The sequence below is a fragment of the Nesoenas mayeri genome (assembly GCF_963082525.1).
Source record: "Nesoenas mayeri genome assembly, chromosome: Z".
Taxonomy (NCBI): Eukaryota; Metazoa; Chordata; class Aves; order Columbiformes; family Columbidae; genus Nesoenas; species Nesoenas mayeri.
Window position 1 is genome coordinate 51,948,523 of NC_137542.1, and position 288,358 is coordinate 52,236,880.

General features: G+C 40.2%; 8 protein-coding genes across 13 annotated transcripts; 5 read left to right on the forward strand and 3 right to left on the reverse strand.

Moving 5' to 3' along the window:
* Positions 1–4,616: 4,616 nt before the first annotated feature.
* On the forward strand, positions 4,617–43,498 carry SLC38A9 (solute carrier family 38 member 9; the record flags this gene model as incomplete). Its single annotated transcript, XM_080362945.1, has 14 exons — positions 4,617–4,718; positions 11,776–11,908; positions 12,499–12,620; positions 12,769–12,832; positions 12,921–13,014; positions 13,938–14,108; positions 16,698–16,757; positions 18,763–18,960; positions 21,842–21,949; positions 25,915–26,021; positions 32,292–32,405; positions 33,660–33,808; positions 41,529–41,618; positions 43,333–43,498. Exons 1-14 carry the CDS (start codon positions 4,678–4,680, stop codon positions 43,496–43,498), a joined length of 1,617 nt encoding a protein of 538 aa, XP_080219071.1. The 5' UTR covers positions 4,617–4,677.
* A 24,497-nt stretch (positions 43,499–67,995) lies between these two features.
* On the forward strand, positions 67,996–134,911 carry PLPP1 (phospholipid phosphatase 1; the record flags this gene model as incomplete). 2 transcript variants are annotated; one of them, XM_080362827.1, is made up of 6 exons in its annotated part: positions 67,996–68,053; positions 84,148–84,302; positions 101,086–101,366; positions 120,640–120,697; positions 132,398–132,574; positions 134,773–134,911. In XM_080362827.1, 6 exons carry the CDS (start codon positions 67,996–67,998, stop codon positions 134,896–134,898), a joined length of 855 nt encoding a protein of 284 aa, XP_080218953.1. In that variant the 3' UTR covers positions 134,899–134,911. The 2 variants fall into 2 exon arrangements, with proteins under 2 accessions (XP_080218953.1, XP_080218954.1); XM_080362828.1 differs by lacking the exon at positions 84,148–84,302 and adding an exon at positions 97,934–98,085.
* A 17-nt stretch (positions 134,912–134,928) lies between these two features.
* On the reverse strand, positions 134,929–181,754 carry MTREX (Mtr4 exosome RNA helicase). 2 transcript variants are annotated; one of them, XM_080362826.1, is made up of 27 exons: positions 181,424–181,754; positions 180,907–181,038; positions 179,619–179,685; positions 177,202–177,264; positions 176,529–176,641; positions 175,586–175,760; positions 174,489–174,579; positions 174,005–174,129; positions 172,746–172,844; positions 171,861–171,963; positions 171,591–171,722; positions 170,349–170,428; positions 168,829–168,939; positions 167,671–167,772; positions 166,087–166,212; positions 152,615–152,765; positions 150,705–150,877; positions 150,333–150,401; positions 146,127–146,255; positions 144,877–144,987; positions 144,388–144,576; positions 143,142–143,305; positions 141,667–141,772; positions 140,364–140,420; positions 139,777–139,939; positions 135,699–135,803; positions 134,929–135,355 (listed from the first exon to the last, which is right to left on the reverse strand). In XM_080362826.1, the coding sequence occupies exons 1-27, from the start codon at positions 181,537–181,539 to the stop codon at positions 135,303–135,305; spliced, it is 3,105 nt and encodes a 1,034-aa protein (XP_080218952.1). In that variant the 5' UTR covers positions 181,540–181,754; the 3' UTR covers positions 134,929–135,302. The 2 variants fall into 2 exon arrangements, with proteins under 2 accessions (XP_080218952.1, XP_080218951.1); XM_080362825.1 differs by lacking the exons at positions 134,929–135,355; positions 135,699–135,803 and having other exon boundaries at positions 139,863–139,939; positions 140,364–140,415; positions 181,424–181,671.
* Positions 181,755–181,894: 140 nt separating this feature from the next.
* DHX29 (DExH-box helicase 29) lies at positions 181,895–207,260 on the forward strand. Of its 4 annotated transcripts, XM_080362243.1 has the most exons (27): positions 181,895–182,110; positions 184,050–184,123; positions 184,912–185,025; positions 185,574–185,703; positions 186,059–186,201; positions 186,824–186,949; positions 187,392–187,518; positions 187,797–187,958; positions 188,397–188,562; positions 189,608–189,731; positions 190,134–190,730; positions 191,450–191,593; positions 191,687–191,863; positions 192,459–192,599; positions 194,075–194,219; positions 194,435–194,555; positions 195,485–195,569; positions 196,186–196,274; positions 196,825–196,953; positions 197,749–197,824; positions 198,449–198,673; positions 199,530–199,666; positions 200,309–200,402; positions 201,132–201,434; positions 202,078–202,209; positions 204,232–204,328; positions 205,291–207,260. In XM_080362243.1, the coding sequence occupies exons 1-27, from the start codon at positions 181,930–181,932 to the stop codon at positions 205,344–205,346; spliced, it is 4,095 nt and encodes a 1,364-aa protein (XP_080218369.1). In that variant the 5' UTR covers positions 181,895–181,929; the 3' UTR covers positions 205,347–207,260. The 4 variants fall into 4 exon arrangements, with proteins under 4 accessions (XP_080218369.1, XP_080218366.1, XP_080218367.1 ...); XM_080362240.1 differs by lacking the exons at positions 181,895–182,110; positions 184,050–184,123 and adding an exon at positions 186,354–186,371 and having other exon boundaries at positions 184,916–185,025; XM_080362241.1 differs by lacking the exons at positions 181,895–182,110; positions 184,050–184,123 and having other exon boundaries at positions 184,916–185,025.
* A 1,039-nt stretch (positions 207,261–208,299) lies between these two features.
* On the forward strand, positions 208,300–209,448 carry CCNO (cyclin O; the record flags this gene model as incomplete). Its single annotated transcript, XM_080362285.1, has 3 exons — positions 208,300–208,548; positions 208,621–208,806; positions 208,963–209,448. 3 exons carry the CDS (start codon positions 208,300–208,302, stop codon positions 209,446–209,448), a joined length of 921 nt encoding a protein of 306 aa, XP_080218411.1.
* A 28,019-nt stretch (positions 209,449–237,467) lies between these two features.
* On the reverse strand, positions 237,468–241,155 carry GPX8 (glutathione peroxidase 8 (putative); the record flags this gene model as incomplete). Its single annotated transcript, XM_080362652.1, has 3 exons — positions 237,468–237,631; positions 240,075–240,336; positions 240,949–241,155. The coding sequence occupies 3 exons, from the start codon at positions 241,153–241,155 to the stop codon at positions 237,468–237,470; spliced, it is 633 nt and encodes a 210-aa protein (XP_080218778.1).
* A 12,369-nt stretch (positions 241,156–253,524) lies between these two features.
* Positions 253,525–265,183, forward strand: CDC20B (cell division cycle 20B; the record flags this gene model as incomplete). Its single annotated transcript, XM_080362524.1, has 7 exons — positions 253,525–253,591; positions 255,225–255,421; positions 256,287–256,381; positions 259,160–259,388; positions 260,504–260,629; positions 261,353–261,470; positions 265,044–265,183. The coding sequence occupies 7 exons, from the start codon at positions 253,525–253,527 to the stop codon at positions 265,181–265,183; spliced, it is 972 nt and encodes a 323-aa protein (XP_080218650.1).
* A 5,040-nt stretch (positions 265,184–270,223) lies between these two features.
* Positions 270,224–275,218, reverse strand: LOC308052189 (granzyme A-like; the record flags this gene model as incomplete). The annotated part of the gene is made up of 5 exons (XM_080363008.1): positions 270,224–270,824; positions 271,587–271,859; positions 272,512–272,650; positions 274,311–274,455; positions 275,158–275,218. 5 exons carry the CDS (start codon positions 275,216–275,218, stop codon positions 270,663–270,665), a joined length of 780 nt encoding a protein of 259 aa, XP_080219134.1. The 3' UTR covers positions 270,224–270,662.
* Between the last annotated feature and the right edge of the window lie 13,140 nt (positions 275,219–288,358).

Here is a 288,358-nt window from a genome sequence, read left to right on the forward strand (position 1 = left end):
TATCCCTGCTCTCTGTGGAAGGTTCTCTGATGAATGGCAGCCCTACAAACCAGCTGAGCAGAGTCTGTGCTTGTGGGATGACTGACTAAATAAACACAGTTTTGTTCCTGCTATGGGATGAACTTGCTTGGTAACCCACTTGCATGGCCTGGGCTGTAAATCTGAATGATCTGTCACTGTGGGTGTTTCATCTTAAAGTGTTGTCAAACGCATCTGTAGCCAAGTCATAACTACTATTGTTAGGTTCACAGTGCAAGCAAAGTGTAAAAACATTTTGCCATCCAGTACAAAGAAGACCAGATGACGGCATGGCCACCAGGCTAGAATGAGGTTTCTAAATCTACTGGGTCCTTGTTTCACCTCCTTGCTGCTTTTCAGACTTTGTAACCAGGAGAGAGAGACTGAACCTGAAGGCAGTGAAAGCAGAAACTCCCAGGGGCACGTCAGTGAGGACTGATGAAGATCTAGTGCTGTTCAGAGTACCATCTCAAAGTTGTGTGTAGTGTAGCCTGGAGTGGAACTGAGAAAAATACCATGTGTCCCTGTAGGTATTGCTTCACAGTTTATGACCAGCAGTATAAAACCTGGATTATTAAGTTCTCATCCACTTACTTTCTTTTGCTGCCCTTCTGATATAGTCCGTCAGCTGTTCTTAGGAGAATTATAAACAAGGCAAGAGGACATACTAGGTCATCTTCACCACAGACAACCAATGACAACATATCCTGGAAAAAAAAGGCATGACTGGATTCAAGGTCTGTTCTGGCTTTGATCATTGAAGGATATGTTGACAGTAATGGTGTTTGAATATGTAGGTGGTTAGATATTAGTGATGGTTAGGGCTGTGTTTAGAGTATATGATAAGAAAAAGTAATTGCTGTTTTAAGCCCTTGCCCAGAAGAGAAGCCCAAGTTCGTTTTAGCAACAGTTTGGGCAGACATTTAAATATCTGGAAGAGTATTTCAAGTTTCCTTCCAGATGTGGCCATTCTTTCATATGTGAAAGGAGGAGAAATGAGTGTGCTTTAAGGCAGTGTGCAACAATTCTTAAAGGATTCTGCTGTAAACCTTGCTCTCAGTTTGTGGGGGTTTTGGTACAACAAAGATATGTTAAGAACAGAATTTAATTATAATAGCTGTTATGGAAGACCTTCCTTTTAATCTTAATGACTGTGCTAGATACAGACATGAAAGTTTAGGGAGGTGTTTTCAGTAGCACTTAATGTTTACTTTCATGTGGATAGCAAAGATGGAGTATTTCGTCCTGGACTCAGAAGTGCTTGGAAGATTAAGTAGCAGGTGTTTGTTACATGATAGGTTAGGAGTTCCACAAGCAAAACCAAAGCGAAAACTTAGTTGGAAAGGAGAGAAATATGGGTGCCAGAGAAGACACTCATACAGCCTGTTCCTCTCAGCGTACTGCAGGGGAAAATAGAATTTCTTCATTTGTTCCTTTGTTATCAGTAATATTGTAGTTGTGGGAGAATGCAGTTAGCACTGTCTCTGACCTTGATCTCTGCTGTACAAGTTAAGAGAGGCAAGACCTTATGTTTGTGGCTGAAAGCAGGGCCCTGCAGATGAAAGAAGAGAACTTGCAGTAGAGTATAGAATGATGACAAATGGCAGAGGACCTGGTGAGACAGGGGTTTTTAGAGGAGAATGTAAGGTGCACTATGTTGAGGAGAAAATCCCTGTTTCTCATTCATTACCAAATATGTTGTGAAGTGAGCCCAGTAGCTGTGCACAGGTAATTGAAGACAGAAACCTGTGTTTAAAAGGACAGAGGTTGCAAAGTTGAAGTATTTGAAGATTGGGGTATTAAACCTAGATAAGTTTAATGAAGGTGAAAATTTAAGTTGCCTAGGTGGTCTTAGTTGTCTCAATACATAAGATATTGATTAGAAATATTTATCTAAGTATTACTTTTCTTAAGATGGACAGCTGTCAGAGAATGTTGTGTTCGAGCAGCAAAGTGATAGTGTTCAGTTCACTTTTGCATGAGACTGATCTCCCTTGTTTGTTTCTCAACAAACCATCCTTGTGGATGTTTTTTGCAGTGCTAGTATGAATCCTAGCTAAGTTTAATGTAAAAGTTTATTTCTCTTCACAATGTGTCTTTTAGCCAAGGCAAATATTGGCATTATCTGTATTTTAAGGATACGGAATAAAGCACAAGAAAAAAACACTAGAAAGATCAGGATTAACTGTGCCACCACAAACAGGGGAAGGAAACCTGAGAATGAGCAGCAAGGGACAACAATGTCTTTAACTCATAGCACTGCTGAAGACAAAGTACTCTGCATTCATATCACCAGCTCCAGGTGCACTACAGCTAGTAGGAACCTCTTTCCCACTTGCAGGAAAATTCAGTTTGACAACAAATGAGTTGGGTGTCTTTAAGACAGCCTTCTTCATTTCCAAGCAGCCATACATTAATTCCTGGAAATCTCTCTGAATGCAACAGTGGCCTCATGGAAACTGTAACCATAGCGTATCATAAAATACACAAAAAAGAATTAGGTTTTCCAAGCAGTTTTGATTTTTTTTTTGACATGAGTTCTTTGTATTTGACTTCCCAGTCCTGATGATAAGCTTTTAAGACCCTATAGAGAATACCACATGTCAAATCGCAGGTTTTTAAAATAAACATCTAGAACAAGGGGATCACTGATCACATAGCTGGTATAAAAAAAAATTACTTAGATAACTAGGACACTAGGAAAGTAAGCAGTTGAGGTTATTGTAATGGAAACTGTCAGGGAATAAATTCAGGTAGCACAACTTGTTCCATCCCATATATTAAAAATGTTTTTTGGGAATGCAGTCCAGCCAAAAGGGGTAGAAATTAGATAAAAAGAAGGTTAATCAGATTCATTCTTCCTCATTTTACTCTTCTGCTTACAATTACTCTTTTAGGCTATACTGGTTCCAGCTGCAGCCTTTACTTATGTGGTATCTGCACCTGTTTATAAAGTAATCAATTTGCTGGTCATAAGCTTCACCTGTCCTCAACAATAAGCATGTAAAAAAATAAACTGTATTCACCAATGCAGCTTTTAAGCAGGCCATAAAGAGTCAGTAAGCAACAACTTTATAAGCCCCAGATCAGTTTGTTACACCAAACTTAGTGTATGCTATGTTTTGTAAAGATTATTTTTCTTTACAGAATACTATAAAGTGTTCTGGGTCCTTTATAGCCATAGCACAGAGAAAATCAAACTGATGAGGAATGTTGTCTGCATTTGTCAGAATTGTAGAGCACAAATACATTATTTACAACAGGTTTTAAGGAAGTGATGCGTTCAAAGTAGTATCTTAAATTAGCATTTAATGTCTGCTTAATCTGCACCATAAAGCAAGGCCTGTGGGAGGAAGGGATCTCAGCACCACAGTCTTCTGGAGATTCTGGCTAAAATAACTTCTGAGCATTTGGGATTTGAATTTATTTCAGATTTCAGTTCAGCCATTAGGAATTTGAATTTTCATCTACATTTTTATGGCTAAATCCAACGTGTGATTTGAATTCACAGTTACAAAATGCAGAGCAAGTGAGGCATCTGTTTTTGAGAGCTAGGTGAATCTGTTCTGAAAAAGCATGCAGGATATTAAGGTGAAAAAGAGAAAAGAATGGAATAAAAGAAGATGATACCACATTACCAGTCTTCTACCTGAGACTGCAGGTGAGGTCTTAGAAGGAGAGAGGTTATAGACTCTAGAATGACAATGAAAAGCAAAAAATAGAAGTCCATGGAGGCTACTGCACTGAGTCCAGTGTGTGGATTTTAATTTAGACTAAGTAGAATTCCCTTAGCTTAAAAGTGATCTGTTCTCCTTTGTTTGGCCAAGAGTGCTCTAAACATTATTATTAATGCATTATTAAACTATTCATTGCCTTTAATTCAAAGACTGCAATAATCTGATCTTTATTCTGAGAAATAAACTGGAAAACTTCATATATGTCTGCTGCAAAGTTTGAAGTAATTTAGTGAAACAGTAGTCTCTAATAACTGTGATAAATTGTTCTCAGCTGTACCACTACAAATTGGAAATACAGCTGCTTTTAAAATGACAGTGGTCTTATAGCGGCACAGTAAGTAAAGGAGTCCCATGGTTTGAAAGCAGGAAGACCTATGTATGAATAAACTTAACGTTAATTTGCACACAGTGGGCTTTATTCCTAGCTATGATATCTCAAAGGATATTCAGATTCTAAGCCTTGATTTTTACAAATCTGTTTCAGTCCCACCATAAGCAACAGCGTCTATCATACTCCTTTAATTTATATTTCCCGTTGTGGTGCTGAAAGAGATTCATAGCAGGAAAATTGTACATTGACCACTTTGCTTAAATGGACAGTATGTTGTAAAAGATACTGTCCCCACTGTACTTGCCCTGTGATGTTTGCATTATGGAATGAGAATTCTCAACTGGCAAGTTCAAGGGATTTTCTGGTGGTTTTCACCCCAAGAACTTCTGAAGCGGTGGGACTCTGGCAGTGTTCTGTTTGTAGCAGAGACACAGTTTTACTTAACTCCAGTTGTCTCACTTCCTCTTTTTTGTATTTTTGGTCAGGATAACTGAGAGAATCTAGAAGAAGGAGGCACATTCACCAAGTATGGAAGAGGACACCAAACCTCTCTTGGTTCCTGTGGGAGGCAATGAAAGCGATTATGGAATCATGAATATACAGTTCAATCCCGAAGATTTTAAGTGCAAAAGGTATGAGGAAGACTGAACCTACAGAATGATTTTACAGCAATGAGTTGTTTAATCTTTGCTTTCAGCAGCAGAATCCTACAGAGACAGAAGACTAACATTTGGAAACCAGGATATGAGTACAAATAGTTCTTACTCCATCTTTATACAATATCATTTCCAAGCACCAGGTGAACGGATGTTCATATTGTGCTTTGTTTATAAGGATAAGACTTTCCTATTGATACCACTTCAGAGGGAGTGCTCCAATAAGAACTTTGCACATGGCTTTTAAAGTGCTCTTCAAACACTGAATATCATGTGTGTATATTGAAGCATGATGTTTTTTATTTAACACAACAAACTGAAGTGTCGAGACTGTGCAAGAAAGCTTGCCAGATGGTATAGATAAATGGTTGTCAGTGTGTGTAAATGGCTTTGTACACATTCTGCAGGTGATGTATTCACTAGTACTGAGGGAACTGGGCAACCTTTAGTGCCTTTAAGAAAAAAATGTAGCATTTTTTGAGCTTGAGCAAACATGAAAAATTTGACAGCCCAGCCCTTTTGTCATGCCTGCAAAAATAATACCTGTCTAGCTAAGTGGTTGTTCTGCATGCTTTTTTAGAGTTTTAACTGCTCTGCTCCCAGAAGGAGGTGAGAGTCGGGAGAATTTCTTTGCTGTTTCAGTTCAGATTTCTGTGAGGTGCTCCTTTAACCAAAACTGAGTTCAGGGTGGAAACTGTCCTTCTGATGGTAGCTGGAGGCACCAGCTCTGCTCTTTCATATGAAGGAATAGTCCGGTGCTACCTCTTGGACCCTTTTTATGTCTCTTTTTTTCCTCTTTGCATCATCCAGCATTGGATTTCTGTAGAGCAGTTCTCCTGAAAGAGCTGAAGATGGCACTGTTGTATCCTCCTGTTGGTGCCCACTTAAGAAAAAAAAAAAAAGCTCTTGCTAGTGTTTCGCTGCTGTCTCAGACTGCAGCTTTGGAAAGCCATGAGGGCAGCTTAACTGTCTGCCAGGGGCTAAACAATCTCTCTTTTCTCTGTGACCAAAGGATAAGGGTCTGAATGAGCCCAGGGGCACAAACAGAATGCCGGTGTAGGAGCATACAGAATTGCGGGAAATTTCAGGTGGGAAAAGGAAATGTGCAAAATGAATTCTTGGTTTACCTTTCTGGGGAGTGTCTGAGTGCCTCGTGGCCCTCCTGGTATAAAAAGACTTCTAATTTTTATGGCTTTTGGGAGCTGCTTATGTCAGAGGAAGTATATATTCTATTTGAGGAGCCGTGGGTTTGAGAGAAGTTTACACCTTTGCAATATATCAAAATGCCACTTTTGAAAAGTGAGGCTAGGTATTGTTTCCTTATTATGTGTTTTTCTTCCGTTTTCTTAAGTTTGGAGAGTCAGCTTCATAAAAGGTCATAGCATGTGGCATTTGGTTCCCTCCTTAAAAGCAGAAGTGTGTACTTGGGTTGTGTTCCCACTTATACAACCTTCAGCCTTGCAGATCTGACTGCTTTGTCCTTATTGCTCCTGCCTGGAGTTCTTTCTCCCGTTTTTTACAGCCTAGTCTTTTGTCTTCCAAGTATGCAGAGGTGCAAAGATGAAGGGCGTCAGGAAGGACTGAAAATCGTAGTGGGGCAAACCAAAGTTGAACCTGTATCTCTGCATGTTAGAAGAGGCAGCCATAGTCTTCAGAAGAAGGAGTGAGGAAGAGCAGGCCATCAGGGTCTGTCAGTCGTGGTCAGAGCAGTGATTGGTTTTAAGGGCTTCTTCATTAGTGCTTCACGGAGTAAGAGTTCCACGGAGAGAGGTTTATCAAACAGCACAAGTGCAATAGTATGTAGTTTACTCTGTCTGGTTGGCTCCTTTTGTCGACTTGCTATTCAGAAACCGGATCAGACATAGGTGGGTGGTGATTTTGCTTTGATTGAGATAGCTCTTGAAGTGTTTTGTGTGATTTGCTTAGGATCACTGTTTATCTTTCTTAGTGCTGTTCTGTTCTTTTGTTTGGGTTGTTCAAAATTTGAAGGCATTTACATAGTTATTTGGTTTTCTTAACAGCATGGAGGGTCTGGAATTTTTGAAAGGCATGCTTTCAATGTTTACATAAGAACAATAAGCTAATTGTTTTTTAGAGTTGTAAATTATTTTGTCTACTATTCTTTTGCTAATTTGGGGGAAATATAAAGCCACTCTTAATCCTCTTAAAGAGGATGTTATTGTTCTTCACAATGACCCGAATTACTCACACCGTATTAGATGCGTTTTTTTCATTTTGTAGGCCCCTTTAAAAAACAGAATGTCATTGCTGCAATGGCTTATTGATGATTATTGTGTGCAAGAGGAGGGAGTTCCTTTTTTTGTTCTGACTGCTCTTTAAATCTATTTATTGTCAACAGATACTGCAGTTGTGTTCAGGAATACTTTAACCTACAAAGAAACAAAAGGTGTTTTGTGTTGGTTGTTTTGCATAAGAAAAACTTGACAATGCCCCCTGCTAAAAGGAGATGAAGCCACCGCCTTTTTTTAATTCATTTCGAAATTTCGTAGTGTTCTCAGACAATGTAGGAGAGATCAGCAGATGAAATTAAACAGTTATAAATTAAATAGTGTCTGTAGATGGCAGTCGGAGAAGCCTTTTTCATGCAAAAGTGGTTGATTCCCTTTTATTTTCAAATGCCTTACAAAAAGGTAGAGAATGGTCGGGGCTAACCTGTGCAAAACTACCGTTTCTACATTAATTACACATTTACCTCTCCACAGCCACGTTATCTTTTTACTCCATTGCCTGCTTTTCACTTTTCTCTGTTGTTAACATTTTTACTAATTCCTAATACTACTGTTTCATAACTGGGACGAATTAGAACGTTATTGGTTAAGAATCTTTGTCAGAGGAGAATAGAATAGCTTTGCCTTTGACACAGAAGAGGGAACAGTGCTTGAAATGTGGTATGGTAAAGCTTATGGTTCTCCATTTGCTGAAATGGGTATCCTGTGAGCAACAGAGGTGATTTAGTATTATGTAAATTCAGACAGCTTAGAAAGTTAGAATCAAGTTAGTAATGGAATTCTTTGGAACAAGTTTCCTTAAGAGAAGTTAATTGACATCTGTGATGTTTCTATCCAGATGAACGGTTTCTGAAATAGCAACCTATGAGTATACTCTCCTTTTCACATTTTTCTCCTTACTTTAATTTCCATGATAGTGAATCAGTTTTACTACTTAGTTTCTCCTGTGCCATATACAGCATTCCTATAATAATTTGGTGATTCAGTATAACAATAAGGCCACAGGAATTTACTAGATTTATTTCTGTGTATTAATCCTATTGCATCCCTGAAAAGTAACTGATTGATGTGGGGTGTCAAACAAATCTATGCATTAAACTAAAGGAGCTGCTTGTGGTCTTTTTGAAGGAAATAAATTGTTAAGCATCTTGTAAATAAGGTTTTTCATATTTACTTAAATATTAAAAGTTCGTCTAATGTGAAGTCATTAATACAATCATGTATGGCCAAAAGACACACTAACACAAAAAACTGTATTATATTTTAGCAGCTTAATAATCAGAACACTACTTTTGATCAGATGTCCAGAACCAGTTGTTTGTTGTTTAAAAATGGTTCAGCAAAGGTACTTGGAAACCAGTATTATTTAGTTTAAAACTTCTTGAGACAGATATTTACCATGCTGCTTCACTGCTCTGCAAGATGTTGTACATTGCTTCAAGTATCCGGAAAAAAGATGTAGCACCCTTATGGATGCTAGCACTTGCAAAATTGCATGTGGTTTGCCAAATTTTCCTATTGTGCTGTTGCCCTTAACCCTCCAAATCCAACACTTGAACTTTGCTTAGTACAGTATTTGGAAGCAACTTTAATCATGAGTATCTCTTATAATTTTCTTTGCTTGCTGAAATTGCTACCAAAGTTCATAATGTGAGGAAGTTTGGGCAGAAGCCGTCTTTTCTATTTTCATAGACCAGCACTATAATTCTTAGCAACTGTTCCCTGTGTGAGTGAGAAATAACTAGCAGATGAGTACCTCCAAGTTTTCTGGGGATGGTTTCTGAAGGACATGTGCAGGGTCTAGTGTATGGGAGGTGTGGATGTCCTGAGTCTTGTCCATACTCATTGCGCTGTGGAAAACAGCTGTGCTTTGATGGCATGTTTGCCTTGGTAAAAAGAGCATTGTTTTTCAGGCTAGTTAATTGTAATTGTCTTTTTTAGTATGGATATAATAAATTCATTGGACACTATAGTCTGTCTCAATGCATGGAAATGGTCTGTGCCATTTCGCATTAATAGTCACACCCTCCAGTCATGTAACCTCTCCCAGATCACATTGTCCCACATCCTTTTCATAATCTTTTTACTACATGAGAGATATAATGTGATTGCCTGTATAAATCAGAAAGTTTTGTAGGAATCTGTTGCAGCTGCTGATGCTTGCATGTGCAGAGTGCCTGTCTGCTAGACTTCAGGTCCGTAAAGGGAAATTTCCAAAATACATCCCAGATTATATCAGACCTGCTTTGGGATTCAAAAATCTCAGTCTTTGAGAATTTATTTGAATCTTGTCAGGCTTCTGTCTGAGTGTGCCCTACCACCAGTCTTTGTTGGGGGGGTAGCTGTGGGCTGAGCAGCGACCTTGATCCTGCACAGAGTGCCGCCCTCTGCCCGTGGGGGTCTGGGAGGAAGGTTGCATCCCAGCCTGCCCTCAAAGCTTCCATGGGTGGCGTTTTCAAAGACATCTGTAAAACTGGTGAGTGGCCAGTCTATTTTAGCATAGTCACTTGCTCAGTAAGACTAGAGGTGCATTGGGACCCTGAAAAGAAGACAATTTGCTGCTGCGTTAGATAATTTTCGTTCTCAACAGATGCGCACCACGAAGGGGATTAGCCCAAGTGCCGGCAGCATTAAACATCTGTACTTCAACAGGCGCGAGGCAGCAGCAATAGATACACAGGATTTCTGTGGGGTTGTTTTTTGGTTTGTGGTGGGTTTGGTTTTGGTTTTTTCCCAATGACTGGTTCAGCCCAATAAAATTTAAGCTAAAACCAGTGAAGTCCTTTAGAGCTGAAAGTCCATGAGTATTTTTGTATGTTACGTACCTATGGAACTCGTTAGCCCTGTGTGCCTCTGACTTGAGTCAAAAAGCTATCGCTTAAAAATTATTCCTGTTTAATTGTAGTATCTCTCTTAAATGTTGGCAAGAACACTACAGAAGTCCACGCACCAAAAAGGGATTTCCCCCTTGTCATGCAAAAAAAAGAAGTCAATTGAGGATATTTTAAAAATTGAAAGTGCGTTCACTTTCGTTTCAGTAAGTGGGAAATGCCTTAGCAGATCTAAGCCATTTTTTCCATGATGAAGAGGAAAAGGAAGAAGAGAGTTAATGAAGAATTAATGAAGTCCAAGATGAAGGAAAGAATGAATTTGTGGAGAAAGTTATTTTTCTGTTTTCCATTTCCACCTATTAGTTTTTATTAATCACACAGTTACTCTCAACTGCTGTGTCACATTAAGCAAACACGAATAAGGACCTACCTTCATCTCTTCCGAAGATATTACAACCAGCTTCAGAGCTGTATTCCTTTTTCTTCCAGATAAAAGGTGGTGCTATGGCGCAAAGGCTTAATGATTCACTGGGAAAGAGAATGGGACCTTTGTCGTGGAATTGAGAGCTGAAACAGGAGGGGTTGACCAAGTTCTTTTGTAGTCTGAGCCAGAAATGGGTATTGAAAAACTGTCGATTCAAATAGGCTTTGCTCCTTTAACAGGAAGAATGACGTGGATTTATTGCTGACCTAATTTCTGATCTGGGAGCCTGAAACTTGTGATCTGTACTTTTGTGGGTTCTTGTTTCAGGGCAGTTCATGTTTCTGCGTGATTTAAACATCAATCTGGACAAAGAAGATCAGAAAGCTGTTGAGATTTCTTTAGGAATTAAAAGCACTGATTAAAGGAAAAACAAACAAACAAACAAACAAACGAACAAACAAACTGTATAAAGGTCAGCTGTATCCCCTCTCTTGTTTGAGAAATTATCCGGTCAGTGCCAGGAGTGAATGTCACATTTAGGCAGTAGTATTGTATGCTTGTATGGAAGTAAGTCATACTTGATTTAAAAAAAAAATCTCTGCAATATCTTGATGAGGTTCCGTGTCTCTGTTAGCACCTCTGGCATGAAACTACATTTGTGGTGTTGCTTTAGGAGCAGCTTTCACTCTGACTGCTCTGTACCTATGTGTGTGCAGAGAAAACCAGGGGATTGTGGTGTGGCTGCTATCTCCTCTGGTGCTGTGACCAAACCTGCTGTCTGGTTCAGCTGGGGAGAAGGGAATGGAGACCACCTGTATTCTGGACATCTCTGTATGAGAGATGGGGGACTGCTGTTGCTGACAGTCCTGTTCTCTGTGATTACCCTAATTAAACCCAGAGGGAAGTAACAAAGTAATTCAGAACTGCAAATGGTCATCTGTTTTTCTGTGTTCTGTGACAAAAGCCATTCCTGGTTGTGTTGGCCTAAAAATAGTGTGAGCACATGGACTTACTTGTGCTCGATTCCTTCCCCATTAAAGACAATCTGATAAACTGTTTTTGGCTAGATGAGTAGTTCCTATCGTTTTCATAGGTGGTCCTCATTACCACCACTCATTCCTCTCTCTGTTGTCTTTCTGCTTCTGCATTCTCACTCTTTCTGTTTCTACCACTGTTCCTCATCACTAGTTCTAGCAATACCGGTTATAAGCACTAATAAGCTTGGCCAAGCTTATTAACATGTAGTTCTGATGTGAATCATTGTTGAGACCTAATAGACTGGATATTAGGTCTGAATTTTGATGTTGCCCCACAGAATCTGGGCAAGAGGCCATTTTAATATGGATGTTACAAACACGTGGTTCTTTCATGATGGCAGCTTCCCTCATGGCAGTGATATTTTCGCATTTGCTTTGTGCCAGTGAATGAAAGACTCATCGTGAGTGAGGCTAAGCTGTTTTCTGAGTTGTATGTTACCTCTTGTATTCTAGGTTTTTAAGGATTTTCCTTTTTTTTTTTCTTTACTTTAGACCATTTCATGTGGAGCCTACAAATATAGTCAGTGTGAATGAAGACATGCAAAGAGTCACTGATGAAGCTTCAGCAATGAATAAGCGGATCCATTACTACAGCAGGCTCACATCTCCTGCAGACAGGGCTTTGGTAAGGCAAAGGCAGGGACAGATTAACTGAGGGGTCTCTGGCATGTGGGGTCTTCCGCAGCCTAGATTTATGAAAGAAGCAGAAATAAAGGTAGGGGGAGAATTGCTATGCAGCTTTCTTTGAAGTGAATATCTAGTAGCTGAGTGTCTTAACAAGGTTTTGTGTGTTATCACAAGTTGTGATTGACTTCTTATGCAATGCCTTCACCATCCGAAGAAAACATACAAACAGCTTGAATTTTCTAACAGTGGTCTAGGCTGCCCGGATGTGTGTACTCATTTCTCCCACCTATAAGAGGATTTAAGCAGTAGTCAGCTGCAAGCTACAATGATTGAACTAGCATGATCTGTGCATAGTATGTTACAGGCATTTTGCAGAAGAAAGATCTGTTTTACTGCTATCTAGCTAAAAGTCGTATCAGCTGTTTGTGGTGGTGGTTTTTGGGGAGTGGGGCAGAAAATTTATGTAGTCCAACCTCTTAATGCACTTTTCATGGAAAGGTTTTGTGATTTACAACAGTTGGCTTACGGTGTTTGGGGCAGTAGTTTCTTTGATGTTACTAATAAGTCTTGGTTTTTATCATTTATTAGGTTGCTCCTGATCATGTCCTTCCAGCTCCTGATGAAATCTATGTGTACAGCCCATTAGGAACTGCTTTTAAAATTGACAGTTGCACAGATGGCTATGGTAAAAACTCCAGTATAGTGACAATGTATGTTAAGCACCTTGTCATATACTAGTCAGAAAACGCATTATTATTGAATGTTCTATATTGTATGCATAACTATTGTAGCTAAAAGGATAGTATGAAGTAAGAATGCTGCTTAAATTATTCATTGGCTTTTTTCTTTTCTTCCTAGATTTATGATATGGAATACAATGATGGGTACATCTATATTAAGTATCCCATGGGGAATAAAACAGGTAAAACTATGGAACATATTTTTGGCAACATAGCTTGCTCTTCAGTTTTCTGATAGAAAACTTAAACTGTGTTTCTCCCTCTTAACAGGCAGGCTTTACTTTGGGAATCATTCTCATCTTGCTGATGGGCATTTTGACCCTTTATTGCTGCTACAGAGTTGTGAAATCACGGAAAATGATACGTAAGAAATATGAAGCTTCATAATGCTAATATTTCCATTAAGTGTGAAATACAGAGATCTAGAAGATTCTTAGTTTGCCTGTATCTTTCCTATATGTTAGACCTGATCTGAAAATAAAAGCTATTCCTTTGAATGTCTCCCTATTTCTGTAGTCTGGATTTAAGCTCCCTAAGATGTCTGTCTTCTCTTATTAGATTATCCTTCAGTTCCTAAGTATTCTAGCAAAACCCAGAGTCCTGGCAACTAAGGTTTCAGATGTTCAAGTGTTTGGGGACTTAGAGGCTTCCTTTCTTCTCCATAAGCGCTGTCCAGTTCTGTATTTCTGATCGTGTTGCACAGTGGAACAGCATGGCCTGTAGCTGCATCCACTTGTGTTGTAGGCCTGTACTGCCCTAATATTTGTATGTAGTCTGTGTTGGAAGCAATTTATGGACAATTGCCTCACTGCCCGTGGCTCTACATAGAATGTACTTTTGTTGTTCAAAACTGATCTTGCTGCTCTTGCAGTTGTTACTTTTATGCAGAAACTAACCCCTCACTTGCTCAGATGAAGGCACTTTGTGACAGCTCATTTCAGGGCACCGTTGAGGACTAGTTCATGGTCTAGCCTACTTTGCTGTAAATTTTGCAAAAGACTTTAGCTGCAAATGCATAGGTGCATTTTTGCCACCCTGTCTTGTTCTAATGTTTCTGGAAGTAGTCAAAGAATTATTATGGCCACAGTAAAAGCCTCTACTTCTGCAGGCTCCTTCAAACACCTAATGAGTATTTAAATTTAACAGCAATCTCCTTAGCCCTTGGAAGCACTGTGAATTTGTGTCAGAGTATTCTGAAACAAGAACATATCCTGTCATGAAAAGTTCTACTTACTCTAATATAACGTTTTATTTAGATATGTTTCTGGTTTTTTGTATCTTCTTCAGCTTTAATAGATACCTCAAACTGGGAATTCCCAGACGTTTGCAAGTATTACTTTGGATCCTTCGGTCAATGGTCAAGCCTCTTATTTTCTATGGTATCGCTTGTTGGAGCCATGGTTGTTTATTGGGTGCTTATGTCCAACTTTCTGTTCAACACAGGAAAGTTTATATACAGTAAGTATACATTTTTTGTTAAATTTTACAGCTATCTTGTGGAAAGATTAAGACTTTGCTTTATACTCAAGAAGGATGGTCCATTTTACTTAATCTTGATTTTTCTGTTACTTCGTGTGAGAAGTCAAATGAGAGAAGTAACCGTGTGGATTTATATGCCCAGTCATATGTTTTCAAAGCCAGTTTCTCAGTCTCACCAAGTGTGGTTTTAATGAAAGACAACGTACCAATTATCTGATTTGCATTTCAGTGATGAGGCTTCTTGGTGTAGCTTAAACAACCCAAACCTGGTTGCTTGTTTCCACTTTGTGTTTTCACTCCTCCGTTGTTTGAACAGCCATAGAAGAGTCCAGGCTGCTGAAATGATCCAGCTGAATGAAAAAAACCCTCTAGTTTCATTCTAGATTTCAGCAAACACACTTAGAGTACTGCCATGTAGAAAGTTTTTGCAAGCGTCCCCGAAGGAATGATTAACTGCAGCACAGTGAAAGAATTATTCTTAGACTGGTATTGCTACAAAAGAAAGCGTACTGGTTATTTACACCCTTGTACGTGCACAGGCACACAGCTCTTGTGGATGCAATCAATTAGGTATGTAGAGTTGTGGATATAAACGATGGAATTGAGAGCTTTGAAAATTTGACTCATAGCATTGAATAGCACAACTAAGATTTAAGAGTTTCTGTTTTGAAGGTCGTTTACAAATCTCTGAGGCAAATAACAGCACAGGTGCTTATACCTCTTAGACAATGTTTAATTAGAGTTCCCACCATCCCTGAAGGACATACTTTACTTTATTGGTTAATGACTGGTGTATCTTACAACTGGCCTAATTCACATATTGCTGAGGCAATTTCATTTTAGAGTATGTTGCGCTTTTTTAAATAAGGTTAGCGCTTTAATCCTAGATTATTCTAAACCAAATAACTCCAATTCTAAGAGGCAAACTGCAGAATTATCAACACAGTTCCTTTTTTAGTAAAATGGCCTATTTTCCGTGAGATTGGCGTGTTATTTCATCGCTTATCTATATTTGTTAGAGGTTCTTATTTAAGTTGTTTTATCTGTTATACCTTAAATCGTTAGATTCTCGTGCTGACTTTCATTGTGGCTGCTTAATTTCTAAGTTATAAAATGGGTAATAGGATGTAGGTTTGACAAAATAGCATCTTCCAGACATGTGTTTCTAAGTTATTCTAGGCAGATTACTGTATTTAATTCTGGTACATTCAGGTGACTATTTAAAAAATCTGCACGCACAATTTAGGTGGGAACAAACTGATTTCCTAAGGGCGGATGGTCTAGAAATTAGTACTACACAGAGAATGCAAGAACTGTAGGCCAAATATGATATCCTGTCTTTTTTTTTTTTTTTAACGTGGTGTCCCATGCTTTTGTTCTGTATTTGTTTTGTGAAATAGAAATAAATCCACAAATGCAATCGCTAGTCGTAAAATAATTTTTGAGTTTAGAGGAAACATAAGTCTATAACTAATTTTAAAGTACTGTAATTCTGTAAGAGCTAACCATTCTTCTGGTGGCTTCACACTATATCAGGTTTTTTTAGGTAGCAACACAAAACAGTGAAGTGAGGAGATGAGGAATGATTTTAATTAAATCTTCTGATTGTTGTGTGTACTGAACTGATACCAGTAAGTATGAAAAACTCGGTTGTCATTGAGCATGTCATAAATCAAAATGAAGAAACAAAAAAGTTTTCTTCCCACCAGACTTTTTGCTTTCTTTATGAGAAACAACCTTCTGATAACTCTATTTAAAAAATCTGAGGCTGACTGCCCCTGTTGATTTTCTGTGTGCATAATACTCCCACGTGCAGCAGAAACACATTTTAACAAAAGACACAGTAATTAAATTTCCAAGCTGGTGGACTTTTTCTGTGTGTATATATATACATAAATGCAAGGAAACAGCTATCCAACATCTCATACTGGTGAAGTTGCAGAAACTTGAAAATATCCAGCATGGCAGAACAGTAAAGTAGCACAGGAGTGTACTGGAAACATACTGCTAGAGATGACTGCAGACAGTGAGACTTAAACCTTTTTCCAGAGATTCCTTTCTTTATACTACAACATGGAAAAAGCCTCCCACAGAGCCTCTTGTGAAAAAAAAAATTTAGAAGAAATGTGTAGGGGAAGCTTTTTCCATATAATACAATCTGGACCAAGGGTATGCACTTGCACCATGCACTTTTTTTCTGTCCCAAGAGATGCTGGTTTTAAGATGCAGCTCCACACTGACCTGCTGCACAACACCGCAGGCATAGGAGCTGGGAAAGGTGGAGGTGAACTGGGGAACAGGGATGAACAGCTGGGAGGGGGGAGGCTTGGGAACTTCAGAGATGGACAGGGATGCTGAGAAGAAAGTGCAGTGGTGGGCTGCTTTAAAACACTTCTAAAAGAAAGCTGTAAAATACCCACTTGGGGCTGAGTGGAGTGCAAGCTGCTGTATTGCACCTCTGATGTAATTTTCCAAAATATTTCCTCACTTAATTTTTACCACTTCAACAGATAAAAGCCTAATAGCAGGTTTGGCGCATTGATAGTAAAATTTTCTTCTTCTTTTCAGACTTTGTTCATGACATTAATGTAACAGATATTGTTCCTGGCACTAATGGAAGTACCAAAGGTAAGAAGCACTTTCTAGTATTGTGTTTCCTTATCTGAGGTGGAGTTTTAAGGCAAATCATCATGTTTCCATGCCTAACCACATTCCAGTTAAAAAGTGTATATTTTAAGTTCTAACTACCTGGTTTTTTAAAAAAACTACTTTTCTATGTGAGATTTGTATTTGTATTCCATACAATTGGAAAGCTTCATAATTTGGAGGGCGGGGGGAGAGAAGAAAGTGGGTTAGGGATAAGGATTAAAAAGCAAATTACAAGTTTGTGTATACCCAGATAGATCCTCCTTAAAACTATGAACGTTAGACCTCTTAACAGTAGTTGCACAGTGTGGAAATGCCTTAAGGAACTTTAACTTTCACACTTTAAAATTGAGGCACATCAGGTCTGTTTACTGTTTAAAATCTTGGCTGGAGCATCTTTGCTCCTCACCACCTCTGCAGCAATATTCTTATTTACAGAAATGCTTTAAGAACAGCTTTAATGAGGCTGAGTGCAAAAAGAAACAAGTCTCAGGCTACATGAGCATCCACTTGTGTTTTGTGGAGAGTCTGACATTTGCACAATTACAGGAAGAAGCTGCAGTCAAGTATGAAGACAGTTCTGTTGGGAGTTCTTAAGTAGGTAGAATAATGTAGAATGAAGGCAGGAGCTAGGCATTGTCAGCTGCTGATCTTGCTGCCTATATATAGAAACTGAACACATAGGTTTTTGTTATGAAGCAGAAAGTTTTGTTGATGCTGGATGTTTATGGGAATGGGGAAGCATTTCAGTACCAGCCAGACAGCTTTGTGTCACACTAGCTGCAGCTGCGTTTCTGGGTAGCAGCTGTTGGGAGTCAGGTGAAGGAGTTGAGAGATAGTTATGAAAAGCAGTGGTTTTGCATTTGAGCTAGTGTTGAATCCTGTTTCTCCTACACTCTTTACCAGCAAGGCACTAACAGCTGCTGCAGCGCTCTTGTGCTCTCTCCTGCTTCTGCTGTTCTGTCCCATTCTTATGCAGCAGAGGGTGTAACTTGGAGACAAAGAGACAAAGTAGACAACAATATTCCGCAGCATCTTCCAGCAACTGGAAGATTTAAAGCAGCTGCTTCACAAAATTGGGGGCTGCCAGATGCTCAAATGACTCTTGGCAGGGCATTCAGGGCTACTGAGGAGATCAGTAAGAACAAAAGCATTTTTTGAGGTCTGTGAAACAATACTCTTATAAGCAATAGAGTGAAAACTACAAGTGAAGTAGCATATTGGTTTCTCAAGAAGTTTGGCAGAATGCTTTTCACACCTTTGCCTTTGTAACAGAACAGGTGTGCAGCCAATGTGAGAGGGAGGCTATCAGGTATTGTGGGATGCCAACATTTAAAATAAGACATTAAGAGAACAGTAAGACAGGTTCATATTTCAACACATAACTTTGTAGGCATGCGTTAGAAAGAAATGCCAATATTAATGAAAATCAAATAAATACATTTTTGTCAAGGGATCTTTTTGTTTGGTTTTGTTCCTGTCACTTATTCAGGTGCTGCCATTGATTAGCCACCGTGTAACAGGAGCGTGACATTCCCTTTTGGCAGCATTACAAGTGCATATTTTAAATTGCTTCTGTTGTGTTGTCTAGCAATGGTGTACATGCACATGGCGTGTCACCAGCATGACAGAGTGTTTTGGTTCAGTGTGTGAGTTTTAGACCAGCCAATTGTTACAGCAGCTTTCTTGTCATCCTTAGTTTGTGTGTTCCCAGAGCAACATACAGTAACAGGCTCTTCTGTACACAGATGCTCTTGAATCCTGGTTCATATGATCTTACTGAAGTGTGCAAGAACAGATTACAATGCTAAATATGCAGCCAGTTGCAGAGGTGTTTAAAAAAGAAAAATAGAAGTTAGGAAGTGAGTTGTCAAACATTGCTTTTGAGTAGTCCTGTTCCCTGTAGGCAGGAATTATAGGATCTTGGTGTGAAGATTCTATGCAAGTAAAACCCTTTTCATCTGGGGATATTTTTCTTTTCTTCCAGTCATTTGTCCAAGTGCTTCCAGCGATCACCCACCACAGAACATGAGTGTAATGTTCTTTTCTGGCAACGATACGGGTTTTGAACTCTTTGAGGAGTGGTGGAGCAAATCACGAACAGTACCATTTTACCTCATTGCTGTTCTTCTACCCCTGCTAAATCTGAAGTCTCCATCCTTCTTCGCAAAGTTTAATGTCCTAGGTAGGTAACACTGTTAAAGCGTTGTTTCATTATGGCTAAAGTGTATAGAAAACAGTGAAAGCTACTCTAATGAGTAGAATCATAGAATGATAGAATAGAATCATAGAATCATAGAATCATTTAGGTTGGAAGAGACTTCCAAGATCGTTGAGTCCAACCATAAACCTAACACTGCCAAGTCCACCATTAAACCATCTCCCTCAGCAGCACACCTACACATTTTGTAAATACTTCCAGGAAGGGTGACTCCATTGCTTCCCTGAGCCACCTATTCTGGTGCCTGACAACCTCTGGAGAAATTTTTCCTAATATCCAATCTAAACCTCCCCTAGTGCAACCTGAGGCCATTTCCTCTTGTCTTATCACTTGCTACTTGGGAGAAGAGACCAACACCCTCCATACTGCAACCTCCTTTCAGGTAGTTGTAGACAGTGATGAAAAGTTCTCCCCTCAGCCTCCTTTTCCCCAGGCTTAACAGCCCCGTTTTCCTCAGCCACTCCTCATCAGACTTGTGCTCCAGACCCCTCACCAGCTTTGTCACCCTCCTCTGAACTCTCTCCAGCACCTCAAGGTCTGTCTTGTAGTGAGGGGCCCACAACTGAACACAGGATTCAAGGCGGGGCCTCACCAGCACCCCATACAGGATGATCACTGCCCTAGTCCTGCTGGACACACTGGTACAAGCCAGGATGCTGTTGGCCTTCTTGGCCACCTGGGCACGCTGCCGTCAACCAACACCACTGGGTCCTTTTCCAGCGGGCAGCTTTCCAGCCACTTACTTTCAGTAGTGTGATGGCAGCTGATATTGTGCCTTAGAGTGGTTCATTGGTTGATTTGTTAATCACCTACAGGCTTTCTACCCCTCTTTGCTTGAGTCTTGCAGTTAATAGGGAGTTATTTTTTTTGTTTACTCCCTTAATAATCCTGTAAAACAAGTTCCACTACATTTACAGCAGATTTTCCCAAACAGTGGTACACATACTACTATGTGGCATTTGATGCATGCTGCCTTGCAACAGTCAGGTGTGCCCTTTCTCATCTGGTAGACATTTCATCACAGTCAGTTATTTCCAAAGATGAAATACGTCTGACTTGAAATCATTTGGTACCAGTCAGTTGATTAGTTAATCACAATATCATTTAATCATTGTAACCTGCTGTGGTGCTTTGCCCCAGCTCCCAATATCTGGCCTCTTTTGTGCTACAAGAACAAAAACTGTGACTTCTTGCTTCCATGACCAAGGGAGGTGGGATTGGTGAAGTGGATAAAGCATGTGCATGATGGTTTGGGTTGGTCACAAATTACAGAGCAGGAGAGGTCTGAGAACTTAGCATTGAAGCCCATGATGAAAAGGAAGGCAAAAGGAGATGGGGATTACAGAATGGGAAAGAAATTGAGATGTATTGTAAAGGACAGAGAACTGAGGGTCTAACTTGTCCTCTGTTCCAGAGGGACACATAGTTAGAGCTTTGATCTGCTGTTGCTGAAACCACTAAATGAAAATATAACACAAGAACTTGACTAGGAGACATTGCTTCTGTGTAAAAAGTAAGGTTTTTATGTAGACTAGATTTATTAGGGGTAAGAAAATTCTTTATCAAGTGAGATCTAGCCATAACTGTGTCTGTTTTTAAAATAAGCATGTTATTGTGGGCAACTATTTTTTTTACGTTTGAGAATATGAATATTAAAATATGAAATTTCTCATAACTATATTATTATGTAATTCAGAAGCTGTTCGAAGTTGCGATCATTTTTGCAAAGCTTGAAGCTTAGCAGGCAAGAAATAATGGAATGCAATTTAAGAGATGGTGAAATGCATCTTAACAAAGCACTTTTACTTATCTTTACACCTACAGAAACCTAAATCGTTAGGAAACTACAGAACATCTTAGCTGTTAAGCTGATCCTCACGCACAGAATCTTTTATCTTCCTAATCCCTAGACTGTCTTCTGTGTAATTAAATTATAATTTCTTCATTTTATTATTTAACCTTGGAGATTTTGCTAGAATGAAATGATGTCTTATCTGAATCTGTATTGTAAACTGTAAAGAAGCTAGATTTTTTCTCTTTACTTGCAGCCTGTTCTCTGATGACTAGCAGTATTACTGGCTGGGAGGGTGCATCGCAGTAGCTTTAATTACTGTTGCACAGTTTCCTTCAATTTTTAGGTCGTTAATATTCTGCTGTTATCTCTTTCAAATGGCAGGAGCTAAGATCACATGCTTTCCTTCCCACATGCAGACCCAACAAGGCATCTTTGCCCATCTGTGATCTGATCTAGGTGTGCAGAGTATTTCTGGATGCCTTTGAACCAGTGACATGGAATGCAAATTCAGTGTTGTGATCAATGTTATCCAAGGTTGCGATTAAGACAAGGTTCAAATTGGTAGTGATGAAATGTCATTCTCAGCATCTAGCTCCCAGTGTAAAGTTTGCAGTTGCAGTAAATAGTCACATCTCATTAGGCCATTGGGTTTTAAAGTCAATGACTGAATGAGTGTTGTAATAGCTGTAGTACTGTGGCTGACTTTGTCTCGTGTTAGATTAAAATACTGACATCTGAAGCTGTAACTGGTCTGTTACTGCCTAGAGACCTCCCTACCTGCCCAGCACCTGGGATTACAGGTTATTTCTTCCACTGTCACTAGTGCAGCACCTGGAGAAAATTAAACATCCTGAAAGCTTGCCTTGGGTGCATGTGCATTATTCTTTCTCTCTGACTTATGAGAGAAATAAAGAAAATTAAAATTTAGACCTAGGAACAGATGCAAACCCGAACTCTTTGGGCTACTGGTAACTAGTTGAAGAGAGCAAGATTAAAATGCAGCACGAATACTTTCTACTGCCTCATGGTGTGTTTTTGGCTGTTTTCTAGGTACAGTTTCTGTTGTTTACTTAGTTTTTCTGGTTACTGTAAAGGCTGCTCGTCTGGGAATCCACTTAGAGTTCAACTGGTTTACAGAGGATGACTTTTATTTACCAGGTAAGATAGTTAAAACGCAGTAGTGAAGCATATTTACCATGGGTTTAGGATTTTTTTAAAGCAATTCATCAATGACTTTCTCATTTACCTTTTAACACCTCTGTGACATAAGTGAGGAGATGGTTTCTGATGTTGCTTGTAGTGGCTGAGGAAGAATCCCTTGTGACAAAGTGACAAGGAATACCTTTCCCAGAGAGCTTCCCATAGTCCTGTTTTATCTCCAGTTTTAGCTGCACCATTTTCAGATCATGCCTATTTCGGTAGCATTTATAGATGACAAATTGCATGCAGACTGGTAAATGTGCTATATGTTCTCCACGTGCTGTCTTACTTACATGAAATTACTCATAAATTACAGCAAATGAGCTAAATTTTTGTGTACTTCCTAATCTACCTCAGGTTTAGATCTTCTATTTTAAACACCTCTTAGCTCTCCAGTATTTATTGTTTTAGAAGGCTTGGAATGAGACACCTGGGATTAGGTCTTAGCTGTTTTTTCCCTGTTCTTTATAACAGGCAAAATTGTATGACCAGTTAGCTCCAAGGAGCTGTGTCCTGTACTATTGAACTATATCACTCCTTCTGTTTTTAAAAACAAGAGTATTCTGTCCTTCTTTAAAAGTTGCTTATTTACTTAAAGCAAAATTCAGAGATAATCACCCTCTTAGGGTTTCTTGTATCAATTTGTGCATTTTTAGTTTCCCAGTCACAATAAGCACTGTACAAGCAGTTTTACAGACGGATTGCAAATTATTGTTAAGTCAAATAATGTAGAACTAGAGAAGAAAACAAGAATAACTTTAAACATTAGGATGGGTTTTGAATTACTGTAGCAAGATTAAAACACAAGATTAAAAACGAACAAACAAAACCAGACTTGTTCCATGTTCCTGACAGAATCTGGTGTAATTTGTGGAATCATGATAACATACTATGGTAACAAGGATCATAGAATCGTCTTGTTTGGAAGAGACCTTAAGATCATCAAGTCCAACCATAACCTAGCTCTGGCACTAAAACGTGTCCCTGAGAGCCTTATCTGTATGCCTCTTAAATGCCTCCAGGGATGGTGACTCCAGCAGTTCCTTGGGCAGCCTGTTCCAATGCCTGACAACCCTTTCTGTGAAGAATTTTTTCCTGATATCCAATCTAGACCTCCCCTGGAGCAACTTGAGGCCATTTCCTCTTCTCCTATAGCTTGCTACTTGGGAGAAGAGACCAACACCCTCCATGCTGCAACCTCCTTTCAGGTAGTTGTAGGCAGTGATAAGGTCTCCCCTCAGCCTCCTTTTCCCCAGGCTAAACAGCCCCGTTTTCCTCAGCCGCTCCTCATCAGACTTGTGCTCCAGGCCCCTCACCAGCTTCATTGCCCTCCTCTGCACTCTCTCCAGCACCTCAATGTCCTTCTTGTAGTGGGGGGCCCAAAACTGAACACAGGATTCAAGGCGGGGACTCACCAGTGCCGAGACAGGACAATCACTTCTCTAGTTCTGCTGGCCACACTATTCCTATCACATGGACACTGTTGGCTTTTTTGGCCACTTGGGCACACTGCTGGCTTATGTTCAGCCACTGTCAATCAACACCCCCAGGTCCTTTTCACTGAGTAACAACTCAGTGAGTAAACTACAGAGACCTGAGTAAAGTCATTGATACAAAATTAAACTGATTTAGGTGTATTCACATCATATTTGCAGTGCTCTTGGCAGCTACTTATTCTTTGTCCTATTCTATGGCTCCCTTTGGGTTGATTCAGCTCTCTAGTTGAACTGAAATTGATCTGGTAAAATAATAAGCAGAATAAACATCTTAACTAGTATATTCCATGTACGTTTGGCAATGAAGTCTGCTCAAAGCTCAGTATACCATTCTCTGCCTCCTACCCCCTAGCTAACATCAAATCTGTTTGTTCATTTTCCATAACTGCTGAAGGTCATTCCTTCCTCATGTCAACCAGGCATTCAGAACCCTGTTTCAAGATATGAATGACAAGAAGCAGGTGAAAGGCTAAGTAAAACAGCCTCCTCAGCTTGGTCATATCTCCAAGAGAAAAAAAAATACTGTCCTTTCTGACTGAGTCTTCAAAGTGAGGCAAATTTTGCTGAGTATGACTGTGTGTGCAAGACCAAAGCAGATGCTTTGAGGATGAACTGGATTATCATCATCATTCTCTACAAATCCTCCTGAGTGCTGCAGCATAAATACCAAATTATAGATGGATGTAAGCAGTTTGAAACAGTGCTATGTGTGCTATCTATTTTCCTCCATCACTGCGTTTACTTTTTAGGCAGAATTTTTGGACTAGCAAACTGCTTTTGTCTCCAGTATAAAAATTGGGATTTCAAAGCGTTGGTTGATTAGCATCTACATTAATGACCTGATTTATTTTGTATGGCATTATTGTTAATGCTGTCTGTAAGTAGAACTAATACTTAAGCATGTATTGCTCAGTCGGTAGGTAGACAATGTTTGGTCTTGCTCCATTGAAAGCATGAAAACCTGGTTTTAACCCAAACTGCCTCTGCAGACAGTGTTCAGATGCTCACATGGCCTCATATCTACAGACCCTGAGAGTGTGGGAGAAAATTTTCCCAAACTTATGATTCACTAACAAACCCATCTGAACTGGAAACCAGCCTCAGTCTACAAAATCAGGTTTTAAGCATCTTGAAGTTAAAATTTAAGATCTATTAAGCAGCCCCAGTGTGTAGCGTGGCACGTGTGTGAGGGGTCACTAAGTGGTGGACCACACAGTAGTTTGCATGTAGCAAACAGACAAAGCATGTAGCTAATGCATACAAATTCAGCTACTACTGTTCGTTGTAGTGATGGAGGAAATGCAGTGCTGAAAGAAATCCTGAATCTGTCCATTTGATTTTTATCATTGAGATTAAAGTAATGAATGGAAAGCAAGTGCAAGTCTCCTGCACCCCTAGTTCTATCAGGAGCCCATCATGCTAGTTAAGTTTTGAAGACACTGAATCCAGCCTTAGGGAAGGCATGTTCTCTCAACTTGGATGATCCCTTGATTAATTGCCTGGGGTGTGTTTACCCTGCTGACTTCATGGCACTTTAGAGAAATCTAGTTTAAATAAGTTTGCATGAACTTCTCTGTGGTTTGATCTGTAAGGGTTTGTGAGCCTCTGATGAGTGTGATGTGTTTTACTATATTGCTGGATGGTTTCCAGAAGCTGTGCTAGCTCAGCAGTCTTTAATTGCTGTTAATACTCTAAAGAGTACATATATCCTTGTACTTTACCAACAAAGAAGGTGCTTTAATGATGTTACGCATTGATGAATTCCTGAACTGGTGGCAGCGCTTCCAAAACCACAATCTGATGAATGTAATACTTTACATATTAAAGGGAGCAGATCAATGTTATTCCCATAGAGACAACAAAATAACTACATTGGTCATAGGTGGTGTAAAGTGCATGATAATACAGGAAGTTACTCTGCCTTTCTGTATGCTTTGGTTTGTAAGCAGAACCTCTTAAACATCAAATAGATGTAATTTTTCCTCTGGTAAGGTCAGTGACTTAACAACAGAAGATGCTCACAGAGCAAATGATTCCTTCCTCCCCACCCCATCTCCCTGTTCAGGGACCAATAGATATACAGCCTCATTGTATTGCTGTTCCTGCCTCAAAACTGGTTTTCGGTTATATGGTTAGAAGCAGAAAAGTTTCTGTGTATAAATCCTAGGTTAACCAATAGTCTTTGATGGTTGGATCTCTCTCAAAATTTTGCTAGAGAGACTGTTATATAGTAACCACTGTCTTCATGCATTTTGTACTGCCTGATTAAATATCTGTGTTGGCTGTGGTGAAAGGTGAGACTGATTGTCTGTTTCAACATGTAGGTTCATGTTTCTCCCGGTCGACTCCACAGCATTGTGTGTCCTCTGCATTTTGGCATTGTTTGTTTCAAAGAAGTACGTTATTAACACTTTTTTCCTCCCTTAGAGTTTAGAATTCTGTTCCCTCAGCTCACAGGGGTTCTGACACTTGCGTTCTTCATCCACAATTGTGTCATCACACTTCTTCAAAATAACAGAAATCAAGAAAACAATGTAAGTAATTTCACAAGACTCTGCTGATTTGTATCTAGATTACAAGGCGACACTGATTTTTTTCCTGTCTGCTTCTCTTGAAATCCATCCAGGGACTGTAATAGCTTCAGAAAATGTAACTCACTCTTGTGATCTGATAAGAAACCAGTTATACATAGTTTTCACTGGCTACGGACAAGTAACAGATGCATTACAAATTTATTCAAATGAAAGCCTAGAGGAGTGTCCCAGACTTATTTGTGGCCAGGCTGGTACTAAATGGCCAAATTATACATAAGAGACAGAAGGCTTGACAATGTTTTAAGACTCTAGAAAAACTGACACACTTTAAAATGAAAAATGCTGGACAGTATTGGGCACAGGATTGATTTTAGCAGAGTCCTGAACAATAATGTTGGGGTTTAGGTAATAGATTTTCTCAGAGTTGCTTCAGTAGTTTTGTGTCACAATTCAAGTTAAGGTTCATAGGGAAACCTGACCCTTTTTAGGAAATTCCCAAACCTGAAGCCTGGATTGGGAACCTCTGTGGTGTGTAGCCTTTGAACTGGTTCTTTGCCCTTGAAAATGTTATGTACTGCTCATCCAGATGAAACCACATTATTTCTTAATATCTCCGCATTAGAAAACACAGAATGGAGTAAATGTGATACAGAGTTAGAGCCATGGTTTATGTTTTTACTGTAGTTATTTTTGTTATTTTTTTCTCCCTACTTTCCAGAATTCTTGTTCAGCTTCATTAAAATCTTAGCTGTAAAGTTCACTATAATACATACATAAAGTTAACTATAATAACATTTTAAAGTATTAGCTGTATGAAAAACTGGTACAGAATCATAGAATCACAGAGCGGTTGAGATTGGAAGGGAACTCTGGGTGTCGTCTTGTTCAAACCTCCTGCTCAAGCAGGGCCACCTAGAGCCACATCAGTTAAAATACATCTGGTTTGTGTATTCAGAGGTTAAATGCAGGTTATATGCCACTGCAGTGAGAAGACCTTTTGCTTTAGTTATCTCCATAGTAACTTTTCTGTCCCTGTGAACCAAAGCCAGCTTGCAAGTGACCATCTCTGCAAAGGAGTCATGAATTCTTCTCCAGAAAAGCTTATTTGGGTTACAGGCATTTCTGAAAATAGTTTAACAATGAAAGAAGGGGTTAGTGAAGCTCTGGAGAAAGAAAACTGAGTAAGTTTCTTCTCAGTTTTCTTAACAAAATCTTACTGTGTGGAGAAGGGCAAGATTTCTCTTTAGCTATGGCTTTCAAATCAATCCAGCAATCAGCTCTGGAGGCAGAGGAGAGCTAGTGCCTCCATGCCACCTGCAAGACTTTTCCTGTGGCTTTCGGCCTTTGATTTACGTTGGAGCAAGCAATTAGCTGCAAAGGGCAGCACCTGGAATCTTCTCCTTCTGGTTTTTCCTTTGTTAAGGAGGAAGAAACTGCTGCTTGCATTTGAATCAGCTTTTCTGAATACCCTCTCTGGAAAGAAATTTGAATTTCCAAGTCAACACTAGCAAGTATCCCAAGCCCTTGACAAGACTCTCACGTTCCAGTAGAGTGTTCAAATCGCATGGAAAGAGCATTTTTAAGTATGGCAGGAAAGGTTCATAACAAGAAAACAAATCTGTGCATAGTTCTTGTAGGACTTTTATTTGGCTGGACATTTTCTTCCCTGTTTGTAGCTGTAGAGGAGGCTTTCACCAAATTGCTTTGCAAATGTTAATGAAGCACTGATGCTCTTGAAGAGCTAACTACTTTGTGATTATTTCACTAAGCTGCTGGACTAAGTAGCAGGTTTACATATGTATAGGAGTCTCAACTTCTGTCACCTATGTATTTAATCAACAAGATACTTTCTTATATCAGTATCTTATAGGGAGTGAAATGGAGATTCAGCTGTTCTGTGGATCGACCTATTAACCTGTCACTTCCATCAGAGTTCTGCAAAAAGGCACAGAACATGGCAAGCTGGAAAAGTACTGTTTTAGTTTTGAACAAAACTTGCTGAAACTAGCAGTCATAAGAACAACTCTTTGAGGAGGTGTAAAAAAGTAAGAGAAACAATAACATTCCTTTTATGGAGTCAGAAATCCAAAACAATAGCAGCTTCCATTCTGGTCACAGGCATGTATCACTGCCCAAAGCAAAAACACACGTGGGGGGAGGATTCCTCTGGCTGCTATTCCCGTACAGTGGTGTGGGTGTGAGAAGAGCGGTGCACCGCAGTGAGCCAAATGTCAGCGGTGCAGCCTGGAGAAGCCCTGTGAGCGGGGTTCGGAGTCTGGAGCAGCCCTGTGAGCAGGGTTTGGAGTCTGCCGTTCAAAGCTGGGCTCCTTGTTCCCATCTCCCACTACACTGCACAGTCACCTGTTCTGGAAACTGCACAGAAATGTAAACTAGCCACAAAAAGGTGATTTGTTGGAGACTTTTGCTCAGGTTTTTCTTTTTTTTTTTTTTTTTTTTTTAAATTCTTTCACATTGGTGATCTGAGCAGATGCTGCACAAGCCCAGAGCGTGCTCTACAGGCATGAATATGCTAGTGCTGTCTCCTAACAATGGTTTGTGGGACTACCTGCAGGAAAACATGGGAGGGATGTTTTTTTGCCCAGGTGGTAGAGGCAGAAGGCATGGAACTGTAGATGGTTCTTATTTTCTACAATATTGAAACACTGTTTATTGCTGGTAAACACTGAGCTTCTGTTGATGCTGCCCTACCAGTAGTTTCTCCTTCCTGCCAAAATCATGCACTTTGGTGAAGTACTTTTTTGTCATCCTGTTAAATGTTATCACTTGTCCTTGGTGCTTGAACAGCTGAAGCTGTTTTCATATCGTATCACAGCATCATGGAAAGGATGAGAATCCTTTTGAGGTACAACAGAGGCAGCATCTGTCTTTTGAGAAGTGACCAATCTGAAATTAGATGATCAAACAGTACTTCTTCTAATGTGGTAATAGTTACTTAGCACTGATATAGGCTTCTCCATCCAAGAAGCAACTCTACAAGCTAGCTTTCTCTGTGGTACTGAGGAAAAAATAAACTCCTCCGTGGCATGCAACGGGGAAATCAAGGCCTAGAAGTTGCCTGCAGCTAATATTTGTTCTCCAAGTTCCACCTCAAAATCTGCCTGTTAGTTCAGGTGTACGTGACAAGGGTGTGACAGGTGACAAGCTGTGATCCTTATGGACTGTGACCTGCATGTTGTCTTTTATACTTCCTTTCCATTCTTGATTCCCCCAAATAGTTCCTCCTTTCAACTATTTCTTCTACATTTGAATTTTAGATTATAAACTCTAGGTGCAAGGACTGACATATTCTTTATGCTTAGTCAGTTTCCACCACAGCAATGTGCATTCTGAATATAAACATCTTAATGTAAAATTTAGACAAATGCGATTATTGCTCTGTTACTTAATCCTTTTATCTCTCTCCATGTGTCCTTCAGTTTTATCTGGAATTATGCTGTCTAAACAGTTTTTATAGTCAAGGTCTTTAGGGAGTGAACCCAGATCTCCTGAAGAGTGACGAACAGTAATCAAAATATGTTCCTGTTATATACACAAACACATGGTCTCGTACAAAGATAACTGTGTTATATGCAGAAGCAGATGTTTGCAAGGGAGCTGGTTGATGTTTGAGGAAAAAAAAAATTACGGTTTTTGAGTTGTTCTTTTCTTGTTGCTTATGCAATTCAAAATCTCAGTATTCTTTGTATGGTGACAGCACCTGACGACAAGGGTCTGTTGCGTTACGTGCTATAAAAATACATTATCAAAATCATCTCAGCACTTAGTACAGATTAAAGCATACACCCTCAAGAAGTGTGGGAACATGAACTAGTTAGTATAATCAGAGGAAATAACGCACCAGCTCTCTACCCATGATCAAGTGTAGTCCAAAGGAAACGCTAAGAATTTAGTGTAAGATTACTTACCCTCACAACTGCAAGTATTTGTCACAGCAAAAATAGTTTTACAGTTGATTCTAGAGCTTGTATGGAGGCTGAATGCAAATAACAACTGCAAGGTACTGTGCTGTCTTTATAAATGAGGAATACAGCTAAAATACCAAATTTAAAGCAATTGAAAACAACTTTTGTCAGATGATGTACCTTAAGAAGGTCTTTGATACATTTTCAAAAATTGTATAAGTCTCTCATCAAGAGGGTCTGTGTCTCTGCACAGTCACCTTGCCCTGATAAGTCTCTGGCTCCTGCTGTTAATGGAAATTACTCATTAATACCTGTAAGAAATCCAGGTGCTCAAATTTAGTATTCCTAAGATCACTTTTTAAGATGAGCACTGGTGCTTTTGAAGATGTAGCTGTTATACAAAAAGCTTGTCACGTCACTGAGGCGAAATTCTGGGAATAATTTAAAGAATTATTTATTTAATATATTTATTAACATATTTAAAGGATTATGCTCAGGCTCTGGTGGCAGTTGGTAGTCCCTCCTCAGTGACCAGTGCAAGGAGAGCGATGACTGGAGAAGCATCTTCCAGCTGGATGTAACTTAACTGGTCGTCAGGAGGAGGAGGTTGCAGCTGGAACTGTGCAGCTGCCCAGGGCATGTGGGCCACCCTTGGGTGCACGTTAGCAGCGTATTGTTGTCTGATGAGAAATATCATTGGCCTCTTGCAGGCTGCGTCAGCCTTCAAAAGCACCGGCAAAATGAGCAGAAGATTCAAGTTCCCTCACTAAAAACTGGCTTCCTTCAGAACTTCCCTTGAAACTTGTAATCTAGCATTTTATACTTTTCTCAGGGACCACTTTGCCCTTGGAAGACCCCAGAAAGGTGGAGGATATGTTGTCTTTGTTAAGGCAATAGTGTGAAAACCAGTGGGGGAGAGATTTCAGTGCAAAGATGTGAGGAAGCTTTGCCCACACTCAGTGAGCTGGTGGGAGGCCATAATTCTGATCCTAGTATGGAAGCCATCTAGTCCTAATACTCCAGTGCTGAGCTGAGCCACTAAGACTTGCTTCTCAGTCACAGGAAAATAGAGTCAGGTATTGAAGCATTACTAATAATCTTTTAAGAAGCTTATTATTATTAGCAGCAGAACAAATGGTTTGCTATAAGGTAATGAATGTTTTGTAGTGTAGAATAAACTTATACAGAATATAGCTGGCTAATAACTAGGAACCAATGGTCTCCCACTTTATTTCCAAACAACAAAAAAGAATTGCTGTAGAAGAATAACCCACTAAATACATTGCTGTGAGGTCACTCTGATGTATGTGTAGATTCTGCAATTTCATGAAGTGCTTGAGCAGATTTGCTGCTTATTTTCCAATACAAAGTGTTGCTAAAAAACTTTTAATTATTTTTGCGTAGTTGCCAGTCTTTTTATATATTACATGCTTTATAAATATAAACAAAATTTTCAAAGGTGAACATTAAGTTGTTTAAATCCGTAGTTCGGTATATTATATATACCTAACTATGGATTTATGACTCTAGCTTCAGGTCTTTCTCCTAAAGATCTTTCACTATTATTTAGTACACTTAGCTGGAGTGTTTATAGAAATTCAGTAATAAAGTGGATAGACAATTTTAAATGAAAGAGTAATTATAAAATACAATGCTAAAGCTAAAGGACATATATATCTTTGTGACTACCCGCACCTTTCTGTTTTATTTGTGGTTTATTCGTATTTTTTATTTAGTGATGTATTAGCTATGTCTTCTGTTATCACACCATTCATACAGAAATCTGATATATTAGTTTCTGGTTTGGAGCCAGTGTGTGTGGATCATCCTTATAGGTTCCAAAGCAGCTTCTTAAAAAATGTGCTTTACATTATAATTGCATTTGTGTAGGCTGATATCTTGAATTGCAAGATTTTAGTCGTGACAACATTTAGCATACGACATTGGTGGGCCTTTTGTCTTCAACGACTGCCTCTGTGTCCCAAGGCTCTTAGTAGGAATAGGTGAATGTAAGAAAGTAGAGGGAGTTTCTTGTTTATTTCAGTATGTTTGCATGTCCAGCAATAACACGCTACGTCTATTGGCATATTTTTCTTAGTGCCTTTCTACATGTAGATAGAGACATAATACTTATCTAGATCCACCTTGAGGTATCTTCTTGCAGCATTCCGATCTGATCAGAAAATTTGAAGTCCCCATTCAGGTAATGGAAAGTAAAAGCAAAAATGTAAAAGTAATAAGTATATAAGTAACATAATAAATGCAATGGAAATCTTCTAATGAGTTTTTTATTTTACCTGTTTTGGTGTGTCAGTGCTGGCCAAAATAAGATTTTATTTTTCCTCAGGTGAGAGACCTCTCTGTTGCATACTTCCTGGTGGGATTAACCTATCTGTATGTCGGAGTGATAATTTTTGCGTCTTTTCCTTCTCCACCTCTATCCAAAGAATGTATTGAACAGGTGAGATATTTTACTGCAGTATATATTTGTCCTTGAGCTTTTAATAAATATGTATTAAAAAAAGAAGCGCTACTGCTTCTTGCCTCATGACTCGTCCTGGCAGACGCATCTGTCCTTGACTCTGGTCCATTGGCTAGTGCCTTGTGGGTACTGCCACAAGCAGATGAGTAATGCTTGTGTTATCTCATTTGTATTCATGTCTGGTTGCCAGTAGTTCTGTAAATAAAACCCCAAACATTTAATAAATACTCTGTGAAAGTTATTAAGAAAGGACCAAAATGAAAAAGTGAACAGTTGAGGCTCTCTTTTTTTTGGCTTCTCTAATTCTGAAAAGTGTTATGTTTAGGTGTATGTGCAGTGACCAATCCCACTCATTGGGGCTGGTTTCAGGAATTCTGGGAAAAGAAATCTAATGCAAATGGAAGCTCATTTAGATAAGAGTCTTTGCTATGGGTAGATTTGGAGTCTAACGCTATGGTGAGCCTTGCCAGCAGAGTTCTTCAGATAATAGTACCACATGAAACATGCTGTGAAGGCTGTTATAAACTCTTATCTGCTTATAGGCAAGGCTGATTTCCACACGCTAAATTACTTCAAAAATAGGAGTTATCAATTGGTGATCCGTTTTATGCCAGGTGTTCCCATGTGTCTTGCATAATATTTAGCACTAAAGCAGCATTTAAAGGCTTCCTCTGACTGTAGCTTAGTTAGAACTGGTACCATTGTTTAACCATGAAATAATTTTTTTAACTATTTGAAATAACTTAATGGGGTGAAATCCACAGTTAGATAATAGACAAGTGTTTTTCTTCCCATATATTTTCTATAGTTATCCTAAATACTTCGGAAGCTATTTGTGTATTTCCATGATACTTAAGTCTTATACTACTTTTTCATGCATTCTTAATATTTAGATATGACAGGTTGTAGGAGCATATGAATCCATCTGCCTAAAAAAATCAGGTAGCCCTTCCACAGCCTTGGTTATTTGTGGATGTTCAGAAAATTGGACAATAATTCATTCTTCAATGCTAACGTGAAAGCTGAAATCAGCTCTGTAATATTCAAAAATCAGTTGCTCTTTAGTGGCAAGGCAATTGCAAAAGAGGGAGAGGGTATTTCATGTTATGGAGTTAATCTGGCAGTGGTAGTTGTTTGGCTTTTATCCCTTTCTTTCTTGTACACAGCTATTAAAAATCAGAAGATACATGTAGTCAAGCCGCCATTGATGTGTAACATTATTCCTATATTTAGAATTTTCTAGATAACTTCCCCAGTGATGACATCATGTCATTTGTTGCAAGAATATTCCTGCTGTTCCAAATGATGACTGTATACCCACTGTTGGGTTATCTGGCACGAGTTCAGCTGTTAAGACAGTTTTTTGGAAATGCTTACCCAAGGTAAGAAGTCTACTCCTTGACAAGGGCTTGGTGCATTTTTCCTAAATGGCCTTCTGTTGTCAGAAATTTGGCTGAGGTTTTGGGGATTTCCTTTTCTGCATTAGGCTAATTTCACAGCGTTAGTAGAGTCAGGAGGTAAACAGGCACGCAGAGCAAACTCTTGCCTGCAAACCAGGACTGCTACAGCTTGGCACGGTAGAATGGGGGGGACTCTTTTGTTTTAGCTCTTCATTTTGTCAATGAGCAGAGGAATTTTGTCAACACAGTTCCTTTGTGTTACACATTTATATAGCAAAAGAAAAGTTGTATGGGAAAAAATTTTGTCCAGTCCAGAAATATTTTATCAAGGAGTCTTTAGGCTGTGAAGGACATACGCTCTGTATATTAACCTTTCAGGGTGCTGTATGTGATTTGACAGTGCATAATTAGTAATCAACCATCCGTTTTTAAACAGAGCTAATAGCGAAGTGAGCTGTTAGCTGTGTTATCTAGGCTGTTGCTATGCTTATAAAAATAACTTTTCACATGCTAATTTCAGAGATGAGCCACACCCCTGCATTTCTGCACTGTTTGAACTCCAGGCAAGAGCTGATCCAGATTTCAATTTTAGTTTTGGGCTTTTTTAAAATAAAACATAGGACATTTATATTTGGAGTACTGTCTGAATTTGTCACAGCTGAGAAGCTGGCGTGTATCTCTGAGTTTCTTATTTTATATTGTGAACTACTTTTGATGGAGGAGAGCAAAAAAATATCCCAGGAAGAAACGTGTATTTCCTCTATTGGCATCAGCAGTAGCATACAGGCCTGGGAAGATGTTGTTCCAAGTTTCAGGTTTCTTCTGGGTACTAAAATAGGTATGAGAAGGTCTAGAAATTGGATGCCTAAAATTAGGCAGTGAAATAAGTGGCTGCTTTTTTTGATGCTAAATTGTACTCAGTTCAAGGTTGAGGAGATTTTTAGGAACTGCTGCAAGTTACTATTGGAAACAAGGCCATTGATTTAAGTGCTAAACATGGATTTCACAGCCACGGGGAAATAGCCATGTCCTTTTTATTATATGGATGTGCCTTTTCCTATCTCCTCCCTCGAGTTACTCACTGACCAGAATGGTTTTCATTTCCCTAGTGCCCTCTGCTAGAACCTGCAGCTTCATACCAGTCCCTTGTCAGGCTAATTCCAGCTTGCTGTTTTAAGCTTTCATGGTGTGACGAAGGTGATGATGCAAATACGTGCTTGGTTCTTGTCTCCAGGATGTCCTGTGGGTAGCTTCACTCACTTTTTTTTTGTTGAGACTTCTTATATGGAGGTATTTAAAGTTTCTAAGGAGTCAAAAATGGTTTCTAGGAAGCCACTGAAACTGCTCCAACCTAGAGTTACGAGGTAGTACATTCTGGCTGGCTGCATCTCCACCCCTAGTATCCAGGTATCTCAAATACAGCACAATAATCTCTTAACCTCCAAACTCCAGCTTCTGTGCATTTACAACCAGCTAGGTCAGCCTTAGTTTTTGTATGTGATGGGACGAACTGAAGACTGGTAGCAAGCACAGGACCTGTCTTTGAGAGGATAGTAAAGATTTACTGCGTGGATGTGAAATACGTCTTTTGATGACTGGTTCTCAGCAGTAGCTAAAACTAGGGAAGGTCCTTCAGTAGCATTGTGTATACATCACCTTTCTAGGAAGAATTTCAGTATTCTGGGTTTTTCCCAGAGCTGCTTTTGTGGGGAAGCATTTTGCAAATATGAAAAAGTCGCTGTTACTGACATAAACTGATGTTTTGCTGTGGAGCCTGTTGGTCCACCCTGAAGAACCTTCCTGGAAATACAAAGTTCCATGGCTTTTGTTTAGGAAAAAGTACACTCTACTAGTAGTTATATGTGTTTGTCTTCTTTTACCAAAATCGTCAGTGTTCAGGGCTAAAGTTCTTGGGCGGTATGACAACTGGCCTGCCAAGACTCAAGCTTTAGCTCTTAGAAATGTACATGAAGTTTATATTTGGAGGGGAACATTCCTGGTCACTTGACTGGAGGGATTTTATATGTCAATGACAAACCAGAAAGATGAAGCAGGAGAAAAAACAGCAGAGCAGGGAGTGGGGTTCTGTGCTGTGAGGACAGGCTGACAGAACTGCGGTTGTTCAGCCTGGGGAAGAGAAGGCTCCAGGGAGACCTTACTGGGGTCTTTGAGCACTTAAAGGGGGCCTATAAGAAATGTGGGGACAGACTTTTTAGTAGGGCCTGATAGAGTAGGACAAGGGGTAATGGAAGACAGTAGATTCGAACTAGATATAAGGAGGAAAATTGGTTTACAATGAGGGTGGTAAGACACTGGCACAGGTTGCCCAGAGAGGTGGTAGATGCTCTATCCCTAGAGACATTCAAGGCCAGGCTGGATGGGGCTCTGAGCAGCCTGGTCTAGTTGCAGATGTCCCTAATCAGTGCTGGGAGATTGGACTAGATGAGCTTTGAAGGTTCCTTCTAACCCAAACTATTCTATGATTCTAACAATTAACAAACAAACAAAAAACCACAAACAAAGGAAAAAAAACAACACCCACAGTTTAAAATTTTGTAGTTTTTTAATTTTGTGACTGATTCTGTATGTTTACATGATTTTTGTACCTTTTTCTATTTTTATTTTCAGGTTGTGGAAGTGGGGTTTAGGTGTGTGTACTGATGGCATCTGTTTGTATAGCACATCAGGTAGTGTGCTCAGTTCATACGGATTCTTCATTTGAGGATCTCTGTTGAGCACCTAGCCTCATTTAACCCTGTGATTCAGTGTATTTAACCCTGTGAAATCATGTGTATTTCCATAGGTGCATCTTTCCTATATCAAGATTCCTTTGCAGCTGAGAGATGTTATAAATTTACCTTCTGGATATAATTGTCCAATTATTTCTTCAAAACAAACCCTAAACATCTCCTGCTTTAGTGCAGGTCCCCACTGTAAATTTTCCTATCTTCATTTTTAAGTCCTGGGCTGCTCCACATGGATGTGCTGCGGGTTTCACCTGGAAGCTCCCTGATATTAAAAGCTAGGCTTCTCCATAGGGGCAGTTGTTTGCAGATGTGGTACTTGCTGCTGCTGTGGATGGTGTTAAGGGATAAACAGTAAGCTATTAGGTGGAGCACTTGGAATTCTGAATGGTGGATGCATTTTAGAACTGGCTGTGGATTGAATACCTTGATCTCACACATACGTACAGGGCTGCCAGATAATTTTATTTCCTAGCAGTGACTATTGTTCAGATCAATTTTTTGCTTTAACTCCTTTTTCTTTACGATTTTTCTGTCACTTGATGTAAAGATGTACCAAGGTATTATCTTACTGGTTTGTAGTTCTTCTTCTTGACAGCTGGCCTAATCCAAAGCAATTTCTACCAAAAGCAGCATCCTGGCTTCTGCTGGTAGGCCATGGATTATAACTGGATCATAATGAGGAACCATTTACACAACTTCAGGGGAGCTTTTCTTGTCTGAAGACTGATCCCCGTGTCTTCTGTCCCACACCTTTTTAGATACTTTACAGTGCTGTTTTTCTGCTAACAGTTCTTTGCTCTGCTTAGCCATGGTGTATCCTACTAATCTGTAGTCTTGTGTGATGATGTAGCTCATCCTCTCCAAACTTAAAAGCTTGAGCAAACGATGCATAAATTTTTCTTCTCCCAGGTTTCACATCTGCTGAACAGTCACAGCTCACTTGTCTGAAATATAGAGGAAACAAGTAGTATCCTCTGTTCTCCAGCAGTCGGGGGGGAGCAAAAGCCCTCCTGCTTCTAATATACCAGTATCAGTCACCCGTGTCTCTGCCCATCTTAAAAACTAATAGGAGTGTGGACATTGTGGGCACAGTAGCCTTCTGACAGGCATCATCACAAAGCCTTCAGCCTTCCTGTGCTTCCTACAAAAGTTTTTGAGACAGGGTATCCTAATTCCTTTTTTCATTTTGCAAAATGTAGGCTAGCATACAGACTGCAACATAGAAAGTGGTGTACTGGCACAAAACCCAAGGAATTGTTCGTTTTCTTCTTCTCTCTTTGCTGTTGTAAAGAAAGGCCAAAATGTCATGCACTGGGAAATTTCTTTTCTGAAGTGAGATGCGTTTGCAGTCCCATCATTTAGCAGGTGGCTTAGGACCAGAGGCACGTGCCTTATCTGCTGTTTCTTATGTGACTCTGGATCTTCCTAGATATACACAAAGCTATTTTTTTATTATTGTTACTGGTTCTTGGCTGCAGTGATATTTGTGACAGAAAATTCCCTTGATTAATTATATGCTGCATATAAAATACTTTGTACAGTCATCTGATGAGTTTTTTAAAACTTTTTAATCTCTTTCACTTCTAAGAGGTTAAATAAGCTGATGGACAGAAATCACTTGGCTTCCCTTGAAGATTGTCCTCCCTTTACTCCATGGCAGCCCAGCAGTCCTGCCAGTTCTCCCACAGATGTGTGTCTTCTGATACAATAAAGTACAGTTCTGCTGTTTGCATGCGTGCTCTTCACTTAGCTTCTATCTTGCTTCTTAACTGCTGCGATTCATAGTTACTTAAGTGAGATTTGCAGGAAGAAAATGCAGTTTTAGATGCAGTAACCTTTCAAATATTCGTAAGTGATCCTGGTTTGGTTTTTTTCCTTGCTTCCCTGTTTCTCCTATTGTGTTCTCACCCTGCAACTCTGTACTGAGTCCCACATTAGTAATTTCCTTGCACCTGAGCTGAAGGGATTTAAAATAAGCTATTTCTTTAAATAACACCTACCCTAGGGTTTGGTTTCACAATTTTTGATATGATTCTTCCTTTGAGGATGCTGAAGTTAATTAAATATAAGTAGTCACTGTCGTTCAGTGGCGTAACTGTAACTACCACTTCCTCAGGAGAGAAGTTGATAGAGCAAGCCCTCCAGTGATTTTCCGGGGTACCAGGTTGTTTCTGGACTCCGTCAATCTGAAGGTTAACCTTGCAATGGGGAAAAAAGCAGGATTTAGGGCAAAGCTTGATTTTTCTTTTTTTTCCCCTCCTCTCTGCTATGGTTTTCAGTGCCACGTGCTGCACTGGGCTTGCTGTGTGCCTGCCTGATTTGTGAACTGCAGCCTCCTTGGGGCCGTCCAGCTGTGCCTCAGCTGTGCCCCGCTGCGCCGCCCAGGCGTGCAGTCCAGCGCTGGCCTGGGACACCCAGCTCTGCTGCCACCGACAGGGCAGAGTTGTGCTGCTCAGAAAACAGCCCTGTGCCCGCAGGGTGGCTGGGTGAAAGGGGCCAAATCTCACCTCTAACCTCATCTACAGGCTTTACCTCCCGTAGTCGTAATAAGCAGAGGTCTTAGGGTTATGCTCCCCCCAATAGTACTGTTTTTCTGACAGCCCTTTTGCAATGGGTGGTGACCATTAATTGTACCATAAGCTAGTGTTGGGCTAAATCTGAACAGTTCAGAACTTGTTCAAAATGTTGTGGGCTATGAGAAATGCTTGTCCCTTTTGGAGCATGCCTGCACAAAACTTAGTCTTACAAGAAACGCTATCCTAAATAATACAGCTACTAGATGTCGGGTTCTTCTTTATTCAGAAAGATAGGGTTTCTTTCTAAATGACAATGCCTTTCTCTCAATGAAGAATGAGGCTTTCTCCTGTCTTGGAGTCGAGATGAACTTTGAATATCTGCATAGGTAAAAGAAAGGTTTTGCAGATTAAACACCTGTTGGCTAATACTATGGTTACCATGGTTACTGCTTGGGCTGTTTCAAAAAGGTAGAAAAAGGAGAAAAAATGTCCCAGGGGAGAGATACAGTGTAACCTTTTGCCCTGAAACAGATGGATTTAAATCCTTTCAGATTTTTAAATTTTGGTATTGTTCTTGAGGATCCTGCTTAATTGTAACAATTAAAACTGTAAAGCACTGCTCTGCAAGTACTGAATTGTTTGAGAGGCTCCAGCATTTTGAGACCATTGTTTTCAATTGAGCCAAAACGCATTCCCTCCCATAGCCCAATTATTCTTTCCCAGATCAAGAAGCTGAAAAATGCTTCATTTCACACCAGACACACACATGCACCACTTTGCTTTTGAAGCTATTAGAAGCCAGAGTTATTTTTTTAAAAAGCAACAACTTTGAACTACAAAGCCACTGCTTCTGTTTTAAAGCATGTCAGAATGAAGTACTGAAGAATTTTTCAGATATTCTGAACTGACACAAATTTGCAAAAAGAAGTGCTGTCATTTTCTGTGTTCATAAGCTTTTGGCCTCAATTGTGCTGACAGGATTTGCAATCTGACATATGTGTGGGAAGAGAGGAAGTAATTTTTAATGGCATATGCTTTTTTTTGTGAACCATTTAGTTAATTGGCTTTCCTTACCAATATTAGTGAAGTGGCAAACGTTTGGTCCTACTTTTCATAGTAGGTCTGATTCTTGGGATTTTATTTTTTTATTCTTGGGGTTTTACTAGGTTTATATCCAATTATATTTTTGTTAAAAGTTTCAGCTGCTGTGTTCCCACTATGTTCAGTCTCTGAGGTGCACCTCTTGTACCACTGTTAAAATGTCATCTACAAAACTGAAGATACTATTTCTGTCTTTTTCAAATCAGTTTTTAAGAGCAAGCATTAGAAATAGTTCATATCTTAAATTACTCCTGCATGTTTAAATTACCGCGATTTCCCTAAGCTTTAATGAGACTACATCACTAATCTTTCTTCCTAACCTGGAAGCTGGCAACCAACCTTTCATCCATGGAAGTGGTCACTTCTAAAAAGCTTGTTAGTTAGTGACTTTCTCCATAATACAGATACTTTCCACAGTTAAGAAAAAATCAGCATTGATTTACAGATTTTGTTTATTTTAAGAAATCAAATCCTCCAGGAGAATAAACAAAACCTGTAAGTGTATTTATGCTTCCTCTGTGTGAATTCTTATTTTCCTTCATAGAAACAGCTGTGTGACCAAAATATCACTGTTTTTATTATATTTCCTGACTTCACCTTTTGTTAACATACGCCAACATTTCATAACCTCCGAAGAAAACTAGTACGCTCCTCAGTCTCAGCTCTGTGTACAACTACACTGAGTTTGTCTGATGCATTAAAAGCTTCTTTTGCACAACAGAAAATCTCAAATTTTCATGCCTAATGGAAAAAGGAAAGTAATAGGAAATTATTTCTAAAACCAAATTTAAAAAGAAGTTCCAGACTGAATATTACACGGATCATATATTAAACGACATCCAGCATTTTAAATGTTTGTCCTCTATCAAAATGCATTAGAGTTCAAGTTTTAAGGTGTTATTTCCACCCTAGTATTCTGTGTAATGTTTTCCACTCACATCTTTTCCTTTCTTGTGGTTTACACTAGTTCACTTTGAGCAATTCAGATAAAGTTAATTCTTTCTTGTGGAAATTAAGTATTGTTTCTTTGGTATTTTAATATCCATCTGAAATCCTTGTGCTGAGTACCATGTGTGGTGTTTTTCAGAAGAGCTGCCAAATTACACATGCTTACTCCTTAAGAATATTTTGAGTCAAAACACTAGATATTTAGAGTTTGGCACTCTGAACATTCAGTAGATATTATGTTTCCTGTGAAATTAATTACCTTAATAGAGTGAGTTGTGTGATTGGAAATACCATCCATGTACAAGGTAAATGGTAGTGTAAATGAAGGATAATGGTATTTTTTAATAAATACAGCAGATATTTTAGCATTCTTTCCTCATTTTCCTGTAGCGTCTTCCATGTGCTCGCCCTGAACGTAGCAATTGTGGGAGCTGGAGTAGCAATGGCAAGATATTATCCAAATATAGGAGGCATCATAAGGTGAGTGCTGCTTGCACAGTGAACTTGCCGGTGGTGTTGCTGCATGTTTGCGTCTTGAACAGGAACAGTAGAAGTGCAGGTAAATAAATGTATCTTTGTATTTTGTGAGGCTTACACCTTTTAAAGATGTAAATATTGAACTAGAAGTACAATCAACCAGCCCTTTTAAAGTTCTGAACAGCAGCTATCTGTAATTGTGCCTCCGTATCTGAGGTGACTGGGATGAATCCCCAGGTTTCATTGGAGCTGTCACTGAGGACCTTGCAACTATGCGCATGAAAGAATACAGTGTCACGAGAAAAGTTGCTTGTTTATTGTATCACTTCTCTCATGGTTTTGTTTTATGTTAAGGCCATTTTAAGCTATTTTGAAAGTCCATAATAAAAATCCAAGAAAGTAAGTAACTTCAAAGGGAAAACTGACACAAAAGTTATACTTCTAAATGTTATCTTAAATTTACCACGTAAAAGAAACACCTAGGATTTCTGTGATTGAGAGAGATCAATCTTATGAATTTTATTTTCTACATTTGACACTACTGTATTTGTAATCAGTGTCATTCATTCCTGGTTTGCATCTTTCCTACAACAACCAGGAGAGGGAGGTGTTTAAAAATATAGAAATCTCCAATTATAAAACCAGAATGACAGGCTTGGGTCTGACCAGTGTAGCAAAATAACTTACTTTTGCTCAGTGTTTGGTCTTTGAGGTTTTTTTTCCATTTCCTTTCTTTTGTACCTCTCCTTTTAGTGATTTTTTTTTTTGTATTCCAGCGGCAGAGATGGTCTAGTAATTAATTCTGAATAAATGTAATGCAATACATGTATCTGTTTGCAAACTGATCCTGACCTCTGTTAATGTGTTCATACTGTACATAGTAACCAAACATTTTAAACAGTAAATTTCCAGCTGATAAATGGTCTATATACAGTCTAACTTAAGTACTTGCTGGTTTTGTGTTGCAAACAGTTACTCTGTATTATAATATTTCCTCTGTCTAAAAGGAATGTTCAAATATTTGAAATAAAATATGTTGTTAGTTAATAATGCACATTTGGCTGCAGTATAGCTTAGTAGGTGGAAACTCACAGTAAGGGAAAAATAATGAGAAGGTTTTGGTAAGCAAGGGAGTGGTTAGAAAAAGAACAGTTAAGTATTTCACTTGCTGTGGTTGATCATGTTACCAGGAGGGCATGTTGATCTTTTCAGAGAATGGTTTGCCAGGATCTCATAAAATAAAAATAAAAATTGCAGATTTAGGAGCATTTCTTTGCTTACATGCTTTAACATGTGTCCTCAGATGGCTGGGCTGTGATGAGATTTGCAGTTCTGACAGTAAAGGATGCCTAACGAAGGATGAACTGTCCAATCTTTTTCTGTTGCATGTTGACAAATTGCCCCCAAAAAAGAAGAAACATCGAGTCTGAGACAGGGAGTCCATCCCCAGGAGCATCTGGGAATGTGACTGAAACCTCAGAGGCACGTCAGAGTGCAGGGGGCTGAGCAACACAGAGGGGGATAATTAAATGCCAGTGAAGGAGGTGAAGGACGGTAAGGGACAGAAACTGATGTTCAGAGAGTGCATATAGTCATTGTTCGGCCAGGCTGTTCATTGGTTTGAGGGGGGAAAACGACAACAAGAAATAAGAGTCTAAACAAAGCATTCTGTTTCTAATTTTCTTTTCTTCTTCCCCTCTCCCCCCACTTTCCTCAGATACTCTGGAGCAACGTGTGGTCTGGCCTTTGTATTCGTGTATCCATCCCTCATCTACGTGATCTCTCTGCATCGTGCTGGGCAGCTGACGTGGCCAGCATTGATCATTCACATCTTTATAATCCTCCTTGGACTGGCTAATCTGATTGCACAATTCCTATTGTGAAAACTCCCCTTCTCCCTGTGGCTGTCACAAGTGGTACTGTGATATTTGGCAATCGCCTTGAGCAACACTGTCACGCATGAGAACGAACAGTCCTCGATATGATCTTCTTGAGAAAAGCTGCACCTTTGAAACAAATTCAACACACATCTTTCAGGTACTTGACGTGAAATGTGTCTTGTTCCTCTAAAAACAGAATTTTGTGAGAAGTGAAGTGGTTCAGATTTCAGTGAGGTAATTCTCCTGTTCTTATTGAACGTACATCAAAGATTAATGAAGCTCAAATATTTTAATTTTTTACAGCACACTTCTCAAAACACACAGCTTTCAGTCTCAGGCCATAGAACTCCTCTTTTCTTCAAAGGAACTGTCCTTACGTTTACTAACAAACATGCTTTCACAGTATTGTTCAATGACTGTTCGAAATGCTCTTTTGTTGCAGTTATTTTCCTGTTTTGTTTGGAAAATGAAGAAATTACTGTCTTTCCTGGGGATTTTTTTTTTAGGTTAATTTATAGTCGTTTGGGTCAAAATGCACTCTTAATTTTGAATATGCTATTAAATTGTTTTGGCAAGATTTTTCCTCTAGGAAATTCCAACTAAGAGAAACAATAAACTCATGTCTCAGTGCTTTGTTCAGAACCAATATGTATCCTAGTTATTTGTGATCATACAATGAAAAAAGTTAGGAGGATAAAAAAAAATAGAACAAGACAATTAAAATTAGAATTCCAGGCTTGACCTCACTTCAACTCTGTTAACTGGGCTATTATGTGCTGTGAAGTTGTCTTGTCGTGTGTTGCATGTGGTTTTACAGATCCATGTTGGACACAATGCTCATTATGGGCTTGCTCTCTCCATTGCAGGGTCTCACTAGTCTCTTGCTGCGCTTTTCCACTCCAGTACTGTAGATGTTTTGGATGTCAGCAGAGAAACAAACCTGGTGCTCTTCAGAATTGTGAACTAAATCAAATAATTTAAGTTTTAGGTAATTCTTAACAGAAGCTGGAAGAATCTGGGAAAGGTTTTGTTGTCTTGGGTTTTGTTTTGTTTTAATTTCTGGTTTGCTAGCTAAGAGGGCACACATGCATTAAGCGCACAGACACCTTCCTTCACCTACCCTCTGTGACTCTGAGTCCTAACCCAAAACATGCAGTAATTAAGTTACCAGACACTAGTAGGATGTCATCTTTTGTGGCTGGGCAGAAAATAAAAACAACTCTTTGTACGGAATTTCAGTGTGTTAAAATAATCAACAAATGTAGAATAATTGAAAGAGGACTCTGAGCAATGCTACAGTCTAGAGTAAGTAAAAAAGGAAAAAAGCTGGACTGATCAGATATTTGTGAAGTAGGAGTTGAGTTGGGAAAAATAATTACATTACGGGGTTTAAGAGTTTGTATTTTCATCAGAAAGACAATGAAAAGCATAATCTAGATAATGTACCACGCTCTTCTGGGAAATGATGAGAATTTTTATAGTAACGATGTAAATCCGTTTGTTCCGTTAGGCTCCTGAAACCGTATGAAGTACACTGACTTGCACACACGTCCTCTGATTTGTATGAAATACAAGGTCATACAGGTCTGGAATATGATCTGCAGAATATCATCATTATTTCAGATCCTCTCTTTTTTTCTTGTGCAACTTTTTGTGCCTTTAAGTTGGAATTGGAGAATACATCCATCTTCTGTTCTGTATTAGAGAGAAGTATTTGCCTTGTCCTGGTCATTTTTGCTGTGTATACTCTTATCTCACACTGCTCAGTTTCCTTATTCTCTAGGGTAAATCTTTCCATCCTTTTCACTTCCTGGCAGTGAACGTGTCCTGCAGCGCTGACACCGTTAGCACTGGCCAGCACATCTGCTTTATAGGGACTGCGTCTGACCTCTCCCATAAAGTACTTTCTAGAATGTCTGGGTAGTCATCACTGCATTTAACTTCATGGCTGCATTCCCTCAATGTTCTCAGCAGCATATCTCACCAATTAAACCCGTTGGTTTGGTTTTTTTGTTTGTTTGTTTGTTTTTTAATATATTTTTTATTTTCCAAGAAAATTTCTCTTCTTTCCATCACATCTACAGTTCCACAGCTGTAGAACGTTTCTAAACCCTCCACAGTTATTTGATACAGAAGTACTTGAACACCAAAAGGGAAGGACAGAATATGTAGGATTTCAAGCATCATTGGCTCATTCACATTAAGCCCTTGTACTTACTTATTATAGATTTAGTGCTTAATTTAGGTGCAAACCCTTGTAAGTGCAGGTACTTCAGTTTTATTATGTCCTTCCGTGTTCCATCTGGATATGATTCCATGAGTTAAATCCTTGCCATTGAAGCAGATAGTAAAACGCTCACTGGTTTTAGCAGAATTAAATTCTGTTAGGATCTAGCAGTTCAACAGAAATTCCCAAGTAAGACGAGTTCATGGTGAAATGTCTTAATGGCATCTTCTGTCTGTCTCTTTTCCAGTTGTGTAATATACAACAATCTGAGTTAATATTTAGAAGGATATTATTCTATACCTTTCTGAAAGCCTGTTCTGCATTACAGTTAGGTTCTTGCTGCACTCTTTATTTATACAGGCCTTTAAAAATTTTAATTATAAATTGATAAGTATTAAAGTGATAACTAATACTTCATGGCACTGTCATCACCTGAAGTACATTTTCTTATTCTTTCCTTTGCTATATACAGTTGAGATATTCACAAGGGTCAGAAGCAAGTTAGGAGTGTGTAAGTGGAATGGCATTTTCAGAGTTTTTTTTCTTTGTCAACAGTCAACATCCTAAGTTAAGTAATATTTTAAAATTTAATGACAGCATAAATGGTCTAACATACCAGAATTAGATTGCGGTGTCTCTTTCTGTGCAAGCACAAAATGTAGTTCTCTACAAGTGCACACTTCACCTTGCTTGATCATGCGACCTGCAGTGGTGGCAAACTACTTCTAGTTCCTTACGTTCTCTATTCCAGCAAACCGTCATGTGGTTTAGAGGTGCAGAAAAATTAATACATGGACCAAATGGTGTACTGTGAACTGTCATTTATTACCTTCTCATAGAAGAAAAATAACTTCTGCTGAAAGTACTGAAATTCTGTCTTTTACATTTGAGCTTTGCTGGAGTAAGCTGTGAGGTGAAATACTGTCAGCTCTGGGAACTGAGTAAGAGGTTTTTTTAACAGTACCAGGCCCTTTGTTTGGCACCGTCCCTACCTCATTCCAATCTGAAAATTCAGCGCTCCATATTACACAGTAACTCTGTGATGCAAACTGAAGTTTTCATTGCATGAGGTTCAAACAGCGGTAATCATCTGTGCTGATACCATCAAGCTAAAATCCAGATCTCAGGATACACAAGGCATTAACCCAGCGTGACCTTTAGACATTGCCAAAGCATCAGTAGCCAGGGAAATTCCCAGGAAGCTCCAGGAGCGGTTGTGGATATGTCTGCGTGGTGAAGTTGTGGACATGTCTGTGGGTGATTACACACAGTCTGAGCACCAAGACCATGGGATTAGTTTTTCAGTGGGAGCTTTGCGATGAACAGAAGTAATTGTACTTCTAAAGACAAGAACAGATGATGGGGCTTTTACATCTGCCTTCTGCCATGATGAGAGAAGGAAATACCTTCTCCAGACATGCTCGTAATAACCTCATTGCCTTCTCTGTAATGGCCTAGCGTCACCTGTTCCAGTTTCTTAATGGTATTGTGGCCCAGATTCTTCCTTTCAGCTTCTAGCAGTCTTCAAAATCTCTCCTGTGCTTATTATAATAGCTCTCAGTTTCCCCTTGCTCTTCCCATCACTCACAGCTGCATCTGTTCCTATAAATAAGTTTTTCCCATTTTGCCTAGATTAATAAAGTTAATGTACTAAATCCTGTAGCTCTCAAATGACCTGCAGCGCAAAAACTATAATTTAGGGTTCAAATGCTGGCTCATTTAAACAGAGGAGCTCAGAGAGGACATTTTATGTAACATCTTCTTTCTTACAAGTTCAGTCTTTTGAACGCTGTGTACAAAAGATATGTAAAGGTAATGGTGCTTGTTTGCAATGCTGCACACTTTGTTGGACTGACAGGTTGCCCACCCAGCCGCCAGACTGCCTCCTTCTCCACCAGTTTCCACACAACAGTTCGCTTTTGGTTATGGAACTTTTTTTCCATAGGGTGTCAGTTTGAGAGTGCAAAGGTTGCAACAGCTTTTGGTTCCCTGTCATTGCTCAGACCTGGCATCTCCTAACTCACAGCTGGACTTTGAGCAGATGTTAATGAACACACAGGAATGTGCAGTCAGCCCTAAGGTTGCTTAAAACTCCTTTGTGGCCCATGTCCATGACTGTCTCTCCGGCATGGTATAACAGTGGAAAGCTGAGAGGCAACAACAGTAAAACTGAATTCTGGAGGGGCTGTGGGAAGGAGGAAAGACTTCCTGCGGTAACTGAGACAGTCGAATCTTTGAACATGAGGCGATGGTTTTAAACTAAAAGAGGGGAGATTCAGGCTAGACATGAGGAGGAAAGTTTTTACAATTAAGGTGGTGAAACACTGGCCCAGGTTGCCCAGAGAGGTGGTAGATGCTCTATCCCTGGAGACATTCAAAGCGAGGCTGGACGGGGCTCTGAGCAACCTGATCTAGTTGAAGATGCCCCTGCTCCTGCCAGGTGGGTTGGACTAGATGACCTTTGAAGGTCCCTTCCAACCCAAACTGTTCTATGATTCTATGGTATGATACACAGTCTGCATTCTGAGAAGTCCCAGAGGCTCCTGTGTGTGTACAACCAGATTGATGCTGCCACGGCCGTGCTCTGCAGAGAAGTGGTGGTAAGGGAGGCGGAAGAGATGGTAGCCTCTGGAAAGCGTATCTTTACCTTTCAGGATGTTTTACTCCAGAGGACAACTGCACTAATCATCTGTCACAATTATAATGGGAATAAAGACACCTGAGGAAAAATAATGGGACAATAATTAGTGTTTGGTAATAGCTGGTACCGGCTGCACCAGCAAAACAGTGTCCCTCTCACCTTCGCTGGGAAGCAGAAATTAATTTCCATGTGCAGTTCATGAAATTTAGAGGCTGTCTTCTGTAAAGAAAATGCTATTTTAGCAGAGCTCTCAGAGACTTCATAATAGGAAGTAAAATATTAATGATATGCAAAGCACTGATATGTTTGGTTTAGCTCATTGTACCATGATGGGGTACAACATTGGAGTACAGCGTCAGCTTTTCCCTCTGAGTTGGTGTTCTGTGAAGTTGGAGTCATGATCAGCATATTTAATTTCTTCTGCAGTTGAGAACACACATTAAACTTCTCTTGGAAAGGAACAGGACTCAACTTGCCAGATCCTCTCTACCTCTCGCTCCTGTAATTTCAGATGGTGGAACCAGTGCGATGAAACTGTTGCTCTCTGGTTTCTATTTCCAAACACCAACTAATCTGAGCAGGGCGGGAAGGGTCTCTTTCTGTTTTAAGGTTTACCTCCTTGTGGCTTTTCCCATGTACCTCCTTTTTGTAATCCTGAAGTAGATTAAACAATCAGATAAAAAATGCAGCTTTATATGAAATATTTTTGGTCCCTTCTTAATATGTTTATATTGCAGCTTGGCTAAATCTCATTGAATTATTTCCAATAGCCCAAAGACTGTTTAAAAACTGCTGTCCATGTGTTTCTTTTCATCATTGTTTGAATGGTCTTTTTTCAGTTCCGTGGACCTTGTTCTCTTCTGACATTTCATTAAACTGTTAGAGGAAGTTGAGATTAGTCAGGTCATTTCAAATCAACACAGCAAAGTCATTCAGCTGCAATATGAGGGGAGGAGAAATGCCTACACATTGAGTTCCAGGCTAGATACTAAATGCCACACCAAAAAGAGACATTGTCCCCACTGCCCAGCTGGCTTCATCTCTTAGAGCAAAAGGAGATTGTATTACGAAATTACCACAGGGCATTCAAATTACAGGCCGGTTATGGGAGGAGAGGAGAGGCTCTTTTGCTTTGAAGCTGGGTTTTTTTGCTGTTTATCTCTTCAGTGAACATCCAGTTCTTTGCATACAGATGTGGAATAAGAGCCCAGGTCATGATACCAAGTTATTATAAGCAAACTCGGGGACATGCCTTAACCTTCCAACGTAAGAGATCAAGAGGTCTGCGCTGGTACAGGGTGGCAGAGGCAGTGAAGATGGTTCCTGCCTCTTTGTGCTGGGTTTGTGGGTTTGGGATTTGGGAGAGCTCATGTTCACTGCACCTATTCTGTAGAAGCACAACACTCTTTACTAAGGGAAGGCTGAACCTCACCTATCCTGTCTGCAGTCCTTGGGCTTGAGAGAGAGGATTTGCATAACTAAAGTCCTTTGTTATGGAAATACAGCTGCTATTTAGGGTGCAGCCAGATTGACAACAATGGGCAAAAGATCCTGTCCTGCCTCTGTGCAAGTTACCATGAGCAGTGCACTCTCCCCCAGGAAGCTGCTGGTTTCTTCCAGAGACTAGATTTATTCAGCTCTGGAAATCATTTCACATTTCACCAACTCCCTACCTATTTTTACAGTGGTGGTTCAGGTTGAAGTGTTATCTTGTCTCTCGGTATGTCATACACCAAAGGAGTGAGAAGTTAGGGGTGACCTCTGACAGCTAAACTCCAGTTAATTGTGATTTTGTGTCTGAATAATTAATTGGGATATTGAAGGTGTAACAAAATTTGCTAGGCTTAATGCTTGGGGAGGAGATTGGATTTTTTTTTTAAGCTAACTGAAATCTTGTCTAAACCAATATTGTGCTATAAAAACAGTGAGCTGCGATTGCATGTACTGTTCCTGCTCCTACTTCAACAGAAGAAAACAAAGTTTAGTTAAAGGAAAACAGAAGGGCGACAGTCTTTGCACTGAGTGCACTTGTTCACACTGCTGCCAGCACCTATTTTCTGCAGGCAGCCAGCTTCCCCATCATAGCAATTGCAATAAATGATGGGCTAGAGCTCCTCCAGAAATAAACTCGTACCTAAAGATGCACCGTTTTTCATTCCTTTCCTGTCTGTTTCGTAGATAACTCAGATGCCCCAATGAGCCCCTTTCAGACAGGTTTGTTCACCTGATTTGCACCTTGGTAATAAGTTGCCATTTAGTGGCATCAAAGGAGTATGTAGTGACCACAGGCTCCCACACCTTCCCTCGGAGCTTACAACACTGTCCCAGTTCTTTCCACAGTGAAATCTGCCCTCAATCCCCATCTGCACTTGAATGTCTATACTTACCTCGGAGGCCAAACTGCAAGTAAACTTCAACCATTGGGTAAACTTGTTAAAAACCTGGCTTCTATGGTTTTATTGTGAGAGCACCACAGAGTTTTCTTTAGCACATGACTGAGTCTTTTACCTTCATCCCATGTGTTTATACAGGGAAAATCTGGCCATTGGACAGGAGAATGTTTTAACATTGTGTATTCTTCCCAGTGCACCCTGACTAAAGTGGGTGTCTTAAAAATTAATCTGATAAAATGATCTTCTGTGTTTGATCGGAGATGGCAGCAGAGCAACCCCACTTTATCCAGTATGTGAAGTGTCTGGAAAAAAAATTGCTGAAAAGTATGATCCATAAGAAAGACAATTACAAAAAGAGAAGCTTTAAAAGTCATCAAAATGCACATAAAATTTTCTGGCAAGGGCAGCCTAGACCTCTGGCTTATTTGGGCCAGCTGCCATCAGTAGGAATCTTTCCCTTTGCTTTCAGTGGGCACTGATTCAGGCCTTGGAGAAATTGCTCTTGAAAAGATTTTGGCAGTTAGCGGAAGATTCCACCAGAAACAGCGGGACTTTGCTTTTCACGCAAGGAGCTGGGTATTCTTCAGCAGCTGTTACTGAGGTGCCACCAGACCTGCATCACAGTTGACATGCCGTATTGTTGAGTGTGATATAACAGGCTTACATTTAAAAACTCACTGAAAAGCTGAGTACCAAAGTAAAATACAGAATTTCAGCAGGAAGCACAATCTGAATTTTTACTGTTTCGGGGCAGTTTTTTTTGTGGAGTAAAAACTCATACAGGAAAAAACAGAATACTTTTGAAGTACTCTCAGTTGGGTATTTCATCCCAGGGTGAATCTTGCTTTTCTTTCACTCCTTGGGCAAAAATTCACAGCCAGTCTGGGATTTGTGTGTAGTTGCAGTGTTGCTCCCCTGTGTACTTGTTCTTTGCTTCTTAGTTATTTGTCAGCAGTGTTTCTCCATGGAATATTTTATAGCACTTGAACCACATGGAAAGTATGCACCAAGCTGAACCCGCTAAATTTGGTGAATTATCCGTTGTGTGTAGATACTCTCATGTATTTCTAGGGAAATAAAAAAGCACTAAGGGCCCTCTGTCCTCTTCAAAAGCACTTCTAAGGAATGGTCTCAGGGCTTTAAAAGATCCTCCATTTTCTAAGTGCTGTGTGAATTTCCATGCAGCTCACTACCTTCATTACTGACTAGAGCCACAAACCTCAAGCCAACAGACAGCTGGAGGGAAGCTGTGAACTTTTTTGACCACATTTATTTTAAAATGTTAAGCCAAATTACATATAAAGTCACGGAAGACTCAGAACTCAGTTTTCTGCCGTGTGCTTCTCCATCAGCCCCACCACTTGTCTGTTGTATCACGCCGCTTTTTAGAGAAACTAATCCAGTTTTGCTTAGCCTAACTACCGAGTGTCCCTGTTCTGGCAGTCCCAATGACCGTTTTTCTTCAGCAGATTAATAAATAGTTGTGTAGTCCATCAGGTGTCTCTGTGTCAAGTTCTCTGGTGAGCAGGCTGCAGAGGAGCCACTGTGCAGCTCAGGTACAATATTTTGGGGATCTAGAGGCCTAAGCACTCACACTCTGGTGCTGACCGGTTTAGAGAGGACACCACTGGGTATGCCTGACACACAAATAATGTGCATCTGTCTGCTGTGCTTGAACCCCTGACGTACACACTGCACCTTTTTGTCCTGAAGTTTGCCCATGCTGGGCTGCGATCAGTTGTATCACACAACCACCTCCACATCCAGCCCACCAAGGGGATGAGTGTGTGACAACAGTCGACCTGACAGCCTGGCTCCCAGGAATAATAACACGTCACGGTTCTAGCTCTGAGGACTTCAATACTGTGTGATGTATTGGCCATGATGGTGTGAGTGAGTTCAAGAGGTGTGTTTTGCACTGGGGGTACAGGGAGGGAGCAGCTGGACGGGCTGGTGTAACAGGGGCACACACAGACACAGCCATTCCCACCCCAGGGGGTGCCCTGCAGACAGTAAATACATCAGCACCGCTAAGCTTGGTGTATCTCTGCAGACTGCTTTGCTGTTCTTACTGCAGGAACTTTAGAAGGGGATAAAATGGTGCCTTACTGAGCACACCAAAGCTGCAGAAGAAATAATAGGGAATTAATAGAAAAATGGCAGACAATGGCAAAAGCTACCTCAGGACAGGTGCAGTTCCAGCCAGAAACCTAGAGGTGCAGAGACAGAGGAAAGCATTGTGTCATTATTTCTGTATTTTTACTATTCACAACAGTATTAGTATGATACTCCCAAGCTTCACCAAGCTCTCACTTCAGCCAGATATTCAAAAGCAGTCAGCCAGATATCCCAAAGCACGACATACTCCCGTGGAGTCAGGTCAGAACTATAAAGCTGTAAGTGAATGACCTCAGCACCGGAGAGCTGAATTTCTTGGAAAAAAAACTGTGCAAATGGGGCAAACATGCATATCCAACACATGCTGTGCTGGTGTACCTGATGCAAAAGCCTATTCAAACTCTTAATGTTCTGTATTAGACTATAAACCTTATGATGCAAATGGAGTATGTTACTTACGAACCCGTAGGCAATATGATACGAAAAGTCATTCTCCTTAATAAATTATTTCTATGGTTTTAAAGGTTTGGGTCCTTGGCAACATATGTTTTTGCTTGCTAATGCTAATGAATCCCTCTTGGAGGAGATAGATTCTGTTGCCTGGCCCTCCTCACAACTCATAAGGCCAACATAGCATTAAATAAACTGAAACTATTTGAACTTTGTAGACTTTTTCTGCTGTGAAACAACTATTATGGAAATGGCATTTAAGAGTGTGTCTTTTTTTTTTTTTTTTTGCCTTTAAGAGTTTTGGAGTAGTCCTTCTTTTTCAGTTTCAAGATGACCAAATTGTTCCAGTAATTTCTGATCTCCCTGCCAGTTTATTATTAGTGCAACTGGCTACAAACCAGCTGACTGATGTCAGTCTCATAATAAAGAATGACAAAGCTAGACAAGGGTCCCATGAGAAACTGAAGGAGGATCAAACACAATTGTAAATCTGTGCAAGAGACTACAAGGTCTCTGGCAAAATTTTTATTGCTTTTTATAGCACTACTTATTCAACAGGTTTTCTTTTACTTTCCTGGGTGTGTGTATGTTGCATTGTTCTCTGTTTTGTTGTTTGGTTGTTGGTGATTCTTTTAATATGTCATGTAATGGAGTACACTAATATTCTTATTTAATGTGAGTGCATAACTCTTCATTTAATACGACTCATGAATATATCCCACAAGGTAGAACATCCCTAATTATTTGCTGTATTGCCAACTGCAGTCTGAGGTTTGCATCTTGCAGTTATATAAATGAATCGTAATTGTGAAGAAAAGCCGTGTTTTCCAAGGCTGCAATGGCAGTTTTTCCAGCTATTGTGTGCACAGGAATGTGGCTGCACACACCTAGAGATCTCCAGACATAGTAAAGCTTATGGATCCTGTCAGCTGCAGAACAAAAAATGAAGTGTTAGTATAAAATCCACCCATGTTCTTCCCTCATCTTTCAGTAGCTCTGTTCTCAACTAAGCCTTAGACGGTTTTGCAACTAAATTTTTAAGAGTGGTGTTGTAGAAAGGTCATTGCATAAAACCAGACAATTGCAAGAAGTCTATTTGGATTATTTCCAACAGGACTAAAACTGATTATAATCTGGTTCTCCTGGTCTTCTCAGCGGTAGGTTTAAAAAAGATGCCAGGTTTAGGTTGCTCTTCATTACATTATCTAATTTTTACTGCCGTGCTGTTCAGGATGGGTTCTTAGAGGGAGAGTTATATCCCCAAGAGTAAGATTTGTGGAAAACATCATTGCTAAAAAATGAACTGTGATGTAGCCAGCAAGAATGCTGTAGCAGAGGAAATGCTAGGGGAAATGCTGTAAGGAGTTATTCACCTCAGCCTGAGTTGCTGGGATATGGTGTGTCACTCTTCTCATTGTAACTAAGAAAAGCTATTGCGTTTTCCATATCTACACACCAAGTCCGTTCGGGGATCAAGCTGTATTTACCTGAGCTGTCTCTGGGATCCAGTACAACATACTCTGCAGATCAGGACCTCTCCACAAGAGACACTTGGACTTCTGCATTCAAAAAAAAAGAAGTGTTTTGAAGAAAATTTGAATCTCAACAACTGTTTTAATCTCATTTTCCATTGCCTGAACTGTATCTTTACTGTAATCTGTGGTACTCTGCTGGTGATAAAAAGTTTCCAACCTTCAGGCAATATGAATATGCAAAGCATTCCAGCAGATTCAAATACCATCTTGCCCCACTGCAAATCTACAAAGGTGGTTTTCCAGCACACATTAGGCAACACCTAACCTTTGAAAAACTCACTCCATTTCAGCAGACAAGTAACGTGCTCTGGGAAAAATTCAAACTTGACTCCTTCAAGCCAGACTATCAATTCAATTAAATTGCCTTTAGGATACTGTTTCTTATTTCCAGATTTCCACATAGTATGAAACAGTAACATTTACAGAGGGCAAAAGTTTTACTAGGAAGGCACATAGAGCCTCATGATGTCTTTTGTTCAAGAAAACCCTCAGTACATTAAAAGGAAAGAAAAAAAAAAAAGAAAAAGAATAAAAGCAAAGGAAAGATGTTTTTGCTGTTCTTTCTTCATGTTTGTGATGGCATCTAATGATTCGAGAAGGCCTCAAGTTTTTTATTGCAGCCTGTTTTCTTGCTTTTTGCAGTTTCAACAGATTTGGATATGATCATTTCAGTCCAAGCTCTACGTTGTTAATTCTTTATTATTGCCCTTTCTCCTAGCTGCTTTACAAGCTGCAGTGAATGCCTTATAGGCATGTCAAGATTTCCCACAGGCTGAAATGCGTCTCTTTAGCAGTAAGACCCACGACAGAAAAAACAGGAGATCCAAGATAAATCCCTATGGAGGATTACTCCAGGGTCTGTGGAGTAGGCAAGTTCTCTTGCTGCCTGGCATCAGTGAATCCCTTCATGTCTGCATTGGTAAGGCCGGTACTTGTCATTCTCTCCACTTCACCATCCTCCCCACCACTTTCCATGGTTTCCCGTGCCTCCAAGAGCTTGTCAAACACATAGTGCGAGGAGGATCCACAGGTGAGGTCATTTAGCATTATGACAAAATATCGCATGAGGTACCAAAAGAAAGAGAAAACAACTATAGAGTAATTCTCCCTTCTGGCATCCCGTTCTCTTTCCTTAACTTACAGTCCAGGTCCTCGGGGATAGATGTTAATGGAACTGAAAATTGTGGTAACAGCTGGCAGGGCACAGAAGTGCAGAAGGTGACTGCCCATCTTTATACATGGTCATCAGGTCAGAGATGAATTAGACCCTACCATCCGTAAGAGGGAACTAATGACTACAAGGAATTGGGACATTTGTTTTACATCTGTTTGTAATGACAGAAGCTCCAGCAGCACAGTGGTCTCCTAACTCTGAACTGGGGCAGTGGTTCAATACTGACTCAGAGAGAAGTGTGCCAGCAGCACCACTGAATGCGCATTACATACAATACAGCAGGAAATCTGGACAGCAACTTGTTATAATGCTGTATTGGAAATGCATGAGTCACCGTGTTTCTGGAATCTGAACCTTTCTCAGCGTGTTTTTGTGCTAGATGCCCTGTCATGTTGGAGAAAGCCTGAAGGACCGATCCTAGGATCTTCGTATTAGAATACTTTAATCCTCTCTGTCATCTTTCTTCCTGTTTCAAAAAAAACAAACAAACAAACCCAGAATGCATCAACCATTTCCTTCCATTGTAAAATATTATTTAAAACACTTTTGTAATTGACACTAATCTTCTCCTTTATGAGAGCAACACACTGAGCATTTCACCTCAGCTGCTGCCTCACACCACCGTGCATACAGTACAATGTCACCGTTGTTTTCAAAACGTTTCTTACAAGACTGAACACAACACTGCCAAAATCACGTACGTGCTGTGCGTTAACTAAACATGCAAGGGTCGCCTCTGCATTTCTTTGGCTCCCTTCCTCCTCTTCTCCCACCCACAGTTGTCTCTGTCTCCAGGGCTGCACCCCTGTCTCTGCAGGCTTAGGATCCAGGTACCGCTCTGAACCGCACTGGTGGCAGAAGGTCCCTCCCTCTAACAATTGTCACCATTTCTCTACAACACTTTGGCTTTTTTCCTACTTCTTACACTAAAATCCAGTGTTGTGCTGAATTACAACTAAAATGGTTTTATTTAATCTGATAACAGGATTCACACACACACACAGACACACTTTTTAATGAGACATTTGAATACAGGTGTATTCCAAATGATCAAAGTGCAAGAAAAATCAATAACATGGCTGTGCTAGAAGCAGGCTGCAGAAGAAAGAGAAGCTTCTCATCTTGCAAACAATTATATCTGTTGGATTGAGCATTTGAGCCAAGAAGTCTCAGCAAAGATGAGTAAGATCAAAGAAATGCATTTAGGAAGGGTCGGGGCTGAAGACTGACAGCTCAGTGATGATGTCCATCCTGAGTCTGATTCATAAAGTCTTTGCTGCCTAATGGGCTTTTTAGATACCAGCACCCAGGCTGTTCGCAGTGCCTGTGAGCCAGCCCTGCAGGCATCTGCAGCCTTCCCTGGAATCACAGCAGTGCCCAGAGCCAACCTCACTGATGAGAGGAGGAAGATGCAAAACACTAGGGTTCCCCAGTCCTTGTCACCTGCTGATCCTGGTCAAGCAGGAATAGCCAGAGCAGGCCCAGCTGTCCCTGAAACCAGCCAGGCGGCAGAGGGGTTCTGTCCTGCCCACCTCGGGCAGTAAAAGCGTACAGCTGGGAAAGGGGAGATTTGGGAAGCTGAGTTCCCCATTGTTTTCAATAACGCACGTGGAGCAGACTTACAGCAAAAGCTATTATACAATCTCTCAGAGATCTTCCTAATAGCCTTACAGAACCATTTCTCTCCATTGTATTTAAATGTGAGAAAGTCAAGCAAGTTCTTTACCATATAGAGTTGATGTCAGCTTTTTAAACAGGTCTGGTTTGTTTTGGTTTTTGGGGCTTTTTTATTTCATAAAACTAGTTAATTTTCTTTCAAACAAGGATAGTACATCAATTCAATAAAAACAAACCATGCCATGGATGTAGTTAGCAGATATGATATTAAGATTGCATTGCGTCACACACATGTCACTTTTTAACAGAGTCCAACGTGTTTTGTAGACCTGCCTTTATCTGCTGGTATGATGTTGCCTCACTTCTGCTTATAGCTTTTACAGTAGGAGCAGAGAAACACAGTAGTGAAATGCCACTCAAAATTTATATGTCACTTATATTGACTCACAGGAACAAATTTTTTTTAAGACAGCAGGTAACTGGGCAATAAAAACCATGTTCAGTCCTGGGTACCTCTGCCAACCTGCCATGGCTGCTCCAATATAAGTTAATTTATCACACGCTTCACGGGCTCTTAAGCAAAACAAAGATCAGGTTAATGATAAATGACTGCAGCACATACCCTCTGCCAACTGCTGAGTCTGGGATGGGATACTCCCCGGTTACCTATTTTTAGCAACTGCATGGCCTTTTTATGCCTCTTAATTGCTTTAGTCATAAAAAGTATGTATGCAGCAAGCCGATTTTGCCCTAGTGATTTGTGCAAGGATTGTATGATGAGGCTGCTCTGCTCTTGTATTTGCTTCCAGGAAACCAGTGCTGCACCAGTAGCAGTCACACTGGTGATTTATACTCGTGTGGATCTGCATCATTGGTCTGTCTTCTGTAAGCTGCTCTTTACAAGTGCAACCACCCTAGCTGTCATTGCTGATGTTTCTGCCCTGGTACCTTAGTGGATCTTATCTGAAATAATTTGGGTTTATATCTGAAAGTGAGCAGCTATGTGCATCCTATGTGCAGATAAACAAAACTCCTGTCTCAGCCTGATAATAGGTTGTTATTTGTGAATTTTATAATAATTGCATTGGAGAAAGGAATTAATTAAATCTGTGCCCTGCATCTATACCCATGAGAGCAGTGTCTGAGTCCTTTGCCCTTTCTTTGGTGTTTATGTTCACAGTATCTACCTGCAGCACAGCAGCACTACCTTCCTTCCCCACCTGGCAGAAGGGATGGAATGGGGCACAGGGTGTACATTAGCTCAGCGCTTGCATTCCAATTCAAGCCCCAGCTCCTTGAAAGCCCACACCACCTGTTTGTTGACTCACACTCTGACGCAAGCCCCTGTGTGCACCAGGAAGGGAAACTCAACAACACTGCAATGCCTTTTGTGCCTGAAAACAAACCCTCCTCCCTCCCAGACACCACCACTTAATCCTATAGCATTGCACATTCAAGTCTGTACTCCTCTGACGTGGCTAAAAAATATGGACCAAGCTGGAGGGACGTAAGCAGTTCTTCCAGGGCTCCCTGGAAATCTGGAGGAGTGTTCATACCTGCACAGATACACTCTTCTCCCTCACTTCAGGCTAATACAAAGGAAAACAAAGATCAGTGTTACGTTATGTTATCCATTAGTCTTGTATTAGGAACTTGGAGGCATCATCCCAAGTTTCCTTCTTCATTTCACAACATCTGTAGGTATTAGTTTCTTCAGTATGTTTGTGTTCCCTTCTGAACGTTTTCAAAAGCTGAAAAGTTAAAATAACATGGAGTGGTTTTAGTGCAGTGCTCCACACATTGTTTCTATCATGTGATAATTGCTTAACTGCAGTACACTTCAACAGCACAATTTATTACAAACCTTGGAAGTCATTTCAGGAGCCCAAGGACCTCATGGACCTTGGACCAAGTTTCAGCAAGCTGCTCAGATGTGCAGTCACTAGGCAGATGTCTGGAAACGTGTTCTTGCACATTCATCTGCTAACACAAACGTCCCAACGCAAGCATTAGCACTCAAGAGCATTATGTGGATTTTAAACAATCCCTGGAAGAGCTGGGTCCCATAAAAGTTATTCTGACAGATATAATCCTTCTCCTCTCCTTTGCCAAGTGCTTGCTCTGACTACAGGAGCCAGAGCACATCAAGTGAGACTCCTGCTTGCTTCCATTGCTTCTGGTGCTCCAGTCACTGCAACATCCCTGCCCAGTGCTGACTTCACTCTCATTTTTATTGTTATTATTCTAGCTGGGAAAGAAGCAGCTATGTGGAAGGGAAAGATAAAACAGGAGATAAGAGCATATTTTTATGCTTTCATCTGCGCAGATGACTCATATGGGACAGGTTTATTCCTCGCCTCTCTTGGGATTAATGCCTCAGGGAGAACAGCAGCAAAATTAAGGCTCTTTTTGCTGTTCTGGAAAATAATTCTTTCTTTCACACTGCTCCGTGAGGTCCTTGAGGCAATGGCTGTGTGCACTGCACATCACACAATTGGCTCCAATCTTACTAGGGCCTCTCAGTATTAGTGTAATAAAAGTAAATACCAAGTGGTCAGAGATTAATTATTATCTGGACATTCTGTGCTCTGGCAATAGATTACAGGAGCCACTGACTTGTACCTTAAGGCACTTGAATCTGCTGTTGGCGCGAGGGCGAATCCATGTAAAGGGACAAGACAGCACAGTGAAATCCCACGTTTCTTGCTCAGCGTGTAGGACACAAACTAAGAGAACGTGATCTCAGGAACTGTACGCTCCGTATGGTGGAGCAGCTCCAGCTGTGGCTTTTTGTGTCCAACTCTGACGACTGTTTCAAGGAGTCAAGTACTGTTTTATAGAAGATGGAGAGGCAAAAGCTTTCATTAGATAATGTTTGTATTAAGACCCATATCCTCACGTAATTATTTGAAGAGCAATTCTAAATAATTCATGTTTCAATTAGATGTTGATTTATTCTCCTCCACCCTTAATTTTGTTTTGAGCAGGAACTGACCCTGATCATGCTCTGTGACGCAAGAAATAAACTTGCTTCACAATCAATACTGAAGTGGGGTTTTTTTGCCTTACTTGATTCTGCCAGCTTGAGGGTTTTGGTGACATTTTGCCTATTGTTATTTCACTTTCAAAGCCACCTCATAATTTATTTTTGTAGTTGCAATTATTTATGTGCTAGGCTATTGTAACAGCATTATATCAGTGCAGGGAGATGTTTCCAAGGTTGAATTTTATCCAATATACTTATAATGTCTTAAGAAAACAACAACAATAAACTTGTGAATAAATTCCTTTGAATCTTTGGCACTGGAAAAAGAAAAATGACAAATTTGTGGAGCTCAAACAAAAGCAACATTGACAACTGTAACGCATAATACTGTAACTAAGAATGTTGGAAATGGCCTCCTACAAACATATTTCCATAGCCATTCTGGTTGTATTAGCTTTGCCTTCACTTTGGAGTGCAGTTTTGGCTGAAGATGACTTACGAGTACTGCAGTAACATCTGGAGGCTCAGCTCGCTGTGTTAGGAAATCCACAGGGTAAGGGACTGTTGCTGTTCTCAAGACATTTCAACCTAAATGAGCAGGACATGTGGGACTGAAGGGGCAGCAGTCAGACGGTTCACCCACGTAGCAGGAGCATGAGAATTCATCCAGGAAAAAAATCAGATCTACTTTTGCCACATCTCTCTGCTTCTGTCTTTTCCTATGCTGTACTTCTAGTGGTGCTTCTCCTGGTATCCGAGCTGTCTTGGAGTAGCAGAGGACTGTGAGCTGCTGCCTGGCAATGGTTTCAGTGTAGACGGCTGCCTGTTTAACGCACGGGGTGTCCCCCAGCAGGGACAGGCAGAGCAGAGACCTCAGCTGCTGCATGCTGAGCGCACCGTGCTGATTAGCCAGGGAAGCACATGGGGGTGGACCTGGAAGAGGTGCAATGACACACATTTTCCTTCAAGCTTATCTTTTACCTGTTGAAGGGGCGATGTGGATATCCAAATACATATGTAACCAGGCACAGTTACTGCTTCAGGTGCGAGGTGGGTTAAAGCTGAGTATCTTCAATGCATTATTGGCAAGTTCTTCACTGCGTTCTTCACTGTTGAAGTTCATCTGCTGAGATTCCTACCACTGCCAGAGTTACCTGTTTTGCTAGCTGGTTTGACTGGAAAGCATGACCAAGAAGGGAAGAAAAGAGGGGAAATCGTAAGCCAGAGGACACAAATTCTGCAGCCCCTAAATCACTCCAACTTGCAATAATCATAAGACTTTTTAAATAAATGTTCACTCAGCCATTAACATTTTGTGAGTGCCCTTGAGACATTCTTTCTTTCAGAATCTATTATTGCTTCAGAGCAATATCTGTAATTGAAACAAATAATAAAATTCAATAAAGAGCAAACAGGGACAGTTTCTTAGCCTTAAAGTCAACTGGTAGAGCATCGCTGGTGTCCATACAGCTGCATGTTCTTCCTGTGAAAAACAGCGTGGCTGAATGCAGAATTGCCACGGGGAGTGCTCCCTGGCCTGTGCTGGTTGGTACTGAACAGCACCATTTGTCAGCTAACAAACAAACTGTATGGACAATCACGTGCCAGTACCTGTGCTGACTCCTCTTAATTAACTTGTGTAGACGAAGCTCGAAGTGTTTTTTCTAGAATATGCTATATGGTCTTCTGAGTCTTTATGATACATGCTATTAAATACATATAAACAAGGCTATATACTTGGGGTTTAATGCATTTTCATTCATTACATGGACATGAATATTAAATTTATGTTATTATGCTGTCTGGTGTTGTCTGCTTGACTCTTTATTTCTGTGGCTAATGTTTAGAAATAACTTGCCTTTTCTACTAGAACAGGTCTCATCGCTCTTGCAGAAATGCTCCTGTAACTTTGACCTAAAGCTGCGGGAGCAGAACCTTTCATGGAGTGAAGAGCTGCAGGTGACAATCTCAAGTCAGCCCGACAGCAGGAGCTTTTTTGGTGAATGGAAAATACGTTTCAATAGAGATGTGGGGGTGAAGAACCCAAACAAGTATCAACTGCATTTAAAGGGAAAATAATTAAAGGAGAGAAGACGGGAAACTCATCATGCTTTGTTTATTAGAAATATAAATGTTCTTTATTGCTCACTGCTCTCTAATTAAAAAACAAACAAACATGAGACATAGGAACAAAAGGAATAAAACAATTAAGCGGCCAGACCAAACAAGAGAAGAGAGATGAGGCTAAGATATTTTGATGGAATCTAAATTCTGCTTCCTGAAACATTCTGTGCAAGGGGGGTCAACTGGCTTTAGAGGTCCAGGTCTCAACACTACCTGTGGGAGCGTGTGTCTTGTTGTAAGGGTCAAATAATTTGTAAGAGACATTCAGGAGAACCATCCTGGCAGACTTTCATCCTGGTCATCTTCTGTGGGTCTTCCTGCATGAGTGGAGTTTTGGCACACACAAGTACTGCAGAGTCTGAATCTGACAGAACATTACAAACAAGTCTGAACTATTTAATCTCTGCTAAGTATTACTAATGTATTTTTGCAGTGTTACACTACGGCCATTGTCTGGCTTTGAACATGACTGAGACCATGAACTGATTCAGATCAAGTCCATCCAGCCCAGCCCTAGTGCTGCAGCAGAGCCCAGCAGCAGATGCTCAGGGGGGAGCTTAAGAAGCAGGCCCTGAAAAATTACTCTTCTCAGCAGACCTCTCTGAACGTGGGAAATCAGCAGCTCTGACACTTCCTAAACTTTCAGGATCCACTGTTTAACAGTGGACCTGTTCTCTAGGAACTTATCTAGTGCCTTCTGGCTCCTTTGTAATTTTGTGCCCCACAGCAACCTGAAGCAATAAATTCCACAATGATTTCATGTAAAGGAGTCCTCTTGTCTGATACTTTATTTAGATTCTCTCTAGTTCTTATCTTACACAAAGTAGTGAATACTTGTTACAGAATCACAGAATCATTTCAGTTGGAATAGACCCTCAGGATCATAGAGTCCAACCATAACCTAATTCTGTCACTAAACCATGTCACTAAACCTAAGAACCTTGTCTAAACACCTTTTAAACATCTCCAGGGATGGTGACCCCATCACTTCCCTGGGCAGCCTGTTCCAATGCCTGACAACCCTTTCTGTGAAGAATTTTTTCCTAATATCCACTCTCAACCTTCCCTGGCACAACTTGAGGCCATTTCCTCTTGTCCTATCACTTGCTACTTGAGAGATAAGACCAGTACCCTCCACGCTACAACCTCCTTTCAGGTAGCTGTAGACAGTGATAAGGTCTCCCCTCAGCCTCCTTTTCTCCAAGCTAAACAGCCCCGTTTTCCTCAGCCGCTCCTCATCAGACTGGTGCTCCAGGCCCCTCAACAGCTTCATCACCTCCTCTGCACTCTCTCCAGCACCTCAATGTCCTTCTTACAAGGGGCCCAAAACTGAACACAGGATTCAAGGTGGGGCCTCACCAGCACCGAGTACAGTGGCACCATCATGTTACACATTTAACCTTCTCCACGTGTTTTGTGATTGTACAGATCTGTACCTTATAAAGTCTTTTACTCTCCCATCATTGCCTTTCCATAGTGAAAAATCCTATTCTGCTTCTGTTTCTCTGCATCAAAGCTGCTTTTTGCAAGTTCTAATAATCCTTTTTGCATTCCTTTGAGCTTTCTCTGCTTCTACTATATCCATTTTGATGTGGGATTTGCAGCATTCAGGAATGTGTCATAATGATACGTGACGGGTTGCTCTGGGTGTCTTTCCTAACAGCATTGCCAGTGTTCTGTCTGACATGGTGGCCTCTCCACCAAGCACCCAGAGGATGGTTTCCTAGAACTATCCACCCTGGCTCTCTCATCCCTTTCCTCAGTGGTAACAGCTCATTTAGAGCTATTGGCTCCCACCCCAGATCAAGCTACAGAGGAAAAAGCCTGGGAAAGTCCCATCATTTACCAAAGCTGCTGATCTATATGAATGTTAATTGCAGTTAAGAGTCCTCTTGGGTCAGTAGTAATTAATTATCATACAAATACCACTACAGCCTGATGATAAACTTCCTGAGAGTTTAATTCTAATACACACTAAACTTTTAAGGAGGATGGGCAAAACACAGAAGATCACAATTTCTTGAAGAACTAGAAGAAAATGAGGACATGGACAGGGCTTTAACAGGGTCTTGGGGTTCTCTGTTGCTCACTGCTCTCAAACAAACAAACTAAAAAACAAACAAAAACAGCAACTAAATAACCATAACAGACAAAAAAAAAAAAAGGTAAGAGGGTAAGATATTTAGGAGAGTCTAAATTCTACAGAGTAACATTAGACTATTAAAAAACATAAGCTTTGTCTGTTGCCTTCATCTTACTCGTTTCCCAGTTCAAAAATGTTCTTTAGCGTAGGCCCTCCTAAGCACATGATTAGATCTGACTTGAGATCGCTGGGTCACTATGGTGTTTAAGAATGGTGGACAACTACATGCTTTGCCACAAGGGACAGATGCCAAGCAAAGCCTAGACAGGATAAACGCCACGAAGTCAGAAGACACTACAAAATCTTAAAGTACCAGGAGAAAATGAAATTTAGAAGCTCTGGTATTTGTGTTGTATACTTAAAACGACCCCAAACCTCCAGCTGATGCTGAATGTGATTTGTGTTTGTAATTAAATGACATCCATCCTCTTGGGAACGCACTGCTCCAGGTGCTCTCTGATCAAACACCATCAGTTTGCCCTTTTTGCTACCCTGGGCATTGTTGCTGCTGTACATACTTTATTATTTGTTAAAGGTGCTCAAGCAAACAGGTGGGGTTTTTTTTGTTTTCCTCCTCTCTTCAGTTTTACACCAAAACGTCCCTTTTGTATGAAATAACAACATATCTGAAGATGCAGTACTTGTATTAACACAGCCCTGGAGGAATGTAGGGTTTTGCTAATCTGAGTAGAGCTGGCGTGCTTCCCTGGTTAATACTTGTCTGCATATGAAGGCCCAGAAAAACCTTCTGAGCCCCTAGAACAGTGCAGAGCTAACCTAATCCCTCACGCTGTGCTCAGCCGGGGTTTCCAGGACATCACAAGCATGGTGGTGGGAACAGGGTTGCAACAGCAAGGCTCACATCCCTTGTGCAATGGAAAGTTTGGAGAGGAATCGGGTAAGTGCTTTCTTTCCTGAATTCTGGCAGAAGGCTGCAGAGATGCCTCTTCCCTCAGGCAAGCTACGTCTCAAGGGTGAAACAGAGATGTAGAAACTGCAAGACAATAAAGCATGATTAATTTCTGTTGTTGGTGAATGCTGTGCTGCTGCAGCCCAATTTCCAGGTGTTTTTAAGTGTAATCCCTATCTTGCTTACATTCTTCTGGGAAGAGATCTACTTAAATTAGCGCAATCTCTTCACTCTCTAATTTACTTCATAGGGGTGTGGATCAGGAGAGCTGTTTGCTGCTTAGCCCGAACAAGATGAATGTGATGCTTTTGGATTGAAAAAAGCAATTACGGCAATTGTGCGTGGAATGTTTGCATTGCTTGTCTCCTGTTTTTTCTAGCCATCTTGCAATTTGGGGGATGTTATCTACTTCTGATTTAAGACCCTGTGAACAATCCCCGGCTTTGTGAAAAGCAAAGCAGATTGCACACTTTTCTTTCAGCAGCAGTTCTCACAAAGATAAGCCCAGTTTTCGTCCTTGCCAAGCTGTGCGCCAGTTTGTTCCATTACTTTCTGCATTTTAAGACAATACTGGAGTTTTCGACCTCCATGAGACCATCCCAGAATATTTGCACAGGAAAATGTGCTTTGTAAATTACACCTACAGAAATCAAGGGTAGTTTAAATCTCTAGAGTTGTCGTGATTTGTACCTGGGATGCTTCTTAGGCATTGAGGTGAAATTTGGAACTTCTGTAAAGGCGGGAATGTAGAGCTTCTTTATGTATTTTATAGGGAACTGCCTTATGTAACTTTTTTAGGCAGCATGGCTGAATTGAAGATACAGCATATTTAGTGAGGCACTTCCACCTCAAGAACTTGTTTCCCTTGTTGATCTGCCAAACCTGTTATTCAGCCTTTAGGATATAATACAACATGTAGCTGTTTACAGAATTAGAGGGTGGAATACATGAGAAATCGCAGAAAAGTTTATGCCTGGTGCTTTGAGCGTGGGAAGCACGTCCCACCTAGAACAAAACACAGATGTGCTCAGTGGCGCGAGGGATCAGTTTGTGCCCAGCAGCACTGACAACACTGGTGAATAAAGTTGTCTGCTTTGTGGTAAACGCTGTTAAAATAAAAATGTGGTTTTGTATGCAGAAAACATTTTGTGTTGGTCACTATTTTCTTTCCAAATCTTTTAACAAGGGAAAAAGATTGTTTTGGGTTGGGCTGAAACTCAACTTTCAGCTCTTTTGCAATTTTCCAACACTTCCAGAAGTGGAAGCAGATTTTCCTTCTTATTAAAAAAAAAAAAAAAGGTTAAAAAAAAATTCCCCGTGTTCGCAGCAGCGGAGCCATCCGCGGCTCTAGCCATCCGCAGCTCTGGCCATCCGCGGCTCCGGCCATCCGCGGCTCCGGCCATCCGCGGCTCTGGCCATCCGCGGCTCTGGCCATCCGCGGCTCTGGCGGGCAGGCCCAGGTGCCGCGGCGGCTGGAGTGCCCGTGTCCGCCCGGTGCCTGGGACACCGCGCTGGGTCCGGCCCCGCTGCCCGGCGCCGGTGTCTATCGCCCCGCGGGCCGCACTCCGCTGCACGGCCCGCATGGCCTCAGGCCAGGGCCGAGCAGGCAGGTGGAGGCAGAGCACAGGCAGAGCACGGGCAGAGCACGGGCAGCCACCGAGGCACTCCCTCCGGCGCCGCCGGCCCCGCCGGAGCTCCAGCAGCGGTGCGGGCCGCTGGAACCGCGCACCAGCCGGGCAGGTGGCGGGTCCGCAACCCCCCGGGCAGCGCGGAGCCGCGGGCGAAGGGCGGGGCGCGGGCCCCGCGGCCAGGGCCTCCCCGGTGGACGGGGCGGGGCCGGGCCGCCGCGCGATTGGCCGGCTCCGGGCTGCCATTGAAGCGCGGCCGCCGGTGGGGCGTCACAGCGGCGAGAGGGGGCGGGCGGAGGCGCCGCCGCCATCCCGCCCCTCCTTCCCTCCCGCCCGCCTTAAAGCCCCGGTGGGCGCCGCAGTGGTGGCAGTAGCGCAGTGCGGGCGGCGGCTGCGGCGGCGGTGCTGGGCTCGCAGGGGGCGGGCGCCATTGGCTCGGAGCGCGGCGCCCGAACGCGGCGCAGCCCCTCCCGGCCGCCTGCGCTGCGCCCCCGCCCCTCGGGCCGGGGCTGTCACCGCACCGCGCCTGACGCCGGGCGCCCGGCGCTGCCAGCATGTTTGACAGGACGCGGCTGCCCTTCGTGGCGCTGGACGTGGTCTGCGTGGCGCTGGGTAGGTCGGCGGGCCGCGGCGGGGCGAGGGAAGCCGCCCCCGAGACGCTGCGCTCCGCTCCCTCCCCGCACGGCGCCGCACTGATCGCATGCTCGCCTCCCCCTCCCCGCGGCGCCAGGCACCCCCCCGGAGCGGGTCCTCGTCCAGCCTGCGCCTTCGCTGTGCCTGTCTGCCGCCTCCACCGCTGCCTGCCGCCCCTTCACACCCATCCTCCTTCCCCTCCCCTTCCCCACCGCACCGAGCGGACGGCGGCGCCGCGGCCTCCTGGCCCTCGCCCGGAGGAATCTGGTCGCTGCCGCCCCCGCCGGGGCCGCGGGTTGGGAAGGGGAAGGTCCTGGGGGGTTTGGAGCTGCTGCCGCTTATCCACTGACATCTGGAGCTGCCTCTTCTCTCTGCTGTCCTTCTTCTTCCCTCCCTTCTTCCGCCGGCTGTGGCAAAATCCTGTGCGGGGAAGGCGAGTGCTGCAGCCTGGGGTGTGCGTGTTACCCGGGTGGGTCGGAGCGGTGTCCGGCATCACAGACACGGCTCACCCCGGCTGCAGCGGAGCTGGCACCGTGGGTGGTGTGCAGCAGCCAAGAGGTGCAGTGTGAGACTGGAGTTGTGTGCGGCCTCGGTGAAGCTGAACTCGTGCTCTAGTTGAGGACTGGAAATGGAATTGGGGTATTCGTTAGAACGTGATGTTTGTGTCCTGTCTGTGCAGGAGCGAGAGACGCGTGTAGGGGCAGGAGCGATACCTCGGTGCGGTGGTGGTCCCGTGGTAAACCTCACAGCCACAGCACACTGCCACGGCACTGCCAGTTTGTGTTAGCTAATGCAAATAACACCTTCCTAGTGCTGCTGTCTTCTGTTTTCAGTCTCTAGCTCTGTTAAAAACGACATCATGGCCTGTCAGCTTAGGTTAATTTTTTCCTTCTATATCGCGACACGCCGTAAAGAGTAATGATGTTAGTTATCAATTAGCAAAGGGGAAATTCTACTCTGTAAAGAGCTGTGACTTCTTGGTATTGAGAGTCAGGCAAGTGTCTTCAGTATCTGAAGAGGTGCTTCTTGGTCCAAGTGTTTGTTAGAGGTGTTTGCTTCTTAATTGAATGGGAACAGCATTTCAGTAATACATTTTAAGCATTTGTCACATTCAGTGGTGTTCACTCAAACAGTTCTGGCTCATTAAGTCTCTCATGGTGTAAGATGTCTATAGCATCAGTATGAATGTAATGACCAACACTGCATCTTGCTGGATGCTTTGTATGGCGATGGAACCTGTAGCTAAATGGCACTGAAGAACAAAATTACAGTGAATGATGCATTGGTTTGAAAAAAATGATATATGAGAGAGCTTTTGGAGAATGAGTGGATGTAGTCTAGTAGGAGCAGTCTCTATTCAGATCAGAAGTTTTACAAAGCTATGCTGTAACAAGGCTTAATCTTTTTCATACTGTCTTTATGGCCACTCAAGCAGTTTTGTCTGTCCTCATAACTGTCATTATAAAATCTTTCTAATTAGGAAAAGCTTTGCACTGTGCATATATTTTTGTCTGTTCAAGGACTATGTGCATATTCTAAGTCATCTTGAGTTATCAAGGCAAACAAAATATATTAAAATGAAGACTGTAGGAAGCATATGACTTGAGGGCTATCCAGCTAAGAGAATAAGGGTTTTTCCCTGCTTCTGCCTCAAGTTATTACCTAGGGGCTAGATTCTTGGCCTTTCTCTGCAATGTAGTACTGATTCACACACCTTCCCTGCTACCAGGTAGCATTTGGATCACAGATGCTCTAATCTGATGCCTTGGTGTGCTGGAGGGTTGACAGACTTTGTTTTCCCTTGGGCTTGTTTACTTCCTACTAGTAGGAGCAAAAATGCAGGCAGTGCTTAACATAAAGACTCCTGACACCTGCAGCTTTAAACACATTGAGCTAAAGGTTTTAGTGAAACTCTAGCTGACACAAAAATATGTGAGTGTAGGAATGGGATAGATAGTGGATATAGAACCAAATTATTTTCCTCTCTCCCTGGCTCCCATGTGATTGAGACAGCCATTTAGAAGAACATAGTCTTAAGCCTGTGTGTCTAAAGGGGGGATCTGTTTTAGGTTTCTTTTCTGTAAGAGAAATGTTCCTGTTGATTGTGGACTTTTATTCATTCTAACTCTCACTTCTTCTCTACCCTCCCCCCCCAAGTGTACTTTGATATCTGCTCAAATGACCAAGGTAACTGCCCAGATAAATTGACTTGCAGGTATTGATAAGGTGATACCTAATATCTCTACTAAAGAGACCATGAAGAAGCCTCCAAGAGACAAACTCTTTAACTGTGTCATACTGAAAGTTTAAGTCTATGGAGACCAGCTTCAGTTGAGGACTGAACTCTTAATTTTGGTGTGGTAGCCCATTCTACCACAAAAAGGGCTACCAGTAGCATACTGGTTGCTTTAGTAGGTCAGTTTGAATAGTTATCTGAAGAGGTTCCTTCCAACCCTAAACATCCTGTGATTTTTGCAATCCCCAAGGTAACTCGTACTGTCAGTTGATATGGAGGTGGCCTTTTTTTTCTTCTCCCTCTCTTTCCCCAACCTTCCACATAGTAAGTGAACATGGGGAAGAATTAATTTCATTGTGTCAGCAGTTTTGGACAGAAAAAAACTAAGGAAATCACTTCAAGTTGCAGTGACCTGCCTAATCCATAAGCTCACTGCTACGTAAGTGCGTGACTCTGATTGTAAGTGCCTGTGACTTGCTTGCTCCTGTTGTAGTCAAACCATTTTTTCTGCAGGTTCAGCTCTCCCAAGGCAAGTTTTCCAAAAGGGAAGGAAGGGAAAGAGTTGTTACTGTGATTTTTGGGGTGATATTGAAAGGTCTGACAAGAGCCCAAGATGGAAGAGAGATAAGAGACAAAGAAACAGATCAAGAAAGAGCAGGCAGCATGGGAGAGCAACATCTCCCCCTTTATGTGGCATTAAGCTATCAGATCAGTTGCTGCCTGAAACCTAAGTCTCAGGTTGCTATTAATTGGCATTTAAGGAAACTCTCTCCCCCATCCACCTTTCTACCCAGTAAGGGAGAGAGAATCCAGGCAAAGCAATCTTTGGTGCCCTGAGAAAATTAAGAATTTTCTTTATTATCAGGATGATAATTCCTTCCTTCTACATGATACTACTGTTTCAGTATTAAACTAGTTTACTATTCTGTAATCTAAAAAAAAAAAAAAGCAACCTCTGCAGATCTTTGCAGCGTCTGTCCTTAAATAGTGTGACGAGGCCACATCTGCATTCTGTGTGTGTGTGCTGATCTGCAGCACTGGGGGTGTGTGTGTGTGCAGATCTGCAGTGCAGGCAACAGCTCCCTTATTCTGCGGTGCAGCAGACAGTGGCCAACTTCTTCCTTTCCCAGAAAGCATGAGTGGCCTGGACTGCAGGTTTTCTTCTGCATGCTATGTTACTTGTCTCTTTGTTCTTCTGATGGACATTCTGTGTAGCATGGCACAGATGTGTAAATGGAAGGACAGTTCTAGACAACAGTAAAACCAGTTTTCACCAGTACTGAGACGTGATTCTTATGGTTTATTACAGTTTAAATTTGTCATGCAAAAAATAACAGCTTATTAATAACTTTGTTAATTAGCTTGTGACTGATGTCTTCATTAAGTGCTACACTTAGACTCCATGGCACTGTTACAGGTCTATTGTTTGACTGCAAATCAGGCTGCTTCTTCATTAAGGCAGGTTAACAACACTTAAAGAACAAAGTTGGAGAAAGCCATGGTAATTTTCCTGTAGTGAGTGGAAGAACAACTAAATATGTTTACCTTTGGACCAAATTCTCACTAAGACCAAGATCAGATTAAAATAAGTTCGGCAGGGTTAACTGAAGTAATAAGGAAAACATTCTCAGTGCCACTAAACTAGGACAACTTGCTTCTGGTCCGTGCTTGTTGCAATTCATGCCAAACTTGAGTGAGGGATGCAGTACAACAGAATTGTTTTAGTACCTTGCCTGACTATGCAATCACTGACAAGCTATTATAAGTAATTAGGGAGTGTACTTGTCAATTTGTGATTGCTGGTGTAATGCAAGAATATGTACAGCCAAATGTTAGAAAAATTGATGTCTTCTAAAGAATTTGGCCCTTCACTGTTCTGATCCACTCTTCTTTAATATGTTGGAAATGGTAAAAGATTATTAATAAAATTTAGAACTGCTGTAGATTGTAGTTAATTTTGGTGCATGTGTTGAGTTTTCTGGGGTTTTTTTCCCTTCCTTTCACAAGTTCTGTCCCACGCTGGTTCCAGGAGCCAACTGAAGACTTCCCTAGTGTGCAGCTGTTTTCTGTCAGAGGGGCTGTGTGCTACTTGGGTGTTGAGGTACCTTGACCTGCAAGCAGTACTTGTATGACAAAGAACAGTTTGGTACATGGTGGGTGGTGGGAACAGTGAACCTGTGGCAGTCTGATTTTTGTCATGGAGCTACTTCTGAGTTAAGGGAAGGAGAAGTTCTGGGCTTCTGAACAGAACAACATGTGGACTAAACTCAGGAATACTAAATGCTTACAGTGCTCTTTTAAGCTTATTAGATAAAGACTGCAGGAATGTTGTGTGATAAAAAGCAGATGCATGTGTACAGGGCAGGCGAGTTTGGTTTTGCAGTGTGTGAGATGCCTGGGACAACTTTGCACACTTCGTACAATGTTTTTGCTTTAGGTGCTGTTCTTCCCTTTTGGAAGTGTTTACTTGCTGTCACTGAAGGCAGTTGTCTCTGATGAATGAGGTATTGCTGTTCAGTCAAGGAAGGCCTTCTATGTGGGTTAGCACTTCCTGGTTGCCCTAGTTCAAATAAAACCTCCTCCACTATTACTTGTGACTCACTGACATGTGTGTCACCATCCTTATTTTCCATGTCATGTGGATGCTCAATTTTCCAGTGCATTAATACACTGTAAAGGTGTAACAGGTTAATGTGAAAGGGCAGCTTGTCTTTAAATGGCACTGTCTACCCGGGTACCACAAGATGATTCTCATCAAGTTGTCTCTGTTTATTGGAAACATGGTTGTCACCTGAAACAGTGAAAGTCTTGCCTTCCCTTTCACACTTAGCTTTCTTGAGCACATGAGACCGAATACTGTGGTTGTGATGTTGTCCCTTGTTACTGTCTTTGGCAAGATCTACCCAAAGACACTCTGTCTTGCTAGGAAGCCTTCAGATAAACTTCAGGTTAGAACTTGACTAGTTAATAAACACTATTTGAAGTCAGCAATCAGGTTCTTGCTTTGCTGGATATTGCTATTAAAGTGTATCTTGTACTCTGGTTAACCCCTGTCTCAAAAAGAGAAGTTCTTGCACTTTTTACAGTGATATCTTACTCCTAATTCACCTTCCAATGCTTTGCTAAGAGCCAAATTTTGAACTCAGCACTATATTATTTCCTCTCGGCATAATAGAGGAAGATGCTTGTCAGCACTGAGGTTCCCTACCAGCCGCCTGAGCCCTGGTGACTCTTTGACCTTAAGCAGACGGAAAGACTCGGTGCAATATGCTTATGTGAAGCTGGTGACCTTTGCTTAAGGGAGTGGGAGGAAAGGGGCTTCTGACATTTTCTGTAGAAAACTAAGTACCACACTAAAGCTAAACAATGAAGTAGTTCATCCCTCATAGTTGATGAGGCCCTGCCTCACCTTTGTAGCTGCTTAGGTGCTTGTTTGAGCCTGTGCTGATTCAATGCACTGACCTGGTTTTAGAGAGTTGGATGGTATGAACTCATATTGACTAAATGCAGCCCTGTTTGGAGCCCATTCAGTCACAGCCCTGGTGTGAGAGAACGTAAAAGCAGTTGACTGCTGCTTGCCTGTTACTGCGTAATTTTATGTAAGAGCATTGTTGCACTGACCCAGATGCTGACGACAGGATAAAGCTGTTAGTCCTCTGTCTGTGACCTGTGTCTGGAGCCACAGAAGCAAGTAGCAAGATGTGACCTAACTCTGTAAGGTACCTGATGATGAGAGAGATCTCAGGCTTTGTATGTAGCCTTCCTAGTGACTTGGAGTTATCCCAGACAACTGATAATTCTCCTGGACTAATTCTGCAAAGAGCATTAATCTCACCTTGGATGATGGGGAGGGAAAAAAGTGCTGAACATAATTATGTGGAACCTTATTGGCAAAATACACTACCCACAGAAGTATGGCTATAGAAAAAAGTCAGATTTATTGGTATGGCCTTGATTATTGCTGTGTCTGCTCAGGGGGGTGGTGATGGTACAAGGAGTTGGCTCCTTTCCTTCTCTCTTGTCCTGCAAAGGAAAATGCTTTTTCTTGGCATCTAATAAAGAAAAACAGTTGACTGAAGACAACTGAAAAATCCATAAACACTAGAAATTCAGGTAATGGATAAGTAGTGAGTGACTAGTTTTAACCTGGTATATGGCAGAAATAAAACCATTTAACACTATCCCCAAGAAGCCAGATTTCCTTAAGATGCTTTCCTAGACCACTTTGTTAGAACAAGGTAGTTGTTGATAATCTGTTCAGCTGTGACAATAGGCCTCTCAGTTCCCTCCTGCGAGCAGACCCACAGTTTTCCATCTGAGTAGTGTTGTCCTGCAGATTAAAAACTGGAAGAAAACTGTGCCACTTATTTATATTAATGATTTTCTGCTCATATCTTCTTGTTTGACAATCAACTGCTAATGACTTGACCCACTTTCTGGGAGGAATTTTCCTTCCCAAGTTAGAAGACTGATCTCAGAGGCACAGAACTAAAAACTGTCTTGATCAACTTGCATTGTCTTTCAAGCTACTTTTGTCAGATTCTCTGCCACATGAATCTTTCTAGCAGTCAGGTGCAGCTTTTAAACGTAAGACTGCTTGTTCATACAGAATCCAAAAGTAGACCCAAGTAAGCTTCTTTAGCAGAATATTATACAGAAAAATAATGTTGAATCTGTCTGGTGCATTTATCAAACATTTTCTGTTATCATATTGAGTTACAGGATTTGAAACAACCAGTACAAGAAGCATTAGTAGGCTAGTTTTGCTCTGTTATAGCCTTCTCTGATTAATCTCTAAAAAGCTGTAACCAAGAAGCAGTCTGACTCAGGAGTGTGTTCCTTTCAGTTTTGTTTGTATTATATTATAATTCAGTGCAGTTTTGGCATCTCCTATTCATGTGGCATCTTGATACCCAGTACCAGGAGAATAGTTGTGTGTTTGGGGAAAGGGGGGGAGTGGGCTGCTTTGTTTTTAATTTTAAATTAAAAAGGGTGAATATGTCAGGTCAGGGATCAGAACGCTGATTCTATTAAATGGAACTGGAGTTATGCAAGGGCCATATCAATGCAGCCTTATTTCTGTGATGCTGCAGATGAAGCAGTGAATTGTGCTAGACTTAGCCTAGATTTTAGTGCCTCCTTCCCTTTGGATGCCATTGCTAGTGGTGCAGCTTTCAGAGAGGCCACATGAGGGTTGCTTGATCCCTTAAGGTAGCATAAGAGGTTGACTGGTCATCCCTGATATAGAAGGGTCACAGATGTTTGTTACATGATTTCTTTCATAGGGAAGGAGGAAGTTGTACCAAACAGGAGTTTTACTCCTGTTTTTTTGCCTCTAAATGTAGGGATTCTGTATCAAATTGCAGCATCCTGAGTAGCTTCTGCCTCTCTTATAATAAGGTAAAATTTCTCCCTCAAATTAATCCTCAGGCATATTTGTCCCTTAAACTTCGAAGGCAACTGTGAGGCTGATGTGGCCCCCAGTGAAAATGAGTTTGACACACCTAGTATAAAATGATGTTCAGGTGGACGACCAGGTGGACTATTTAATGGAAATTCTGAGTCCCTCTGTAGCACTGCCATTGTAAGGCTTGACTTTATTAAAGAGTCTTTAAATAAAACATCATGTTTGTAAGACTCATTGGAAAAAGATCATTTACACTCCTAACAGCTAATTGCCTATTATATTTCTAGAGACTGAATGTTATTTTGGGTCAGGGTGTGTAGCTGTATGTGAAATACTCAGAACGCCTTTTGCTGTGTACTTCCACAAAACAAAGATTAAAATGAAAAAAGTTATAACTTCTGGAGTTTAAAAGAGAACTGGTCTTAAATGACATTCAGAGTTGGTGCTGCCTGCAGGAAAAAAAAAAATCTGTTGCTGTCTTGCCAGCAGCTGACCTGGATAGTTCAGTTTCTTTTTCTGTATTATTTTCGCTATCCCTAAGCTCAGTACTTTAGGTAGGCTGTTTGCAGATCTTGATCTCTGGGGGCTATGGACATAGTTTTGTATCTCTGGGCTTTTTAATTCCCTGGACAATACAGTTAAAGCCTTTAACAGTGAACATAACACTGAGCACACAATGCAAGCAGTGATTAAATACTTAATTCCCCCTAAACAGGAAGGCTTATAGTGGGAGAAGTTGCTCCTGCTTGGTCTGGCTGCAGCCGGTTCTGTTCTTCCCCTGCTATGAGCACTGCAGCACAAGGAGCTGCTGACCTCTCCGTCTCTGGTGTCTTTTAGCTATTAGTCTGAGGTTCTTAAATCTTTCTGTCAGGTCTATCAGTAATCAGGGCAATTGGCCTCTGCCCCTCTGGGTGAACTGCTAATGAGTTCCAGGTGGCTGTCGACTTGGACCTTCTCTGCCCCCTGAAAGGAGCAGAGCCCCAGGGCTCAGCCTTTGCTTGTGACCTGCAGCTGGCTCACCTGAGCAATGTATTTTTCCATGTGTAAGCAGCAGAGCAGGCTAGGATATATTACTGCCCTGTAAATGTTCACAGGAGACACAACTGCATGTTTTTTAGACTAACAGGTACCTAATGCTTCTAAAAGTTGAGGGTTGTTTGATTGAAAATGTAGCAATAAGGAAGAATACACTTGTCTGTGTGAGTATTCTTAAACAAGCGTTGTGACTTGATCTAATGGATTGGCAGCATAGATGACTGAACTTCTGCTTCCGTGTTGAATGGGGACACTAGAACATGATGTAGTTTTCTGCCATTAAATGACTGGACTAGAAGCTGCACTCTGCTGTGGTGAGGCTGGTCCAGCTCAGAGGAAGGTTTCCTTCATGTCCTGCCTCCACCACCCTTGCCTTTGCCCAACCAAAATTGAAAGGCCCAGTCATTTAGTGAAACTGTTGTCAGGTTGCTGATCTGGCTTTTCTGCTAGCCAAATAATATATCAGAAAGCAAATAAAAATGTAAGTAGTGTAATAGTTGCAAGTAGAATAGTAGCAGAGATTAGAATGTAGTTCAGGCTTTTAAATAACCTATCTCCTGTTTACTGAAGCCTAGCACAGCTTCTGGCATTATCAGAACAATCAGTGTGCTGATATGAGAAATATTTTGCATTCCTAGGGTTGGAAAAGTAAGATAAAGTCCTTTAAAGTGGTTAGCAGGTGAGCTGAGGGCTGCTAGCTCATCTTGGCTACTGAAAATAAATAGTGTATTTCTCTTTTGCATGTTCCTCACCTGTAGGTGTCAAAAGTGTAGACGCTTTCACATATTTTTAATCTCATCTTCCTCTTAGCAGATTTCTGTATTCCCAGAACCCCCTGTCTAAGAGGTGTTGATTTTATCACAACTTCTTTTTCTTGACTGCTCATGGAAATAAATTTTCAGCACATCTGCTTGTCTGCAGAGAACCATCTATCTCTCTTACAGATGCTCCCGAAATCTCTCCAGCAGCATGAGGTTGACCTATCTCGGTTTCTTTAAATCTCTAGCATTCTCCCTACCTCAGACCGCCTTGCAAAATGGGCGGAAAAGCAAACATGGTTTTCCTGGCTGAAAATAAAAAGCAAAAATACACATGTAAGAGTGAGAGAACTTAATTTCTCCATTTTCCTCAGTAATAATTACCAGCATATAGGTTTCAGCTCAGAATGAGGACATTAATCTGTCTATAGGGTTATTTAGCAGCATCATCTCCCTAATAAGAATGTAAGTTATGAAAAGTGCCTTTTTCTTCAATAAGCAGCCTTTAGCTGAGTAATTGATCTGTTTTGTGGTTTTCATTCGCTGGGTTTTATGGAAATTATTTCTCCAATACAGCCAGAATTCCTGTTTGACAACCCCCAATTTAACTGTAAATTGTGGATTTCTTTAAAAAGCCGAAGCTGACTTTCTGCGTCAGCAAATCAAGTGCAGAATGTCGTGATCCTATTTTTCAGGGCAACTGTAGAAAAACATAAAAATTCTCCTTAGTTTTATGTTAGTCTAGTACAGTTTCTCTTAATTAGCACTTGTGAATTCAGTACAGCATGAGGAAGAAGCTTTGGATTGTGGTTAATAATCCATCTAGAATATTTTCACTTGCTATACTCTCCCTTAAAGATGACTACCTTTCTCCCAGTTTCTAGATATTCATTAGTCTAAATGAGCGGAACTTCCTGATTGGGGGCCAGGTAGGACTCTGTGTGTCCTGGAGAACCAGAAACAGCAATTGAGCACAAGTTTTTAAGATGGCACAGAGCCTCAAGTGAAGACTTGGTCACTTCCATAGACAAGGAGGCCAACTGGGTTAATTAAAGGATGTTTACAAAAAATACAGTGCATTCCTTTGAACTACTTAGAGCTGACTTAAAGCACTACTGACCAGGAAACAATTTCACGAGGTGTTTCAGTTGATCTGAGACTATGGCCAGTCTGTCTTTGTTTGCCCTTCTTGCACACCCTTGGCTGCATGTTCCTGTTCTGTCCTTCACTCCAGCTCTAATGCTCATCTGCCTGAGTGCTGGACTAAGTGCTCCTGAAAAACCTCTGTGTGGGCATAGGGTTTTTCTTTTTTTTTTTGTTTTTCTTTTGGACAGGCTGGTGTGAAAAGCTGCTGCTGTGGCAAGGAAGGGGATAGCAGTGGGTGGGCGGAGGTGAGAGACTGTCAGGACGGTTTAGATTGTCTTGAGTCACCCTTGAAAGCATAGTCAGGTTTTGTGAGCACCACTGAACTAGATGGTACAGTACACTTAAAAGGGTTAGAAACTTAAGAGTCTCTTTCCTTTCAGATATTAAACTTAATACTCCTAAATGGAAGACCCATCCAAAACTGTGTCCATAGACTTAATTAGGAAGTGTTACACAAGCAGCATTTTCAGACTTGAAGATACCTCCTGTTGAACAAAATTCTGTGCTGCTCTTAAGTATTTATGGCAACTGCCAGCTGTAGAAGAGGCTAATTCAATGATAAATTCTGCTTTTTACCAGTTTAGGGAAAAATATCCCAACCAGCTTCTTGGCAAAGCTAAATGGACACCTGAGTATCAGAATCAAACTCCTTATGCCTCTAAACTTAAGCACCTAATGCTAGTTACAGGTCTGACAAATGCCACAAATCAAAGTGATAGTGCAGTGTTTGCACAATTGTAAAAAGATATAGTTTGGTATCCAGCAGCACCATTTGTAGTAGGATAAATTGTGGAATTTAAATTGCTTTTTTGTTTTCATCTTAAAAAAAAAAAAGATATAACAAATCAATAATTTTTCCTTTTTTGTTTTTCTTTTTTTTCCCCAAAGGAAGACCTCACCTCCCCCTTCCATTGGGTCTCATTTTCAGTTACCAGTCCCTTTGTGTGGGTGGAGAACCATTCTCACAATGACTTCCTCGCTGGTCTCACACCCTGGACTGCCCTTCCTTCCTTCCAGACTTTTGTGTCATGCCAGAGGTGGTTAAATATGGGTTCCCTGAAGGCTATTGATATTACTGTGAATTATCTGTAGGTTTTCAATGGAAACTTTTGTTACAACTGGCTTGAACCTTCTAACAGGAGCTGGAAGTTCCTTGTGAACTCAGCATAACTATTTCAGCTAGATTAGTTTTGCTCTGTACAAATCTTGTGTTGCCCTGTATAGTTCTAGCCAAAAACTTAAGGCTGTTTCTTACTTGTAAACCATGCTCAGCAATTAAAGTACCAGCCTTGCCTCCCTCTCTCTTCCTTCCTCCTGTGTGCTTTTGTTCTCATCCATGTTTATGAAGCTTTTTCACCTTTCATAGGTAAAGCTTTCCAATCTCTGCAGTCTCTCTTCCTATCCAACCTTGTTACTACTGCCATAGCTTTCAGGGTTAGCCAGAGTCTGTTTGCGTGAGCATCACAGGAGGAGTGTCTTCCAGTCTTCTACAGTGTCTTGGATGGGCCAGTTCCAGACCACCTGAGCGATCAGGTTGTGTTGTATGTATAATTAAAGCGGAGGGGAACAAGATCAGAGGACTGCTGTCTGTTTCTTGCTGCTACCTAGCAAAACAGCACAGAACCTGTTGGTCAACTAGACAAAGTTTAACAGAAAACAGATAAACTCCAGTTCTGATTCTGAAGCATACAGAGCTTCAAGGAACAGTCTTTCGTTACAGCTGAAGATCATGCTTTGGAGGGTATGAATAACAACTGAGCCATTATGATCCCTTAAGGTATAGAGCTACCTAAATCCGAAGAGCACCCTCAGGTTGCTGCTGACACTAGCTAGGTAAAAAGGAAGAGGAGGACAAGGTATGAGAGCTGAGCTGTAAGACTGTGTTTTAGCCTTGCAATCTTTCACTGGATCTTGGTTGCCCTTTCCTCCAGTTTGTAGAAGCTAATGAAACTGAACATTCCTCGGGAGTTCAGTGTACAGTCAGCCTGCTTAAAGGTCATGGAGATGCTTGGCATCTGTGGTGTCAATACTTACTGGCCTGCTATGTCCATTAGTGGTTTTGGTTTGTTTTGTTTTCTCTTACGGTGAAAATTTCAAGGCTGTTTACTTGCATGTATCAAGTGTTGTCTTCTCTCCCTGTAAAATAAACAATAGTGAAAATACTACTACTCATTTAGTGTAATGATCAACTAAACACCATTTCCTAAAGTCTTCACTGCTGGAAAGCATTGCATCGTTTAGATTGCAGTAGGAATTCTAATGGTAATGTAAAGAATGGAAATTGGCAATTAGTGTGAGATGTGTAACCAATATCCAATTTCTCATTCTCTGGACTGTATGAATGATTTTTGCTGTCACTGTGGTGAAATTGTCCTCACCTGACCCCTTTATTTATTTTCTGCTTTTCGTCTTCCCAGAATCCCATGATTAACAGTAAAAATGTTTCTTAATTCCAAGTCTAAATTACACACTTTTAAAGTACTTTCCAAGTACTGCATAATGTAGTCAGATCAGTCTTGTTTAACAAAGGTAGATCCTTTTCTTTTGATGAAACAGATGTAGAAAGGAACAAAAATATACCAAGAAATATGTAAATGTATAGGCACCAGAAAAATTTGGATAACTGCTAGTTGTGTAAAAGTTCTCACAAACTACTTTTTATAAACAAATTTTACATAAAGAAGACTACTTAAGGGGAAGAAAAGAAAGCTTAATTTAAATCTTGTGTTCCCTTACTTTTTATTGAAAACTGAGTGCATAACACTTACTGTATGGAATTGTTCCTAATTAAAAAAAGAAAAAGCCCTTCAGTTTCTTCCTTAACTAGGTTGAGTGAGTAATACCCTCCTGCTGCAGTTGCACAACAAAAAAACATCCCTTTGTATTCAAACTGTTGGTTTTGCTGGTAGCCTTAAAACCCTGCTTGACAAACTTAGGGTACTTACTCTTTTTCATGTGCATTCGTGTCATGGCTCTTTTCTAGTTCCTAAAGAAATATTCCTTGGAAAAAAAAAAAGGCATGACCTTTGGCCATAAACCTGTGTACTTTAGTGGCAAGAAACTTGGAATTTTTGAGGTAAGAACTTTCATATTTGCAAGTGAATTGCTGGAGTGTATTTTAGTTTCCGAACTGGAGCATTTAGAGAACATATTTCAGCACCCAGCAAAAATAAAGTAGCCTGTCCTAATGGAGTTAAGCCCAGATACAGAACCAAAGAAAAACACCTCAGAATCTTTCTGTAAAAACTGAGCAGTATTGGCTAAGGCTGAAAATGTAATTGAATGACACAATTTTATGTTTTGAGTAGCTTTTATTGGAAAACAGAGGTATTTGTGTCTGACTAGTCAGCAAAACACAACCTGCTGCTTAAATTAACTGTGAGGGTGTGATTTCTGCATGTGAAAATCTGGTGACCTGTTTGAGAAGATAGGATTGTATCAAATAGGTAATGGCTTTGCCACTCCATCATCCTGATGCTGGGTATGCAATAGTGCAGGTCAGGATGGGAAACATGGGCTCTGACTTATGTTAGTGGAGTCTTGCCATGGCCTTGAGTGGAGCTGAAAACTGGCTTGACATGCAAACATGCAGCAATGTCCTTTGATCCAAGTAGACTTTGAGTTTGGTGTGGCCACCCTGGTATTGGAAGGGCTGCAGTTCTGTTTCAGCTGTTTCTGCTTGCTGCCAAGTTCTGTTTCTTTTCTCAGTCACTAAAGTAGAGGAGGGAGAGAAACCCTTGAGATGCAGTTAATTTCAAGGTATATCATCCTACCTCATGAAAAAGTTTTGCAACTGAAGTTCAACAAGCATAATGACATTTGCATTTTTGTTCGGTTTTGCTACATGGGCTGCTAAGCATCTGCTGAAGTGCTTTGCTCTATCAGCATCCCTGGTTGTGAAGACCAAGTGTGGACAGTGTTTAGGATTTCAGATGTTTTGTGGGGGAAAAAAAATATTCTCTGCTGCACAGGAGGCTTTAAATTCCTGCCAGACTGGCTTCTGTGACTGTACCAGTTTTCTTAGGAGCAGAGTTGCAATATTAGCAAACACAGTTTCAGTATGCACTTCATATGCTTTTGCACTGTGACTTAGCAGCGCAAACAAGGGTCCAGGATTTATCAGTCTGTTCCTACTGTTTTGTTCTTGATGCCTTTTCTGTGAAGTACATAGAAATAAGTCACTTAAAGGGGTTTTAAATAACCTTATCTGATACTCCTCTTAACAAGTGTCACCAAACATCAAGGCAACCTCTTATCATGTGAATTTCTCTGAAAAGTTCTTTGTTTTCAGTACAGAAGTTTGTTTACATTGTGAGTAGTCTTTTCTGCTTCGATAATTGCACTTACGGTCTAGTTTACCTATAGAGTGTCTATGAAGAATTGCATGTTACATGGATGTTGGGGAAAATACAGAGTTTAGTTGCCCATTTTAATTGTTTCAAACAAAAATCTACTTATTTGTTTTGTTTGGGGATTTTGCAATTATTACATAGCATTGCATAATTTATCCACTGATCTATTCAAGGGACTAGAGCAGAGTAGGGAATGAGAAAGTAGAGTAAAATGACAAACTTGGGTTTCCTGAGATCATTGCTCCTGCAAATGTCTATTCCCTAGCTAATTCTTCTTTTCAGAAATAAGTTACAGACATGAATGTAATTGTCAGAGGTCTTGATGGCCTCTTTGGCATGACTGCCAGTATAGTGGAAGTGAACTTGTAAGACAGGGAATGGGTAATATATCACACAGTGTAAGTTCAGAGAGCTATCATTTATACCCAGGTCTTGGTTTCTGCGTTAGTAACCTAGTTATTTTCATGCAGAAATCTTCCAAAGTGTAAAGAAGCTGTGTAAATGCAACTCTTAAAGTAGAAATCTCATTATCTTGAGATGTAGTCCATTCAGTGTCTTTATTTCCCATTGGTGTCTCTACACTTCTCTTGTTCTCCTCACCTGCATGAAAGCTATTTGCATGGAATCTTTAACTCCAAATCTACAGCAAAACTCTGTGTGTATTTTTGTATTGTTCTCTGTAAACACTGACCAGATTATAGTGTACAGAACAGGGCTGGTAATTCAGGTACAAGCTAATGTTGTGGGGAAGTGGTGAAGGGGAGGGGAACAAAAAGCAGCCCACCCTCAATAACGGTTCCGTCATGTGAGTGGCAAATGCTTTTCTTAAGCATAATCTTGGTTCAGTGTGTGGCAACTTGCCTTAATGATGAAAGGACTTGAAATTCCATAGTTTCTTAACTTCTGTATCTGGTGGGCAACCTCAGAGTCCTTCTGAAGCAGACTTCTAGAAGAGCTAAATTTGTATAAAAATGATTTGGTAAGTGTGTGCATTGCATGATCCTTAGAAAATTTGAGTTTTGCATGTTTGGTACCTTCCTCCACGCATGTTTTAAAATGTAGTTTGCTTTGTTTTTGTTTTTTTAAATTTAACCACATGTATATCTTGTGTTTGTTTTTTGTTTTCCTTCCCCCAACAGCTGGCTTGCCCCTCGGTGTTCTAAACTTGGCCAAAATAAAACCGTATCAGAGAGGCTTTTTCTGTAATGATGACAACATCAAGTACCCGTTCCATGACAGTACCATCACATCCACTGTCCTCTACACAGTGGGGTTCACCCTGCCCATTTTCTCTGTAAGTAGCTAATATATAGGGAGCTTTGGTGATGGGAGTAAAATGTATGTCTTCTGAGAGTTCAGCACCGTGACTGAGATAGAGACGACAGTCTATATAGGCAAAAATCCCATGTATGTATAGTTATATGCATGTGAAAGGTGCCGTTGCTATTTTCTGTTTACACAGAAAATCTGCAACTAATTTCTAACTGCTAGTATCTCTAACCTCATTTGGTTTAGGAGCAGAAAAAATGGAGATTAGGAGTTAAACTTTGTTAGTTAGTCTAAGCTTTTATCATTAGGAAGAAAAATACTACAGGCTTTCAAAACACTGTGGAATAAATAAATCTGTTGTTCAGAGTGGGTTAGTCTGATAACTTAAACACTTGTAATGTAAAAACGTGCACTGTAGTTCAGTGCACAAACCTGTAAGTAGTGACTGTTGCTTCTGTATACTTTCTACAGGAATCTAATTTGGAATCAGTAGCTTTTCTTAGGTTAAAAAAATGTGATGACTCTTTAAACCCTTGAAAATGGGATACAGCAGCTGAGAACCTAGTTCTTGTAGAAAAGAGGCTCAGTGTTTTCACACCCACATGATTTTGACGAATAACAATTTAACTCTTCAGTAGTTTTTCTGAAATATTTTAAGCCTGGTCGTATCCAGGCTCTTAGTAAGGTTTGAGCTGGCTTAGAGAACTAAAATTTAATTGTTCATAATAGTCTTGAACCTAAAATTACATCTTGTTTATACCTCCAGTAGCTGACCAAACTGTATTAGAGATGGTCATAATCTTTGGTCTTCCAATAAATGTTTATGCTAAATTAGTCAGTAAGAAATATTTCTTAACCTGGTTTAAGTATGGAAGCAGTCATTTTAAATGAGTAAACAGAAATCTGTGGAACCTCTACATGCATTATGCTAGTTTTGCCTCAAATGCTTATTTATTAAAGCTTTCGTTAGTCCTGTGCAGCGAATAGAAGATAGACACAACTGGTATCGTTGGTGTAGTTTAATTTCTGAGGAAAATAGTCTGAAGTTTGTAATTTTGACATATATTGTACTGACATATCTTCAGCACAACTTCAGGAAAATTTCTTTTCCAGTAGGATTCATGTGTACCTTTAATCTGTGCACAGGCAAACTAGCAATTACAGTTTTCTGCAATTTGGACTTCTACAGAAACATTTCAGTTGCAGTTAGGTATCTGTTGAATTGCTTGGTGTTTTTTTTTCTTTGTCTTTAGATTTGAGTAAGGTGTTCCTGTAATAGAAAGTCAGTTGAGAATGCTTTTTTTTTCTGGCTCTAAAGAAGTGGAGAAACATCTGACTTAAAGTCAGTGTACTTAAATGTGTAAAAATCTAAGGAGTGGTATGGACAGCTATTGTAACTTTAACTGCCACAGTATCTAAAATTGTAATTTAGGATTAGACTTGCCAGTGATTCCAGTCTCGTCTGGTATTTTTCTTCTATGATACTCTGGTAGGATTCACACTGTGAATTTTTGTTGCCTGTCTTTGTGCAGGGGATTGGAGTACATAATTGTAACAATCACCTGTGATGTCCATGCTTAGAGGGGTTTACAAAAAAATTTTAAAGCACTTCTAATTCTCTAACAACTGTACAGGCAATCCAGGTCAGTTTTCTGCAGTCTGAACATTTTACACACCTTAAAGCAACACAGGTTTTCTAGAATCTAGTAAGAAAGTGTAGTCACTGTGTAGTGTGTATGTTGCTGCTCTGTGTAGTTCGCATGTTAACCTAACTGGTTTTCTTAGTATCCCTTTTAGGTTTAGGCAGTTAGTTCTTTAGCCTCATGCAAGAGGTGAAAAATCATTTTTGACTACTGAAAACTTAGGCCTGTAGAGCTAGGGAGGATCAATCTGGGTTTTACAACTTGCTGAGTTAAAAGTGAGTTCCAGTTGAATGCCTTCTAGCTCCAGCTTACCTTTACTCAAAATGGATGGAGAAAGCTGATCAGTCTGGAGACAGGAGATTGTGACATTCAGACTGTTGTTTTCTTTTTTTTGTTTTGGACTGACTCATTGGAGGCTTGAGACTTTTTCCAAGGCAGACTAAGTTTTTGGAAGTAGTATGTTCCAGAGTCAATATCCTCAGCAGGGACACAGCTGGCTTGTGAACTCTTATTGGACAGTGACACTAACTATCCCACAGCTAGTCAGAAGTGTTATCCTGACATGAGGCCATTTTGAAAGGAACAGGCTTCTCAGTGAAATAATTGATTATAAAATTTGGGGGTTAATACAAATAAAGGTTGATAGATGCACTTTCATGCACACTTCTCTCATCACAGATGACCTTAAATAGGATACTTCTTCCTTAGTTGGACTTAGACCTCAGCTTTATCACCTCACAAAATAAAAAGAACTTGTGGTGAGAAACTAAGGGAAGCAAAAAGAATCATATCTGCAATGTGAAAAAAAAGAATGGTTAATTGAGTAGTACAGTGGTCATAGCCCCTCCCCTTAGCATTAAAAAATGTACACTTATTGTTGATATGTAGTCCTTAGTTCCTAAAGCCTCGTGAAATCTAAGCAGAAATGCTCAAAACATAATGCGTGTGCCCTTTGCTGCACTAACAGCTTGCTTGTCTCCAGAGTGTGTTAGGAAGTGGCCTGAACATCTTTCTGTATAATAATAAAGGGTCTTGTTTGGTTCACGCCCATAGTGGAGTATAAAACAACTCCAAAGGAAAGAAACACAACCTGCAGTGATGAGTAATTACATTGTTAAAATGTCTTTGTGCGTATTGATTTCTTCAAAGTATTGTATGAAGCTTACAAGATGTATGTGAAGGGTGCTAAAAACTCTCAGGGATCTTCTTAAAAAAAAAAAAAAAGAGGAAAAATGTATTAAAAAAATGCGCTTCAAATTCACAGTACCGTTTATAGCTTTGAACCTTTTCTGCTCCCATTACCACATTTTATCAGGAAGTAAAATGTCTGGGAAAGAAGCTCATGTTTATTCTCTTCCAAGTGCCACTTCATCATACAATACTTCTCATTTTTCCAAGTTGTCTTCTGTGTCTGGATGGGAAGTGCAATTTTTTTATTAGAACATTTGGAGACTTGGGGTCAAACAAACCTCACTAGTCCTCTTGAAAAATTAATCTCTTTAGATGTCTAGGCTGGTGTCTGGAACTTCATACATCCATGATGATAGACATTTCAGGATCCCCAGAAGATCTTTCTGATACTTCTGCATTCCCAAGTCTTTTTAGAGATGTCTAGAAAGTAATTCTCATTAGGGCATGGTGTCTATATATTGCAACTCTAGTAATATTTTGAAAGGAATCTCTTCAGAAGATGTACTTGCTCTGGCATTTTTGCTGTGTAGCTGTCTGTATGATATCAGCTCTTTGAAGTATAAATGACAAAATAATGTCAGTGTCTTTCTCTTGCAGCATAGTCCAACCATACTTGTTTGCATATGTCCTGTCAAGTTGGTCTTCTCTGGTGTCTTCACATCCAAATCATTTTTCTTTCTTCAGTCATCTTGCTTCTTACACTTGCTGCAGTCAGTGGCACTCAAACAGCATCTCTTAGATCTAAGGGTAGGTGTGACTAGGGAAGGAGAGGCACAGAGCAAAGGAGGCCTCTCTGAAGCATCCTTTTCACCAAGGGAGCAGAATGGAGCAACTGAGTTGTTGCTGGTTTTCACCTGCTCCCTTTGCAGGTTCTGAGCAGGGTTTCCATGGTTCCCTGCTGAAGCTTTGTCTGGCTACTCTGTTCAGTAGCTGAAGGGGAACAACCCACTGGTAAGTTTCTATATGGTGGATTGATCTGTGATTGAACAGGAGTCCAGTTCATGTAACTTGGCCCAAGTGGCACACTGAGTTTCTGGGAAACAAAGTAGTTTGCCACAACTCAGCTCAGATCATACTGAGTGATATCACATGGCACATAAAAGAAAACCATGTGATAAGGCCCAGTCAGCACAGTTTTATGAAAGGCAGGTACTGTTTGATCAACCTGATTTCCTATGACAAGGTGACCCACCTAGTAGATGAGTGAAAGGCAGTGGCTGTTGTGTACTTAGACTTCAGGAAAGCCTTTGACACCATCTCCCACAGCATTCTCCTGGAGAAGCTGCAGCTCATGACCTGGATGGGTGTGCTCTGCGATGGATAAAGAACTGGCTGGATGTCCGGACCCCAAGAGTTGTGGTGAACAGAGCCAAATCCAGTTGGCGGCCGACCATAAGTGGTGTTCCCCAGGGCTCAGTACTGGGGCCAGTTCTGTTTAATCTCTTTATCAATGATCTGGATGAGGGAATTGAGCGAACCCTCAGTAAGTTTGCAGATGACACCAAGTTGGGTGGGAGTGTTGATCTGTGGGACAGTAAGAAGCCCATACAGAGGGATCTGGACTCATTGAGTCATTGGGCCGAGGCCAATTGTATGAGGTCCAACAAGGCTAAGTTCTGAGTTCTGCACTTGGTTCCCAACAACCACAGGCAGGGCTACAGGCTTGGAAGAGTGGCTGGAAAGCTACCTGGCAGAGAGGGATCTAGGGGTGTTGATTGACAGTGGCTGAACATGAGCCAGCAGGGTGCCCAGGTGGCCAAGAAGGCCAACAGCATCCTGGCTTGTATCAGGAATAGTGTGGCCAGCAGGACTAGTGAATTGATTGTGCCACTGTGCTCGGCACTGGTGAGGCCCCACCTTGATTCCTGTGTTCAGTTTTGGGCCCCTCATAGTGAGAAAGACATTGAGGTGCTGGAGAGGGTGCAGAGGAGGTGACGAGGCTGGTGAGGGGTCTGGAGCACCAGACCCATGAGGAGCAGCTGAGGGAACTGGGGCTGTTTAGCCTGGAGAAAAGGAGGCTGAGGGGAGAACTTATCACTGTCTACAACTACCTGAAAGGAGGTTGTAGCATGGAGGGTGTTGGTCTCTTCTCTCAAGTAGCAAGTGATAGGACAAGAGGAAATGGCCCCAAGTTGTGCCAGGGCGGGTTTAGATTGTGTATTAGTAAAAAAATTCTTCACAGAAAGGGTTGTCAGGCATTGGAACAGGCTGCCCAGGGAAGTGATGGGGTCACCATCCCTGGAGATGTTTAAAAGGCATTTAGACGAGGTTCTTAGGGACATGGTTTAGTTCTAGAGTTAGGTTATGGTCGGACTAGATCCTGGGGGTCTCTTCCAACTGAAATGGTTCTATGATTCTCTAATTCTAATCTATGGATTGTTGTCACTAAAACCAGTAGAACAAATGCTGATCTTTCTGACAAGGGAAGTGTTGAGTAGTAAATGGACTTTTTAAAAGTCACTTTTCTGGGATGAGCTTTGCTCTTTGTGACTTCTTTGAGATAAATGAATGTTATGGGCTTTGTAGGATTTAAATTCTCCTCCTTGAACACATCCAAAAGATATCTAGGTGGTCAGGTCATGTTGTCTTCTACTTCAAAAAACAAAACCAAAACAGTCTTTAGCTTTTGCTGAACCAAACTTAATGTCATCATGGTATGGTGCCTTCCCAAAAGGAACCTAAATAGCTTTGCTCCTGTGCCAGCGTCTTAGGCCAGTCTCTAATGTTTCCAGAAGTATCTCGTTTTACCATGTGTGTCGATGTTATGACTGTTAAATTTGTCTTCCCACAGATTAGTGCAATCATACTTCGAATGCCATCTGTTGATTTCTGGTAAAAGAAGCTTACCTTCTTTTATGCTGTGCTTGTGAAAGGGATATATTTTGCAGAGAAACTCTTATTGAAAGCACCTATTTGATTAACAGCAGAAGCACTTACTGGGTGAGTTTCTATGTTTCTCGAGGGACAATTGTAGCTGCTGCTGTGGTGAAAACTGGAAAAAGCAGGGGACTGTCACAAAGCCTATTGAAGACTTAGATTGGTAGATACGCACTTCATTTTTTGCAGCAGTGGCAAAGCTTTCATTGCCCACTGTTGGTAGTTTTGCAACTAATTGAAATTAAACTTGCTGTTTGACACTGTAGTGGACTTTTGCATCCTTTAACTTTCAGGTTTCTGGTTACTAGTGTTAATTTTATGATGGTCTGAACAAGAGTTTTTCTGTTACCTGGTTAACTTTTTGAAAACAAGGGTTAAGTTTTATCTCCATGGGTTTTTGGTGTATTCATGATACTGGAAACATTTTTGGGCCGTGCTGTTGAATTTTACAATCTTGATCTGAGTTCTACTTGATACTAACTGTTCTTCTGGTACTACTACAGATGAGTGTCATCTCCGAAGCCAAGCTTATTCTGACAAGTAAACTGCTGATTTGTTCAACCTCTGTTTAAGGCCAACATTAACTATAGGTTGTTATTTACTATGTAATGGGTTAATGTGCAGGGTGATGCACTTTGCTTGAATTGATGAGTAATTCCTGGGTGAGATCAGCACTGCTGGGGACACGCTGTGAAATGGTGGTTGCTGCATCCAGCTTCAGCCCCACTGCGGCTAGGTCCGTGGTGCAGGTGTTCTTGGTGGGCTTGGTTTGAAGTCAGGAGAGGCAAGATCTGCAGAGCACCGCTTCCAATTTGGTAGTTGTACAAATCACACTGAGCAGATGCAGTTCACTGAAAACAACTAGATTGCAGTGGCTTGCTCGTTAAGTCTGTGGCCTTGATACTGTACTTTTGTCAGTCCTTCAGGTGCATTTGTTAAAACAGTGAAGAATGAACACAGTGCATGAAACTGACTAAAACAGTTGGCAGCCTGGCAAGGGAAGGAGCTCTGCACAAGGACTTGTAAAATGCTAAGTGAAGCTTGGCTCTAACTGTGAGAAGGCCAAGTGGTCGCAGTGACTTGGAGTTGTTTTTGAAGGTATTATTTAATAGAGTATAAGAAAGAGTAAAATGGAGTAGAGGGAAATGTAGGGAGAGGTAGTTGCAACATTAAATATTAAGTCTTGTTGTTTAAGTGAAAGAAGCAGTCTTTCGCATAGATTTCAGCCTCGTCTCAAGTCTCATACCTGGTTACTAATGTTATCCAGGACTTGGAGCAGAGACACAAGCGAATGGCGAAAAAAGGCAGGGACTGTTCCAGAAACCAGAAGTGAGCAACAGGGAAAGAGCAGGAGAGTTCCTTTTTGTGCTGCCTCTTCTGTTTCCCTTCCTCTGGCTCACCCCATTGTACCTCTTTCTGTTCTGCCTTGAGCAGTAAGATGCCCATGCAGAGAGATGGTATTAGCCCATATTTTTCTGGAGAAAGCTGAATGACAAAATGTAGCAGTTCATCTTGGTGAACTGTGGAGTGATGGTATAAGCATATTTCTTGCTAGATGCCGTCCTGAACTTTGAAGCTCCTTTAAAGAAGTGGGAAAGAGTGGTGTTCTGGTACTGGGGAGAAGCCAAGGCCTAACTTGATCTGCAGAGAGCTGTATGATACCATAACAAAGCCCCACAGAATGTGAGCAGTTACATGGAGTAATAGTTTTAACCAAGCTTTCACAAAATGCGTCGTTTTCCAGGCAGGATTTCTAGTGTTGTACAAATTAATACTGTGAGTGGTTTTGCTGGTGCAATTAGTAGTGAAATCTCTATAGCATATTCAGGGAAGATGTTAACTTGTGTTTTCAATCTTAATTTCTGGTGTAAGGAGACTTAGAACTTCAAAATACTAGTGCTGCTTCTTTTTAAAAAGAAGTCTAGGTGTCACTTCTGGTTTGAAACAACACTAATGAAATTGGCATTAGATAACAGCACAAAACTGGTGGTGGCTTTTCTTGAAATGCTGGGAGAAGAGACAGTGAAATAATTTAAATTTGTTTCTGAGCTGTGGAAAAAGACTGTTGCTACCCACCTCTTAAGCACAGGTGTTTACTGTTTTGCCTGGAACATATCCACTGTTTCCTGGTGTCGATCACATATTCTCTTCCTAATCCCTTTAATATACCAGGAGGATGGAGTACTCAGGCTGAGGACAGGATTTTAAAAACTTCTCATTACTTAGATCTGTACATTCAAATGATTATTCCACCAAAACCTTAAACTAAGTAGGCATAAGATGAAGAATCCTTAAATGTATAAATAGTTCATCAAAATGTGAGAAGTGGACAGTATGAGTAAGTGCTCCCTGGCTTTAAAAGGGGAGGAAGGTACAAAGTATGGCTCTCCAGTAAATGCAGAAGATTACAGTAGCATGGCTAGTGAAATACAGCATGGGTGTATGTAATGTCATGTCCTTCAGGACGGTTAACGTGAGGGTGGTGTATAATGTGTTGTTCTCTTCAACCAGAGTGGTGATGATCAGATTTCAGTTCTGTGGAGAGAACTGCATGCCCTGTAACAGTGAAGAAACTTAATCAAGATTAGAAACTTGGAAAGAAATAGACCTGTGTTTTACTGGATATTTATGGGAAAAAACCCAACATAATCAGTCAGAAATCACTTCAGCTTGTGAGGAAATCTAATCGATTTTACTGTGTGAGTCAGACTACTGGACAAGTGTACTGTTGCTTAAAATATTTATTCTTATCAGTTGAGTTACTTGTGTTTCTACCTCTTGTATTCTGACTGAAAGGCTTTTTCGGAGGCCTGTATATCTCCCTCACTGTGAATATCTTCAATGCCAACTGTATTTGTGGCTGCTTAATTCTTGTTGTTGGATCAGTATTGATCTTTTCTGATATCCACTGCTTATGCAATTAGCTGATTTGCAGCTGTTATATTCTGCTAAACTGTGCAAACCCCCATATCTAGTTCTTGAGATAATCAGGAATGTGCCTGAGCAGTTCTTCTCCATCTGCATTTAAGACAGATGAATTATAACCAAACATGGTTTGCAAATTCTAATTGGATGCTGTTTCAGAAGAAATTATTGTCAGGTGGCTAAAAGTGTCAAAGCCTTTGGAAAGACTTGACTAATGGTCACACTAGGTCACCATAGGAAGCAGACATTATTTTCCCCTCATATTTTGAACAGACAAGGTCCCAGCTCATGGGAGTTCAACTTCTGCAAGTGCATGACTTGGAAGTCATTACTGCAGGCATTTCCATATCTTCTCTTGCTTCAGTCTTTAATAGTTGTTTTGCAGGGAGAACTGGCTGACCGTGATCATCTACCGTATCAAAGAATTACCAGCTTTGTCAGCAGTACGTACAGTAGTTATTAATTAGTGATGCTGGCATGTGCACTGCATAACACTAGCTCATTGGCTTTGTCCTTGAGATTAGCCTGCTGGTAACCTCTTCCCAACCTTATAATTCCTGACAAACATACCTGTTGTCATCTTCCCTTTGGGCAAGTTCTCCACTGTCTCTACTGTGTTACAATTGGCTGTGAAGAGGAAGGATACATCAGGGATGCTTTTTGGTATTGTCATAGGGGAAGTATTCCATAGAGGGCCTTTAATGACCCTCTGTCATTTCCACTCCTTACTTAAAAGGATTATTTAAAAACTCCCTAATTTCTTCTAATTTTTACTACTTCTCCTTTTCAGTGTGCCAAATGCTGCCCATAGGAATTGTAGCTTATTAGGGGGAAAATAGATATTTGTAGAGAAAGCAGAGACTTTGCTTTAACTTACTATGGTACCACGTGACTTTGGCAGATGAACAGGGTTTCTTTTCCCAGTGATTTGCTGGTGAATCTTTGCTACTTTTCCTTGAGAAACTACTTCATACTTTTATGTGGGTAAATCCTCTAGCAAGGAAGTATTCCACCCCCTACTGCTATTAAATTTTTTTCTTTAGTAGTATCCAGGAAGTTAGAGACCTTGACACTAATGATAGTTGTACCATTATAAAGGCAAATGTAATTTGTTGGTTTTGTTCCTATCCAGTACTCCTCTGCCAGGAGGTTTCATACTTAAGAAATTGCTGCTGTGATGCAAAAACTTACTGCTGTCTTTTGACATTATGGTATCTTTCAGGGTGAGAAAGTAACGTGTCTATCACAAATATAAGGAAAACCCTGCTGTTGTAGGCTTTGCTGCTTCCATCATGGCTATGCCAGTTCCTCTGCCTGTTTGTCCTGCTTGTACTAATGAAAAAGCCAAACTGTATTTTTCCATATCTCTGCATTGTCTTTGCGGCAGAGAGACTTGTACTGCAGAAAGTACTAAAGCTATAGATTTGAAATCACTTGGATTTTATTTTAGAAATTGTTTGTTTTTAAAAAACAAAGCTAAAATCCCCCCCACCAAACTTTATTCCATTTTAAATGAATCAGTAAAATCCCCCTAAGTATGGTGAGAAATTTAATGGCCTAACTTGCCAGAAACAGTAGAGCAGCTGCCCATCTCATTTGACTTCGCCTTTTCTCCCCTCTCCCGCCATCTAATTGTGAAGCCAATCTGCGGGTGCTTGAAAGAATTAAATTAAACCTGCTGCATGGAGCATGTTCTAAGGGAGTTGGTATTAACATTGGAGAGTACTTTGACCAAAAAGATATGAAAAGCCAGTCCTGGCATGTTTTTTTCAGGCTTAATAACTGCCTTGGACTGAGCAAAAGTAAATCACAAATGTTGTAATTCTGTGACTTTTTCAGTTTAACAGTGTCAATCTGATCAATTTTACTGTAATCTGGATTTTTAGAAATTCAAACTTCTATCTCAAGCTTCTGTAGAGCAGGTCCCCTTTCAGCACAGAAATGTGCGAAGAGCAGCAATAAGACAAGAAATGACTGATAGAATTACTTTTAAAATCTGTTATACAGTTGGAGGTAACTGAAGAAACACTTCATGAAGTTTAAGATATAAGCTTTTTTTAGCAGTATTGTATCTCAAGGCATAGCTCTTCCAACTAGTTGTTACTTCAAACCAGGTAGATACCTAGAACTTCTAAGACTCATGCTTTCGTACCTAAGTTTTGCTAGTTATGACTTCTGGAAGCTGTTACTGAGGTTTTTGTTCTTAATTAGCAAAGTGGGTTTGATTTGCAATAGTGTGAAAGAGGTGGAAAGAGAAGATACTAACTTTGGCTGGTTCTTAGTTGCTTAAAAAGCAAAACAAAATCAAACTTTGAGCTGTTCAGTATTTTGTTTGCATGATCTTGGTACAGGGAGGTGCCACAAGCAATTATGGATTAATTCCATCATAATTTCAATATTGCCAAAGGGTGAGCACACATTTCAAGCAGTTTTTTTTTTTTAATGGAAAAGCACATTTCATCACTGTGTGAGAGACTTCGTTCCCATTATCTATATAACATTGCTTTCAGTTTCTGATTTAGCAGCAGGTAACTACATTAAAAAAAAGCCACCATGCTACCCCTGCCAACACCTGAATAACCCCAGCACTCTGAAAACTTTCTCTCCCACCTGGAGAAGCTGCAATGTTCTGGTATGGATGGGAGGAAATGAGGAGTAAGCCACCATGATGCCATATTCATTGAGCAGATCTTTGAAAAAGATGATGCAGAGCTGGTGATGTGATGTCAGTGACGCCACCTAAGTAGCATTGTTAGTATTTGTGGCAGTGTGCTGAGGTTGTGATAAGGTTTTCTAGGCTGAACTTTATTTTGTGAGAAACTTCTTTACCGTGATGACCAAAACTAACTACTCTAGAAAAGCAAACCTGTAAATAATGAAGAAACTATGCCTCATACTTTTCTCAAATATACAGGCTCGAATCTTGGTGTTTGTCTTTTGCTCTGCACACATACTAAGTTTTCATTCCATATGTGTTTCATAGAATAAATGGTGTTGGAAACACACCATGCTATTGTGTTGACAAGCCACCTTCCTTCACCATGACTGCATGCTGCTTCTGCCTTGTCCCTTGCACAATTAGTTAAATAGTAAACAACTGGTGATAGATTGTGACATGCTGTCACAACACAAAGGGAGAGTGGAAATGAGGGCTGGGCTGCAGGGTTTTTCATAAACCCTGCTATTCTTACTATTAGGAGAAAAGGAAGAGGGATTTTCTTTTTCCTGGGAGGAAAGGCTGTGTTTTTCCACTTCACTGAAGATTCCAGCTCCTGGGCTCTGCTGACTGGTGTCTGAATGGTTCAGTGTTTTGATGAGGCTTTTAGCCTGTCCTGCTGTCCTTCTGCTTTGTTGGTGTGCTTGGACAGCTTCCAGAGCTAGGTCACTGGTAGTCCTGCTGGCATGGGACTGGAAACAACCCCTCTTCACACTGACAGTGTTTCTTCTGCCATGTTTAGCAGGGAGATTTTTGCATGCTATTTATTGATTTTTATAACTGTAACAGTATGGGAGATGTGGTTCTTTGCAACAGGCTTAGCTGGAATACATGGGCACTATGAAAACTGGAACAAAGCTGTGTCCTTTGTGAGAGGTCACTTCAAGGGAATTTTCACTTTATGAACCATTAGAGTTGTTATTTGTTCTTCTGTGTCTGTTTTCAAACAGAAGCATATTTTGTTAAGCAGTCACTTAATGGTGTGAAGAACAAAATCCATAACATGCTTGGTGAAACCACAGTATGTCTCCTTTGTAATGGATCCAGGAGTCAGGCTTAGGTTGGAGGAGGAGGTTCAAGGGGAAGATGGTGAAAAGGATCCCATATCTCTTTTTTTTTCTGTTTGTAAATCCTGACTGTGTAACTTAGTGTGTTTCTTGTCTTTCCTAACAGTTCTTGTATTGCTTGGTTGGTATCTTTTTTTGTTCTTTATTTCTTTTCCTGTTGTCCCTTCTGTTCTTCCCATGTTTACTTCTGTTCATAGACATTTATTTGGGGGTAGCTTGTGTGTCTATGGAAAGGAAGAGGCAGGCTATGCCTTGACAGAGGGGTCCTGAGGAGAGAACTGAGATTACAGTAGCATCCTTCTCTGGCAGGAGAGGAGGAAAGGAAGGGGGGAGGCTGTTTCTTATCCTTTTGATCTCCTACTGGTAGATAAGGAGTGGCTCCCATCAGATGATTTTTCTTGTCTGACTCTAAATTGGTATGCATTTTATGTGCAATACTGTTGGATTTTGAGTGCTTTAAAGCACTTTAATGTCACTGGGCTGTACATCCCTAAGTTAAAGGTTTAAAGCTTTTTAAAGCTTTGCTGTTCAAATGACTAGTTTTGGTTAGCATTGCAGATCTCTTGAGATGACACAGCACAAAGCATTGTGCACCTTAGTCTTGTGTTCTGTTGTGTTTAGGAGGCTTCCTCTTTTGTGGAAGAGAGGGAAATTAATATCCATGTCCTGAGGTGGTAGGGTTTGTGCAGTGACCACATTGTTCTGGTGCGTGTGGAAGCAATGGGACTGCATGCATGTTTAACTTTTCCTTTTTTCTTTATCTGTTCCTGAAAACTCGCTCTGCACTTGCACTCCCTGAGAAGCACCCCTTTTCTGCTTTCATGAAATGCAGTTTATGCTTTTCTGATGTCCAAAGCTGTCCAGAGAAGGTATAAAGGGGCAACTCTTGCTCACTGGACTAGTTGATAATAGTGGTAACTGTGGCAGTAGCTCCAGACTGAGCAGCTCAGTGATTGTCACTGAACTGTTTACTCAGTCATGGTTTCGGCATGCTTCCAGACTCAGTATGCCACAAATGCAGAGGCGAGAGGAATCCTGCCCTGCTCTCCATCATTCAGCAGTCCTTCCTGGGAGCTGCACAGACAAGGCGGTGGTCACTGGCCAAAGGAAGCGCATCGCCCTCTAACTCGCTGCATGCCTGTTCCTCTTCATGCACTTCTCTTTGGACATGTCGGGGTATAATCATCACCACAGTTTGTGTTGCTTTTGTAATGTATTTTTTATTCCTTTTTGCTAGCTGGCTTGCCTTTTGCAATTCTCAATTCAAGACGTATCCCCTTCCAGAGAGGAGTTTTCTGTAGTGATGAATCCATCCGGTATCCATACAAAGAGGACACCATTTCTTATAAGTTGTTAGCAGGAATAATTATTCCTTTCAGTATAATTGTTGTAAGTTAAACTTTTCTTCATTGCATTTGATTTCGATGGGGACTGGGGAAGAGGGAGGAGGGGCAAGCTGTTAATGCAGTCTTATAAAACTATATTCTGTAAGATTTCCCAACTTTTAAATAATCTATTTAGACCAGGTGCTAAAGGGGTAGAAATGGTGTTTTGACAAGAATAATTAAAAGGTTTTATTTAATTGAGGTCAAACAACTAGAATTATAGAACATATTTTGTAGTCTGAGAGATAAAAACTTCTTCTCTTACCGTATCAATTAAGAATAACATTAACATATTTTAAATTACTGTCTCAAGCTATTCTGTTTTGGGAGCTACTACTTTCATCTCCCTCTTTGACCACAGCTCCTTGCTCAGCTGAACTGGGTCAAGCATATAGTGACTCGGTATCCTTTAAGATTTAATTACATGCCATCAGCTGAGCTAACTTAATAGCTTACTATGGACAAAAGGTGAGGTCTCAGTATTGCCCTGTCCCTTGCTACCTCTAGTGGCTTGTCCGAAGCAGGGTAAGCTAGTGAAATTCCTTAACCTGGCAGAAAACAGCAGCTTTCTTTGAGGCAGGCTGAGTGAAACGGGTCCTGGAAGAATACATGTAAGTGCTGAGGCAGGAGCGGAGAGGGAGCTGGACCTCCTCATCAGTAGACTATTTTGTGTCCTAAGTCTCACAGGGCTGCGCTCTAGTTCCAACAAAGTCCCTGTCCAGATGTGCTAAAAAGCTTCAGACTCCTCTCATGGCTCTGTGTTGGATGACATCCAAGTTCATCAGAGCTATGTTTTGAGCAGAGCTTAAACTCTTATATGCCAAATAAGATTTTTGGGTGTATAAATATTTATCCAAGTATATTCTGGGAATCAAAACTAGGAAAGGAGCAGCTAAATGTAAGCCTCAGTATTGGCCAGCTGTTTCTCTTGGTTAATGGGTTAAAATCAAGAGGGATATTATTGCAGTATAACTCTTTCTTGTGTAAGGACTGCATAGATTTATATCTAGGTTCCAACATAAAGATCCACTTGTAGCTTATGTTTGGTCTTGGATGGCTTTTTTTTTTCCCAACAGTAGAAATGTGGGGCTGGGAGTCAGAACTGTGATTTACTGAGTCTTCTTGGAAAAAAACTGCTTCCAAAATTTACAGTAATAATTCTGGAGCATGTGGAACTTTGGTTTTGTCCATTCTATTAACTTTCAAGTGGTTTATGCTAAAATTTAGATCCTGCCTTTTAAGATAGGACTGTTTTGGTGGGTTTTTTTAACCTTCTAACTACCACTAGTAGTCAATATTGCCCAAGAGCAGCAGTATTTGGTCACGACTTAAGTCCATCTAGCTTGTTACCTCATTTCTAGCAGGGGTTAAAACATACGAGTGAGGAAGAAGAGAACAGAATAGGCAAAGATTGATGTTTTGCCCTCAGTACTTTGCTACCAGCTGTTTGCAGCTCAGGGAATTCCCAAGTCAGAAAAGGCTTTAGTGAATATAGTAATTTTAAATGAATGTATTTCCTTTGAATTTATCCAGTCTCCATATTTGTGTATGAACATTTAACTGAAAAAAAACTTACCTTAGCAACATCAGAGGCCATCTCTTAGTTGTGAAATAAGGCTTTTCTGCCAAGATTGCTTTTATGTCAAATGATAAAAGCAAATGTAGGTGTCCTTTATTCAGTGGTCAGTCAGATTATCAAAGATGAATACTCTTTTATCTGCATCCAGTGAAGCAGCTGCATTGACATGACTTAACTTTTTATCCGCTCAACTGAGATAGGTGACCTTCTTGCAGGTTTTGCCGCAATGTTCTTTAAAAGGGATTAATTATTTACCAGTCATGGCTGTGATGTTTCTGCTCAACTAGCTTCATTAGGAGATTATTCTCCAGGTTAGGTAGATTCTGTATAAGAGCTTACCAGCATCTACTTGACTGAAAACTTTGTTAGCTTTGCTCTGTGTTCAGGTGTTTCTCTACTTCAGTCCATGTTTCAGTGAGGTGCAGAGTGTAAAACTTCAGTGTCACCCATCTGATGGGATCGTCTGTTTGCCTTAATGTGCAAAGCTGCTGACAGCTACTTTGTCTGCCCAGGTGTCAGAATGTCTGATAACCGCTTCATTCACCAAAGCTCTGCTTTGCTGGGATCCTGGACATGTCACTCTCAAGTGACAGATTGAACCACTGTTCAATCTTTACAGGATTTTTAAAGATCCCTTCACGAATGCATACAGCCCCCCACCCATCTGATCATCTGTATGAGCTTTCTGCACCAAATGGAACAATCTGGTTCATATCCAGCCTGTCTGGGGTGAAGTTTTGTCCTTGGCTTAAGGAAGCTCTTACTTTCTGCAAAAGAAAGTTGCAGGAAACCAAAACTAAATCTGCTTTCCTGTTAACACTTAATGCACACTTAAAGCATATACTTCAAACATGCAGGGTGAAAATCCTTGGGAAGACCTCAGTTGTGTCTGTCTCTCCCTACTTTTGTTATGGGTCTTTTTGGCCCTGAGGATTTTAGTTTTTTGGAGGAACAGGTAATTCCTTTGTTTAAATAACTGACATTTTACATCCAGAAATGAAGTATGGACCCTTCAGGATAGTCTTTGGCTTCACAAGAACCCCAACAATTTTATGACGAAACAGAAGAATTTTGCTTAGCAGATGTTCAGCTGAAGAAGACTGAATGTGGAAAAAAAGAGTTATACTAGATAAGATATTTCTAGCTAGGACCATGTAAAATAACGAGATCTTTATTTTAATAAATATTCTGAAAATCAATAATATTAAGTTCAAAATGAAGCAGGGTAAGGTAAAAGGCTTTTTCTTCTACATAAGTGTGTAACGTTAGGGCGTGGTTACTGCTGACTCTTGGAAAACTTAAATTTGCAGCCTTATGCTTATAAAAAGAATTTCTGAAACTACATATCTGAGTATTAACAACCATGGAGTATTATCTTATTAAGCTATTATCCTTCTTTAACTGTTGTCCTTGTTTCTCTTTCAGATAATCCTAGGAGAGACTCTCTCTGTCTTTTATAATAATTTGCACTCAAATTCGTTTATCAGAAATAACTACATAGCCACTATCTACAAAGCCATTGGGACCTTCATTTTTGGAGCAGCTGCCAGCCAGTCCCTGACGGACATTGCCAAGTACTCCATCGGCAGACTGCGGCCTCACTTCCTCGCCGTGTGCCAGCCCGACTGGGCGCGGATCAACTGCAGTCTCGGTTACATCGAGAACTTTTCTTGTCAAGGGGATAAAGCAAAAATCAATGAAGGAAGGTGAGTCCGACTAACCCTTATATGCTTGGCTGTAAGACCTGGGTTTTTGTTTGTTTCCTTGTTTTTTGCTTGAGACAATGAGTTTGGTATTGCTACTGTATTTTTTGTGTGCTTCTCTTAGAATAAATTTCTTCTAACGAGTGTTAAACTTAGAGCCCCGTCTAGACACTGGGATATTTTTCTATTCAATTAATCTACAGAAGGATGCATAAGTTACTGTGTATTCATTTATGTGTGTGTTGTGTTTTTGGTGTTGTTTTTTTTTTTAATAAAAAGTCAGTGATGTTCAGTTTTGATTAGCTTTTATTTATTTTTTCTAAAATGTCTGTACATACCAACAAAGAGAAGAATTTGAAGTCTGCCTTCAGAATTGCATGTGGAATAGCAAGGAAAACAGTTCAGATTTAGAATGAAAACAAATAAAAACTGGATTTATCCATATAAAAATATGGAGGGCTTTTAAGAGATTCACTCTACACAGTTGTGTCATTATTAGGCATTTCATACCTTAAATACTTACTTGCCAACTCAATTGCAAAAAGATAACAGGAAAACAAAACGAAGCATCTCTCATGTTGGAGTTTTCTCACTGTTATAAACAACATTTGAATGCCCTTGGAGATGCTGAAGTACATTCAGAATAATTTCTGGTGTTAGAGTTGTTTGAGCTCCCTGGAAGCTGAGCTTTAAAGACACTCCTTGCCAGTCTTTGTCCAGACCTATGTACCCTCTCAGCTAAAACTTTGTGTGTGGTTTTTAAATACATGTGTAGGTTTTGCTCGCTGTCCTCTGTGCTCACTTGCTCTTCTAGCATGTGTGGATCTCCCTGTGGATCTCCCATTAGCATGCATGGACACCTTGGCAGCTGCAGGAAGATGTTGCGTATTGGTGTGGTGGGGGACCAGGTCTGTCCGCAAGCTCTGCACAGCAGTTGTTCAAAGGTGCCAGCAGCAATTTGTATTTTGAATGGCTGTTGGCGATAGAGGAGCAAGTACACAGTGACAGATAGGCAATATAGCAGATAGTCCTCAAATGAGCAGAACTTCAGGTAGTAAGTATACAAGCTGTTGTGTGAGAGATTGAATTAGTGTCCTTCATGTTCAGCTCTTTTTTCTTTGTATAGCTACTCTCCATAATTGTGCTTAGAAGACTCTTATTTACTATTCTAAGCTATTCTAGACACTGATTATTGGATTGACTTTCCTTTCCTGTGACAAGCTCTGTAGAATCAGAATATCAGCTAGTAAGGTATGACTTTTACCTCTGTTCCAATAAATACATGATGTGTATCTGAAGACTTGTAATGGTCGCTTTGTCGCTTTCTATATGACTATCAACTTCAATTTGAAATAAGAAAGTATACAAAGGGGAGTTTTTCACAAAATGTAGAAAACAAAAGAATTATATACAGCATGTCTGCCAGATTCTTAAATGTTACTGACTTCTGAAAGATCTGACTTGTAGTAGAACAACTTGAATAACTGAATTAAAGATGACACTAACCCTCCCCTAACATGACAGATTGTCTTGGTTTTAGTGTGGTAAGTTAGCAGAAGTAATGGCCAGAAACTAACTCTTTAGAGAAGAAAATAAAATTGTAGCTTATAATGCAAGAGAGGGGAAATACTGATTTTGTTTATTACATTGTGGTGGGGGTAAACACTTCTGACTTTCACTTGAACTCACTAAAAGTAGTATTTCTTATTCTTTCATATGGAAGATACTTGTACAAGTTTCAAATGGAATGAGTCTTTAAACAAAAGTGCACACCTTCAGGTGTTTTGTGAAAGAGAATGGTGTGGCTTTTGGCATGACACTGTGGGGTCAAAATTCAAATTGGGCATAGATCTGAGTCTTCAGCTGAACTTCCTCATGAGTCAAAAAGTATTTCTCAAATGCGAAGAGGGAAAAGGAGAAATTTTGAGTTGGTTATGATGACTAAAATGGTCCTAAAGTAAAATTTTCTGTTTTGGGGAGATGCTGAAAAGCAGAGTTATCTTCAAACAGGGAAAAAGATTTTTGTTGTTATGAGAATAACATGGGGGACAATAGCATAGTAGTAATTTGGATTTTGTTCTTCCCAGTGCAGCTAGTGCTTTGAAGCCTCAGACTTCCATATTGGAAGCAAGATTTGTCTGTTATCTCTTATCTGATGAGCTGCTAGGTTTGTATTCCCAGCTGCTGTTTTGTTCCCTTTTTCTGTTGTGCCTGTTGCTTCTTAGAACATGATGTAAGAGGGCTCTCCTGTTTGGTCAAAGCTTGCCTTGAAGTGACAGCTTCCGTGTGAGCTCACCTGTGGTGCTTCCACTCTCAACTGAGGCTTTTCTATGCACAGGAAGGTGTAAACAAAAAGTTAGTGAGTGGTCAAAGAAGGGCAGATTGAAGTAGGACATTGTCCTGTACAGGTGGATGTCATGGATGCAGTGACCCAGTAAATCATTTCGGATTTCTTATGGAAATTGGACTCTACACCTGAAAGGTTGGTTTTGATGATCTTGGGTCATATACCTACATGTACCTTACAGGTAATAAGCCACTAGGAGGAGGGAGTTTGATTGCAGTGGGTTTTGCTGTAAGTTAAAGGAGGTCGGTAGGCTCTCGAACTGTAACCCAGAGGTGAATTTCTCAATCAGTTGGATGTAAATATTAGAGGCAAATGTATTACCAGCTATCGTAGTTTGTATAAAGTAATTACACAGGTAGAAATACCAAGAAAGAATTAGCACAGGACAACCATAATGTTGCGTACATAATCATATTATCTGAATTGAACCTGTTCTGTGTAATAATAGAACTTGAGATTGGTTTTGAATATTTTTAGAGATTCATGCTCAGTTATAGAGTCAAAAAAACTGATCTCTGTTTACTATTTTGTAATTCATAGCAGGAAAACGATTCCATTGTGTGCCTCTGCTATGCATATTGTACACTTCTGTTTGTTCTTTCCTCCTTTCTCATCCCCCTACTCAAAGTATAAAATACTTTTAGTATGCAGCATCCCTGACTAGATCAGAGCTCTGAGACTGAAATAAATAGGTGTGTGTTGAAGAGATAGGTGTAAGATGGAAGTCTTTAAAGGATTCTTTGGAAGTACTGAAGTTAGGTAATCAACAATTGTTTCCATTCCCTCCTAATAATAAAACTGGAAGGTAAAACATTTCAAGTAGTTTTTTATTTCTGTTTTTTCCCATGCAAAGATTAAGATAAAGTAACCTGTGGAACTCTGCAGTGCTGGGATATGGAAGTTTGTAGGTGGGTTCAATAAAACAAAACCCACACACATACAAAAGAAACGAACAGAACGCAAAAAAACCCAAAACATTTGAATAAACTCCTGGAATAATAATGTTTCTGGAATCCTGAAAGTGTTTTGGCTGTGGACTCTGTGTTCTGGATAGGTATCATTGCATATTTTTTCCCAGTACTGTTTTATGCAGATCTGATGTTTGCAACTCTTCACATTTGTCTGCTATGTTTTAACATGGGGGGAAAGATAATCTTTTAGTCTTTACTGTTCATCAGTAACAGTAGTATTAAAATATGTGCTAAAATACATATATGCTTTAGCATGAATATAAACCAATACTTGGTTGTCTAAATTAATAAAGTCCTTGTGGGTTTTGATTAGTGTAAGGTTTCACTTTCTAATCTGAGCTTGATAAGCTGGATCTTTCTGATTTAAGTATCTTGTTTGTTCTGTATCATGCTGAAAAGAGGCCTCTTCAGATATAAATAGCTTTAGCTTTTCCTTGACAACATTTGTACTGTGTTTGCACTTCTACTACTACTGGTGGTCAAACTAAGCTGAGGATCACAATCAGTTGTGTGCTTAGTAAATCTCATTCAGATTTAAAAGATGCATGTAAGAGTTGGCATATATTATGTGAGACTATGTAGCACTTCCAGCATATTTTAGAGATCTGCAAGTCACTAGTTATATTAAAAATTGCTAGGTAAGTATTAGCACTAGAAACTGTACTATTTTTCTATGTCTGTTGGTAAGAACCCCTTATTTAGGCAGTCTTTGGCATGTAATTTAAGCTAGACACAGAAGCTGGTATAACCTACTTCACTGCAGTTTTCTGAGGGTGAATGCAGTTCTGTGTAAGTCATTCCCAAGGGTTTATGGAGGTGTTTCTAGGTTTGATGCTAAGTACTTGTGTGTAGAACTTCGTACTATTCTGTTTTAATCAATATTAAAAGAGTAGTAACTCAAATGTGTTTGGCCTGTGAAGGTGTTTTTTCTTTTGAGTGTCAAAACAGCAAACTTTTCCTTAAAGCATGTAGCTATGGTTGAGTAAGATACAAATGGGGGTTGTTTTGTTTTGTTTTTTCCTAAATGTAGTTGCACTGACCAGAAGGGAACAGAACTTCTTACCATGTAATCTCTTTACTGGGAGACAGTGACTTGTTTCAGTGTTCTAGAGAAGTAAGTTTGCTATAGAAGCACAGGTTTTAGTGTCTATGAATGGAGAGAGATCAAAGGCAAGTGGCCCACCTATGACTGGTATTAGGAATTAGCATGTCACTTTTATTATACCAATGTATACTTCAATGCTGCTGGATTGCCTTCAAGGTACTTTAGTACTTATAAAGGTAATGACTTGCCAAATGGCTGTTTCCTTTTTTGAACTGGCCAAGTAGGGCTCAGTAAAATAGACAGGTGTGGGATGTGAGTGAGCAGTCTCTACAATCTCTGATCTCTTCAGCTTTTGCAGCTCCCATTCGTGTTACAGTTCTTCCTTCTCATTTAGCTTGCTACTGCTTACCTTTGCCTGGCTTTGAGTTGGTTGGCAAGATTCCCAAATTGCTTAGAGGGAAAGGACAGATGGTGACTTCTCCATTCCCTGTTGGCACCTAAGGGGTACTTCCCAAACCTGTCTGCTCCAGCCAGTCTGTGGCAGGTTGTTCCTGCATCCTGTCTGTTAGTTAGCTTTCTTGCTGAAGGAGTTAATAGAAACCACAGATGTTCAGCAGCAGAAGCTGTGAATTAATATTTTACTGTTCCTCTGGTGAGCGTACTTCACTGTAGCTGCTGGTTTTCTATCTGAAATGAGTTTGTAAGCAGTGAAGCTTGAATGTCTAGCAGAGTAACAAAGCAGAACATCAAGAGCTTCTGTTTTCCTCTAGTATATGAATTGTGGGATGAGTCTTTTAACACCCTCAAAATAGGCTTTGTTTGTGTATCTTAACGCTTGATTGGTGTGGAAAATTTTTGGAGGCTTCTGGGACGGGGAGAAAAATAAACTATTTTTCTAGATACATGTAGATGTAATGTACTTCAGGGTGATGGTGATGGGATGATACTAACTGTACTAATATATTATGTGACGATGTTAACTGGTTGCTCCTGACTCATTTTGGAAGTCTGGAGTTGCCAATCACACCTTGATTGCCTTTGTACAGACACTGGTAGATCCCTAGGTAGCAGGATCTGCAATCCAGGAGACAAGATTGAGTCAGGCCAGGCTGAACCTGGAAGAGAGGTCGGTCTTAGTTAGCTGTGTCTGTGAACTTGGAGCACCATCTTAAGCAACTGTCCCAAAGACAGTAAATGTGGCTTGAATCCTGTCAATCTTCTTTATAGGCTTTTCCCTCCAGTTTTATAAAACTTTCTGCAGCAAGCATGTAAGAACTAAAACAAAACCAAACCCCCAAGCACACCCCAAAACCCTCCACCCAAAATAAACACACACACACACACCCCCCCAAAACCAACAATTAAAAAAACCCTACAAACCAAGCTTCTGGTATTGAAGAGTGTGTAACTGAAGAAACACTTGAATTTAATTTATTTTAATTTATTTTTTTTAATTCTCAAAAAATGTAGCAAGTGCTATATACAGCTTACAGTACTCTTACAGTCTAATTTAGGATTGTGCTGTCACTTTTGTATATATATCATGTTATAAACTTGGCAGTACAAACAGCACATTAAAGCCTTGTGTTAAGGTCAGGTATATTGAATCTCATACTATTTAAACTTACATTTTATCCACAAAATGTTAAGAATAAATGTTGTGCCATCAAGTATACAGTATTAATACTCAGTGTCTTCTGAATAATGTCACAGGGTCAATAATATACTAGGGTGGGAATAAGTTCTAGTTACTGCTAGAGATGCAAATGTTGCCTTCCTAGAACTTTAAAACTTAAAAGCATACTTGCTTCAATTTTCTGGTTTTAGAACCATTTCCTGCTGTACTGAAGGAAAAAAGTAGGTTTGTAATATTAGTACTCAATAAGGATTGTGAAACACAACTGTTGCTAATGCTGTGTTGAACTTAAAACTTTTGAAAGCAAAAGTATTATAATTGTGTTGCTCTCCTCACTTGTTCAGTATACCTGACATGCTTGTTGTGCAGAAGTGGTCACAAAAGTCTCTGAAACAGATACTAATTGGGACCAGTCAATTTAGTGGATAAAAATTTGAAGATTCAGTTTAAGTTCATAACCCAATTGCCAGGTATTACTTCATAGTTTTGGATTTTTAATACTGTATTTCAGGATGATTGTTATGTACAGATAATGATGAAAACTATTTAAAAACAAACAAACAAAACTTTCTTTAATTTCATCAAAAAAGTATCAAATCATTTAAGAAAATAAACATGCAGGCTTCCCTTAAATGTTTTCTACACTGTTGAGTATACCTTTAAATAATCTTAAAACTTTTTGTATCTTTGTCTTCCGAAAGACCTCTTCTTACTGCTGAATTGATTTATTCCCCCCATTGTTAGTGTCCACATCATCTTGGAGACTATGGAGACTTTGTTACACTATGTAGAAATAATGATTTAAATACTTCTGGTATGTGGCTGAATGCTTTGAAAGCCTTGGTGTATGTACAAGAAGGAACCTCTGAAGGTCATCTAATCCAGTCTCCAGTTTAAAGCTGGGGTAGCTGTAGAGTTCTGACAAGCCCTGTGTATCCTGATTTCTTCAGGACCTCTGGAGGTGGAGATTCCACAGCCTGTTGGAAAAAATCTTCCTTCAGTCTTTCTTGCTCTTTTCCTACTCATAAGGGAGAACCCCTGCCTCTAAACAGCCTCATCATTGCATCACCTACCTTCTTTAGCACCACTGGATGCAAGCCATCCAGTCTCATGGACTTTCAAGTCCAGTTTTATGTAATCTTGGTTAGATCTTTCTCGACTAGATAGTACCTCTCCTTTAAACTTTACTACCAGGCATGAAGACATGGAAGGCTGGAAAGATGTTATTGCAAAAGACTTCAAAACCTGAGGCAAAAAAGGCATGAAGACCTTTTAGCTTTTCTACACCCTTTGTCACAGCATAGCTCACCACATGCAGTGGTGGGCCCATGTGTCTTGCTGCTGCGGTTGAACACCTTCACACTGTTCTCTCTATGCGTCACTGCCTCCAGCCTTGCTCTTCCTTTGTTTGGATGACATTTCAGTACTTGTCCTTCATGGGCAGCCTGTTTCTGCTTCTCATGACTCTTTGTGTCTGAGCTCAGTCAGATGTTCATCACTGAACTGAGATGTCCTCTTCTTTCTGCTTGTTTTCTTCTGCAAGGCAGTGGCATGTCCTTGTACTCTGAGGAGGTTGTGCCTGAAATGCTACCTTCTCATGGGTATGGCAACCAAGGCTGCTGCTGACATGCCCAACTAGTTCATCCTTGCTCCTCAGTAAGAGATTATCAGAGGGCACTTTTCCTGTTGGGCCTGTCCAACAGCAACATCAAAAAAGCAGTCTGTTGAATTGCTTGCACCATGGTGTGTTGCCCTTCCAGCAAGTTTTGAGGCATCTGAATTTCTCTCAGATAAGCCTCTCCAGATGTGAGGTGCCTGAGATCCTGTGCCTCCAGTCTCTAGAAATTTTGATCTGTACTTCAGTGTTGGAGATGCCCAGTCTAACTACTGGATTGTAATGTATCCTGGAATTGTTCTCTTCTCCCTTTTGTGTACATCAGTTACTAACCCTGGAAGGAAAACTTAGCAGTTCTTTGTATTCTTCAGCCTTGGGCAAGACTTGAAAACCAACTTCCAGACATCTAAGTGAACTTCCTCCTTGCTGAGCTTCTCTATTGGCCTTGCATCTCCTCTTTATGCTTGTCCAGCTGTACCTTACAGTGAGTTAAAAGGACAAGGATCGACATATGGTTTAATTTTTTGAACGCTTTGATTCAATAACTTTTCTTCTAGAGCTTGTTTATAGAGCTCTCACTTAAGGTGCAGATTTGGAGGTGTTACAGTCTTTTTGTCTCTTCAAATGTACCACTGAGGTATTGTTAGCTTGCTTCTGTTCTTCTGTTGAGATGTAGGTAAGAGGGCTTTCTGCCTGGTTTATATGTAAGACCTGCTTCAAACTGGATTTTATAATTGCCAGATGTGTCCCTTTGCTATGGAACTTTATTGTCCTTTTGGACTGCAACTGAAATATCTGGATTGAATTTCAGGTTCAGATAATTGCTGGGTCCAGCTTTTGGTTTGTGTGTAGGGGTTTGGTTTTGTTTTGGTTTTTTTTATAAGATTTATAAGTTTTCCTGAATGCAGTTCAAAACTTTCCTTCACATTTTTGAAGCAAATATTAGCACCAGTTCCATAACAAAATGGTTTCAGTGTTGTACAAGGAGACAGTTCAGGTTTCTGGTCCTGAAAGTGGAGGGGGCAGTGTTCATTAGAGCAGAAAACTGCCTGTATCAAACATCTCACCACCTACTTTTTTTTCTTTTATGCTCTTTGAAATAGAGAAGGCAGAAGTATTACACACATGTAGAAATGCTCTGTAATTTTCAGGTAAACCAAGCAGCTTTTTTCATTCCAGCGATGTAAAGTGCTTCATTATCATGCTGCTGGTCCGGGACACAGAACCGTTGCTTCCATTTTGCAGATGGGAAGGCATAAGCGTAACATGTTGTTCCTTGGTTAACATACTGCAAAGCTGGGAGTAGAAAGTAGGGGTTCTGATGTTTTCCTCAGAAGGATGTGAGAATGTAATTGTAAACAGTTGTAACAGATTTGCCCCTTAAGCAAGAAGTTTTAGCTATTATAGCAGGTTTCTAAGTAACCAATTAAAGTGTATAAGTATTTTGCATACTCACATAATGTCTATAACCCCTGTTTCTAAGCAAATAGAAGGTGGTGCAGATGATGTGTTAATGAGTACGGACAGTGGATGTACTTAAAAGTGGTGGTTGCCTCACTCCTATAGTATATATTAAAATGAATTTGCTGTTTAAAGTTTTTTGTAGCTGAAGCTGAAGTCATGTTGCAAATCAGTTCTGAGGACGTGCTTTAATTTTTGCGAGCTTAAGGATGAAATTAGAACAAAATCATTTTTTAATTAATTGTTCCCAAAATCCATGTTCTCCCTTAACAGGACAGCTGAATATCAAGGAGGATGAATGGAGCAGCGGTATGGGTATTCAGGATGAACTGGATACCAGGACATTTATTTAGGCTGCTAATATCTTTCTCTTGTACTCATGCTAAATTTGGCTGCCATATGCAGTACAGTTTGATTTGTCCTATTGCTCTCACACTGATTAAACTAACTCCCACCAGCACACATTCTTCTGCAGTGTAAGGTATTTTTTCTGTATATAAGAGTCTTGGGTGTGTGCTAAAGGGCTCTTAATCTACCTGCTCTGGCTTCCTGAATTTACTAGAAATTTCTCTTGGATGCAGTATTTATTGTACTTTAGTTGAGCGGTGCAGGCTTGTCACAAATATTTTTGTTAGATATCACTTCTTAGCTTTTTTACTGACAATGAATGTTGGGGTGGGACCTGAAATTTCATAGTCCTGGGTTTGGAGCAACTCTGAAAACCTGGGTACTAGGGAGATCCAAGAAGCTGTCCTTTCTGTTTTTTTCATCACCTCAGTGAGCATATGCACAAAAGTGCAACCTTTGAACCTGAAGTGGTAAATATTAAACCATGTTGTACAAGTCTGGCTACTTCAGAGGCACTCTGTCCAGTCTGAACTCTGTTTGGCTCCAGAGCAGACCTAAGCAACTAGCAGGGATGCGTAAGTGTGTGTGAAACACTTTCTCTGAAGTTGAGTTTAACTTTGGATAGTTGAAGGTCTCTAATTTGAGTCTGTCACTTCATTCTGTTTGTGGTAAGAGAATAACTTAGCTGTTAAGTGTCATATTATAATGTTATTAGTAATGTACAGATTCATATCACAACTCACATGTCTAAAGGAAAAAACATTTCCTTACTTCAGTTGATGTATTGTTCCCATGCTGACTGCACTCTAAACAAGCTGTGTTTAGCCTGCCATTGCAAACTCAAAATGTAATCTTCAAAGAAGGCATTAGGAAATTAGAGCTGACTGTTTTGACCTTGATAATTTATTTCAACACAGTTGCCAAGGTGGTGCCCTTTGCCAGTGACTTGCCAGGAACTGTATTTCGGCTTTGTTTAGAGGTCTTTTGTAAGTCACGCTGGTGTGTGCCAGTGGGCGCAGCTGAATCACTCAGCAGTTCCCAGTAGCTACGCGCCTGTGCTAGATGGCTGGTATGGGTCTGACCTGCATAGCTTTGCTTGAATTTCAGCCAAACTTATTAAAATCTTATGTTTTCTGTTCTGTCTACACCTTCAAAACGGTAACTGTTTTAAAAAACAAGCAAACCCGAAACAAAACCCCCACAAAATTCATACATTACTTTCTTAGATTTTAATCAATACTTTCATTCTCCAGTTTCATTAGATAGCCTTTCCAATTGGTTTTCTTTGGAATTTTTAAACCTAAGCCAAGAGACACAACATTTGCTTCAAGTTAACCCATCTCTCTTAAACAACTGTTCCCATCTCTCCTTTCCTTCTCCTTTCCTCCCTCCCTCTCCATACTGGGAGAATTTCTATGATGAACAATTATTTTGCATTAAAATACCTTAACTTGTATGAAATGTTCCAATATTTTATTTTGAAACGTCTTCAAACTTTGTCAAAAATCAGACTGTACTTAAAACATAACTAAATGGAATCTAATCTGGCAGTTTCTAACAGCATAATGAATCAGAAATTTCTCTAAAGCTGCCACAGATTAATCAGCTACATGTTTGCTTGAGGCATACTTGTATGTTCTGTAGAGCATTCTGATTATTTCTGTTGTTGACCTTCTAACCATCATCAGACGCTAATTTAGTAGTTTTCATTTCTGAAAAGATATATGCAAAAAATAATTTCTCAAGGAGCTTGGATATCAAAGCACTTCAGAAGGGATGAATGGAAGGTCACATGTGTGTACTATTATTCAGATGGTGCAACTTTTTCCGTAAATGCTGTTTCTCACTGTTCTGTCATTACTGTTATTCAACATGTAACATGGCAGATTGGGAACACTTCCAGTCCCAATTAAATTACTCACCACTTCTGGAATTGAAGCTTAGTCAGGACACCTACACTTAATTTTACATGGAAGGAAAAAGCTGAAATATGGTAGTGAATAAGAGGCTTTTAAATATTTACACTTAGGAAGATTCTGGGCTACATTCATAGTGAAATCGGGCTGTACTTGATCTAGAAGCAAAAAGAGCTGCCTTTGCTAAAGAAGTCAGCTGGCAGTAGGGAGAATCAAATCTGAAAGGTGAACATGCTGTAACCAATTGTGATGCAGTTCTGCAATCTGAATCACATTTCCAGTCTTACATCTCCTTTGCTCAAATGTGAACTGGCCCTCCTCAGTGGTGATGGTGATGGATAATACTCGTTTTCATAGCTGGAAACAAAAACTCTTCACTCTTTAATGGTTTTTAAAAGCTGTGCTTGTAGTCTATCTGCTATTTCAATAGATTTTCATGCCTAGGTTCATTGGAAATCAAAATTGGTAACTTGTGTTCAGTACAATGGAAATTATTTGGAAGCTAGCTATAGCTAATCAAGTAGGTAGATATATTAGGTGGTGCAAAAGTAATTGCAGTTTTGGACTGTTGATTTTAAATCATTATAACTAGGCTCAAATACATCTTGATTAATCAAAATAGGAACCATTACAGTCAGCACATTTTTGCCAATGAGAAGTTTGTTCATGCCTGTAGCATAAAAATCCATGCTTTGGGATTCTTATGAACTCTTGGAAAGCATTTTCTGCATCCTGCTGGTTGTGGAGACGGATCTTCCCTGCTAAAAGTTGTCGAGATGCTTGAAGAAGTGGTAGTTGGTTGACAAGAGGTCAGGTGAATATGGCAGATGAGGCGGAACTTCATAGCCCAATTCGTTCAAATTTTGAAGTGTTGGTTGTGTGACGTGTGGTTGGGCATTGTAATGGAGAAGAATTGGGCTCTTTCTGTTAACAGTGCCAGCATTGCAGTTTTCAGTGCATCTCTTTGATTTGCTGAACATCCTTCTCAGATATAATGGTTTTGCTGGGATCCAGAAAGCTCTAGTGGATCAGATTGGCAGCAGACCACCAAACAGTGACCGTGACTTTTTTTGGTGCAAGTTTGGCTTTGGGAAGTGCTTTGGAGGTTCTTCTCGGTCCAACCACTGAGCTGGTTGTTGGCAGTTTTATAAAATCAGCTTTTCATTGCATATCACAATCCGATCTAGAAATGGTTTGTTGTTGTTGTGTAGAAGAAAAGAGAACACTTGGAAACAAGGAATTTTTTTTTATTTTCAGTCAGCTCATGAGGTACCCACTTAGTGAGCTCTTTCACCTTTCTTCTTTGCTTGGATTGCTGAATAACCATAGAAGGTTGACACTGAGCTCCTCAGCAGCTTCTCATGCAGCTGTAAGAGGATCAGCTTTGATTGCTCTCAATTAGTCTTTGCCAACTTCCAATAGCCACCACTATGCTCCTCATCTTCAAGGTTCTCATCTCCTTTGTGAAGCTTCTTGAACCACTGCTGCACTGTACGTTCATTACCAGTAGCTGGGCCAAATGCATTGTTGATATTGCAAGTTGTCTCCACTGCTTTACAATCCATTTTGAACTCCAGTAAGAAAAGCACTTGAATTTGCTTTATGTCTAAGCTCATTTCCATAGTCTAAAATAATATAAAATAAACAAGAAGTAATAAGTAGCCAAAAAAAGGCAAAAAGTACTAAAATTATGTATAACATAACTGCATTTAAGAATGTATTACCATATATATCAAACAGCAAACTTCAACAATGCAAAACCTGCAATTTCTTTTGCATCAACCTAGTATCTTCTTATTCCTGGCAGAATTTCACTGATTTGCAGAGCTTATGTCCAAGTTAATAAAAGCAAAAATTCTGTTAATATGAAACTTTGGACATGTGTGTAACTGTGCACTGCTCAAATGCAATACTATAGAAACTGAAGTCTCCTTAATGCTGACAGTTCTCCTGCTGCCCCCTTCCCTTTTTGTCTTTCGAAGATGACAAAAATCTGTTGGAGTAAGGGTTCTGCGCACTTGCCAAGCACTTCATGCCCAGGGCAGTTCCTTAAAAAGGGAATAACAATCAAATCCCTGATTTAACAGGGATTATCTTTTTTGTTCTCATTCCCTTTATGTAAAGTTATAATGCTGCTGTGAGTCCGAACAGTATTATGTGGATAATGTGTGCAGACATGGTTAATGGAACAGAAGGCTGTAATCTGATGCATGTGAGAGCAAACTGGTTAGTCTTTAGAAATGTTGGTTTAAATCCCCCTTGCTGCTACTTTCACTTTTACCCTTTCCTGAGAGGGGATTACTAGGAAGGAGACAAAGTCCTGACTTTTTTTTTCTATTGGAGAAGGCTAAACAGAAGTGTTGTGGAAAATTGAATTTTCCTTTTGTCCAAGTTAAATTGAGTGATAAAGTCAAAACTGACAAAAGGTAACTTGCTTTGTTGTGGTTTTGCAATGTGCATGTGGAATGCAATTGCAGAGTGCCAATTGGTTGGACTTTGTAATATTGAGAGTTCAGAACATACATGTTCGTGTGGTTTGGGTGCCAGAAGTTGGTAACTTCTTTCTCCCTAGATGAAACTTTTTGACTGTTTGGAAGTTCAAGATGCAAGTTGACTGCTCATTCAAAACAGAAAAAATAACTGGAGGAGATTTTTCCTTATTGGTTATCCTACAGTGAAACTTATTCTTCTCGCAGCTGCTGGTACAAATGGCTGCTGACAGATGCAGAATAGCTAGCTAACTAGTCATTGCCCAGTTAGCTTGTTGCAACAGTGTTATGTTTATTCTTAAATAAAATCTACACTATCTGCATACTAGTATGTATTGTGAGATAATTCAATTTTTGGAGAGCAAAGAAAACTTCATTTTACAAAAAGCTTCAAAATCTGGTCAACATAGCAGTGGAGACAATCCTTGTAGTACTCATAACTGAGTTAAACCACTTCATGTTGATTCTGAGCTCAGGAAAAGGTTACTTTATACCCATTACTTGCACTGTCTGCAGGGTTTGTTTCATAAGGATGGTGGGAAGAGAAAGGCTGCCTATTTCTTCCTAGAACCTGCTAGGTCTGTGTTATGTCAGTAGGATAAACAGGGAACTTTTGTTTTCATAAATTTTTATAAGATAAGCATACGGTAGGATAGCCTGTAAAAGGAAAATGTAACTGTCTGCAAAAAGCTTGTCATAGTCTCACGTGTATGAAGTGTCAGCATTTACTAAGTTTTCTTACTATCTGCCACTACTTGAAGGAGAGCTTTTAAGAAGATCCTACCCCTCAGCCCAAATATGATCAGGGAATTGTGCAAGACACTTATTAATTAGGAAGTCTCATGTTGGAACACTTTGTCGGTAAAGTTGCCTAGATGAGGATCACTGAATTGGGAAGACTGGCGGCTTTTTTCCTCTCTGTAAGAGTAAGGCTTTGTACTGAGGCATGTGTTTAAGTACTGGCAGAGAAGGAAGAAAGTAGAGAAACTGATAATACTGTCTTTTTAAAAAAGAGTTTCTGAGTAGTTGCTGATACTGTTAAATAGATGACCTCCTTGTGCGCTTAGTTAAACATTTCTTTGCAATAATCACAGAAGTGCCTAATTTCAGAGTCCTCAAACCTTTCAACCCCCAATGATTTTTGAAGTTGTTCTTGTGCAAGTCTAGCACTTGACAGAAGAGCAGCTGCTGTGAAAACACGTTGGTGGCTGAATGCAGAGAACATTGACTTAAAGAATATGGTCTTTCAGCTTAAGCATAGGACTAGCACTTTATTAAACCACGGCCCTGTGGCACTGAAATTCTGGGACTATTTCGATGAGAAGCACGTGTAGCTCTCTGGCTTACTGGACACGTGCTGAGCGGCAACTCTGTCTGGCAGCGGTTCCCCTGCAGATCAGTGGAACAGGTAACATGAATGTCAGTGGAAACTTTGAGTGAGACCTGGAGAATCCAGAGAACTTGAGGATAGAAAGGATTTGCTGGCTAATCCACTGCGTGGTTTTATTAGCTTTGGTGTGGCAGTGTGCATATAATGTTTTGCTGGGCCTCCTGTTTTTCTCTAAGGGATCATTCCATATTTCACTAGTTCCCTAAGATTTGCTTATCATTCAGCCTCTGCCACATTTATTGTGGCACCAAAAGATATGCTTTTTTCTGATTTATCCGTTTCTAGTGTCGTTTCAAACACTTTAATTTCTCACCATTTAATGTTACACTGTGCCATATGTTTTTAGCTATTTCATAGTCTTGTGTCTCACTAAGGCTGTATATTTCCCTGTCATACTCCTGCACTTCAGTGTCCTTACAAACACATTATATGGCAACATGACATCAAGCTTGTTTACTGAGCTCCAGTGTTCAGTAATTCACTTATGAAATAATGCATTTTGTAAAATACTGCCAAGCAGAACTGACTGCTTAAAACAAGCTCTTTATTGCAAATGACAGTGTAAGATAAATGATAATTTTATTTGCTGTGTTATGTTCCGATTTTGTACTCCTATCAGGCAGGCACTGCTCCCTACTTTAAATTGTCTTTGTGAATAGAGAGAAATGTAACACAGTGAAATGGTTGTCAGTGTTTTCTCTGAGATTTATCTGACTTTATCTTAGACTTTATCTGCAATTAGAAATCCTGGCTAAAGTAATGAGTGGTTCAGTTCAGTTATTTCTTGTAGGAATTGTTTGGACTTTGATTATTTCTCCAGGTAATCTTTAAAAATACAGACATAAAATAACAGACTCTAGTGACTAATTGTAATTGGTCTTATGGCAGCCTTTTTAAGGAAGCATAGCGTCTTTTTTTCTTTTCTTTTTCATAAGCCATATGAAATTTATGGCAAAACTGACAGTGAAACAGCCCTTAAATTACCTTGTTCTAAGACTTTTTTTTAAGATGTCCAGCTTTACTGTATACATTGAAACCAAGAGTATGTTAGACTTCAGCTGAGACCTGACACTGGTTTCATGTTACTGTTCAAAGGCATTCTTCTAACTTGGTAGGACTATATTGCCCCAGTGGAAATAATTAATGCTTATGCTTTCTCCTGTTAAAATGAAGCCTCGTTCCTCACATCAGAAGTGATCTATGAGGTAGGTATTGATGAAGTAAACAGCATGGATTTATGCAAAGCTGTTCTTTTGATGTCTGACTCTGCTGCTTTGGAAAGAATCAAAACAAGACATTGTACTAAACAACTTCATTTCATGACACCACAGTTTCACTGGGTACTGTTCTAATATTAACTTGAAAAAGTTGTCCTGAAATCTGATGTGCAAATTCCTAGTAGGATAATTTAGCCTTTCCTTCATTAGCAAAAAGTAGGGGCTTTGAGGTGTGCATGTGCCATTTTATTTACAAATGCATTTTCTTATAATGCTGCTGCATTCTTAGGAGTAGTAAATACTGATTGAATTTTTTAAATTAAAATCTAATGGCAAGCCAGCACTTGCAGTATGATCACAAAGAAGCCTGAACTACACAGGTTGGCTGGTTTGAGAGGCAGGACATTCTCCTTACATTGGGAAGATGTTGTGTGCTTAGGAATTGTTGGGAAACTTTTCCATTGTCAAACTTAGTGCTTGAAAGGGTTTGGGTGTTTTGTATTTTGTTTGGTTTTATGTGTTTTTTTGTTGTTGTTGTGTTTTTGGGTTTTTTTTGTTTGTTGGTTTGGTGTGGTGGGTTTTTTGGGTGGTGGTGTTTGTTGGATTTTTTTGTTTTTTGTGATATGTCCTTTTAAGAAGACTAGAAACAGCAGTATTGCCTAAGAAATATCATGGGAATTGTGCAATGTACAAGTTGGATCAATACTTTGTCCCAGTTGTATTTCTGTGTACTTCATATGCTAAGCACAACATTTTCAATCATGTATGACATACGTATCTATGCCTGATGAGAATGCATTCAAATTTTGTAATCCTCAACTTGGAATAAGGCATTCTTAATGTAACATTGGGATAATATATTCTTAAACCCAAGAATGCTGGTAGTCAAAAACACTTATAAAATGGTATAGGAATCCCTAAAGAAACTTAGAAATTGATTTATTCTTTATCTCACTATTAGCCTTCTGAATTCCTTCAGTTGGCAATAGGTTGCCTTTAGGAATTGTGGCAAACATATTTTTATGAACAACAGGAATAGCTCCAAATTCAGTGGATAAAATATTGGCATAGGAGCCAGGAACTCCTTATTCTGTATCTTCTGCTGTGTGGAACAGCATACTTTGCTTCTGTGGTTCAAATGACATGTTTGTCTGAAAGACGGAGCTCTTCTAAATTCTTATTGTATTGGCTTTCAGAGGGGACTCTTGCACAGGGGGTTTAACTGGGAAAGAGTTACTAGAGTACTAAAGTGGAGAAGGGATGTCTAGCCAAAATGTAATCTTAATGCTTTTGAATTTTAAATATCTGAAGGTAACACATTGTCAATACAGTTTTTCTATATAAGAACTGAATTGAAAAATACTGGCAGGGGTGTGAAAATATATACTCACATACAAGTCATATTATATTACTCTTTTCAGGATGGCTTATTTAGTATCTCTGAAACTGAAAGCTATTGGCAGTGCCTTGAATGAAATATAAACTAAACTCGAAAACCTATGGAGGAAATTTGTTGGGTTTTTTCTGAGGTCTGATGCAATTTCTTAAAGTTACACATGCAAATTGGTGCCGGAAGTTTTGCAGTTTCACTTGTGCACGAGATTGTTTTATTGCCTCCTTTGTGGTATTTGAGTGGTGAATGTTTAACCCAATCTTACTGCACATCAGAGCTGCCATCATTACTCTCTAGAGAGCAGAAATGTTTCCCTTGACTGGAATTTCCCTGGCCTCGGGCTCTCTGCCTGGCTTAGGCACCAAACTATGGCCCAGCTGGGTATGGTGGAGGGCAGTCTGGAGAGGTATGAAAGTTTTTCTTAAGTTGTCTTCGTTTGTATATGCCAACTCTTAAGCGAGGAGTGCAGTGTTACATAGCTAAATGGCACAGAAGCCTAGCTGATAGTCTGCGGAGCAGTGCTATTACAGAGCTCTTATAAGAGAGAAAAAAATAGCTTAAATACAGTTTATTTCATCTTTTCACTTACGACTGAATTAGAAATTACTTTATTATGCTCTTTCTTTTTTATGGAGAGATAGGTGGGATTTGTTTTACACCTTTGATACTGGGCTCCTCACAGACTCTGCCAGTGCAGGGCTGGACCTTGCAGAGGGTGCTCTGAACTGACCTTTAGTCTGGACCTGCCAGAAGCCTTTGCAAGTTAAAGGCAATGCTGACGTGCTTTAAATGAGGTAGCCAAGTATGAAGCTATTTCTACAAATATTAAATGAGGTGTCATCTTTTGTGTTTGGCTGACTAATGAACTGCCTTCCTGCTTTTGCCTCTGCCCTTCAGTGACAGATGATTGTGGTCTGTGTGAATCAGTACACTTAATAAATGTGTATGTGGTATAAACATCTAGTTAGCAGTTGTTAACTACCACCTTTTGATGGTGACAAAATACAACTAAGTGGTTTGGGGTGATTAATGTGTCATTTGTTCTCACACATACTCCATCTGATAAGTAATTAAAAAAAATGATAATGCTTATGGTAGTCTGGTATTTATCAAGAAGATGAAAAAACATACTGCTGCAAGAAACATTTGGCTTCTGATGTTGAGGATATTTGGTTGCTGTGCAGACCTTGGTCAAAGGGTTGGAAGCTACTACCTGATGTGGAAGTCAACTTAATGCTGTGAGAGCTGCTGAGTAGGGAAGTGCTGTTTGTCAAAAGCTGTTGGACATGATGAGTGACAGCTATTGTGCCTAGATGGGCTGTTTAAAAAAAAAAAGCATGGGGGTGTTTGCATTTTACCAGTTCATTTGTGCAATATAACCAATATCACTGTAGACTGGGTGTTGCAAAAGAAAAATAATGAGCTGTCTGCTTTTTTTTCTCTTCCAGACTATCGTTTTACTCTGGCCATTCTTCATTCTCCATGTACTGCATGCTCTTCCTAGCAGTAAGTATGCTCTTTCCATCTAAATGGCAACCAAAAGTCTATTAGTTACCTAGTACAAAACTGAAATATTTACTTGGCAGCTTTGTGCAAGGGACACTGATTTGAAGGACGCTTGTATGAGATGACTGAAGATTTCTCAGTAGGAGTTGTAAGGGAACACTGCTGATAATGGAAGATGTAGAACGATGTTCAGTATGCCTTGTTATAATGTAGTAGTTGGCTTGTGTGTCCTGTCTAAAATGAACTTGGTGAAAGTAGATTTGGAAAATATGGAGCTACTTAAATTCAGTTGCATTGAAAGTATTGCAAGACATATGACAATGTAAGATATGTCTGACTTAATGAAACATGCAGTCTATTTAAAAACCCCCAAAACCTAAATGTAAACCCTGATCAAACCTGAATTGGCTTATAAGCACAGAACAGCACATCAACTTGAATTTTTAAATTCCTTGTTGATTTTTTCCTGTCTTTCAGGAGTGGGGAGGGAAGGTTGGGGAAGCCAGGGGCACAGTGGAATGGGCTGCCCAGGGAAGTGGTGGAGTCACCATCTGTGGAGACATATAGACATATAGATGAGGTTCTCAGTGACATGGTTTAGTGCTAGAGTTGGGTTATGGTTGGACTCAATGATCCTGAGGGTCTCTTCCAACCAGAATGATTCTATGAATGGCGAGATGATGTGGCTTTATTTACTTAGCTCCCTTAAACTAGAAGGATATGAATATCTTTAAAAAATGTCATGGTAAGAGTTAAACAGTAAGTGTTTTATTGGGGATAGTTTTGTTCTGCAGTAATCTTGTCAATGTGTAGACAGAACCCTGGCTTTAGGAGAAAGCATTCTGCACCCCAGTTCCTTGTCTTATCTCTGGCTGAGTAATCGCCCAGTACAAATAAGAGGCTTTGTGGAGATTAGACTTCTACTTTCTTTTCTCCTATAATAAGATTATTCATTCAGAAGCTGTTCAGAGGCCTTCACAGGGACACCTGAAAGAGGTTATCGACTCTAATGCAGGATGTCTTTACCTTGCTGATTAACACAACTGCATAGCAACTTTCAGATGGAATGTGGTCTTTTTATTTAAATGAAAAAGTACAAATATCTTCAAGGTGACAGCTACTGCAGGAGGGTGAGGAAAACAGCTTCCTAACCTTCCTCCTTGCCCACGTGTCAGGCCAGAGTGCCAGCACTGACTGTGAACCAGACCTGCAGCGCCTGATAACCTGTTGTTTGGCTGAGCTGCGGTGCTGGCTTTATCTGCTCTTCGCACACTTGCTCCAGCCGCAGGCTGAGTCATGAGCAGGACAGAATTGTTGACACGTGGCATTACTCAGAGGCAGTGTGAATCATAACCAGGCACCAGCGTGCTGGTTTCTGGAGAGCCTGGGCAACTCTGCGTGCACGCTGCAGAAAGCATGCCTTTAAATGTTACTTGGGAACACGTGTGCTGTCTCAGGTTAGGCGTTTCAAAAAACAGGGCTGGTTTTGGGAGACTCAGAGGAGAAATGATCTCTGCTGCAGACAGTGCAAACACTGCAGCTGTGAAATGAGAGATGCTTGAAGTGTGTGGCTTAAATAAAGCCACCTTGCAAAATACTGGGCAAACCAGTGAAATACTTTGGCAGCTTAAAGCAGAATTGCTGAGTTACAAACAAGTTAAATTGTAGCTTTACTTTCTGTTCCATGCACTTGCACATGACTGACTAAAAATGAACGTGAGGCGTTTCATCAACATTTTCAAATGTTTCAGATGCTTTAAACCTTTGACATAAGAGATTCCACAGGTCTCAGTGGGAGCTGATATTTGAGTTCTGACTCTGTGGTTTCACCAGTACCAGGAGAAAAACTTCAGTTTTGAGCATAATCTGTGCTGTGTGTCTCACCTCGTAGTGAGGGTAGAACAGAGAAACACCTGGCAGCTCAGACTTTATACTTAATGTGAAGGAAGCTTTTGACAAAAACTAAGCTCTAAGTGCTGCTGGGTGGGTGGCTTTTAAAAGTTCATCTCTTAGGGATATTGTGACTTTAATGTCTTCATATTCTGGGGCTTCATTACCCTGGAAGCAGAGATTTTTTTTTTTTATCTAGATGGTCTCATTTTCTTGCTTCAGGGACATATAGAAGAAAATGTGTGATTTACTTCAGAAGAAGGATAGAAGCCAAAAAGTTGAAAATTCCAAATAGAAAATATATAACTTGAATTTTAAAAGAGCCAAAGAAAAATAGAAGAAAATCCTGTGACATGAACTGTTCAAATGAATAGTCTAAGCAAGCACGTATCTGGGAATGTATGGAGCATTTCTCCTTTGTTTCCCTTTGGCTTGTGGGACAGGACAGCATTGGAGAGCAGAACTTTTAACTTCAGGAAGGAAATACTTGGAATGTAGTTGGGGCTCATGTCTTTCTGGGTGTACACAAATAATCTTTGCTCCCCAGCATTTACAGTTATCTAAAATGGTCTGACTCAGGTTCCTTGCATTAGCATGTTCACCTTCTATACATGTGGCAGTCAAGCTTTTAAAGGTTACCTGAATAAAAGTCTTTGATACCATATCAGCTTATATACTTCTGTAATTGGTATCAGCTTCATTAAGCTAGTTCCTGCTTAAAGCCTTTTATGGCAAGCTATAACAAATCTACATTTTGTTACCATGTTTGAATTGTCTGTGTGCTCCTGTACAAAATCTCTTCCTGAACTGGTCTCATGTAGCTTGCTCTATGTGACTATCTGGCATTAAAACAGAAGCAAAGGCAGTGCCTACTGCAATTCAGTGTGACACCTGCCATTGAGAAAGGAGGCTTACTCATCTGCAGAATAAGGAGAAAAATGCACTAAGTCTTTTTCATAAAAAACCTTATCTAACAACTTCTAAAAGAATGATCATATGATAGAAATGTGTGGGATTTTAATAACTTCAGGGAATGTTAAATAGTTTACATAATCTACCTATTTAAATCTGCAGTAGTGTATATCACTTACTGTTCTTACATAGAGATTGCTGCTGCATTTTTAACTGGATGTGAAGTTGTCATGTATTTTAAAAATATTGTGTCTAGCTGGCCCAGTTTAGGGCCTGGGTAGTTTTGAACTCGCCAGTATATGGAAAGAGTGAAACTACAAAAATACATCTGTGGACTGTCAGACAAGGAAGTTGTGGTGAAACACAGATTTTGAGATTTGTTTGTCAGAGCTAGGTGGGTCAGTTTGGTTCCAGACGGAGCTGTTATCTCTGGGATGCTTTTGCCAACAACAGCTTCATCTGCAAACTGGAGGGAGTATGAGCAGACACAGTGTGGGAACCCAGTGACCTAATGACAGATGCTGGAACCCAAGTAGTCTCCATCTGAAAGCTATTGTAGATTAAAATGCTAAATGCATGCTATCTTCAGTAGCGAGAATGACCCTACTGCAGCTCCTGCAGTTGGCAGAAATGAGTGTGGCCCTGAGGATCAGTTTGCTGTGATGGAGTCGGTCTTGGCTGTTTCCAGGATGGGAACAGGGCTGCAGGAACCCGGCCAGGCTGCCCTGCTATTCTGGGGGCCGTGTGTTTGTGTGGCTTGGGCTTGGGGCGAAAGGGGATGAGTCTGTGCAGGATGTAACCTGAGTGGCTCTCGAGCTCTCCCATGGCTGTTTGGGAAAGAACATTGTGTATGTCCAAGGACACAGGGGATGACAGACAGGAACGGGAGGGTGGCTGGTATTTCAGTGACCTGGGCTGACGGCCACCTTTTGCAGTGAGATCATAGGCTGCACACAAGTGAAAAGCAGGGTTTAGCCAGCTTTCTATACTCATGGTCCTAATGTGCCAATCAAGCTTCGCCCTTTAAATCTCTTACTTTAATTGTTTATTTTGGAATTAGAGGTTGAGTGAAACAGTAACCAAATATGATCCTGGGAGTCTTTAACACAGTATTTTAGGTATGTCCGTTTGCATGGCAGTATTTCTTTACTTTCCCAAATGCTACTGACTAGAGCTGCAGAAGAGTCCCTAATGTGTTCCTACCCACATGAAAGTTGCCTCAACTACCTAGTCTTCAAAAACTAATGAAATAACATTTGTTTCTGAAAATGTTTTGTTTGGCTGTAGCCAAAGGTTGTACCAAGCAACTTGCTTGAAACAGAGACAAAAAAATAAAGGTAGCTGGCTATACTCTGTGGCTCAAGTATGGAGATGCTTGTGCTTCTACTTGTGTGTGCTTCCAGCACTGTAATAGTATTTAGACTTTTTAGTAATAAGCAAACAGAGCAAAACAACTTTGCCATAGTTGGATTGGGAGTTACAGCTGTCAGTAGTGACAGGATTATTGTGAATTGACTGCTGAAGAACTGAGCTGAAGGAACTATCTTGCAGTGCTTACATTCTTCTGAAAGCTTTTACAGCTTGGTAGACACAACAGAAAAATACTTACTCCAAGTAGACGGAACACATAAGTTTTTTTTCTCATCAGAAAAGAGCCAAGTGTTATCATTTGCAATGGAATGAAATTTTGTTTATCCTACTTTATGGTAAAATTATGTCAGTAAACAATTATTTCTGCAATGTACAGCCAAGTTGAGGCTGGAGGATTAAAAACCCAAGAAACATTACTTGCCCAGTGGGAAATGTGCATACAGAATAGATTGATTGTACTTTTTATACTGAGTTGAGAGTTGGACTATTACTAGTAACAGACATGATTTTTTTTCCCATTGCATAGGACACGGATTTTGCACATCAGTTGCTTTTTGACAGCAGGATGCAGGTATCTTAGAGGCCAGACTAGTACATATTTTGTCTTTCCTCCCTTGTCCTGTCACTTATTTTTCCTTTAATTCAGCTTTCCAGTGGCACAGTTCTCTATACAAGCTCACTGTAGGGCTGTTCACACATTGGAGCTGGTGCAGGGGAGTCATCAGGAATACATGGTCAGAGTAAAGGGTTAGAGCATCCCTTCAAACAGCAACCCAGATACCCCTCCACCCTGAAGTAACTGCAGACCTGTGTCCTTTTCCTTCCCTGGAAGGGGAAGAATTAATTCTGAAGTGTTGCTTCTTTTTTCCTTTTTCTGTCCAGTTAAAATCAACAACAACAAAGAAACAAGCAAAAACTAAACAACAGATAGTATTGGAGATATACCAGGGATCACAGAATCACAGAATGTTAGGGCTTGGAAGGGACCTCAAAAGATCATCTAGTCCAATCCCTCTGCCGGAGCAGGAACACCTAGATGAGGTTACACAGGAATGTGTCCAGGTGGGTTTTGAATGTCTCCAGAGAAGGAGACTCCACAACCCCCCTGGGCAGCCTGTTCCAGTGTTCTGTCACCCTCACTGAGAAGTTTCTTGTCAAATTTAATTGGAACCTCTTGTGTTCCGGTTTGTACCCATTACCCCTTGTCCTACCATTGATTGTCACCGAGAAGAGCCTGGCTCCATCCTCGTGACACTCACCCTTTATATATCTGTAAACATTAATAAGGTCACCCCTCAGTCTCCTCTTCTCCAGGCTAAAGAGACCCAGCTCCCTCAGCCTTTCCTCATAAGGGAGATGCTCCAGTCCCTTCATCATCTTTGCTGCCCTGCGCTGGACCCTCTCCAGCAGTTCCCTGTCCTTCCAGAACTGGGGGGCCCAGAACTGGACACAATATTCCATGGATCTTAAATATGTATTTTTAAAGAAAATGAGAGCACATTAAAAAGGTAAAATAAACTTCAAACTCTGTTACCTTTTTTAAAGAACCCCAGCTCATGAGTGACTCATGAATTCTGCTACATCTCTGTAGTACTGTTAATAATACAGTTTTCTGTTTGGATGTGAGCCTGTTGTGTTTAAAGTTACATGGGATAGACATTATCTATATTAACATCAAGCTTCACATGAAGAAAATTGCACATTGATTTCTGGTTTGCAGGCAGCGTCTTGTTTGTTGATGCCAAGAGCTCTGTGTTTATTCACAGATGAAGTGCCAACAGGTATAAAACAAGCTGTAATACTTGCACAGACACAAGTTTGCAAATGATTGGTTATTTCTCAGCACATCTTGTGGCTCTTGGCCATTTTTCTGTGCTCAGAACTGCAATTTTTAAACTGTTGCCCAGATTTCTTGTGTTTCTCTGAATTCCAGAGTTTGTGCTAGCTGAAATGTGATTAATTGCTCTTATACAAAGCTGCTTGAATAATGGCTGTTATACAAACCAGCTCTTCTACAAAGGAATCTCTAAAGTTTCCTGTAATACGCAGAAAGGGAAAAGCTGCATTGCAAACCTTCAGAGAATCACAAAGCTTAGAAGATCTCTGAAGGGAGCTTTCTTTCTCCTGTACTGCCTGTATGAACCAGGCAGGGATGTCCTGGTCTGTACCACTGGGTTGTTGAGCAGGGCTGGAACAGGGTAGGTCATTCTGTTTTTCTGTCACTTCATAGCGTTACTCAAGAATCCAGGGTGAATATGTCGGTTCTTTTATTCTCTGGAACATCTTGTTTGAATGCCTGCTTGCATCCAAGATGATCGGGTGCAAACCGTCTCTTGTAGAGGTGTGTGGCACTGTCTGTGTCAGAGTCCCTCTCATCACAGAAAGGCAATGCTGCTGCTTTGCTGGTGGAGCTGGAGGGTGGGTGAGTTCCTCTGGTGCTCTGTGCATCTACTCGGCTTCCTAATGGAGAACTTCACACTCTTGGAAGTGGGTGGGGGGATTGTGTCCTGTAAGGGTGCCCGTGGGATATCCACACAAATGGAATTTCCCTGTCCTACAAATGTGCCTGGATTCGCAGCCTGTATTCCTAGCCTCAGAGAATTTTGGCCCAACTTTTATCATATTAATCACTCAGGCTGGTTTTTCTTAAGACTTTCCAACACTGGTGCCTCCTGTGCTTTCCCTCCTTCTGTCCAGCCCTGCCCCTCATTAACAAAATCACCAAAACACAGTACCTTCCTATCGCCTCCCTCCACCCCAGAAATCCCAAAGCCAACCATATACACATGTACACACACTTGAGGTGGTTTACACATTACTTTTTCAGAGCTTCTTGGTTTTGAGAGAGCCCTTATGGTGCATTTCCACAGCACTGCTTATGGCTCTTGAGACTTTTTTTTGGTCAGCAGACTTGTTTCAAAGTATGAGCTTTTCTAACTGTAGCCAGCAATTAATCCAGTTACTAATTATAACTGCAGCAGGATCTTGTGCCTGTTAAAAGAGCAAAATAATAATGCTATAGGGTTTTATCTTAATGCTCAGGCAGATATAATGAAACTGAAGTTAGATGTGACTAATGGTAAATGGTGAGCTGAATAAATGCTATTTACTTGCTCTCTCCCAAAAATTGTATTGACTACTATGGTCTCTCAAAATATGGCTTATTTCCTAAGAAAACTGACCTTCTGCACCTTGTTTCTCTTCCAGATTCTTACTGCTTGTACCTCACAAGTGTTCTCTGATTTGCTCATGTCATGGGGGAGTTTTTGTCCTAGGAAAACCATATTCTGTCTGTTTTCATATTAATTTTTAATAATTATTCATTATGCTGTGAGTACATTAGGATTGAGTATATAAAACTAAGAGGGAAAACAGGTACATTGCCAAAGCAAAAGTGTGCTTCTGTTCCTTAGGACAGGACAAGGACACCTGTAGGAAATGTGATTACTGGGACCTTTTGATATCAGGAACATAAAAGCCTGTTGAAGAAAATTTTTTTAGAAGTGACAGAACAAATCAATTGGTAAAAATTTGTACAAAACAGCTGTTCCTGATGTGGGGGGAAAACCTCCAAACTTTCTTCCTTTTGACTTCCATCCTTGAAGGAGGACTGAACGTGCAGGAGGATTCCCCATAACTTAAAAGGCAAAAACCATTTTGCGGTACAGAGTTTTGTATAACAGGATTTTGGAAAAAAGCTGAGGAGATATTGAATGAAAAATGACTGAGGAATTCTAGGGATTAGAATTAACTGTCTGAAATGTGACCTCGGTTCAAGGAAGTAGGTAGGTTGTGGTAGATCTAGAAGAAGGTAGTGCCTTTAAGGTGGGATGCAAGATAAGTTTATTGTGAAGCCACATGGTTACACCTCCAGAAGTCCATCTAGGAAATAAGTCACAGTACTGTAAAATTAGGTGGGCAGGTATGTGTATACGTGTAGTAATATTGCTTCACTGGAAGAGCAAACACTTGTAAGCTATGCTAGAAATGTTAAGAGTAGCAAATAATTCTCCAGTCGCAGCGACCCTTCCGTTCGTGTCTGTGGCTTCTTGCAAGAAGCCACAAAGTGCCTGTGAGTTTCTCTTCATTCCTGTGTATATTTTTAGAAATGAAGTACTAGACCATAGATTAAGAAGAAACTTGTGTTCAGGATGTCTGTGGAGTAGAGAACGTAGTGTGTGGAGTAGAGAACATAGTTTCATTATAGAGTAAGCATTGGCTAGTAGGGGAAAAAAGCTGGAGATTATTAATTCCCATTACAAGAAAGCTTCTATTAAATCTATTTCTGCACGTTAAAAAGAACAAACAAAACAAACAAGAGAAACAGTGGGATGGTAGATGAAGTAGATTGTAGCTGAACGGTCAGACAGATGCTCAGAAGTGGGACAGCAGGGATGTCATTGTGGGCAAACAGTTGTCAGTGGTAGGAGCACGTCTGCCAGAACAGCTCTGAAAGCTCCTGCTGTGCTCATAGGCTCACAGATCAAACTCTCAGCAACAAGTAATGCTGGTAAGGGGCATTACAGTGGTATCACTCAGGTGGCATTTCCTAAAGTTCCTGCTGCTTCTGTAGGTTACAAGTTTTAGTTATAAAGTTTATTCCTTGCTAGCAAAGAGATGGGTGGGCAGACAGACAGGGATTTGCTTCTGTTTCCCTTCTTTATGCCTGTGCTGTGAAGGACTTTGAGGAGGAACAAAAGAACCTGAGTCATGCTGTGCGTTATCAGGAGGGGTTCTGTAAACAGCCTGGAGTCATTGCCCTGCATTTGTCAACAGGGTCAAAATAGTAAGTGTTTATGCAGCACAACAGCAGATCATCTCTGTATTGTGCATATAATGCTGTATAAGGACTAATACTGTATAAAGGACTCTTGGGCATACTTCTAGTATCAAGCTCGGTTTATATTTAATGGAATTATAAGGAAAAAGCTCCTTCCTTTCTTTGGCTGCTGTCTTGTTTCAGCCCAAACAGGTTGCTAAGGGTGAGTCATGGCAGTAGGAAGAGCAGGGGAGCATGGGTGCCTGGCCTGTTAAAAAAAGGAGAGTCAGTTTGAAGTTACCTGCTTAAAAATAACAAGGAATTTGCTATTCCAGCAGCTGGCTGGTAAACAATTACTCTCAACTGAACTGAAAGCTAACTCAAAAAAGCAGTCATAGCCAGAAGAACAGCTGCTCTTTCTGAAATTAAACACAGCCATGATCAGTTACACTGACACTAATCTGTGGTATGATTTCTCACCCTTCTCACACCTAGTTTTAGAACAATATAAATCTGTCTGCTGGTAGAAGGTACAAGAAGGGCTTTGGGGATTTCCTGTGCAGTTACTGGAGTTGGTGGTCTCAAGAAGCACCTAGAATTGACAAAGCCTGTAGCCAACTGCATGTGTTCTGCAGGTGATAAAGCAGCTCCACATCTTCTCTGTGACTGTCTTAGTATGGAAATTTGTTTTCACATAGATTTAAAATCCAAATTTCTTGTTTGATGCTTTGTCAAGCAGAAATAAAGTCTAAACAGATGCTGCATGAGGGCAATTCAAATACTGTCTTATTTGTCATTTGGTGCTGTGGGCTGGCATCTTTCCAAGTGTGCTTTTTGTGTGGCTTGCCTCACTTTCTTCCTTTATTCAGAGGTGTATTTTGGTTTCCCACCTATCTGCAGTTGCATAACCCTTTTTCTTTCTGATAGGACTGCGCACCTTTGCCAGCTACCAGAAATGCTTAACATGGAAAAAACCTTTTATTACAGCAAGGTATTTTTAGCTGTCTTAAACAGAATTTAGCGGGAATAGGGAAAGGACAAAGAACAGCCAGTATTGAATCATCAGCCAGGTCTTTAGGCTACCAGCGTGTGCTCCTTGAACCCCTCCTGCTTCATGTGTCACTGGGGTAGCATTTGGTCTACTGTTGGTAAATACAGAAATACTATTTATATGAGACCATTAAACCACCTTTTGTTAAAAGAACTGTGTGACAGCTAATATTTGAAGTGGCTAAACGATACTTCCCTAGTGGTGAAAGTAAGGCCCCCGGGAATATGCAGTACCCACCTCTTGAAGGGAATAAATTATTTTCCAGTTCAGGCTTAGCTGTAGCTTCTTCCAAGTCTGATTTCACCCTGATCTTGCTATTAAAGAAAAGTGGTTATGGATATGATTGATCTTTGACATTCCATTTATAGCTGAAAAAGTCAGCATGCCAAAATTATGATGTAAGCTGCTCGGACAAACCAATGAAATGTTCCCTGAATGTTTAACTTTGGAACGTGGCACCTTTGCATCTACAGTGCAAGCTCTGTGCCTGTATTTATATTGTAAGTGTAATGCTTCTCAAAGGTAGTCGTGGCTTTTGAAGTTGGCAGCTGTGGGATTTACCAGAAGTTAGTGTCCTATCTTAGTACATGAAGCCTGGGTTTGAATTAGCTTCTGCAATTTCATAGCTAAGGTTTTGTAGTCAACCTGAAGTTCCTAGATGGTACCAAAAATGTATAGTTGAAATGTTAATCATCATCTTCAACGGTGTTGTTGTTTCTGTTAATACAGTAACTATGGTGCCCTTTTTGATGACAGCATCAAGTTCCAGAATAAAGTAAATTATGTTTACAGGGTGGATTTGCAGAAGCTCCTCTTACAGCTGAAGAGGTTTCTGTCTTAGACCAGAGGAGGAGACAAAAGCCACGTCTTAGATTAGACAAGAAAGTAATAGAGTTAAATACTGTGAATTTGAGACAACACTTTCAAAGCATAGATATATACAACATCATAAACAGAGCTGAGGGGCGAGAAAAAGAATGGGAACTGCACATACTCACTTGCTTTACCTGAGGGGTAACATGGTTAATATGAAGCAAAAAAGGACTAGTAACAGATGGAGTGCAGTGAAATACACCAGTGACCACTGAGGAATGTGATCCTGGATGTTATCAATCATCATATCAAGTTAGTTCTGATGCTTAACTACAGCTGCAATAGTATGCTAAAAGTTGATAGTACAAAATATTACTGGAACTGAGAATAAAGTTAAAAACTTGTCAGTGCTATGTGTGGTATATGTAAACTTCAGTAAAGGTGTTAATGGTCTTCATGCTTGGAGCAAGATGGGGCTTCCTGTATCTGCAGGACTCCACATTTGGGTGGGTGCCAGCTATTTCTTTGTATAAGACTTACCTGTAGTTAATGTAGGAGTAAAATGCTGGTTATGCTGGTTTGATTTCCACTGGATTCTTTCTAAACCTTAAGCGGCTCTGGCATTACCAGTACCTTGGTCCTGAAAATTATCATTTGTCACACCAGTACAAATACAGAAAACATCTATATGATGGTGCTATGTAGTTTCACATAAAACATGAAGACTGAACACTGACTGTTAAACTCTGCCTGAGCATGCTTGCTGGGAGTATAGCACTTAAAACATTAAAGTACATCATTGTGTCCCTGAACACAATTTCCAACTCTTTAAAGAGACCAAACACAATTTTATGTGATAACTACTTCTGTACTAACTGCATTTTGTTTTTTCTCTTCCTTTTAGCTTTACCTTCAGGCCAGAATGAAAGGAGATTGGGCAAGACTTGTACGTCCTACTCTTCAATTTGGTCTTATTGCTGCATCTATCTATGTGGGTCTCTCACGTGTTTCTGATTACAAGCATCACTGGAGTGATGTTTTAACAGGACTCATTCAGGGAGCAGTGGTAGCTGTGCTCATTGTAAGTAATTCCTGAGGGAGGGTGGGGTGTGTGTGTTTTAAATGCTGTTTTTTATAAACAGAACCTTAGAATTGCAGGCTGGGTTCTGTCTTCCTAATGTTCTTAAAATTGGTGGAGATGGGTAACAACTCATTGAACTGGGTGTAGCAATAGCACTTCAGTGAGGCAGACTCTGCAGCAGACTCTGGGCCAACAATGACGTAAGTGGCTGTTTTAGCTGTTAGCCAACATGAACTGCCCAAGAGCTTTTCTAGTAACCAAGATGGAAACAATCAGCTGCAAAACTGTGTGGGGCCTCTATACAACCATACCTTTTGCTTCTAGCCAAATTCTAAATCTCAAGTACAGTAGCAGAGGACAACTGGGTATGAGGTAAGCAGGGGAAAAAGGATAAAGGCCTTTATGGATAAGAACAGCATGAGAGTGTCTGCCTCTGCTACCTTTTGCAGCCTGTTTGTTCAGTCTGAGGGGAAACTAAAACCCACCATCATGTCTTATGTGCATTTTGAGTGATAAAAGGGTGTTTTACAACAGCCAGCACGTGAAGCTTAGCTGTAGTGATGAGTGAAAAGCTTTCCCAAGGAACAGAGAAACAGCTGAACTTTGAGCTGCAGGGCTGGTTGAATTGTGTTGTGCTGGCTGTAATCAGAGTTGATACATCCATGGGAAAAAGGACAGATCAGAGAGACTTCTATTTTGGAGACATGAGCAGCTTGAGGTCATACTGAAGAATTCAGTGACCAAGAACTGGGGTTGACCTGCCAGAACCACCTCCAAGATAAAAGCTTTCTCAGCTGAAAGTCAGAAGGGTATGGTTCGTTTCAAGGCAAAACTTTACTTGTTGCTATCAGTCATCAAAACACATTTTGGAGCAGCTCTGAGAAACCTTACATATTGCATTAGCTGTTAAGTGGCTGCATGTTGACTAAAAAAAATCCTACACCTCACTTTTGAACGCCTTTTCTTAGAAAAGATTTTACAGGGAATGAGAAACATCAGGAACATCTGGGACAGCACTTTTATTAGGAAAACAAGCTTAGTGAAGGGTGTTGGGTGATTATCTTAGAGCTGCTTGGTAATAGAAAAATGAGTAGAAAGTGGCATTACAGTGAACAGAATTGAAAAGTAAGGAAATCTTAAAAATACAGTCCCCCCAAACAGAACCCTTGTCTGAAAGACCTGAAGAGTTCAGCTCCAGAAGCAGAAAGCTGAGGTGAAAGCATGCTGGGGCAGCAACTGCAAATGGAGAGGTAAATGGAGGGAGTTCAGCATTAAGCACAAGCTGTAACTCACCTGCCACACAGCTGAAGCAGTGTGCTGTGTCACCAGCCAGCCCTCAGTGTGGGGGTGGGTTTCTGCTGCTGCCCTGAGCTGTTGTGCAGTTCTCAGGTTTGCAGTGCAGGGAAGGGGTGATGTAGGAGGGGAAGGGATCACATATATGGCACTTCATGCAGCACTGTACCCAGCACGCCTGCCGCTGTGACTTGGTGAAGCTGGCACTGGGGAGAGAACAAGCTGCAGGATTGGATCAAGGCACCTGTCTCATAGTCAGTCAGTAGTGTGAAGGGACTGGGATGGTGTGTTCACAGGATTGCAGGAAAGGACAGTGTAGGTAGAGTTGGTGTCACAGCTGCTGGACCTGTGGCTGAGACATATTGGGGAGGGAGCAGCTCTGAACCTTGCCAGAGAGAGGAAATCCAAGCTTGGTTTAACCAGCTTTTAATGACATGCATGTGAGAATGACATTCAAGAATAAGTTACTACTGAACCCTCTTCCTTAGCTAAAGCACAAGCTCTCTTGTCTTGTTCCAAGTAAATTGCTGAATAATTTTAACCATACATGTGATCTGGGCCCTCAGCAAGTGTATCTTGCACCTTCATTTAGAGTTGGTCAGACTATGGCTATTGTAATGCAGCAGTGCTTGATGACGCAGTTAGAGCACTTGGCACACAGCCTTGAATTTGGCTTAAACCATCAGTGGCTAAGTGGTCAATAGGGGATGGGGAGAGAGCTGGAGAAAAAGCTATTGAGATAACAGGTGCCAGAATTTTATAGGAGACTTTCTAGCGATTTTCTCATGTTTGAATCTGTTTAAACTTTTGAGTTCTGACTGTGGAATTTACCTTCTGCTAAAGCATTTACCCATTGTTTTAAAGACTTAAAAATGCAGGAGCTTAACACTAATTTGTTCATTTAGGTTGTGTATGTGTCTGACTTCTTCAAAGTGAGAGGGTGTACATTTCAACCGAAAGAAGATTCCCATACAACTCTCCATGAGACTCCAACAAATGGAAATCATTTTGGCAGCAATCATCAACCGTGAAGAATGATGCACCTCACCTGTCTATCTCTGAAAGGAAAATGATTTCATCTGTCTAACTATGTAATATAAGTAAATGCCTTTAAAGGACTGCTGCTGCTGCTCCTGGATGCTCACTTTACCTGTATATAGTAACACATACCACAGTTATTGTACATCTAAACCTTAAATTTCTGTTGGTTCAAGCTCTTGCTTAAAAGGAAAAAGCTATTAAAATTGTAAATTTTTATTGAAAACATGGTAACAGTTATTACATACACTGCTGTTTGTACATGCCTTATTGCAAGAACTACGGTTTAAATACACACCATTAAAAGAAATAATGACTTGAGATGGAAGTAGCATGTGATGTTGATGGACTTGTTCCATGCTGTGACTCTAGTACTGGTTTTGGAAGATGCTTTCTGTTACAGGTAAAGGCTTGCAGCAAACACAATATCTCTCTTGATTTTTGTAATCCCTATTAAAAAGGAAAACAATTCATTAATATCCAGCAGTCATAAGTGACACAATCACTATTTTAAGGACAGAGGCAGGTAGTACTTTTCAGTAGAGAAAGTATTACAAGTCTTAAATGGAAGTCATTGTACACAGGTTGAAGTGTCAGCATGTATGCAAACACTACCTCTTTAAGTCATACTTTAATACAGAAGTTACCTGGAAAGGCAGCAATGATGCACCTTACATTCTCAAATCATTTACCCACACCCCCCCTGAGTGCCATCCTACCAGAGCTTCCCCCCTTCCATGCTTCCTTCATACACTTTAGAATTACTCCTTACACTGTGGAGTGACATACATACCCTCTGCAAACTTATTTTCCAGCTCTGTGTTTCCAATGGCTTTTGCAGCCTGGCACATCTGCCGAAGCAACTCTTCCAGCCTTCTCATGCAACGAATTATGCTACCTGTATGAAAAAAAGTGAGGGAAAATGTTTAATCCCCTGCCACATTATGTCACTGAATAATTCAGCTGCATCAGCCCACTCTGGACCAAAGCAAGAGCTCCTTCTCCAACCCTCTTCAATTTATCTAGAAGCTCAGGGTATGAACAGCCATATGTCTTAAACTTGGTTTCTGTTTTAACAGTAAACCTCTCCATCAGGCCTTGAATCTATCTCCAAAAGCTTGTCCTGTTCTTATTCTAACTCAGAGGACTTTATGGGCCCTTTAGTAATTCCTAGAGGAGTTTTCTTTCAAGCACTTGTTAAGACTTCCCTCAAAAACTATATAAGTTTGGGGGATTCATGCACATAGGTTTTGTGGTGGGGGAATGTTTATTTGATAGTTCTTCACTTGGCAGAACCAGTGAGACAGTGTGATCTACCTTACTATTCCTGTGCCACTTAAGAGTCTGTGGAGCACTCTACCACCCAACTGCATGCTTACAGTAATGCACACAAGCTTAGTCTTGACATAGCTCCTGCACTGCAACCCAGCACCCACTGCAGCTTGTTACACATTCCTCCTTAAAACTTCTCAAGTCACTGTAGCAAGTCTCACAAAATGACCCCAATGCTTATGCTATTCCAGCAGCATGCAAGCAGCATGCTGGTTGGCCATTTCCTCCAACAGACCGTCAAAATTATTATATGCAATTGTCATAGGGTAAATATGGGACAAAGGGATTGAGAGCAGCCCTGCAGATAAAAGACTTGGCAGTACTGCTAGATAAAAGATTTGACATGGTGCAGTGATGTGAACTCACAGCCCAGAAGACAAATCGTACCCTGGGCTGCATCAAAAGGAGTGTGGCCAGCAAGTGGAGGGAGGTGATGCTGCCCTTCCGCTCTGCTCTGGTGAGACCCCACCTGGAGTCCCGTGTCCAGCTCTGGGGCCCTCAGTACAGGAAAGACATGGAACTGTTGGAGAGGGGCCACAGGAGGCCACAGAAATGATCAGAAGGGTGGAACAGCTCTGCTGGGGGGACAGGCTGAGAGATCTGGGGTTATTCAGCCTGGAGAAGGCTCTGGGGAGACCTTGTGGCCTTACAGTACTTAAAGAGGGCCTGGAAGAAAGATGAGAACAGACATTTTAGCAGGGGTAATGGATTTTTACCAAGGGATAATGGTTCTAAACTGAAAGAGGGGAGATTCAGACAGAGAGGTGGCAGATGCCCCATCCCTGGGGGCATTCAAGGCCAGGCTGGACAGGGCTCTGAGCAACCTGATCTAGCTGGAGATGTCCCTGATCGTTGCCGGGGGGGGTTGGACTAGATGAGCTTTTTATGATAAAATGAAATACTAATTCTAGACAAGGCTTAACCTCTGGAGAGAAACTGTCCATATCAAAAGAATATTATACAAAACTGTTGGGAAAATTAGAAGTAAAATAACACTTCTAAAATACACTCTGGTAGAAGTAGCCAATGTCAGCTTCTACAGTAAGAATAGTTCATCTGTAAAAACTAGTGCAATGACATGAGGTGAAGAACACTACAGAGGTGGTCTGTTGGACACAAAGCACAGAGCCAAAGCGAATGGCAGTAGCTCCCTGAGCACAGGCACACTGCCTTGTGGCAGGTCCTGGCTCAGCTCCCAAAGATCCTGCTCATCTCCATTTGCAACCACTGCAGGGAGTACTCAGCAGGGTAGCTCGGGCTGTTACAGGCATACTTTTTTTTTGTGCGTGAAAAAAACTTGCATTTTTGGATTAGATGACTATTGCCTATACTTATTTCCACAAAGCAAAGCAGTCAGTCAGTCTGGAACTGATTTAGAGGACATTTAGCTCAGTCTTCCCTACAGCCTTAAAAAGCTTCTGTAATTACTATTCCTTCCATACACATTTCAGCTTAATGACAACTCATTAGCCAATCAACACTGCTCCAATCTGTGGCAAACAGACTTGCTCTTGGAGCACTTGGGCTTACTGTGCAACACGAAAAGGCAGACAGTTAATTAGCACAGCAACTGCACCCAAAAGAGGTTTCAGACACATGACCATTTATACTAATTAAATGACAGAACAGCAGCTATCTTTGGGCTTGTGAGAGTGGAAGCATACCATCAACTGAACATTTCTGACTAGAAAAGTTCTGCTCCTGCCTGTTAGCCTGGATGGCAGTACAAAACTGAACATTAGTCTCTCACAGTCTTTCCCAAAGCACTTTTAATAAGTTTGGGTGGTGTGGTGAAAAACTAGTTTAAAAAGAGTGGTGGCTTCTAATGCACAATTTTCTGCTTCCTTACTAAAATCAGTGCAAAACAGTGAAGTTGGGACTCCCTGTAATAGCAGCAACTCACTATTACTCACATTGCATTGCTCAAAAGGCAAAGAGGAAAATACACATGCTTTAGGAGCTTTAACAAGCCATCATGCTATACCTCATGGTAACAACATCTACCAAAATTAAGACAGGAAGCACTAATACCTAAAATGAAAATTTGTACTTAAGATCAAAATAAGGATATTGCCGGTTTTGGGTGGTGTTTTGTTGTTTGGTTTGGTTTCAGTTTTTAATATTATTTTTTTAAATTTCTTTGGATTCACTAGAGCAACTTGGCTAACCATGGCAAAGTTCTCTGGGATTTAGTGACAACACACTGCATCTACGTTGAGTGTAACTAGTAGTGGACATCTGAAGTGCTTTCCTTCCTTTAGGACAATGCACAGAAAACCAGCCTATTAAATGGTAGGGGAAAAATCATGTGTCAACCCCTGCCACAGGAGCTAAACTTCTCAAAATAGGCCGGTAAGATCTAATTTAGAGAGAGCTAGCACTGTTGACTAGGACAAACCTGACTGACTAGGCTTAGCCAGAATACAGTTAAGGAAAAATGTTACTGCTCTGTGTATTCTGAACAGTCAAAGGCCAATGTGAAAACAAAGCCAGCTACCAGTTCTTTTGTGTTCCCCTCACTCAGGGCCCATCTGCAGCAGATGTAAGGCTCAGACTTTCTTTGCAGTAGGAAGAATCTGCCGAATGCAGAATCAAAGACTGCCAGGATTCCTGTTGCTCGCAAGCAACCTGCTTTACCATGTTCCTGGGTCTAGGGACTGGCTTACGAAGTGCAAGAATTCCTTTGTTTTAAGGGCTTCCATTTGCAACTGTACGTACAAACAAGAAAACAGCATTTGAGAGAGGCAAGACAATGGTGCCAGTAACAACTTCCTAAAGGATCTTCAAATGTCAGTCATTACACACAGACTTTTAAGAGTGGTGCACCATCCTACTGGTGTTCACAGCTGTCAGCATAGCTGGTAAAAGATGAAATTAGGTTTTTCATTCTGGTTTGACCTTCAGGTGGATGGCTTGTCTCTGTAAAAAGTAACCGGGCTTTAAGTCATTCTACTTTTAAAATAAAGAAAACGAAGTACTCTTCCTCAAGGGGCAGTTTCCAGCATCCCACTTCTGGGAACAATAACCCAGGTGACAGGTTACATCTGGGCCTTTCAAATATCCGCATTGTACTGCTGTGATGAACCATCCAAAACAGGGACTTGGTTACCACCTCCTGCTTCTGTTATCTTTAAGACAGCACGAGGACAGCAGGAGGAACTTCCAATTTATGAAGTAAATAAAACACTCAACTGTAATGAGGACAAGCAAAAGAGCTGCAAGCATTTGGAACATGGAATTTTTCCCTTTGACTAGGAAAGCTGTTACCTTTTGTTGCTGAGTTTTATAGAAAGCTTTTTAAATGTAGAGAGATACGACTTTTAAAAAGTCTTCTGAAGATCAGAATCTTTCAACAGTGCAACTATAAATTAACATATATAGTAAACAATTTTTTTTTCCCACTTGGTCTCAGCTGTGTAAATGCTTGAATACATCTGAGTTAGTAAGTTCTGTGATCCATTGTAAGGTTATTCAGAATTACCACTTCATGTTATGGAATTACCACCTCACATCTCCTAAAGAAAAACGGACAAACATACCTTCAAAGACATCAGTCATTTTGCAGATGTGAGCAAAGTTAGCTCCATTTGCCCACGTATACACAACATCCATTAGGTTGGGTCTGAAAGAATTTAAGTAATTTTCTTCATCAATTTCCAGTTTTGCTTCTGCTGACACCTTGGCAATTCTTTTTGCACACTCCTTTAAAATAAAATATTTTAAATTTGTAATATGCTTAGGCAGATTAAGTGCCTGACCAAGAGAAAGGCTTGTACATTATGAGGTACTGCATACAGGATGAGGTTTCCTTTTCAGTGTAAAATTATACAGAATCAGAAAGTAAACCACTGTTTACATTATTAAGTCTGCCTGCACTAACAGCTGACAGTGTACTAAGCAAGCTTATAAAAGCTTGTAAAGGCATATTCTAAATTAGCATAAAGATTTATTGCAAACAAGATAATGCATTATTACACACAGCAAAACTACGTGCAGTCAGTGCCAACCAAATTCACTGATGATCCAAAATCAAGTCTTCATTGTGCCCCTGTTACGCTTTACTCATACGCTTAACTCATGTCAACATTAACCCTGAGGTCAGGCAGATTTCTAGCGGACAGATTACCTGCATTTGCCGAAGTGGTCCTGCCAACTGCTCTGTCAATTTTGGCATTTCACTGGACTGAAAAAGAAGATATGGAATAATTTCATGTGCTCCCATACATTTGCTCTACACCAAATTAAATGCAAACCCAGAAGTTCAATGTGTACTTGTGCCATTCTAAATTACTCTAATGACTTCTCAAATCCATCATCAAACACTGAAGTTTACTGAATTCCCCAGGTACCTGTTCCTCCTACTAAATCAGAATATTAAATCTTTCTGTGCAGTATACCCACAGTATGAAAAAAACACCTGTTTTCTGAACACTTCCAAAATTCCCTCTGTTTCACTGTTTCACAGTTCTGAATGGTAAAAATGCTGACCGTTTACTACTTTAACTGTTACAAGCTTTTCTTCAAGAATATAAAAAGAAATACTTTTAATAACTTAAACTTCAATGGTTACGTATGAAAATATGGGTATTCAAATACAGCAACATTTCTATGTTCTACCTGTTTAGATCTGAGTGCAATTGTTGAGTGAACCACAACGTTTTATTCTAACAATTACTTACCTTGGCATCCCCTCTACTAACAAAAATGATTTATTAGCATCTGCTGCTAATGCACTTCCCACATTTATGACCTGAGTGATACATCTTACTAGCTATCTGCAGTAACACTTCATATGGAAGTTTATTTTTACTGTATTTTCCTGATGACACTAAACTTCTATACAACTTATGGATATGAAAACAATAGCATTTGGTACAAAATGCCTAGGTTTTTGCCTTTAATAACATATGGTCTGTTTTTAACAGTTCTTTTCATGTCAATTCCATGTGGTACTGACATTGCTATCAATCAAGGGTACTGTCCAAATAACATCACATGGGCATATCTCAGAGTTAAAGATACCCTCACCCCAGAGTGTAAGAGCAGGTATTGTTAACACTCTTTTTCAAATAATCATTCTACATTTTAAATTATAAGGATGTGTTTGTGTATACACACATAAATACAAACATGGATGCTGAGAATCTATTAATATTGCTTCATCGCATGAGGAGGCAACAATTGTAGATTCATTACAAGCACTGAAATTTTACACAACCTTTGACATGTCACTCATGAGGAAAGATATTTTTGCACTGAAGCTGCGATGCTTTTACTAAGTTCAATGGGAGTTCATGTCAAACACCTTAGCAAAGGACAAAAATGTACGATGGCCTGTACTGCTATGACCAACTTCTGAAACTGAATTAAAATCAAAACTGTTGGCAGTCAGAAATGTCTAGAATTCATGAACTGAAGAAGTAACTCACATTCTCTTGAAAGACGAAACAGCTCAGCAGCGCAGTTGCCTGTTCTGCAGATAAGTCATTGAAGAGACCATTGAACATCATTTCTGTCAGGAGCAGTTCATCAGCACTAAAACAGAGAGAAGCAAGCTCAGGGAAAAGACTTACTAAAATGCAATTTTCAAATGAAGTACCACTAATCTGTTTTGTGAAGCAACTTGATATAGATTAAGAAACCATACCTTCTTAATTTTTCTTATGGGAACAACAAATACTAATACATTGGCTTTTTAAGGGGGATGCTAATAAATAAGAGAGAGAGTACTTTAAAGAAACTAAAAGCTCTTACTGAACTACAAAAAAATCTCTCCTGATAGTTCTTAAAAGTTAGTATTAACAGTTGTTTTGGTCAGTTTTTACCACACAGGATGTCGAGAAATTGAAAAGAAACAGAGAGTTTGGCAGCTTACAAGAAGGCTAAAATTGGTACTGCTGCTGCTCAAAGAAGATTCAAGTGGACATTTCCAAGATACTGAAGAGAGGAACAAGCTTGCTTCAATTTACATGTAGAATAAAGACTAACTCATGAATTATAAAAGGAAGTGCATGATATGGATACAAAATCCAAACACTATTTGGATAAAATGTCAGATTGTTGCTAAGACGGCATCTTTATTTTTGGAGTTTATCACATAGAGAATGAGGGGAAAAAAGCAGGTATTTTTACAAAGAAAGTGTAACTCATCAGCAAACCGTTCCTGAAAGTCAAGAAGTTGATCAATTTTGATTCAGCTTCCACATTTGCTATCAATTTTTGCAGGGGAAAAAAAGGTATTAGATATCAAACAAATACAGGCAGCACCTTTCAGAGTGCCTGCAAGGCAAGGAGTACAGCAGTCACTGTAACTTTTAAAAATACACCATTTATCAAAATCTGAGTTACACTCAAAGTCTGATTCATTAATTTCCGTGGAATCTTTACAATAAGTTTCAATATACACATACCTGCTAAATGTATTCCACTAAAATGCATGACTTCCACAGGTTTGTTCCAACAGCCCTATGGGAGCAATTAAGCTGTATTCCAAAACTGTCAGTGACCTGGTAATTGCTGACAATCACCGTTACACCCGTTTGTGAGTGACTGTACTAAGAGGCTTGGGAAGTGGAACCATAGAAAATGAGACCATCCTCTCATGCAATGCACAATATAAAATGACAACTAGTGCTATTGCCTAAGCTGTGTAAGAAAATAGCTATTGTTTTGATATTTTTATGTCCATGGTTTAGGTTTAAAATCTGTTGTCTTTTGTCCTTAAGTTGCTGTCTTTATTGTTTCAATTGGTGTATTACCTTTATGACACATATCACATAATCTCTGAAGAGTCTTTCTTCTAATAATCTCAGAAATTTAAAATATGAACATGACACACTAATTTCAGCAAAGATAGTAAACTGTGTACTCATCACAACAATCACATCACACAGCAACCAATTACCTGCTGATTTCACAAGCAACCCGTCCTTTCATCTCAATAACATCTGAAGATGTAGCAAACCCCAGTCTCCTCAAAACACGCTTGCGGCATTTGAGTTCATCCATTTGTAAGACAGTTCTGGCTTTTTTCAGTTCTCGTTTTGCTGCTTTAATATCCATAGCAATCTGGTGGGTCAGAATGAGAGAAATTACATGGTAATGGTTTAACAAATGCAACTGTTTGAAAGACATTGTTTCATTCACAGAAGGGCCTCAGAACAACAATATATGGACATACTAGGCAACACTGACTCATCTAACTCTCCTAAGAGGAAGGTTTAAAACAAATTTAAGAAAAATCATCTCAATTTACCCACTGGAAATTCTGTCAAGTTTGAGAAGTTAAGCTGTTTACACAGAAAAGGAAAAAAAAATGCAACCAGCTCACACCAAAAACCACAGAAGAAATTGTTGGTCAAAAAATGAGCACTCATCTTCTGAGACCTGTACTAAATCTCACCTAACGAACTATTCAATCAAAAGTAACCCAAAGGCATTATTTCCTGCTACTACATCTTCCGCAGCGTCTTGCAGTTTGTCACTGTCAACATCCTGTCAGCCGGGTGTATGACGCAGACACCCTTGTAGAAGTCTGCTTGTCCCATCAGGCAACTCTGTGCTGCCCACACCAGAACTACCTCACTTCTGTGCAGCGACTCCCAGAGAATCTGTTTTCTGAAGCAGCACAGAAACACAGGAGCTGCTTTTGTGAGCAACCAGCAAGGTACGACTCTATACAAAATAATTAAGTGCACAGCTTCCAGGCTGGGAGTCAGCTCAGGAAGCAGCAGTGCAATGATCTGCACGGTAAACTCAAGCTAGTAAGCCCCATCAATTCAACTTAGCTCTACACAATCATACTAAAAGTGGTAAGTTTCAATTACCTGTGAAGATTCTACCAACACTGTACTGCACTATGCCTATTCAGTGAAAAAGACCCTAGTGACACCTCTATAAGCTTCTAATCCCTGCTGAATTTTTCTGAAGAGCCTTCTTCAGATGTACTTCATATCTGTATCAATGAAGGGCATACCATCAACTCAGAATGTGAGATTCCATGATTTTACTGTATCTAAAAAGGATTATTTGGGTTTATTAATTTAAAAAGGATTATTTGGACTTTGCAATTAAAAAGAAAAGTAAGTAATGAGGGAACTATTGCTACTTCTTCAGCTGAGTATAGACAGAGTGTTGCTTTGTATTTTTACCTGTGCTTTTCTTTCACAAAGTTTGTATACAGTTTCCAAGTTGGGATCATTGTGAAGAGGATGTGAATACATCCTATGCTCAAATGCCTCTACTTTTTGGATTACTTTTTTCAGTCCTTGATCTTTGATGCCCATGTCATCAATAGGGTCTAGTAATGGTACTCCATCAGGAAAACGCTTCTGTACTTCCTAAAAAAAAATAATTTTGTAAGATTAATAAGCTAAACTATACTTTTAAAAATCAGCTGACACAACTACAGGGACAAAGAGGGCAGTACTGTAAGTTTGTTATGCAATACCTCAGCAGCTTTCAAAATAAGTTTAAAATGTCTGTTAACAACTGACACGCATTGTGACTTCCAATTCCTTTTAAGAACAGGCTGAAGATGCGACACAAGAGTTAGACAAATATTGTTAGAATAAGTTGTCTTGGGTTCAAGCCTACCCACTAATCAAAGCAGAGAGCTTACACAGCCTAGTGGAACTTACTTGTATGGATTTTAACACACTTTGCCTGTTATCAATCGGCCTCAGGTCCTTTGGTATGTAAAGTCGGACACTGCTGATAGCTGAGAGAAGATGTACCAAAACAGGAACAACCTATCAAAGAAAGTGTAGTAATGATAAACCAGAAAAAATACATTCATTATTACTGTTCCATAGCAAAGCTTTCCAAAGGAAAAGGAAAACCGAGTATACAAGGACACAGCAGTGGGCAGTGGGTAAAGCAGTATCAGAAAGCAGGAAAATGTGTGTAATGAGATAAATAAGAAAAGTAAGTTTGTCCAAATGGGAAAATTCTGTATTCAGTTAATCTGGAGAGAAGCTATGAGTGGAAAAAATTCAGGTTTTCTGTTACCTTGCCTCTTATCTACTGGAATACCTCTTATGATCCAAACCAGACAAATTATTGTCTTACACTTAACTAGGAATGCTAACAATAGGGAACATCAAATCAGCAAATACATATTCATAAATATTAAACCACGAAGACAGCATGAAGGATTAATACTGTATCTCAAGCTTTAAATGACCTCTGTGAAAAAAACATGCAGACACATTAAACAACTGTCTCTGATCCAAAAACTGTAATTGATTGTCTTGATATAGGGTTTCAAACTGAAAATTTTAAATAATGCCAATACCTCCACTAAAAAATTCAGTTTAATTTTAGAATGAGATAGCTTCACAAAGCTGAATGGATCTGAAAAAGAAATTTAAAAATAATTCTGTTCTCAGAGACAGAAAATACTGCTAAGAAAAGTATCTGCCAAACAGCATTGCTAAAATTTATTACTAAAGGATTACTAGATTTGAATTAGAATTTTTGTAGACAAAATACACATTACCCACAAAATCCTGCACAGATATTCAAGAAAAAAAAAATCTTATAGACACTTGTTTATCTGCAAATTTTATCACATATGAAGGTTCTTTTAATAACTTTGTTTACATTACTGCCATTGTCTTTCATCTACTCATTTGAAATATATAGCACAACGAAGAGTTTCAAAGCTCTTCTCCTATGGTAACAAATTCACTCAAGTATTTTGTTCAAATTTCCAAGTTTTCTCTTCAGTGAAATCAGCAACTGTTTAAGAAAGCAGAGCTAGGTGTGCAGTTCCCTTCTCTGCCTTAACGCATCAACCACTCTCTTACCACACTCCGTACATCTTTTGGAAATAGAATCTTTGAGAACATTTGTAAGAAACCACTGAGAATAAACATATGTTACAAACCTGCATCTCTCCTTTCTCATCAGGTCTGGCTGGCTTTGCAGCCTCAGTAGCAGAATTTTTCAAACTCTCTTTGCTGCAATGCAGTAGCACTTCAACTACATATAATGGGTCCAATTCACCAGAATTTGGCTGTTAAGATCACAGAAAAAACAGGGCCATAACAGTTATTTTAAAACACCAGCAAGAATGGAAGGAAGAAAACAGATTTTGTTCAATATCAAAGGTACAATGCGAGCTACTGCCCTTCACAGAGCATCAGATCAGTGATGCAGTACATTCTAAAAACTACTGAATCTGTATTGAATGAAAGATCCCTCACATAGAAAAACACACTTGAAAATCTCACCCCCTCTCTATCCTCCCTCACAAGCACAGTGTAAAGTCTAATTGCAGATTTATGTGCTTCTGCCTTTTCTACTAGACATGTCTTTCAAAGTAAGCCAACACTTCTTGTAACTGTAATGCAAAATATTTGCCTCATCCTAGTAGTACTGAACTTTGCCTTTTTTAAAAAAAATGTAAGTTTGGGGGATCTCCTTCATTTGCATGTTTGCAAGTTCAAGTTTTTCTCCATAATAAAGACCATAGGAAAGTCTTCAAGCATTAAAGCTTCTATCTGCAGCAAACAAGAAGTTGCATCTTGCCAGCAACATCTTTATACATTCCAAACTGCATCTGTAGCATCTGACATTCCTTTAAAGAACACAAACATGCAGATATGGTGGTTACAGACTGTTGTTCATGAAACCATAGCCTTTATTATATACCGCTTTAAAAAAATGTGATGTTAGTCATTTGGTTGGATCAATATGCACTAAGGTTGCTTAAATACAATAAGCAAATATTTTTATAAGGTTGTTTGGTTTTTTTTATAAGTTATAGGCCTAAAACTGAAGGCAGACACCAGACTACGTGCAAGCTTCTCTGTTTTCAAATACAAGAGAAAACAGTTCTTCCAAAATGCTGTGTTAACTAACTTTAGTGAGCAATATTTTTAATTACAAACGTACAAATACTGTTTTCTTTCACTGCATGCAAAGCAGGATGAAGCCAGCTAGCATTTCTAAAATATTCTCAGAAGTACTACAAGAAACTGCCATAGTAAACTAAAGAGAGAAACAGGGTTATCTTGTTCTACAAGACAAGTAATTTCTTCAAGAAATGCAATTACTTGTTGGGGAAAAAGCTTCCTCTGAATTCTGTCCTACATTTGCAGAAACCACTCACAGCAACGCGCAACACCCATACCACTGCTGTTCTTTGAATTAGAATTTTAAAATAATATCCACATGTACCAAATCCAGTCAAACACATGGAAAACATAATGCTGACTTGAAAGAAGAAAAGACTAAACTCATATATATGCTACAGAAAATACTAGAATTGGAGATGTCTAGAAAATTGTGAGAGGAAAAAATATTGCTATCAGTAACTGTATTGTAAACCTACAAATAAAGAAGAAGTATAAATGTCACTAACATTTACTGTTAGTATTACTCTCTATATGTGTACCAATGGCTTTTAGACAATGCTGACCAGATGTGACTTAATCTAGAACTGGTTTTTGAGTGTGTACCATTTCTTTCTGTGGGCGACCTACAGCAGCTTAGGTCCTGAAGTCTTGAACAGAAAATGCCATGTTTTTATATGCAAGACTAAAAGGAGCCTAGAATACCCCATAAAAATTTGTTAGTCACAGACATCTCTCTCATATCAAGCTTGAAAGATCCTTTGATTCATGCTCCATCAATTCACATGCTTCACGGACAAAATTCTGCCCTCTTTGGTAGCATATTGCATGATTAGGTGTACTCCAAGGGTTTTATATTTGCCCTGAAATACCTATTACTTCATGTGCCTGGAAATAAAGCAAGATAAGACAGCTAATAATTTCTGCAGATCAATACATATAGCACAGATACCAAATTCAGATTCCCAGATTAATAACACTAGACTCACTGAAAATTCAATGACATAGCATAAAAAATGATGTTTATGTAGTAAACATTATAAATAAACAGAAACAGATAAGTACACATATTTAAGTTTAATAAAGACCAAATTGTACCATCTCAAATTTTAATAACGATAACTGTTAACAGACAAAACTTTGATGTCTAGAATCACGGATCAGATGACAACATGGACCATAAACTTAGTGGAAATAAATTTCTTACTCAAAAATATTTGGGCTACTTTTCTGCCTATTACACTGTACAATACATAGTAAGCACCACTGCTTGAAATAAAAATTCTTCTGCCTACCATAATTTGAGATAAAGTGCTATTTCCATTCACAATTTTGTGGAACACTGCCTTGTGAAATTATGCTGGAAAAATAGCTAAATATAATGAAGAATGAACATAACTGACAATGACTCATGCTTTTGCTTTCATATTGCGATGAACAAAGTGTATTACTCAGTAGAGACATACCATAACCCTAAATATCCATCTTAATTATATATATTCCTCACTAGAAAAATAACTTCATTAGAAACTATGATACAGTAAAGAAAAATTTACAACTAAAGAAAAGCCAGCAATACAGACTGAAGTCACCATCATTTCTATAAGCAAATCCAAAGAACCGTCAGAGCGTAAAAGCAAATGAAGGCTTAAAGACATGACAGAATTGTGATATAATTCCAACATTAAGAAAGTATGCTACTACATGAAACAGTAATGGTGAAATGCATCTGTATCCCAGGACAAAAATGCATTGAATAAACACATCAAAATGGGTGAATAGTAGCTGCTTTAAGTTATTTGTTTTGCCACTGCTCAAAGAAATTAGTCTTTCCATACTGATTTTAAAAGTTACATGAAGTCTATTCCATAATTTTCAGTACCTACTGTCATTATTTCCACAGAACTCAGAAGGAAAATTCAACCCAGCTGCTAGAAAGACTTTATAAAAAAATTGCTGATGGAGTCAGAGCCTTCTCCTGTGGAACAGACTGTAATTTCAAAGCTAATGTTCAAACCTAAAGGCTTTATACAATAGTGAAACAGGCCAGATAGGGAAGGCAAATATCGATGTGAATAAACACAGATAGAAGAAATTACTTCAGTGACACAGAACTTGGCAATTTTAAGACTGAAGTGAGGGTGAAATCTGTTTTACTGCTCATATGACTCTATGAAAAAAGCAGTCTAGAAGCAAAAGCTTAAGCAATAGCAGTAACAGTCCAGTTTTCCAACTTAAAAAAGAAAGAAATGTGACTTCAAAAGGAAGATGGAAAACCAAAACAAAATATCTTTTAATAAATTCTGTATGCGCACATTTTTCTTATTTCTTGTTTAATGAATATATATTAGAGAAGCACCAAAAGGTGCACACTGTACAGGCGCCAGCAGAACTTGACAAAGACAACTCCTAATTTAGTCCTAGTAATTAATGCAAATGCTCTCCTGCCAAAATTACAGCAAAAATACTACAACAGGAAAATATGCTTTAAACTTAGGTTTTAATTTAGCTAGCAGAGTAGCCTGTCAAAACATTTCTGAAAGGGAGACCAAAATATCACCTCTGGGGTTATGTGGAGACCAACTATAAAACTGGATTTTTGGCAGGAAAAACAAATCTGGCTTCTATTGCATCACCATCCTCCATATTTTCTTACACATTTCCCCGAATCCACTTCTATTGTTTTGCTCTATTTTAACTTCCCAACCTCAACTCTACAGCAAGGTCTCAGAGGACAAGAAATCCCATGTCTCATTCACTATCTTAGGACTCAAGACACAATTCCTCAGTTTAAGATAATCCGCTACACAGAGCCGAATGTCAGTCTCCCACACTCTCAACCCTCACTTACAGCTTCTGTAGATTTTCTGAATGTAAATAACACAGTATTTTTCCCATTAACAGCTTAGTGTAGTACTGTTGGGGATGTCTCAGAAAGAAACTAAATAGTTTGAAACATCTGTAGTGCCAAGTGTACTTTTGAACTACTTATGCCAGACGCAAGCAACCACTTCCACCACGAATACGCCTAAAGTTAAAAAATGAACACAGGGCTTAGGGTTTGTCCCACCCTTCCTAATTTCTTTCTTTACACTTTAATTTCAGAAAGACCTGAGCTTTTTATAAACTTGGGTAAAAGAAAATATTTTGCCGCTGAAAATTATGAAGAAAATAGTTTTATATCTTCAGAAAAGACAGTAAGGTATACTTTATAATGGAGTGAATATATATTTTACCTTAACATTCGATTTCTTAGAGAAATTAACAACTACTCCCCATCCAAAGTCATCACCTTCGTTCTTCACCTGAAAATATTACAAGATGTTATAACACAACCCATGGGTACTCACATCCTAGCAAGCTTACCCCTCCGTATTTCTGATATTTACAACAGCACTCATGGACTATTATTCATAATTAAAACAGTATTTATTTTACTTTATGGTTGAATATTTAACAAAGAAACATAATGAAAGTCAATACTGTTGCTTAGTGTGATGCATGTAATTTTTCAAGATGGTTAACTGGCAGACACAAATGAACCCTGCAGATTTCACAGACAAATAGAGATTTGAAATAAAAACAATACAGAAGAAAAAACAAATTACCTTCACCAGTCTTCCTGGCTGTAGAAAGGGCAAGCAATACTTTGGTTTATGAACATACTCTTCAATCTCTTTACCCAGTTTTGCAAGCTGCTGTCGGATTTTGTAGTAGATGACCACATTTTCTTCATTGGGAATTGCTATTTTGTTGTACTGTCCTTCTAAATTATTCACTCCTATAACAGAAAGTAAAACCTCATTAAATTAGTAACTTCACAGATTTAGAAATCCAGAACTACATAACCAATATTTTTCCTCCATTTTTGGCATTCATTTCCTATTTACAACCATCCATTCTCTGGAAAGCTATAAAGCGAGAAATATGTCCATTAAATTTTATTTATAGAATATTAAATATTAAAATTATTATTTTTTAAATCAGCAAGCTTGACAAAACAGAGAAGGCTATACCTCCAACTGACCGGGAATCACTGATTTAGGTTCACACAGAAGTCCCACAAAAACTTGCAGTGATTTGTAGGAGAGTATTCACTGCCTACAAGCACCCTTCTACCTCCTCTGATGAAAATAAAATTGCTCAAAGACATCTTCCAACACGAGCAGAATTGTTAGAAGATGTTCTTTCTAACCCGTTTTAGACTGATTTCATTAGTTGGAAAACACACATTTTTGTTTTACACCCTAATTAGGCAAATCAGTTTTTATTATAATCAACATGCTCCACCCTCTCACACTGGTAATACCACTAGCAGACGTAAACAAAGGACACATTATAAAGATCTCTTTTTCCTCCCTACCAGCTCATTCTCTTGTAGGCTATTTGAATGCATACGGGTGACTCAGAAATCCCACTTCACGGAGAACTGAGAGACAGCTCAGGGAAGTGCTCCCATTTTTAGCTGCCAACTTTTTAAAGAAAAAAGCTCGCAATCCATATTCACGGCATAATTTCCTCCTTGATGTAAACAACCATTTCTCTCCTTTGTGTTTTTAATTGCAGCTGAAGCACCTACAAAATTCTAATGCCCAGTATGGTGCCTAAACAAAAAGTGTTCAAGAAATAGGAAAAATGTTCTCCTGCTCCACTTCTCTATTTAAATAGCAACACCAGAATGCCAGAATGAAGATCTAGGCGTGCCAATTGGAACAGGAAAGTTTTCAGGAAATACATAATATATCTTACTACTACTGTCTTAAATATTGCAACTGCAAACTACCAAATACTGCAAAAAGGGACGGAACCCACCCCACCACATGTCTATCAAAGCTACAAGCAAACACACACTGTGTCTCTTTAATATTAAATTAACAGATAAACTGCTCATTCATCAGTGGCAAAGGACGAAGTGACCCCCTGTGTTCTTAAGATTCTTCTGGGTTAGGTTTTGAAAGAGGCCTCACTCTCTAACACTGGCTGAGATCTTTGGAAACTGACTTTGGCTAATGAAAACACACTATTTAAAGATCATGGCTCAAAGTTTAGCTACTCAGTAGAGTGCAAGTGATGTCTCAATCCTCTTGGAATTCTGCTTTGTATTTTAATTAAGCATTTTTTTCTATTCTACCCTGAATGCAGTGTGCCAGAGTTCTTTTTAGAGATTTTAAGGAGATATTAAAATGATGGGGTTTTTAGCTAAGTTCTGCATATCAAAAAGGAATAAAACTCTCTGCAGCTCTAACAAGCAGCAAGAAATTTTACATTGTTTTCACTTGTCCTACAGTTTAGCAATGTGACAATGATTCTTGTCTGACTCAGAAAGGAAAGCTCTCTACACAAAATAGGTCATACCTGAAACTCTAACAGCAAATGGTGCAGTGGCATCTGTTTGCAGAGAACGCAAGAACTGCACAGGTATAAACTCTTTTAAGCATAGTGAAATCTAACTATCCAGTCTCACAGTGCAGGATCTTTTATAGTGACTCTCATGAGTGCAATACAGAGTAATACTTACTTTCTACTATCTCTGGAATAGTTCTGTAATGTTGGAACTGATAGAAAGATTTTTCTAACATGTATTCAGGGTTAATTTCCTCTACTCGAAGCAAGTTTAATACCATGTTGTACGTCAGGTGGAATGCACTGTTTAAAGGATCAGCTGAACCCTGAAAAAGAACCAAGAATGCTGTCCAGTTAAAAAAATATTAAATGCAGCATATAAGAACACACCAAATAAACCATGATGCAGTGTTTTATATGAGGAGCTGCTTTGACAGGTAGTATAACTTGTCCTGAATTTAGATTACATGTCTCATCAAATCCTAAGCAGTTTTATTATGCTGAACATAAAACATTCATATGTCTCATCATATCTATAGTTATACTATAACATTATAAATTAGATTTGAATGAAAGTGCAGATGAAAAACTTAGATGTTCCTTATAGCTGATGATTTGGATTACATTATTTTAACTTTAAAATAATAGTTAACTATTTAAAGCAATCCATTATTTTACCACTCTGGAAAAACTTACTTGCATACATTTTTCTCTTGAGATTTACTGATCACATTGGCATCTTAGAAATTCTTTTCAAAAATAGTCTACAACTTCTTCAACTTAAGTGAAGTCTCATTATAAAATTAATTTACTTTGCAGGTTGCCTAAGAGAGGTTGTGGACTCATGGAGATACATAAAAGCCATCTGGATATGGTCCTGGGCAGCCTGCTCCAGGTGACCCTGTTTGAGCAGCTGGCCTGGACAAGATGACCTCCAGCCATCTCCTACAACCTCAACCACTCTGGGAATCTGTGAAGTTTGACTTTTTTTTTTTTTAACAAGGTAGTATTTACAAGTATTTAATAGCCTAAGACGAAAGGATCCTGGGAAAGTATTGTGGGGAAATATATCATTATCTTCTTTCCCCATTCTTATTTTCTAAGAACATCTACTACTTTCCTCTGTCAAAAAAGGGTACTTTGGCCTGATTCACCATGGCTGTTATAATGTACTTACCCAAGAGGAAGACCTCATTATCATAAGAGCAAACACTGAACTGATATACATTAAAACAACCAGCTGTTCAAAGAACACACAAAACAGTTGAACACTGTCCAAGCATGATCCAGAAGACCTCAACACTACAGCCTCCTCAAGCAGAGGGCCAACTTCAGAAACTGCCTCTAACTGACGTGTCTGCAAAAAAGGCCATCCCGATAAACCAAATAAGAATTTGATGCAACTAGATCACAGAGATGCAAAACTTCTGAAGTAAGAAACTTCCCAACTGCTGTGCATAACCTTTCATCTATAATAGCACTAGTATTAAAGGAAGAGGTGCCTAACACTTTTTCAGAATGGATCCAAGGGAAATCCAGGAGTTACAAAACAGAAAACTACCATTTCTGTGCAACAAAAGAAGTGGAAACCACAATCAATAGATGGCTGGATAGAATGCAGCAGGACAGCAGCATAGACAAACCTTTTATAAAACCAAAGTTAGATCTCACAAATCTTTTAGAGCTCTTCCAAGGTGTTAAAACAAGCACATGGATTATCGTACTTAATTGACTCCTATAAAGCTTATAACAACACACTTCCTACCCCCACAAAAAGTAATTTTGTCTTTAAGGAACTAAAAAAAAAAAATAAAAAATCAAACTCTTGTGAATTACTAAATGACAGAACTGTGTAATTTGGTATTTTTTCAAAACAAAACTTCCCAGTGGCGACTCAAAGAGGTGTGGCCTTACAAGAAATCTGGAAAGGGCATAGATAAACAGCAAGGTCTGCTAAAAATACTACTAGATCACTCAAGACATCAGCAATCCCTAGAGCTGCAGGATAAGGAAGAAAATGGCAAGTGAAATTTAAGCTGAAAGTATATCGTAAGATCATGAAATGCAACAGTGTGCAACTGCTCATTATGGAGTGACCTATACGGGAAATAAAAGAAATTGACTAAACAAGTGTTGTTATTTCAACAAGGCCTATGAGTAAACTCAGTTACGATTAAACATTTTAAATTAATAACAACTAAAATGGATAACAAGAAAATGAGGAAGTTTCAAGATGTATTTTTCATGCAACTACCTGACTGCTGAAAGTTCAACATATTCTGCCAGACATTTTAGAAGCTCAGAGAAGACTGACACTGGGAAACATACTCCTCTGCAATTTCTTTTAAGCTCAAGATATGCTTTACCTAAAACCAATTATACTGTATCCTCTTGCAACTCATTTCTTTACCTTTTGCTATACAGTAAGGCATCTAGCAGAGATACTCCCTCATTATCCATAACAAAAAAGCATAGGCTATTAAAAAAACAACTGATGATTAATTTCTATGTGCAAATGCCAGGAATCAGATCAAGTGCTCTCCTAGATCAAGCTAAGTGTAATGGATTTCAAATGACATTACCACAATATACATATTTTTCTTTCAATTTTAAAGGCACAGTCAGGAATTCTGAAACTATATCCATTGATACACTAACATCAGATTTAGTAAGAGACAGTCTGAATCTAAGACTCCTTCACGTGTAGGAGATTTATGAATATGGTAATCCCATTTGCTTTATGTGAGATATAGAGCCTTATGAGATTACCTTACAAATGTCAGAATCCTACTCACTGCATGATTATTTCATCTCTGGGAAAAAACCCAGCTGTTACAGAGAAGCCTTCAGCATATTTACACTAAGAAAGTACCAAGATGAATACATGTAAAACAAGCTTAAGATAAATCAAATAGTCTAATGCTTTGCTTTCCATGGCCAGAGACTCATTCAGTCATATTAGCTTATATCTGTGAGTGGATCATAAATACACATGCAGGTTTTCACCTGAAGCGATGCATCAAAGAGCAGAAATACCTCTTATACTAGATCATTAAACATGTATTTAAAATAACCCTGTCAGTTCTGAAATTACACAAATGGGTTTCTGCTAACAGAAATGTGTCAATAAGAAGGACATAAACAGCTGAGCTGCAGTGTGTGGAGGAAAGCTCAAGTTTCTACAGATGCCTCTGGTCTGATACACCAAACAAAGAGAACAGAATTTCTGTTGCTGATGCTAACCCACGTATAACACAGCTTTTTCCTTAGACCTGATAAAAGCATTATGTACCCAAGCTCTTGTCTGTTCTTCTAAATATATCAGTTATTCTAGGAAAGATAAATCACTGTTCCCTAAAAAGCTTGCTTCTCTACGACAGAGAACACCATTTAAAGAATGGCATTTACTAAAGAACAGCACAGCAATTATGCCAGTGTCAGCTAATGGTGGGTCAGATTCCTTCCTACCGCAACGTCAACTGCTGCAGCTAGGCATCAACTAAAGCAGCTGGAATACACCCACAGACCAGCGGAGAGCAGCCAAAATGCTGCCAGGACCACTTGGATCTAACTGTGAACCCCACTTTCCATTCCTGACAACGTTACATGGCTTTAAGGCATAACTTAAATGTGTGCTTGAAAGGTTATCAGCTGTTTGAAAGACTAAAATAGTAAGTGTCACACTGTCACTTAAATGCTCTCATAAAGTGATAAAACAATGAATCTTATATAATTATAATACACACACATAGCACACCAAGAAACACCAAACAATTCCTGCAGATTCACTTTAAAGGCTGCTTTAAAATCAGCACAGTTCAACTGTGAAGGAGTGATTTAGAAAACAAACTAAAACCCCAGCTATTTCAAAGATTATCTAAAGCAGGCTTATTTGAAAGGCAGCATTTGAGCTACTTGCCAATGTGGCAATTTTTATTTTAAACATATGATCAACATCTTACAATTTGAAAATAACATCATTCTGTTAGGCCAAAGCAGTTAAAACACAGGTCCTGTTTTAGCAAAAAATGTGAATTGTTCCTGTTCTTTCATCTCACAAACACAGCTTTCTCCAAGTTTCAGAAATTCCTGTTTTCTCAGTTTTGTTCTCTGGGTAATACTACATTTGTAATCAAAAGTCCTGAGAAACTTATTTTTTCTGAAAACTGGAAATGTTAATTCTCCAAATTAAATATAACTATAGTAGCTTTACTGTACTACACCTTCAGCATAACGAACCAATTCTGCAGGGTGCATTAGTCCCTACTGACTATCCCAGACAATTAACAGACTCTAAGTACACACAAAACATAAGAAGACAATTAGCCTCTTCTGGCAAATTATAAAGATTGGCATGATCACTGAAGAGGCAATTAGTGGTTACCTAAAGACACCTGTCAGATATCATGGAGGGAAGGGAAGAATGGTAGGGGAGGCAAGATGGAAGATATTACTGACAGAAAAACTGAAAAAGTGGTCCTTTCTTTCCTAGCTCGCTCTTGATGAGCATACAGTGTTCAAACATCCTGGATCTTGCTTGCTGCTAAGATATAATAAGAGGTAAAACAGTTTAACTTGTATTTTCTCCACGATGGTTCGCTGTTCTTGCAATCTCCCTGCTCAAGCCCTGTGCCACCAGCTCCCAGATTGGCTACTTATCTTTCTTACTTCCTTAAAAATATTGTGAAGCATACGCATGACATTTAGCTTACTCTCTACCACAGATCCTTCTGTCACAATTAATCAATCTTCTACAAGCTAGGGTATGCAATCATCTGCCTCAAGTTCTCTCAGTCTCTTAGGAAGCCTCTTCCTTGTCTCCAGAGAAAAAGCTCCATATTACCAAAGAGAACAACCACCAACCACTCATGCAGAAGATCAGGCAAAAAGCTGCAACAAAAGCTGGTAAGAAAGACTGCCTTGAACAGGCATCAAGAAATCACTTTCAAACACACACTGAGTACATGACTTTACTACAGAATTATCGCCCCAGTTCTCTGGCCTCTTTCCTGCAAGTAATCCTCATCCTCACCCCTTTAAGAAGGCTAGTTTCCGCACCCCAAATCTTCAACAGACAGTAGCAACAGATTTATTTCTGAATACTTTTAAAGAAACAAAACTCTTTTGCAAGCTTTTTTATCTCTCTGGATGAGAACTGCCTGGATACAGGAGAATAGCCTAAACTTAAGTTCTCAATAATTAGCAACCTACTTTGTGGGCTTGCAACAAAATTTACTTCCTGAGAAATTTTAAGGTGCTGCCTTATCAGTAGCACTCTTTAAAGTTTTCCAAGATTTGGGTTGCAAAGAAATTATTAGTTCAAGCTAATAACCTTAAAAATCAAGAGCATGACCATAAAACTATAACCTACAGAAATAATTTATTGATGAACTTTCTAAATATTATAGCTGTTATACACTGCCCTGTGTAACTGTCAACAATTTCAAGCAGACTCTCTTTCTTAACACAATGAAGTAATCCAACAGGACATTCAGCACTTACTAGTCCTACCATTTCTTGCCCACATAAGCTAGCAAGATAGAAAGATTGGGGAGGAGGAAGATTAGTGTCTGGAATTTATATTCATAGGGTTTTTCCACATTTTTTTATTACTGGAAGTCTTGTCTAACCAGAGGTGTGAGAGCTGACACTGCTGCACTATAGCATGTAGTGTTGAGCAAAACATACATTTGGTAAGGGTTACTCTCTCTGTTCTCTCTTATAGTTGAAGAAAAATATTTACATTTTCAAAACTGTTCCCATGCAGAGAGAGGCACAAAGTGCGCACGTAACTTTCTTGCTCTCCAGACTCTCATGGAAAATGTGTACAAAGCTTTCACACGGAACATAAAACGGCAAATAGTGCCTGCAACTAACTCACAGGGACAGTCCGAGCTCACAAAGATGAAAGAATGAACTTGCAAAGCAACAATAAAAGTATCTTTCATAATGACACAACTCAGATACACTACAGGACATATTTTACGCCATTTGATCCACTGACAGTTTTATTTGCTTATCACTGTCTCCAGCAATAAACTGAATAATAGGTTTCCAAAAGAAAACAAAGAACCGTCTTACAAAAAGAGCAAAGAACAGAACACATTGATGATATTTTTTTCCTCATAAGCAGAAAATGAGTACACTTACATGTCTGTGACAGTCACCATTACAAATTTCTATTAAAAACCTCATTAAATAAAAATGCAAGTGACTGCTTGATGCATCTGTAGGACACAGACACACCTTTAGTGATATACTAATTAACAGCACACATTTTTCCACATATAAATTACATAGTTACGACATTAATAATTAGATCTCAGACATATCAAAAAAGACTCCAGTTACATTGATAACAGGCTTATCCTGAGCTATATTAGCATGACTGGAAAACAAAAAAAACCCTCCAGCAGGGTTATTTTTAACAGACAATGGTAAGCAGCTACTTTAAGCACAAATTTATTACTAATCTGGCTCAGTGCTTTTCCCCCAAAACAGTTGCACCGACATAAACAGAAGCCATGGTGGGTGGCAAATGACCGCTTTAGCAGTCTTCACCGATGAAAATACCTCAGGCTTGGCTTCCACAAATACTCCAGTTCTAATAAGAGACTTAAAAGGAAAAAAATGTATCTCAATTTCTCTCCCATGCAACTACCACTGTATGAAGTTAGCTGCAAATGACTGAACTTTTCAGTCATTTACCCTCTCTAATACAGCAGCTCCTACCATCATAACTGTCCTCAGTTCCACCTCAAGCTGGTAACTCTAAATTCTGTTCTTCCCCTAAAAACCCTACACACCTGTATCAACACATCTGAATTTTAAAAAGCAATATATAAACTCTCAAGCAGATATTTAAAACTACAAATACCTTACACAACAACAAAACTACACTTTAACTTAAAAATTTAAAAATTAGCCCTCCTCCAACCAGGAGGAGGTTCTGTGCATAGCTACACAAATTGGTCTGCACAGAACACAAATGGATAGCAGGGGAGAAAAGGTAATTTAACGTGTTGGACACCATACTGTGCAATGATTCTTTTGTATCTGAACTGGCCTGGTAACACTATAATTGCATTTGTATAACACATCTGAAAGAATAATCTTCCTCCTTCTAAGTTGGATGAACTCAAAGAAAGGTGAAATAGAAAAAACCAAATGGTATCTGTACCTGCACTCAGAAGCCAGCTGAGACTCCCAACACTCACTGGTTTTAGATTTGCTACTACAAGTATCAGTCAGTAATGTGATAATTTACAATTTCAGTAAATATACAGTTGTCCTGGTGTTGTGAACCCCCCACCCCATTTGGGCTGAAGTGGGGAGGGGGGGAAGCAATGGAAGGAACTAGCTCAAGTCATGTGGCCACGAACTGACCTATAGGGGTATTCCATCCCATTCACGATTTCCTGCGTATAAAAGCAGAGCATGTGGACTGATTTTCTCTTTTTTTTTTTTGCATCGGCTGCTCGGCATATTGGTTCTTTTTCATCGTACTGCTTTCCTTCATTCTGCTGTTCCTGCAAGTCTCGTGCTGTTTCCGGTTCAACTGTGGGATCCTGCTGGACTTCAGGACTGGTTTTACAATATTTGTTTCTGTGTTATTTTTCTCTGTGCTCGTTTTCCTAGTCTTAGTAAACATTTTCAAGTTTCCCAATTCTCTTTTCCTTTACTTTTCTCTTTTCCTGTCCTCCCCAAATCCTAGTGAGAAGGAGGGGGAAGGAGAGAGGGGGAAAAAGGGTGAAGGGAAACCATCTACCACGGTTTTGATTGTCTCCCCACGATCAAACCACGACAACAGTACATTTTAACTTAAAGGAAATGTGTGCCCTAGAAAAGATTATGCACTTCTACAAAAAGTTGACATAAAAATAAATCTTAAAAAGGAACTTCATCTTCTCTTCATCTAACACCTTTTTTTTAGAATAATAAGACAAAGAAAAAAAAATCTAGCTTAATCAGTCAAAACACATTTACATTCGTAGTGATGAGTTTACCAAAGTAAAAGAAAATTTCCCCAAAATCTGTCCGTTGGGTGAGAAACTGCTTTCCACAGACTGACACAGTAAAACTGCAAGTAAATTGTGCTATTAACAAGCAGCAACCATAATTAATAAATAATACCAGTTGGCTTAGTCCTACTGGTTCTGGAAAAGATTGAGGTGAAGTTCAAGAGTGACTAACCATTTTACATGCCATCTGATAAGCCTCATATTCCCATATTTTGGTTGTAAATGTTCAGGAAGAGGAACTATTTTCTGTTCTCTTTTACCTGCTGGCTTGCACAATTACCTACAAAACTGCGACACTGTTCATTTAATTATCTGTTTCCCTCAACACTGCAGAATTCTCTCCATGATTTCATGCTAAAATCTTGTTGACTTTAAGCAGATTTTAAATGAAGGTTAGAAGTGAAGTGCCTTTGAATTGAAGCCTGGAAAATTTCTGCAGTGCAAGCTTCACAAGAACAAGAAGAGTTTGGCAGTTTACAACAAAAATAAACAATTCACATTAAAATTATCTAAATTTTGATAACTTATGTTTCATTGAGATTCTCCTCTATGTCACAACTTTAGATTAGAAAGGACATTATACTGTCCTCAAAACCACTAGTGGTTTGAGTAAGCTTTGAGTTAAACAAAAGCACAATAGTATAATTAAGCTAGCATGTTAAGATGGTGTTTGTAGAGAGACTGAATGCTAGTGAAGACAGTCTCACTAGAAGACTTCACCAGTCCCAAACAGGAAGATTAAATGGAAAGCTGTTACTACTCACTGAAAGAACTGAAATATCCGTTTGCTTCTCTACAAACATCTTTAAAGCATTTGGGGACAAGTAAATGGAAAATCTGCACACAGTACAGTTTTAAAAGGAGTGGACAACCAGCGGTACTAAAGATGATGGAGAATCTTTTTCATCAGAGTGAAGTATTAAGTTGTATTTATTCCATACCAGTTTCAAATACAGGCCACCACATTTTGCACAAGAAAACATCATTCATAGACACTGTATCAGGATATCCTCTTGCCAAAGAAGTTTGTGCTGCAGCTTTGCCAACTGACGCACTGAACAACTGCTTCGCTCCAGCCTGCATCTGATGGTACCTTGAGACCATCAGCAGCTCCCTGTCCTTGCCTTCTGCGGCAGCCATGCACAGATAACAACACCCACTTCTTTACCACACAGTGCTAAGCGTTTCATTTGCAAAAAGGACCTCTGTTGATGCTCTACTCCTCTGCTTCTTGCCTGATCATACAGTAAAAATTCAGTACAGTTTCAAATGCAAAATGAGAACTCAGTGTAACAATAAATCTTATCACATGAAAAAAAAATTCCCTTCACTGGAAGGGTTTTCTGTATATTAGTCAAAGGAAATAATCTGTACCAATACACACTAATAATTTCAAGAGTGTTGTTAATGTATGTGCATATTTTAAAGAGTAACATAGATGTAAGAACAGTTTTGGACTGTCCTAAATTCAACTAGTAACAACAAAAAAGAGCCCCCAAAAACCCAACCAATCAAAAAAAATCCATACTTTTACCTTAGGTAATATTTTAAGTTTTACTATTTTTAAACCCACTGCAAGTGCACACACAGCCATATTTATTTTAAAACACAGAAAGACCAATACAGAGGCAGAATCATCGCCTATCAGTCAATACCAGACAAGTCACAAGAAGGAATCTCACAGTAAGTGAACTTTTTCTGCATAAAACGCTATTTAATTCCTACATGCTAACTGTTACTTTTTTTTTTCCCAAATTCTGATTTATGCCAGTTTTTTTATATTATTACATAACTATGGCATTTCTCATGACCAGGGCATGACACTTAGTTGCTTAGTTACACTTTCTGTGTTACAAATCCACACAAAATTACACTGGTGCCCAAGGCTTATTAACTCCTTTTGCACACAGGTACTAACTTGCAGGAATTTTATCAGCTGCTGTTCCAGAAACTTCCTCTTCTAGCAACTGAAGCTTCTCATCACCTCCTCACTATTTCCAATCTTACATTTATTCCTGTTCAGCATAAATTATTCATTTTTATGTAAATATTGCTTTTCATCCTAAATACAATTTTCTTTGTACTTGGGAGTCTGAAAGGAAGAGCCATATGTGATCCTTAGCAGATGATTAAAACAAATTAACGATGCTGCCTCAATTACAAGGGAACAATGATGTGCTCTTTTAAAATTAAGAAACTTTCCAACAACTACATGGTGGTCATAAATGAGAGCTGTCCAAACAGGCAAGAAGCTAAAGAGAAGAGTATTATAAACTGCCTAAATTGCTATCCTGTTCATATTGTTATGTTCTAGTACATAACAATAAAACAACCTAAGAGTCAAAATAAAATACAAAAAGACCAGATGGATTTCTAATAGCAGCATAGAAGCCAAATAAGCACAGTACTTCCAACTCTATAAACGAAGGTCCTGCCAAGGAGCCAGATGTAACTAGTGGAATATCTCCTACAGCTTGGCATTGGAGCACTTCAAGTTCCATACACAAATGACAAGGAAAACATAATACTGTGTATTTTATCTGGCTAGCTGAGTGTTTTCTTTCAATTTTTCAGTCCATCCAACTTCTCTTGTGAAAGAATAAGCAGATGCAAAGAACTGATACACTCAAATTCAAGGCTCAAAAACCTTCTTACATTAGCACACTTTCTTTCATTATACAATCATACATTTACATAACACAATTAGCTTTTTTGTCTTTTAGAGACGCAACAGATTACCAGTCTTCAGTAACTCAGTTGTCTCTGTAGGAATGCATGCTTATAACATGGCCAAATTCCAACTAGAGAGATGCTGCTCTGGTTTCAAAGGCCATCTAGCGTCAAGGGGAAGCTTTCCACTTCCTACGTAAACTAACACAATGCAGGGAAAGATTTTAATTAAGGAAACAAAAAATATTTCCCATCAAATATTTCTTAGTATTATGCAAACATAAAACTATAAGATACTGTCTTCAGAAAGCTATGCAACAGTATTGTAAGCATCTAGTTTTTATATATTTATTTGTGCAAGTCACCAGTTTACTAAATATTCAGTGGTCAAATAAATGCCGAGGATAAACGAAAAAACCTAGTTATACTGCAGAAGACAAATTTAAGTTACTGAGCTGACGAAATATTTACAAATATCCTTGTTAAGATCTTCATCTAAGATTTGAACTTAGAATTCATGTTTGCAGTACAGTATACAATGTCGCAATGAACAGCGCCACAGCCAACCAACACAGCTGCAGCAAGACTGTGGTACCGAAACATACTCAAAGCTCTCTTACTACAAACAAACACTCTTAGTCAGTAAGTGAAACCTAATTCAGAAACACTTAATGAAGAATACAAAATGTGAATACTTAAGAAATGTTAGTTTGTATACATTCTTGGCCTGATTTGACATGGAATTTCCTCTAAGTGTTTTGTATTTAAAAAGGAAAATAAGTGTGTTTTATGTTGTACTGCTCGACACACAGAAGATTACTTCTATTGCCTTTTCAGCAATTGGGTGAAGAGTTACAGAAATCACAAAAGCATCAATACCCTTGTTATAGCCCCTTATGATCTTTTTGAAAAAAATCTTAAAGTCAGTCCTTCCTCACAAGTGAAGGAGTGTGAAAAATTAATAAAATACATGGATTTATTTAGTTCAGTGGAGAATAACCAAGAGACATAGAAAGCAAAAAAAGTTGTCACTATTTTTCCCTTTTCGCTCCTTATAACTCAAAAGGAAAAAAAAATCAAAGTGCTTCTAATTTCAATAAAGGAAATATTCCTTATTATTGCCATAAAATCTAGAAAAAAAGAGAGATAGTGGCAAAAAAATTTAAGCGATCTACTATTTTTTCATCTTAATCCATGCAGACTGCATTCTGTAGTTCTCAAACTACTGAATTTACAAACTTAAAAAAAACCAGCTTTGGAATGGTTTGGTTTATAGCATAATCTCATAAAGTCTGAAGATAAATAACTGACACACCAATTTTTCTTAAGCTACAATTATTTCAAATAAATTAACTTTGGAGGTTATTCTACAGATTACAAGTATACAAAATTAATGCTATTTATAATTAGTGATTTTTCTTCTCTCTTTTTGTATCTCCTGCTGTTTAGTTTTTCAGCTTCTGAAGAATAAAGGTATAAAGCCTTTATAATTAAGTATGCCACAAAAGTACATTTTAATGTAGTCTTAAAAATTCACAAAAATCCAGTTAAAACACTCAAGCCTTCAAGCATCTCAGAGATGTACACATGCATTAACTGCACATGTAAACAAATAAATATATGTCCAACCCACAAATCTAATCAAGACTAAGAAATAAATTCAAAACCTACTGCTACCATACATGAAGGAGTTGCAATATTTTTGAAATTCCTTATTTTCCTATTTTTGAGTTAGTTAGCCAAAATGTAACATTCAATTAAGTTCTGACTTTAGGAAGGTAAACACTACCTGTGTTTAATGGTAATCTAATGTAAATATTTATCATGAATCAACAGGCAGCACTGACAGAACAAATACACAACAAAGAATCCACATCTGCATAAGGTAACAGGAGCCATGTACATATAGTTATCCTTGTTTTTCATTTTTCTGAACAAAACCAAGAAATATTTGCATCTGATTTTTTTTTGGCAACAAATAAATTATTTTTATTGACATACCCTGATGCTGACTTAGGATGATTCCCACAATTTATACAAACTCTAATAATACAGTAAGTGCTCTTTCATTAACAACACAAATGACCTGCTATTTGTAACAAGGCTACAAGCTCCTGCATAGCATGCAGAGGAACTCCCTAAGATTTCGAATTGTAATATGTGTGCACAATTAACATAAGCAACCTAAGACAGGCAAAAAGCACAACTGAATATTATGTTTTATTATGGCAATTTTTGCAACAGAATTTACATAGAAGTCTAATGAGTGCAATGTTTCACACTCAAATTACTGAGCAAAAGGGTATTATTATAATAATCTGTAACAACTTCCATTGCAGTTTGGGGAAGCCCTATAATCTAACGCCCCTCTCAACCACAAAAGTGTGGGGTTTTTTCAACCCCTCAATTTGCAAATCTCAGCGTTTCCTACAAGCACTATCAATTTCTCTAGAATTAATTTTAGCTCACTGACAGTCATCTCACTCTTCTTATTTAACGTATGTACCTAGTTTTTTAGGAGTACTTTGTCCAGTTTGTTTGTTACACTGAAAAGCTCATTAGTAAAGTTTTATTTCACCACAGAATCAAACCTTTAATAATTTCTGTGAAAGTTCATCAATATCCTTGAACTGACACTGGTCAGCAAGGAACAAACAGAATACTGCAGTACTAGTGACATCACTAGAAAATAGGATATAATTCTACTACCTCTACTGCCTGAGATCCCTTTTATACAGAGAAGGATGATACGAGGTTTTCAATTTTTTTTCCATAGTAGAAACTCCTGCTTTAATGAAAATGCAACAAAAGCCCATCCTCCTTTCAGGAGTTATCTCCTACCTACATGCTCTACATATTTTTTGTTCTAGGTGTTTAATTTTACATGTTACATTATTCAAATAAGAAAACCATAGTTGAGAGGATTAAAAAAAAAAAAAGTTAACCTCTGTCCTACCTTCAAAAGCTGCTTGCCAATTGTTGGACTCATCTTTTCATCCACCATAAGAATTACTATTCCTCTGTCATCCATACCTCGGCGGCCTGCACGACCTGACATTTGAATGTATTCACCTGAGGATATCTAGGATAAAACAAGAAAAAGAAAAAAAGTTATCAAACATTAGAAAAATAGCAAAAACATATAAAGTGATGTTTACAATTATACAGTAGATGACCACAATATATAAAAATTAGCAAAAGAGTTATCCAAGATGTGAACTTTTCATAGCTTGAATTCATTACCCATAAATGATCACTAAGCTAATAAAATATAATTTCATGACTATGAATAATGTATATCAGCAGCATAAGTAATGGTGCCTCATTTTAATAAGCACAAAAAACCATTTTTCTAATGTCTTATGTGATGGAAGGTCACTGGGCATGCTAGAGATTATTAAAATATAACACAGTTTCAACATATGATAATGCATCTTCACCATCCTTCAAATAATGTATCATTCCATCCAAATTATTCAAATGTAATACTGAAATACTGACATACCAAGCAAGAACAGCATTTCTATGCCTGCCAGCTGAAACTGAAGACATTATAAGGAACTGAGACATGGACAAAAACCACCTATAACTGGTTCCATATGAGACAGTGAGTTAAAAACAGGGGGTTTTGTCATTTGTGGAACCTGAATTTCTAAGAACTTCCTGAGTTTCACTCTAAGTCACACCTCAAAAACTACTCAAGGAAACTGTGCTGAATCATTTTAAAAACAAGAGTTCCACATATATGACAGCTCAAAGGTAGCTAATTCTCACACGTATCATAAGGACATGCAATCAGACTGAATGAATCATGAAACTGAACAGCCCAAACTAAGACTGAAGAGATGTTTACTTCATAATGCACATGGTAAGTCAGTTCTCCTGTTTACTACAATTTTCACAACTCTGAAAGATGAACAATAACACTAATTTACAGTTTTCCTGTAATGACTTGTACACCTTTATTATTATTATTTACACATGAATCACATACCTGGCTTTAACATCTAAAATTTTCAAATATTTAAAACTTTCAAATATTTGTTTTACAGCTGTTTATGAAACCATCTTTCCCTCTGCACATCTCAGCCTTTCTGTGGGCTACCCAAAATACTCTGCTGTAATAGATCAATACTCTCCTGAGGTAAATTATCTCTGTCAAAACCTAAGTTTACTGCTCGTTATGATATGGTACTGAGCCAACTTGCTCTCCACATTCCTCTGAGACAAAAGAAAATAGTTGAGTCTCATAGTTTTGGACAAGTTCTGCAGAAGTCTTAGCCAATGTCCACTGCCAACAAATCTGTGTTTGATGCCGTTCTGCTGTATCCATTAAAATAATTAATTTCATGCATAATCTGAGGAATCTTGTCTTCAGGAATTTGTACACTGATTATAAACGGATCAGTGAACAAGGAAATATTCTTGAAAAAAAAATATTTTCTACTACATTGAAGTTTATACATCAAGAGAATATTTAATCCTAATAAGATTTAAATAATGCAATTAAGTTATTCTACAGAACCTGTTTTTCACTTACCCATCGGAAATCTTTTCCATCAAATTTACTGGCACTTGTAAATAGCACAGTCCTGGCTGGCATATTAATTCCCATGGCAAAAGTCTCTGTTGCAAATAAGGCCTAAATAAACAGACTGAAGTTTAGCAAGCTAAAACAAAGGCTCTTAGGCAACTGTGCAAATAGTCAGATATTGCTACACAAAACTTCTTCAGATTTTCCTACTTATGTACAGTCGGCATAGGAATATATGCGCATTCAGTATCTGAAACCTGGACAAAACCCATTCTTTCCCTCTTCCCTTATTTCCCTGGGAAAAGATGAAAACTAGTTAGATGGGATCATGTGAAAGACTCTAAAATAAAACACAAGGGAGTGCAAATTACATTAATGAAAAATAATAGTTAATTTCCACATTTGAAGTTTGCAAGAACAAAATAGTAGTTGGCTACCCAAAAAAACCCATAACTTACATTTAAGGTTAGATTTTTCTGAATCTACATCCCTTAGAGCAACCAACAAACAGCTTGGTAAACGTTTACTGTCATTTATAGGAGCAAAATGTATCATAATGCAGTTGAAGAAAATGATAAAATTAGACAACTAAGTTTAAATATTTTAGAATAATTTGTAGTATACTTAAAAGTAGAGCTGCAATTGTGCACTAAGACAGCTAAGGCAAAGTATTAAAGATTACAAACAGAAAAAAACCCACCAGCTTCAAGAATTGCTTTTTTTTCAGATAAAGATGGAGGCATTTACGCAAATATTTATATTTCTTGAGAAAAGGGACTTGCAGCCAATTACACCAATTAGCCTGTGCCACTGGAACAGCTACGAGCTTCCAGAGCTGCTGTGTTCGTTTGTAGAACCCCATACGAATACCCACAGAATGGAGTATCTCTTTTTAAAATTGCCTATTTACTGGTCCATACAGTATTCAAAAAATTTTTTGTAAGTACTAACATTCAGGGTTCCTGCATAGAGTTACACTCAAAACACAAAGCAATTTTTAGTTTGGGATGTGCTATGAATCTTCCACCTTTTTCAGTCAAGGAGCAGATCTCCACTATAACACTAGCATACATTCTGAGCTAAGACATACTTCTCAGTTCCTCAGGGTTACTGGCTCTGTATTCACAATAGAGAAAAATGTAAATATGGACATGAAATATGTACCTTTATTAGGCCCTCAGAGAAAAGAATTTCTATGGTCTCTTTTAAGATAGGAAGCAGACCACCATGATGGATACCAATTCCTCGCTTCAGAAGAGGAAGTACATGCTCAACCTTGGAAGAAACATATGAAGACCAGTAAACAAATTTTAATATTTGTTACTAAAAAACAAGACCTGTATGGAAAACCTCAACATTGCCCCTAATGTTAACGTAATTCACTATTTTTTTTATTTTAAATACAACAAATAGACCTTAACTATTATTTTCGGGTTAGAACTAGGAATAATATGAGGGGTAAAGCCACAGGCCAATCTTTTCAGCAGATTAGTCTTAAATTGGGTTACGCCAACTGCAAAGCGATGCCCTAATCTGCACATGCAGTTAGTATTTAAATTGCCTCTATTGAAAAAAAAATGCCTCATTTAAAATCATTTTTAGGAAAAGTGATCCTAGTACCCATACGATGTTTTGTTTCAGTTTTAGTTGCAGTCATTTAACTTATTGATACATGCTGTAAAACAGTGACAAAGCACCTATGAGAGCCGTACAAAGAAATTCAGGCTGTAAATGACTGAGTTCACCTCTTAAATTCTAAAAGCATTATGCTTCAAACAAACACGTAGATAAATTTAGCTTTGTCTCTGCTTTTTTTTTCTTTGAAAACAAAGATTCTCATTAACAATCTATTAACACTTATTTACTACCTCAGAATTTATTCTGATACTATGCTTTTGAGATACCACTGTACACAGAGGCCAAAACAGATTACTTGGATATAATGCCACTGTTACAAGCTTACAAAAAAACCCCAGCACATAAGACCTTACATATTGTATTCCTATGTTCCATTTTTCTCAAGTTCACAAAAAAAAGGTATGTGGAATCCAAAGCAAGCATGCATGAGCAAAAATTCAATGGCTGTTTTCCTCAAGAAGAAACTGCCATAATTACAAGATCACTACATTAAGAAATGATGGGCACAAATAAATAAAGGAAAGAGGGGGGTAGAAAGAAATTAGTTTTAGTGTTTGTTACAAAAGTACTGAATCCTATAACATTCTGTCCATTTAGGAGCTTGTGTTTTCCCCATAGTAAACATGGTAATTATACTCAGTCATTATACAATAAACTAGAATGCTGATACATCAGTGCAACTTTTTGAAAGGCTCAGCAGTTAATACCTGATAAAGTGCATACTGCACTCTCATTTGAACTACTTCCAGACAGTTTTAACCCAGATAGATCTCCTTATAAGCCCTTATGTTTACTTAAAAACATAATCAAAGTCAAACCCATGGTTATTTTTGGCATATGTCATTTGCTGGAATCACAAAGGGAAGGAATCCTAATCACTCAGCTATATTTCACAATGCCAAGAAGCAATGTGAGAGATATTAAAACTCAGAAAGATGAATGAGAATATACAGTTTATGATTTGTGTACCCACTACTAAGACCCACAGCCTCAAAAGCTGCACAAAACAGGAGAGCAGCAGCTACCCCTATTCAATCTCCACTCACCTGAGGAAGCTTTTTGTCTTCATCTGACAGACAATCAATTGCATTATTGAACACTTCTTCAACCATCTTTTTTTCTTCATCTAAGAAGGCAATTTGTAAGTTATTACAAAATCTAGGAGGATAATACCATATGTAAATAAAGTGTTACCACATTCTAATATTTACAAAAGTTTACAATAAAAATAGCGTGGAAGACTGTAAAGTCTATACAAAACCCCACATGGGTTCAGACAACCAAGACTTGAATTACAAGCCTGAAGAAGCCAAGAGTAATCAGAAGTAGATGTTAGGGAAAAGGAAAACAGAAAAAAAGCTGGCAGAGTAATCCAAACTTCAGCTATTTCCAATCTTGTGATTTCTCAGTTTTTTTGTACTTTCTGTCTATCTTAATAAACCTCTCCCTCTTTCTCTTCTACCTACTAATCCCTGTCAGCATGGACAGAGAGGCTCTTCCTGTTCTCCATTTCTCAAAATTCTCAAAGTTTACACCCTTTGTACTAGAGTAGTACAAATATCAATAATATCTATTCAAAGGTATAACTGAAATAACTAAAAATGCACCTCTGCACTTGTGCATATACTTACATTATCTGACAGAAATTATTGCATTGTTTTGCAACACTGAACCAGAATGCACAAAGATTGAAGAAAGTAAGCAAGCAAAAACCCTGAACAGTTCACAGACATGAAATTATACACTGATTTACAACAAATTCCTGATTTTTGTTACCATCCCGAGAAGCTATGAACTTACTTTCCAAACTTAATCTTAAGATAAAATTTTAAAAATCTTCTTTGTTTACCTTTTGGGTTTTAATCTGAGAAGAAAAGGGAGGAAACAAAGAAAGAAAACTGGACAGACTACCTGGGAAAGAACAGTCTAATGGCTTGTCATACAGTTTTTTTTGACTTTGAGAGAATAGCAATTTTTCTAATGGACGAAATGTGAAAATTTTGGAACAAGTATTTGTTTTGATCAGTCTTCTCTCATTATAGATATTCTTGTGCTGTTATTACAGTGAACAGGATTTTGGAGAAAAAGAAAGCTAAAAATACATAAACAATTCAACATTGTGATGAGCAAATACTCTTTGTGCACCTATAGTTTCCTACTGAAAATAGCCTGATGTACTGCCACAAGAAAAAGTAATACATATTTTTCATTTGCTTTTACATCTAACCAGAGTGACTTTTCACATCAAACTACAATTGTGAAAAAAAATATGTTTAATTTATCTGTACCTGTATTGAAATCCAACTTTGTCATCTGAAGTGCATAGGCTTCACAGTCTTTCTTACTGAAGCTGAAAATAATCACAGGTTGGAAATTCCTTTCCATGATCATCTTCACAATCTTAAAAACGTTTGATGGACCTGCAAAAATATTACGTTCTTTTAAATGTAATTTTAGGGAAAAAAAAAGTATCTTAGGGAATAACTGAGACACAAACACAACTTGCATAAAATTTTGCTGTATTACACAAGTTACCTTAGAATGGGATTCAAACTCACCTTTTGTTCCTCCTTTCCTGCCTTTCTGATCCCCTTTTGCCAAGTCTCCTGCATCTCTAAGCACTTGCATTGCTGTATTAAAATTATCTTCTCTAAAATCTCCCTAGACACAAACCAAAACATTTGTAAGCTATTACTTCTTAAATATACAACTTAAAAATCGTTATTGCTTTGCATAACCAGTACCATTACCCCATATTTACAGGCAGAAGGAAAAAAACAATGCATAAGCTGGCAAGTGAGTTTACTAGGTCAGTAGCACAGCTCAGAATTACATTGGTCTCTCTGAAGTTATTGCTCATTGTTCTATTCACCAGACCACACAAGACCTGTCTAATGGCACAATACCATACCTGACTTTAAGAAATGTCTACATGAAACTACACTGCCCATTGAAGACCTAGCTTCAAGTGCAGTACAACTGTTTATGGCATTGGCTAATGCTGTGCAAGCCAATGATGAATTTTAAACAAGTCATTACTTCAAAATCACCTCAAGACACAAAGGTATTTTGCCCGCTCAACCAAAGTAAAATTTAAACGTCACTACATTTTCTTTTGAGTGAGAAACAGTATGCGAAACATCATCTACTTTGCAGACTTACAAAAAACAGCATGCACTTTGAAAAAAAAAAAGCAAGGATGAGGGAACTTAAGACATCCCAGCAAAGTATTACTCAGCTGACTACATGACTTCCGATAACAAAACCAATCTCTTCTATAAGACTCAGAAAATCTATCACCAATTCAGAGATCACTGTTACTCGTTTGTACTTCATTTTAACACCAACATCCTTTGTATAGCAAATCCAAATTTTGCAAGAGATCAACCTCATGACTGACATGCAAGGAAAAAGATCTTTCAAAAAAATGTAATGTTGCTTACATTTTCATCAACAACTAGATGCAGTCCATCTCCTCCTGCTGGGAATATATAATGCTGCAGTGGTGTGGGTCGATAGTCAGTGTAAATCACATGGCAAGGCTATAAAGAAAGAACAGCATACACATAAACATTAAATGTTTCTAATTGCATTGTAAAAACATTTGCCTGAAGGAAAATCCAACATGTTACTATTAAAACACATCTTCCTAAAAGCCAGAAAGTATACAGAAACTAAGACAACAAATCTTATTTTCTGAATATGGATTTTGTACTGATGTTGCTTAAGAAAAATGGAAGTTTGCAAATCCTTTAGAGGAACACAAGTTGGCTACAAAAATTCTTTCTCATGAACACCAGGACAACAGGTAATATTTCCTTCTGTATTATTACACAGACTCCAAATCTTAACACCTTTTAAATCCAAAGGAAAAAATGTTAATTTATCTTTCATCAAAAAAAATTCAGTGTTTCTCAACCCTCCTAAAAAAGGTACACAGTTAACTGTTAAAAACATTTATGGTTTTAATGCATGGCAAAAGCCTGGTAGAAAAAAGATAAATACTTCCTTTACAACATTAAATATTAGATAAATCTGGTTTAAAAAAACATCAGTGTCTACTGTTATGCAAAATAAAGTCAAGGTTTTGTGCCAAGCTTAGAGAGATTTCTCTTATATCAAGCTCCCTTCATCACAAACAACGTAAGAATCAGTTTCTGGGGTATTTTAAAAATCATACCAACCCCTTATGGATATTAAGTTCCCAATTCTAATTACCATAATATTTTTTGCAAAAGCACCTCTTAAAAAACAGAGTAAAATTAACCCAATGGTTATGGGACAGGATAGATTTCTTATATTCTTCTTTTCTCACTTTGTTTGTATATACATATAGTTATTTCCTACAGATTTGTGATTTACTTCTGATTTCTGCATGGCCTTTTTTGCTTTTTCAAATAGATCCTCCAGTCTCCTGAAAACCATAGTATGCTCACTATGCTTCATAATTTAGAATATTTGTTGAAATCAAGCTAGTGTCAAGAGTGGAAAATAAACTTCAAACAGTTTTAATGTTGCTGTGCAGAAGCAACAGCCAGTATAGCTGCAAAAGCTAGGAGTACAACAAGAAAAGCCAGGAGTGATCCATACCATCATTTATAAGAAATACAGTGACCAAAGAGACACTCAGTTCTCATCAACCAGAGGCAGTATTATGCCACAAGACAACAAGGATGGAGGTATACCACATCAGAAACATTACCTGTTTGTGAAGATGGCAGATCCATTCAGCAAACTGACGTGCATTTGGAATAGTTGCAGAAAGGAACACATAATGAACATTGTCGGGGAGCAAAATAATTGTTTCTTCCCAAACCACACCACGTTCTGAAAATGGAAAAAACAACATGAGAAATTCATGTGATTAAAGCCTGGTTTTCAGCTCTTAAGCCAAAGAACAGGAAGCTTAAAGACAGAATAAAACAAAAACTAACAAATGCCTTCGATCCGCAAATGGGGTATATCAAACATACCAAAGCCCTCAAAGTGGGTTTTGCCTTGGCAAAGAAAATGCAGGCAACACACAGTATCTTATGTACATTCAGTAGAAAACAAATTCTGAATGATTTATGCACAAATATGACTGATTTTAAGAGAGAGTAAAGACTTTATTCTTCAAAAGACAATTTGTTTTTGGGAAAAGGAAAAAATATTTCTTGAAAATAAAAATTGTAGATACAGGATACCTGAATCTCTCATGTAGTGGATTTCATCAAAAATAACCCATGCGACTTCTCGCATAACCTCAGAACCTCTGTAGAGCATACTTCTCAAAATCTAGAAAAGGAAAAAAAAAATGAGATCCGTCACATGAAATAACAGTCAAATATTACAGAGATATCAGTAAGAAACTGCCAGAATCTTTGGTTCACATTTACATGGCAATATCAAATTTTATTTTGCACAAAATTTAAGAGTATTTAAAGATCAGCTGTGAGAACACTTTACAAGTTGATTCCAATCTAACAAATCTCGTGATACGAGATGGACTTGCTTCCCTTCAAGAACACCAAAGGAACATGAAACAAAAAAACATTAATTTTCTCTCAGCCTCTGCGTGGCAGTATACTTGTAACAGGCCTACAGATCTACTCCTGCCAAGCCACCTTCTTCCCTCATCCTAATAGATAACGTCTCCATAACGAAGAAGAAATCTTTTGTCAGAAATCGAGTCATCCTGTCTCTCTCTACCACAACCTTTTCCTACTAGAGTTTTGTCCATAAGACTCTTAACTCCTTTAAGGTTATAGACAGAAACAGGAAAATTCCAACTCATGGTTGGACAAATTTCTACAACTGAAATATGGCAAAACTGTGCCAACAGTACTTTGTTACCAAAGGTGAAAATCTGTATGTTGCTGGACTACTAGCATCTAGCATGAACCATTCAACTACCACTCACAGATTTTCTTCTCCCTATTTTGTTCCTTAGAACTAAATACTGACCCTACACAATGCAGTAAGTCTGACTGATTTGCGGCATTTTACATCTACTCAAAGAGAACTCAATGTCTCAAGCACTCAGGAAATTAAGTTCTGCCTTTCTCCATGTGAGAATGAAAGCTCCTGCGTCACAGTCCAAAAGCATGAATTTACACAGATCTACTTAACTTTTTCAACAACCAAAAGTTAAAATCTTAAACAGAGACATACTGAACGTTAAAGTATTTTCTACCCTAATTGGGCTCATTGTGATAACTTTAATTTTTTAGTATCGGACCTGTTCAGTCAAATAAAGGTACAAGAAAACACAGAGAGATCAAGAATTACTGTCTGATCTTACCTCAGTTGTCATTACCAGACAAGAAGCGGTAGGATTAATGGTGACATCCCCAGTCATCAAACCAACATCTTGAAATTCTTCATACATCTCACGGTACTTCTGATTACTCAAAGCTTTAATTGGACTTGTAAATATCACACGCTGCTTCTCCCTCAAAGCCAGGGCAATTGCATACCTGTATTAAAACATCGTACATATAAAAGTTGTCAGGTAGACAGTGAGAGCATATTACTTTCCTCTAATCTTCTGCTTAAAAAAAATAAAATATACAATTCAGAACACAAAGAGAATTATATGAAGTATTTAATATCTAGATTATTAAGCTCAGTGCAATCTTATCTACGCATGCCTCTTTGGAGAGCAACAAATCACTGACAAGAAGCTAACAGATATTTTTTTTCTAGTTTAAGCCAAAAATCCAATTGTCAGCATCCCATGATAAACTTATTATTTGAACCCATGCTCTAATTTATCTACATGTACATCTCACTTCTCACCTCATGTCAGCAAAGCCATTCCACCAGCAGATCAAACTCTGACAAAAAACATGCACTATCTTTTAAACACTTCTTGTCAGATAAACACCAAATTGCAAATTAAATCAAACCAGTGCTTCGGACAAAACAAACACAGAAGTAGCTCCTTATTAGCCATAGACAGGGTCTAGCAAACAAAGGGTTTTTTTTTCTAAACTCATGTAAATGCAGAAACTTTTTTCTATACAAAACATCTCAAGAAAACCAGATTGTTTAAAAATAAAATGCACCCACTAAACAAGATTACAGAAGTAATTCAATTACAGAAGTCAATTCAATTTTAACACTGATGATGGTCCAAAGTTTCAATCAAGAAACAGAGACACAACAGCTACAAATGGTTCAACAAAACAACACAACAAATACCACACCACTCCCCTATTAGAGCAGGTCAGAGAATAACTTACTCTGCACAAACAGTTTTACCAGCTGAGGTATGAGCTGACACTAACACAGACTGGTTATTATCTACACAAAGAATAGCTTCTCTCTGAAATGCATCAAGAATAAATGGATATTCCTAAAAAAAAAAAAAAAAAAAGAAAGAAAGCAAAAACATTACTTATTTTTAACACAGATTGTTACTTACATGTAATTAATTTTGGGACTGATCTAGCATGCAAATTACAGGCAGAAATGAAATCTTGTAGATATTTGTAACTTCAAACAATTTTAACCCCATATTTTGCAATTACTTTGTATTTAAAGATTTTTATCTAATATCATAACTAAGATCTTTGCTTATGTCTTCTTGTCATATCAAATTAAAAGCTTGCCTTGATGAACTAAATTTCCTCTTCCTAAATTAGTAAATTAGAGAAAACTACACCATATAGCTGAAGCCACTGCCTGATGTTGTAGAACAGTATTGAAATCACAACCGGCTATCCACTCTATTCTACCACAGAATTTTATTCTACCAAATTTAATTTAAAGAAACACAATCTTACTTATGACTGGATATCATTTCAAGATACTCTTTTCCAAGCCTTACTGACAAAATACATGTTTCTTCCCTCTACCCTTGGCTACTGCCTAAAGCGTACACAAAAAGAAAAATAAATGCAATCTGTCACATACTTTTGCAGCTTTTCCAGTTCTTGGCTTCAGACCCGTGAACTCTTCGTCTGCTGGAAGTGCAACCTATAAAATACAATTTAAATAAAAACAGTTGCAAAATTCTCTAGTGTCCATTTTAACATGGCAAGCTATGAAGACCTGGGGAGGAGATGTAAAGTGCATGAAAACTGATTTGAATTTCTAATTTCCTGTTTCTATGAGCTCATATCTCAAGGCTTCCTTCCTTCTTCTCATGAGCTTTTCCCACCAATAACTCTATCCTCTTGCTCACAACAATACTCCTTCTCTCACTTCTCCAACACTTCCTACTGCCTTGTGAGAAATACTGATATTCTTGCCATGGAACATTAGTTCTTCAGGCCAAGACAGCCATGGTTTCTGGCCAATGGACATTAGAAGCAATTACTCAGTTAACATTGGTAACACTCCCTTTCCAAGAACAATGTATCTATACAGGCAAAGTTCTTGTTCCTGGCCAATATCTAGTATTCATCCATACTGAATATTTAAACTCCCTCTATTTAAGCTCCCTCCAGTTACTAAGTGAATGGTAAACCCCATCTCACGGTAACAAAGACTATATAGATTCATAGGCTTTAAAATCTGTATTGTCAACTGTATACACAGTTCATTACAAAGGTCTAATCATACAGGGTCCTTGAATGTGATCCTAAATCACTTGAGTTAGTTCTGGAAGACAGCACAGAAAAGGAGCACAAAGCTATAAGGAAGTTAAAATGTATGTATTTAATCCTACAGAAACTGTTTGTGACAATTACCTTTGGATGAACGAAGATTTTTTTTCAAATCGCATTAATACTTCTGATTTTTCATTTTTCAAATCGTATTTACGTATATTAACATGATTTGAAAATGGGACAGTTTTCATTATTTCACTTTTATATTAAAAAAAAATTTCTCTCTTTTTACTGAAATGTAATTTTCAACAGTAGGCAGTTTCACAAGGAAGCCTATCATTCTTGAACCAGAATAGCAAAATATTTCAATGTCATGCTGCACACTTAGATTGCACAATGAACACGCGTCTATTTTAACAACTAATAGGTTTTCCACCTCAACAACAGTACTCAGAATATGCTCGGTACCTTTTAAACACAGAAGTCTATACAACATTGAGTCTTACACAATCACTCATTTTATTGCAAGGATTGTTCCAACAGCTTCTGGTAAGATATCTCACTAATTTTCCAAGTGCATTCTGTGAATGCTCAATGCCAGGCACAGACCTCAAACCTCAAACAAGTCCATTCTATATTAAATACAGTATAAAATAACGTATCTGCTGGATGTAGGAACGCTCTACAGAGGAACTGGATGGGCTGGACAGATGGGCCGAGGCCAGTTGTATGAGGTTCAACAAGGCCAAGTGCCGCGTCCTGCACTTGGGCCACAACAACCCCAGGCAGTGCTACAGGCTCAGGGAAGAGTGGCTGGAAAGCTGCCTGGCAGAGAGGGATCTGGGGGTGTTAACTGACAGCGGCTGAACATGAGCCAGTGTGTGCCCAGGTGGCCAAAAAGGCCAACAGCATCCTGGCTTGTATCAGGAATAGTGTGGTCAACAGGACTACAAAAGTGATTATACCACTGTACTCAGTGCTAGTGAGGGCACCTTGGGTGGTGGAGCACTAGAACACCTCCCCAGACAGGGAGACATGGCCCCATACTTGACAATATTCAAGAAGCAACTGGACGATGCCTTCAGACACATGCTGTGAGTTTTGGGGGTTGTCGTATGCAGGGACAGGAGTTGGACTTGATTCTTGTGGGTCCCTTCCAACTCAAGACATTCTATGTATCTATGATATTGTGATCATTACAAGAAAGACACTGAGGTGCTGGAGAGAGTTCAGAAGTGGGCAACGAGGCTGGTGGAGTGTCTGGAGCACAAGTGTGATGAGGAGCAGCTGAGGGAACTGGGGTTGTTTAGCCTGGAGAAAAGGAGGTTGACGGGAGACCTTATCACTGTCTACAACTACCTGAAGGGAGGTTATAGCATGGAGGGTGTTGGTCTCTTATCCCAAGTAGCAAGTGATAGAATGAGAGAAAATGGCCTCAAGTTGTGCCAGGGGAGGTTTACATCAGATACTAAGAAAAAATTCTTCACAGAAAGGGTTGTCAGGCATTGGAACAGGCTGCCCAGGGAAGTGGTGGGGTCATCATCCCTGGAGGTGTTTAAAAAACATGTAGGTGTGGTGCTTAGGGAAATGTTTTAGTGGTGGATTTAGCAGTGTTGAGTTTATGGTTGGACTCAGTGATCTTACAGGTTTTTTCCAACCTAAATGATTCTATGATATAGTTAATACAAGCACTATAAACTATATTATTAAACTGGCAGTAATGCATGTAATTCTATTAAACAAGCCTGTACTTGTCGTATGCATTTTCACTGCACTCACCTCATGTGTACAACCTTCAACAGTTTCCACAGCTTGCACCTTTACTTGAGGCATCAGGTCTGTCAGACTAAAAACATGCAAGTTAGGATAGCCAGAAAGGTATTTTAAAATCCTGTTTTCTTTATAAATGCGGAAATGCTGAACTTCACCTCTACTTTTACTGCAGCACTAAAAAAACGGTGCACAAACTTGAAATGGACAGTTGACAGAGACTACTATCAGGACTGAGAACATCTGTGTTAAAAGTTTCCTACTGTACAAACCTATTTTAGCTACTGCTTTGTGATTTGTAAGACATTAAAAACTTGCATCACAAAACAGTACCTAGATCACATTTGTCCACATTCAAGTTTTCTAATTAAATAGGGACTTCTTTTCAAGACACAACAAAACAAAATTCAAGACTTGTATTCCTGTTACTAGTCATGACACTGAACAACAGCAGAGTTTTCTACATCTATGAGGTATGCACCTGCTTTTAGCAGCTGTGGACTAATTTTTATTCCATGAACCCTCCTAATCATTTTCTGAACTAACATAAGCTTAAGTTCCCAAGAATCTCTTAAGATACACTAAGGAGAAAAAGTGCCTGCACCGTCACTTCAATCTGTTTTCAAAACTCCTCATATCAGCTGTCATGAAGTTCTGGAAAGTAAAGGAGACACATGCAGATCCTAAAGCACGGAAATGGCATTCTTGTTTCCCTTCAGCTGCCTTACCTCCTCAGCTGTCAACGATCCAAGTATAATCTCTTTTCCATATCACATACCTGTAATTTGTGCTCAAATTTAAAAGCATGTCTGTAGTTAAGATTCTGAATATTTGCTGCAGTTATCATTTTACATGCCTTAAGAGCCTCATTTCTGTCTTCTTGGTCAAATACTTATTGCTGTATTCCAAGCCAATTATGTTTTTCAGTGAAGTGGTACACACAAAGCCTGTCTACTCTCATGTGCCTCACTGCTTACCTCTTGATGTGCCTGAAATCAACACAATGGTTTTGACCAAGAACCACTGATCCACACGCAACAACCACAAATACGTATTTCATACTGCAGTTGCCTATCTGCCCACAATATTACCTCAAACATATCCAGTGCTCGTCACTGCTGAAGCTGTACTACCAGCACATCCTCATTTATACGGATAACGGAAAATCAAATTCACACGCAAATTCATCTCTATAGGGAAACACTGCAATGCTACTTACATCGACTATTCACAACTGGCATATAGGTAACTAGTATGTCTTGCTATGGTTTCCCTACATAGTAAGCTGGGCACTTACTTAGCATCTTCTGATACAATGTCTTCCAATTTTGGCTTCTTTCCCAAAACGGCATCTTCAGCACTTTCGACTTCAGCTTCCCTTTTGGTCTTTCCTGTCACAGCTACTGTAGATTTTTCCTCTGATCGTTTTCTGTACCATAAATAGATAGTAAGTTTTAAGTTTGCTTCTTTTATCCACATATTTTCAGAAAATAAATGAGGTGTCCTCCAGGCAGCAGTGACCACACTGCATTCAAGGCACAACCCAGGGAACTCCACCATGAAAACGGAGGTGGGTTTCCAAACCACGTCCCGGGTGAGTCTGCCCCCACGCACTGGCGCCCCCCAAGGACCCACTGCACCCAGGCTGGCTCCAGCTCCGGGGCCAGGGATCGCAAGACAGCGCGTCCCTTCAGGTTGCACAGACACCCCGGTCCCGAGAAGGATCAGCAGCTCAGACAAGCCAGCAGGAACTCGGCCCGCAACGCGGCCCAAGTCTCAGCCGCACGGCAGCCCCGGCCCCGCTGCACCCTCACCCGGGTCTCCGGGCGCCCTCGGTGGCGGCCGCTTTACTCTTCTTGGCGCCGGAGGCGGCGGCAGCCGAGTCCTCCTCAAACACGCTGAACAGCTCGTCTCCGAACGCGTCCGCCATCTTGCCGGCCGGTCCCACAATGCCTCGCGCGGGACAGACTCCCGCTTCCGCCCGGATCTTGTCTGCGCCAACCGCCGCGCTGCGCTCCGAGGGGAAGCAGAGCCCCCCCGCCGCACCCGGGATCCGCACACGCGGCCCGACCCCGCCCGCCGGCACCGGGGCACCCTCAGCCTCCCCGGCAGCGCAACGGCCCGCAGGCCCGTCCTTCCCACAGCTCCCTGCGGCCGGCGCTGCCCCTTGCCCCGGATGCTGATTGCCACGAGGCCTGGGCGGCCTGGCGGCGGCGCGCCGCTTCCTCAGGCGCTGACCAATGGGAGGCAGGGGGCGGTGCCAGGGGCAGTACCCGTATGCAGGGCCGAGCGGGTGGTTCCGGTGCAGGCCGGGGGTGCTATGGGCGGCCGCAACAAGAAGCCGCGGGCGGGCAGCGCGGCGCACACCGCCTGCGCCGCCACCGCCGCCGCCCGGGCTCGAGCCGCCGCCGAGGCTGGCGCTGCGGCTGCTGCTGCGGAGGCAGGTAACCGAGCGGCGCCGCGGCCGCCGCCCGCCTGCAAGGAGCCGCGTGTCAAGCAAGGTACTGGGCCCCACGGCGTGAGGCGGCCTGGCCGGGGAGCCCCTGGAGCGACTGTGCTGTGGGGAGGAGGGTGCGGGTCCCTGGCGGCTGAGGGGTGCTCTGGCTGGCCGGTGGCCTGTGTGTGCCTGGGGCTCGCTGCTGCGGGCCTGGCGTCACCGGGCCTGGAGAGAGGCGCCGAGGATCCTGCCGGCACCGGGCCGATCGGGCCTGGCCTTGGCCCGTCTCGCTTACTGGGGAGGGTCCCTCAGCAGAGGAGGCTTGTTGGTATGAACCTGTCGGGTTGGTTACAGTCTTTCTTTATCCTATTGGCAGTTCCCGTGGAGCAGGTGTTGGTGTGACACTTTTCCTATTATACGTGGTCAAAAGCAGCATGATATGGATTTGTGGTTTTTTGTTTGTGTGCGTGTCACAAAAATGAAAGTCCAGAATGGTTCTAGGGCCGGTGGCACTTCAGCGGTGTTGGGTGAGCAGAGGGATGGCTGTTCTGGGTGCAGCCTGGAAAGTCAGTGTTCTGCAGTACTGTGAGATGTCTATCTCCAGTAAGCCAGCTTTGCCAGAAGTAGCTCAGATAGCTTAGAACATCAGTAACTGCTTATGTTGCAAACTATAAGCAAATTGTGGAATGGCCATGCTGATTGAGGTTACAGCTTTTTAACAAAAAGTCTTTCAATCCATTAATATGTTCAGGAAATCTAGGTTAACCCTGCTTTTACAAATTTGGGTTCTACTAAACCCATTTTTTGTGTCTCCCACTCCTCTAATGCCGTGGTGCTCAGTTCTCTTCAGAAACTATTCTGCTTGTCTCCCAGGTTGTCTGTTATGGTGAAGAAAAAGTCAGTGTAAGTGAAAAGCAAGTTAGCATGGTCTAAATACTCTGTAGTTGCACAGCCTGCCAGTAAGTGCCAGTGACTGACTTGTGGGTGCGTACTGCTCTTGTAGCTCATGACCAGAGGTGACCTGTGCCCAGTCTTGATCTAAAAATGGGCTTTCCTAGAGCCTCTCTGTGGGCAGCCCTGCACAGGCAAGCAGTCTAGCTGAGGTTCTGGGAGGCAGCTGTGCCTTCTGGAGCACAGCTCTGCTCCCCCTGGGGTGGCACGCAGCCTCACCAGGCTGTAGAAGCTGTGAGGTTGCTCAGTTTTTACCTGCGCAGTGCCAGAAACAGTATGTGTGTTCTGAAAATGATGAGCTCCAACAGCAACCTGTGTGTTGTGAGAAACCAAACCATTCTGAAGACAGTAAATAACTTTATGAATTAACGTTTTTTCTAACAGCTGCTAAATGACAAGTATTTAAGAATGGGCACAGCAGATCAGACCAAAGGCCTCTAAACCAGTGCCACTTCTTAGATAGGGGCCAAAAGCAGGTACCTAGGTAAGAATAGGTTAGACTTCATAAGGTATTCCCATGTGCTCCACCAATTGTGGCTAAGGGTCTTCCTGTGCCAGGTGCAGTGTTTTTTCAATCCCTTCCCAGACTGATTGCTTTCTTTACTATGTTGTCCTGTCTGCCTTTGGATTTAGGTAAATGTCCAATATCCACAGCTTTAGTGGCCAAGAGTTCTGTTATGTAGCTATGCACTTTGTAATAAAAAAACCTTCAACAGCCTTGCTTGTTTTGATCTGCCACTAGTTTCCCAATTTGGCACTCCTTGTTCCAGCATTGAGAGTGAGTGAGCAGTCAATCCCATTTCCTCTCATTGCACCACTTGGGATTTTATGTTTTGTCTGCTAAGAATCATACCCTTCTTCGATATTCCTCATTCAAGGGCCTTTCTGCACCATTGATTATTCTTATCATTGTTATGTACCTGTGTTATTTCTGGCAAATTAGTGTAATATTTGCTTACACTAACCTGGGTGATGTTTGGCCTGCTTTAGCTACTGTAAACAATGTTTTCTGTGTTCTGCTTATGTAATTGATGGTTATTTGCAATTTGCAGGTCCAAAAACTTACAGTTTTAGTTCAACAACAGATTCCAGTGCTGCTGCAAATCTAGATAAATCTGTTCTTAAGGCAAGTATCTTGTTTAGCTAAAGCAGCTTTAGTTTTCGTAGTATTCTTCTAGCTGGGTAAAATATTTCTGCATCTCTTTTTTTAGTGTTGTGCAGATAAATTGCTTAATTTATTAGACATTGACTGCCTTGGGCTTGATGTGTTTGGGATTTTAGGTGTGCTTTAAGAAGTGAGTAAACTAACATGGCAGGAGAACCTCTATACTTTTTAAGTAAAAAATTATATATTGCATGCAGGACTATTAAAACTATGTTTGGGCCTTCTGCTGTGCATATGGGTCAGAGGAAGAATACAGATTTTGTACAACAAGCAGCAAACAAAGCTTGGTGCATGTTAGAAATTATTAAATACTAAAATTATTATTTTACTAAAATTATTTTTAAAAGCCAGATAGGAAGGAGAGTGTCAGAGGTAGTATCTTGATGACCAGATTATTTTGCATTACTTCTTTTAAGTGGAGGGGGAAGGCCTTGTTCTTCACAGTAGAATTTTTGTTTAGTTTCCTTGCAATATTTCCTTTGACACACTAAATTTCCTTCAACATGTAAATGGGCCTTTTCTGTGGTAAGGAATGAGCTTTTCTATTTCAAGTAAAAGTGTATAGCTTGCAAAAATAAGAAGATTAAAACATGTCTCTTATGCAAGGAATGTTTACTGTGCTTATGGAAAGCTGGAAAAGTTGGAATTTGAATGGCAGAGATTTCTACACTCTTATTTTCTTAGAGCTTTGGCATATAATAAAAATTTGTAACATTTTGCTTTGTATCAACTGATATTTCTCTGTGCAGGTAATGATAAATGGTAGCTTGGAGAAAAGGATTATTGATGTCATCAATGACCATAAAAAACAAAATGATGACAAAGGAATGATTTCCAAAAGACTTACTGCTAAGAAACTACAGGTGAAGTTTAAAGTGGTGTTCTCTGACTATTTTTTATTTAGAATAAACAGTTTCTTTTATGGCATTCGGATCATGCATCATGCCACATTTCTGCACATAGCACAAGCCAGTGTAGCATGCTTTACAGTAGTTACATTAATTTGTAGATAATTTTTTTTAGTTATTTTAGATAAGTATGCTTACTAGGAAAGATAAATCTTTGTCTTCAGTAACTGAAGTCACTGTTTTCAGACAGGATAGAGGAATAGAACTTAATCTGAATGTTGTAAGTTTCCAGCATATTTCATTCCATATAGCTGCAAAATTGTAGATTTACCTTTCTAACTGGAAAGTATGTTCTGTGCAGAGGCTGGAATGCATATTTTTTTGTACGTATGCATATATATTTACAATAAAATTATAAACAGTATGTTCAGAACAGGATTTTATACTCAGCCTTCTGATATATTAATTCATGCTGTTCACCTCTATTTAATACCAGTTACCTGATACGTGGTAAATAGGAGTTTACAAGCTAGATTAAATCTTAATATTTTCTAACTTTATAGGATGTATACATGGCTTTACAAAGATTCTCTTTTAAGACTGAGCACATTGAGGAGGCAATGAAAAATACACTTTTATATGGTGGTGATCTTCACTCTGCACTTGATTGGCTTTGTTTAAACCTTCCTGATGGTGAGTATGGCACCAGAGAATCCCTGCTCTGGCATAGGAATGCTTCATAGTAGTAATTAATGATAGTGTTTCACAAAGACTGGTAGTCATCAGTGTTTGTTGCCTAGATGCACTGCTGACTGCTTCTGGGATATTTTTGTTAATGTATAAGGTCTTGTAGACCTCTTATTTCTACTGTTAGTGTCTTATGAAAGTCCAACAAGCAAATGCTGATTTATCTAAATACTAGGGCCTAGGTTTATTTGAGGCATGTTTGTTCTATGATCTTCTAGTTGGCTCCCAACACACTTCAAAAGATTTTTAGTAATTATTATTGACATATTCTGTGACATGTTTTTTTTAATTTATTTTGAAGATGCCTTACCTGAAGGCTTTAGCCAGCAGTTTGAAGAACAGCAACAGAAACCTAGAGCAAAATTTTGTTCTCCTGTGTCAAAACGGGAACCACCACCTCGCGTAGTGGATAACAAAAAGAAAGAAAATGGGCCTGCTGCTAAGGTAATCTGAGACATTGATTTGTATTCACTGGGGGAAAGAGAGGACGAAGTTTTCTAAAATACAGAATTTGCCTTGACTTCCTACACTAATGTGGAAAACTTCTGAAAATGTGAGTGACAATTACTAAGCACACTATATTATTTTGATTTCAGTGGAATGGCCATTTGAAGGTAATATTTTTTTGTTTGGTTGTTTTTTTGCTTAGTTGTTTATTTGAAGTCTTGAGGGTTCTTCATAGTTCATTTTTGTGGTAAAGCATAGCTTAATTTTCTCCTGGGATGGGTTAATTCTGCCACTCTTTATGTGCTTGTGTGGGTTTAATTTTGCCTGCATACTAACAGTGTCTTGATTTCTGTGGCTGTTGAATCTTAAACCAAGAAATGAAAAATATTTCTTGCAAAAGTAATTTTTTTCTTGCAGCAGTTATAATTATGCAGGTGTTAAGATCTGTGTTTACCCTGATTGGAGATGTTTGCTCCATGGTTATTTTTGTGTTATTTATGTCATGGAATGTAGTAGATATATAAAATCTTAAGCAATAGTTCTGAAATACTGACAGAGGAAAGTGTTAGTGTTTTTACTGACTGTTATCATTACTTTTAATTTTCGTTGCTCTTCGTAGGAAATGAATGTAGGGAAAGAGAAAGAAGTGAGTATGAAGGAATGGATTTTGCGATATGCTGAGCAACAAAGTGATGAAGAGAAGGATGAGTCTGTGAAAGAGGCAGATGAAGAAAAGTTTGACCCAGTAAGACAGAATTACATTTCATGGAAGTCTTTAAAAAACTAACATGCCTGCCACATCTGCAAGTAGTAAATCTGTTTGTTAAACACTGGGGGTTGAGTACTTTTTTTTGTCATCTATTTTTATGTTTGCAGACTGGTGAAGGGGAAATGTGTTCAAACTTCTCTCCGAAGTTGTTTGTTCTTATTTTTTGCTCTGGGTTCAAAATATTGAATGCACTGTGCTGTATAGGAAAAATTCTTGAAACATGTTTCAGTGCGATTAGAAAGGTGACTACCAAGTACTGAGAGGTTTTGACTGTTAGTTACATAAAAAGTGATTGTTCCTCCTTAGTGTAAGCTTGGTGTAAAGGACAAAAAACCCTTCACTTTTTCTGTTATGAAGCTCATTAAAGATGGCAAGCATATGGTATTCAACTTGTAATTCATAATTTTGTTTGAAATAGAATGAGAGATATGTACATCTGGCTGCCAAGCTTTCAGAAGCAAAAGAACAAGCAAGTATCTCCAAGCAAGACAAAGACAAGCAAGGCCAGAAGGCAGCACAGGAGAAAATACGAAGAATTCAGCAAGGTAGAGCTATGCAAGTCACGTGTGTTTGATTTTGTGGCATGCACATCTGTTAGGCAAGTAAATCTCTGAGTCAGATTGAATTGATTTCATCATCTTTTACACCACTGTGTGTGAATTGCAGACTTTCCTGAATCTATCCTTTTCATCTGGGTCATACTCTAAAAAGTCAGTAACATTTTACTACTTCTGTTTTCAGGTGCTCAGTGTGAATTAATGAGTGATCTCTTTAAAGAATAAATGCTTAGCAATTGGTGTAAGTTGTATTCTCTCTCTGACAGAAATGGCAGTACTTGAAGAACATCCAGTATTTAATCCAGCTATAAAGATTTCAAACCAACAACAAAATGAAAAGAAAAACACTCCTTCACGTCAGCCTCAAGAAACCACTTTGAATTTGAGTTTGCTTGAAAAACCCGATGGTGCTGCAAAGGAAGACAAAGGTGTGCTGGAAATTGCCCAGTACAAATTTTGTGTACTACAAATTTCCAGTATTAGTTCCTGATTTTACTAGGTTGTATTACATTGCAGTACTAAGTCATCAGACTCTAATTGTGGGAAGGGCAGGTGGACTACCTCACTTACCAAGCTGGTGTTATGGGATCTGCATTTGTTCTAGTTGTTTACATTGACAGCTATTTTTGCCATACTTGTCATATCTAAAATTGAGTGAGGAGGTTAACTGTGGAGCTAGATTCTGTTTCTGTTGTCACAATCTCATATTTTTAAATTATTTTCATTGTAAACCTCCAAACTGTTACATTATTTTCTAATAAGCAACCTTTAGTGAAGGTTCTTAAAGTATTGGGTCATTAAAGATGGCAAACAATAAAATAAAACCAAATTTAGGAGACTTAAAATGTATCTTTCTGTTCTTGTAGTGAAAAAGAAAGAACCTCTAGATATAAGAAACTTTGATTATAGTGCTCGAAGCTGGACTGGCAAATCTCCAAAACAATTTTTGATTGACTGGTGCAGGAAGAATTTTCCCAAGAGCCCAAATCCTGCTTTTGAAAAGGTTCCAGTTGGAAAATATTGGAAATGTAGGTATGTACTTCCTACAAACTTTACATTTTCCTTTTGTTTCACTTAGAAAAATAAATGTTGGCTACTTCTGTCTTGTCATGTTGATCCAGATTTATGTGAATATCATGCATTTAACCCAAGCTTTCTTTTAGGCTACCGTGAAGGTTTCTTTCTCTGGATAGCTCTGCAAAACTAACACTTAGGCTGGACACTGTTGCAAAAATAAGATTCTAGTGAATCATCCTGTAAAGAAGGGATTAGTTTTTAATTCTGCAGTGAACCTGTGAGATAACTTTGGACAATTAACTTCTTGTATTCTTATTTGAAGTAGCACATTAAATGATAGGTATTAAGCATATGAATACCAAAGCCCTTTGGGACATTGTTTAAAATAAACTGGAACTTAGAAATTTGTATGAAAGCTACCATAAGTTTGTAACCAACACATTGCAGTATCAGTGACTTTTAAATGTATTGTAGACAATGAGCCTATAATATGTTGACCTAAAGTAAAATACAGTCATGTACAAATAAAGTAGACACAGCGTTACAAATGAGTAATGCTTCTTGAATGAACCAAGAAGCTGTCTTCCAGATCAGGTTAAAAGCTACTAATATACTCTTCCCCAGGGAAGGTGAGAAATTTGACTGCTGGTCTGCCTGGCATGTATCTGTTAAATAGATATTTGCATCTCAGTAGATCATTAACTGTCATCTCTTCTATGCTAAGTAGTTACAAGCACACAAACATTTAGTACTTTCGAAGCAACTAACCTTAATTGTGATCTGTAAGTGTATAAGTACTTGTGCTTTTAAGAAAATGAAGAAAATTAAGGAGAAAAAAAAAATAGCAAATTCACTGCTGTAATCTGCTGCTGAAAATTTTCTGCTATTCAAACTTGATCAGCTGTTTTTGTTTGCAAAACATTATTGAGTAACATTAAGTTTATTTAGTTTAGTTTCTCTATTTGAATTTCACCCTTATGTTTTAAACAAAAACATTTAACAGATGTCCTGTTTCTGTAAGTAAGAAAAATTAAGATAAATGCCTGAATTTGTCTTTAAGGGTCAAGATTACCAAATCGTCAGATGATGTAATGACAATGTGTCCTACAATCGTGACAGAAGATAGTATGCAAGCACAACATCTAGCTGCTACTTTGGCACTCTATCATCTAACCAAAGGACAAGTAAGATTTTCACCAGTAATATTGTTCTTAGCCTGGAATCTGCCTTTGCACTGACTTGTTACAATATCTATAGCTAAATTCTAAAAACAATTTAATGAATTGTTTCCCATTAAATTATTTTATTATATGTTCATTTGCTTTTATCTACAGTCATGCTTATGTGCTATGGTGATTAGGGAGGGAATTTTTTGATAGTGTAACTGTTCTCTCAGTGTTGTAAAGAATGCATGCCAGTTGGAAAAAAGTATTGTTGACATTTGTTACTGTTTTCGTAGTTTCTCCATTTAGAGATTTTCGTGTTTTGTGGTATCTTTTGCTACTCAAGTTGTTTTACACATGAAATGTTACTGACGCTACTAATTAGTACATAAAGGAATTTTTTTCTGCTTTTTCCACCTGAAGTCAGTTCATCAGTTGCTGCCTCCTACCTACCGAGATGTCTGGCTGGAATGGAGGGATATCGAAATGAAAAAGGAAGAAGAAAACAAGATAGAAACCAATAAACCTCGTGATAACTTTATTGCTAGATTATTAAACAAACTCAAACAACAACAACAACTACAATCTGAAGACCAGCCAAAAGTATCTGAGGGTCCTGAAGATTCCTGGGAAAACCTAGTTTCTGATGAGGACTTCAGCAATCTCTCCCTTGAGACCTCAGACACTGATAATTTGGAACCTTCAAGGATTTTATTCAAAAAGCTGCAAAGTTCCTCCAGATACCAGAGGCTTCTGCAAGAGAGACAGGAGTTACCTGTGTTTAAGCACAGATACTCAATTGTAGAAACTCTTAAAAAGCATCGAGTAGTTGTTGTGGCTGGTGAAACAGGCAGTGGAAAGAGTACCCAGGTGCCCCATTTCTTGTTAGAAGACTTGTTGCTAGATGAAGGATCAAGTAAATGTAATATTGTTTGCACACAACCACGAAGAATCTCAGCAGTGAGTCTGGCAACCAGGGTTTGTGAAGAGCTAGGCTGTGAATCAGGACCAGGAGGAAAAGTAAGATGTCTGAATTCCTTTTTGTAGTCTTGATCAAATACAGGAGGCTGGATTGTTCGTACAAAGTAAAAATGTAATTTCTTATACAACTAGATAATGAAACTTTATTTTCTCATGAAAAGGGCTTCTTTGTATGTCAGCTGTTTCTTTCCAAATTGTCACCTGTGAACCTCTGGGTATCCATATATGATTTCTAAAATATCTAGAGGCTGATTCAGAGCAAGAGGGTTTTGTAATGGAGGTGGTCAAACATTGGAGCAGATTACACAGAGACTGTGGCATCTCTCATTATGGTTGAAGAAAACTCTCTGAATGATGTTCTGAGCAATCCAATCTGGCCTTGGGTGAGGCCATGCTTTCAGAGAGGCCCCTTCCAACATAAGCTGTTATTTGAAGAAAACTAAGATTCTCTGTGTTTTATGATAAACTACTTGTGCAAAAATATTTTTGTTTGAGGACTGTGAAGAGCCCTGAAAAGAACAGCAAGTTTACCAGCTCTTTGCCACCCTGGAGTTTTAGGTTTTGGTGTATTTTCCCTTTCTTAAGAAAGGAAAGAGTGTGTATGAAAAAATGGTGTAGTAGCCATTCACTACACTGTTAGATTAACAACTTGTACAATGTCTGAATCTAACAGTGCCTAAATTTCACTTCATTTTCAATATCTATAGCTTACATACTATTTTAAGTTATTCCTATACTGTTAATATCTTTTTTTTAAGAATTCCTTGTGTGGATACCAAATTCGTATGGAATCAAGAACAGGAGAAGCCACCAGACTACTGTACTGCACAACAGGTGTCCTGCTTCGGAAACTTCAAGAGGATGGTCTTCTTTCAAGTATATCTCATGTTATTGTAGATGAGGTTATCAGCTCTTACTGTTTTACAGAAACTATAGTTATTCTGGGCCTTGGATTTTACTAAAGCCTTACTATAGATATGTTTTTCCAATTCTAGGTGCATGAAAGAAGTGTCCAGTCCGATTTCTTGCTAGTTATTCTGAGGGAGATCTTGCATAAGCGTTCGGACCTGCATCTGATTTTAATGAGTGCTACTGTAGACAGTGAGAAGTTTTCTAGTTATTTCTCACACTGTCCTATTTTAAGGATCTCAGGGAGGAGTTACCCTGTTGAGGTAGGTAAATGTTTTTTTGATTATGCAAGGCACTTTATGCATGTATACAGTGTTCGCCTGGTTAGTCTCCATTGGAAATGCATCACTTTTTTTCTTATATGTCTTAAATGTTTGTTTCAAGGACTCATAACTCTTTCCTTTTTAGAGAACATTAAATATCTTCAGTGCTTTGAAGTACAGGGTTGTACTTTTGTTTTTCTGATGGATTTGTTATTGATTAAAATCAGTTCATCAGTGACACTTTGCTTTTTCTCTACTTAACCTAGGTAGAAAGGAAAGCATCAAAGAATTTTCCCCCACACCCCAGATGCAACTTTGTCATTACGTTCTTATGTATGTTTCTCATGCATGTTGTATAGGCTATCGTAAACATAATAATGATCATGTGAAGAGGCACGTTAATAAACTCATAGCAGCTCTAAGTTTAGTTTTTAAGAACCCTATGGAAGATTAATTTGAAATTTGCAAGATCTATTGTAAGATTAAAAGGGAATGGCATGCACTGTTTATTTTCATATGTAGCTTTAAAAACCAAAAAAAGTTCCTGATTAGTTTTTGATGTACCTTGTATTTCTTCTGTGAATTTTCACTCAAGGTTTTCCATGTTGAAGATGTAATTGAAGCAACTGGCTATGTCCTGGAGAAGGACTCAGAATATTGTCAGAAGTTCCTGGAGGAAGAGGAGGAAGTAACAATAAATGTCACTGGGAAAGGAGGAGGTATTACAAAGTATCAGGTAAAATAGGCATTACTAGTTTTGGTTTGGAATTTTTTTAAATTATTGTGTCAATTTATCTTATAAAATGTGATTGGATTGTGTAATATCAAATATTCTGTCAACTATTGATAAGACAGACACAATGGCATATTCTCCCAAAGAATTATATCAAATAGTGAGCCTACGAATGGAAGAGGCAAGGCCATATCCTTCTTAGCTGAAAAACTCCACAGATCCTCAAACTTGGCATGCCAAATGATATTATTTAAATGAGATTATTGTGTAGAGCTTTTTGGTTTTGACAGGCTGTGGTTAATCCTGTAGGTACTATGCAGTGACAGCTGTATGTGCTTTTGGATCAAAATTTTTGAACGGAAAGGTATATGAATGCTGGCTGACTCTAGGCAACTTAGGCTCTTCATCTGGACTGTATATATTTTGGGTAGATACCTGTCTACTCTGACTTACTCTCTCAAAATCTCTGCAGGACCACTTAGTTTGGTGTGATCAAACACTGCACATGTTGGAAAATATTCTCTCACTACTTTGCTGATTTTTCTTATTTTTTTCCTAGAGTAGTAGTTAACCCCATGCAACACAACAGCATCTTCTAGTTGAATCCCACATACTCTCCTGAATGCTCCTTCATCTTTGTGGTTTATTTCTGTTGAGCATTCAGCGTAGAAGGATATGTAGTAGCAAGCTTCTGTAAGTGCATTGGTTAACAATGAAATAGTTTACGATAATGCCACTTAACATAGAAGCCTTAGGCAAAGTATGTATCTGTAAGATGTTTATAAATGTCTTTATGTTCTGCTAACTCGCTCTTCCTCCCCCTTTCCTCCTGCTCCAAAACACGGCAGGAGTTGCTACCCAATTCCGTTTTAGCTTTCATTGCAACTATTAGTTGGAAAGGGTAAGGTGAGGGAGAGGAGAAAGGGGAGACTGCTTTTTTACACACCCCAAAATACATGGTGTTCCAAAAGATGAACCAGATTTCATTCACTGTCTTGTGAATGACTGAGGCTGGAGCCCATTTGTGTGCTCAGAGAGGCAGTAATAATTTGAAACTCTATGCCTGGCTCTTTCAAGTGGTAAGAGTTTCATTCATCGGCATTTTGTGGTTGCGAAGGTACAGGGATTTCAAATTTGGTCCATCTTTTTGAAATATACTGTAGGCTTGCTATCCCATTTTGAATTGGTACCAGCTGGATGCCAGATACGGACCTGGGAACTGTTTTAGTTTGTAAAACAGACTATAAAGTACTGTTCTCACTGTCATTTAACAGTAGTAGATACCTACACACAGCTTATGTAGGTGACTGATTTAGTCTAACGCATGTGGAATTTGGTGTGAAGTTAGTCTATTAAATCTCTCTTACCTCACTCTGCTTTAAGAAACCTAATTAGAGTGACAAACTGACCTTCTGCTCCCTTACCTCCTTCTTCTAAAACACTGAGAATATTATTTTTTTCCATCCTTTCTTTTTTAGGAGCATGTCCCAATCCAGTCTGGATCTGGTATCGATTTGGCTCCTTACTATGCGAAATATAGCAGTCGTACACAACAAGCCATCTTCTATATGAACCCTTACAAGATCAATCTTGAACTTATTTTGGAGTTGCTTGCATACTTAGGTATAGTCTACTTCTTAAGAAGTTTATATACTTGGGGCAGTCCTTTGGACTTATTTTCCAGTGCTTTCTGCTAATGATGAAGTTCTTCATTTCATTCTTATATGAAACATTCTAAAAACTGCTTATCACAGAAACCAGAATTAGTTCATCTTGTTAAGTGAAACTGTTTGCAAATGTATGTTTGTTTTAACTATGTCTGTGCTCTAACTTTCCAGATAGAAGTCCCCAGTTCAAGAACATTGAGGGTGCTGTGCTGATCTTTTTACCAGGCCTTGCCCATATCCAACAGCTGTATGATCTCATTTCAACAGACAGAAGATTTAACTTGCGTGACAGGTAATGCAGATATGTTTTTATAATTGATACTTTAACTTGATTATCTTGTTCGTTTTTAAGGCCTGCTATTCTTGAAAAGGGAAGCAGTTCTACTTCTGAACTGCTTGTTCTACAAATATACTTTTACTGTCTAAAAATGATACAAATGAAAGTGACAGGTACTTAGAAATGGTACTATAATAACTTTTTTTAATTTTATTTTTCAACAAACTGACTTAATCACAAAGAAGTTGACTTCTTCTTTTCTACTTTTTAGGGTAGGGAAGCTGCCATATCTGAGCTATAGCTTTCTGGCTTACTTTTCACATGGAAGTGATAACTTACTGTGAAGAGATCCAGAGGCAGTAACCTGCCAAGAGAAATGGCATCGTTTTAGTAACAGCTTTGAAATTTATTTTGTGGGTAACTTAAAGTTAGTGACACAATGGTGTAAGAAGAACATTAAGGTCAAACTCTAAAGATTCATAGGTGGGCTGAGGTGTCCAGGTTTAAGAGAAGGAAAGTACAAATCTCTGTGCCTGTCTTCTCTCTGAAGGCCTTTATTACTCAGCCTGCAAGTTGCATGTGTTTATGGTTCTGTGCAAAGTTTCTGTTAATGGTCCTTGTCTTGGGAGCACAGTGTAAAGACCTCAGATTCATGAACACACTTTCTTGCTAGACTATTAGTGTAAGTTAACCTAGAGTCCTGCAATAGTAATTTGTTTCCTTCATTGCCAAATAGAACATCCATATGAATTAACGGTGTTCTTCTTTCCTGATAATGTAATAAAACACTGAAGCAGATTGTCATACCTAATCATACAGACTTTTACTTTTTCAAATGTCTGTTCTAGTTGCTTCCTGCAAAATGTTGTCATTGTTCCAGTCTAATTTTTTACTGTATCTTAATCTGGTAAGTGTATGTTAATTTGTCTAATTTCTTGTTCTAGGCACAGGTTGATAGCTTTGCACTCTGTTCTTTCAACTCAAGATCAAGCAGCTGCATTTACAATACCTCCTCTTGGTGTTAGAAAGGTATGATACATTCAGAAAGGCAAAGTTGACCCCTGAAAAGAGAAACTTTCTGTGGGTGCAACTTTGAATTGTTTTAAAATCAAATCATAGAGAATTACACAATAGCCTGTTGTTCCTGGAATTTTCTCACTGTAAAGAAACAATTCTTCTGATTTGATGCTCAATAATATAAGTTAGGATGCCGTGAAAACCTTAACAGTAATCAGACGAATGTTTAAACCTAATATTTTTTAAGAGCTGCTTTAGTTGTTCATTTCCTGTATTTTATCTATTTTTAACCACTAACTATAGATTTTATCTAGGAAAACAGTATTTTATGTACTGTCAAACTACTTAATTAAAAGTTGACTAATTTTGGCACATACTAGGTAGTAATTTTGATGGATTATTAAAAAAAAAAAAGTTAATGTGAGATTCTCACTTCTGATTCCTTGTTGGTTGGGGAAGACTAAACCATTTCCCAAGTAGTATAGCTTTTAATACTTTGTCAGTTTATTTAAGGAAACCTTTTCTGGTTAAAAAACTTTAACCAAACTTATATTCTATAATATTGACAAGGGCAAAAACTGTTAGACATCCAATAATTCTTTTACTTGTTACGTTACTTCTTTTTCAGATTGTTTTGGCGACCAATATTGCAGAGACAGGTATCACGATACCAGATGTTGTCTTTGTAATTGACACTGGGAGAACAAAAGAAAATAGGTGAGATTTTTATTTTCATCAATCATACTGGGATTACTGTAAATATTTGGAGGCTAGTAATGCAAGAGTTTTGTAGTACCCTTATTAAACTGCAGTTCTGGACAAAAAAAAAAGTGAGCTGAGTTCCTTGAAAAGCTTTCAGTTGAGTTCCAAGTTTGGGATGAATCTTTGGATTTTCTAAGAGTGTGAAGAACAACAAAGGGAATTGTTCACAGAGATGGTGAAACATGATTAAGTACTGGGGTTTTTTTTTTAAGGAAAAATGTAGATCCTTTTTATGCAGAATGTGTTAGAAGGAACAATTCTACATTTCCAGGGAAACGAACTGATACAATAGCTCTTTCGTTTTCCAGTTTTTACTTTCATTATTGTATTAAAGGTTCTGTGATACATAGTTTCTCCTCAGGTATGCCTGGTTTTCAAAACTAAATACAATATTTTCAAATATATGCTCTTTAGAAATAGTATAATTATGCTGGTATTTGAGTTAAATATACATCTAAACTTAAATTCTGAAATCTGAATGGGCACTTGCTTTATAATTTTTAAGGTATCACGAAAGTAGTCAGATGAGTTCCCTGGAGGAGACCTTTGTTAGTAAAGCTAGTGCTCTGCAACGACAAGGAAGAGCTGGGCGTGTTAGGGCTGGATTCTGCTTCCGAATGTACACAAGAGACAGGTACTGTAAACTTAGCAGGATTTTGTAAATCAAATATCATTGTCGTCTTTTCTGTGCAAAAGTGTTGTTGAAATTCACTCCAGTTACTGCAAACTAGAAAGGTTAAACTAAGAAATACATATAATTTGAATATCTTATGAATAATGAGTTATACTAGTTTTTTTGTTTCCTAATTAAAAAAAAAATGCTTAGTATCTCTATAAAGTGTTTTCAAAAAAATTTCCAAATCTGAAGGAAAAATGCAGCACTATGGAACTGTAGAGGATGAGTTTTTAACAGTATCTACTACCCTGATCAAGTATACACAAACTTACCTCATGAACTTTGAATTTTTTATCAGACAAATCTGTAGATTTCTGAAGTGGTATCTCTATGAATAAGAGATGGGGAAATACCAAGTTATACAGCACTTGCAGAATTAGTTTCTCTTACTGTAGTGGAATAACCTGTTTCCTGCTTTCAGCTGAGAAATAGTTAAGGTATTTTGACATAACCAATGAAGTGTGCATTTTAGCCAAATGCAAGACTTTCCATTTGGGAGCTATACAATTTAAGAATTTGTTCTGAAAATCAGGGGTTTACTGCCTTTTGCTCTCACTAAAACTCCTGCTTTACAAGGTACCACACACACCTTAACTGAAAGGATGGGCACTTTACCTGTATGTTAAAACATCTACCACTCCCTACACCCTTGCTTCCAAAAAGAACATCTGCAAGGAATGAGCATATGAAACATGAGTTTATAAGTTGAATTCAAAGATTAAATTGTGGTGCTGTGTTTTTATGATGTTGCAGGTTTGAAAGCTTCATGGAATATTCTGTTCCAGAAATATTACGTGTGCCTTTGGAGGAATTATGCCTTCACATTATGGTATGGTTTTGTTGGTTTGTTTTTGGTTGGTTTGTTGTTTGGTTGGGTTTTTTTGAGTTCCTGACCTCATTAGCTAAAAAGGCTTGGTCAGACAGCCCTGATCCAGTGTAATTAGTTGGCAGGAGGGAACCCAGTGTGTGTTGTGGAAAACCCAGAGCACACTGCTGAGTGAGAATAGCATACGATATGTTCCTGTTTACCTCAGAATGGTAGTACAAACTTCAGCAGAAATTAGTTTGAAAGCTATTTAACTAAGGCAGAAATTCCATTCCCTCTGTCCCCATCCTGAGCGGGGTATGCATGGGAAAACTGGAAATCTGGCAAATTAGTGCCAGCCTGAACTGCATCTCAGCAGGTTTGACAGCCTCCTGCTCCTCTATCACCACTGGTAAGATGCTTCTCTGATCAGTGGTCATGCCATGCAAAAATCCTTCCCAACAATTAAGTTCTGTTAACCTGATATGGAGCATGTCTGTGTTCTGGGAACCAAGAGGCCGGTTTAGAGGGGAGGGAACATGGGGTTTTGTTTGGAAAAACAGCTTTCCTGTTTCCTTTCTAGCTGCTATAAAAGTTTATTATTACAGTTTTTTTTAATATTGAAATACATACCCATTCACTCCACAGAAATGCAATCTTGGCTCCCCTGAGGATTTCCTTTCCAGAGCATTAGACCCACCACAGCAGCAAGTAATTGGTAATGCGATGAACCTGTTAAGGAAGATTGGGGCTTGTCTCTTAAATGAGCCCAAGTTGACTCCATTGGGCCAGCACCTTGCAGCCCTTCCTGTCAATGTAAAGATTGGCAAAATGCTTATATTTGGTGCTATATTTGGCTGTTTAGATCCTGTGGTAAGTAAAAAAAAAAAAAAAACAAAACACATACATACATGTACATAATATGTGTGTGTGTGTATATATATATATATAATATAAATGGTTAACTCTACCTTTAATATGATTTCTTGCAACATGATATTTTTGAAAGCATGATGTAAGAAGTTGTAATGTTTGTTTTAAGGTGAGGGTACCTGGACATCATGGAGAACAGTCCAAGTGTTCTTAAACTCCTAGGTACGGTTCACAAAGGCATAGTCAGACTTAGTCTCCAATTCTATCTGTTACATTCCCAGGGAATATGATACCTAAAGAGAATGTCCTCTTACATGTGTGTTAGACCAACCTGGATTAACCCACAGTTCGTGTAGGCCAAGAAAGTTATTGCAAATTAATGTATGTGGTGATTTATTATGTGAGGACTGTGGCATAGTTTACACTTTCACTTAGTGCTAATTTGATGCAAATTAGGAGAAGGCATGGGTATATTAGTTGCTAAAAACAGAAAGTTAAAATTCTTTGTTCTCTCAGTTTCTCCTGTTAATGTGGTATAATTAAAGCAGTTGTTTAATTTTACCTTCACTGTATCATAATGGGTATTGCTCTATCATATGAGAAACAATTTAATGTGAGTTTTCAGATATTAATAATTTTTTAAATTGGGGTATATAAGGCACTATGTGAGCAATATCTTTAGTACAGGAAGTTTGAATTCTACATAGGAAGTTTTTAGAGAGGTAAGTTTTCCTTAAGACTTAGTGGAAGACAAAGTATCATTAAATATTACTATAAAAAATAAAGCTATTTGTGTGAGAAACTTGAAAGCTTATAAATAAATACTCTTAAGTGATGTGTACTTTACTAATTGCAGGCAACTCTGGCTGCTGTTATGACAGAAAAGTCCCCATTTACTACACCAATTGGTCGAAAAGATGAAGCAGATCTTGCAAAATCATCCCTAGCAATGGCAGTTTCAGACCATATAACAATCTACAACGCTTATCTGGGGTAAGTGATATAATTCTCCTGTGCTTATAACTAGATGCAGATAACTTAAGTAAGGTGGTTCTGTAAAGAATCCTTAATAAGTATCTTCTCTTGAATTGCTTGTGCCTGAAGTTTTTCTTTTCAGAATAACAAGATTGCCAAATAGTGTAACACAAAAGAGTGGCTTCCTTCGTACTTTGTCCTTTAACTCCTTTGAGGTATGCTTGCACACATACAGAGGTGTACTCTGTCTGTTTACCCTAGGGTTTACAGTGTTTCGTTTGCTGTTTGTGGTATACTGACCTGAATATTTTGGTTTTTGAGAAAGTAAAAATGTATTTATTATAAAATATTACACACTTAGGATATTATCACTAAGTTTCAGAAAACGCACCTGAATTTTGTTTCAACTGTCAAGGCAGACAAGTGTATAATTTTTTATATAAAATTAGCTTATTTTTGTTAGTATCTGCCAATTTGTTACAGGCATATTCTCTAGAGTGCTTTTAGACCAGCAGCTTTGTTAATGCCATTTGTTTCTAGTTTTGAGTGGAGAATGCTGACCAAAACACAGTATTGCCATTTAACTTACTGCCACTCTCATGTTGTTGTACTCTTAATGTGATTATTCTTGATGTAACAGAACAGGATTTTTTTCCTTAGGTGGAAAAAGGCTCGACAGGAAGGGGGTTATCGTGCTGAAATGACTTATTGCAGAAGAAATTTCCTCAATAGGACTTCACTGTTAACTCTGGAGGTACACCAAATAACATGTCTTTCGAGTCCAGAGCATAATTAAAATTTCCATCTGAAAACATGATGCTCTTTTAAAATGGTGATAATCACGGTTCCTATTTAGACAAGGCAAAAATAAGCAGAATTTTGGGCACTAGTGAAATGTATACCCTCAGCTAAGGTATCTGTGTCTGCACTTGAGATTTGATATGCACACTTTGCTGATACGCATCTCTACAGTCACTGCCATTGGAGAAGCTAGTCCTTACTCCCACCAGAGAACCAAAACTAAACAATTAAAATATGTAGATTTGATATCAAGAATAACAGAAGGACAGGCCTCTTAACAGTTAGTTTGAAAGACAACCCACTAACTCAGATAAATGGCCTTTTATTTTTTTTGTGAGAAAACGTTTTAATTCATCTTTACTATTTAAGTTTGAGTGACTGAGCTTTCCTAAGTAGAAGTGGATATTTAATGCAAATGTATCTCTATTTTAACTACAGGTGAGAGATTTTGTATTTGCAGTATATATAGTACCATATATCTAATCCTATGTTCCACATGAGGGTTTTTCTTGTAGAAACAGCCAGTATTCCACAGTGGTTGTGGAAAATGCAAGTGTTTTTCTAATAAGAGATTTTCACCTGGAGAGCATGAATTTTTGGAACGGAGTCTCATTGCCTGCTGATGAACTGGAGTATGTACCTTTTTAAATTCAGAGTTTTACTAATACCTTACTAATTTCAGGATGTGAAGCAAGAACTCATAAGGGTGGTGAGAGCAGCAGGGTTCACAGCACCTACAGCGCAATGTGGATGGGATAGAAATGGAGCCACACAATCCCTTTCTCTCCACGAAATAGCTCTTCTGAAAGCTGTGTTGACTGCAGGGCTGTATGACAATGTAGGAAAAATATTGTACACAAAGTCCGTGGATATTACAGAGAAGTTGGCTTGCATGGTAGAAACTGCTCAAGGCAAAGCACAAGTGCATCCCTCCTCTGTAAATAGAGACTTACAGATGTATGGATGGCTCCTTTACCAGGAGAAGGTAAGTGAAAATAGTGAGTGCAGCTGGTAGTTTGTGTAAAGGTGGAGTTATGCCACTAATATTAAATAACATACACCAGTGTTAAGTATGAATGAATGTCTTGTTCATCCTAAGAGTATTTAGTAGTATCTAATGATCCTGAGGTCCATACAAATGGGTCAAGTGAGTTCTGAAGAGAAAGAAGTTAAATCTGTACATGATTAACAAATCTGTTCATGGTGAAACTGGTAGCTATAAACGAAAGTACCAGTCTGTCATTTAACAACAGTGTCATTGACTTTTTTAATACAATGCTGTGGATTTTAATGTGATCACTTTAAGTAGTAATATGTAGTAAAACACGTTTAAGTGTGATTTTTGCCTTTTTTTTTTACTGTTCTAAGTAGACTCTGAATTAGTTTTGAAGTTGTGGATTTAGCCCATGTACTGGTAACGTATAAGCCTGTTACAGCTGATGTATTTTATGTGGTCTGGAGCATATGAATAGTCATTGATTGTTCTGTGTACCACTTGTGTTGATTGTATCTAAAATGAAAAAAATGCATTCTTTGCTTTTAAAAGTAGTAATCAAATTTAGTGTTATAAATTTTATGTGGTTTGGGTTTTTTTGTTGTTTTTAACACTTGTGTTTGTTTATATGCAGGTGAGGTATGCTAAGGTGTATTTGAGAGAAACTACGTTAATATCCCCCTTTCCCATTTTGCTTTTTGGTGGGGATATAGAAGTCCAGCATCGGGAGCGTCTCCTGACAGTTGATGGCTGGATCCATTTTCAGGTACATTGGAGTGATAATCACCTTTTGTGGTTCCATGGGTTTTTGCATTACACAGTTGATGTACAAGCTTAATTCAAAACACTATATACATGGGGTGAAGACAAAAGGGAAGGGAGAAGGGGAGTAAAGGAAATTATGGGAAATTTTATATACATGTAAATTTTAGCAAATCATACTCAAAAGAATAGGCTTGTAACAAAATCAGTTCCCTCTCTGAAGAAAGTCAGTGTACTTTCAGAAAAGGTATTGGAAATGGATATAGACTAAACCTTGTTTCATAGAGCTGGTACTGAAAGCAGAGGTGTGCTGTTTTATATTACCCTTTCATACAGTCATATAATCAAATAAGTATATTTTAATCTTTAGAACAGTATTTATTGTGCCTTATAGCCCAAACAGAATTTTTGGGGAAAGAAAAAAATCCAAACGGAAAAAATATGTTTGCTTGTGTTTCAGGTGTTTGGATTTTTTTGTTTGGGTTTATTTTCTTGTTTTATTTGGGAATGGGAAAACTGCATTTTCTTAGCATATTTTTTCAGACAAAATTTGCAGGTGAGATGCCAGCATCTTCTGTAAGTTCTGTTAAATGACAAACATTGGCTTTTGCCAGCATGCCAGCTACTTGGCAACAGTTTCCCATGCTCATGTGGGCCCTGTTACACTTAATGAAGACTATAAGCTACAAAGCACTTAAGTTTTTTGCACTCCACTGATGCAAGGAGGCAACCATCTAATTTAATTCACTGGTTATGCATGTGAAATTTTAAAAAGCAGCTCCCTTGTGGGTTTGTTGAACTTACGGTCCCTGGGTGGCTACAGATTGTGTAGTTGCAGGGCTGATGACATCTTGTGGTATGTTTCAGAATTTCTATTTTTCTACCGAGTTGCTAAGCAGAATATGCTGCATTTTGTGTTTTTTCCGTGATACCTACTTATTGTACCACAGGCAGTATGTAAACGAAGACTGGAATGGAGAGGCAGGGATAAAATGAAGGATTCCTGAAAAGTGCTTCAGCTTTAGATACCCAAATTCCTAGTGAGATTTGGGAGAGGCTGGTGATTGCTTTCTCAGGAGGCTTGGCAAACCTGAAAGGGAAATGTGTAGATATTTTATTTCAGGCATAAATTAATGTGTACTTTTATACACTGGAAAAAAGCAATTGGAGTAAGTAGGATATTGGTAAATTGATAATTGTGCCATGTGCTGGTTGTTCATGATGCATGTGGGAACATATTCAGAGGTAAGAGGGTGTTACAGAAGTTCTGTTTCCCATCGCAGAGACCCAGGCATGGGTTCCAGAAATTCTTCTAAAATAAATGATTTATTTGCAGGGTACATTGTAGAGCAGCTTGATCTAAGTGCCTCCTGGAGGGGGACTCTCAGTAGAAAAAAAAAAAGGTAGACAATTGTACCTTCACAGTCCAAGTCCCCACCCCTGTGCATCACTCTGGGCCAACTGCAAAATTAGAGTCTGGGGTCTCCCCATACTTATTGGATCTCTTCATTTTTGTTGGGTGGGCTGTCAGTTAAAGTTCTGACCTTCAGTTACTATGTTGCACCTGCAGCTGGAGAAAATAAGTTACTGGTAATAGCCAGAACATTCTTCTGTTTTGTCTCGTTAGGTGCAATTTTGTTCCTTTACCTATCTACAGGGATGCAACTACCTTTATCTTCCAGCTTGCAGATTCTCAGGCCTTTTTTTCACTTCAAGAAGCAGAAAGTTTCAAAGGTTCACAGCTTAAGGAAGCTAAGTTAAGCAAACTTAGTTATGCTAAGCAAATTCTATATTAACAGTTTCTAAACAATCTCTAAAAAAGGCAGTCTATTCTCTAACACAGGGCATAATGGAAGTCCTGTTATTTCATGAATATGCTATCCATGTGCTTAAAATTAATTATATTTGTCATGTTTGCAGGAATCTTGTTGTAAACTTCTGTTAAGATGTAAGGTAATGTTTTAATCTGTGTTTTGGTATAAAATGCTTGAGTAATGCAGGTGTTTGTCTTCTCTGTTCTTTACAGGCTCCTGTAAAGATAGCAGTAATTTTCAAACAGCTGAGAGTCCTTATTGAGTGTGTTTTAAAGAAGAAGCTTGAAAATCCTAAAATGTCACTTGAAGGTAACTTTATTACTGCATTGCTGACACTGCTGTTAAATGGATCTTGTGGCAAATCTGAGGAGGTATTAGTATACTGCATCCTCACCCAATAGGTTTAGTGTGACTTGAATATCATTCCATTATCCTGAGATGCATCCAAAGAGTTATTTGCAGGATGCAAATATTACATGACTCATCCCAGATGTGTGAGGCTCTGCGCAACTGATGTTTTAAAGTTGCCCCTGATGATGTTACATTCAATGTAGCAGCAGTAATGGCAAGGTATGCATTTCAAAACAGAAGAACATTGTGTGTGATGAACCTCAGGCATGGATGAATTTTAAGTATTATGCAAGTTGTCTCTCAGTTTAGGTTAGTGATGGAGAACTGCATGTTTGCCCCCAAAGTAAGGGATAGAGCAGGGGGTGTCAAACTCATTTCTGCTGGGGGCCACATCAGCCTCGCGGTTGCCTTCAAAGGGCCGAATGTCATTTTAGCACTGTATAAATGTAGGAGCAGTTACATTTATACAGTCCTAAAATGACATTCGGCCCTTTGAAGGCAACCGCGAGGCTGATGTGGCCCCCGGTGAAAAAGGAGTTTGACACCTCTGGGATAGAGGAGCACAATTTAAACTTTCAACAACAGATGTTCAAAAGAATATTGTAGGTGGGGAGGAAGAATGAGAGTTCCTATATTATCTGTAGTTAACCCATCGCTTTCACAGTCTCTCTTGTGAAATATAGAAATGCCCACAACCTGTTCATTGAGGAATTTTATAAACTTTCTAATGATGTACTGTGGATATACTGTTTCCTCTTGCTTTGCAAATGGAAGTCACTTGTCTGGCTTTAGAGACTGGCATAGCCTAAGACATTAAGATGTTAACTAACTGAGAGTTGGACTTGTGATTTTTCTTGGGTTTTGAGAATCAATTTTTAAGCTCGCTCTTTTCCACTGACAGTGTTTGTTTTCTTTTGTAGATGACAAGGTCTTACACATCATCAAAGAACTGATAAAAACAGAGAACGGTAACTGAAAACAGAAATCAGTAACAAACCTGAGTTTCAGTAATGGTACTCCGGGATTAACTGAAAGTATTTAGATGCTTAGTGTGATTGATACCAGCCATGATTGGAAAGACTGCATGATTCTACATAGGATTTACCTTTATATCATTTTTGAAGATGAACATTATGTTTTAGCCTTTACAAAACATATGGTGCCATTTGTCTGACTGTATGATTAGTGGATGGAAACAGTTTCTTTTCAATATAAAAACAGCTGTGGCAAATTCCTCTTTTTGTTTCATGTTTAATGTACCAATCATACCATCACTGGTGGTGCAGACTATAGTAATGATTGAAGATTGGGTCCTGAATCTCGAGTAGAATTCCATTAGGTGTGTGTGAACAGAAGGCACACATTACGGGGATTTTCTAAGTGGTGATTTTTATCTGAGTGTTAAAGCAGTACATCTTACAGATGTCTTCAGTTTTCTGTATGGTTTACATTAAGGAGATGCTTTATAGAGAAGTAGTAGGCACTGCTGTGAACAGGTGCTCAGCTAGACAAGTGGCTGTACAAGTCCCTCCCCTGCCTCTTCTCAGCTTGTTCCTCCCTGTTCACCCTGATCCTTGTCTCTCTCCCTCCTACTGTAATAAGCTTTGCTGTCCCTTTCATATATCCTTTGCACAGACCTGCAAGCCTCCTCAGATGATTATGATGTTCTTCCCCCTTTATTTGTCAAAGTTCAGGTTGGCCACTTTAAGTTTCTTTAATGGCTCATAAATCAATGACTGAAGCCTCCTGGTCTTTGTTATTCTCTCTTTCACTTACAATGTTTGTGTATCTGTGTGTTTGTTTCTTCTTTTATACTGAATGATCCTCCACCATGTAACCTAATGGACTAGATGCTCTTAAATTCTACCTATCCACACCATTTACAATTATGAAGTGAAATTTTAGTTTACCAACTTGGCTTTCAAGAATGAGGAGTATTTTTTTGAGGGGGAGGGTTTGCCATTAATCAGTTGCAGTCAAGTGGGAGCTCTGTCTGTACAGGCAGAGGCATAGTGTGGAAGATTATTTTTTTTTAATCTGAAAAATACTGACTTCATACAGCAGAGGTTAAGAGTATACAGAAAGGACACTGAGGACAATGCCTGAAAATACATGGAGAATACCCAGTTAGATTATCACAGCAGAACTGCTACGCTAACATTAAAAGATAAGATGAAAGTGAACCAGCTTGTGCATTGGTACCTTACACTCAATTCTGGAAGAGGCAAGTTTTCCTAAATTTTCCCAAATAGTAGTTTGCTAAGAACTCTCAGGGAAGAATGATAGCATCTGTTATCCTTTTGTGGATTGTGATAAACTAGTAGTAGTGCTGGTTTCCTGGAAGAGGTAAGAACTGTTTGGTGGTGGGTTTTTTTTATTGCAAAGTATATAACACTTATACAAGGAAACTTTTCAAGATAAATCTGTACCCTGAACAACTTGCTAGATTTTGTTCTAGTTGAGGTCTTTTGTACCCTTTGGACACATTAACTAGAAATATACATCGCTCATTCAACAATGAAAAAGCTCCTCTGTTTCTTTTGGATTTGAATTTTGCATCTCGGTTGTTGGTTTTAAATGGCTAAATCCTAGTGAAAGTATTAATTGTCCTTGAGTTATTCTCCCTTCATTGACTGTGATGAATAGGAAGTATTTGTTCAATTTACGTATGGTAATGTTGAAATTCTGAGACATTCTTTATGTTCTTCCAGCATGCCCTGCTTTGTAATATTTTAAAGAAATAGCTTTTGTCAGTTGCTATTAAGGGGATATAATGTAATAACTATGGAATTGCACACTCTCTGCAAAACAGATAAAACATGTCACACTGTGGTGTACAGATAAGCACAGTTATCTTAGAATTAAAAATAAGCAAAAAACAGAGACTACACTGGCTTTCTGCTTCTGCAGTGTACATGAGTAACTTTTGTGCCTGTGTTCTTTTGAGGGAACAAACTTTCTCTTTTGTTCCATTTATTTAATAAATACTTATATTACCACCTTTGTGTTACTTTTCTTCAGCGTTTGTCAGACACAAGACCAGTATCAATGAATCTTTCACACCATAGTCACAGCATGTAGGGTTTTGGGTTTTTGTTTTTTTAAAGGTAGCACATTCTATGGGTCTCTGTATCTGAAGAGTTCCTCTTCATGCCCTTGAAGCTGCAGAATTTCCTCCTCCTCCTCTCTTTTGCTGTTGGCATCATGGACTCCTTGAATTTCTCTCTTCCCCTTGAGATCTTCCCCATTGCTTGGCCCATGAAGGGTTTTCTTTTTCATTTTATGATTCTTCCCTGAGCTACAGCAGGCTCAATCAATAGGTCATATAAGCAAACTGGTAAACAGGCACACTGCTTCTGTAAACATTTTTATTAAAATAGTGATCTGTTACGAACAATCCGTAGATGGCAGTGGAACCAAACCCAAACCCCGTTGAGAACTCCAGCATTTTCTCCTGTGATGTATTTGTGCTATATTTCCTAGTGACCTCACATGAAATTATTACTTACACAGAACAATCCATAGCTGCTAAAGTTCACTAGGTTCTGGGTTAAAATGCTGGGAGCTGGAGAGACACTTATTTTAGTAGTGGCAGATGGAAGATGCTGCACTTTCAGCCTGCTTGGTGTGGCTGGTTTTCTGGCACTTCTGCCCGGTTTCCCCTCTGTCCCTTCCCGGAAAAGGGGACCATGCTGGGCGCTGTGTGCTGGAGGTCGCAGGGGGCCCGGTGGAAACCTTGAATGAACAGCCAGGCGTTTTGGTAACGCGGTTCCTTTTTGGCCCTGTTGCAGATTTTGTTTTGGAGACGACGCTCCCGGCAGTGCCGGTGGCGGCGGGGGGGGCGCGGAGGGAGGCGGGCGGGATGGCCGCGGGGCCGCCCCGCCGCTCAAATAGCGGCCGCGGCTCACGGCAGCGCAGCGGCTCCCGCCATGGTGACCGCGGCGAGCGGGCAGCGCTCTGGAACCCCGCAGCGTCGGGGCCCCGGCGGCTTCCCCGGCTGCTGCCCGCGGCGCCCGGCCCGGCGGAGGCAGCCGAGGACAGCGGCGGTGCCGCCGGCGGCAGGGGGGAGCCCGCAGGAGCTGCAGGCTTTCCGCGACTACGGGGAGAGCTGGTACCGCTCCCGCAAAGGGCTGGAGAGCCGCTTCCAGCCGCATGAGCCGCTTGCCCGGCAGCCGCAGGTGGGGCAGCGGGGACGACGGCGGGGGTAGCCCGGTGCCCGGCGCCGCCTGACCCCGCTCCTGCTGCCGCAGGTGACAGCGGAGGCACGCTGCAAGCTGATCAGCTGGCTCATCTCGGTGCACCGGTACTTCGACCTGTCCTTCGAGGCTCTCTGCCTGGCTGTCAACATCCTCGACCGCTTCCTCACCACCACGCCCGTGGCCGCAGATTGCTTCCAGCTCCTGGGGGTGACGGCGCTGCTCATCGCCTGCAAGCAGGTAGGGCGGCCCCGAGACTGGCAGCTCCCGCAGCCCTTCTCAGGCACCCCTAGCGGCTCCGGCACCAGCTCAGCCCCAGCCGGGCCAGGCTCCGCACCCTTTCTCCCCGCGCTGCTTCCCCGGCTGCAGCATCCCCACCCCCTCTCCCCTTCACAGGTGGAGGTGCATCAGCCCAGCGTGAAGGAGCTCCTCTCCCTGTGCTGCGGCGCCTTCACCCGCCAGCAGCTTTGCAACCTAGAGTGCCTCGTCCTGCACCGCCTGAGCTTCGACCTGGCGGCGCCCACCATCAGCTTCTTCCTGGAGCACTTCAGCCAAGTGCGGCTGCAGGTGCCGGGGGCCGACGCGGGGGAGGCAGCGGATGCCAGGAGCCTGGCGGAGGCCATAGCGGAGTTCAGCCTGGCCGACTACGCCTTCAACAAATATGCTCCTTCCCTGCTGGCTGCCGGCAGCCTGGGGCTGGCAGACCAGCTGCTGCAGCACCACAACCCCCTGGACCTGCAGGTCAGCGGCTACCCCGAGGGGCTCCTGCGAGACTGCATGGACCACCTGCAGCTTCTGGTGTCTCTGAATGAGCAGTCCCTGACGCTCCTCCTGCCCCCTGAGCTGGCCCAGAAGTGCCCCTGGCTGCAGGGTGGCCGCTGACTGCGGGGTGTTACTGGCAGGGCCGCCTATCATTTGTACCTCAAGCAACCACAGTGTTTGCCTTGGCCTTCAGCTGAGCCGGCTCTGTGCAGGCTCGTTTGTGCTCCGCAGATCTGATGTAGAGTATGATCAGCTGAGCATTGGTGTCACTGGAGTTTTGAAAAACAGATCACATTTTGCATACGATGTTACTGTATGTCAGTTGCACTGTCCTTTGCTGTTTTTTAAAATCCAGCGTGTAAATAATATAGACAATGCCAAGTACTGTATTATTTATTTGGAGGAAGGTCTACAGAGGTAACAGTGGAAGAACCAAATGAACATTGAATAAACTCTTTTGTACTTGTCACCTGTATTCATTTAATTGCTGGTGGTGTGTACATTGCTGGCAGAGGAAACACATTGGCACAGAGGGACCAACAGTTAATTCCAGTCACCACGAAATAATTATGCCCGGTAGTGTCATTCCCCACTTCAAACTGATATGTGCTGACTTGGTCTTAGCTAGGGGGAAAAAAGAACAACAACAACGAAAAAAGCAGATAGACTTAACTGAAATGTAGGAAATTAAAACGTTAAATAATAAAACACCTGGTTGTTATTTTCTAGCAGGTCTGTAGTCCAGGTGTGTACTCCTAACCAAGTTGGCACAGTAGCACAGGAAACATGCAAGGGAAGAAAACAGTCACAATGTTGTAAAATATTTTATTTATTTTATTGCCTTTGTGCACAGAAGTGATGTTAAAAGAGCATATACACATCTAAAGTTGCCCTCGGGGGTGTTTGCCTTCCACGGCAGCAAGGAAAGGGGGAAGCGCACACTGAACTGCACTGCGAGCCCTGGCGTCAAGTGCTCCGGCAGAACGAGCAGAGCTTGTCCAAACCGCTGCGGCAGAAAGTACCTACAGGCCCATCACAAGAGGTTCAGGGTCCGTTTATCGTCCGCCAGCCCGCTCGGTGACGTCTGCTTGGCTCGGTGTCACAGAGATGGGGGGACCCTTTCCCGGTGTGGGGCTCAGAAATGTCTAGATGCCACCGGCTAGTTTCTTTTTATTCCCGTCCCCATCTTACGCTTTCAGCGCTGGCGACCCCTGGCCCTGGTATTTAATAAATATCCTTATAAAACCCAGCACAGCCAGCAAGTTGACCCCCACACGCCGCCCGGCAGGGACGCGGAGCGGAGGCCGAGGGACCGAGGTGCTGGCGGAGCGGCGGCAGGGGCGGGGGCCGGCAGCCTCTCTCCTCGGGTTTCCCTCCGGAGCAGCCCCCTCGGCTCGGCCCGCCTCGACCCCGCGGGCGCGGGGAAGGGCTCCGCGGGCGCGGGAGCTGCCGGCGCGGCCGCGGGAGGCGGCGGGAGGTTTCCGCGCCCCGGCGGAGGGAAGGCGGGCAGGCAGCCCGCGGCATGGCCCCGGCTCCCCGCGCCCCTGCCTGCACCCCGGCCCGCGGGGCGGCGCCGAGCGGCGCGGACGGCGCCCGCCGGGGCAGGGGCCGGGGCCGGTGTTGGTGCCGGTACCGCGGCGGCAGCATGGAACAGGGCGGCCGCCGCCGGGCCTTCGGCAGCATCTGTCCCAACAGGGTCCAGGGTCCACCTGTTCGCCTCGCCAAGAAGCCGGTCCGGCCCGGCGGAGGGGCGTTGGGCACCCTCCCGGCCGCCTTGAGTCCCCGAGCGCCCCCGCCGCGGCCGCGCCGCAGCGGCGCCGCGACAGTCCCCGCCGCACCTGCCTTCGGTGAGTCTGTCCGCGGCGGAAAGCCCTGACCCCCGGCCGTGTCCCCTTCCCCGTACCCCCACTGCACCGCGCCCGTGCTCCGCATCGTGCTCCCCAGCCCTGCATCCCCCAGCCGTGACACCCTCACCATGCCTTCCACCGTGTCCCCTCGGCCATGTCCCTCTCTGCTCGCCCACCAGTATGTCCCATTAGGTGCCCCCACCATGCTCTCCAGCCCTGCACCCCTAGCTGTGCCCTTGAGGATGCGCCTCAGCCATGCTTCCCACATCTCTACACCACCCTGGCTATACCCAACCCTGCCTGGGCTTCTCACCGCTGTCTCTCACTGTCCCCAGCGGTCACCACCATCGACTGGCAGGATCTGGCAGCCTGTGCTCCCATCCTTTCCACTGCCCCAGCCAGCCCTGTGATCAAGCAGCAGGTAAGCCCCCAGCTGGGACAGACTTGGCTAGCTAGGACATCCATGGGGGTAACCTCCTCAAGCCAATGGCTGCTAGCAACCCCCTCAGCCTCACTCTTCCCAGCTGTGAAATGGGCACAGTGGAGGACAGCATCTTGTCCCATGCGTTAGATGAGTTAGTGGCAGGGGCAGGGCAGGGCATGGGTGCCCGGGTGTGCCGGGGCTATGGGAGGGTGCTGAGCACACTGCCGGAATAGCACAGGCAGCAGTGGGCAGCACAGGCAGATCTGAGCCCTGGGCCCTGCTCGTCTTTACCCCTTCCAGGATCCTTGCTTCCAGGATGGACCAGAGTTTGATCTCCAGGAGTTCAGAGATGCTGTTGATGATTTTATATCTGGCAAGTAGATACTTTTCCTTTTTTGACCCAATCATGCCTGTGTGTACACATCAGCAGTCATGATGAATTCAATCTCCTCTTCTTCTGGTTTTTGGATTTCTGGATGCCCACTTGCTGCATACTTGTACCACCCTGGGACACTCTGTAAAGCAGTTTGTCCCTGCAGACCCCCTTAGAGGGACCTGGGCTGGCACTGAGCCTTCCCCAATGGGAGACAGAAGATAAATCCAAACAGATTTAGGGTGAATAGCTCTCTCAGTGGAGTAAAAGCATGTCAGGACACCAGTGGGATGCTCTGAATCAGTATGGTATGCGGGGGTCGGGGCAAAGAGAGAATGTGAAAACCTCCTCTGTCTTAATGCCTGTGGCTATTCCCTCCAGAAGCATCCACCTCCATGCCACCTCCACTGGACTACACCGACTTTGATTTCTCACTTGGTGAGGAGGTGGCCTTTTCCCCCTGCACCACGCAGCTGGAGAGCAGCACACTGGTGCAGATGCCCCCGCAGCGCCTGCCTTCCCCTGAGCCGTGCTGGAGGGACCTGGCAGACCAGCACCAGAAAGCACTGGGAGATGCCCTGGAGGCAAACAGCCAGGTAGGGACCCCCAAGTCTCCCCCAAGGGTTTCTCTCCCTTGTATCCTGCTGGGGCAGCTGCATGGCCCTGGTGTGCAGCATCCCCTGGCCCCTGGGCAGTGGGGCTGTCCCAACCACCCTGTCCTCTCTTGTCCTTCGCAGCTGCAGGAGACCCTCACGCAGAAGCAGGAGGAGCTGGTGACGCTGCAGGAGAGCAATGTGCAGCTGAAGGAGTTGGCGATCCAGGCCAGGCAGCTGGCTGCCATCCTTGATGTGAGTGCTGCCATCCCACCTGGGTCTGCTGCCCCACAGCCTGGCTGGTCTCTGGGGACAGTGCACTGAGGGGATGCGGCAGGGGACAGGGTGTGAGGTGAGGCTGAGCAGCATGAGGTGGGACGGGGCCATGTGGGGATGTGAGGACATGTGGATCTAGATGGGGTGTGTTGGTGTAGGGTGGGATGGTGTAGGACAGAGGAGGGCAGAGTGTGGTGGGGTGAGGTGAGGTGGTGCGGGATTGGTTGGTGTCATGTGGGGTAAAGTGGTGCAGCATGGACTAGCGCAGAGGAGGGCAGCGGGGAACAGTGTGGCACAGTTCAGGACAGGATGGGGTAGTGTGGGGCAGAGAGGTGCGGGACGGTGTGATGCGGGGGGTGCGGAGCAGGGCGAGGCGGCGCAGGGATGCGCCGTGTGGCACAGCCCGCGCAAGTCGCACTCTCTCGCCCCTTGGCAGACACTGATGCTCCCGCAGTGCGACGACGAGGCGGCCCTTCCTCCTCCTCTTCATCCTTCGCCCACTCCTCCCGCCACCGCCGCTGCCCCAGCCGGGGTCCGGGGCGGGCGCGGGCGGCCGGAGCCGTGGGAGGAGGCGGCGGGCGTGGATGCCATGCTGCGGGAGGTGTCGGAGAAGTGCCGCGCTGCCCTCCGCAGCCTGGGGGGCAGCCCGGGGGGCAGCCCCACGGCCAAGCGCCCGCGGCCGGCCCCGCGCCTGCACGGCGCTTTCCGCGGGCTGCGCACCGGCCGCAGCGCCCCGCGCCCGGACGGCGTGGGGGTGGAGGGGGACGGCAGCATGCGAGCGGCCCTGGGGGAGGCGGGCAGCATCCGCACCCTGGCCTTCCCGCAGGGCAACGCCTTCACCCTCCGCACCGCCGCCGGCGGGTACCGCTTCCGCTGGGTGCCGCGCTGAGAGCCCCCGGACCCCCGACGCCCCGGCCACGCGTGTCGCGGACAAGGCAGAGCGGGGTCTGCTGCAACGGGACGCCGGGCGGGGCACCCCGACCGGCCACACACTTCCCCTTTTCTCCTTGAAAACGGGTATTCGCGCTTTTTCCCCGTCGCTGGGGGCCGGAGAAAGGAGAAGCACGGCGGAGGCGGCAGCGAGGACAGCCAGCCAGCCTCGGGCGCTGCCGCGGTCGCCAGGCTTCACACAGAGCTGTGGTGGTTTCCGGGTCGGCAGCTCACCCTCAGTAGTTTGCTAATGAATCTAATGAATGTAGAGATTAAATGAAGATCTGCCCGGTTTTATCCGGTGACTTTACTGAGTTGAGCAAAAAAATCGGACTTACAAAATAGCAGTGGTGGTTGGCCGGCTTGAAAATGGACAGACCATCCCAAGAGGTTTGAACATGATACACCTCCCCCATAACTGAATTTTACTGGTAAAATGTTTACAAATTGCACTTGTGTCGTTCATGTGTGCAGCTGTAGGTGTGTATTTGCACTTGGTGTCATGGATGATTAAATAGCTCTTAAAATTGCCATTTATTTGAACTGATTTAATGTAAACACAGTGTTTAGCATCAGGCATGCACATTTACTTTCATTACAGAATTAATTAGAGCAAAGATAACAGAAAACTGAGCATCTACAGGTTTACTTTGCTGAACATGCTGAAGCAGAAAATTTTAGAATAAAGCATGTTATGTCAAGTAAAGAGAAGCATGAATGACATGAAATTGTTCTGAATGGATACATTTAACTTGCACACACTGATTTACAAGCTGAACCACTGACAGCACTGGTGAAATGGTACCTGAAGTTTCTTCTTCTGTGGCACATAAATTAATGAAGGCACTGTGCTGCACTCAGGGTAGAGATTCTCTGTCTGTGAAGTTAACTGTTTTTCAATATTCAGATTTTTCAGTATTCTTGCATGGGTCTATGCACATTAACAGCAATTCAAATGTGACAGGCTTGTGTGATGGCTAAGATGATGGCACCATCTCAATGACAGGTTTCTCCAGGGAGCTGCAGCCCTGCAGGTAGTGCTATGCTTTTGGCAAACAGAGACTGTATTAGGAACGAGAATGGTTGTCGACAGCAGGATGTGTAGTTATGTGGCTCTTAGGAGACTGCAAAGGTGGTCCTTCAGTATCTGTGTGCCTTCGTATCTATGTGCCTTCATATCTGTGGTCCTGTGTGTCTGCGGCACCAACATTTTCTAGCGGGGAGGTGCTGAAGCCCTGTCTGGGACACTGAGGGCTCAGCCCTGGGACAACACCAGAGCAGTTCATATTTCAGGAGAAGACCATTGCCACCCTGGTCAAAATGCTGTGTGAAAACTCTGGTTCTGCAGCAGCCAGGAGAGACAAAACCTGTCTGGCTGCACTGAATTCAGGAGGGAACAAGCTGGTAACACAAGGCATCTTGTATAGATATCTACAATTCCTCTCCATGTGTTTTATGAAGGGAAGAACAAAATATGTTGTATGTACAACTTTGTAATGCTCATAAGCGTATTAATTTCTCAGAAATAAAGTGACACATGAAAACTGTAGACTTCTCATAGGATGCAACAATAAAATAATCACTCTGATTGTCACTAATGTTGTTCTTGCTGCTACTTCAAGTCTTTTCAGAATTACAAATGCATGTTCATTTATTTACTTTTGCAGTTAATCTGTTATAGAGTTTCTACTGATTAGTTTTACTCATAGTGTTTCTACTGATTACTTTTACTCATAATGTTTCTATGTTAAAAGTATCCTTGATTAATTTTGAGTTGTGATCTAAAAATAATAGAAAATAACCACAGATATATCTTAAAAATTTATTTAATTTTAATCCCTGTTAATTGGAAAGGCTAAAAATTGGCCAATCAGACCAGAACACTTCTCACTGGGACTCACAGAAGCATCACCAGACACACAGACATATAACTGGTAAAAGGAAAAGGTGTTTGGTATGCAACTAGGTACACTATAAACATCTCCTTTAGACTATAAAGGTGTACTTCAAATTCACACTTATCCATCCACTTCCTTACAGGAACTCCATCAAAAGTGGACAAATGTCTTGCACAGATTAAAGCAGCCTGATGACTGCTTTTGTCAACAGTAATTTAAAAGGGCTCCCAGTGCCCTTTGTCCTTCTGTCAGGCAGCAGTTGGTGGGATGACAGGGGACAAAGCCTGGTCCCTTGATGCACACTCACGCTTCGTGGTTGCTCCATCAGAAGCTGATCACTGGAGAAGCTCTAAGTCCACCACTAGGAAACATCATGTCTGAACAGATCTGGCTTTATGCTTGGTGTCCAGGGCAGAGCCCCTGGGCATAAAAGTGTGACACACTGAACAACATGTTGATCTGTGGTTTATGTTCACTGTGATTTTCTCTTCCTGGTGGTGCACGGTCCATGCAATGGGTGAAGGGAGCCGGCCAAGCCCCCAACAGAAACAAAGTTAAATTCATGCAATGACATTTCACAAGCCTTGTTTGTGCTCACAATTAAGCTTTCTCTGCTTTTCCCTGACCTGCTCAGGTTGCTCTTCCTAACCATGTTCTGTCTCTGCCCTGACTCATCCTGTCCCATGTAGCTAGTTGACATTGGAGCTAAGGGTGAGGAGAAGCACGTGTGGAAGAGAAGTAGGAAAGGAAGCACATTGCAAGCCAAGCTGGAGTTTTTGTAGCATTTTGTTGTCAAAAGGGCTTTAGAAGTTGATTAGGATCTGCACATTAAAAACATAATTCAAATCACTGAACCTTTCCAGGAAAAAACATTTATATTTATGACTATATTCAGTTCTCTAGTTTGAAAAAAAACAAGGTGCTTATAAGGAATCCCTTGCAGTTGTGGTTTGGTTTTTTTTTGGTGCTGGTGGTTGTTGTTGTTGTTTGTTTTTTTTTTCCCCTGTTGTGTTGTACTCCAAATTGGTTAGTAGTGACCTTTGGGTACATAGCACTGTGAATAATAAACCATATTTTTTAAAGAATACTTTTCTGAATGAAAGACACTAGACAGGTGACTTTACACCTAAATAAGAATCACAACATATTTTGTTTGCCAGCCATCATGGAAGTTTTGTAAGAAGGCTTTTCCCTTTATTTCTAGGCTTTCAGTCCCTTGGCACAAGCAGTGAGTCTTAGGCAGCCTACTCTGCCTGATCCTTGGTCATCTCATTGTGTTGTGTTCTTACACCAAGGCCCAGAACAGACTCAGAACTGGTGGGCTGGACACTGTAACCCCATGTTCAGCTCCTGCCCCCTCCCTCCAATCCCAGCATGGTGGTAGAGTCAACCACTGTGAAAAAACACAAACCAAATCCAAACCAAAACAAAATCAACATGAAAAACCCCAAACTAAACCCAAAACAACAAAGAAGGGAAATGAAAAAACGGGCAAAATATCTGCAAACTGTAAAGCTTTATAGTGTTTTCAGTATGGATTGCATGGTGTTAAAACTGAAGCAGTGTACAATTATAAAGTTAGTTTTAGCCTCTGGAGTTCAGTGCTGCTTTTGAAAGGATTAATTAAGTAGAACAATATGTCCAATTATTCTCATAACACAGAAAAATCCCTTTTACATTTTAACAAAACTCAGAGCAGGTGGAATCCAGATCTGTAGCTAAGTATTTGTTTTACACTAAATATTTGGCATGAGTAGAATTTCCTATCAGCAATGGATGAAACATTCTCAAAATGACATGTTTTTACTTCTCATTTTGGGTTTTGGGGTTAAGGCCAAAATCAACACCTACAAGAAGAACAATGAACCTGCAGAAAGTATTTATAAATACTATGCTGTTACTTTTGTGTGAACTCTTACACATCCTTAATTTAGGAAGAAAAAAGCTACGCGTATGAATAGGGCATCAGAAAAATAAAAAACCAGCTGAAAACATTTGTTTCTTTTTGGAAATGCCCAGAACTAGAGGGATTATCATAATTTATTTGTTTAGCAGGTGCTCTGACATGCAACAGCCACAGTTTGCCTGATTACTTTCCATTGGATGTTAGTTATTCAAACAATTCTACTTTGAATCATAACTCCTTTGGTATTTCTTTTTCCTTTCCAGAGGCTCAGTTGTCTGCTATTCTGTGAACAAATACAACATGAATTAGCAAATTTACTCCCTGTGATTCACATTCTTTTAGCTCAGGTGGAGCGGAAAGAGGAAACTAAAGTCAATTGCCACCGCTGTCAGGATACTTTGAGTGGTTGAAATTGATTACTGAACTGTTGTATCACGTGGTCAAAGATCTGTTAAGGTACATTAATAATCATTAACGTTACCTAAGGTGACTTTTTACTGTAAGAAAATACATTTAACTTGTTAAAACTAAGCTGCAGTACAAAAACATTCTTTACACTTTACTGGACAGTATAGAGCTATTTAAATAAAGCGGTTAAAAAATGTCACAGCACTAAACCTTTTCCATGTTAATGGAAGATTTAGCCAAATTAACCTGTTTATTGTACCAAACACGCATTCAGTATACTGTTACTCTCCTTTCAGTCAACATTTACAACACAGACCATGAGAGCTTATGAACACATTTAAACAAGTGTCCAACAAAGGATGGGCACTATATCAAAATTATGAAGTTTAAATTGTAGCTTCTGGCACGTGTGAAGTTATCAAATAAGTAAAGTTTATCTCACTTATGTATGGTTTTCTTCCCGGATGAAATATAAGCACTTCAAAAATACAAAGAAAGGCTGGATTCAAGTGTAGCATCGCTCAGTTCCATTTTGATTTGTACAACCGAAATTTTGCAAAATTAAAACCACGAAAACTTCAAAAGCATGGACTTTGTCCCTGACAGGGGACAAAAATGTTAGAGCAATGAGTGAACGTCAGCCTAACCCATGTACAGGTGCTTCCTTCTGTACCTTAGACTGGGCTGCAGCCCTGGGATCAGCTGGGTTACAAACTGCCCTTGAAGGCCCATGGGCAGGGTGGCAAAAAGCCCAAACAACTGTTCCTCACCACACATCTGGTATCTGGCCCTATACTTTTAACTTCAGCCTCACTTACCACAATTTTGAAAATTATTCAGCTGGACCAGAAAATAACCACCAAAACTCCCAGAACTGTATTTCTCTGCACAGAATTTCCATTGAACATGAACCTCACTTAACATCTTTATTCCTGATTTAGAAAGCCTGATTAGAAACAATCTTAATTACCCAAGATATTGTTTCTTTGTCTGCAGCTGTAGTTTCCCATTAAAGCAGCTTTCCAGAGGAAGAAGGAAACTGTCAGTTCACTGATGGAGCATCCATGAGCACAAAACCATTAATGGAGGCAAACTGGGCTACAGACTTAAGTAGTAAAAGAAAAAGCACAATTATTGCCCACATGACTTTCAGAAATAAGTGTAGAACCCATCTCTTTATTCAGACTTGCTCCCAGCTGTGCTCTGACAAGGATAGTGGCCATAAACTTGTCCCTTTTCAGCAAGCTGGGAGGAGACAGGAGGGCAAACACTATTTTTTGAGACCCCCTAGATTATGGTGATGATGGGTACCTATATAGTTGTCCAGACAGAGAGATGCACCTTTCCATACGCACATTGAACAAGAGGTGAACACAGTCCTATTAACTAAGCTTTAATTTGGTTTATTAAGTCCCCAGTGGCAAAATACATAAAAAAGTGCTAGTGACAGTCAGCGCATACATTAAGTTCAACTAAACTACATAAAAAAATGCTTGGTAACATATTTATCCTTACTTGTCTTCCTCCCTTCTTAAAGTCTGGTTATTAAGTTGCCTTGTACTATCTTGCCCAGAGACAAGAAAGCATACTCCTGTTGTGCTGCATGCTCTGTAAACCCAGAGTCTCTGCCCAAGGACACTTTTTGAAAGCGTGCATTCTTTTGCCTTGTGTTGCTCTTTTGGTGGCAGAAAACTCACAGAATTTCATGGTCAAATATTTAAAGGAAGAAAAGACAACATTTTAATTTCAATTCAGATAACTGCATTAAAATTTATTTTTCTTCTTACTGTCTAGAACCTGTAATATGGCCAAGACACCAGTGCAAGGAGCACTGATCCCAGCCAGTCTTTCACAGAAGAGTTTAACAAACAACTGGGGCAGAAGTAGAGATGTGGATGTTTGGAAAGGCCTTCCCACTTATTGTGCAACTGGACAAGTTCTGATCTCCTACAGAAATTCTTAAACATACTTTAGCACACATTCAGCATCTGAGGCTAAACCTGGATATTATGAAACAATTAATGTCTCAATCGTTTTATTTTCTCATTAGTTACTACGATATCTTGGAAATCCGCATGGTCCAGCTGAATCTCTTTAGAAGTTCTCTAGTATTCTACCTGGATAATTTATACAGCCCCTTCAAAACAATAAAAGGGACTGTCAGTCCCCTCTGTGGGCTTTGAGTCAGGCTACACAGGATGGGAAGGTATGAACTTCTCAATTATGCCAAGCAGTTTTCCTTGGTTATACTGATTAAACATCTTTCCATGAGTTCTTGGAGACAACTACAGTGGGCATTTTGAGGTGTGTGTTTTGGTTTGGTTTTTTTGAGTGACTGTATCAAAATCACTTAGAGGGATAAAATAAAACTTGATGGAAGATATTCTCTGTTGACTTTGGCTCCAGTCTATTGAAATGTATAGAGGAAATGGTGGGCCCTTATTCACTGACACTCAGTAGTTTATCTGCATGAAGTCCAATTTGCACCAGTAGAAAATTAGGAATAGATAAAGCTGGAATCTGTTTGGCCTCCTCTGCTGTCTCCTCTGTTTCACTCTGCAGGGTACCTATCTGGTGAAGATGGGCAGCTGTGCTGGAGATGACACTTAAAAAGCTGTTCATTGACAGTATTCAGCCGTATAAGGGCTGCAGTAACATTATCACTTTAGTCCAGATGAAGAATGTCTGTTTGGAGCAAGTGTCATGCTTGATCCCGTCTTTCCCACCTTGACTTCATATTGCACAATAGTCTTGAAGCTTGTCAACTGGATTCCTTTCAGATGAAATGAAACCAAAGATGCCCTCCAGGAGCTCACCTTGCTTACCTCAACTGCTAATGGGTATATTCGGTCCAGACACCTAGGCTAGAGACAGTTCTCAGTTAGTCTCCCCTCAAGCACATTCTCATGCGACTCCTCACTACCACAGACATAGGTAAGTCCACTCTATGAAACCCAGAGCACATCTTGCAGAAGACAAGGGAATTTCATATATTGTGTGTAACTTCTGCTGGTCATAGTAGTACAGTTGAGGCAGCAGAACAAAATTGCACTGGTGATGTATGTCCCAGGAATATGTCAAACAACATCATAACAGCCCGCAAGATGTTTTCAGGAATGAAAGTAACCAAATACATGAATGACAAAACTCACTGTGGTGCATGAAGCTGAAAGGAACTGGAAAAGGAGAGATGCAGCTCCACCAGCCTGAACATTTGTGTAGACCTTCCTTCTCTTCTGTGTACACACACACAAGCCCAACAAGCAAGCATCTAGATTGGTCTGACTTTAATAAAATAAACAAATATCAGCAAACAGATATCAGATCTGAGTTTTTGCAACTAACTAGAGGACCCATCTAGACAGGAACCAGAAATGAGTTTTAGTCCTTAACTCCATCTGCTTGTTGGCCTCAGTCCTCATCCACTAACCCTAGCATCTGCGGAGTTGCCTGTGTTCTTCTTCCAGATCAGTGAGTCACATTCTCTGTTTCACAGGATGCTTCTTCTTCCAAGCCTTAAGCAATGTATAGAAAGAATTAGTGAATCAAATTAATATTAGGGGTGTCAGATGCTTTTGAAAACTGCCCCATAATCTAATCAAATCACTTTGTTTAAACAAAATGCTTCAAAGCATTCTTTATCACCAAGCAAATATACCTGTGTAACCAAGGGTGCATTTTACTAGTATTCAGTACAGTGCAAATTACCAAGTAGGGTATAACTTCAAGATAATGAATGTTTGCCAATTATGTTTACATTCCAGTAAATACACAAGGGCTAGACTTAGAAGGGATTTTGACAGGAAGGGAAACTTCTTCAGTGAGAATTAAGAGTGGAACAAACTATGATATGGAGAAAATTACGGAGGGATTTGCACTGGCTTTTAATGCTCATACTCAAGATTTTTCATAAGAAAATACTAAAATTGTGGAACAAAAAATAAGCAGTAAAGAGAGATGACACACAAGCAAGAAACATAGCAGTAGCATTTGCAATGAAGGCAAAAAGGTGAAGGGAGAAGTTCAAGGCAAATGAGAAGGCAATCAGTAGTACGGAAGGTTGTATTTCCATTATAATAAATGGAGACAGTAACTGCTGACAATTATTTTCACAAATCCACTGTGAGAGAGATCTGATCACAGAAATCCATGCTCCAAAACACAACCACACACCTGACAACCAGTGTCTCAGTGTCAATGTTACATGGGGAGGTAACAACCCTGCTGGGGTTGAGGCATTGCAATGCCTTGCTTTGGGACGCAGGACTCCTGGACCTACTGCTTTGCAGGGAAATGCTGTAAACATGAGGCCCATGCATAAAAAGTAGGTAGGGGAAAGCAGCACCAATTTTGGCTTTGCTAACACAGGACGTAGCCAGTCTTTCTCAGCTTTTGCAAGAAAAACCTGTAAGAAACCACGGAGAAGGGTCTTGACCTAAATACATGATCTCATATGACCTAAATACATGATCTCAATGTATTTAGAGGTGGCTGTTTCAAGGTGTGTGCTGTGGTGCTGGGGTAGCCCCCCTGTGTGCAATGCACCCTTCAGACAGCGCAGTGTGGAGGTCTTCTTGTCTTTGCATCTACTCCGAGATGGTCTTCTTCCTCAGTGCTCTGGCCCTGTGTAGGCAACCTATGGTGCATGTACTCAGCAAGGGGCAGAGTCAAGCACTGGCTCCACCTGTGCTCGGAGCTGGCAGAAGTGGTCTATAGCTGTTCAGTCGTGTTGGTGTATGGCTGTTCAGTACTGGCAGGTCCTCCCAACAGCATCCTGGGTCAGGCTGTGAACGGGTTACTGCTCCGGCTGTGGGTAGAACAGCATATGACTGCCAGTCTATGGAGACACCTCTCCAGGCTTCAGATTCCTTTCTCAGAGTTGACAGGCATTACCAAAACACTGCATGTGACTCATACAGTTGTCTCTATTAATGTTTTTTGCCACAGGCATGTATCCTGATCCCATATCCAGTGCCAACAGGTTTGGTTGCATCTCCCTGTGACTTTTAGGCATCTAAACCTTTTGCCAAAGCCTGTCCCAGCTCTCATGGACAATAGTTGAGCTGCTGTTTGGGTGCACACAGGAGGATCCTGTGGCCTGGGGTCTGTAAACACTAATACATCCACATAACCTTAAGTATGTAAATTGGCCTGGTCACTTTAGCAGGACTGCTTTACTAAGGCCTAATCATGAAATACATGTAATGGCTTTGTCCATATGGTTTGTGTGGTAAGGTGTGGATCTCACAGGATTTGAGGATATGTTCGTTTTAAAAAACATTTCAATAGGGAGGTTTAAGACAAGGGATTTTTTTTTTTAAAGTAACATTTTTAGAGATAAAGATTCTAGTGTTTTCCATTTCAGTATTTCATTGCTGCACGAAGTAGAAGTAATGAGGGATGCAATAAAAGGAATTATATCACTTACAGAAAAGTGTCCCCCTTGCTCAAAATCAGCAGGTCAGTTCTCTGCTTCAGGCCTTGGAGCTTTTAACTTCTAATGAATCCTGAGAGGATTTCATGGGACTATTTATTAATATAGACTGATGCTGAGTGCCTGAAAAGATTACATGGCTGCAAAGAGTTTTCTCTTGAAGACAGTCTATATTGGTAAGCTCTAATGGGGTAAAATGTCCTTCACTGTCCATCAACAAAGAAGTAGCTTTGTAATTCCCTAACTCAGGTGGACCTCAGGTGGAAATAAACAGATAAAGGAGGTTTCTGAACACATTTTGTCTTCTTACTGTTGTTTGAATCCTTGGGTCATTTTGCACCATTTTTGTGGTGAGAGGTAAAGAGTATTACAATATCACAATTTAACCTCTGGTGCACCACTGCTCAGCTTTATAAAAGCCCTGATTTGGTTGCTTTTTCTCTCCTCCTTGTTATTTCCTTTGCATTTTGTTGGTTTTCTAGGGATGACTGCATAGCTGATAAAAGGTATGTATGCAGCACCTCCATACAGTATTCTTCAGAAATCTAATTAGAGCTATCAAATATGCATTCACATCATCACAGTAATGGGCAACACAAACTTCAGGATGTTCTGGGGTGTCCAATGCAGAGCAGGTGCATTTCAACAAAACAAAGAGGAAAGGAAGAGATGAGGCTAAAACTAATAGGTGAACCACTTACACTGAGTTCTTTGTGTGAAAGTTGCTACTAATAAAATAGCTACAGATATATTTATTGATAAATGTTTTCTACCATTTTATTCTTGTTTAGTCTGACAGTCTCCAACATATCTTCATTTGTACATGTGTTTGCATTGTGTTCCTCTCCTTTCTTCTGTTATCAGGTTTGTTTCCCCTAGGGAAAGTGAGCCTTTGAATGGGCTCAGGAATCTGGTAGTTCCAAGGTCTTTGCAGAGCTGGAGACTCTTGCTGCCCCTGAGAGGAGCTGGAATTACTTGAATCTGCTGTGAGGGGAGAGAATTTCACATATTGTGGTGGGCAGAGATAATTTGACCTATACCTACACCTTCAATATTGAGAAAGGGTTTTAGAAGCTTAAAAAATTGAAAGAGTTTAAATAGATGAACATCTACTATTGAGTTAGGTACAGGCTCCGTATTTGCAACACATTAAGTTTTTAAAGTGCTCAACTGTAACAACACAGTCTTAAGACATTAATTAACCTATGACATCTAAAAAGTACGTAACTCAGTCAGTGGTTTCCTGAAGTCAGTATCTCAATAGTGAGTGACATTATTTGATGGTAACTACTCACCTGTTTTCGAAGAGTGTAGCACCCAACAGAAAAACCAAACCAAACGAAATCAAACCAAACCAAACCAAACCAAACAACAACAACAACAACAAAACCACAAAAAACCCGCAACACCCTCCCTCCCCAACACAACCCCCAGACTCCAAACACCACCACCACCACCATTAAAATTTAAAACTTAGCTTATAGGTTCAACTATATTGAAAATATAGTCTGTCCCAATTCCATGAATATTAGTTTTTGAAGTGAAATTAGAGACTTGTTTCCATGGAAAATGGTATGGAGATGCAACAGAATGTCGGGAACTCAGAGCTGATGGAGCCGACCTTTTCAGCAATTACTTGATTGAAACATGTTTGCAAAGAGAGATGGCAGTTCTCTTTAAGGTATATATTTAATTGCTATTAACCAGGAAAGTATGTTAGGAACCTCGCCTTGTCTCTTGAGAGCAACTGAGAGGAATCATCTGCAACAGTGGCCTGAAGCCATGGATATAGTTAGAATCCATAGTTATTCAAAGCCATAATTACTTTTTGCATAACTTAATTTTACAATAACTTACAGTAGTTTTCAGTAATGTAGCAATAAGTACCATGCTAACAATAGATGTTACTAGAGAAGCCTTGGAAAGAACCACATGTGAGTGGCATTTTGGCAGTTCGTTAGTCCAGACTCAGGGGATTCCAGGATGAAATATGATTTAGGCACACAGTTGGCAGCTGGCAATGAACCCTGATGTTCTGTTGTTGGGTTGGAGTTTAGCCAAGGTAAACAAAATGTAGTTATGTATGTTGTGTGTAGTCCCCACAACCAGCATGGGCTTCCAGCACGCTGGAAGCCTTAACTGAGACAGTCTTCAGCGTTGTGCTGAAACGGATCCTCCAGGTGCACAGGAAAAGGGAATGCACACTGAAGAGAGAAACTCAGCAGAAAGGCCTGGGATGGATGACCCAGCAGGACAGCTCTTCATCTGCCCACTGAACCATCATTTCCAGAGCTCACTCCCCGCATGTTCACAACCACTTCTAGTGTGCTTGCAAAGATAAATGAAATGGGAGATGTCTGATGAGCTGACTACCGGACTGAGATGTTAAGTGCATGGCTTGAGGTAAATCTCAGCACATAAGCAGAAAGTTTTGTTTTGTTTTGCTTCCCCCTACAACTCCGCCCCCCTCGCACTCTGAAGAACATCTTAAAAACCTGTGCTTTGTACAGCTAAAATGAGGCTGTGAGTTCACTGTCAGGTTCACTGTTCACTTGCCTGGTCAACAGCGTTTCATACTGGAGTCTAAACAAGGGTTGCTTGTTGCAGAGTGCAGGGAACAGCCACATGAACCAAATCACTTCCCTTTCCTCACTCCTTCCTCCCCTATCCTTCCTCTGAGTTCCATTGCAGAGCGAAACTCCTGAGGGTCAAAGCTTCCTTTTATAAACTATCTACTGCAATTGTCAGTCACGTAGGGAGTCCCGATGATTTCCCCTCTACCACTGTGAGAACCATTGTTCTAATGCACTCAGAAGCATCTCAGTACTGATATGATTGAGGCGGCAACAAGATTGGGATCTTTCTGGGATACTGGCTGAAAAGCTAGAAATAACAGAGAAGAAATATAGGAAGAAAAATTAAGCTGTTTCTATACCTCCAGACCTCTGCTCTGTGAGCTTCTAACAAAGCTGGGACACAATTTTCTCTTTGGGAGGAGGTTAGAGACCTTGGTTCCCAGAAACCTCTAATCATTTTGCAACCACAAAACTGAAACAAATTTTCATCAAAATACATTCAAACAAATTTCTCCTATCTATCTCAAATAGCAACTCAAAACTGTGGTAAACCTTATTCAGACCTCTCACACTTCCAAAAGGGTCATTTTTTTTCTTAACATAATTCATCACACCTTTCTCAGTTCATCCAACTGGGTATCACAGACAGTGAATACATCCTCTCTGGAAAAGTATTTAGTCCAGTATGCCCTCAATGTTCAAGTCTCTGTGTTCCTTAGCTAAGAAGGTTTCTCTACCTAGGCCTTTGGTTTAAACAAAAATTTCCTAGAAACTTATCTAAAGAGCAGTTTCGTTTACCTCTCTCTTTCACTGGCATGCCGACAACCTGTGATCTGTTGCATTTAAGAGAATTTTCTATGACCATCTCTTGTGGTCTTTCTGTTTGCTAGAACATGGCGTGAGCTAGCATCACCCCTTTTCAGCAGTCATTTGGCAAGGAGCCTCCTCATTACCACATCCTGAGATACCTGAGCCTTGCAAGTATCAGTGGTCCTTGATCAGCAGCCTAGATGTGATGAATACAGCTTTTCCTGAAATGTGTTGTTTCAGGCAGTGCTTAATTCTCTGATAACATTATGAGCTTGCTATTGATGTCCAAATCTCACCTTCAAACTATAAACTCATATTTTACCTTGATAAATTCTGAAGTTTGATGATGATGACAAATCTGTACCAAAAGACCTTAAGGAGAGTGGATGAGAAGAAAATAAGTTACCATGGGGTTGAGAACCTGCATACCAGGTCTCAAGGATGTACCAAACAATAACATATCAGCACCATCTGCTGCCATCAGGGACAAACTACATGGCTGCTACATGCTGGCTTCAGAATATTTTTAGCGAGCTACAAAAATTCAGCTATGTTTCTAGTATGTAAGTGAAATAATTCAGCAGTTGGTTGCACAGGTTCCATAATGAGGAGCCTAAAATGAGTCCACAGTGAGAAAGAAATGTAGACACCAAACCAAGATGACTTTTCCATTTCACTTTGAAGACACGTTAGTGAGGTGCTGGAAGCATTTTAGAAGTGATATGCTTAGCCATGGACAGCTTTCTAAACCAAAACTAATTTGTTTAAAATTCAGTTGCAATTTCTAAGTAACAACAGAGCTTTTACTTACCACATCGTTTCCAAAATACCAGGCACTTCAAATGAAGGAGAGAGTATTAAGGGTATCTTTGATGTTATAACACCTGCCTAACAATCCAACTCATCCCTCTTAACAAACACAAAACAATTCAGGCTTGTCTACAGAACTTCAGTTATTTCTGGATTTTGTTTACCACTGACTTCATATCAGGATCTACTTATTTTAAGTCTACTAGCAAACACAGTATCTTGACATGTTTTCCACTTGCTAATCAGTGTTCAGAAGGAGTTTTACAGAAAAAAAAGCTCCAAATATTCTCTTGTAACTTGTTCATGGTGCATGCATGCAAGAGTTGAAGGTTCATGGGCGGGAATCGTGGCTTGTAACACCAATTATTTAGTATTCAATACCTTGTTCTGCATTACTCAATCCTAATTCTAATTATCTCAAACAAAACCTTATTGACTTTGAAAGACTTTTGGCTTTTATTCCAGTTTACAACCTTACAGCTCTCAGACTGCAACCTCTTTCCTCTCACTGTCAAACACATTGCATGGCTACAGGTTTGCTCATCTGAAATAAAACTTCTCAGTGTGAGCAAGGGCTTCGTTAAGAGGCCCAAACACTGGTTTGATAGGTAACAAACAGTTCCACACACTTCATCGGAGTGTTGCTGATTCATGAAGTGAGCCTGCTTTGTGGTATGTGCCAGCAGCTGCTGTTGGGCAGGGTAGCACTAGTTGGCTGTGCTTGCTGAACGTTAGTTAGTTCTTGCAGGAAAAGCCCAGATTCAGTTCAACGAACAACTGAAGCATTGCAAACAATCCTTTGTGGCAGTACTCTACCAAAGCGTTGTGTGTTGTTTGTTTTACAGAATGCATTAAAATTGTGCTGAGTGACTCAGTCACTTCGTACCCTGGGTGTGCCTAGCTGTGTCCTCACTGATACAAAGTCAGATAATAAAATGGCCATTTCAAAATAGCTTTACTTCGATTTCGCAAAACAGCTCTACCATCTGCTATTTAATTACTGTCTGTAACTCAGCCATCAATAAAAATATTCTCCTCCATCGTCTTGCTTACATGATGTTCTTGTGCAGATGTGATGTGTACAGCTATAGAAATAGAGTTGTGTGGGAAATGGTACTTTACATTTGGAGATTTTTGCAGGATTTTTTTTGTTTGTTTAAATAATACTTTTCCAACTGAAAATTTAGAAAAATCTCCCCTGTTTTCCTGGAAGAAAAAAAGTGAAACTCTAAGATAGTGAAGAAAACTTTGAGCACATTTTAAAAAGTGGTACTCTGTGGGAAAGCAAAGACGTGGGAAAGTAAGATGTGCGGTTCCAGCCACCTGGATGATAAGGGAAGATCAATACTAACACAACAGTCTGGACGGTCAAAGAAGAAATAGTACTAACACAATTAGATCATAGCAACTAGTCAAAATATAAAGGGCCATAGACAGGTTGTGTTGAAGTACGTTTCTCATAACAGTGATATCGCAGACTCGTGAGAACAGTATCTTGGGCTGGATAACCGCCCCAAGTACATGTGATGTGTGAATGTTGTTGGGCCTGGTCTGTGAATGAGTGGGAAAGTAACTGAAACAGATAGGAATGTGGTGTGTTTTTAATAACAATTACTGATAAAACATCTTAGTCTAGGCCTGTGTCTGTAAATCCTATAAACTGTCAATGGCTAATAAAGAGGGTCTCAGCTCTGTGCTCTGCCCGGCTCTGCGCTCCTTCCTGAACAAAATCTCTGCCTCTGCATGCACCCTGTCTGCATCCCGGTGCCTGTCGTTCCTCATTGTTGCAGCACTCTGTTTATTACTCTTAGAAAACAACACTTTTAATGTTGATTCTCAGAGCCAAAAGCCAGAAAGAGGGAAACTGGTTTCTTCTACATGCTGTGTGGCTCTCAGCCCTGTTTCTTGAAAGCCCAAGTGGCATCACTTCAAATTTTGAAAGGATATAACAGCTGGAAAAGGACTGCCCTGTATTAAAAAAAAAAAAATAAAAAAAAAATCAAAATCTCTCTTTCCTATCTCTTAGGATTTAAGTAAACTCTACCCTCCAACAAAAACATTGGACTTCTTTCCTACCAAATCTGTGCTCAGGTTTTCTCAGGTGAATTGAGTGCCTAAGGGCACATACAACACTCCTGTCACCTGCACTCCATAAAACATGTCCATAAGCAAATCATCTGCTGGGGATAAACTATTTCTTCACACTCTCTCCTACCATTATGTTGAAGCAAATGATTGCAGGGTAGGAGTCTGGTTGTGTTTGGCGGTGGTTAGGTTTTGCACAGTTCTGGTTTTGGGGACCGTGGCTGGAGGACAGGCCACTGCACAGAGATGGGTGCCATGTGAGGCCTCAGCTCTCAGAATGGGCCAGCCAGGCTCTGCTCCCCAGGCCTGGCTCAGAGGCTGCTGCTGGGTGGTCGTGCCCGATCCCTGACCACAGGGCAAAACCTCAGTGAGGAACAAGCCGACATGAGGGGTTTTGCACGGGGAGCGTGCCCAAGCTGCCCTCGCTCCATTCCCCAGCCAGGGGCCGAGGCAGCAGCACCCCGAGAGCATGGCACGGCCATGGGGGCGGCCCCAGAGGGCACGGAGCTGACCCACCGGCGCGGCGGGGCAGAGCGCGGCTCTCGGGGTGATGGCCTCGCCGCCGGCCCTTCCGCGGGGACAAGCCAGGGCCGCCGGGCACCGGCCGCGGCTCTGCCCGCGGCCCTACCCGCTCCCCCCCCCCGCCTCCTCGCAAGCGGCTGGGGGACCCGCCGCGCCGCGCTCGTTTGCCGCCGCCCGCCGCCACTGCTTGGCGCCGCCGGGCAGCCCGGGCGCGCTGCGTCCCGCCGGCGGGCCGGGCTGGGCCGGGCCAGGCCGAGCCGCCTTGCCGGCCGCACCTGCGGGCTGCTTAAAGGGCGGCGGCAGCCACCGGGGAGCGGTGCGGCGTGCGCGGCGGAGGGGCTGGCGCCGCATCTCCGGCAGCAGCAACCGGCGCGCTGCGCGGTGGCTGGGCTCTAAGTTGCCTTTCCTATAGATTGCGATGCGTGTGGGCTGCCTTGCCCGCACCTGCCCGGCCGTTTAGCCCTATGGGCTGGCGGTCTCCCCCCGCAGAGACCCACCCCGAAGTCAGGTCACCTCGGCTGGGTCGGCGGCGGGTTCAGTCAGCCCCTGTGGGGATGCAGGGGGAGCTGGGCAAACCCGCTCGGAGGTCGAGCAGGAGGGATGAGGATTTGCTCTGGGTAACAGTGTCCTGTGGGGACCTGGGGGATCACGAACGAGGAGCCGGCTTGGCAGGCCCTGCCCGGTCCCGAGGGCTGTGACTCCCAGGGCAAGCTGGAAGCAGCCAGGCTGGGAGGAGGGTGATTTAAAGCGAAGAAACTGTGAGCCACGAGTGTTATGCCTCTGTGTTTGTTTCAAGGAGGAAGTGATGAGAACACCTGGACAGGACACGGAGTGGAGCGGAGACCAGAGCCTGCAGGGAGCGGCTGAGGTAAGGGCAGGTGCAGGCTCTCGCGCTCCCGTGTGCGCTGCAGAGCTCCCCTCTTTATGTTTCTGGGGGAGGGAGAGGAAGAAACTGTCAAAAATCACTTATTTGGGGGAATTTTTTTTTTTCTTTCCTTTCCTATTAATCCTTATCACACTTCCTTAACTGTAGCATGTGAAAGGTCAGAAAAACAGAGGTTATGGTGAAATGGCATCTGTTGAGGGGAGGCATCAAAGGCACCTGTGGGCTTCTCTCCTTCAGCACTAGAGGGACTGCTGTTTAAAAGCAAAAGTTACTTGATCTGACTGAAGGGGTTGTATGGATTTACAGAGCTGTCTTTTTATGGTCAGTGCAAGCTGACTTGTCCACATTTAGAGGCTGGTAAAGACAAAAGGGGCAACAAAGAACTCATGTGTATAGTAGGAACATAGATGGAAGACCTATTAATCACAAACAACATGCTTGCCAGTAAGTAAGAGGCAAAACACAAGGCAGCTGACATAAATCACAAAACCTTGTAAGACTGTAATATGCAAACTGGTAGAGTGGGAGGTGAAGGCTTAAAAGGAATTGACCACACTGAAAATACCGATGTAGGAGATGAGCAATGTGCCCTTATGTACAGTAACAGTACAGAAATGTAGCCACCAGCATGCTGAGAATGTCACTCCAACATAAACGTTTTATGTAAGTGACCTCATGGCAAAAGTTGTGTTGTTAAAGTGAGCACCAACTGAGGTCCATGAGAAGAGACTTTAGGAGGGTGGTGATGAGGGGCAACGAATGGCCAAAACTCAAGAGAATGTAACAGTCTGGCAGTGCATGTTAGCTGGCTGTTGTGTCTGATGTGTCAACAGCTGCTAGCTGTGCTCCATACTATTTCATTCAAAAGCATCGTAGAAAACTCAGGTGGCCTCCTCTTGCTGTGGAACAAGCAGAAGTGAATTAGTGAATGCTTTTCTGTGGCTGATAACAGCAGCCCTCAGGCAAGTATAAATGGTTTTGTGTTTTGTATGAAGTTGAGATTTATTTAGAGTGATTTAAAACCAGTTTTTAAAAAGCAAAGGGAAGGTTTTGAATTTGGTACTAATAGACTTTTATACACAATGTCTAACTTCGTGGCTACTTTCCAGCATGACTTCAAAGGGCTTTCTATCAAAATGGATGTTGTAGGTAAACTTTTACCTCCATCCAGCCTAAATCCATAAGCTTGAATCTTGGGATCTTTGTGTCCTCCATTACGTGACTTAAGTTGAGGTGCACTGTGTCTCATTACCTCAAATTAAGTTGCACTGTGGAGTGACCAATGTTAATTCTAATTTCAAAGTAACTTAAAATTGGCTATACTGAGTTACTCTGGGGTCATCTAGGCTAAGGTAAAGGTTTCACCAGCGACCATAAACAGATACTCAAGGGAGAAAAGACTGAAGTAAATGTGTATTATGCTAATTAAGTTGTGGAGACAACATACTATACTTGTGCTCATACAACTAAGGCAAGAAATTGTTTGCAAAACCATCCAGTTCCTTTTGGACAGTCTGAGATCTAAGTCTAGTCATTCTCCACATAGGTTTTATACTATAATTCAAGTCTTACTGAATGAGAAACTTACCTGTGCTGTTTATTTCATGACAGTATTTACTACTTGAACTTGTACATATACATATATGAAACTTGAACCTCAAAAAAGGTGAGCAATGCTGGATTTAGGTAGAAAACAAGATATGTTTCCAGGTATGTTATTTCTTGAGACATCTTGCTCTGCATGGAGTCTGTGTCTGGTAGTCAGTGTACTGCTAGCTGGCTGCCGTATCTGGATGGAGCAGTCAGTTCTGCACTGCCACCTGCTGCAGGGCTGGCTCACTGCTGTTTAAAGAGGGTTCCTGTGCAAAGTGCAAGGGTTCTAATTTCCAGGAGTGCAGGTGGTGCATCTGTGTGGGATGGGATGGCAGTGTATGTTAGCTGGTTGAAATTCTGACATCAGCTAACATGCAGTTGCTATCCTTTTCCACATACCTTGATCATCGAAGTGGAGAGCTACTACTTCTGTATGAGGAATCTTTTGGGTCCACGTGATTATTGCTTATTTTTGATAGGCTCATTTTTGGTATTGTAGCAGTAGCTTGTACTTCCATTATCTACCGTTACCCAAAGACCTGTGAGAATTTTTAGTTGATTCAGACTCTGGTTTTCATCTGCTTTTCAGTACAAAGGAAGCAGAAGTTTATAAATTCTTGAAACAGGTAAATAATTCAAACAATTTTAAGCTCTGGAAGTTTTCTTAAAGTAAAAGAAGTGACGTTAAAAACTTCAGATGAGTTTTAAATTTTGTGTTTTAAATTTTTTATAAACATATTTAGCAAAATGCAAGTGTTGTTTTTTTTTTGTTTGTTTTTTACTGAGTAATTAGAAGCTGGAAAGACTTAAGGGCACTTTCACTAGCTGCCTGAATGCTATATCTGAAAAATAATTATTTTTCCATTCTATAAAAAGAGAAGTCAACTTTAGAGTTTTTCTTCTCCCCTTGCTTCTCAGAATAACTTAACTTGTGAACAGCAATACGTTGAAACAAGTGCACATAGTCTCACCAACTACAAGACACGGTTTGAAGAGGACATAATATTATACTTCAGAAGAACAAAGGCTAGAAGCACACTGATCCTTTTGATTCATGTTACACTCCAAGCTTCTATCAGACATCGCAACAGGCAACAGAGTGTTACCTCTGTCCTCATCCTGGCACCTCAGGCAATTACACCACGTGAAACTCTCTGTTATTACTTGCTTTATCTGGGTGCTGCTATATGTGCCTTGCAAAGTGAAGGTCTCCTAGGAAGAGAAAAGGCATCAGCATTTGTGAAGGCGTGCAGAATTAGGGTGATCCTTGTGCTGCGTGTGGTGATGAGGCAGTGTATTGTTAGTTAGCTGTTCTTCATACACCAGCAACTGACTACACTGCCACATCAACACATCACTGTTGAGACAAGAATATAGACACTGTTATTATAAATACCTCACTGGATCCTTAGCTGCTATGGGCCAAGCGCATGCCCAGCTCCTGCCAAGCTCCCCTGACTGAAAGGTTATGCAAACTGAGTGAATGTAGGGTATAAAAGTAAGTGTAACTGTATTTGATACACTTAGATAGCTAATCCAACTGGTTTCTAAATAATTTATTAAATTACTTAAGTACTAAGTAGGAGTTTCAGGTTTGGGCCCTATGTGAATATGTTTCTGTGACATCACAAGTGTTTGCTGGGGCACAGCAAATGGGCTCAGCAAGTAAGTGCTTTCTGATAATACTTAAATTAACTGGGACATGTCCAACCGGTGACTGAAATGGATTTAGAATATTTGCATTCACAGGCAGTTTTTTGGAAGAGGAGCTGGCAAATCATATCTGTTCAAAACAATTATGATAAGTCAGACCTAATGACTGAAGGGAGCATGAGATAGGAGTGAAGGAAGTGTTAGGAAGAAAGATGTAACAGGTTATGCTCAAATGGAGTTAAAGAAACTTTAGCAGTCACAGAGTGAACTGTTAACTTTCTTCAGAGAGCAGTTTTATCTTAAACTGGTAGGATTATTTAAGAATCCAATAAATAGATTTAAATCTGTTTATAGCATTTGTAGTTTAGGACTTTTTTATATGCTACATGAACTGTAAGTGGATAATTATACAAACGTATTCATATTACTTTGTTGGCTTTTGACTATAGGTAAATGTATGCTTGTATAACTGTTCTTTCATTTTATTTATTCACCTTTCCAAGTCTGTGTAGATTTGATAGTTAATGATGCTTTGTTTTTATCCTGGGTTACTGGTAACTTGGTTTTAAGAAATAAATTATTAGTTTATCAGTGATCTGCCCTGAGTATTACACTGGAAGAGCTATTATGTCTCATGGTGAATAAGTAATACAAGCATACTGAGTTTTTTGAGGGATGCTAATTGACAGTAAACTTTGTAAACATAATCTCTGTTTTGATTCAGGACTTGATGGTACCTATATTCACATTTCTACATAAGATGGCCGTAGCAGGTTGTGACCAAACAGTGAAATAGGAAATTCAATCGCTCTTTTCTCAAGCAAAACCTTTTTCTAGGAATCTGAAGTAAAAGTAATTCAGGAAGCAGTGAGTTAAATAATTGTGTCCACTCATTTGCTAATATTCCATGCTGTTTCTAAATAACAGGAAATTTAACTTCAATGCTGTCATTGAGTTATTCAAGATTAGTATATCCTGTGAAAAGCAGAAGATGAGCTTTAGTGAGTGAATCACAAGCAAGGTGTGCACACTTTCTTCCCTCCTGATCCCTTCCAAACTAGAAAATGATACTACACTGTTGATCTTTCATAGGGTGCTTAAAGAACTTAAGTGGAATTTCCGGTGTGCTGAATAACTATCAGGCACTATCAGGACTAAACCAGTTTTTTTTCAGGAGTTCCACGAACAGCACCAAACATTTCTTTATATCTACCTCTTTTTTTTTTTTTTTATTCAGTGATATGAAACACAGGTAGCTATAGCAATGCACATGAGTGGAAATGCATGTTTTAGTCATACATTTTCAAGTAAAGGTATCATCAACCATTTATGGGAAAAACATTGCATCCTGTCCCTTAGCTCCATGGGATCTAGACTGCTCCCAGTGAGGGGAGAAGATCCATATCTGAATTATCTTTTTTGCGCCATCAAAGCAGCAGGGACATGTGACAAAAATCACTTGATAGCGTCTGCTAAATGTTCCTGAGCCTGGAACTGTACCTGTGCAAGGAGACTGGAGTAAGACGTGGTAGCTCAGCACAAGAACTGTTTTGATGGATTTGGCTAATGGCAAACAGCTCAGAGACTGGTCTAAAATCTCAGCAGTAGGTGCATTTGAACTAACTAGATCCTTATGTAGACCTTAACTGACCTCTGAAAGTGGCTGTATTTGTCATGCATAAGGTTTGACTTCCCTTCCAAAATGATGGTTGTCATTATTGAGGGTGATTTTTGTGTGATCCTCCACATCTAGCTTTTCTTTTTCAATATTATGATGTCCTTATCCATATTTTTTTTTAATTCTCAATTAATTCAGTAAATGAATAGAAAAAATACTTTTTAAAAATTGCATTTGAATTTCTCACCTTTTAAATACAGTTAAGTGGCCATCATTCTTGGAAAACATTTTGATGCCCTTCACTTACTTTCAGTCACTTTTAGCCTTACAGGAGAACAGCACTAATGCTGCCAGTGCTTTTTGATACAGAAAACTCTTCTGAGACACTGTTTTCCCTTGTTTCTCAGCCCTCCTTAAAGACTTAAACAGCTGGAATGAGGTTCCTTATTTCAATTTACTGTCTTCCTTTGTAAAACAGACAAATCAAAACACTTGGCAGTTGGAAACAGAACAGGAGAAACTGAAGTAGAAGTGAGTTTGCAGGTAATGCTGGACTGGGGAGATTGCAATATGAGTCACCCTCTTGTTCTACCTCTGCTTGAAGACTGCTGTTTTATTCTAGAGATCTGAAGCAGATGGCTGGGGAGCATGGTCTTAAAGACGTGTGTGTGAGAGTACCAGGCTGTTGGCTTTCACTGCCCCTTGAATCCTGCTGTAAGTAACCATGTATATTCACACAGGCTCTTCCTTTGCCTGGGTCAGAAGGCTGGTAATCCAGCAGAGCTCACAGCTGAGGCACTGTGCTGCAATGCAAATGTATGTACAAGGGCAAAGAGGTTGAAGGTGTTGCAGTAAAGGTGAAATGTAAAATGAATAAAAATACAGAGCAGGCAAGGAAATATTTTTGTGATTCTTCTTTTAATAATAATCTTTATTTTCTATGTACAGTTTTTTACAACTAAGGTGACAGCTTTGCATTTCAGTAATCTTCCTTGAGAAGATATTGCAAAGCTGGTATGTTCAGTTACATTTGTCTCTTAAAAAACCTGGTATGATGCCTCTGGGTGCTATGTCTTTCAGTCAGGGCAGTTATGTGTTAGTGGAATATCAAAACCTCTTTGTTATTGGTAGATGGGAAGCAAAACTCTTTGGTGCAAATACTGAGTAATTTATCAAACAATCCCCTTCTTAGCTCTTCTCCTGGTGACAATTGTAATTAGCTATTGTCAGCATTTAAAGAAACATTCAGAAACTTTATGCAAATTGAAGGTCCATTCATGCAAAGTACTGAGTGCCTTGCCATGCTCAGTAACCTCAGCAGTTCTCAAGGCTGTTGCAGGAGGCAATCCAACATTAACTGACATACTGTGGATGAAAAGACTAACACTAAAGAGAAGTAAATTCACCTCATGGTTTAGCTTCTAGCAGCATTTCCCAGGAATGTAGTGAAGTTGTGCACCTATGCTGTTAAATGAATTCACAGTGGGAATGGCTTTTTTAGAGGTCTTCTCTTTTTTTCACGATAATCTGTCTGATTAATGATGCTACTTCTGGCTTGATACTTTCTATGGGCTCTTCTGGTCTCCAGAATTTCACAACTTTACCCTCAGGGTTGACAAGGTACTTCCAGAAATTCCATCGAGGCTCTTTCTTTGATGAATCTGTAAGAATGCCATCAGATCATTTCAGTGACTTAGACTTGTAATTGTTTCATTACCCTGCAGTGATTCTTCAGCTATTTCCGTTGAAGTAATCCCACCTTGTTCTTTCCTAGTAGTCTCGGAATGGATTTACGGGTCAATGTTAATGATCTGAAAAGTGGGAGGTGGATAATGCTCTCCCTTTCTTGTGAAACTGTTTAAGCATTCCTAATTTTACTACACTCTGCTTCCTAGGCAGGAGGATATGAAGGCTGCATAATCATTTGGAGAATCCCCAGTTTTATCTTGGTTTAGAGGAAGTGAAATGGGAGCAGGAGGACATACTGGTGATGGCTTAATTCAGCTCCTTTGATCCCATGAGGCAAAACCTTACTGGTACCTGTGCTATCACGAATACCTGGCAAGACAATTTCTGCGATCAAGGAGCTATCAGGAAACTGTGGCTCCTAGAGGAGGCAGAAACAGTTCCCTGACTCTGGCTTTGTCCTTCAAGAGTCTCACAAGCTTTGAGGGAAAACTCTTTTCGAGGGAAGAATTAGAAGAAAACTCTAGGAGATTTTTAACTGGGGAACAGATGTGCAGTGGGGAACAGTGCTGAACCCTACAGTGATTCTTAGAAGCAGTGCACTGGACTGTATTTGGAATGTCAGGATTGTAAGGGGACACCATGGCAAGCAAACAGGTACAGTAAAACTCATGTCATGGAGGCTCTGGCCCAGCTAGTAATTTTATCTTTGAGTTTTTGTGTTATTTAGGATCAGTCTCGAAGTAACATAACACCATCTCTGAATATTCTTCCAGTATTCATTAATGCCTATGAATAACTCATACAAAAACATAGGAAGCTGGACATTGTTTTAGGAAAGGTGAGGCCATGAGCCTTGCATTGGCCCAACAAGGTGCCTTGCTGCTATGAAAGCAAGAAGAAGCAGTTGTGTAGAGGCCATGGCACCATGTTTATGCTGCCAGTGGATTATTTTTTGCACTAGACTATCTGACAGTGCTGGACAAATGGCAGCTAGCAGTTGCAGTCACAAGGGAATGTAGCATAAAGGTGTTCAACTATTGTCAAGACAGCTACAAAAAGAAAACAGGTGCTTCTGTAATTGAGAAATGCACAGTGATTTCAGGTGAAACAGCAGGAAAGAAAGTCCTTACTTTAAAGTATTTAAGTACCAGAGGATATTTTCCTTCTTGTGGGTGAACAGCATGTCAAACAAGAACTGATTGAGTGAGTATGGCAGTTCTGTTTCTATATAGGTAGTAACATCAGATACTGACTGCAGTGATTGCTCTACAATTAACTGAGAAGCACCTCCAGATTGCATTTGGTAATTCCACTGGATATCAGGCAACTCGGAGCAAGGAGGCTTTACCAGAGGTCTTTAGTGACGTGCCTAAGGAGAGGCAGGAAGAAACACAATTATGGTGACAACTGTGACCACTTAAATGATAATACGTTTCAAGTACACAAGAGGTATCACAGAGAACATGTCAAGAAGCAGTAGGCCTAAGTGGTGTAAGAAAGATTTAATTTAGATGTTGAAATTGCTTTCTGACAAAAGGAGCTGTAAAGAACTGGAGGAGACAGGGATGTTTTAGAATCTCTCATATTGTGGCTCTAACAGTCTGGAGAAGCGTATGTAGCACTTTTTGGGTAGCTGTGATCCTGTCTTGGGGCATGAAGATGGAATACAGGTTTGGGCATTCTCCTACCTTATTTTCTAGTTAAAATAATGTGACAGAGAACGTTTATGTTCCAATTATCTTTTCTTTAATATAGAAGTGTTTAGTATGATGTATGTCAAGTCAAAGACCTGGCAAAGCCCTGGAGAATTCAGAGAGGCTTTTTAAGTTGGCTTTGCATCTGTGGGCTCTTTTGTCAACAGAAGTGGGTTTCATTTTGCCTGTGAGAGTATGAGGCTCTAAGTCAGTAAATGCTTACTGTAACAGGAGTATTTGAAGGCTGGGCCCTGAAGTTCACGAGACAAATTAATGCAAATCACTGCTTATATGGAACTACAGTATATATAATTCTGATTTACGATACAGTTTACATAATGGTGGACACATGATACCTAAAAAGGAATCTTCTCGTCAGCACGTTTATGTAAAATCTTTCATTAATATTAAGATACCTATAGTTACATTTTCTTCCGTAAAAATAGCTGCTTTCCAACATTTCCAACAAAATCTGAAATGGGGTTTTGCAGGTGCGAATCTTTGCACTCAAGTTTATATGTCCACAAAACAGATATTACCAGCTGGGCTGGTCACAGTAGGCTGTTTTTATAATCATTGCGGAGAAATTGATGCTTTCCGGATACAGCTATGATGTTGTCTTAGGTTAGGCCTGACAAAATAACTCAGCTAGAACCTAGGGAAAATGCCATGGTTACAGGCAGCTCGATATATAAAAGAAAATAGTTAAGAAAATAGTTACCTATTAGAAATCTAAAGGCAGGCTCTGCTTCTGATCCTAGGATCTTGATTTTGTGGAAAATAGGGAAGGTTACTCCGTAGTTTCCTTTGGCAAAAGATTCTATTTCCTGGCTTGAGCTGGGCTCTGATTCTCCGAACTGGTTGCAGGGAAAAGCCAGCACAGTGAAGTGGGAGGGACCAAACTCTCTGTGTAGCTCTTGCAGCGCGATGTAGTTTTTGTCTGTGTGTTGGCAGTAAGTGGCCACGTTTACAACCAAAGTTGCCTTCAGAGAAACAGAAGTAAGAATAGTAAGAAAAAAACCCTACAGATGGCATAGAGATTACAATTCTGTCTTAAAATGGCATATCCGACTACCACACTCATTCTTGCCTGAAGGCTGAATTTAATCTTTCTGATCATAATTTCATTAAGTGGATAAGAATGATAGCAGCTGAAGATACTTACTTTCAGACATCTTGTTTTGAAAATCAGTAAATGGATAAACTTAAGCTTACAGCTTTGTTTAAATATAAGCATGTGAAAAAGATATTTATGACAGGCACTAAAATAAAATTTATTACATCAACTTCTGGAATTCAGCGTAACATGCTACCATTCTTAACTAAGAACGAAATGCACAGATGCCATTGTTAGGCTACATTGATTTATAGCAAAGAATATAAAAGAACATTTTTCTTGATTTATCAGCTCCAATAGTGAATTCCTGGAGCAGGCCTAGATAAAATAAATTCTTCTCCAGCTTGCCGTTTGAAGAACAAGAATTTAGCACAAATCTGCTGAAAATTTCCATAATCAAACTTCTCATTAACCTACAAAAGGAGGCCTGTCTTTCAGTAAAGATTCAAGACAAAGAGATAATAAAGTTGTAACTTACTTTCCCTCTGTACTTCTCCAAGGAAATGATCCTTCCTCGTGAATCCTTGACTTCGAAAGAATAAAAATCTTTGATTTTAGGTTTAAAAAATCTGAGTTGTAGCAGGCAGAGAATGGCGGTACACAAAACCATCGACAGAAAGACAACAAAGACCCGGGCTTTGGGCACTGAATATTTAACAGGATAAGTAGTTGTGAGAGTCTCCATTTTCAAAACCTTTGGAGGGGAGCCTGGGCAGGCCTGGAATGTGAAGGAGGAGCTGAAATATGAAACTCCCAGCTTGGACTGGAAAGAAAAAGCTGCTCGTCTTGTCCCAGCTGTGGGGACTGGCTGTTTCATTTCACAGTGCCTTTGCTGAGCTTCAGAGCTCTTGGGTAAAGTACAGAAATCTCTCAGTCTGTGAAAAAGAAGGGATGAATGACACGTGCATTCCCATCTCCTAAGGATGGTGATTGCTCCATTTAACTGAGCTGTGTGGGGTACCCTGTGTTAGCATGCTGTCTTGAGAGGGGCTGCTTGTGTGTGTCTGCAGGGCAGCTCTCGCACATCCCCAGGGCCCCTTGCGTGTCCCAGGCAGGGCTGTTCAGCAGCAGGTACCTGTGCTGTCAGACTGACCTGGGGAAGCAGTTTTGGGCCAGCTGTTCAGGTGGAAGGAGAGCAATATGGCAGGAGCCACCCCATTTACAGCCACCGTCCTGCCTCTCATCAGCTGCTGTGTGATCACAGGCAGTTTGCGTTTTTAACTCTTTTACAGCATATGGGGCAGAGAAAAACTCCTTGTTTATAGGATGGCATAAGGGAAGAAAAGGAAGTGTTTGCTTTGTAATGGAAAGGATGGCTGATGATGGAAAATAGGTGGTATTTTCCGTGCTGCTGGCTAACGGGCAACTATCTGTGCTGAGAGGAGAAGATGGAATGTCTACAGGAGAGAAGAATGAGTTAGCTGAGAATCTCAGGTCTAAGCCAGTCAGCTCCAGTGGCGGTTTGCTGAAGCAACTGTAAAAGACACTCGGTACTTTAGAGCCACACACGCCTGGTGTTTTATCTGTTGTAATGTTATTGTTTTATACTTTAAATATGTTTGACTGTTGGTCTTAGTTTCTGAAGACACATCAACATGTACTGGTTACTACTCAGTTATGGAAAAACCAACATTTTCTGTTTTTTTCCTGTCTTTCCCTGCTTAGTTATTTCCCTCTTTCTTTCTGTCCATTTGTGATTCCCTCTCCTCCTCTCAGCTGTCAGGATTTTGTTTTGTCTTCCTGTTCTTTGGCTTTTCTAAGCTACAGTCTTCTGGCCTGTGTTGCTTGTATGTCTCTGCTGACTTTTCCTCCCAGTTCAAACCATCATTGAAGAGTGATTTCTATCTCAGTTTTTTTTTCTTATCACTCTGATTTTTAGCTGCACTCAGAGGCTCTATTTTAAACGATGAAAATAGAATGGGACTTTCTGAAGGTGAAACCTGGAATCTAGGGGCCTATTGCTTTTCATTGACTTTGATATCACTTCAAAGATCCTTGATTGTGCAATATCAGAGTGGTATGTTCAACCATTTATGTTATGTTCTCTAATAGCTAAGGTCCATGTTCATTTTGTTTAACAAGACTTACACAGTTCTATGTAACAGAGAGATGCTTGGGAAATAATGTTTAAATGTGTTTGATTTCAGAAAATCCATGCAAAATATTGGTGTCTAAGTTACATCTCAACAGCTTGGAACTTTTGTCTAATATTGTTTCAGAGATAAACAAAAATTATAATATATAATCTGTTATATTTATTTACTGGAGTACCTAATAATGATCTGGAAGCCAATTATACTTAGTGTGCTTCCTTACTGTTGTTACTTTCACTGTTTTCCTTAAAGCATTGCTTTAAAACTGTCTGGAAAACAAAATCTTGTGTTCAATATTATCTAGGCTCTTACATTTCAAATTTTGATACGCTCTTATGTTTTGTTTTTGGTTTTTTTTTTCTGACACAAATTGCTCTGTGAATGAATTTGGAGGTAGGAAATATACAACTGTCATTTAATCTTTATTTACTATATCTTAATATGTTAAAAAGTGTAAGATAACATATGAAATAATAAGATGAACAAGGCACAGCAGTGGTGAGAAAATACAGGAATCAGAGGTAAGCTAAGTTCTTTGGGTGAAGATCAGCAAACCAGCCTGACTCCAGACAGCAGATACGTGGCTTTGCCCAAATGCCCATCTCTCAGGAAACACCAGACCCAGGGTACTGCATGAAGTGTCTGAAGATGCTTTGGGTCTTTCAAAGGCCGGTGCTGTAGCCTACTGCATGAATGATGCAAATTTACTTTTCTTCTCTGCCACAGGCCTTTTGTGAGACAGTTGATTCAGGGGACATTTGATTCTTTCTGTTTTGTGGAGTTTTTTTTTTTTCATTTCACTCTTTTTCTACCCAGATGACTGACTGCTGGAGCCATCTCAGCCCAACACGCATTTCTATGGCCTGCTGCTCTGAGCTGGGCTGAGCCCGTGTGGCGTGGCAGAGGAAAACTCGAAACAGTGTGAAGGGACAGAATGACATTAAGTAATGACTAACTGAGGTGTTTTGTCTGCTTTCACATGTGCAGGTACCAGGCTCAGAAAGGACGACGTACTCCAGGTTTAAGAGGTCCATTAAGAGGAAGCTGGCGGCCAGGGCTGCGGTGGTGAGCAGCCCTGTTGTCACAAGATGGCAGCAGCTGCACAGGACAGGAGGTGCGAGGGAGCGGCGCAGAGTCTGCTGCCTGACCCATCTCTGTCCCGCCGGAGGGCCCCCGCTTGTCAGCGCACCTGGGAAGGCTCCAGGTCAGACTGCATGCGAAGGAATGGCCTCATTCAGGGATCAGGGACTTAGGGGATAACCTGGATCGGGGAGTTAGTGTAAGGTGTATTTTGTTTCTCCCCGTGCCCTGGTTGTCAGGGGCTCTGCGCGTAGGTGCGGTCTGTGCAGACTTTCACAGGCAGAGCAAGCTCAGGGCAAGCTCCTCTGAGCAGGAGCACATGGCTGTCATGGGAGGAAAGCTGGGCCAAAGGTCACTGTCACCAGTGTGCAGACAGCCTAGGACAGCAGGTCCTACAGACAGCTGACATCAAGGGCGGGTGGGGGGTGAAAGGAAAAGAGAAGACAAAAAGTCTCATCCCCAGCTAAGCCGTGTCTGATGCAGACCAATCTTTTTTCCTCTATGATGGGGCTGTATTGGACTGGGTTTAAGTTGCACTGGGCTGTAACAGTGCACAGGGTGTGCAGCTGCACCTTCATATCTGGAATAGTTAGCAATAACTGATAGGAGAGTAGGAAGATTCATACCTCTCTATTTTACTTCCTTCTGTTTCACCTTTGACTTATACACAGCTACTGCAGACCTAGCTGTAACTGCAGAACTTGGACCAGTCTGCATGCCTGGATGTGGTATAGTGTATGCTCACTGAGGGAGATGCTTTCCCTGTGTTATTGTCTCACCTCCAATGCATAAAGTGTTGGGTATTGACAAAGGGACAGTGGCCAAGAGACAGTGAGACTTAACTCACCTTAGGGAAAGGCTTATCTAAGGGCCATTCAGAGCACAGTTCAAACTTTCAGGACTCTGACTTGGTCTGTAGAAGAACTGACTCTAGGGGAGGCTGTTTGTCAACAACAGAGGGATCTGAGGGAGGGTTAAATGAGCCTTTGAACTCACTGTCTCCTACTTCCAGCCGTGCTGTGCTAGGGGGAAATGAGGAAGGGTTTACAAGAATATACATGCACAAGAAGAGCTTCCTGGAAGATCTAAGAAACTAAACAAGACTGATTTCTTGATTAATAATTGAAATCTTTAGCAAGCAAATAAAATATGCTGTTTAGTGTTTAGGATGTGTTCCTATGATGCTGTGGCTATTGGTCAGGAAGAGCAATCCTGTCTTTTGCTGAGCAGAATACCAGAGCTGTTCAATAATACATACTCAGCTCTAGGAAACTTGGGTTCTAAACCAAAGTGGAGTCTTCTCTGCTTCAGTTTCTAGACCCTAAGATCCTGCATGCTGTCTCTACCAGCAGTGGTGAAAGTCTGTATAGGTCTGGAGAATCAGATATTGATTTATTATGGGGTAGGATCCTGTGTAACCGGTCAATAATCTAAGGCTGGATATGGGCTGTAGTAGTAAACAGGCACTCTTTATAAAGGGGATGATCAACCTGACCTTTTTTTAGACATCTTGTATAGGATAAGATGAATAGTGCTGTAAAAATGCCTCTTCACTGACAAAAGGAAAGAAAGGTGACTAGTTTCAATGTCAGGATTTGCATTGTCCCACTTAGTGTGTCAGATCTGCTTTCAGAGTACTACTACTGTGAAATAAGTGTTATTCTGAAAAGTACTTGACAAATATTCCTGTGTATGGTTTTTAAAGGTATTGTTTCAGTTGAAATTGTTTTTCCAGTGACACCTCAGGTGCCTAAGAAACTCTCTGTCACAAAAACTCTTGTGACTCTACATAGCAGTCATGCTGCAGCAGGCTTGGAAGGCAGGAAAAACAGAAGAGCTGAAATGAAAAAGAGATGGGTGAGTAGTGCAACATGCAGATAAACAGGTAGGATATTTACTTTCCTGGTGTTTTTTTTTTTACTTTATCTTTGTCTCGGAATATGTTCTGTGGATATTACCTTACTGACATGGAGAACAGTAACAAGAGGAGGTCTAGTTAAGATATGTCAGGAGAAACTACTTTGTCATTTGATTCAGCTTCTCTCCCCTTCCTCTGGGCTGTTGTCCTGCAAACTAAAATCGAAACCAAGGTAATGAAGCCCTCAAGATACATGTGTTACTTCTGAGGGAAAATGTATATTGTAAAAAAATATGCATGAAAAGCTCATGACTCAATGACTCAGTTTTCTACTTGCTTTAATAACCACTGTGTGTGACCAAAATAGTTTATTCAGTTGTTCAGGATGTAGCTGTTCATTTTGTCACGTAGACAGAATGCTGTGCTATGAGAAATTTACCAAAAAGTGGATTTTTTTTTTCTGAGAAAAAAATTTTATGTCATGACAATAAAAGGTCTGATTGTCAGCGAAGGATGAAAGAACATGTGGAATCTGCCTAACATGTGAAACAAAGACTTCAAATCACTCCCATTTAGGTATTGTTTTCTAGTGCTGTACACTTTATCCCTTAATTTTTCCTAGTGGACACTGACAACCAATTTTTTTTTTTTTTTTTTTACCTTTTAGGCAGTATCCATTGCTTGTTAGACATCTTAAATAAGCCTGTGCTCCAGCCACTCACTTGTTTCTGTTCACTAACTTCTTGAAAATTGACTTCTTATGGAGAATGTGGTGATCCTTGTCTGTATCAGTAAAAGTTATTACCATAACATTACACTCAAAACTACTTCTCTATTTTAGTGCTATCTAATTTTGACTGTTCATATTTTAAGTAATAAACTTCTAGTCAGTGACCATGCTTTTTCCTGTGTTTTCCTTTCCTCGATTGCAAGAGCTGCAAGGCCAGTACTGAAGATACTGATAGCTGCTTTCACATGATTACTTTTTTGACTGCAATTGTTGACTAAGAATCACAGAATCACAGAATATTAGGGATTGGAAGGGACCTTGAAAGATCACCTAGTCCAATCTCCCTGCTGGAGCAGGAACACCTAGATGAGGTTACACAGGAATGTGTCCAGGTGGATTTTGAATGTCTCCAGAGAAGGAGACTCCACAACCCCCCTGGGCAGCCTGTCCTATCATTGGTTGTCACTGAGAAGAGCCTTTCTCCATCCTCGTGACACTCACCCTTTACATATTTATAAACATTAATGAGGATGCTTCAGAGATGCATCCCCCTTGCTTATAGTGGTTTACAATCCTTAATCAATGTTATTGTGAAGTTTCTCTGAGATTATCAAGATCAACTTCTAAGAAAAGGAGGTAGTGTCAGAACAGGTGGGCTAATAGGCTTGTTGGTTGATGACTTGTAATAATCATACTCTTGAAGGTCATTGGATGTCGCATGCTTTTGCATCATTCTGGGAAACCTGGTCCTCAAGGCGATAATTTTCCTCTCTAAATAAGCACAATAGTTAGGAAAATCCTTCTTTCAACAACAGTGCTTTCTTCCTTCCCAGCCCCCTCTATGGTCTGACTGGAGAGTCTGTAAATTTTAGAATTGTTAAAATACACAGCCCAATGGGTCTTAGCTAAATCTGCCCCACAGAAAAAATTAATAAAACTTTTTTAGTGACATAAGAACTTTCTGTGAAATAATGCATGTAAAACATTCTTCCTTAAAATGTAATATCTTTTAAAAACATGAGTACATGTAATTGTCTTCACTCTTATTCATAGAGTCATATAGTGGTTTGGGTTGGAAGGGACCTTTAAAGGTTGTCTAGTCTAACTGTGCTGCAATGAGCAGGGACATCTTCAACTAGATCAGGTTACTCAGAGCCCTCTCTTTCCCATGATGCGCCATCTACCACCTCTCTGGGCAGCCTGTTCCAGCCTGTTCCTGTAAAAAATGTCTTGCATATATCTAGTCTGAATCTCCCCTCTTTTAGTTTAAAACCATTACCTCTTGTCCTATTGCTATGGGCTCTACTAAAAAGTCTGTCCTAATCATTCTTGTAAGCCCCCTCTAAGTACTGAAAGGCCACAATAAGGTCTTCCTGAGGCCTTCTTTTTTCCAGGCTGAACAACCGCAACTGTCCTCGTAGGAGAAGTGTTCCATCCTTCTGATAATTTTTGTGACCTCCTCTGGCCACTCTCCAGCAGGTTCTGTACTGAGGGCTCCAGAGCTGGACACAGGACTCCAGGTGGGGTCTCATGAGAGCACAGCAGAGGGGCAGAATCACCTCCCTTCACCTGCCAGCCACACTCCTTTTGATGCAGCCCAGGACACAATTGGTCTTCAGGGCTGCAAGCAAGCTTTGCCAGCTCATGTCCAATCTTTCACGCATCTGTACCCCCAAGTCCTTCTCCACAGGGCTGCTCTCAGTCCATTCATCCCCCAGCCTGTATTGATATTGGGAGTTGCCCTGACCCAGGTGTAGGACCTGACACTTGGCCTTGTTGAGCCTTGTAAGGTTCGCATGGGCCTGCTTTTTGAGCTTGTCCAGGTCCCTCTGGATGGCATCCTGTCCCTCAGGTGTGTCAGCTGCACCACTCAGCTTGGTGTCATCCACAAATTTGTTGAGGATGCACTCAGTCCTATTATATGTGTCACCAGTGGACATATTAAACAGTACTGGTCCCAGTACAGACCATGTGTTAGTCTGCTGTGTGTCAGTGTTTTGCATCTACAGTGAAAGTGACTTACCTAGAATTACATTGTAATTTACAAGCAGGAGGTTAGTTAGAACTAAGATATAGGACTAAAATATATAGATACCAGCCTCATAGCCTTTTATGAAGACATAATGAGGTGGACAGATGATGGCAGAGTGATGGATGTGGTCTACCTTGACTTCAGTAAAGCATTTAACAGAGTCTCCCACAGCATCCTCACAGCTAAACTGAGGAAGTGTGGACTGGATGATCAGGTAGTGAGGTGGACTGCAAACTGGCTGAAGGAAGGAAGCCAGAGAGTTGTGGTCAGTGTTGCAGAGTCTAGTTGGAGGCCTGTGTCTAGTGGAGTGCCTCAAAGGTCAGTACTGGGGCTGGTGTTATTCAATATATTCATTAATGACTTGGATGAGGGAATAGAGTGCACTGTCAGCACGTTTGTTGATGACACCAAGCTGGAAGGAGTGGCTGACTGCTGTCCAGTGCAGGGCAACAAAGATGATTAAGGGAGTGGAGCATCTCCCGTATGAGGAAAGGCTGAGGCAGCTGGGTCTCTTTAGCTTGGAGAAGAGGAGACTGAGGAGTGACATTATTAATGTTTATAAATATATAAAGGGTGAGTGTCATGAGGATGGAGACAGGCTCTTCTTGGTGACAACTAATGGTAGGACAAGAGATAATGGGTTCAAACTGGAACACAAGAGGTTCCACTTAAATTTGACAAGAAACTTCTTCTCTGTGAGGGTAACAGAGCACTGGAACAGGCTGCCCGGGGAGGTTGTGGAGTCTCCTTCTCTGGAGACATTCAAAACCCGCCTGGACACATTCCTGTGTAACCTCATCTAGGTGTTCCTGCTCCGGTGAGGGGTTTGGCCTAGATGATCTTTCAAGGTCCCTTCCAATCCCTAACATTCTGTGATTCTGTGATATCCTGAGTTCTACAGCAAGAACTACAACCTTTTCCTAAAAATGTGATGTGGGAGTGTTTGAGATAACATTGTGAGATAACCAAAAGCCAAGTCTTCCTAAAACCATTTGAAAGTCAGGCTTGGCTAAAACTGTACAAAAATCTGTTAATCTTATTAGTAGCAGTAATTAGTGACTATTTAATTTGTGTTGCCTGCTAGCATAAAGGGATGGGATATATTAAAAATAAAAACTTCTCACATTCCAGTGAGCATGTGTGGTCTCTTCGTGGGCAAAAAGATTACTTTCTTGTATACACAATAGGTTTTCCACAGGAATGTCCACACTTCTTTTAGAGGGACATAGATCCAAGCAATCTGATTAGCTTTCTTCCAAGTTGTCTGTGTAAATTATACAGAAAGTATGTCTCAAAGCTGAAGGCCTGCTGTAGAACATCTGGGATATATATATATAAAGGAGGAACACTTTTTTTTGTCTCAGCTATGTTTTTATAAGACATTTCTGATCATGATTGCAACAGGGTTTTGAAGAAGAATAACACAGAGTGTGCTTGAAAGGACAGATTTGACAGACATTGGAGGAAGAACATACTAGTGTCGAGTGACTGATAAAAACATCATCTGTATTTCCGCCTGGCTGTAAATAAAGAATTACAGACCAAACAGGCAACTGGCATCAGAGGATTCACCTCAGTAAACATTCTGAAGAAATGCCTATTGCTCAGGATTGGTGAAGAGATTCATATCCTGTGTGAGCTGATCCGAGTCTTTACCTGAATCTTGGCTAAAGGCTTAAACTGTTTTTTTTCAAAAAAGTTCCACTAACAATTCAGATCTCCTTTTTATTATCTTAGCTGCATCATCTGTTTATTTGACACTTAAAGAAATGAGACTGCAAAAAATCTTATTCCTTTCAGGCACTTTGTATATATTTTCAGTTTCTTACTGTAATACTGATTTAAGGAATGGGAACATGGAATCCAGGCCCTGGGACCCTGGTTTGAGAGAAGACTCTGACATCCAGTAGTCTGATGCTGGAGTCAATGCCCCTGAAGTGTATGCACCACAAAACTGATCTTCCCTCACAGAGCAAGACTTACTGCCTGGATGCAGAAAACATGTCATTGTATGCTGGTGAAATTAGTCCAAATGCCAATTCAGAAGGGGAAAAGAAGGCACTAAAGTTTAGCAAGTGACCTGTGGTAGTAGGTGCAGATATGCAGGGCCTGGGTGTTCTTCCACTGGTAAAATGGCCTTGTTGAAACAGTTTTTTTTGAAGTTTGTGTGATCACTAGCAGTGAATTGGTGTTCTATGGAAGTGAAGGTGGTGTCTGAAGTTAGAGCACATAATTTGGACCCTGGTATTCTGTATTTGTCACTGATGTCCCATCCACTAGACAAGCTGTTCTGAAGCTTTTGTGTAACAAATATTGAGCCTTTTAAGGGGAATTGTGTTATCCATGGTGCTTAAATATGTTTTTCAACAGATTTCTTCATTCAGTCATGTTTTCACTTCAATGTATTGGCAGAAACCTCCTCAGCTTCCAGTGGTCCAGGAGGTTGGATATAGCATTGCAGAATGTGGTGATGTGAAGGTCTGTGAAAATACCAATTGCATCTGGAAAGGTATGTTCCAATATAGCAAATATTCTCATGCACATGGAAAATAAGATACAGCAGGCTATATCTATACTGGAAAAGCAAGTGAATCTACCTGTTCCAGGAATTGTTACCGAATAATAGAAAGTGGCTGAGATATACACTGCTTGGGGCTACTTCTAGAGCTCCTACCACCTTGTGAAGAGATAGTATATATTCCACCTCTTCCAGTGTGGTTATACCCTAGTATTTTACCTGGTTCTCCTTTGAGCCCCGTCTGACACATTGGTGGCCCTGAGACATTAATTTAAATTTGACTTTTCAGTTTCAGGACCCTACAAATAACAAGGAGTTGTGCTGCAGAATGGGCACAGGATATGTATTATATGAACTGTTGGGTACAGGAGAGTGCAAAACATGCAGATATGCTGGGGTCTTGTTGCTCCTACATGTAGGGAAAGGTAGCTGAAGCCAGCTGTCCCTAGCACTGCCTCAGGTTTCGTCTGCAGGGGAACTGGTTAATTTGGTCCAAAAGATAGCCTAGGAATGGATGAGCTTAAGGGAGCATGAATGATCAGTTAATTGGAAAACAGGTGGGATGTGAGGAACCAACCTGTGAAGTACTACAGGTATTCCTAGAGTTATGTGAATATGAGGCAGTTCATTAAATATCAGACCAATAGTTTGTTTTGTTCTACCTTGGACAGGTGATTTGGTTTTGTGATCTGTCTCTTTCTGCATATGACAGGTTCTTACCAGTCAGTGCCTGATTCATGCTCATGTAAAAACAGTGAGAAACAGCTTCTTTATGAATCTGGAGTTCAGCTCCTATTGAAGAAGTTGCAGGTTCTGTGATAGATTTATATATTCCTTTGTTTTTCTTCTCCATGCAAATAAGACTAATTTCAGAACAGTCAATGGCAACAGTATAGGGATTACTCACGGTGGTTTTTTTTATTGATTGCAAATGAGTACATGTATAAGGAATACCAGGTTTTATTCCACCCACTTACTCGTTGATCAAGTGGTCTGGTGTGACAGTACTGACTACCACTTCCTGAGTCTCATTTAATAAGTGACACAAGCATGTGAGAGCTGAAATCCTATCAAAAGTCAGTGATATCTGCAATAATACCCAGGCAAAATAACACAAAATGGTATAATTAAGCTTGATTTTCACTGATCAAAAAGCCTGTTATACACATTCGTGTATCTATGAAGTATGTGAATAGAGCTGAAAGCATGATCAGTATGAATTTCAGGTAGATGAATTGCTCAGAAGAGAAATCTGAAATGAGTTACAGAGATGATTTCATCCGTTATATCTCACTGCTCAATAACAGCTACCAATGTTAAAAACATTTTCAGAGTGTTTCAGAACTGTTGCTGTTTATCCAGCTGTTACAATTAAGTGCCTTAATTTTCCTGAATTATCTTACTTGGTTGGGTTCAGAAAGGTTTGCTAAAGTTTTCAAAAAATAACCAAAAATCTAGATATTAGCAATATCGATGTTTCTGTATGGAGAAATCTCATTGCAGTGACATTGGACCTTATTTAGGGTTAAAATGAAGTGTTACATATCCCATTGAGCAGGTCTGAGAAGGTTGTTCCTGCAAGCCTGCTTGATTGTTTAACTACAAAATTTTAGATACAGAGGAAAATATATGTGGCCTGCTTCTTGCTTATCTTCAGTCCTTATTTGGAGAGAGCAGGGGTACCGCAGCTGATGGGGGGAAACATTTGTTGTCTGCCAGAAATTAATTTTGGGTTAGGGGATAATATTGAGGACAGAGTAGGGAAGGACTGTGTGGAATAGCTTCTCCACAGTTTGTCATTGGGCTTCCACATAGGGTGTTCTTATGTCTTTTTGAGTTACAGAGCCCAAAAACTTTGTCAGTGGTTAGTTGTAAAGAGAAATCCACAGTCTTTTGCTCCTGAAACTTTTGATATTAATTCTAAATACGCCGTTCTGGAGAATAATTCAAAAAGGAAGTCAAAACACAGAGAAGAATGTAGAAGTGTGAATCTCCATCTTTTTTTCTCTGCATGTTACAGGAAGATAATTTCTTACACATATAAAGTTAGCATTAAATGATTCATAGTGCTAATGATCTGTCTTCTTTTTTCTATGATGTTGAGGAGTCCTTGCAGCATAATGTTGATAATGACTGCAAAGGTTGACTCTTCTGCTTCCTTGTATGTGTATTTGCTTTTGTTTCTTGGTTATGTGTTGTCACAAGCTTAGTGTGCTTTGATCGAAGAGCGTGTGCTTTAAAAACCTTTTCCTGTGGTTAGGTATTGATGGGGGAGACCTTTGAGTGGGAAGCTAACACCAGAAAGCAACAATGTTAATTGCTCTATGAGGGGATTTTGAAGTGAGAGCATCATGTGAAATGTTCTGCTGCCAACAACATTTGACAGAAAACTACAGAAAACAACAAAAAGCCCCACATTCTATATTGAGCTGTGGTACCATCTAAACAGAATATAGTGGATCCTATTCTCTATTCTAGCTGACTGAATTCATGCAGGTTTGAAAAAGGTGGTAAAAGGTGGCTTTCACCTAGTTTAGTGTCTTTAGTGTTTTGAGCCTACTCAAGTTAAATTAGACCCTGCTCGTGTCCTCGGGACCATTGAGAAGCAAATACAGTGAGAATGTGAAAGGCTTAGGCCTGAGGAAAAAATCGTGGTGTTTTGCATTACTGATTAATGTATGATGAATCTTCAAATACAGGTTGCCAAGAGGGGACCCAGAATGGATTTAGAGCTGTTACCATCATGAAGCCTTCCATACCACTGGAGCCTGAAGTGAGGCTTCATATTACTGGCTTGCGCAATGATTACTGTAAGTTTCTCCTGTGTGTTGTTTTTTGCAGATATCAGGAATGCTTATGTATGTTTCAAGAAAGATGGTGAAGTCATCTCCCCTTCACATAAAATGCAAACTCTGCAGGACATATGCTTGATGTCATTTTTCTTAAAAGGATGCATCTTTGAAAACTACCTGTCCCAGGACAGAGACATGACTGATCAAACCCTAGAATCAGTACTACCTAACTCTTATGCAGTTTACTTCAGTTGTAGATCTCAGTATGTTTTTCAGATCAAACCAATATACTTACCTCTGCTTAATTAAGTTAAATGTTTCAGCTGTCAGCCTTGAATATCTAGCAGCCAGTCAACATAGCAGCAACTTTATTGTGCAGACTTTGAAATCTTGTGCTTTCAGAGATGCTGGTGCCCTTGTCTGGTTTGTATGATAGATAACCTTCTGAACTAAATTCTCACTTATATGAGTGGTGCACAGGCGAAAATTAAACATGCACAAGTTACACATGAGCCCATGTGGATCTCTGGTCTACAACAGCAAATACATATTTTAATGCTTCGTAAGATTAACAAACAACTTTCTAATTGCAAGTGTTGTAATCATCCCTTTGAAGTCTTTTCCAACATATCCTTGCAAGTGCTAATATATATCTATGAACAGGACAGAGGTTTATTTGTATGTTTTGTGTACTAGGTACGTCCCAAGTCTAACAGTACTAACAGAAGTCTTTCGATCTGATATCTTAATACTAAGTTATAGATGCAACTACCAGGACTGTAGTCAAACAGCTGACTGACAGATTTAGCTATTTTTCAGAGTGATCTTAATTACTGAAATACGATGTCAGACCTTGGTCTGTGGTAACAATCTTCAAACAATGCTTCAGGGATCAGACAAAATTACATTTAAGCTGCCCTAAATGCATAGCTGAGGATTTTCCTTGACACAAGAGAGTGTTGTAGATTCGTATTTAATGTTACATACCAACTTCTTCTGGCCTGCCTGACACAGAAGGCTGTTCTGAGGCTAATCACCGTAGTGACTTGCTTTGCCAGGACCTAGAAGTCCAATGCACCCAGCATCAGGCCAGTGGAAACAGTATTTCGATCATATACTTCCTGAGCAAGCTCTGAAGTGAAGGAGCACTGAATTTCCCTAATTCCTTTCTGCCTTTTTTTCCCTGTCATGTGCAGGGTAAATGTTATCATTAACCTGAGGATGTAAGACACACTGTACCATATAGACTCTCCTATGTTTTTCTCAGTAACATGAATTACTTTGGAACAAGGGTGTTTTTGGAACTGTAGCGATGGAGAAGCCTCATTTGTGGTGGCAGAAATTGAGTGAGGTGGCAATCCAAAATGCAGGGTTATAGACTAAAAAATCCCAGTGGAGAAGTTGTAAGTCAAGTCCTGCTGTGCAAACATAACAGTTTGTAGAGATTAGCCTTGTGAAGACCTTGGCTTGTTTGAGATACTCTCCTTTATGTAGGAGGAATACTTGCTAGTAATGGTTTCATAGGAGCATTCCCTTGAAGTTTTTCCATAGCTATTAAAAAAAAAGCCTCTCTCCCCCAAACCATACTTCCGCTCACCCCATCCTATAACTTACAACTTTTTTGCAGTAATTTTTAGTAGCTTTCTTCTAGATCTAAACATACTGGACTGGAGCCTTGAAAATCTCATTGCTGTTGCTGTAGGACCTGCTGCACACATCTGGAATGGAGAAACTCTTCAAGCCATTGAAAGCATTGGTTTGAATTCCAGTTCGAAGTACATTTCATCTCTGGCTTGGATAAAAGAAGGAACTTGCCTTGCAGTTGGCACCAGTGATGGAGAAGTGCAGGTACTAGATAGTTTACTTGTTTGTCCTTCTCCATTTTCACCTCAAGTGGCCACAAGACAATTTGATACTGATTTCTTTGCAAGGAAACAAATGAAAAAGATAGTCTAAACTACCGAACAGCTCTACTGGGGACAATATATAGCACTTGCCTGTATCACACTGCACCTTACTGAACGGCTTAGTGATATCCAGTGTTATCTATATGTTATGGAGCCTCTGAAGCTACTAGAAAGCTGATGACTGAATTAATGATCCAGTTGTCCAGAGACAATCAGATTTTTTTTTCCACTAGTAATAGGAACTCTTTCATTAAATTATTTTACTCAGCACAGGCTGTTTTTTCTTGTATCTCTCTTGCTAAGATTGCTGTAGTGACCAGTGCCTGAGAACTCATGCCAACACTCTCCTTATGGATTCACACAAAAGAATTTTACTTCAGTCTGATTATATACATACCTCTCAGCCTGCTGTTGTAGGACAGTCCTATTATCAAGAGGTTTTTCTGGGGCTTTGACTGAGATGCTAGATAATATTGGGACCTACCTGCTGCAGTCCTGAGTCAGCAATGTGAAGGTACTGAAGACCAGTGCTTTCAAGTGTGGACTTCCAGATACTGACATGTAAATAAATAGCCTTAAACTCAGAGATGTGCATTCCCTTCAATCCTGTCTGACTTCAGCATCAGTGACATAGGTGCCAAAATTTGGAAATACTTCTTGTCTTACTTGTGAAATAAATGAACTTCAGATTGTCTGTTTGTCAAATCAGAACTGGGCAGTGGCTTGCTTGCAAACAAATGAAGAGAAAAAATCTTTTTTTCTATTTGTTGTTAAATTTATATTTCTTGTTTGTTTTCAATTGGCAGCTGTGGGACATTGAAACCAAGAAGAGGTTGAGAAATATGTTTGGTCACTTGTCTGTAGTTGGAGCTCTGAGCTGGAATCGTTACATTCTGAGCAGGTGAATGGTATAATTCCAGAAAGAATCCTGCTGCTTTTGCTTAGACAAATGTCCCATTTGTTTTAACTGTTTTCATTGGCTTTGCTTAAAGGTGATTTATTGTGTCCCTCTACTTATCAGCCATCTCAGAAACCACATGTAGATTTACTTTGTGGCAGTAAGGCAGCCAAAGGGGATTTAGCCTGTCTCTTTAGTCTCTGTTTCTTACTCTCCTGCCAGAAAGCTGTCACCACTAGCAGAATTTCACTACAACGTGGAGGCTGTGGCTCTGTTGTTTTATTGTCTCCAGTGGGTCTGGACTCCAAAAATCATAGCCTGCCTGGTGCCAGGGAGAGGACATGTAGTTTAGACTGCTATTCCATTGATATCAAGACCACATCTGTTTTCAGATGCACAGTGAAACTCAGCTGTATGAGTTGTACACCTCTCTGTCTGTGCATTTGCAAGAGAAGGTCAGCTAATTGTTATTCACAAGCCAAGAAGGACTGAAGTGGTTGACCATTGCTTTGCTAAGGGTGAACTTTACACTAGCTGGTGAATATTTTATATTTAGGGATCATTTCAATATGTGGACTCAGATGAGAAAGACCAAGTGAATTCTTTTGTGTTTTTTTCCCTCCCACTTTCTGTTTCAGGTCTTTGACTCAGACTTGAAGGGGCTGAGGGGAGGCTGGTTTCTGATGGACGCTTTTATGGTTTTAAAATAATGTGTTAGTCCTCCATTTTACTTAAATGCTGAAATAATAGCAAGGGTGGAATAACTTTATTGTTAAACTCAAAATTAAACTAGTATCTCTGGATAGGAATGCCAGGGGTAGTTTTATTCTGATTTCACAAGACCATCTGCCTTTTGGTTGTATTAGGTCTACTGAGTGGAATGAGGTACAAGTATACCAGCTGAGTGAGCAGTTAAGAAAATGCTGTTGCTGGAGTAGGTGTGCTGGGTGGGTTATTACAAGGATGCAGCTAGAACATCCTGCCAATGCCAAGTGGCATAACCGTATTATACACTAGTTTCAATTTGCATTTCAGCTTGTCCAAAGGAGTGAAAACAACAGATAAATGGTGATAAAAATCAGCGTGAACCTGTGAACTTCGGTTATGGTTGACAGATTAAGTTGAGATAACATTTATTTCTCTTGCTAGGTTTGAAACTAACCAGTTGATTTTAACATTAAGACAGAGTTAAAGTATTTGTATAAGTGGAAAAAAAGATGTGGAGTTAATAATTGTTGTTACTAAAATGAAAGCAGCATTCTTATAGCAAACCTCACTCTGGACAATTGATACTTTGGAATTGCATACTAATTTCGGTGGTTGAAAATAGACCAACAACATATCATCATGGACCTGTAAATAAATTTCAGTATCATAAATTAACCCATCAAAAATATTGTTTGCTTCTCTTTGTCTTTAACAAAACAGATGCCATCTTCTGCATCAAACCCAAGAAATTCTGATTTCTTTTTATGCCAAGTGGAAAAAATGTTCTTTCAGCCAGGATTCTCAGGAGCCTTGTTCATTCCCATTCATACCACTAGAATTACTGAATATCTTAATATGGCCAACACTGGCAATTCAATTCTCATTCTCATGGTTAGATTTTCTGCTTGTTATTTAGGAAGAATGTCTATAAATCTTCAGGAGGCAAATGATGATGCCTTTGCATATAGTGTAGATATTCCCATGTATCTTCATAGATAAAGATGTGCTCAGTATTCACTTGGAGCACTGCTTGGTTGGAATATTTCATGCTTTTATGAACTTGAAGAGGTTGGCAAGTCCATAATACAAGCACAATAGGGTCATTCTTGCAATCAGTAAATTTTGTGTGTGCATTTTTAGAGCTTCTACATCTGTCAAGTTGCATCTGAAAAATCTTTAAGAGCCAGTATAGGAAAGTCTCCAGTCATTATCACCTTAAATTAATTTATTGCAGTGGTGTCTGATAGCTGTATCTCAGATGCCCAGAAAGATGTTGAACTTGCTGATTTTTTCAGTGTCAGGAGAATAGGTGGAAGTGTGAATTTCCAGCAGTAAGCTCTTCTGTTCTGTCATACATTCAATGTAGGTAGAATCCTTATTAAGGGAGGAAAAGAAAATGCACTGCAAGGTATTTGCAGTATTTTCAGTTCAACTGTGCTGTGGATGTGTAAAGCTTGTATCCAGGAGCTAAGCTGTAGCTTAGCTTCCAGGCAGCGTTTATTTCTTCCTTTGGCAGGGTGATGGAACTGGCTGTAGAACCATGCATCCATTTCCTAATAGGCAATTAATACAGCAGTGTCAAGCTGTGCACATTTTCCTTAAGCCTGAAAGTGGGAGAGAGAAAGGGGACAAGGGAAGGGACAGAACTAAAGAACACACTGTTACTCGCTATGCAGTTTTACACTGTCTCTTTGAGCATGCAGTCGTAACTGGCCTTGAGAAAAACTATTTTTCATGAAGAACATGAAGGAGTTTACATTAAATGGCTTGAGAGTTGAACAGGTGCAGATTAGTGGCATACAATGCAGTATGGCTTCAGGGAAATTAAAACAATGAGAGAGAACAGGTATTCTGCCTGGCTTGATCTGATCAGTTGCTTGGCTCTGTTCTGTTGGTAGCCACCTCTACAGTCAGGGTGTGCTTTCTGTGTTTCCTTTTACTGAAATGCTGTTGTTCTGCAGACACATCTCACCCTGATGTGGTTTTGTTCTGAAACCACTGAAGACATATGGGTGTGATGACGTAGCTTGTCTTCTCTAACATTAGCCGCATGCTGTCTTCTTTTATCTACAGCGGTTCACGACTAGGATCTATTCATCACCATGACGTTCGGGTTGCTCAACACCATGTCGGGACTCTTTGCCAAAACAAACAGAGCATTTGCAGCCTAAAATGGTCACTAACCAACCAGTTGCTGGCAAGTGGGTCTAGTGATGGTATATTGAATATCTGGCCTGGTGACCCTGGTGTGAAATTGCAGTCACAGCCATTGAAAACCATACCTCATTCCTCAGCAGTTAAGGTATGGAACAGTTAAGGTGAAAGAACATCTCCATTTCTGTATTTGCTCTCATGAAATAACGTTGGTATGGACAGTTAGAGAATTTTTCAAATTATCTCACTCATTCCTATTAGTTTCCTCTCCCTTGACTGTGATGCAGTTAACTTTGAGACCAGTTCTCCTAATTCCAAGTCACAAATAAGTTTGCTGGGACTTTAATCAGGAAATTTTACTGGATTAGTGGTCCTTTGTAAATATAATTCCAAATAGAAATAAAATTTACACCCTTCTCTGTTTTGCACAGGAAGCTTTTGTGGCACAATACTTACAAGATAACAAACAAGGTCTTTCCATTTTTGGAGTTTTGGAAAATTCTCTCCGCTGAAATTATTTTAAATATGGGGGTTTTTTTGCTTTCATGCCCATATTTTCATGTCATTGCTGGTAGCAAAGAATCTAAAGTAAGAAACTGGAAAAGAAACAACTTAGATTCTTCATCTATATGAAATCCCAGTCCGTGTGAGAGAGAGGACAGATACCAGCAATAACAGGCAGGGAAGTCCAACATTTATCGCTATTTATCCTTCCTGAAAAATCTGAGGCTGGCCTGAAGAGCTGGTGTTAAAGGGTCAGAGGAGGTTATTGAAGTAGGTGGAATTAATTTCTTAGTAGCTTTTCTTCAGGTAGAGTCTAGGTCTTAGGGATGTCCTGGAAATATCTCTGAAGCAAACAGGTCTCCTGTAAGCCCCATAAGTCATGTTGTTCAGGCTTCTGTGATGGCTTGGCTTAGGCAGTAAGACTGTACCTTGCTGGGTTCTTCTGGAACTGAGGTGTGAATCTGTGGCCTGTGAAGGAGTAAGCAGAGAAACTGGAATTTTATGAGCATATGTGGGACAATGTAGGCTACTGTGAAGCAATGGTAAAGGAAGGAGCATTTGGAGTTTTGCGATTCTGCATTGCTCTGTGTGTATGGAGGAAGATCATGTAGGTTAAAAAAAATCCAAAAATACATTCTGAGTGCTTGTAGCAGTTCACTTTTCCAATTAAACTTTAAGCAAAATCTGCTTTTTTTTTTCTTTTTTTTTTTTAGCTAACCTCTTAGTCTGTTCTGATATCTGTTTTGTTTTTTTCTTTAGGCTGTGAACTGGTGTCCTTGGCAGTCCAAAATCCTTGCTACAGGGGGTGGAATGAAAGATGGGGTTTTGCGTGTCTGGGACATAAATCAGGAGAAAATCATCCAAAGTGCAGCTACAGATTCTCAGGTGAAATGATGAAATGTCTGCATACTTAGGCTGTACTCCTCTTGTATAGCTGTGCTCATTTGGCAAACTCTCACTTACTTCGAGGGTGGTTCTGCGGTCAGAGGAACAGCAGGATTTTCTGTGGATGTGCAAGTGTGCTACATTCGGCACTGCAGTGTGTTGTTGGACTCGGAAGCAGTTTGTTCCCATTCACCACTTGTGTCTCCACACAGAAGTGATTGAAGAGGAGGTGGTCTGACAGCCAGACAGTTCTCATCATATTTTCCTTATTGGCAATAGTAGTTTTGGCCAACACTCTTGGTGTGGAGAGAATATTGAGGGGGAGGGAAGATTCCCAGAGTGCTGGGGTGAGAAGAGGTGCAAGAGTCAGAGGGCAAACATCTGTCTCTGGAGTTTGAATATTAGGAGACAGAGGAACAGATTCTCAGCTGAAGTGAAGCAGCATAGCTGTTGATTTTCCCATAGCTATTACAGCTTAGCTGAGGATGGGTTTGAAGGGCTTTGGTTTTATATTCTGCACTCTTACCACATTTAGATAGGACAATAAAGCAACTGTACTTCTAAGCGCTGTAAGAAATGAAACAATCCTTCTAAATGAGTAAATATTCTGCTGGGACTATTTTTCAGTAGCTTGTTTAAACATTGTAGATAACATTTCAAATCTACTGAATGATGCATGTTGACCCTTTCTAAAAACTAAAGCAGAATTTTAAATTGCATTAGATTTGTTCCCTGCTCTGGTTACCCAAAACCAGTGAAGTGATGACTGGACAAGGTCTTCCTGGAAATCAAATGAAAATATGGAAGTATCCTATGCTTATCAATTCATCAGAACTCTATGGCAAGTATTTCGGTTAATAGTTTGAACTATTTTGGTTAACTATCTGTCTAATGAGTATGTTTTTGCAAGCGCATACCTTCTGCATTTATGTAAAATAGAGTTGAAAGAGCAGTTGCCTACACATCCTCCCTCTGCCTACACACATGGTTCATATGCACAGTTCTGATCCATGTGATATTAGAGGTTGACTTACTAAGATAATGGTATAAGTTGCTCCTGTAAAATTCTTTGGTTTTGATGATGGGATTCTCTCCTGTACTTTCTAAGGCCATTCCAGGTGCAAGATGTGATTTCCACTTCTCCCTGAGGCTTAGTAGACATGGACTGAGTGTGCTAATGTCATGTTGCTTCCCATATATCCTAGGCTGATCGCCTTCTGGAGAACTCAAACTAGATGTGGTTCTTTAGTTTTGCAACTCATTATGGAAGGATACTGAACCAATTCCTCCTGATGTTTGAAGTAAACCTCCATGTGATATTCAGAGCTCTCTGCGCTTTAAGGAATGACTTTGGTTGTGAAGCAACGCTGTGCAGCGTGTTTCCCTTGTACTGAGCTGGCAGTCAGAGGAAGCTGAGTTTGCTTGCAGCTCTGTATTGGTCCATGGAACTCTAGGGCTGCACTACACATAAAAGCTTTTCCTTGTTATTAAGCCTCCTTTTCTCTGATGCTTGCTGTCACTCCTATCCATTAACTTTTACTTGTTTAAGTGTTAACTGAGGAGATCCAACAGGAGCATCTGAAGATAAAAGAAAATACACATTAATTGCACACTGGCTGCATTTCACTAGTATAGTTGGTTTTTCACACCACAAAATTTGGCTAAAGAAGCTTTGGATTTTTAATCTAACAGCTGATATGTACAAATACTCTTTGTACCCTATTGCTACATTTCAAGGCATTTATTAAATTTGTAGTTTATTAATTTCCAGCTATACTGGGAGGTTGTGCTTGGAACCAGTGACTTGTGTGGAACCAGGGACTTGGCTTCAACACTAGCCTGTAAGAGGAAAGCACAGGGGAGTCAAAATAAAGATGGACAGAAGAGAAAAGGCAGCAGACGTGTGTGCATCTGGTCATGCATTATCCGTGTATAATGCTTCTTGTCTGTGCTGCTTTTCCTTCTGTATCTCCATTCATGTATAGCTCTTAAGGTCATATCCTGTGATATTCTCAGAAATGATCTGGAAAGTGATGTCACTTTCATTAGTTGTAACTACTGAAGCTTGAGGTTTCTCAAATCTTTGTAGGTCTTGAATATACTCTTTGAAACGAAACTTAGATTTACTCTTACCTTTGAGAATTGCAAATGGTGTAAAACATTTACCATATAAGTCAAATGCATTGGTAGTTTGATGAAGCTGGAGGGGGGGTTACATATCATCCTGTTTCCTCTTCAGTTTACTTATCTGAAAGATAAACTGATTTTCATGAACAAAAGGCCAGATAATTGTTACATAGATATATTCCCTCTTCTGAAGATTCCTTTTACCTTACTATAAGCAATTGAATATTTCAAGAAATTGTGAATATATAAAAATATGTTCAGAAAAAATACTGTGATGAATGATTTTGAGATAGTTCTAAATCAGCCTCAGACGCCCTTAGCACCATGAGTTTTACACCCAAAGAAATGAACTGATAAATCATAACTGAATCTCATTGTTTAATCCTCCTGCAAAATGCTGAAGACCTCAGCTAACAATGAAGCACTGTCAGCTAACGTTGAGTACATCAGTAATTGCGATTGCCTATTACTGGGCATATTCAGAACAGAATAACAGCTAAAAGACAGTAACCCTTTTTATAGCACTGAGTCCATTTTTGAGATACTTGTCATAGAACTATTAGAGTAATTTACTAGAAAAAAAGAGATTAATTTTCGATGTAAATGTCCTCCCCTTAGAAAGGTTGTTATAGAACAAAGAAAACAAAATATGTAATTGCTTTGAAAAGTATCTGAATGTGATCTTGAAATTATTAAATAAAAACCTAGCCCTCTCTACGCAGAAAGCATGAAAATGGATAACTTCGGCTTTTTTGATTTTTCTCTATCCCCTTTCATATGTTTTTGACTGAAAATATTAATCAGATTTCAGTCAGTGTTGTGGATAGTTTTGAATTCCTTCAAAGACTGCACCTCCAGCTCTTCCTTCAAAGTCGCTACAGACACTGGATGGAGACAGTGTAAGGAATTCACCAAGTTGTAAACTCATGGTCTTAAATACGGACAAATATCATGTGCACTTCAATGACATTAGAAAGAGCAAACCCTGAAAATTGATCTCTGCTGAAATAATTTAGTGGTGGTGTTCTCATAACTGAGTTCAGGTGGGACACACATTACTCAGCACCAGGACAGCAGATACTTGCTTTTAGTCACAGTGGCTCCAGAGAGCCATTGTGGCAGCTTCACAAAGTTAGGGCAGACCGTCCATCTACAACAGTCCTATGGATCTTCAGCAGGTACCACTGTGACAAGTACCACAGTTTCAGAGGGCTTTACAGTTCCTCACATGTTTATCTTCATAATATTATTTTGAACTAGTGATGTGCTGTCCCCATTGTGTTTATGGGGAGCTCGGGTACAGATGATGGGAGGACACAGGTCATTTGCATTCATTCAAGTTGGTCACCCAAGACTTCCTGCCTACCTTCATGGTTCCTTTTAGGATGTGGTTCATCTGGTCTGTTTTAGATGAGATACACTCAGAAGTTTTTTTTTCCCTTTGTGTGACCACTTCAGCTGTGTGATTGTCAGTAACTCACCCAACCAGAGAAGCTAATTGCCAGTAAATTAGGAGTGCAGAGGCTTCTAATTTCTCATGCCCCTGTGTGCCTAAAAGCCTCACTGGTTTGCTTGGCATTGACATTGTGCTAGATGATATAGGATAGCAGAGGTAAATACAGGTCTCAACTGTCTCAGTTTGATAGAAGACTCTCTCTCCCTTCAGTTCAAATTCAGTTGCTTCTGCTGAGAGAGATACTTGTATAACCAGATTAATGAGATTCGTACATTCTTTGTGCTGCTAGAATGGCCTTCAGTGTCTGGCTCCCAAAGGTTACTACAACTGTGGATAAACTCAATATACAATTCCAATACATTATTCAGTGGGTTCACTGTTAAGAGATCTCCTTAAGAGTAATAACTGAGCAGCTGGAGACACTATCTCATGGTTGTTGGATCAACTGCAAACTGTCTGCAAGGCGTGTGCAGCCAGATGGGAAAGCTCATCAGTGAGACATGTTAGCAAACACAGATTGGACTGATGTTGTAAATGCAGCGGAGAATAAAGAGTTCACGTTCAATGTTATTCTTTGACAGAAATGTCTTCTCAATGTGGTGCAGTCCTGGCAGTTAGAGCCTGGTCCCTAATAAGAAAATAATTGCCTTAATCTCTTTCTTAATGTGAAAATATTGTATAGACAATGCCACCTCCACATCCTACGCAACATTGTGAGCTGCTACGGTAAAAGTGGAAAAAGCCACACTGTGTGTGGGGGTGGTGAACTGACATAACCAGTGTAGTATTGTGGTGTATCTTTGCATTTTTGGCACGTATTTTGTTTTACAGGTCACGAAGGGAGAGTCCTGCATATAGCCCTGAGCCCAGATCAGAGCAGACTCTTTTCTGTTGCAGCTGATGGGATAGCTTCTCTGTGGAAATGCCATGAGACTGAGGAGAGCAAGCACAACAGCAAAGGCTTTTTCTAATGGTTATCTGAGCTCATTCTTGTGACTTCTCTTCCTTGAAAGCAAATGGTTAAATGAACTTAGCCAAGTCAACCATTCAAAAAATGTATGTTCCTTCCAATGGAAACATGGCAAAAGACAGTGCAATTTTGTGAAGAGAAAGCAATTTTCCCCATCAATCCATCATGTGAAATTTTAGTAGCTTGTCTTAATTACCCTAAAGGAAAAATATTGTAACTCTGAAGAATGGCACCATATTTATTTTCATTAAACTATCAAGCATGGATGGAATCCACCTTGTAGTCAAATGCCAGTATAAAGTCTTAGATCCTGCCTTTAGCTGTGATTGTTGTGAGTAATTTTACATCATCTTAGTGTCCCCATTGGGAACTGCATGTCAGTGTAAATTGCCTCAAATCATTCAAAGGCCAAGATCAGCAGAGACCAGTCCAGGTGACTGTATTGTTCTATATATCACATAGATCATAGTACAGAATCTGTGTAAACATTTATAGAGATCTAGATTAAATATATTACTGTAATTAAATATAAATGATGTATTGGGAATTTTTTTTTGTAGTGGTAATGATAATTAGCTTAATTAGAAAACTGTCTTTATTGGATTTTGAATAGTTTCCTCTCTTTAAGCCCACCTACTGTATTTTACAATGATTTAAAATATAAATAATTGCATAATAATTCTATTATTATACATAATTCTGTAATAAACTGGTTAGTAAGCCAGATGGACATAGTCAAAGAAGCATGCTGTTTGAATCCAACACAACACTTAATTCATTCATTCCTTAAGAGTACCAGTTTAATTTGGGGTGTCAGCAAACCTGGCAGCTGTCACCCTCTTATGAATTTTATTTAGTGCTCACAAGGACCAAACCTTTTGGACTTTAGCAGAAATTTATCTGTGTAAGACATGTACACTGTCAACAGCTAAGGAAGGATGTCAGGTCTGGTCTTCAGATGCTATTCAGATGCAACTCAGTAGTGGTATTCAAAACGTATTCTATCCACAGACATCTTTGGAGCTTTGCTGTCGTTTTTAGGAATGAGGAGAGGCGAGGTATAAGGATTCACTCATGCATTTGTATATGAAAAGCCCAGTGAGCTCAGGAATTCATATAGATTGCATTTCTTTAATTTTTTTTCTGCTGGAAATTTAATCAGAATATTTCCGATAGCTGGAGAAAAATGGGAGATTAGGGGAGCGTCAGCCCATGGAAAATTAAGCTGTGATCAAGTGCATGAAAAGAGAGAAGCTGACATTACAGGGGCACAAATATCTCTGGAAATGAATGTGAAACTGTCATGTCTTTAGTTCCCATCATTTTTAAAACCTCATCTTCTGCTGTTCATAAATCACGTGGTTGCTAACTTTAGGTCTGGAAGGTTGAGACCACTAATCTTTTTTTTAACTAGTAAGATGTTAGTTTACAATAAATCTGCTACTAAACTGCTGGTTTCTGATGTCATCTTGTGTGGTCTTCAACAAAACAGGTTAGAAGATGGGAACGTTGATTATCAGTTGAGAAATGACTGTCAAGAAGCTTGTATCTAAGAATGCAAAATAACTTACACTATGCCTGTCTTATCATATGAGCTTGTGTGTTGCAGCAAATTTTATCCAGCATTTAGAATGTGATTTAAATGTTGAAAGTAGTATTTCAAATAATGTAAAAGATTTTTTAAATGTTAAAAACATTTATTATCTTTTGAATGGGAAAAAAGCAGTGGAATTAGTTTTTTTACTCATCTGTTTTTCAGATTGTCCCAGAAATTAATTCACTTTCTTTTGATGATACCTGAGTGCTGGTTTGCCCCGTACAGGAAAGAGATGTACAATACAGGATGAGGGACTATGGTGGGGAAGGAGCTGGTCAATATTGAAGCTAAGCATATTTTGTTGGATGCTCAACTGTCAAAATAAGAAGATACGTTTTTTTCAGACTGAGAAGTGCTCATGTATTAGACAATGCTTTTTCATTGTTAAGTGGTCAAGCTGTGCTGCCTCAGAAGTGCTTAACATGATATTTCAAAGTGGAAGAACTCGCAGATTTCTGTAGAACTAACCATTAGCCTATAAACAAGAGAGAATCTTGTATGTGTGACCTGTAGCTTTGTTCTGGGAACATGTCTGAGGAAGCATGCATTTAAATTCCACACTGTGACTAATCTGCAGTGAAATTAAACATATACTGAAGTGCCTTTTCTGGATGTGCTTCTTTTCTAGACAGGTTCCATTACTTTCAGTTTCTTTCACATGGCAAATATCTATCTTTCTGTAATAGGAATTAGAGAACTTGAGTAGGCAGCATGATTCTGCTTCATCAGTCTTTTGCAGGTGATGTTGCTGAGTACTGGTAGGTGTAGAGTGTCCAGTTTCTGAAAGCAGATCATTCTTGTTTCGCAGCTGCCTTATTCTGCCAGTGCAAACATGTGAAGCCTTGGGCAAAATGTGAAATCCTGACTTCGTCCCTGTAGAATATGGCCTATTTTTAGCTCATTGCCTGTAATGTGCCTGGTATATCGTTCAGTCTCAGACTGAGACAGAAATCGAAACCCATTTCTGAGAGGTAAGCTTGTTCTGCACCTGAGGTCTGTATGCACTAAAGGCTGAGCTCCAGAGGTGACACAAAGGATTAAGTAAAATTTAAGTTGCCTGAACTCAGGCCATCATGCCCACAGTCCTGTCCAAGGTCAAGGACTGTATAACACAAGGAATCCAAAACTTTAGGACAAAAATCATTTTTATAGGAGAAAAAAAATCATTACTCTTGCAGGGCGCTTGACTTCCCAGGTATATCAGTATGACAAAATGATTGTCTGTAATGCAACAAAATGGATTAAAGGAACTCAGGCTAGGGAATCCTTTTGTTTCTGCACATAAATCCAGTAAATAGTCTCTATCAGACAATCCCCTGTTCTTCAGCCTGTGATTTGTGGTCTGACTTGATGCTGCCTACATAAGTGTTTCATTAGTTTATGTAATGCAGTTTATACCTGTCCGTTTCCCCCAAGTATCTGATATACTCACAGTGAGAAGAAATTGTTACATTCTAGATGTCAAAATTACATAGAATGATCATAACATTTTTCTCAGCTAGTACCTAAACTTGCATGGGCTCCAGCCCGTAGTGGTAGAGCTGTGCAGGGAATGGGTTCATGCCTCTTGGTCAGAGAAAGTCCCAGCCTAGATGAAAACTCAGTTCCATCTCCTTGCTTCTGCTTTGTTCCTCAGCTTTCCACCACTGACAGTGGTGACAGGGGCTTGAATATTTTGTTTACCATGTAAGTCCAATACCATTGGCTCATTTTGCACAATTTAGTAAGTAATACTCATGTAAAAAAAATAAGTTTTTAAAGTATTTTGGGGTAGATCCTAACTTTCAAGCTAGAGGAGGAAGGCTGCATGTTTTTTCTTGCACATTTCTTCATGCTTTTTAAACTTCTCTGTGGTCAGAACCTCTCCTTCCTTCTGACCTGACTTGGATCAGAAGTAATGTCTGAAAAATGCAGAAATACTGAATGATAGGTTTTGAGTGGGATTTTCCACTGACAAGGGTGCTGCCTGTGACTTCCTGGGAAGAGGAAGACGCAGACCAAAGAGGAGGCAGTAGAGTGAAAAAAATACCATAGCAGGCTGAAAGACAGACAGTGGAAAAAATGGGCAAAGGGGAAAGAAATTAAGTAAGACTGGTGTATGAGCGAAATAACCCTAGGTGATCAGTTATCTGGAAGGTCAGCTACAGATTTTTCCCTAGACTGATAAGGATATTTTTGTTTTCTGAAGGCTTTTAGAATCAGTTCTTTCCGAAGCAAGGGTTTGGTACTTTGCAAGAACACAAGAAATCTGTACTTGTTTTATGATTCTGTTATGACAGAATTGAAGTCACCACTTTGGATGTCAGGAACAGTCAGTGGGCCAAATTCTTCTCTCAATTTCACTGATGCAGTCTTACTTGGCTGGGAATTCTCTCTGCTGCTGCTTTGCTTCTGTGCTTGTGTGAGCTTCCGTGTTTGTGTGCTTTTTTGTGTTTTCAGCCTGAGAGTCAGAACAAACATTTTAGGAAAAATAATAAGGAATATGAAAAGCTCTGACTGTAGTGTTTGTAATGGACAGAAAACACAAAGGAATATGTTCAGCCTCAAAACTTTCAGTAAAGATCCCTGTAATTTAGACTTTCTCCTTCCTTCACCGTTTTTCCTTTGTGAAAAATCTACTGTTTCTTCTCAACAAGAACAGGTGAAAACAGTTGTGTAAAAAAGTTTGAATCTGTATTTTCCCATATAGTGTTTATAAGTGATGTTTAATTGCCCATGATGAAGTGAGCAGTCATTGCTAATTGAAATCAGTACTTCTCTACCCTTTGAATACTGTCTGTTTTCTCTCAGATAATGCCTGCTTCCAAGTAAAGAAACCACAAAGCAGCACAAAATGAAACCAAGCCCTTTTCGAGGTGTTCGTGGCATTAGAAAGCACCCAAGAATGTTAATACGGAGATGGGCAGAAGCATTTTTCACAATAGGTCTGTTTGCTGTTTGACAAGTGATTCTTAGAGCACTTAAAAATTTCACTGCATATCTGAAACAGCAGTAATAGCATAATAAAATTCAGATTATGTTATGAATAGTGCTTTATCATACTGATACTCCAGCTGAGACACTTCATGTCATTTCTCTGGAGGATGGGCTTTCAGCTGTTTTTTTAGCATTATGTTGCTGATCTTTGTGTGTTCTGCAAATATATTGCACATCCAAAACACATACACAAACTACCTGTACTGCAACAGATGGAGCTTTCCACATAAATCAACAGCTGCAAGCAGCAGATTTTTATTGCTATTTCTTTATTGAATGCGAAGTACACAGCGGGATGAAATCTAGAGGTTTCAGATAAAAGACAGGTAGGAAACGCACACTTACGTCCCACAATCAAATGCAGTTGCTGAAAATTTTCTGAAGCTTAGCAGTCCCCTGTACCTGTGAAATCAGGAGCTCTGCTGCAGAGAAACTACCAAGTTGTTCAGGTGTCTGGAGTTCTACCTAGCATCTCAATAGCTTTTTGGGTTATTTAGAGAAGTCCAGATAGAGAAGACTGCAGCATGCTGTGAGGACACAAACAGCAGGATTGGATTCTTGGTCGGAAATACTCTTCCATCTAGAGCTCAGACCAAATGTGCAATGCAAGAATGCTGGAAGCCTGAGCAACGAATACCTGTCAAATGACCACATGGCTGAGAGTATAAGCTACAAATGCTGTTGTAGCAGAGCGCTGTGTTCTGGCTCTGTTAAGGGCACATCTGTCCTGGAAACAGGCTTCTGTACTTTCATTTATAAGGAAATCAAGATGCTAAAATTCAGCATGGGAATACCTCTGTGGGAATAGCTCTTTGCCAGCATAATGAAGCTACTTTTAAAAGTGTATTTCAGTACTAGATATTCTTACACAAGCACAAAGCAGGAAATCACTTGGTTGAAAACCAGTCTATTCGGCTCCCCCTATGGTTTTCCTAATCCACTGGAGAGATTGTTTTGTGAGTCGGGTGTAGATCCCAGGGCCATCACGAGCACCACAGCCGTTTGGCTTCCCAAAAGAAGTGATGCCTCTTATCACATTATTGCATCTCAAAGGTCCGCCAGAATCCCCCTGAAAAAAGGGAAAAAAAAAATTGTAATTCAAATTTTCAAAAGGTAAAATTACTTCTTTAAAATAAAATTTGCACCAGTTGTATGGAATAAATAAAAATGTAGATAGTGCTGTTGTGGATTTATCTTTTTTTTTCCTCCTTGGAAGGTAAGATTTTTATTAGCAAAAGACTTCAATCTGAGCTTTTAAGTGGGAGTAATGGCAAATGAATCTAGGTCAGTGCTAAGGAATAGCTAGTCTTTTTGCATATGAAAAGAAAAAGCTGGAAACTTTCCTCTTGAAAAGCACAAAGTTTATAGAAATTGGTACCTTTTTTATAATTTTGTCAATTAAATATTTTAAAACGTGGTAGTTGTTACACAGTTGTATGTTTGACTTGTGGCCCAGTCAAAATGGTTTTTGTCAACAAAACCTGTTTGAAAGCCTTTTGACATCAGAGAAGTTGTGCCATGGCAGCTAGCTGCTTCAGTATGGCCTCATAAAGCATTTTGTAGGGATTTTTTTATTAAAAGTATTTTATTGAAGAAGAGAATAGCCATCTGCAATTCTTGCATAAAACCACCATATCCAGAAATCTGTGAAGGTGAATTTATCAATCAGAAGTTTTGATTTTAAGGCTTAGAAAAAGAAGCCTTGGTAAATTCACTCATTTTTAATAAAATTCTTAATTGAACTGAAGTGAAGCAGAAATTATGATTATGTAAAAGCTAGTACTTTATTTTTAATATAATCTATGTGGATACAGACAGTAAATGTACTTACATAACATGAGTCCTTTCCTCCCTCCTTAGCCCCTGCGCATATCATGTTGTCTGTTATAACAGGGTCGTTTTTATAATGTTTGTCGTCATTGCAGATGTGCCTGTTGATGACAGTGATGTTAACCTCCCTCAGGGTATCAGAAAGCTTTCTCACACCATTCTGAGTTCGTCCCCATCCTGTTACTGTGCAGATTGTTCCTGGCTTGGGATCGTCACCTGAGGTAGGCAGGGGAATGACTTGCACAGCTTTATTAAGCTTTGCTCTTTTCCGAAGCTGTAGAAGATATGGAAAACAGTTATTTTCGGACATGTGTGTTAACCATTGCATCTTTTTCGTTATGGTAGCGTGGAATTACTGAAACCCCTTCTGGAGATGCCTCGGTTCTTTGTGACAGGATTTATGTAATCCATGTAAGAATGAGGAAGATGAGTATTCTTTGTCTCATGAATACCCACTTAACTTCTGCTGAAATGCTAGCTCTAAAAAAACCACCTTATTTTACTTCTCTGGCTCTCAGACCATTGGTAGGACAAGCTAACACTAATCACTGAAGCTGGCAAAATTGAGAATCAGAGAAGTTGGAAATTTTCAATTAGATTTGTTTTTCAGACAGGACATTAGGGTTTTTAAACAAATTTTTTCTATGTGTGAAATACACTTCCTTCTGTGGACAATCTTTATTCTTTCACTATAAAGCTAGAAACTGAAATATCTTGGTCAAACTCCAGAATTTTTCTGCTGCTAGCATTGACACACATTATAGGAACTGTTGATTGTCTTATATCCCAGTGCATCACCAATTCCCCAGTCTGCAGACCAGACTATATCACACCAGAAACTCCTGTGGCTCATTTCCCTCACAAGAAGGAAGAAGCTGGTACATCATGAGAGATGCATATTCTGTAAGTGATGTGTAAGTCTATACCTGCAGCAGCATAATGTCGTTTTCGTTACTACTGGAACAGTAGCATGGGTGGCGAATTTCTTTTAAAATCTGAAAAACCTGTTTTTCTTTCTCTTTTGCTGACCGTGAATGAACTCCGAGAGTAACTTTGCCTCGTTTCCTGAGAAGAAAAAGCATGGTTAGAGGGATTCACTTGCTCTAACTCCATAATTCTTTGCTGTTAAATGTGGTGCTGTAAGGTCCAGCTGCTATGTCTCTTTTCTTGTGCCTGAAAAGCAACAGTAATTTTAAAAAAATATGAAGGATTACCCTGTTTTTGCAAGTAGTTAAAAAAAATTGACTCGGTGCATGAGAATACACGCTATCCTATTTTCAGCTTTCCAGAAGCATAGACATGGGTCAGGTACTTGACTCTGAACCTACCCCTGTTGTTTCCCTTTGGGAATTGAATGAAGAGTGGCTTTGCTGTTGCTAGTGGTCTCATCAGCTCTGCCCTCTGCAATTAGTGCTGAAAATTTGGGGGAATAGCTCACAGTGCTATTAGTTCAGAGGTCATCATGACTGCACTGAATTGTACCATTGCTTTGTCCTAACACCATTTCAACAGTGTTTTCTAAGTCTATGTGAGACATAGCTCATTCCCTTTCTGTAACTCCTTCTGTGACTTCATGTGCTTACTCGATACTGAAGTGGTGACAGAGTTGTGCCTCTGGGCTCACTGATACAGAAACCAGGAGTCTAGCAGATGTTGGTCAGGCAGTCCCAGGAGACCTTTGTGTCAGACCACGGTTACAGCTGTTTGTGGGAGAACAACGTATGTTACAGCTGAATGGGAGAATATTCTTTGAGTGGATGTGTAGGTTGGTCCTCATTTATGTCTTGCTGCAGCAAACACAGCCCTGAGGAGGTGGTTGCTCCTTTCTTCCAGCTGTTAAGAGCAGTCTGTGTCTGAGTATCATTAGGTTAATTATTTATTGTATTTTCTCTTAAATGCAATCTTACTTGGAAACACTCTTTACCTTACATTAATATGACAGCTTTTGGGCCCTATGCTCCCTTTGTAGTAGGTTCCATACATCTCCCAGTTCGGACAGAAGGGGTGGGGAGATGGATATGCTTCTCTGATGACTGCAGAGTCCAGTGAATCACTGGTCCCGGGCAGGCCACTGACAGAGCTTGTGTGAGGTCTGGCTCCACAGCAGCCCCAGTCCTCCCAAAAGGCAGGGGGTGGAATGTGTCATTTAAACCTCACATCTTGCCTTGCTGAGGGACTCCATGGGGCCAAATCGCCCTTTGCATGTTGAGTCAGACAGGAGGAAGAAAGGCTGGCTGACAAGCCAACATATCCAGCAGAGCAGAGATCTCTCAGTGTCTCCTGTCATCTATCTGGAGGATTTTTTCCCCTGTATAACTGCATGCTGTCTTTTTCTGTGGTGAACTGCATATCTTTACAGAATAAAATGACAAGAATTTATTTCTGTTTTCTGAGAAGCTATTTAGCCCGGCCAGTACAGTTGTCTGAGAAAACAGGGATAAACCTTTCCCCCAAATCCACTACTTCAGTGTTGCTATTCCATGCTTGCATGCATCTAGGAAGTTGTAAAATATCTCTTCAAAAAGAGTGAAGATCGATATACCTTGTTATATTATTTTTTACTCACTGAATTACATTTGTCAATATAAATTATAAAACACAGCAATCAGAACAGTATCATGGTCATGCTAAATGCACAAAACCACTAGGGATATTAACTTTCCTTCTTGAACAAATACACCAGATACTCACTAAGGACAATCTCTGAATCAGAATAAGAACTTACATATTACAGTGGGCAGCTGTTAACACCCAGTTTTCCTTGATCAAAGCTCCTCCACAAACAAGTCCATTTTTGTCGCTGATTAGGGCCATAAATGGCCTTGAGTGTGGTGCTACTTCATTTCCTCCAATGATATCCACACACAAACCTAGAAATAAAAATAAGGCACAATACACATAGCTGGGCTAACAAGTACTATAAAACACTCAGATTCTCTTAGAAAAAATCAGTTAATGTAGTTGCTAAGTAAACATACACATAATGCTGTTCTTCAGGGTTGACTTTTAAAGTTGCCCAGCAGTACTACTTCTGTAGGTTTCAGTGGGACCCAAATTAGGTCTGTGGAGTGAGATTTGACAAAAACACCAAAGTATTGTGGCTCTTGCACAGATTTATTCTCCTGAAGTTTGCTGCTATGGTTAATTTCTTAGCTTTCATTATAAGTAACAACCTCAGATCTCCTATGTGATAAATGTTGTACAATATGTGACTTACACAGACACCTGAAAACTGGGCTATATGATAAATTGCATTACACGAATCTGTTTTTCAGAAAAACAGGAAATCAAGAGATTAATATATGTGTATGCCTCTAGAGAGAAAGGTCAGATAATCATTATGTTAAGTCCTCAGAATTCTTCCAAATAGCCTGTCTTCTGTGCAGCTTTAATTCATACTACCCATTCAGAAATTATTTTGTTTGTACAGAAGATCAAACACATGCAGACAGTGGAAAAGAGCTGATAATAAGAACACAAATAGTTGTGACTAATTACATTAATACATATAGGCTTAACTGAAGCTCTGTATGACAGCGTTTACCTTCAAGAAAATCAAACTGGGAACTTACCTCCACGAATTACCAAGAGAATGGCAGCAGCAGAGGTGGACAAAGTGACGAAAGCTCCCATGATTTGTGTCTGGTGTTCACCCTTATTCACTGTTTAATATATATATCTAAGTGAAAAGGATGTGGGTTCTGTATTTCCTCTTAAGGATATTTGACAAAGGCAAAAAAACCTCCCTGGCAATGTAGCTTACAGCAGAGGTGTTGGTGAGAAATTTCATCATCTATTGTGGTGTGAAGGCAGGATCTGCCCCTGCTTCGTATTCTCTCTGTAGCATTTGCAGGAGAGCTAATATGAGAGTACTGGGCTGAAACCTTCCTTGCAAGCCACTGCGTGTCCAGTCACACAGTGGGACTCAGCTCACATAAATTTAGACTTGATTCAGTTGTCCACATGAAGACATTATAGTTTCATTCTGGACATCCCAGCTGGCTGCCAGGTCAGAGATGAATCCCAGCCCATTCCCCATTAGGGAGTTATCTGTGCTGTTCGGGAGCCCCTCAGGATGAAGGCAACTGATGTTTGCTCCTTTCAACATCTGAAATCTGCACTGGCTGAGCATCCATATAGCACTGAGTATTGTTTACTGGCCTAGAGTTAAGGGTATAATGCCATTTAAAGTGTCTTAAGGTGTCTGAGGTCTGCCTCCTGGTGCAGAAGGCCATGAGTCGTCTGTAGATGTTATGTCAGGTTTGCCAGCCCTGTCTGGGAAACCCAGGCTGTCTCAAATGTCACTGAATGCCTAGTTTTAGGCAGCTGAATTGAGTCCTGAAAACTCAATAAATCTTATTAGGGCCTTGTAAAGGCACAGTTCCTCGCTTCCAAATGTGTGCCTAAATAATAGAAATAACTTCCATCAATATTAAATAATTTGCAATATCAAATATTCTATTAACTAACTAGGTACATTCACAGAAGTGTAACTGCCACACAGCCTGGAAAGTTTCTTGAAGACTTGAGCCCTACTGCGGTCAGCCTGCAGAAAGCTTCTGTGTTCTGGCTGTGTCACATCTTTGAGCTCAGTTGGCCTAGCCTGATGAGAGCTTTACCTGTAGAAGACCTTGGACAGACAGCTGGCTGACATTTGCCATTGCCCTCCCTTTTGGGACAGAGGGCAATTGTTGGTGATTTCTCTGAGTAAGGCAGATGTGGAGCTATTTTTGGAGATAGCAGAGCTATTTGGAATTGCTGTGGCTCATCAGAGGCACTGTCACCATGTGGCATGTTGACAGCTCGATGCACTGTGAAACTATGCCCAGCTCTGAATTTTCTTTCATTTTTCTCCTCGCTACCTGTATATCCTCTGTAACTATCAGCAGTTTGTAGCACTGGGGTTCTTTTTATCCAGTGTTCTCCTGAACACAGTATCACCAGGTATCACAGGTACTGTTCTTTCATTTTTCATTTATAAATAGTTGCCAAAGTCTGATTTTATGACATTTTAATTGGCAGTCTTGCCATATTGAAGCTGTTTCCTCTCTGGACTATGAACAGACATGATCAGGATGAGCACTTGCAAGCCAAAATCCTGTACACTGAGACTTGCTTAAACTCCTAGTGCTACAATGATTCATCTTTGAATATTCCTGTATGAGGTGCCATGTCTAGTGAAAAGAGGTTTGATATGTGTCATCCTATGTTTGCCTGATCTATTTTCAAGGAAAACCTTTTTGGGAGACACAGAATAAAACATGAGCAAATGTTCCTAGATATTTTCCAGGCAACTAAGATAAATCTATGCCTACCATCTAAAGCTAAATCTTCCGTAGCCTGTTTATATTTGTTTTTCAATTTCTAAATGCAGTCCTGTTTACTTCTAAATCCTACTTACTTCTAAAGATATCTTTCTGTAACTCCATAGGTATTAGCATACCCATGCCTTTTAAAAAATCCCCTCTAATCCTCAGAGATCCCTTTTAGATTGATAATTAGAATTAGGAATGTGCAGTCTAAAATACTGTTTGATAACAACTGATTGCTTTCTTTGCAAGCTCCTTCTGAGCAACAGCTCTGGCTATCACATAGTCCTTAGGTTGATTGCACAGGTATTAAAGATCAGTTTGATATACACAAATCAGCCTCTAGTTTTCTACCCAAATGCTTTTGTATGAGTCTTCAGCTTATAACTCACACAGATGAGGCTGAAAAACTGACATCAGATTTTAGGATGTGCAACAAGTTGGCTGGGCTCCTTTTGTTGTGGCAGTAAGTTAATTTATGGTCAAGTTTAGATTTTATTGGACTTTTGCATGTAAAGGGAACCCTAAAAAAAATTTTCCTTCTCAATTTGAGTGCATTGCCAAATTGTTTTATTAGCTGTCTGCTGTGTAAGCAACTCGTCGCTGATACATGTAAGCAGAATGCTCCATCGTTTTCTCTGCAGTGCCCATGAGGCAGAGCCAGTCTCCCAGCAGAAACCACTGCCTGAGTAAAAGAACGATGAGTCCACCCAACTGCTGTTTCTAGGCTTTTCCTTTGAGAACAGTTCCTATGGGCCAGTGGATCACTCTCAGCTCCATACACTCCTGCCCAGGCAGTGCCAGAGCTGATGAATTCAAAGCATCACGTATTTTCTTTTAAGAGAGCCTGGGAAGAGTCTTCTGAAACACGGAATGTGTTACACTGTGTTTCATCATGTAAATGTTTTCAAACTAGGTTATAACTAGTAAGATTCTGCCATAGAAATAAGCATTTCAATGCTGTAGTCTCATTCAACAATCTGAAGAGCTACTGTTTTCTAGCTCTTGAATAAAAATAAAAGCTAACTATACTGGACATGAAAAATTTCTGATTCTTTCTAAAGATACTTCAGACAATAGCAGTTTTTTTAAGTTCTTCACATGGGGACATGCTGGGTTTTTTGTAATGGTTTACCAGCAACATGTGCAAAACATGAGTGTAGACACAGAGGTTTGCAATACAGAAATGCCTCTCCGACCACTAAGTCTTTTTACCTTTTTCTTGTGACCACTGATTGCATATTTTGTTTGCATTTGACACTTGCACACTTTAGGGTTTTCTTAATTTGAATTCTGCACCCTGAAAAATTATTACTAAGAAAATATTGATTGCTCTGCCCTCCAGCTGTATAGCTTGTGTTTTGTGTCAGGCATTCCTAAGCTTATCAGACAACAGATGCCTGCCAATTCTCAGTGGCTCTGATAAAATTAATATATTAATCTTTTTCAGTCTTTCAACTGAAAATGTTAGCTGGGCAGTAGAATTCTGCAGGATATTTGCTGGCTGCTGGTATATCTTGGTCCACAGTTTGGGAGTGACTTTTGTACTCTACATGCCCTGAGTTTTCCCTCTCACCAGTGTTCTGTGACGCTTTTTCAGGTGGCCCTTGTATTTGTTGTCTCATTTTTTCACCTGCTTGAAGATGGCTGGTTTCATTCTTCTCACATATTTCCATTTTTTTTTCTTTAAACTTGGAAGTGCATTAACTTCTCTGAAACACATTTTATTATACATTCACCATCTGTAATACTCAGGAATTTCCTTATGTGTTTTTTTTCTGATATAATGCCTGTGGTGAAGGACTGATGAATTTCCTGTAAGACTTGGACCAATTAATATTGACACATGTTGTGAATTCAAGAAACAGGCAGATATTAAAGAAACCTGAAGAAAGAACCCGAAGAAACCAAGCTGCAGTTAAGATAACACAATATTAATGATGTAAAGGGAAACTTTAAGAGAAGGAGCTATGCAGAAAACATTTCAACCACCATTTCCTGTAGGGGACATTTAAATAGGAAGGAAGTAAATTACTGTACTGTAATTTACAATGTTCTTGTCAGTAAATAGCAGCAGCTATGACAAGCCACCTGTTTGCTCTCCTGCTCTAGCTGCTGTTATCCTATCCTCAAGATGTGAGTACTCATCTAAGGATAAAAATATCCAAATTCACACTTCCTCTAGATAACACATAACATAATTGCACTTCTGTTGCATTTCAGATGATTGCATGGACATTATTGTCCTCGTTTCTGGCCTTCTGTGGCTGGAACCCGGACAAATAATTTAATTGTGTGTGAAGGAGCTCTTGTGGAAAAGCAATGGGTTTTGACAGCAGCGCATTGTGAGTAAGTATCTTATAGTAGGGCAATTCTAACTCTTAACTGAGGTGAGGCATGGTGTGCAAGCCTTTTAAGTTATGAAAATTTATTATTGATTTCTAAAGAATTGTTAGAAGTTGCAGTTGGCTACAAGACTGGTGCTACAGGCAGGGCTTTAGATTCTTTGATAACGGCTGGTTTTACAAGACACCAGTCCAGACAGTGGTAGGTGGGGAAGGTTTATCTCACAGGGTCAGAAGGATGCTGGGACAGGAATTAGCAGGGTTCATTTGGAGAGCTTTAAACTGGACTCAAAGGGAGATGGGATTGTAGCTGGGCTTGCACCAGTGGGGCAGCACTCCAAAATTGATGAAGACTGGGAGGCCTCCCATCCCCCTGGGGTGAAATCGGTGTGCTCAGCTCGCTCTCTGAAATGCCTGTACACCAATGCACACAGCATGGGGAACAAGCAGGAGGAGTTAGAAACCTGTGTTCGGGCAGGAGATTATGACCCGGTGGCAATTACAGACACATGGTGGGACAGCTCATGTGACTGGAATGTGGTCATGGATGGCTATGCCCTTTTCAGGAAAGACACACCAGCATGTTGAGGTGGTGGAGTTGCTCTTTATGTGAGAGAGCAACTACAACGTACTGAGTACTGTTCAGGCACCGATGAGGAGCGAATTGAGAGTCTATGGGTGAGAATCAAGGGGCAGGCTGGCAAGGGTGCTACTGTTGTGAGTGTCTATTACAGGCCACCAGATCAGGTGAGGAAGTTGATGAAGCCTTCTACAGGCAGCTAAGAGCAGCCTCACAATCACAGGCCCTGGTTGTCATGGGGGATTTTAACCTCTCTGATGTTTGCTGGAAGGACTACTCAGCCAGCCAGCCACAGTCCAGGAGGTTCCTCCAGTGCACTGACAATAACCTCCTGATGCAAATGGTGAAGGAGCCGACTAGGAATGGAGCACTGCTGGATCTCATCCTCACTAACAAGGAGGGTCTGGCTGAAGCAGTAAAGGTCGAAGGCTGCCTTAGCTGCAGCAACCATGAGATGGTGAAGTTCAGGATCTCCTGTGGCAGGAACAGAATAGCAAGCAGAATTGCAACCCTGGGCTTCAGCAGGACAAACTTTGGCCTTTTCAAACAATTGCTAGGGGAAATCCCATGAGCAAGGCTGCTTGAAGGTAAAGGGGCCGAAGATAGTTGGTTAGTGTTCAGGGACTGCTTCTACCAGGCTCAAGATCAGAGCATCCCGACACGTAGGAAGTCAAGGAAGGGAGCCAGGAGACCTGTGTGGTTAAACAGGGAACTGCTAGGTAAGCTCAAGTGGAAGAGGAGAGTTTATAGATCATGGAAGCAGGGGCTGGCCACTTGGGAAGAACATAAGGCTGTTGTCAGAGGGTGTAGGGAGGCAACTAGGAAAGCTAAGGCCTCCTTAGAATTCAACCTGGCGAGAGGGATCAAGGACAACAGAAAGAGCTTTTTCAAATACATTGCAGATAAAAGTAACACCAGAGGCAATGTAGGCCCACTGATGAACGAGGTGGGTGCCCTGGTGACAAATGACACAGAGGAGGCAGAGTTATTGGATGTCTTCTTTGTCACTGTCTACACTGCTGACAGCTGTCCTGAGGAGCCCCGTACCCCTGAGGCCCCAGAGGGAGTCAGGACAATGGACGAATTTGCCTTGGTTGATGAGGACTGGGTTAGTCCCAGTTAAGCAATATGGACATCCACAAATCCATGAGTCCTGATGGGATGCACCTGCGGGTGCTGAGGGAGCTGGCTGACGTCATTGCTGGACCACTCTCCATCATCTTTGCCAAGTCTTGGGAAATGGGAGAGATGCCTGAGGACTGAAGGAAAGCAAATGTCACTCCAGTCTTCAAAAAGGACAGGAAGGAGGACTCGGGTAGCTATAGACTGGTCAGCCTCACCTCCATCCCCAGGAAAGTGATGGAACAACCTATCCTTGGTGCCACCTCAAGGCATATCAAGGATAAGAGGGTCGTTAGGGGCAGTCAACACGGCTTCACCAAGGGGAAGTTGTTCCTGACCAACCTCATTGCCTTTTATGAGGACATAACAAGGTGGATAGATGATGGCAGAGTGGTGGAAGTGGTCTACCTTGACTTGAGTAAAACATTTGACACAGTCTCCCACAGCATCCTTATAGCTAAACTGAAGGAGTGTGTTCTGAATGATAGGGTAGTGAGGTGGACTGCGAACTGGCTGAAGGAAAGGAGCCAGAGAGTCATGGTCAATGGGGCAGAGTCCAGCTGGAGGCCTGTATCTAGTGGAGTGCCTCAAGGGTCAGTGCTGAGACTGATATGATTCAATATATTCATCAACGACTTGGATGAGGGAATAGATTGTACTATCATCAAGTTTACTGATGCCACCAAGCTGGTGTCACAGGAGTGGCTGACATGCCAGAAGGCTGTGCTGCCATCCAGCGAGACCTGGACAGGCTGGAGAGTTGGGCGGGGAAAAATTTAATGAAACATAACAAGGGAAAGTGTAGAGTCTTGCATCTGGGCCAGAACAACCTCAGCTTCCATTATAAATTGGGGAATGACTTATTAGAGTGCAGTGTAGGGGAAAGGGACCTGGTGGTCCTGGTGGACAGCAGGATGACCATGAGCCAGCACTGTGCCCTTGTGGCCAGGAAGACCAATGGCACCCTGGGGTGTATTAGAAGGGGGGTGGTTAGTAGGTTGAGAAAGGTTCTCCTTCCCCTCTACTCTGCCCTGGTGAGACCACATCTGGAATATTGTGTCCAGTTCTGGGCCCCTTGGTTCCAGAAGGACAGGGAACTGCTGGAGAGAGTCCAGCGCAGGGCAACAAAGATGATGAAGGGAGTGGAGCATCTCCCTTATGAGGAAAGGCTGAGGGAGCTGGGTCTCTTTAGTTTGGAGAAGAGGAGACTGCGGGGTGACCTCATTAATGTTTACAAATATATAAAGGGTGAGGGTCATGAGGATGGAGCCAGACTCTTCTCAGTGACAACCAAAGGTAGGACAAGGGGTAATGGGTTCAAACTGGAACACAAGAGATTCCACTTAAATATGAGAAGAAACTTCTTCTCCGTGAGGTTAACAGAGCACTGGAACAGGCTGCCCAGGGAGGTTGTGGAGTCTCCTTCTCTGGAGACATTCAAACCCTGCCTGGACACATTCTTGTGTAACCTCATCTAGGTGTTCCTGCTTCGGTGGGGGGTTTGGACTAGATGATCTTTTGAGATCCCTTCCAATCCCTAACATTCTGTGATTCTATGATTCTCACTAAACTGATTTAAGAGCTTTTAATTCTGTTTTGTTTTGTAATCTACTGATCTGCATTGTGTACAGTTACCTTCATTGGTCAGATCCTGCCGGTGTTTCAAGGTACAGACTGTGCTGATAAATTTTAATTATTTATGAATTCAAAACAGCAATGTCTTAGAGACAGGGATATTTTCAAAAGTGCTTTAAACAAATCTTACCTCAGTGGCTGGGACTAAGCCTCAAAATACACTGAAAGATGAAGTCGTATTAGATGGAAACATTATTTCTGCCATTTTCAGTGGCCAGGGCTAAAAAAATCTGAATGTCAGTCATGACTATGACAAGGAGCATTTTCCTTTTGAAGAGTCAAATGTGAGCACAAGGACCCCTTCCACAGGTGGGAGACCCCAAGGCTGACACAGCTGTTGAACAGCTGTCTCAGGGTAAGGAGGACATCTGCTGTTCATGTTAGGAAGTAAAATGCCCATGTTTTTGCTAAAATATTCTCTAAATCGTATCTTAGTTCTCCATTTTATTTCTGTGTTTTGAGTAACTAAAAGCAAACCAATTACAATAAAACAGTGCAAACCTGACCTCCTCAAACACAGTGTGGGCACCTCATCCAGCATTCTTCCATCACTTAGTCTGAAATAGGGGACACAGCTTCTTCTTTCTGAGTGAATTTGACTTCCACACTTCTTCAACTGGATCAGTTTTGGTTGCATTTTTGGTAAGGGTAGAAATATTCACACCCAGTATGTGCTGTTTTGCACATTCGCAAAGGAAAAGCCAACTCTTCCTCTTTGGAGTTACAGGATATTTTTTTTTTAATGGGAGCTGGAGTCTCTCACTCTTCATACAGTGACCCAGAGTTGTGGTTATAAAAATTCAGATTTGGGAGGTATTCAGTGAAGAGGGCACTGGTTGTGTCTGGTCCTGTGGAGAGAACAGCTCTTGTCACTGGTTTGGTTGTCTAATATGCATGTTAGTTGGGGCTGATTTTGAGTCTTTGTCACTGGGGCAAAGTGAAACGATGTCTATCTGGTCTCCTCCTGAGCTGTATGGTGATGCCCACACAAAACTCAACCATCCCTATGCTATGTCTAGGCTATTCTTAGCAGGTGCAGTTGCAGTGCCTGTAAGCTCTCCTAACTAATAAAATTACGTGATAATCACTTCTGAAATATTTTTTGTCTTTGACAAAATAGCATGAATCCAGCAACATGGATTTCTATGTGGCCTGCAAACAACCTGTCAGAGACTTGGATGAGGTGGCAAGTGTTTTTCTTATTTCCCGCTCCCCCCTGAAGCTTCTCTTTTCACACAGTGGTTGATTGCCTGGGCTTTCCGCAAGTTCAGTGCTTGCATCTCTGTTGAGGATGATACATGAAAGAACCCCAAGAACAGAATTTTGTGAGTCTTATATCATTCTCACTATGTAGGTGTGACTTGTAGATAAAAAGATAAATTTTTAGGATCCAGTGCTGCCTTTGCAGCTCTTTTCACAAGCAAGCATTCACATACAAATCAATGAATTGTATCTTTCGGTGAGACATGCAGCTGGAATGAAGAAAATAATTCTTTTGTTGGTTTGTTTGGAGTGATAAAATCTTTGTTGTGGCTTGAATAAGTAGTCCTGTGTGTAGCGAGATTGTGTTCTAAAGATAAAGCACAGGAAAGCAGCGGTATGTCTTCTGGCAACGTAGCCTTTTTGGGCTGCATTAAGTTTAACAGGGCAAAGCAAAGAAAGATGAACTGTAGTAAATACATTTCTGATAATATTCAAAGAGCCTGGGGGAGATGGAAATTTTTGAGTTGATTAACTCTTATTTTTTGTTAGCCAGGAACTGGACACGTAACTCTGTTTGGGTTTTGGCAGTCTCCCTTTTCAACATTCACTGCAGGGGTTTCTTGAGTTAGCCAACACCCGTCCTTCTTTGTTGATGGGCTGAATCCTGTATTTAGTGAAGTTAAGGACAAGACTTCTATGAATATTAAAGATGTCCACTTTAGCAGAGCACTTACCTGTGTGCATGGTGCTCAGAATGAGTATTGAGTATTAATATGTGTATTTACATCCCATTAATGTCAGCAAGACCACCTACATTCTATTATTCAGGTATGTTTCAGTCCTTTGCAGGATCAGGTCATAAATCTGAGGGAGACCATTAAAAAATCAATGAAAGGAATGGGCATCAGCAGTCCTTGTGCAAAGGGCTCTCCTTAAAAAGCAGTAAGCTTTTTCATGAAATTAATTCCAAACTCTGGAAATCCCTGAGTGTCAGCTCTCACACCATTATTTCACCGAACTAGATTTACAGTAAATAAATGTTGCTTTGTAGAGGAAAATACAAGCTCATGTCAAAACATTAAAATGAACAATATACTTTCCTATGTTTTAATTGTGTTGTTTTAAAATGAAATTGTATTATGTTACAGGTCTTTTGATTATCTTAAAAGATGTTGCTCAGTTCCAGTAGTGACCTTCTCTCCCTGCACTTTCTTTAAATTACAGATTAAACGAATCAGAAGTTAGAGTTGTTCTTGGAGCCCATCAAGCATCCATAGCTGAAAAAGAACCGCAGATATTTAAGGCTATGCATTACTTTCCTAATCCTCAGTTTGGCAGGCCTTCCAAGGAAAATGATATAATGCTCCTCAAGGTATTGTGTTAATTACTGTTGTATTATTATAAAAGAAATTTTGCTGATGATCATTTTGGCCATTCTTTGATATCAAAGAGTGCATTGTTTAGATAGTTTAACAATATCACAAAACACCCTGCTTTTTGTTGTACTAATCTAGATAAGGTTACAGGATCATGGACTCTATGAGCAGGGATTACGTTTCAAGTCCATTCTCTGCTCAAAAACTGCCTTTAACTCACTCGCTGCAGCAACCTCTCCAAAAGCCCAAAATACATTCTTTAGTAATTTTTCAAAGGCAGTGCTGAAGTGATGTTTGCAATGGAATCTAGATCACAGCTGTATCTGAGAGGGTTGCCTTTTGGTGGACTAAGCAAAAATAGGGATGAAACTTACTGTTAATTATTTGGGGTAACTACATAAAGTATGGGTAATACAGGACACAGATGAGTTCAACTGTAGCAGCACAGGGCGGTCACATAGTGAAAAAGGCTTGAGACACAGCAGAATGAAGCAAGGGAAGATGTCCTCACCAATGTCATCATCCTGGATGCCAAAGTGAGTCAGGGCTGTAAGAATTTCTTCCATACCAGCTCCTGCTCAGCCTTGCTGATACCTCACAGTGTCCCTGCACTGCAAACTTGGTTAATCCAGCACCGAGGTTGACATGGAGGCAGCCAGGGGTGTTTTGAACAGGGGAAGGGCAATCTCCATGCAGAAAGCCTGTAGATTGTCAAAGAGTTCTGGAAGACTGCCTTGCTGATACCAGCAGCTTCAGTACTGATCCAAAGTCCCTGAAAAAGATAAGACTTGTACATTGTCTTGCCTGTACCCTTAGAAACACAACTTCAATACAATGCCTAAGAAATCTTGGATGGATCTTTATTCAGGCTATGCTTTAATGATATGCCTCTGATAATAATGAAATATTTTTATGCAAAATATCAATCTGTATATTTAAAATAATTGTCTAGGTACAGTATATTATGAATATTACTATGCTCCTGAAAAAAAAATGGTGGAATTACATAGAAAAAGAAGTGATGACTTGAGCCTGATTTCTACTGTTTAGATGGTATCACCAGTTTGATATGACAATGGCACGGGGAGGAAAATAGCAATGTCTGTTTCTGGAACTACCTAGAGCATTTACAGACATCTATGGCACTAGTAACTTAACGTTGTCCAAGTGTGAGAAGCTCCTTCCCCCAAATGTTAGTGAGCATTCTGCATCTGCTTCATTGCAAAGGCACACAAGTTCAACTCACTGGCTTCTCCTGTGTCTACCAGCAACTCATCAGGAGCACCATCTTATTTGTGGTCATAATACCAGAATGGATCGCTAGGAAGTAGTATTTCTAGAGCTGAAAGTTACAACTCTGTTCCAGAAACACATGAGTACTGTAAAATCCTTTGTCTGATTTGGCACAGGAATAGGGGTAGCATTATCACCAGGGCTCACCTCCCATCTCTTCAGTTCTGCTATAATGAGTAGTAAGTAACCTGGGATAAACTTTCCATCTTTGGAAATTCCCACCATTATTCCTGGCGATCATAAACTGTAAGGATTTCTCAGTTAAACTTGTTATTTATTGGAGTGCCTTTTTTTAAAAGGTATAAAGCCAGAATCACTTAACTGACAACCATTCAGGAACACGTATAACCACCTGTGAAATGAATCATGGCACGATGATTCTGTGTAAAACTGAAGATGTGAACCCTTGGCAAGCACGTGCATTGAAGATAAGTGTTTGTGTTTTGCTGTTTTTTCATTGATAGGCTTAAATTTGTCTCTGCTGAAGGATGAATCCATCAGGTAAAGGCCAACAAAAAAGGAGAAGTTTGGATCACTTAAACCCTCGTGAATATCTCAAAGCAAAAACTTGGCAGTCTGAAGAGTTCAAGATACCATTTCCCCCCAGTCATGTCACTCCTGTCATGTCTAACTGGTTATAGCTTTTATTTTCATCTTTTTTACTGGGTACATTGCACTGTCCTGTGAGTTTTCTGAGTGTCAGTCAATCATCAGAGTCTGATTTCAACACAGAAATTCAGTGGAAAGTTAGGTTCTTGAACAGGACATAGATCCAACAGCCTAACTTCTGTGGAGGGTTTTAATTTCCTACTGTAATCAGTGGGAAGCTGGGCTTGAACTCACTGCTGCTGCCACAGGTAGGAAATTACTATACAGACACCTCTTTTGGATTTGCAAAGGGGCAGTTAAGCTCAGGATCAGTTCCTAACTATTGAAAAATGTTTTATAGCGAAAGTATTGGTAGAAGGAGACTGAATGCCAATTGAAACTAGATTATTATTATTTTCCTTCCTTTCAGCCTCAGAAAGCATTTTTTTCCTTCATTTTTTTTTTCCAGCTGAATGGTATTGCAAGGCTGGATGAATATGTGCAACTTTTGCCTCTGCCCGAGTCTTACAGAGATATTAAACCTGGCACAATGTGCAAGGTGGCTGGCTGGGGAGTCACATCTTCAGAAAAGCTGTCAAAATATCTTCAAGAAACAACTCTTAAAATTGTTGATAGAAAAATCTGCAAGAGAGAATACAGAAAATACACAAAAATAACCAGCAACATCTTGTGTGCTGGAGGGAAAAGCAGATTTTCAAAGAGAGATGCATACCAGGTAAGAAGCAAAGTTACAAAGAGGAGGGTATGTGCTGTAGCAATGGTTCCCTTTTTTACTGTGAACAAAGCAGCACTAGACACTTAATGAGGCTGATCAGATTCACAGTAATTTTAACCACATTTTAATGAGACTTTATTGCTATGAAAAGGAAGTGTTTAAACTTTGAGTGGTACAGGTCAATGTACACAACAATATCGAGAGTATGGGAATTTAAGTCTGGAATTATCTCAGTTAACTTCAGGTGCGTTTCTTTAGCTAAGGTGCTCTCCTTAGGCACCACCTGCAGTTATAGGAGACAAAGAACTTGCAGAGTCTGAATCATCTGATACTTTCCGTATACTAATATCTGAATAGTACAGAATTAACTCTACACTCGGAAGTGCTGTTTGGATCTTGCTTTTGATGTCTTCTGTGGCAAGTCCAGAAGGGCCAGTTGTTAAAGAAATGAGAACCAGTTTATACTAACAACTAAAAATACATTTTGAAATAGAACTATGGTAACACTGTGCTGGTCTATAACATTTACCCAAAGGCACCCTCAGGCTTTAAAAGCAGTCTATCCTGATATCTCACCCAACTTCCA

Excerpts from the sequence above, each read along its gene's own strand:
- MTREX (XM_080362826.1), bottom strand. The coding sequence starts at position 181,539 with ATGGCGGACGCGTTCGGAGACGAGCTGTTCAGCGTGTTTGAGGAGGAC. Across the intron at positions 172,845-174,004 it reads TCTGCCATCTTCACAAACAG|CCTTGCCATGTGATTTACAC; the intron begins GTAATGTTTCTG and ends CTTTCTTTATAG. Across the intron at positions 171,723-171,860 it reads CAGGAAAGGAGGAACAAAAG|GTCCATCAAACGTTTTTAAG; the intron begins GTGAGTTTGAAT and ends ATATTTTTGCAG.
- DHX29 (XM_080362243.1), top strand. The coding sequence starts at position 181,930 with ATGGGCGGCCGCAACAAGAAGCCGCGGGCGGGCAGCGCGGCGCACACC. Across the intron at positions 191,594-191,686 it reads CTCATGTTATTGTAGATGAG|GTGCATGAAAGAAGTGTCCA; the intron begins GTTATCAGCTCT and ends TTCCAATTCTAG. Across the intron at positions 201,435-202,077 it reads GGCTCCTTTACCAGGAGAAG|GTGAGGTATGCTAAGGTGTA; the intron begins GTAAGTGAAAAT and ends GTTTATATGCAG.